General features: G+C 48.5%; 1 protein-coding gene, 1 long non-coding RNA gene and 1 pseudogene across 2 annotated transcripts; 2 read left to right on the top strand and 1 right to left on the bottom strand.

Moving 5' to 3' along the window:
• Window positions 1–72,044: 72,044 nt before the first annotated feature.
• LOC122493510 lies at window positions 72,045–73,271 on the bottom strand. Its single transcript, XR_006299903.1, has 3 exons — window positions 72,964–73,271; window positions 72,533–72,639; window positions 72,045–72,082 (listed from the first exon to the last, which is right to left on the bottom strand). It is a non-coding gene; the product is annotated as an uncharacterized LOC122493510 (long non-coding RNA).
• Window positions 73,272–120,839: 47,568 nt separating this feature from the next.
• PGBD5 (piggyBac transposable element derived 5) lies at window positions 120,840–229,290 on the top strand. The gene is made up of 7 exons (XM_043596340.1): window positions 120,840–121,176; window positions 196,777–197,204; window positions 204,706–204,840; window positions 219,914–220,094; window positions 223,685–223,882; window positions 225,675–225,780; window positions 227,231–229,290. The coding sequence occupies exons 1-7, from the start codon at window positions 120,855–120,857 to the stop codon at window positions 227,424–227,426; spliced, it is 1,566 nt and encodes a 521-aa protein (XP_043452275.1). The 5' UTR covers window positions 120,840–120,854; the 3' UTR covers window positions 227,427–229,290.
• Window positions 228,970–243,448, top strand: LOC122492605 (annotated as a pseudogene).
• The last annotated feature ends 345 nt before the right edge of the window (window positions 243,449–243,793 follow it).

Consider the following 243,793-nt stretch of genomic DNA (forward strand, 5'->3'; position numbering starts at 1 on the left):
TAAAGTTAAGCATCTTAACTTAAGCATAAAACAAATAACAGTGGGTGCTCATTTTAGGCAGAGACTACCCCTGATCATTTTCTGTTACAAATGATTCAGCGTTATTTGACATTTTAACGATGTGCGCATCTTACGCAAACTTATTTCAGAGGCAATATTGATTTGGGAGAACAGATGAGAACGTTCTTGGGTCAGGAGACGGCAAAGAGGAGGCACTCTTACAGGTTTGAAAGGTCCCCCGATAGAATTCTAACAATGCATTTGCAATTGATCTTGGAAGAAAAGGGGGTGGTACCTAGCCAATAAACCCCCACGTGCAGAGGGCATAGCACTGAGCCAACGGTTCTGAAGACAGCATGCAAACAATGGAAACATGGCCGGTGCCACGCACAAAGGGAAAAGAACAGTCCAGACACGTGGGAGTAACAGCAGGAAGCAGGTCTCAGCGCCAGAGGGTTTGTGCAGGAGAATAAAATAGCTGAGGCAAACCCAAGGGACCTTTAAAGCTTGTTTCGTTTTATTTAATAACGTGGGCGTTGTAAGATCAATTCTTCGATAAGAGCTGCCATTCAAGAGGACATGTGCCCAGAGATCACAGGAAACGTGAACTGGTGACAACAACACGGAACACGACTCCCCCCGCTGTTGGTAAGAACCGGGCAAAGGGGCCCTTCCGTTTTGGAAAGGTTAAGTCCATGCATCTGAAACTTTAACGTGCAGATCACCCGAGGTCCTGTTGACATGCGGATGTGTCTTCAGAAAGTCTGGGATGGAGTTGGAGATTCTGAATTTGTAACGCGTTCCCCGATGGTGCCACTCTCTTAATATCAAGAGTCTAAGCCACTCTGGGTCAGCCCTGCAACCAATCACTTAAAAAAAAACAAGCATGAGGCATTGACTGGGAAGGTCCAGAGCCTGGGAAACACACATGTGCACCTCACACAACGCTGGTTCCCGCCAAGTGCGGTGGGGAAGCTCCGACCGGACGTGCCCCGCCTCTCAAGAACCCAGGCTTGTCAGAAGAGGAGAGAAAGTTGAGACACTCCACCAAGAGTCTTTACAAACTCCTTCCCATCGAGGAAGACCACACAGATGAGAAAATCACCATCCCCCGCAGTGCTGTCAATGGTGATGGCTGCACGGGGTCAGCGAGAACCAGTTACTTAGAAGATTTTTCTTTCCCCTCGATGGCCTTGCTCGACAGGTAGGTCCGGAAAGGGCACCAGGAATTTGACGATTTCTCTCGACATGCTTATGGGCTGTGCAAAGAAATATGGATTATATGCTGTCTATAATTAAGTGGAGAAGTCACTGGTTTAATAACCATACCCGAGTGTATTGATTCATTGACGGATGTCCGCTTCAAGGGAGGTTTTAAAGGAGCTGTGGGCACAGCTCTTTCATGTTCAACAGCATCCGTCAAGATCGGTGTGAAACGGGATGTGAAAGGTGTACAGAGGGACTCCCCTGCAAAGTCACAGAAAGACCGACCCACACAGACTTAGGCAAAAAAGGAACGTATTGGCTCGTTAATTTTCTCAGTTTTTTTTTTTTTATTATGGTGAGATGCACGTAATGAAGAATTTACTATCTTAACCATTTCTAAGTGTACCCCTTCCACGGTATTTCATACGTTCGTAAGGTTGTGCTGCCATCACCCCATCTCCAGAACTCTTTGTATCTGGTAAGACTGAAACTCCGTGCTCCTGAAACACTAACTCCCCATTCCTTCCTCTTCCCCAAGACCCTGGAAAGCACCACTTTCTGTTCTATCTTTATGATTTTGACTACTCTAAGGATAAGTGGAATCACACAATAGTTGGTTTTTTGTGACTGGCTTATTTCCCTCAGCATAATGTCCTCAAGGTTCATCCATGTTTGGTTTTGGGGTTTTTTTAAAGTTTATTTATTTATTTACTTATTTATTTATTTTTCAACGTTTTTTATTTATTTTTGGGACAGAGAGAGACAGAGCATGAATGGGGGAGGGGCAGAGAGAGAGGGAGACACAGAATCGGAAACAGGCTCCAGGCTCTGAGCCATCAGCCCAGAGCCCGACGCGGGGCTCGAACTCACAGACCGCGAGATCGTGACCTGGCTGAAGTCGGACGCTTAACCGACTGCGCCACCCAGGCGCCCCTAAAGTTTATTTATTTTGAGAGAGAAGAGGGAGAGAGAGAGAGCGCGCACAAGCAGGGGAGGGGCGGAGAGAGAGAGAGAGAGGGAGAGAGAGAATCCCAAGCAGGCTCTGCACTGTCGGTGCGGAGCCCGATACGGGGCTTGAAATCACAAACCCGTGAGATCGTGACCTGAGCCAAAACCAAGAGTCGGACGTTTAACCGACGAAGGCACCCAGGCGCCCCGAGATTCATCCATGTTGTTAGCCTGTGTCCGAATTTCCTTTCTTCTCAAGGCTGAACAAGATTCCGTTAGGCATATAGACCACATTTCGCTTGTCCATTACCCATCAGCGGACACTTGGATTGCTTCTGGTAGAGTGGGCAGTTTGACATGAACTGGAGAGAATGGCGGTGATAAATATGTGACACATGAGGAGCCTGAGGGCACAGCATCCTGACTTTGTGGCTTTTAAGCGTCTTGGCCTTATGGCTTCCCCCACCCCGGGGCTAACAGACCAAGAGCCACAGACGCGGAACACAGATGCGCCCTCCTCTTCAACCGCTACCCCAGGGTAACCTATAGCTTCATTAGAATGTATTTTCATTGTGGTTTCAACCTCCCCTTCCCCACCTCTGCAGCACTGGGTAAGATGGCCACAAGGGTTCCAGCAAGAACCTTGTGGGGCCAAGCTCCCCACCCCCCAACCAGTAGGAGGTGTCCCTTTGATGACCAGAAACAACCTCAGTGGGAGACCGCCCTAGCTATGACCCACAACCTATGTGAACATGAAAAGAAAAGACATCCGTGGGGCGCCTGGGTGGCTCAGTCGGTTAAGCGTCCGACTTCGGCTCAGGTCATGATCTCGCGGTGCGTGGGTTCGAGCCCCATGTCGGGCTCTGTGCTGCCAGCTCGGAGCCTGGAGCCTGCTTCGGATTCTGTGTCTCCCTCTCTCTCTGCCCCTCCCCTGCTCATGCTCTGTCTCTCTCTGTCTCAAAAATAAATTAATTAATTTTAAAAACATTTAAAAAAAAAAAGAAAAGTAAGACATCCCTAAACCCGGTGCAGTGGCCACTTCTGAACCTGCCCACTCTCCCACCTTGGGAGTGTAGCGTCCTTAATTAACTGCTTTGTGCTCTCTACCTTCCTCCTGGTCATCTTTGCTCCAGCACAGATCCTCATGGAACTCTCTCGAGGGGAATCCAAGGACGGAGGCCGCCATCAGCACAACACAGCCTCTCCCACCGGTAACACTGCCACCTTTGGCTCTTGTGATTCATGCCGCTACGAACGTCTACCCAGAAGCGTAATTGCTAGATCGCATGGTATTTCTATTTTTAATTTTGGGGGGGTAAATACCACTCTGTATGGCCACGGTATACCCAGTGACTACACCCAGTGGAACCTAATAAAGTGGTTAACTCTGGAAATCAGATTCTCTCCCTCCCCAGGGCCTTCTGGCTTTTCTTATCGATTTTACTTCCTGCTTTTGATTTTTTTTTTTTTCTTGTTGTAGGCTGTCTCTGTGCTGAGGACCAGCCTGAAATGTAAACTTCGGGTCTTCTCAGAGATCTTTTCCAAGCCTTTCCCTGGGCAAGTACAATCACTTTCTGATTTTCCCCGTGTATGTAGTTGCTTCTGAATGTTCCAGTCTTTAACATCTGGCTCCCAAAAGGAGAAATAGGGAAAAATGAAGGGAAGGGTAGCAACGGCACCAGCTTTTTAAATCTCCAAGAAGTCACTTGAGCCAGATAGGATCCCGGGGGGATCACTTGCCGCAGTGAGGACAGGTACAAAGCAATGACTGCCTGCTTCTTTGTCTGCACGTCTGTGATCGGAAGCAGCAACCAGCAACCTGATATTTGGAGTACTGGGTCCTTTTTGTCCCCCCTGGCTCCCACAGGCTCTGAACAGGTGGCTCCAGAAACACACACATGACTGCCTTCTGCAGGGTGGAGGTGGGGGATGGGTAACGCTCCGGTGAAATTAACTGCAATTTACCATTCACGGCTTCGCGGGAAGTTGCGATCTTTCAGTAGCCTGCAGAGTTCCAAAAGAGGTATAATCTGGCAAATTCTGCCAGTGCAATTGTCTTGACGGGAAGACAGATGTCTGGTGCTTTTTACTCCGACACCTTCCCAGACTCCACCCTATTTGGCTTATTACTAATTATTATTATTATTCCCAACGTGATAAGTGTGCTCTTTAATCCCCATCACCTAGTCTACCCATCCCTCCACCCCCACCCCCATAATCATCCGTTTGTGCTCTGTAGTTTAGAGTCTGTTTCTTGGTTTCTCTGTCTCTCTCTCTTTTCCCCCTTTGGTCATTTGTTTGTTTCTTAAATTCCACACATGAGTGAAATCATATGATATTTGTCTTCCTCTGACTTATTTAGCTCAGCCTTATGCTCTCTGGCTACATCCCTGCTGCTGCACATGGCAAGATTACATTCTCTTTTATGGCTGAGTAACATTCCATTGTGTATGTGTGAGTGTGTATACATAAGTAAATACACACACATACTTGATGAAGTTTGGAAGTATCGGGTTCGAGAGCAAACGGCTAAGAAAGAATTCTGGAGATGTTTTTGCTGCAAAAAGGTGATTTTATTACAGCACGGGGACCGAACCCGTGGCCAGAAAGAGCTGCCCTGGAATTGTGAGGAATGACTATTCTTTTAAGTTTGTGGAGGGAGTGGGGACAGAGATAGGGTAAAGGTCTAAGGAATTTTGAAGCAAGGCTTTTAGGACCTTGAGGGGCGAGCTGTTATTAAGATAAGGTGAATGGGGTGCCTGGGTGGCTCAGTCGGTTGAACGTCCAACTTCAGCTCGGGTCATGATCTCACAGCTTGTGAGTTCGAGCCCCGCATTGGGCTCTGTGCTGACGGCTCGGAGCCTGGAGCCTGTTTCAGATTCTGTGTCTTCCTCTCTCTCTGCCCCACCCCTGCTCACGCTCTGTCTCTCTCTATCAAAAATAAATAAACATTTAAAACAATGTTTACAAGATAAGGTTACTCTTAGTCTTTAATAAAATATAGATATCAAGGCACGAAGGCAGCAACGTGAGTTGCTTGGGGAAGGTCACGCTCTGCCTGTTTCAGGGGCCTGTGGGCTGCAAGCTGGAAGGACATTTCATTTAAGCTACATTTCTCTTGCCTTTGCTTTCCTCATCAATACGTACCACTTCTTTATCCGTTCATCAGTCAGTGGACCCTTGGGCTGCTTCCATAGTTTGGCTCTTGTAAATAACGCTGCCATAAACACAGGGGTGCACGTATCCCTTCGAATCAGTGTTTCTGTGTTTTGGGGGTACATACCCAGCAGTGCGATTACTGGATGGTAAAGTAGTTCTACTTTTAACTCTTTGGGAAACCTCCATACCCTTTTCCACAGCGGCTGCACCGGTTTGCATTCCCGCCAACGGTGCACGAGGGTTCCTTTTTCTCTGCATCCTCGCCAACCCTTGTTGTGTCTTGTGGTTTTTATTTTGGCCATTCGGACAGCTGTGAGGTGACATTGGCCTTGTTAATTTTAAAGTCCGGAGCTAGGGGAGGTTCTAGGAAGCTTGGGAAGTCCGGCTGGTTCTCGCACGGGCCCGGCTCTCTGCAAATAAACAGAGCACGGAGTGAACGATATGGGTGTTGGGAAAGAAGGATGTGTAGGTACAATCGGGGTATAAAAGAAAGCGAAATCAGATCCACTTGGCAAGAAGTTCAGGAAAAACTTTTTTCTTTTTTTTTTTTTTTCAACGTTTATTTATTTTTGGGACAGAGAGAGACAGAGCATGAACGGGGGAGGGTCAGAGAGAGAGGGAGACACAGAATCGGAAACAGGCTCCAGGCTCTGAGCCATCAGCCCAGAGCCTGACGCGGGGCTCGAACTCCCGGACCGCGAGATTGTGACCTGGCTGAAGTCGGACGCTTAACCGACTGCGCCACCCAGCCGCCCCGGGAAAAACTTTTTTCTATGAAAAAATTGTACAAGAGTCTTGACTGAGACTTGCAACATGGATATACAATCTTCAAGAAGCCAGAGGGCCCAGCAGAGTAAAAACTACTTAAAACTCAGACAGGGGCGCCTGGGTGGCTCGGTCGGTTAAGCGTCCGATTTCAGCTCAGGTCGCGATTCGGCAGTTTCTGAGTTCGAGCCCCGCGTCCGGCTCTGTGCTGACAGCTCAGAGCCTGGAGCCTGCTTTGGAATCTGTGTCTCCTTCCCTCCCTGCCCCTCTCCCCCTCTCAAAAATAAATAAACATTTAAAAAAAAAAAAGCTCAGAGGCAGTCCTCATGTTTTCAACCATAGAGTCCTCCAGGGTTCTGTGAAATATTTGTAAAACATATAGAGTGTCAGCGGGATGTCTGACACCTAGTAAACACTCAGTAGATGTAAGTTGTGGCCACTGTCGCTTTTGGCTTGCCGTTATTATGGTCACCTCCGATCTCCTTGAAACACGCCTCTGCTCCAGCCAGCTCAGCCTTCCTATCTCGCTAGTGGCCTGGCGGACAGCGACGCCCTACCTTCTACATATCATCCTCTATCACACGAGACTCTGAGGCACGTGTTCTCCTGACGCCCGTCACACAAAATCCAACTCTACCTCCTCCCACGGTTCTCCAACACCCCCGTCAAGGTCAGATGAAACCAAGGTGCGTAAAGCGGCTCACCCAGCAGAAAACCTTCCTCCAAGAGATCTGTCTACTTCAAAAATCACATAGGATTACTTCTCGGGGGTCAGATGTCTCATAAATGCTGTGGTCTGGGGCACTTTCTTTCGGGCAAGGAGGTAATGCTCACAAAATGGGCCTCTTGTTCTCAGGCCCAAGGCGTTCAAGAACCTTGAAAGCGCTCTTCCGGCTCAGCCCCGGGTGACGCACGGCTCACTCTCGTGTCCCTCTTTTTCTTCCTACTTCCGTGAGGACATCTGTGCCCGTTCCCCTCTGGGAGTTGTTATTCGTAGCTCTAATGTGGCTGATTGTTTCTCTGTCCGGAGATTTGAAATACACAAAACATCCATACATACCGTAAATGTTTACCCTCTGGGGAGAAACTGTCTGCCATTTAACCTTAGGTAAGTCCGGTGGTCCCAAACCCCAGACAGGGAGGGAAGACGCAGGCTTGAAGTGGGTTTGCTTCGTGCTCTGGGGGAGAAGAGGTTGGGCTGTAGAGTTTTGCAAACAAAGTTCTAGGGTCTTGGCTTAGGATACTGGGATTATCTATCTGAAATCTACATTTATCCGCGGGCACGCACAAAATAAGTTTAGAGTCCCAACGTAGCTAGAAATCTCAGCTCCGTGTTAAGGAGCCAACCTTAACTTCCATCCCAAAGGGTGAGGTGGTGCTAGAATCCAAGCTTACTTACCCCAGCAGACTAGTGGCACCTCTCTGTCTCTCTGTCTCTGTCTGTGTGTGTCTCTCTCTCTCACACACACGCCCCTCTAGACATAGCCTTCATTTCCTTTCAGCCTATGGTTATTTTTCAATTTAACATTGATAGTGGTCCTATGAGCCAGTAACTTGACTTATCTCCAAAGAACCCAAAATGACAGATGGAAAATAAAGATAGATAACACACCCAGCTAGGCTCATATTCTCTAAAAGCAGAAAAACGGTGGGTTTCGACTGTAGCCACATGAGTGGCAGGAACGTGTCCACACCCTGAGTTGCCTGTCGCCCTGTTTCCAGTCCCTTCTCTCGCAGGGACTGAATCTGAATTTTTGGTGCATGAAATTCACTGAGTTTATCTTTACTCATTTGATAAGTTTTTAAGCTTGCAAATGAAAAATCATCGCTTCCCAGTGAAGTTATAGTTCCATAAGAAGCTCTTACTCATTTTTAGAATTTTGATATTTTGGAATTTGTGGGCTATGTGTTTCTTTACCGACGGTAATCCAAAAATAGCTACGCATGTTCTAAACAGAGCAGGTATTCGTGGATGCTTATTACTGAGGATGATTGCAGTGGTGTTTCTGGAGCACAGTGGGAAGGGTTGGAAACTTCCTTGGCCCGAAGAAAGACACACGGGACCTTGAGAGAACAAAGAAGAAATGTGTTTCTCTCCTGTATTCGCTAAAGAGTAGAGGGCACCATCATTCACCCAGTTACCAAAGCCAGACAGCCAGAAATCAGAATAGTTGCTGAGCGAATCCCTGATTCATCTCTATTCACGCCACAGGCACTGAATCACTGGCGTTCATTGATTCTATCATTGCATAATGGTCCGGTTCACCCCTCTGTTATATCTCTTGCCCCTGCCTCTTGGAGTTAGGCTCTTTCCCCTCTCTCTCTTGAAGACAAGGGCAGTCAACCTTCTTGAGCATTGTCTGTGTACCAAGCACTGTGGTCTGTGCAAGGCATACAAAAAAATACGAAGAAGAAACATGAATTTATGCATCCAAAGGAAAAGAAAAAAGTACTTAAAACATTACTCAGGTATTTAATATGTGCCAGGTGCCGTGTTAGATGCCAGGGGTGGAGGGAGTGAGGGGACAAGCGCCACAACGTTTCTCTCCTCTTTTTAAGAACAATAAACCCTCCTCCCCGAAGCAAGCAAACAAACCTGCAAAACCCAGCCTCAACTCGCTTGGGCTCACAGAATCCAGGGAAAGTCTCAGCAGGCAAAAAGCAAGAAGGGTAGGTTGTATCCAAGCCTCAGGAATGCAAATACCCCGCACAAGATTTTCCACCTCCTTTCTCTACGTGTTGGCTTCATTTGGAAGCCTCCGCGTGGCAGCCGCATTCTCTAGAGTCTCATCGTCTACGCCCCTCTACCCCAGTCCTTCCTTAGGTGACCCAGTTTGGGGCTTGGAGTAGGTCTCTAACTGGCCTCGCTTGCCCTGAATGCCCACCCCCGGCAAATGAACTGTGACCCAGGGGGCAGAGGAGCACGGCAGTTCCTGGACAGCCACACACGGGGGTGGGCGGGGGGCCAGCTCCTAGCAGAAGAGGAGGGGGACGTGGTGGACACAGACGTCCGTCACACTGGGGACCCAGAGGGCTATAATGCCGTGTGGTGGGTGCGATGGGATGGGTGTTCCAGGACACCAGGGGGTAACGAACGAAGGAAAACCCGGGGTGGCAAGGTCTGAACCAAGAACCGAGCTGGACATTTTTGCAGAACGTCCATGTGGAGATCAGGGGAGGTTTGGACTGAAGATAAGGACCTGGAGTCATCAAAGCCGACGTCCTCAGATATTAGCTGACTCTGGGGGGGTAATGAAATTAGCAAGAGGGCAGAGGAAGCAGGGAGGAGATAACTACCTGTCAGTCTAGTGTTGGGAGAGCCCAGACCTAATTTCCATATGAAACCCTGTAAAAGTGCTTCCTCATGATTACTTTTCAGAGAAAGCAGAACTTTGACATTTTAGTGGCTAATAACCATTCCCGGAGTTCTCCTTGAATCCCTTTATTCGATAAAGTAGGCGATTCAATTGGGAAAAAAAAAATGCACTTTTATGAAGCTCGGTGAAGTTATTTTTATTTTTGGATGAAAAAAAAGAAATCTCAGCCTTAAGCCAGAATCTAGGCTGAAGGAGTGACTCCCATGGTCCACTGGAGCCCAGGAACTGGGGGGGTGGGCGCAAGGGCCTGGGGGGGTGATGACGTTATCGGCAACGGAGCGTGAAATAACCCGAGGTCCGGCCAAGACCCTCTCTCGAGACACAGTGAGGGGCTGTGGAAAAGCTAATCAAAGGAGGATTTTTAAAAAATGGGGGAGGCATAGGAGTGTGGGAGGGACAGGGTGTGTTAGTCACACTTCTGTTGTGCTCCCCTGAGACTGTGTGGCTCTGCTGAGGAATGGAAATAAACTGAGGGGGGCGCCCAGTGGCTCAGTCAGTTAAACTTCGACTTTGCCTCCGGTCCTGATCGCGCAGTTCGTGAGTTCGAGCCCCGCGTTGGGCTCTGTGCTGACAGCTCAGAGCCCGGAGCCTGCTTCAGATCCTGTGTTTCCCTCTCTCTCTGCCTCTCTCCCACTCATGCTCTCTCTCTCAAAAATAAAATAAACATTGAAAGAAAGAAATGGAAACAAGCTGAACTGACCGATAGTAATCACTACTGTGCAAACCATACATTCCCAAGGGTCTCTCCAGGTAATAAATGCTTCCCCACCCGGAAACTGGGGAGCCTTGTGGATTACCTCGGGAAATATCCTGGGCTTCGGTATAAGGGGAATTATGACTGGTGTTTCAGAGGTTATATCCCAAAGGGCGAACCTTGGTTCCCTCAGATGGAAACCCTTCCCAGAGGACCCCGGATTTACTAGAAAACAGCCTCAGGTTGAGGGACAAATTTCCTGTCGTCATATCCACAACTCTGTCCCTGGTCGCCTTGAAGCAGCACGTACATTCGCTAACCAATGCCATGTTCCAGCCGAGAACACCCATCAGGCTGGGTGTAGCCAGCGGTATTTGGTGGTCAGTTTTCTCAGCATTCTCCTGGAGGTAAACTTCCTATTTTCCAGACTGATGGGTTGCGGGCTGTCACTCTAAAGAGACGTGACAACTTGTCGCAGGCAAGTCTGGCATGTTCAGCAACCCACAGTGACAGGATGGTTGCACTCAGACGCTGGGCAGACGTTTGGCTCATAACTGAGCGCCGTGGGGCGCTCTCTCTGAGAAGGTCCCCTCCCCCAAGGGACAGCAGGGAGCAGCAGCCTTGCCCCTCCCCTGGCTGGTTACTAAGGGCTTCTGGAAAGACCTAGTGAAGGTCTGGCATCCGGATCCTTTGAGATGCCTTAGACTTTTCCTACATATGTGGTCGTGAGAACAGAAAATTGAGGGGGACCGTGTGTGGCTTCCATTGGGAGCTTGAAGTCCACTTCAGAAAAAGGACAAAGTGTTTCTAAGGAACATTCTCACCCTCCCTTCACCCCTCTAATTTCAATATGCAGAAGGTGAAGGACAGAGAGGTCCAGGTGTCGCACAGTGGGTGTCAAGGGAACAGAGGGAGCAATGGCCCCGACTGGGGGCTGGTGGGCAGGGGCTGGGTACTCTTGAACTTCGGCAGAGGCCCGGGCACCCACTGATTGCTGAGATGCGCCAGCCCGTCGGTGACCTGGGAAACCAAGAGGCACGTGGGCCGTAGGGGAGACAACGTCAGGCACGTTACACCTTGCAGCCCGAGGGCCACATCCTTCTCTTCTCCTCAGCCATAGTTCTCTGCCATGGGGAGGGCTGGGTGTGGAAGGGACACTGGCAGGCCAAGCTACGATCCAGTCACTTCACACACTGTGACCAAGAACGTGCCAAGAAATGTGCCAGGCAGTGGAATGTCCTGGCGGCCATTCCCGTGGAAATTACATGTCCGTGGGGCGATTTGCTTCCAAACCCCAAATAAATAAGTACATTAAATAATCATGAATCACAGTAGGTTATGAAGGAAATAAACAGGGTGTGGTGGAGAATAATGGGGGGGGGGTGTCTCTTAGAGACCTCCAAAGGGTTGTGGAGACAGAATGAGAGGGAGCACACTGTGCAAGAGAGAAAGGGGAGGGGAGGGGAGGGGAGAGGGAAGGAGAGAGCAGCAGATGCAGGTGAGAAGAGAGTGGGAACAGAGCCCTTGGTGAGGTCGCAGAGAAGAAAGCAGTGACTGATGGAGAGGGAGCTGGGGTAGGAGTGGTTAAGATGATGCTGGATAGACGGGGGCCGGGTCGTGCAGGACCTTGGAGCCAGGGTGAGAAGTTTGGGTTTCATTGTAAAGGCAATGGGATGCTGCTGAAAGGGGGCCAGGCTGGAGAGAAACTCCTTATGGTGCATGAAACAGAACATAAGAAAAAAAACCAGGGAGATGGCAAGGGCTGGTGTAAAAATGGCTTCGTGTTGATATCTCAATGACTTGAGACGCTGCTCACTTCTTCTGGTTTCTGGTGCCTCTTTTATTCTTTGCACCGGTGGCTCTCAATCCTGGCTCATCAGAATCACTTGCTGGAGCTCTGAAACATTTACTGATTTTGCCCACCCTTTACCAATTAGGTCGGAGTCCCCATCACGGTGGACAGATACAGGAAGAACTGGAGTAAAACACCGTAACTTAGGTAAGACAAAGGTTTAGCATCCGTGAACTAGACAAACACCTTGTCTTTGGAGTCCGTAAGAACGGGGTTTTTAAAACCTAATAGATGAGATCCTTCATAGAGAAGAAACAGATATGGCCAGCAAGGTTCAAAAGACACTCAATTCCTCCAGCGATTGGGGAAATGCAAAACGAAATGGCAATACGGGGCTGTTTTTCACCTCCAAGATGGATTTTTAGAAGGAAAAGGATCACAATGGGTAAGGAGGCATGGGAACTGGTGTGTTTAGATCCTGTGGAGGCATAAATTGGTCCAGCACTTTTATTTTATTTTTTAATATTTATTTATTTAGTGTGTGTGTGTGTGAGAGAGAGAGAGAGAGAGAGAGAGAGAAAGAGAGAGAGAGAATCCCAAGCAGGCTCCAAACTGTCAGTGTGGAGCCTGACGCGGGGCTCGAACCCATGAACCGGGAGATCAGGAGCCAAAATCAAGAGTCGACGCTTAACCGACTAAGCCACCCAGGCGCCCCGGTTCAGCACTGTTGAAAGAGTTGGCAATACTCATTGAATGACAGAGAGCATATGCCCACCAATCTAATCTAGTCATTGCCCTCTGGGTCTCTCCTCTACAGAAATACGTGTGTGTTGCACTTAGAGATACGCGGACAAGTGCGGCATAGCAGGTGTTTTTTCTGAAGGAACCCCCCACATCCCCATTAAGAGAGAAATGGCATAATGACTTAGGGAATAAAAAAAACTGCTCGTTTTGTTTGAAAAAGGAGATGTTGATGTAAAGAGACTGGCAGAGAAGCATGTCTCGGATATTCTTCCGTGAAAAAAGCCAGCTAGAGAATATTACGTACAGTGGGAGCCCTTTGTGTGATCCCGTTATATTCGCGTGTGTGTCCTCGGCGCCTGGGGACCCCAGTCAGTTAAGCATCTGACTTCAGCTCAGGTCGTGATCTCATGGTTTGTGAGCCCGAGCCCCGCGTCAGGCTCTGTGCTGACAGCTCGGAGCCTGGAGCCTGCTTTGGATTCTGTGTCTCCCTCTCTCTCTCTGCCCCTCCCACATTCTCATTCTGTCTCTCTCAAAAATAAATAAACATCAAAAAAATTTTTTTTAAAAGAATAAAAAAAAAAAAAAAAGAATCAAGAGCCGGCACGAACTTTCCCGCCGTCTGAAAAGAGCAGAAGGTAAGGGTTTGGAAGCAGAGGAAAACCTGATACTGCCCCAGGGGTAGCAAACATCAGCAAGGAAGGAGTCCCATGGGCCCTGCGGGGCTCGACCCGGGGAGTGGGTACCTCAGTGTGCCAAAGATGCCAGTGCTCCTGAGACACAGAATCGGTGGAGCCACTGGATCTGAGAGGACCCCTGGGCTCACGATGGGGGATGTCCTCCTTGGCTGGCACGGGATCCTGGGATCCCTGTGTCATTCTTGGGGTGAGGAAGCCCCAGTGACGGAGGATGGGGGCTTGGAGTCAGATTTAAATTTGATTTAAAAAAAAAATAAAGGAATGTAACATTTCAAGTGACCTCTGATTTGGGAGGAAGAGGTCTCTACATGTTTCCAAATACCCGGAGAAAAGACCAGAGGGTATATGTTTACTGCTGGTAGCTCATAGCGGTTACCCCGGGGAGAGGAGAGAAAGAAGAGAAATTGCTTGAACAGGAAGGCGGGGACTCTCCCCCTTCCTGTTTTACTCTCCCCCTTCTCTGTTGTTTGAATTTTTGACATTGAACATCTATCACTTTTGTGTGTGTGTGTGTGTGTGTGTGTGTGTTTTACAGTTGAGAGTTTTCCAGTTCTGCACAGTCCCAAGTTACCCCAACAGGCTGCCTGGCCCTGGAGACGCTCCTGACCCCGTCTCTTGGGGCCCTGAGTCCTGAGATTCATTTCAGCTCTTCTCTAGCACCCCATGTGTCTCTCCGGGGTCTCTGGTCCCCTGTCCTCGGCTGCTTTCTGTGCCCACACCTGCCACGACAGCACCAACCGCAGCCACCACCGCTTGGCATCCTCTCGGTGTCTACTCTGAGCCACAGAGACTTGACTGGCTTGTGTTGGCAACCTCTCTCCCTGGGTCTAGTCAAGTTAGTTAACAGCTGCTTTCTCCCGCTTGGGGGAAAACATCATCTGCACAGGCACTTCTGGAAAGCAGTCGTGGGAAAAATACGGGATTGGGAGCTTTGATATCAGGACCCCAAAGATCAGAAGTCAGGGCCCTTTGGGGCTTGGAGTAACTTAAGGAAGGCAGCTATCAGCCATCATATAACCTCCTCTGGCTCCCAGTCTCAGAGAGGATTATGTGATATCACTTGTTGGGGTGGACATATCATTGGACCTAGGGTTTGGATACTTGAGGAGGTATTCTGAAGTCAAGTGCGTACGAAAGAGAAAGCCTACTCCTTATTTCCTCTCCAAATACCACGTCACTATGAACAGCGTAAGCACCCGCACTGCCCGACGCCGTGCTAACAGCCTTGGGAAGGATCGGAGAGGGTGGCCTGGGAACTCCGCCTTTCACTTAAAAGCGTTTGTTGTGGGAGATTCCTTCCCAGCTTCTCCTGGGGAACCCTTGCTTTCTGGGGATATTCAGCCTGCCCCCTTGGCATTTGAGTCTGCCTTGTAGCAAATTTGCAGAATTACAGGGATCCCACATTACCAAACAAGGGAAAGGGTCAACATCCTTTGCAGAGGCAGGGTCTGTGACGGGGGCGCATTTACGGAGGAGGAATGAAACCGACAGGACTGGAGCACGTTCAAGTCTGGAACAGCTGTGAGGGCGGATTTTGCTGCCCCGTTTCTGAGGGGGCCAGCCTCAGTAGCATCAGATTTTTTTTTTAAGTTTCTTTATTTATTTTGAGAGAGAGCACATGCGCAGGAGAGGGGGGAGAGGGGGCACGGAGAGAGAGAATCCCAAGCAGGCTCTGCGCTGACGGCGTGCAGCCCGACGCGGGGCTTGAACTCACGGACCTGAGCCGAGATCAGGAGTCAGATTCTCAACTGGCTGAGCCACCCAGGAGCCCCAGCATCAGACAGACTTGTGGTTGGCCTCTACCTCCTAGCAGGTGTGTAACCTCCAGACGGTTCCTCAACTCCCACAACCTCCGTTATCTTTAGCCTCCTGAGATAGGTCGTGGGTACGCTTCTGGAGTGTTTGAGGGTTAATGAAGAACAAAGAGCCTGCGTGCCTACGTCTTTGATTGCAGTATTGAAACAAGAAAGCACCGATTGTTTCCTTCAAATCCCTGATGGGCTGGAAGGCTCCCGCCATCCGTCTTTCTTTCTTCATTTTGTTTTATTGTGGCCGATATATACAACCGACAATTTTCTAATTTGACCCTTTATGTGTACATTTCAGCGGCATCAGGTACATCGTTGGCCCCTGTCGCCGCCGTCCGCCTCCAGGACTTCTTCTCAAACTGTAATTATGTACCAGTCAACGAGCATCCCCCTGCCCCGTCTCAGCCCCTGGCCTCCACCATTCCACTGGCGTCTCTGAATTCGGCTCCTCTTGGAAACTCATGTAGGCGGAATAGCACAGCATGCACCCTTTTGTGATGGGTTTATTTCACTCAGCACAATGTCCTCTGAGTTCATCCAGCTTGTACCGCGTGTCAGAAATTTTCTCCAGCCACTTTTGCAAGGAGAAGCTCCCTCCCCTCCGCATTAGCTCTCTGTTCCCTTGAGCAGTCAGGAAAGAGGTGTGGAGGAGGAGGGTGGCTGATCCGTGCAGGCCTGTCCTTTTTTGCCAGTTGTGAAAGGGTTACCTTGGCAACGAATCACTTCTCTAATGTCTTTAAGGTTGTAAACAGATGATCAAATCACAAGAGCCAAAGATTATGAAAGCTGAGGGTACCTATAGGGAGGGGAGCATTGAATTAATTAAACAAAACATGGGGCGCCTGGGTGGTGCAGTCGGTTAAGCGTCCGACTTCAGCCAGGTCACGATCTCGCGGTCCGTGAGTTCGAGCCCCGCGTCAGGCTCTGGGCTGATGGCTCGGAGCCTGGAGCCTGTTTCTGATTCTGTGTCTCCCTCTCTCTCTGCCCCTCTGCCGCTCATGCTCTGTCTCTCTCTGTCCCAAAAATAAATAAACGTTGAAAAAAAAATTAAAAACAAAAACAAAAACAAAACAAAACAAAAAAAACAAACAAAACCAAACCAGAAGGCGATTGTGACATGGTTCCTACACTTCACCCTGAGTCCAAGAAATATATTTGAGGGGCGACTGGGTGGCTCAGTCGGTTAAGCGTCCAGCTTCGACTTAGATCATGATCTCACGGTTCGTGGTTTTGAGCCCCACGGCGGGCTCTGTGCTGACAGCTCGGAGCCTGAAGCCTGCTTCGGATTCTGGGTCTCCCTCTCTCTCCGCACCTCCCCTGCTCATGCTCTGTCTCTCTCGCAAAAGTACATAAACATTAAAAAATTTTTAAAGAAGAAATATGTTTGAGCACTCCACTACGTCCCAGGCACTGTGCTGGATCGTGGGGTGCAATGGGGAGCAGAATGAGACGGAGCGTCCACGGAGCCCGCAATTGGGGGGGGGGAGGGGGGGAGGGACACTGACACCATAATTACAAACACAGCTGAACTCTTGGAGGGAAAAGATCATGTCTTCACAAAAGCAGAGACCAAAGGGGCCTGACCTCCACCGGGCCCCCCCCCCCCCCCGAAAAGGTTTCCCTGGGGAAATTAACACGTAAATGGAGACCAGAAATATGAGTAGGCTTTGCGCTGGCAGCTTGGGGAAGGGACCCGCAGCCTGAGGCAGCTCAGCGAGCCCCCCCACGCCCGCCCCGGGAACCCGAGAATACTCATCCACTTCTTAGATCAGCGATTCCAAATCCTCCGGGAACAAAGGCCACCTTACCTTGCCCGCCACACACGGAGGCCAAGGTAGGAATAACACTTGGCTGGAAAACCTCTTCCTGAGGTTTGAGGTTTAGTCTGTGCTGCCCCTGGCTCCATATGTTTCAGAGGAGGGGCTCCGGGCTGGTGGCCACCAAGGCAGGGACCTGGAGGGACTGTGCTAGAGGACAGCCTGGATCAGGGGCGCTCAGACGGGGATGCATGTGACTGGCCAGGAGGCCCCTGGGGACGTGGAGAAGAGGGTGCGGCTCTCGGGGAAGATGGGAGCCACGGAGTAAGAACAGAGTCTGGAGGTCAGGGCGCAGGGGGCGGGGTAGACTTGAGTATAACTAGAAAGTCAAAGAGGAAGCCACCCACCTGAGAGACGGGCTGTGCCTGGTGGGACACGGGTGCCCTGGCCTCACAATATTATCCTTGGGGGGCGAGATTAGGCTCGCTCACAGCAGTGCACGCAGGCACCCTGGCCGCTCGGTCAAGACTGACGCAGGCCTGGAGGGGGCTCATCTTTGATTCTGCAGGATTCGGAGGCCGGCTGAACAGCATGGAAGTGATGAAAGAGAAGGAGGGAGGGCAACGTATTTCACGGTTATCTGGGGGGCTATTGGGAGGAAGATGGTCTGTGCTGGCGATAAAACAACATTGTGGTCAGGGGTCTCCGAGACCACCCTCGAGATAAGTGGAAAGATCACACCTTTAGCCAGAAGGTGTGCCCGCGATTCGCCAGAGGGACTTAACGAACCCGGCAAAGCTGTTAACGGGTTAACGGTCACGGTTATGGTTCACTGCGGTGAAAAGATGCAGATTCAAAGCAGCAAAGGGAAAAGGCGTGAGGGGATGAGGTCCAGGAGGAGCCAGATTCAAGCTTTCAGGTGTGCTCTGTCCCCGAGCTGTGCAGACAGCAGTTACTTCTGCCAGCGATGACCGGTGACAGCGCGCATGGGGCACTGACGGGGGGGCTGGTCACGTCAGTGTGGGACACCCACATGGCCAACCTTAGTTCTCCGTCTCCAGGACTCAAACTGATATGGCATGGCCCAAGGTCCCCACCACAAATCCTGCTGTTACTGCCATGGACTATCTGCTGTGGCCAAAGCTCTGGGTATACAAAAGTAGTCTTACCAGGCGGCGTATCCGAAGGGGCTTAGAATCCGTCTCCAAGGAACCACTCAAGGGCTAGTTTCTTTAGAATGTGCGAGGTTCGAGCCCCCCACCCCACCCCAGACCTGCTGAACGGCCACAAGCATGAACAGCCAAGTCAAGAGACTGAAGAAAAACCTCCACCAGAAAAAGGAAGAATTCTCATCATCACTTTCAAAATTTTGCTTTGCCTCACCCTTGAATCCTGGCCCTTTCAGGCCTCCAGAATGCCAATCACAAGTTCCATGTGACTTCGGCCAGGTGCCCTCACCACCCGTGTCCTCTCCTTGGCCGGGAACTGGGCAGGCTGGGGTGGGGCAGGGAGGCATGAAATCCACCAGGATCAGATATTTTAGGCCCCCCGCTCGGAAGTCACCATGAAACTAGCCTGGCTCTGCAGGGATGCATATGGAAATCTGTGGGTTTCTCCCAGGGTTCATTCCAGCATTTGCCACACCCACACAGATGGTGTGAGCGAGGTGTTTTATCCCCCACCCCGTAATCACCGCGAAGCTGAGATACGCACTGTCTGGCCACCTCGCCCAACATGCTCTCCCGTCTCCCTCCCCCCACCCCCACCAAATAACGCTTATTTTAGGATGAAACAGATTTCTTCATTAACTTACAGGCCTCAGCATTTTACCAAACTGTTTCTAGTTGCAACTTCTTAAAGGCATCTAACCAAAGAGAAATTATCTTCCCTGGGAAAGGTTTCAAATATATCCAAGCAAAACAAAAAGGGTTTTAGACGGAATGAAAAGTAACTTTACCCACCCCACCCCCCACAAGGTGATTTTTACCAACAAGCCGTGTATCTCCTCGTGACAGGAGGCCACTTTACAGTGAGGTCCTTTTCGGTAGCAAACATGCCCATGAGTCTGCCATGGACTTTATCCTTTCTTTCAGGTCGAGCTTTCTAGAGATGCCGTAAGGGTTAAACTGTAGTGTAGGGCTAACCTGTAGCTTGAGAGATAGCAGCTTTGTGTTGACACTGTAGCTTGAAACATAACAGCTTTGTTTTGACACTGAAGGTTAAGAGATAACAGCCTTGCTTCACTCTTGTAAATTACGCTTCCTACTCTTGTAAATTAGGCTTCACCAATCAAGGAAACAAAAGTTCAAAGAAAAGAGCATCAGAGGCAGGGTCAAGGAGATCCACTGGTTGCGACTTAACTTAACGACTTAACGGCAGAAAGTCTAAAATAATCACCCCATCCGGGAACTGTTTCTAACTCATCTGGGAACTATTTCTTTGTTCTGTTCCCAGGTGATGATAAAACGATGTGATCGGCTGTAAAAACTCTGCACCCCGGCTGTTCGGGGCCGCACTCGGATCAAAAGTGTTGGTCCCGACCGGTCGTTGCAATAAACTTTGTTGTGACTGTCACCGGTGCCCGTAGCATTCTGTTTCGGGTGTCGTGTGGATGCAACAGTGCAATGCCATCATTCACACTAACGACTGCTGTTACAGGAATATCTGGGCTTTTGGTATTTATCAAATCATTTTGCCTGTTCTGTTCCATCTAAAAGCCGGGGCCACAGGTCAGCACTGAGTGGAGAGGATATTCAGCAGGTGCACACGAGGCTGGCGTGCTGGTCCGGGTCGGTATGCCCGGTGACTGCTCACGCCAGCTGATTGTTAAATACTTTGAATGTCACATCACATTTCACGTGGGAAGTGCGAGCATGGGAGGCCCTGAGTCATACCCTATTTGGTGGAGCATATTATAAATGGATAACAAGATTTTCTTAACCAAAAGTGTGCAGAACAAAAGGCTTAATTCTGGGCACCATCGGCAGATCCCAGAACAGTAACACATCCGAGCGCTTTCATGAAGCTAATCTTAGTATTTATGATGGCCTACTTATTCCCGTTTTGTTTTAGAATCTTTGTTCACCACTCACAAAAATGTATATACCCGCAGCATTTGTTGTGTGATCAGGGTGCAATTTCCTCCAGGACACGTTGCTAATCAGGGCTTTAAGTTATAAAGGGCAGAAGGCTGTGGGTATCTCCCCCCCACCCCACCCCCACCCCCCGTGAAGTGAATACTTTTCTGTACCAGCCTTTCTCAAACCCATGCTCAGTAGGATGACAGGTAAACCGAAGAGAAAATTCACGCCCCAAAGTGTTTGCAACCCAGAGCCCGGTGTCACGGCCGGCTCACATCTGCCCACGCCCCAGACCTTGACTCTGCGGGTACTGGTCACATGCCTCTGCCTCAGATCCCAACACCAAGAGGGGTCTCCTTGGCTGTGACTACCCCTTTTCTTCGGCAAGGGGGGATCCCGGCAGTCCTCGCCTCCACTGCAGACACCCACAGCCTTGGCCACTGAAGACCGGGAGGCTGTCCGCAGCTGATCGAGCTACCCCAAGTCTAGACTGCTGAGTTCCTCTGGACAGGGGCCCCCAGGCTCCCCCCCGAGGCGGGACCACATGGACCTAACAGGCCTATACAGAACTTCCCACGCCACAGCAGAAGGACGCACATCCTTCTCAAACACGCATGAAACATTCTTCAGGATAGGTCACACGGCTGATCTCAAAACGAGCCTTGACGAATTTAAGATCTAAATCATTCCGAGCAGGTGTTTGGACCACCGTGGAATGAAACCACAAGTCCAGTGGGAAAACTCACAAATACGCAGGAACGAAATACCACACTCTTGAACGGTCACTGGGTCAAAGAGGAAATGGGAAGGGAATTTAAAAAGTAGCTCCAGACAATGGAAAACAGAAACACATGTATCAAAGCCTAGGGGATGCGAGGAAAAGTGTTCTCCAGCCCCCGCCCCGACAAAAACATTCCACCATCAAGATACAGGAACATTTGTACATTCCTAATTCCCGGAAAACAACTCCAGGCTTTAACCAAGGATGCCCCACGAAGGGCCATCTGCAGGCTGGCCCTGGCCGAATGTGGGTTTGACAGATACAGTTGCCCCCTCTGTATCTTTTATCTCTTTCCCTCCTATCAGGGACCGGACTCATCAAATCCTGCTGGAAGGATCTGGTATCAGACCATTCACGTCAGTATGAATGTAAAGCCATAAGCCCCTGCTGGTTCCAGGTGTATCTTCACCCCCAAGCAAGTCCTCAAACTGCAACTGAATGGTTCTTACCCCTGGAAAGGAAATCCTCCGTGATCCAAATGCACAGCTTTCCCAGCCTCGCCGAAAATGGCTCGGACAAGACCATTAGTAAACAGGATGATACTTTAAAACACAGAGACTGGCTTCCCTTCTCCCGGACTTGTTTATCTTCAGCCGGGTTCACTAGCACCAGTGCTGGCCTGTGCCGGTGTGGACGAAGGAATAAGGTCAGGGGACAGATGTAGCAGATTCCCCTGTGACCTCTGACGGTCACCATGAATGTTCCCCAAGTTTCGTTTTGAAACCTACACCAGGGATGGGCCGGACACACGTTACACCAGGGATGAACAATTTCATGCGTGAGCTCGCTCCTGCACCCGCTTCTGGTTTTCTGATTAAAAAAATTTTTTTAATGTTTATTTACTTTTGAGAGAGACAGAGTGTGAGCAGGGGAGGGGCAGAGAGAGAGGGAGACACAGAATCGGAAGCAGGCTCCAGGCTCCGAGAGGTCAGCACAGAGCCCGAGGCGGGGCTGGAACTCGTGAACCGTGGGATCAGGACCTGAGCGGAAGTCAGACACTTAACAGACTGAGCCACCCAGGTGCCCCGGTTTTCTGTCTTTTTCCCCTTGGTGGCAGAACATCCAGGCACAACGTCTGTGGTGTTTCTCTTGTGGGCTTGAGGAGAACGGGAGCTGTGTACCCCCCTGCCCCCCCCCTCCCCCGGTGGAAAGGGCTTCCCTGGGCTTCCCTGAAGGAGCAGACAGAAGGGAGTCTGGCCGAACCCCTCCTCCTCTCCTGGGCGGAGGTCACCTCTGGTTGGAAGCGCGGCTCTCCCAGTTGTTAGCGTCTCCGATCAAGAAGGAGAAAAATGGGCAGACAGAACACGTATGTCCTGATGGTAACAGGAACAGAGGCTCAGCGATGCGGGAGGGGCAGGGCCGCCGCGGGGTTGTTGACTTATTCCAAGCCAGGGTCCCTGATCGCTGGGCCCCGGATGAATTGGGCCCGTGGTCAACAATTTCCTGCATTCTGTTCATCTTTGTCAAGGGGGACGTACGCGCTGTCGTTCAGAAACACAAGCCCGGATGAGCCGCTCGATGGGTGAGGGTGAGCTTTGGAGGCCAAGGAGGAGGCTGGGTCCTGAGGGGACAGCGCTGAGTCCGTGCCCCCCCCCCCCGCCCCCGTGCTCACCCCTGCTTGGACCAGCGCTTCCTGACAGCAGCTAAGCGGCCGCTGTGGGCACACGTCTGCGCCAGCCCGTGTGCAACTGCATCGTGGTCCCCTTCTGTGCTTGGTGCTGTTCCCTCGGGCAAGGGAGGCCATGCGGGCACCGGAGTCCTGGGATCTGTTCCGAAGTTTCCCCAGGGAGTGTCGCTCCTGTCCCCCCACCCGCTGGCCTTTGAGGAGCTGGGCCTGCGATGCCCTCCTCTCTCCCCGTGTGCTGCCCAGAGCACCTGTCTGCCGTATCCTCATCCGGCTGCCTTATTTAATCCCAACTGGTGACGGCTATTTATAGCTGCTCTGAAGGGCAGCAGCCACTTTCCTGGGAAAGTGGATCATGGAGACATTAAAGAGTATTTTCAGAAGAGAGAAAAACGTTCTCTCACGGACTCAGGAGGTGGCTGTCCCCATGCCTCCTCCAAAAATAGGCCTCCCGGCTCGTCTGGTGCCAGTTCTCTCTCTCTCTCTGCGTATCTCATCTGCCAGCACCAGGCTGAAAGCGCGAAATCCATGAGCCACTTTGTCGCTCTTCCAAAAGGGTCACTTCCAACGTTCCGGCTCTCCTCCAAACCCAGAAAGATCCCAGTGTTCTTCCCTGAGTGGATGCCCATCTGACTGAAACGGATGGAACCAAGAGAAAGAAGAAAATGACAAAGGTCCCTTCCACTGCAAGGAACCGATGATTCTGGATGCTCTGTACCTGTGCCCTCCGTAGGAGCCCAAACCCATCTTGTTTATTTATGTCTTTAAATGGGCATCACTCTTATAACCGTCTTCATTACGTGCGTTTTTAAATCCTTCTCTCTAAGCGTTACAAAATGGCTGTTCTATCCATCCCCTGAAATAACACTGTTCTCAACGTAGCAAGTAGCGAAACCCATTTTAAATATCACATCTGTAAGGTTTTCAGTCTTCTGGGAAGAGGCCCAGACGCAGAGATTTGCCTAAAGTCTCACAGATTCATGTGACGCTGAATCAGAAGGCCATGAGTCCAGACGGGTTCTCAGGCAGGAGCCAGGGAGCCCAGGCAGCCTGGGACTGGCCGGAGCAAGCGGGGCTGTGGAAACAGGGCCGAGTGTAGACATGGGGGCGGGGTACAGCTGTGACTCCACCTGGAGATTCTGGGCCAGTGTGTTCCCGAAGTCCAGGGGTCCTTACTGCACACGCATCACATTGTTAGGGTACTCAGGAACGATGTAGGTGCTGTGCCCAACACACGGGAAGCATGCGTCATGGCATTCCAGATGAGGAAATAGGTGCGTTGAGGATCCAAGAGACTGTCTACGGCCACACAGCCCTGGGATCAGAGCCAGGACCCGTGATTCACAGCCTGGGCTTTATTTTTCATGATTGATTGATCCATCGATTGATTGAGGTACCAAGCATCTCCTGTAAGAGGGGAAAACAAGACAGGTGGTCGAAAGTCCCAGGTATCAGTGAGCCCTAAGGAATGGAAGTAATAAGGAAGATTCCAAAAAGGCACCAAAACCAAGAAGGGTCTTAGCAACCCGGTATCAGCTTAGGATGGTCTCCTCTCTTTCCTCTCGTGGAGGGAGACAGTCCCCAGCCTGACTGATCTGAGGCCTCGAGGGAAGTGGAAGGGAGGCTTCCTAACTGCAGAGAAAAGGAATGGGTCCCTTCTGCCAGGAAGCTTGACACACAGGGACCCTGACAAAAGTGGGGCATCAGGAACGCCTGGTCCTCAAAGTGCTGATAAGCTGGAGAAGACAAAACATGAAAGTCTAAGAGAATAATGCAAGATCGAAACATGCACGGAGGCATATGACACAGACAGCCGGAGAGGAGGATCGATCGTCATATTCAGCTTCATAAAGATAGCAAGGCTTGAGTTAGACTTTTGTGTCAGCTAGGACCTCTTGGTTACAATGCTCAGAGCCTCGATGCAAACGAACTTGAACACTAAAGGGATATTTTTTAGGACAGGGTGGTATCTTACAGACTTGTGATATAAATGAACCAAAGAGGGGCGCCTGGGTGGCTCAATCGGTTGAGCACCCGACTTCAGCTCAAGTCATGATCTCGCGGTGGGTGGGTTCGAGCCCTGCCTTGGGCTCTGTGCTAACAGCTCGGAACTTGGAGCCTGCTTCAATTCTGTGTCTCCCTCTCTCTCTGCCCCTCCCCTGCTCACTCTCTCTCTCTCTCTCTCAAAAATAAATAAACATTAAAAAACCATAAATAAAATTTAAAAAAAAGAAAACTGAACAACTAGATCCAAGAAAGGAAGGAACCAGAGGATCTGGAAGACCCCAAATAATGACTTCAATTAAGACTCCTTTTAAAAAATGTTTGCTTGTGTCTGTGTTGCCTTCATTCTTATTTATTGAAAACTGGCTTTCCCTACAAGCAGGAGACAACAATTCTCTATTTTGGGGTGCCTTTGCACCTCCCTATTTCTGGCACCTTTGTGCCTCCCTATTCTCAAAGTGTCTTTGCACCCCTCCTCCCCCACCATTCTTAGAGTGCCAATCTGGTTTACCCAAAGTTGGGTGTGAGGATTTTATGACTTGGTATTTCTTTGTGCCTTGTTAACCCATTGATGTAAGCCCAAGGGATTCCTAAGCTTATCCCCTACACATTAGAACTGGCCACAGAAGAAACAAGAGTCTCCCTGTAGAACACACAGATGCTGAGTGTGTTTCCCCTGCTCTCTTGTGCAACATTAGTCCTACCTCTTCCTAATGACCACATCAATAACCCCTGCAGGGATGGCGACTCTTTTCCTTGCCAGGAGTAATGGAGGTAGGAGGCCCCAAACTCCCAAGGTGGGTCACTGAGAGTGTTGGTAAATGTGGCCACTCCTATTCAGCCTCGTGGGACACATCACCCTGTAATGGTGATTGATTTAGGCCGTACGTGCTCCCTGGAGAATGACACCCAATCTCACAGGGTATCATCTACAAGCAGCATCTTCGAGAGGCATTCTCTCTCAGGCTTCTGGGTGGCACAGTATGTAACAGGACAGGTGGGTTATTTGTGACCAGGCCTTCCTTCCTTTTCTATAAAGTAAGTCCGTTGGCCTGCCGTAATGTTGTTAGGATTCTTTGTAGGTGGATGAAATAAATGCTTTGTAAGTCCGCAGATAATGGCCAACGCCCCACGGACAGGCGAGGCCAACCCAGACTGATGATGTGTGTGGTCCTGGTCAAATCCAACTTTACCAAGTGGACAGCGGTCTCCTCATGTGAGGGTGCTGTGTCAGGGCTCAGGGCTGGTCTGTGCCTGGCAGGTTGGACATTCGGCAGCAATAGCAGCTAAATGAGAATTGGTGAGGGGAGGCTCTTGCTCTCGCGTCATGTATGACCTCCATCTTTGCCGTGGAGCTACTCTGTTCATATATCCCTTACCCCAGCTGTGGAGTGGTTAACATGAACTTGTAGAGTCATTCGGTCTAGCTTGTTGTTCAAACCCTCTTCCACAGTGGACACTCTTTGGTGGGCATCAGGGTGTGACATTCTTTTGTGGTTCCATCCAGATCTCCTCGTCCCTGACTTTCTAATCTTTCTCCTTCCAGGCCCCGACTAACCAGCTGGGCCACTCGTGGTTGCCCACAGATCTTTGTATATTCTTGCCTTGGGTCTCTTCTTTGTCCATAATTGGGTGACCAACTGCGCTGCCTGGATCTCTCTATCTCTGAGAGAATTTTCCCTCCCTGCTATTTCAGGGATGCTCCCAAAGAGCGTAGCTGCCATCTTGTTTTTGACGCCCTCTGATGTAAGCTGAGCCATCCAGGAACTCGGCCCTTTCCTCTCCCCTGGTCATAAGGATCCTCCCATACAGCCCGTGGAGGTGGAGGAGAGCCAGTGCAAATGGGATGGACCCCAGGGGATATGGACCACCCGTTCACACATTTGCACAACCCACTTGTACCTTCTGACCCTACTTGTGCTTCTCTAGATGTATAATTTCCACCTTTAAAAAAGTTTTTTTTAATGCTTATTTATTTTTGAGAGAAAGAGAGTGACAGAGCGTGAATGGGGGAGGGGCAAAGAGACAGAGGGAGACACAGAATCCCAAGAAGGCTCCAGGCTCTGAGCTGTCAGCACAGAGCCCGATGCAGGGCTCGAACTCATGGACCGTGAGGTCATGACCTGAGCCAAAATCAAGAGTCGGACGCTTCACCGACTGAGCCACCCAGGGGCCCCTATAATTTCCACCTTTTGATGGATTCCTGCTGGTCCACTGGACCTTATGACTTGGTGAGTCTACAGAATCCAGTTCAGGATGGGCAATTCTAGCCGTGTGGCCACTTGATCTCCATGACCAGATGTTCCATTCGCCAAGAGCCAAGAGTGTGCCTGAACTGTGTTCTTGTGTGTGTGTGTGTGTGTGTGTGTGTGTGTGTGTGTTTCCCCAAATGGTGTTGCATCCTCTACTGCATGTAGCATGGCCATGTTCCAAAATCGTAGAGATCTACCTTGTGATTCTCCTAATAAGGACTAGCATAAACTCCACAAAGCAGCCATTCCCACCATGAATAACTTTAGTATCTGGGCCTTTTGAATCACATGGTCCAAGGAGCAGAGCTACATCCATATTGCCTGGATGTGCTACAGAGCCCTTTTCTGCCTTGGGTCCTACTCAGATCTCATGGCCCTCCATGTCACCCGGCAAATGGGTTGGAGTGTGGCATTTTCTCAAGCTGCCAAAAGAACCCCAAAGGGCCTACCAAGCATTGTATTTCTTTAACAGTGGGAGGTATGGACTGCAATAAATCATCCTCTGCTTTAGAGGGTACCCATGGGTGGGAGGGGACTGGATCTCCCTCTAATTCTTTGCCCATTCTTTGGAATGAACGCCCTGCTGAGCCCTCCCGTGCCACTTTTTTTGCTCACCTGGTCGAACTAACATTATGCCATCAATATAGTGGACTAATGAGCTATCCCAGATCCCTTTGGACTATGTTCTGATAGAGAGCAGGGAGGTTAACATAACCGTGTGGCAGGACAATGAATGGAAGCTGTTATCCATCCCATGTGAATGTGAGCTCTTTCTCATCCTTGTCCCTAATAGGGGTGGCAAGAACTCACCCAGCAGCTCAATGGCCACATACTACATGCTGGAGGTTAATCCGGCGAAGACGCCACAGTCAACACAGCCGGTGCACTTGGTGAGACTTGTGGTTACCTGCTGTCATTGGCCACGGTCCACCGACTTTTTGCGGAGGACGGACTCGTGAATGATATTAGGTTAACGCACAACCGTCACTCCTGCCTTCATTACGTTGTAAAGTTAGCACTCGTCTCTGACAGTCTCCGTGGAATGGGGCGTTATTTGCCACCTGCTGCCCTGGCACAAGGTGGGAGGAGTTTAGAGCTTCTTGGTCTTCCCGACGTTAACACCTTTTACCGTGCAGGTCAAGAAACCAATCTGAGGGTTTTGCCACTCACCAGGGGCCCCAGGTATCAATGTCAATCCAGACCCTGTGTCCAACATCCTTGAAAGGACTGGCAATTCCCTTTTGCCTCAAGGCACAGTTACCTGAGTAAATGACAATAGATCCCATTGGGGAAAGTGTGATAGGATGGTTAATTTCATGTGTCACCGTGGCTAGGCTCTGGTGCCCAGATGTTTGGTCAACCACCAATCTAAATGTTACCTTTAAAAAAAAAAGAGGGGCACCTGGGTGGCGCAGTCGGTTAAGCGTCCGACTTCAGCCAGGTCACGATCTCGCGGTCCGTGAGTTCGAGCCCCGCGTCGGGCTCTGGGCTGATGGCTCGGAGCCTGGAGCCTGTTTCCGATTCTGTGTCTCCCTCTCTCTCTGCCCCTCCCCCGTTCATGCTCTGTCTCTCTCTGTCCCAAAAATAAATACACGTTGAAAAAAAAATTAAAAAAAAAAGATGATTAACATTGAATTCAGTAGACTTTGAGTAAAGCCGATTACTTTCCATAATGTGGGTGGGCCTCGTTCAATCAGTTGAAGACTAAGGCTGAGCGCTGAGACCGGTTTTCCGGAAGAAGAAATTCTTCTTAAGACTGCAGCCTCAACTCTCTCCTGAGTTCTCAGGCTGCTGGCCTGCTCTATGGGTTTCGGACTTGCCAGCCACCACAATTGCATGGGTGAATTCCTTAAAACCTCTCCCTTTCTCTCTCTCTCTCGGGAAAAGAAGATAGCAGGATTGGCAGAGGGAAAAGCCACCCTGTCTTGAAGTTGCGACAGACACTTAAGCAGATCCTTTAAGGAATTCTGTGTCAGCCATTCATTGGCTGCAGGGTATCCCCGGGAGGGGACATAACCCTGCGGGGAAGCTGTTCTTGGTCAGCGGCCGACGTTCCTGGACTCTTAGAGATAAATGCACGAGCCCTGAAGTGGGGATCTGGGGGTGGAAAACACATCATTCCCGATACTGCTCTTCCACGTAAAGGTGGTTGGCATAGAAAACAAACGGACATCCGCTATGACCCCAAAATGTGGACATAATCTGGCTGGGTGTAGCGGATGGCGAGGTCACTTCAACTGGGAGACACGGGCAGGTGCATGGATCTTGCTGAGGTACGAGTCACCCGCTGGGTAAACAGGGTGAGGGAAGCCCAAAAGTCGGCTTAGAGTATTTGTAATAAGAGAAAAGGCATCATCTTATCAGTCCCTGGTTGGGAAAACCCTCCTCATATTCTAGGTCGTCCTGAAAATCCAGGATCACGGTGAGAACAAATGAGAACAGGACGGCCCCTCGGGGCTGATGCAGCTCGGTGCCCGGGGCGTGGCTGGCAAGCCAAAGGGGGCTCTATCAGCTGTTTCATGCCCTTTGTGCAGGGCAGACTCTGCAGCTGTTAGGTGGCCCCGCTCATGTGCCCCGTTCCATTTTTCTTCCAACAAGCGGCCTTTTCTACCCCTTATTCAGGGAGAACAACAGAAGCGGCAGGTAAACACCGGCGACATTCAGCCTCAGTGCCAGGGCGACAACAGGGAGAGCTGAGGACTGGGGCAAGCTGGCAATGCGGGGCTCCACTGTGCTCTGTGGGATGCGGGCTCTGTGCTGTCGCAGCCTGTGGTTTGGGACGACGCCAGAAATCTGGATTTTCCTTTCACGCGAAACCTCCTGCTTTTAAATTGCTTGCCAAGTTGTTTTAAAAAAAGAAAAAGAATGGTTCCGTCCAAGCGAAACATCACTGCTGGCTGTTGTTTTCCGTCCGCAAACCATCCATTTGCAATGTGTCAATTAACAGTTACCCCACCCCACCCCCCAAGCCCCGGCCCCTCCAGCAGCATCAGGGACCATGCTCACGGGAGGAGCAGGGAGCTTGTGGTGTTGTGCGATAGGAACATCTTGGTTTGGAAGTGGAGCTGGAAATGTCTTTGGTTGAAAACCAAAGAAGTGAGGAAAACGTCAAATAAGATAAAGATGCTGCGGGACAAAGTGTTCCGAGCAGGGACGCTGAGAGCGGAGTGCCTCAGAACCAGAGGAAACGCTTTCCGGGAAACAGGGACATGGGCGGTAGGCATCCTGTTGAGGGTGCACTGAAGCAAAACAAAACCTTCTGGGGGATAAAATGATGAGTACTTTTTTATTTTTTAAAATCTGAACGTCAAACCTGAGAGGTCTCAATGATCATTAATAAGGGTTCTCCAGTTAGGGGGGATCCCCTGACTGCCCCTTCCATTTTCTCCTGCGAGAATGAGAAGAACTGAAAACTGGCACATTCTTCTCTCTGGATGGGGTGAGGGGTATGTATCTATCAGCCTGGAACTCAAAGGCCAGAGTTCTGGAAAGGCATTAATCAGAGCTCTCTACTGAACCAATAGAAAACAAGTCTGGCTACCTTAAGTTAAAAAGTGGATTTACCAGAAATACAATAGGGGAGCAGAGAATCCACAGGCCGCAAGCTTAGCAAAGGGCCAGGAAAAAAAGAGCTCTGGGGGCCAGGCAACAAGAACCCCCCACTCAGCTTATGAAGGGAGCATCCAAGCTGCTAATTAGAGTAAAATTCCTTATAAGCAGTGCATAGTTGTTGTTTTTTTTCTAAAACCCAAGCTGACCCAATCTTTATTTTTTTAATTGAAGTATCTAGTGTTTTTATATTTAATGTAATTGCTGACATGTTTGGGATTAAGCTTATTACTTTCCAATTTTTGTTTCACCTTTTCATATTTATTTTTCTTTACTCTCTTACCTTTTTTTTCTCCTAGTTTTCCAATTTTTCTTAATGTGCTGAGTGTAATGTGAGTTTTTATGGTTGTGTTACTTTACACTTCCCTAGTTATTATGGTTGGAACACCTCTTTATACATTTCTTGGTCTTTTAGGTTTCCTTCAGTGAACTGCCTGTTCACATTCTTCCTTGAGCTTTCAACCAGGTTCTTTTTATCTACTGATTTGCCAGAGCCCCTGGTGTAAGCTGAACATCCATCCCTTCTAATAGCTTGTTGGGTACACATTCTTTTATTATTTTTAAAATGATTATCCTAAATTAATATATACCCTTAACTTATTGAAGTCTCCTATAAATTATTAATTTTGTCACTTCCTGGAATGGGGAGACCTTAAAATATTTTAGCTACCTTTATCCATCTTCTGCTTTTCACGCTATTGTTATTGAGTATTTTCTTTCTTTCTTTTTTTTAGAGAGAGAGAGAGAGAGAATCTTTTTTACAAAAAAATTTTTTTTTCAACGTTTATTTATTTTTGGGACAGAGAGAGACAGAGCATGAACGGGGAGGGTCAGAGAGAGAGGGAGACACAGAATGGGAAACAGAGAGAGAGAGAGAGAGAATCTTAAGCAGGCTCCACACCCAGCATGGAGCCCAGTGCAGGTCTCGATCCCACGACCGTGGGATCATGACTTGAGCTGAAATCGAGTGTCAGACGCTCAACGAACTGAGCTATGCAGGCACCCCTTGAGTATTTTATTTCTACTTGTATATATTTAAATCCCACAAGACATTATTATTATTGTTAGAGTCAGTGTTCATTTTTATTTGTGTACATTCTTTTTCCATTGTTAACCTCTACCTGGGACCACTTGCTTCCTACCTAAAGACTCCCTGTAGCACATCCTTCAGTGTAAGGTCAGCTCAGTACATGTATATGTGTGATGTGTGTCTTAAAACATATTTGTTTTATTTTTTAAGGTTAATCTCACTGGGCTTAAGATTCTAGCTTAGTATTGTTTTCTTTCAGCAATTTGAGAATAACATTGTCTTCTACTTCCATTGGTTTTGTGATTTAAAAAAGCTGTCAGTCTTACTATTGATTCTTTCAAGGAAATCTGTCTTTTTTAAATGTGCTTTAGGACTTCCCCCCCCCCCCAAGCAGTTCCAGCAGTATTATTTGCCTATGTGTGGCTATCTTTTTATTATTATTATTACTAATTTTATTTTTTAAATTTACACCCAAGTTAGTTAGCATAGAGGGCAACAATGATTTCAGGAGTAGATTCCTTAATTCCCCTTACCCATTTAGCTTATCCCCCTCCCACAACCCCTCCAGTAACCCTCTGTTTGTTCTCCATATTTAAGAGTCTCTTATGTTTGTCGCTCTCCCTGTTTTTATATTATTTTTGCTTCCCTTCCCTTACGTTCATCTGTTCAGTGTCTTAAAGTCCTCGTATGAGTGAAGTCGTGTGATATTTGTCTTTCTCTGACTGACTAATTTCACTTAGCATAATACCCTCCAGTTCCATCCATGTAGTTGCAAATGGCAAGATTTCATTCTTTTTGATTTCCAAGTAGTACTCCATTGTCTCTCTCTCTATATATATATATGCCACATCTTCTTTATCCATTCATCCATTGATGGAAATTTGGGCTCTTTCCATACTTTGGCTATTGTTGATACAATGTGCTGCTATAAACATTGGGGTGCATGTGCTCCTTCGAAATAGCACACCTGTATCCCTGGGATAAATACCTAGTAGTACAATTGCTGGGTCATAGGGTAGTTCTATTTTTAATTTTTTGAGGAGCCTCCATACTGTTTTCCAGAGTGGCTGCACCAGATTGCATTCCCCTGTGTGTGGCTATCTTTATATATATCTTGCTTGGGATACATGGAGCTTCTTAACTCTGTGATCTGATGTTATTCATCAGTTTGAAAAATCCTTGGTCATCATCTCTTAAAGTATTAAAAAATTTTTTTCTAACATGTAGTTATTTTTGAGAGAGACAGAGCATGAGCAGGAGAGGGGCAGAGAGAGAGACACAGGATCTGAAGCAGGCTCCAGGCTCCCAGCTGTCAGCACAGAGCCCGATGCGGGGCTGAAACCCACAAACCGCGAGACCATGACCTGAGCTGAAGTCGGACGCTTAACTGACTGAGCCACCCAGGTACCCCTCTTCAAGTATTTTTTATAAGTCTGTTCCCAGGGTGCCTGGGTGGCTCAGTCAATTAAGCATCCAACTCTCATTTTTGGCTCAGGTCATGATCTCACGGTTTTGTGAGTTTGAGCCTCACATGGGTCTCTGTGTTGACAGAACGGAGACTGTTTGGGATTCTCTCTCTCCCTCCCTCTGTCTTTCTCTACCCTTCCCCCGCTCGCACTGTCTCTGTCTCTCTAAAAATAAATAAACTTAGGATAAAATAAGTCCATTCCCTCATCTTCTGCAGTGACTTAATTTACACATATAATGTGAACGAAATGACTTTTGTGTCTTTCTTGTATTTTTAAAATCCACCTATCTTTTTATACTCCTATCTGGTTACTTTCTTCTGCTTTGACTTCCAATTCACTGTTTCTCTCTTCAGCTTTGTCTAAGGTTCTGTCCAGCCTATTCAAGAAGTCCTTAATTTTAATTATTATGAATTTTAGTTATAAAATTTCCATTTTATCCTTTGTAGCTTGAATTTATCTGGACTAAATTCTCCATATGGTTTTTAAACTTTTTGAACATGTAAGTCCTAGTTAAGTTAAAGTCTGATTCAAATCATTTCAATATCTTGATCACCTTTGGGAATATTTCTATTATGTGATTATTTTTTTCTCTTGGTTTTTGGTCTATTCTTGTATTTTTGCGTGCCTGGTTATTTTTAACTGAATGTCCACATTTTGTACAGCAAATGTTTTGAGGCTCAATGTGTTATCTTCTACTTAGTTATGCTTGGGCCAAGCAGGTAGGTAAAGGGCAGATGACTATAAAACAACTCAGAATTGAGCTGATCTGAAGTTGAAGGTTAGCCCTTTTGAGAACTGGTCTATTTCTGATTCACTCTTATTTCTAGGTGCAGTCCTTCAGGGTCTCATGTGAAAGTTTGGGTGTTCGTTGACGCCTCTCTTTCTTGGTCATTCTTGAACATCAACTTTTTCCTCAAGCCTCCTGTGTATGTCATAAGTTCTGCTTAGCTTCCCGGGCTCAAGTCACTGCTTTCACTTTTGGAGTAATTTATCACCTCAACGGAAGGTACAGCACCAAACAGGGCTCGTCTTTCTGTATTTCCTTTCTCTCTGGAGTTTTGGCTCCTCAAGTCCTCATTGTTTCAGTGTCTCTAATGTTAGCAAACCAATTTCTTAAAAGCATTTTCTTTCTGGCTTTTTCCTTCTTGCTCACTAAAAAGGTAGGTTTGAAACAAGCTACTCTAGGGGTGCCTGGGGGGCTGTTGGTTGGGCGTCCGACTTCGGCCCAGGTCATGATCTTGTGGTTCGTGAGTTTGAGCCCTGCATCGGGCTCTGCGCTGACAGGTGGGAGCCTGGAGCCTGCTTCAGATTCTGTGTCTCCCTCTCTCTCTGCCCCTTCCTCACTCGCACTCTCTTTCTCTCTCTCTCTCTCTCCCTCAAAAACAAAAGCAAAAAAACCAAAAAACAAGCTACTGTACCTTTGCCAGAACTGGAAGTTCCCAGCATATTTTAAATATTAAACAGAATACCAAAAAATATCTGAAAATATTAGAATATGTCGTATGTAGAAGTGTTAACCTTGCTCCATATAGCTTTTGTTTCAGTTATGCATTTATTTATGTATTGTGTATCAGGTGGAGATCTAAAAGAATTCTTAATGTGGGTCATCATCAGGACAATCTGAAACATGTGATTTTATGCCAGACCCAAATTTAGGCTCTGTGCTTTACAGTCAGTATGACACGTGGGAAAACACACTGGCCCCGGAATAAACGACGTGGGTTTATATCCTGACTCCGTCTTTGCAGAGTTGTGTTAAATAAGCAATACACTTAAGGTCTCTGGCCTCTATTGAAGAATTTGGATAAAATGTTCTGTAATGATCTTGCCATCTTTTTTCTCTCACCTTCTCTAATTCGAAAGTTGCTTAGACTCTCTGTTTCTCACCTGCAAATGCAAGTAATAGAAATAAGAATAGCTCACACAGAGGCACATTTCTCACATTTTGAGGTCCCTGCAGCTGGTGTGCCTTCCCTGCTACCCATATTGAATTTAGTGGCCGTTTAAACACCCTTCAGAGAGATAACAATCGGTTTCGGTGTGGCAACTCAAAGTCATTACGAATGGAGAAAGGCCTGGAAAAGAAGAGTGGCGTGTGCATTGGATATTAGTGTAGGCAGCAGTGGGCTGAATCACACTACGTGAGAAGGATGTGTCCTAGAATCTCTAGCGCTGTGAGGTTTCAGGTTAGAAATGACCGAAAGAGGAATCTGCAGGGGATTTGTGAAGCAGAAATGAAGCAGCTGCCATTACTGTTGGATGGTCCTTGTGGTCAGATGCAACGAAAGGTAGCTACAGAAGGGCCGACAGATCCCAGATCTTTGTTTGCTCAGCTCCATTCATGTTTTTTATTCCTGCTACTGACCTTGCTGACCAACAGTGGCCGTCGTCCGCCATTCAGCTGCAGATGCAATAACTATGCAGAGGCGATAGCTTCCTGCAGACTTCTCCACTGGCTCCCATCTGTGGTGACCTAAAAGCTCTGACTTGTGCCTCCGTACTGGCATTTCAGGTGGGCTGGCTACAGAATCTTCTCTGATACTGCTACCCTTTCTGGACCCTTCCTTCCTCAATGTCTCCCAGAACCGTGAAAGGTCTTCTGCCATGCTTCCTCACTGGTTTTGCTCTCCTAATTGAACCTGGACTGGTACGTGCAGCAATCCCAACATTGCACGAGTGTTCAAAATTCTCTATTTGCGTGCGAAGCAACAACCAAGCGCTTTACAGACTCTAGGAAATGAAGATGCCCACAGCGGATGAAGCTGTGCTACATTTTGTACTGAGATTTATGCAAAAGCCTTGGCTCTCTTCCGCCAACACCACAATGGAAAGTGGGAGAAATTACCAAATCCTTTTGAGTAGATGCAAGATGTGAGCAATGAGAGGCTGCAAGGACCCACGTGCGTATCCTGTGGGTCAACCCTTAAGGTAGTGACTATGGTAGTCAGAGACAGCCAAGTCCTTTGTCCTTATGCGTGCATGCTGTTTCTCGCAGCAAGAGGGGAGTCTAATTTCTCCCTCTTGAATCTGGGCGTCACCAATAGAAGGGAGTGGAAACGTTGCTCTGGGATTTCCGAGGCGACGTTATAAGAAGCCTACAACTTCTTCCTTTCCAAATACTCACTCTTGGGGCACTCCTTCTGGAAACACAGTCACCATGCTGCGACAAAGTCCGACTCACATGTGGAGGCCGGTTGCAGCGTTCTAGCCAACGGCTCTGCTGAACTTCCTGCCATCAGCCCCCTCAACTCCCAGGCATGTGAGGGAGCCATCTTGGATGTCCAGCCCATCCAATGTCAGAGGCCTCCAGCCCCCAGCTGACCCCTGACCCCAGCGGCACCACATGAGAGGCCCCGAAGGAGAGCTACCCAGACAGATGAGTCTAGGCAACCCACAGAACCGTGAGATACCATCGCGTGATGATTGTGTTAAGCCACTGAGTTTTGAGGTAGTTTGCATTTTGGCTGTGCAGCAATAGAAAAAGCAAAACAGGGTCAAAGTTTAACTGGCAATTTTTTCCTATTTTTAACGCTAAAAATAATGTGCATCTTAAATTATTGGCCTCGTAACATTTGATGAAACGCAGTATGAGCTTTCTCACTTATTTCACAGGGTTGCTTTGAGAACCCAATCCTTTAATAAAATCTATTATTATTTTCAGAACTTCTAAGACTATAGACTTAAAATAGATTTCCTCCATGCTATTCTCCTGCCTCTGTCCTCACTTTTCGTGGACCTCTTTTCTCTACTCCCCACTGTGGCTTTCTCTAGGGACCCGATTCCATTCATGTTTTTGGCTCTCTGTTTCCTTTTCCCTTCGCCGTGGCTCTTTTCCTTCTTTTCATGAAAATGCCACCATCCGCCGGGCTCCAGCAGTCTGTAACTTCAGAATCGGGTCACAGACCCAAATTTGACAGGCTTACGCACTCCCTCATTCACACAGCATCTTCGACCTCCTTCCTGAGTCGTCACGGTGTTTCATTCACTTAGGAGTGGGCTCCCTACAGTCTTCCTGGATGATCTCCTTATCCAAGCACACTAATATCATCTCTACTTCGAGGGACCCTGTCTTGCTGACGACAGCTATCTGCCAATGCCACCAGCCTGGACCGTCTCGGCCTTCACCATGGGACGGAGACATCTGCTGTACCCCTTCTGCTCCAGCTCACAACTATGCTTCCTATTCCCCAGCACAACTAAAAACAGGCTGCCATTTCTCTCCATACTGGTGGTTTCTCCTGCCTCTTCTCTTAATGTCAAATCGACTTTATTTTTATAAGAGTTTTAGGTTCATGGCAAAGTTGAGCAGAAAGTACAGAGAACGGCCATCTACCCCCACCCCTACACATGCACAGCCTCCCCCCCTCCTGAGCGGTGCACCTGTTACCCACCTGATCGACACATCATCATCACCCAAGCCCATAGTTTACATTAGGGCTCGCCCTCTGTGTTGTGCGTTCTACGAATTTGATAAATGTATAATGACACATATCCATCATTATAGTATCATACAGATAGTTTTGTTGACCCCAAGATTCTCTGTGTGCTGCCTACTTCCCCTCAACCCCTGGTGGACCACTAATCTTTGTACTGTCTCCATAGTTTTTGCCTTTTCCAGAATGTCATATAGTTGGAATCATACAATACGTCGCATGTTCAGATTGGCTTCTTTCACTCTGCGACATGTATTCAAAGGTTCTCCGTATCCTTTCCTAGCTTTTCAAAGATAGTTCATTTCTTTTCAGTGCTGAATAATAATCCATTGTCCGGACAGACCACAATTTATCCATTCATCCGGTATCTTGGTTGCTTCCAAGTCCGCAGTTATGAATAAAACTATTATAAACATCTGTGTGCAGGTTTCTGTGCGGACATAAGTTCTCACCGCATTTGGATAAACACCAAGGAGCATCACAGCCGGATCGCGGTACAGATGTTTGTTTAGTTTTGTAGAATTCCTCTGGCTCCACGTCCCCATCAGCATTAGGCGGTCAGTTTTGGGGCCTGGGCACCAATTCAAAACACATAACTATTTCCCAAAGGTCTTTCTGTTCCTTGAACCCTCCCAGAACGCACCCACAAACAGTACAGAAATTGTCCCGTGCGTCGGCCGTGGAATGCGGATGATGCCAAGGTTGCGGGAGCTCAGAGGATGGCACCCCCAACTTCAAAGGGACCAACTCCTATGCAGAAATTCCTAAGTTTGCAGAGATTTCTATCTGCCCAAAGCCAACCCTCAAGCAGGATACAAAGGCAATGATTCAGTGCTTCCCAAACCCAAGTGGATGAGCCCTTTGCGGGGGCGTCGGGGGGGGGGGTGGTTCTTTACACAACAGCCACATCTACTTCTGAAGAGAGTGTGCTCATGCTGTGACCTCAGGGCCAGCCAACAGCTAAGGGGACCGCTTCCCAAAACTTCCTGCAAAGCCACAAACTCATGCTCAAGCACCTGAGCGGTTTATCACAATATACAGAAAGAACTAAGACACCCAAAGGGGAAAGACACGCTTTCCTCCTGCTGCTGGCTTCTCTCTCCTACACATCAAATGTTGACCACATCTATTGTGAGTCACACACTTGCCCTCCCTCACCGGCTGTCCTCTAAGGGACTGGGAATTAGGATACCAATTATATTATTCGACTGGATTTGTCAAAGGGTTTAGATGGTGAAGAAAAGGCACCGGGTTTGTTTCCTTTTTTTGAATCGAGTCACATTGCACGAAACCTCTTTTGTTCCCCCAAAGCCTGCTTTTTAATCACCCCACCCCCCACCCGCTCTGAGCTGCCAGGGAGAAGTGTTTTCCTGCCATTTCACGATTGTTCTCTCCCCCCTCCCCCCTCCCCCAGGGAGGCTGCCCGGGCCAGCGTCTGTTTCCAGCTGCCACTCAGTTTGGCACAACTCAGCCAGCCCAATCCAGGCAGCGGGGGTGGGGATGGGAGGGTGGGGGGGGGTGGTCAGGGGAGGAAGGAAGAGGGGAGGTGGGGTCACAGTGGGGGGGTGGGTGTCCAAACAGATGGCAGGGGTGGGCTGGGATCGTGGGAGTATGGGCACCCTGTTCATGCCCCTTCCTACAAACGGCCCTTCAATTACACACACACACACACACACACACACACACACACACAGTATTGGTTTGCCCCGCGGCCATAACAAAGTACCACAGATCAGGTGGCTTCAACAGCAGACGTTTATTTCCTCATAGTTCTGGATGCCAGAAGTCCAAGATCAAGGTCAAGATCAACATCAGGGTTGGCTTCTCCTGAGGTCTCTGTTCTCGGCTTGCAGATGGCTGCCTTCACCCTGTGTCTTCGCACCGCCCTCCCTTTGTGCACATCTGGGGTCCTCACCAGCAGGGCCCACCCTCACGACCTCATTTTAACTTTATTAGCTGTTTAAAGACCCTATCTCCAAATAGAGCCACATTCTGAAGCACCCTGGGTTAGAACTTCAGCATGTGGATCTGGGGGGAACACAGTTACAGCCCATACCGCACTCATGTACGTATAGACACACACACACACACACAGCGTTTCTTTCTTCCAGGATTTCGATATTGCTAAAGCCACGCAGGGAAATGTCACTTTTGAACTGCAGTCTGTCTGTGGCACCACTTTAGATGCTATACTCAGGGGGTCACCAAACTGTTCCTAACCCCAGTTAACTTGAAAGCTGAACCTGGCTCTGGGTTTTGAGGGACCGTCATGTGTTTTTCTGCACTTGTGACTCGAACACTGTGGGAATGAACAGGGTGGCCGTGTGTTTGTGTTGACGGGGTCTGGGGCGGTAGGCTACGAAGTGAGGCCTGGGACTGCTTGTCTTGAGATCACCAAAGATGCTTGTTAAAAATGTGTTCTTTTTACGGTAATAAAAGGGAACAGAGCATCGCCATACTTACCAATACCGATGAATCCCTCTTGCGTCATGCTGAGCCAAAACAAAACAAAACAAAAAGCCAGTCACACAGTAATACATTCTGTATGATTCCATTTTTACAACAGGGCGTAACTAATCTATGATATCGAAAGGTCTAGACACGATTGTGAAGAAGGTCAAGGGGGTTCACGGTGGTAACAGTCTATTTGGGTGGTGGTGACAGACAATTTCTCGAGCCACATACTTCTGGCTTGGTACGCTTTCCTTTGTGCATGTTATTCTTGAGTTTTAAGAAGTTTAGAGGAGAAAATATCTCCAGGGGCACCTGGGGGGCTCAGTCGGTTGAGCGTCTGACTTCAACTCAGGTCATCATCTTGCGGTTCCTGAGTTCGAGCCCCATGTTGGGCTCCGTGCTGACAGCTGGGAGCCTGGAGCCTGCTTTGGATGCCGTGTCTCCTTCTCTTTCTGCCCCTCCCCTGCTCGTGCTCCGACTCCGTCTCTCAAAAAATATAATAAAACGTTAAAAATCTGTTTTTTTCAAAAAGAAAATACCTCCGACATTTCCCCTTTTACTTCCCAAGCCACCATTTCTCTTACTTTGACTCTTATTATCATCAAGCTGCAGGGCAATCACTTCTCTTTCTTTTCCTTTAGTAAACTGAAAACTCCTGAAGTTTCCAAAAGAACTTCACCAAGGACTAGGACAATGCCAAGCAAATATCAGCAACGAAAACTTAGAAGGAAGAAAGACCCAGGTTTATTTAGAATGATATGGCTTTTAGCACAGCTTGGGGGTCTCCCGCCCCCTTCATTTTGTCAGCCAGGGGAGGAGAAGAGGAAAGAGGGAGAGAGAGAGGGACGAAAAGGGAGAAGAGAGGGAGGGAGGGAGGGGGGAGGAGGAGGAAGGACAAAAAGCCAACCTCTGGTGAATTCTGTAAAGTAGGAGAGCCTCCCGTCATGATATAAATGTGCAACACCTCACCATGCTGGATTTCAGGGGTGCACAGCAGTGCACCCCTCTGCCTTGTTAGTCTCTGACATTCCTATTTCCCTTAAACTTGGCAAAATCTTGCATTTTGCAGGTGTCCCTTGGAGCACGGATGGCAAAGCACAGGGCTCTGAAGGGTGGTTCCTGGGGGAACAGCCCAGGCTGGGAGGAGGGCAAGGGGGTGGGGGGTGAGTTCCCAGGCCACACAGCTCTCTCTCCTCTCCAGACGAAGAAATGGAAACACATTCCACACTCGTGGATAGGAAGAACAAATATTGTTAAAATATGTATAGTACCCAAAGCACTCTACCCATTAAATGCAATCCCTGTCAAAATACCAAGGGCAGTTTTCACAGAGCTAGAAAAAATAATTCTAAAATTTGTATGGAACCACAAAGACCCTGAATGGCCAAAGCCATCTTGGAAATGAAAAGCAAAGCTGGGTGCATCACGATTCCAGACTTCAAGTTATATTACAAAACTGTAGGAATCGAAGCAGTATGGTACTGGCACAAAAATAGACCCATAGATCAATAGAACAGAATAGAAAGCCCAGAAAACCCACAACTATATGGTCAATTAATCTTTGACAAAACAAGAAAGAACATCCAATGGGAAAAGGACAGTCTCTTTAACAAACGGTGTTGGGAAAACTGGACAGGAACATGTAAAAGAAAGAAACTGGGCCACTTTCTTACACGATACACAAAAATAAATTCAAAATGGGGGCACCTGTGTGGCTCAGTTAAGTGCCTGACTCTTGATTTCAGCTCAGGTCATGATCTTGCGGTTCATGGGATTGAGCCCCACGTCAAGACCCCCAGTCAGGCTCTGTGCTGACAGTTCAGAGCCTGCTTGGGATTCGCTCTCTCTCTCTCGCTCTCTCTCTCCCCCTTCGCCACTCCTGCATGGTCTAAATAAATGATCTAAATGTGAGACAGGAAACCATAAAAGTCCTATAAGACAACACAGGCAGTAATCTCTTTGACATTGACCATAACAACCCTTTTCTAGATATGTCTCCTGAGACAAGGGAAATAACAAAAATAAACTATTTGGGACAGCATCAAAATAAAAAGCTTCCACACAGCAAAGGAAACAATCAACAAAGCTAAGAGGAAACCCATAGAATGGGGCAAGATATTTGCAAATGGCATTTTCAAACATAAAACTCCACGCTCAAAAACCAGATAGTCCAATTAAACAATGGGCAGAAGACGTGAAGAGACATTTCCCCCGGGGAAATACAACTCAAAACCACACTGAACTATAACTACACACCTCTCAGAATGGCTAAAAACGACAACACAAGAAACAACAGGCGTTGGTGAGGAGGCGGAGAAAAAGGAACCCTTGTGCCCCGTTGGTGGGAATGCGGAAAGGTGCGGCCACCGCGGGAAACAGTTTGGAGGGTCCTCAGAAAGTGAAAGGTAGAACTACCCTACGATCTAGCAATTTCGCTACTAGGTATTTACCCACAGGATACAAAAATACTGACCCAAAGGGATACATGCACCCCTGTGTGGATAGCAGCATTATTTACAACGGCCGCGACGTGGAAGCAGCCCAAATATCCATTGATGGATGAATGGATAAAGAAGATATGATGTGTGTGTGTGGTATGCAGCCGAAACAAAAAAAAAAAAAAAAAAAAAGAATGAGATCTTGCCATTTGCAACAGCATGGATGGATCTAGAGAAAGTCATGCTAAGTAAAACAAGTCAGTCAGAGAATGAATAATACTGTATGATTGCACTCATATGTGCAGTTTAAGAAACAAAACAAGCGAGCAAAGGGAAAGGGAGAGAGAGAGGCAAACCAAGAAACAGACTGTTAATTATAAACAACAAACTGTGGTTACCAGAAGGGAGGGGGTGGGGAGTTGGGCGAAATAGGGGTGGGGATTAAGGAGGGCACATGACATGATGGGTATCAGGTGATGTATAAAATTGTTGAGTCCCTATATTGTATACCTGAAACTAATGCGACAGGATGTTGATTAACTGGAATTGAAATCAAAACTTTTAGAAATAAAAATAATTAATTAGGAAAAAAAAAATGTATGGACCCTAACAAGCCAGCCGTCCTTCCCCAAGCGGTAGGATACTGACAGAGACAATATCCATAGCTATGTGATTTTTGCAATTGGGAAATCCTATTTTCTTTTTAAAAAATTATTTTATTGAATTTTTTTATTGTGAAGTAGGCTTCCCATGTTTCTTTTTTTTTTTATTTGATTTTATGCTTTATTTTTTAAAATTTACATCCAAATTAGTTAGCATACACTGCAACAATGATTTCAGGAGTAGATTCCTTAGTGCCCCTGACCCGTTTAGCCCATCCCCCCTCCCACACCCCCTCCTGTAACCCTCAGTTTGTTCTCCATATTTATGAGTCTCTTCCGTTTTGTCCCCCTCCCTGTTTTTATGTTATTTTTGTTTCCCTTCCCTTATGTTCATCTGTTTTGTCTCTTAAAGTCCTCTTATCAGTGAAATCATATGGTATTGGTCTTTTTCTGACTAATCTCACTTAGCATAATACCCTCCAGTTCCATCCACATAGTTGCAAATGGCAAGGTTTCATTCTTTTTGATTGCCGAGTAATACTCCATTGTATGTATATATCACTTCTTCTTTATCCATTCATCCACGATGGACATTTGGGCTCTTTCCATACTTTGGCTATTGTCGATAGTACCGGGGTGCGGGTGTCCCTTCAAAACAGCACACCTGTATCCCGTGGAGAAATGCCTAGTCGTGCAATTGCTGTGTCGTAGCGTAGTTCTAATTTTAGTTTTTTGAGGAACCTCCATACTGTTTTCCAGAGTGGCTGCACCAGTTTGCATTCTCACCAGCAGTGCAAAAGAGATCCTCTTTCTCCTCATCCTCGCCAGCATCTGTTGTTGCCTGAGTTGTGAATGTTAGCCATTCTGACAGGTGTAAAGTGGTATCTCATTGTGGTTTTGATTTGTATTTCCGTGATGATGAGTGATGTGGAGCATTTTTTCATGTGTCGGTTGGCCATCTGGATGTCTTCTTTGGAGAAGTGTCTATTCATGTCTTTTGCCCACTGCTTCACTGAATTATTTGTTTTTTGGGTGTTGAGTTTGATAAGTTTTGTATAGATTTTGGATACTAACCCTTTATCTGATATGTCATTTGCAAATATCTTCTCCCATTCTGTCGGTTGTCTTTTAGTTTTGCTGATTGTTTCCTTTGCTGTGCAGAAGCTTTTTAATTTTCATGAGGTCCCAGTAGTTCATTTTTGCTTTTATTTCCCTTGCCTCCAGAGACGTGTTGAGTAAGAAGTTGCTGCGGGTTTTTGCCTGCTTTCTCCTCGAGGATTCTGATGGCTTCCTGTCTTACATTGAGGTCTTTCATCCATTTTGAGTTTATTTTTGCATCTGGTGTAAGAAAGTGGTTCAGGTTCATTCTTCTGCATGTCGCTGTCCAGTTTTCCCAGCACCACGTGCTGAAGAGACTGTCTTAATTCCATTGGATATTCTTTCCTGCTTTGTCAAAGATCAGTTGGCCATATGTTCTGGGTTCTCTATTCTGTTCCATTGATCTGAGTGTCTGTTCTTGTGCCACTACCACACTGTCTTGACGATTACAGCTTTGTAGTATAGCTTGAAGTCTGGGATTGTGATGCCTCCTGCTTTGGTTTTCTTTTTCAAGATCGCTTTGGCTGTTTGGGGTCTTTTCTGGTTCCATACAAATTTTAGGATTATTTGTTCTAGCTCTGTGAAAAATGCTGGTATTATTTTGATAGGGATTGCATTGAATATGTAGATTGCTTTGGGTAGTATCGACATTTTAACAATATTTGTTCTTCCTATCCAGGAGCATGGAATCTTTTCCCATTTTTTTGTGTCTTCTTCAATTTCTTTCATAAGCTTTCTATAGTTTTCAGTGTATAGATTTTTCACCTCTTTGGTTAGATTTATTCCTAGGTATTTTATGGTTTTTTGTGCAACTGTAAATGGGATTGATTCCTTGATTTCTCTTTCTGTCGCTTCATTGTTGGTGTATAGGAATGCAACTGATTTCTGTGCATTGATTTTATATCCTGCAACTTTGCTGAATTCATGAATCAATTCTGGCAGTTTTTTGGTGGAATCTTTTGGGTTTTCCATATAGAGTATCATGTCGTCTGTAAAGAGTGAAAGTTTGACCTCCTCCTGGCCGATTTTAATGCCTTTTATTTCTTTGTGTTGTTGGATTGCAGAGGCTAAGGCTTCCAATACTATGTTGACTAACAGTGGCGAGAGTGGACATCCCTGTCTTGTTCCTGACCTTAGGGGGAAAGCTCTCACTTTTTCCACATTCAGGATGATATTAGCGTTGGGTCATTCATATATGGCTTTTATGATCTTGAGGTATGATCCTTCTATCCCTACTTTCTTGAGGGTTTTTATCAAGAAAGTATGTTGTATTTTGTCAAATGCTTTCTCTGCATCTATGGAGAGGATCATATGGTTCTTGTCCTTTCTTTTATTGGTGTGATGAATCAGGTTAATTGTTTTGCAGATATTGAACCAGCCCTGCATCCCAGGTATAAATCCCGCTTGGTCGTGGTGAATAATTTTTTTAATGTATTGTTGGATCCGGTTGGCTAATATCTTGTTGAGGATTTTTGCATGCATGTTCATCAGGGAAATTGGTCTATAGTTCTCCTTTTTAGTGTGGTCTCTGTCTAGTTTTGGAATCAAGGTAATGCTGGCTTCATAGAAAGAGTTTGGAATTTTCCCTTCCATTTCTATTTTTTGGAACAGTTTCAAGAGAATAGGTGTTAACTCTTCCTTAAATGTTTGGTAGAATTCCCCTGGAAAGCCATCTGGCCGTGGACTCTTGTTTTTTGTTTTGTTTTGTTTTGTTTTTTGTTTGTTTTTGTTTGTTTGTTTGTTTTGCAGATTTTTGATTACTAATTCGATTTCCTTACTGGTTATGGGTCTGTTCAAATTTTCTATTTCTTCCTGTTTCAGTTTTGGTAGTGTATATGTTTTTAGGAATTTTCCATTTCTTCCAGATTACCCATTTTGTTGGCATATAATTGCTCATAATATTCTCTTATTATTGTTTTTATTTCTGTTGTGTTGGTTGTGATCTCTCCTCTTTCATTCTTGATTTTATTTATTTGGGTCCTTTCCTTTTTCTTTTTGATCAAACTGGCTAGTGGTTTATCAATTTTGTTAATTCTTTCAAAGAACCAGCTTCTGGTTTCATTGATCTGTTCTACTGGTTTTTTTGGTTTCGATAGCATTAATTTCTGCTCTAATCTTTATTATTTCCTGTCTTCTGCTGGTTTTGGGTTTTATTTGCTGTTCTTTTTCAAGCTCCTTAAGGCGTAAGGTTAGGTTGTATATCTGAGATCTTTCTTCCTTCTTTAGGAAGGCCTGGATTGCTATATACTTTCCTCTTATGACCCCTTTGCTGCGTCCCAGAGGTTTTGGGTTGTGGTGTTATCACTTACATTGACTTCCATATACTCTTTAATTTTCTCTTTAACTGCTTGGTTATCCCATTCATTCTTGTAGGATGTTCTTCAGTCTCCAAGTATTTGTTACCTTTCCAAATTTTTCTGGTGGTTGATTTTGAGTTTCATAGCATTGTGGTCTGAAAATATGCACGGTAGGATCTCCATCTTTTTGTACTTACTGAGGGCTGATTTGTGTCCCAGTATATGGTTTATTCTGGGGAACATTCCATGTGCACTGGAGGAGAATGTATATTCTGCTGCTTTAGGATGAAATGTTCTGCTAAGTCCATCTGGTCCAGTGTGTCATTCAAAGCCATTGTTTCCTTGTTGATTTTTTGATTAGATGATCTGTCCATAGCTGTGAGTGGGGTGTTGAAGTCTCCTACTATTATGGTATTACTATCAATGAGTTTCTTTATGTTATGATTAATTGATCTATACATTTGGGTGTTTCTACATTTGGCACGTAAATGTTTACAATTGTTAGGTCTTCTTCGTGGATAGACCCCTTGATTACGATATAATGCCCTTCTGCGTCTCTTGACACAGTCTTTATTTTAAAGTCTAGATGGTCTGATATAAGTATGGTTACTCTGGCTTTCTTTTGTTGACCATTAGCATGATAGATGGTTCTCCATCCCCTTACTTTCTATCTGAAGGTGTCTTTAGGTCTAAAGTGGGTCTCTTGTAAACTGCATATAGATGGGTCTTGTTTTCTTATCCATTCTGTTACCCTGTGTCTTTTGTTTGGAGCATTGAGTCCATTGACCTTTAGAGTGAGTACTGAAAGATATGAATTTATTGCCATTATGATGCTTGTAGAGTTGGAGTTTCTGGTGGTGTTCTCTGGTCCTTTCTAGTCTTTGTTGCTTTTGGTCTTTATTATTAGTTTCTTTTCTTTTCTTTTTTTTCATCTTTTCTCCCCTCAGAGAGTCCCCCTTAAAATTTCTTGCAGGGCTGGTTTAGTGGTCACAAACTCCTTTAATTTTTGTTTGTCTGGGAAATGTTTTATCTTTCCTTCTATTTTGAATGACAGCCTCGCTGGATAAAGAATTCTTGGCTGCATGTTTTTCTGATTCAGCACACTGAATATATCCCACCACTCCTTTCTGGCTTGCCAAGTTTCTGTGAATAGGTCTCCTGCAAACCTGATCTGTCTTCCCTTGTAGGTTAGGAACTTTTTTTTCCCTTGCTGCTTTCATGATTCTCTCCTTGCCTGAGTATTTTGTGAATTTGACTATGATATGCCTTGTTGATGGTCGGTTTCTGTTGAATCTAATGGGGGTCCTCTGTGCTTCCTGGATTTTGATGTCTGTGTCTTTCCCCAGGTTAAGGAAGTTTTCTGCTATAATTTGCTCATGTAACCCTTCTACCCCTATTTCTCTCTCTCTTCCTCTTCTGGGACCCCTATCATTCTGATGTTGTTCCTTTTTAATGAGTCACTGATTTCTCTAATTCTTAAATCGTGCTCTTTTGCCTTAATCTCCCTTTTTTTCTGCCTTGTTATTCTCTAAGTTTGTCCTCTGTATTGCTGATTCTCTGTTATGCCTCATCCATCCTTGCTGCCATTGCATCTGTCCGTGATTGCAGCTCAGTTATAGCATTTTTTATTTCATTCTGGCTATTTTTTTTCACTTCTTTTATCTCTGCAGAAAGGGATTCTAACCTATTTTCGACTCCAGCTAGTATTCTTATTATCGTGATTCTAATTCTGGTTCAGACATCTTGCTTGTATCTGTATTGGTTAACTCCCTGGCTGTTGTTTCTTCGTGCTCTTTCTTTTGGGGTGAATTCTTTTGTTTTGTCATTTTGAAGGGAGAAAAGGAATTAATGAGATAGCAAACTTGAAATTAAAAAAAAATTGAAATTAAAAAAATATTAAAATTAAAGATTAAAACACACACACACACACACACACAAATTGAATAGATGATGCTAAGTCCTAGGTGTGTTTTGGTCTGGGTGTTGAAAGTGGTTTGACAGATTAGAGAAAAAAAGTAGGGGGAGAGAAAAAAAAGGAAATCCTTTGAGAATTTGAAAAAATGAATACACTGTAGCAGACTAAAATGAGATGATGGGGGTAAAATAGAATTTGAAAAAATATACACAAAAGTAAAGAATATAGTAGAAAAAATTAAAGAAAATATTTTTAATAAAAATTAAAAATAAATATGAATTCTTTCTTTTTCTGTATTTTAGAAAAAAGAAAAGAAATGAAAAAGATAAAAAAAGATAAAAAAGAAAAAATAAAAAAGAAATCATTTGAAAATTTGAAAAAATGAATACACTGTACTAGACTAAAATAAAATGATGGAAGTAAAATAGAATTTGAAAAAATTTACATAAAAGCAAAAAATATAGTAATAAAAATTAAAGAAAAATATTTTTAATAGAAACTGAAAGTAAAAATGAAGTTTTTCTCTTTCTGCATTCAAGAAAAAGAAAAGAAACCAAAAAGAGAAAAGAAAAAAGAAAGAAAAAGAAGGAAATTGTTTGAAAATTTGAAAAGGTGAATACACTGAGGTAGACTAAAAAAAATGATGGAAGTAAAATAGAACTTGAAAAAATTTACACAAAAGTAAAAAATATAGTAATAAAAATTAAAGAAAAATATTTTGATCAAAATTGAAATTAAAAATGAATTTTTTCTCTTTCTGTATTCAAGAAAAAGGATTGTAAAAGAGAAAAAGAAAAAAAAAGAAAGAAAATTGAATAGATGAACCTGCTAACAGATTGAAGCAGGACTGAAATTGCTTCGTTTTTCCCTAGAAGTCAGTGTATGTAGCGCTTTATAGTCCGTAAACTAAGCCCGTGGTGAGACTTGTGTTCTTGAAGAGGGAAGTTGCCCAGTTGGGCGGGGTTGAGTGTAACGGCTCCGCTCTCCACTAGATGGCGGTGCTAGCCTACTGGGGTGGATTGTTGAGGTGCTCGAAGGTGCGTATGCGCATGCGTGGGAATGGTAAAAATGGCGCCACCCAGCTGCCCAGTCTGTTCTCCCGAATCAGCAATCGCGCACCCATCCTGTCTTCAGCTCTTGTCAACTCCCTGCTTCTTTACTCTTCGTGACCAGGCCCCAGGCCGCACCTCTCTCCCGAGTTCTGTCTCAGATGCAACTGTTTTCCCCAGCCCCTTACTTCCGAAGGACTGCGGCTTTGACCGGTTCCGCCCCTCTGCGGGAGGGTGTTACCGAGCAATGGCCGAATGAGCAATGACCGAGTGTCGGCTGCACCCAGGAACGTTTGCTGGACCCTGCTGCTGCCGGTGCCCCAAGACTGCGGCCAGGTGCCACCCGCCCCAGAAAAAGTTCGCGAGACTGTAGCAGCAGCATTTCAGGCAACACACATCTGGCACCAGGCTTCAGCCTTAAGGACCTTGTCCCAGCACCAGCGAATGTGGCCGCCTTCCGGGGTCTGCTGGGACCAGGTGGCTTCAACGGTCTCCGCCAAATGTCCTTCCAGCAGTGGAACCGTTTCTCCCCGTGTGGCCCGAGAACCTCCCGGACCACTCTGCTCCTGGGGATTCGCCCTTCCCACCAGAGCACCGCCAGGTAGGGCGCTGCGGAGTTGCAGCCTTTGCGTTCCCCTTGTTTCCAGTCTTAATGGAATTTAAACCCTCTCCTTTCTCCTTTCTCCCTTTTTAGTTTAGTCCCTGCGGCTGTTTCCAATTTTCCACTTTCTCTCCAGCTGCTTTTGGGGAGGGGTGCTTTTCCTGTATTCTGCCCCCCTCCCCCGTCTCCATCCTCTCTCTGCCTGCAAAAGCAGTTCCCTACCTTTCACGGCTTCTCGCTCCCCAAATTCACCTCTCTGTGCCGCGTCCCTGCTGAATTCTGTGGTTCAGGTTGTGCAGATTGTTGTGTGAACACTCCAGTCAGTTTTCTAGGTGTGTAGGATGGTGTAGTGTTGGTCTGGCTGCATTTCATGGACACGAGACACAAAAAGCTTCCATGCTGTCTGCCATCTTGGCTCCCCCCCCCCCATTGAATTTTAATATACATACAGAAATGCACATAATCGTAAGCATACAGCTTGAAAAATGTTACCAACAGAGCCACCTGTTCCACATCGAGGAACAGAAGCCCACTTGGGCTCCCCACCACCACCAGCCCCTCCCCCAGCAAGGGTGCCCTGCTTTCTGACACCCTCAGCTACTTTTGTACCCAGTATGACTCTGTCATGTCTGCCTTCTTCACTCACCATTGTGTTTGTGAGCATCGCCCGTGTCTGTGAATGGGGTGTGTTCATCCTCGGCCCTGTGTCGTATTCCATTGTGGGGATACACCACACATTATTTGTCTATTCTATTGTTGGACATTTAAGTTCTTTTCAGGTCTGGCTTATTATGAATAATAATAATATGCCCATGAAGCCCTCCTCATTTTCACAGATGTCTCAAGAGAAGTGTTCAAATCCTTAACCCGTGTGGCCTGCATGGGACCAGCGCTGGCCGATCTCCTGGCCCTTGCTCTCTCCCGTGCACTGTTTTTGACTTGGGTGCATAAACAGCCAATGCCAATGCCCACCAGCCAGGAGCACGCTCTTCAGGAGTGCATCTAAGGTCACACCTGCATTTACTGGGCTGGTGCCAGGTTTCCTATTCAAGGGTTTCCGGCTTTTCGTGTAACCTGTGTTTGAGTGCCGGAACCATATAAGAAAATGTGCACTGAGAGGACACCCCAAGAGTGCAAAGCGGGACTCGTCCCCAGACTGCAGCTCAGTGACACCTCCTCCGGGTGGGCAGGGAGAACTGGGAACCCCACACTGGCTAGAACAGACACATGACATTCTACCGCTGTTCTTCGGGCAGAAGGACATGCTGATGTGGTTTAATAAGCTCAGACTTTAACTTTTGTGTTTCACCCAGATAAAAATAGACTTACAGATCTTCTTCAGACTATAAAAGTAATGCCTGCAAATTTTACATTTTGAAATAAAACCGAAAAAAAGGGATAGAGAGGATATAAAACATTTATAATCCCACCAAAAGATAATTTGTTTAATCGATATATTTGGTATATTCTTCCCAATGTTTCCCTGTTTTTCTAAATGTATGTGTATACGTGTATATGTACATATATATTGAATATATTTATGTGTCTATGCATGTATATGCATATATATATACATACATACAGATATGTACATTTACGGTTTTTTTAAACAAAAATGTTGTCATCCTATACATACTATTTTGTGGCTGTGGCACTTTGTGTTTTGTTCCTCATGCTGGGAGCTGGGCCTTCTTTGGAGATGACCAGAGGTCCCTGAGACTCCTAACAGGAACTGATCTGCTAGTGGGGGCTCTGTGTTAGGCCCTGAGCATGGAAAGCATGGGACCAAGGCATCAAAGAAAAGGATCCCCTTATAAAGCACTGAATGACCTTTCAATTGAGACCACCTTGACCTCAGAAGATGGCAAGCTTTTTAGGCAAGTTATAGTCTAAGATCAATCCAGTCGCACAGGGGCCCAACTGAGGTGAGGCATAGACTCCTCGCCATGGCAGGAGAATCTTGTCATGTAGGAGGTTGACTTTATTATGAAGCCACTGCTCCCATGAGATGCTCCTCTGTGACTCAGGGGTAAATAGACCCTTCATCTTTGCACTACTCATCCAAGAAGCCTTAGTGGAAGCATCCAAGGACAAAAGTGCCTAGGGGACATGTCCACACTGGGTTCCAAAGGCATAGGGAAAAGGTTGAGGCCCACTTCAGCTCCCTACTGAGGCACCCATAACAAGGGCTTCTCCAAAAAGTGACAACTCCCTACACCTGATGGTCAAATCTCTATCTCTAAAGAAAATTGTTTTTTAGTTTGCAATCATTATAGATTCACAGGAAGTTGCAAACATCATAAGAAGAGGTCTTGCCCCTTCACTCAGTTTCCCTAAATGCTGACATCTTACATTACGATGGTGCAATATAAAAACCAGGAGACTGATGTTCTCACAATGTGTGTATAGAGATTTCCATAATAACCATCACAATCAAGATACAGAACTATTCTGTCACCAGAAAGGTCTGCCTCGTGCTAATCCCTTTTAGTCATATAAACGCCTTCAACTCCACCACCTCTATCCGGTAACAACCAATAGTCTGATCACCATGTCAATAATTTTGCCATTCTGAGAATATTATATAAATTGAATCGTACATTACTTGATCTTTTGGTATTTTATTCACTCAGTAGAATGACCTTGAGATTCATCCAAGTTGTTGAGTGAATCAATAGTTTATTCCTTTTTCCTGCTGAGTAGTATTCTATGCTGTGAATGTTTTGTTAGCCATCTTGCTTCAGCGAAATGTCTCTTCATGTCTTTTGCTCAGTTTCAGACTGGATTGTTGGATTTTTACTGTTCTTTATATATTGAGGATTCATGCTCATTTAAAAAATTTTTTTTCAACGTTTATTTATTTTTGGGACAGAGAGAGACAGAGCATGAATGGGCAAGGGGCAGAGAGAGAGGGAGACACAGAATCGGAAACAGGCTCCAGGCTCTGAGCCATCAGCCCAGAGCCCGACGCGGGGCTCGAACTCACGGACCGCGAGATCGTGACCTGGCTGAAGTCGGACGCTTAACCGACTGCGCCACCCAGGCGCCCCTCATGCTCATTTTAGATACATGTTTTACAAACATTTTCTCCCAGTGCATAATTTGTCTTTTTAGCCTCTTAACAGAGTCTCAGCGAAACATAAAAGTTCCTAATTTTTATGAAATCTAATTTATAGATTTTTTCTTTTACGAATCATGCTTTCTGCCATGTTTAGACTCGATTTCCTCACCAATTTCCAAGCTCAGAAGATTTTTGTTATCTTCTACAAGTTTTATGGTTTTATGTATTTTATTGAGTTCATTTAAAATCAATTTTTGTACAAGGCGTGAGGATTAGGTTGAGGGTGTTTTATTTCGGGCCTGTGGCTCTCCAATTGCTCAAATATCATTTGTTGAAAAACAATCTTTCCTCCATTGTATTTCTTTTGAACCTTTGTCAAAATCAGTTGGCTGTGCTTATGTGGGTCTATTTCTGACTTCTCTATTTTGTTCCATTAATCTATGTGTCTACCTCTCAGCCAACAACACCGGGTACCTTTTACTGTGGATGTATTGTAGTCTTTAATATTGGGTAGTGTAATTCTTTCAAAAAAATTTTTTAGCTCCAGGACGTGGTGTGGTACAAATTGTATGCATGTTTCCTTAGATTCACACCAAAGTCAACTTTTTGAGAGGTTGTAAATGATATTTAAAATGTAATTTTAGGGGCACCTGGGTGGCTCAGTCGGTTGAGCATCTGACTTCGGCTCAAGTCATGATCTCACAGTTCGTGGGTTCGAGTCCTGCTCTGTGCTGACAGCTCGGAGTCTGGAGCCTGCTTCAGATTCTGTGTCTCCCTCTCTCTCTACCCCTCCCCCCTCTTGAACTCTGTGTGTGTGTGTCTCTCTCTCAAAAATAAATGAACATTAAAACATTTTTTAAATGTAATTTTAATGAACCAAAGTTTCATTGAGAATATGTAAAAATACAATGGATTTTTATATGATTACTGTTCATCCTGTGGCCTTACTATAAACGCTTAATAATTCTAGGGTTTTTGTATTTTGGTAAATTTTTTGGAATGATTTAAGTAGACAGCCATATCATCTGATAGGTTTAGTCCTTCCTTTCCAATATGCATGGCTTTTCTTTCCATTCCTTATTGTTTTGACTAGAGCTTTCAGTATTATTTTGATTAACAGTGTTGACAGCACTCTTGCTTTATATTTAACTATCAGAGGAACACATTCAGTGTTTTCAACATTTAATATGGTGTCAGTTGTAGGTATTTGATGTGGAATAAATCAATTTTCCTCTTAATCCCTTAAATAACTACATTGATTATTCGTGGATGACAAAAGTGCTTCTTAACTGCATTCTTTTTCTTTCTCTAAGTCTCTCAGAGAAGCCACACTTTTGACTCTTACAATTTTGTTTTTAAAGTTTGGTTATTGAACTATGGTGAGCACACAATGTTATACTAGATTCAGGTGTATAACATAGTGATTTGACAATTCTATACATTTCTCAGCGCTCAGCATGATAAACGTAGCTGCCATCTGTTATCCAATACTATTATAACCTTGAATCTATTCCCTATGCTGTACTTAAATCTGTATCTTTATATAAATGGCTTTCTTTCCCCTAACCTTTGGCGACATACTTAGAAAGCTATGCCTCATCTTAAACTTGTTCTATAATTCATCTAAGTGAATTGTTACATAATTTTCGAAAAGCACTACTCTGACCTGGAGCGTATTATGCTAAGTGAAATAAGACAGAGAAAGACAAGTACCATGTGATTTCACTTATATGTGGAATCCAAAAAAAAAAAAAAAAAAAGACAAAACAAATGGAACAAAAAAATGGAAGCAGACGCATAAATACAAAGAACCAACCGGTGGCCGCCCAAGGGGAGAGGGGTGGGGGAGATGGGTGAAATAAATGAAAAGGAATAAGAGACACAAGCTGCCCGTTCTCAAATGGTAAGTCATGGAGATGAAAAGTACAGCGTAGGAAATATAGGCAATGATATTGTGATAGCATATGGTGACAGGTGACTCTACTGACCATGGTTTAAGCGCTGTGTACTGTGTGGAATCACTATGCTGTACATCTGAAATGAATATAACATTGTATGTCAACCACACTTCAATTTTTAAAAAGTGGATTTCTGGGGCACCCGGGAGGCTCAATCAGTTAAGCGTCCGACTCGTGATTTCAGCTCAGGTCATAATGTGGTTCGTAGATCAAACCCCACAGTGGGCTCCATCCTGACAACAAGGAGCCTGCTTGGGATTCTCTCTCCCTCTCTCTCTCTCTGCCCCTCCTTGCCCCCCTCTCAAAATAAATAAACAAATATTACAAAAAGTGGATTTCTTTTTTTTTTTTTTAAAAAGCACTATTCTTTCAGAATTATTAAGTGATGGGGGTGGGTAGATGGGTCACCCTTACCCATCCCCTGCCACCCCTCCCCCAGATAAGCCTTGTCAGAGGAAAGGATGCTGGGGTGGGGTGAGGGTCAAGGTCTTCTATTGTGATTATTACTAACATTTTTTAATGTGTTCCACATAGTATCTGCAACCCTTAGTTTCCTTGCGTAGTAACTTTTTTTACTGGCTTGGAAAATGTAATGCTTAGGGCACTTCTAGCTTTAAGATTCCATAAATTATATTCAGATTCTAGCTTAAAAATATATATATAAAAGCTGTTGCAGCCACCGATTAATTCTCTTCCACACAAAATGGTGAAACCCACACAAAATATGCCTTAGCAGGAGTTTGAAATCTTACTAACAACAACAAAATATGATTCTATTCTGTAGTGGCCGTTAAATCAAGACGGTTGCATGAAAATGCCCTGCCTCTGTCCATTCTGCTCCCAAACAGCAGTGAACAAACAGCAGCCCCCTAGGGTCCTCAGAGAGGGTGCCCCGGCCCGGCCACACAGCAACAGATACAGTGGCTGAGCTGTGACTTCATCCTGGACATGCTCCCTCTGCCATCTCCTCTCTGTCAACATTCTCTAGGATTCCTCCGTATCCTCCCTAAAAAAAAATAATTCTGTACTCCCACCATATTGATCTTGTCTCTTATTTTCTGTCTTCCGATGGCGTGACACCTGCAGTCTTGCTGACTCTGGAGGGACTGTCCCTACAGGGTTGATCAATTCCGCGATAGTGAACAAGTAGCCTGAGCGCAAGCCCTTGACACACAAGCCAACCAATCCAGACCCACACGCCAACCACCTTCTCCGTGGGGATCTCACTGTCCCTCTGCCCTAATCATCCAGGACCAGAAACCAGGCAACCAGGTAAAGCCAATCTGTTGGCTTTACTACACCTAAATAATAATATAAGCCATAGGAAACACCCCACTTCCTTCCTGTTCCCCGAAGGGCCTACACAGAATGGATACCGAGGCATGCTCTGTCTCTACATCCCTAAGAGAGCTTTTGACACTGACCTCTACGTGGTCATCCCGTTGACTGGGTCTGCTGAGGCAGTGAACTCAGGTTGGCTGCACTTTCGCAGCTACCGCTGTTAGTGGCGGGAGGAGACCTACATAGGTCTCTTCCTGGATTGTATTCCTCACTTTTGCTTCCACAGTAAGGCCAAAGCCCCCTCTCAAGTCTTATGTGGAATTTTGCCTCTACGTTACTTACTGCTTGGAATAAGAAGACAATACATTCACCCCCTTCTTCCCTCTGCACTTGCCTTCCTGGGTTTGCAGGTCTGGACCCTCCATCTGAGCTGCAAATCCCTACTCAGTCCCTCTAGCAGGCCCACGTGATGCCTCCTTGCAGGTCCCGCCATGTGCTCTGGGCCAGGCAAATAGCGCCCAACACCCATCATGGTAAAGAGGGGAGGCCCCGCAGGTGGAGTCAGCTTCCATAGGCATGTCAAGACCTCCAAGTGGCCAGCAAGACTGAAACCTTGACTCGTTAGGCCATCAGTGAGTCAGTAACCCTCACAGAAACTCAAAGCACCAAGCACAGATCCTAGAAACACGGACTACTTGACACCCTACAGTCGGACACCTTGTTTCCATTTCTACGGCCAAAGGAACTCACACCCACCTCGTGTCTCAAGTCAACCTCTGCCCATGCTGGGGGGGTGGGGGTCAGTGCACCGAGTCACTAAAATTCTACCTTGACAAGTATGGCCCTTTACAGACCGCAGATTTCTCCCAGATGCTGTCTCATTTCATCCATAGAAACAACTGGAAAACAGTCATGCAGCGACACAAAGCAATGGTTGGTGACACTACTATAAAAGTTAAGTTTTCTGATGAGTTGGGCAAAATACTGAGGAAGAGAAAGAATTTACAGTAAAACCTGGGGTTGCGAGTAACTTGTTCCGCGATGTTCCGCGTGATGAGGAAGAATTTCTAATTAATTTAATTTAATTTTTTAAGTTTATTGATTTATTTTGAGAGAGAGAGAGAGAGAGCACAAGTGGGGGAGGAACAGAGAGAGGGAGAGAGAAAATCCCAAGCAGGCTCTGCACTGTCAGCCGGTGTCCAATGCGGGGCTCACACTCACGAACCACGAGATCATGACCTGAGCTGAAATCGAGAGTTGGATGCTTCACCAGCTGAGCCACCCAGGTGCCCCTCTAATACATTTTTACTTGATAAACGAGGTGTCTTGCAATACGGGTAGTAGTTGATGCTGAATGTCACATGATCACAATTGAGCCAATGGTTCTTCTCTCTCTCTCTCTCTCACTGCAGAGGAGGAGGAGAAAAAGGCAGAGGAATCCTTCCCTTCAAATGAGATTAGGGAGATGTGTAAACTGTGGGAAACGGTGCAAAATTTTGTAGACAAAGCGCCACCTGAGTAAGGCTGTAGCCGTGCGAGCGATGAATCTATTTAACGACAATGCAATGTCACATTTCCTCAAAATCCTCAAAAGGAGGCAAAAGCAAGCGTCATTGGATAGGCTCCTTGTTAAAGTTTCACGGAAAGAAAAAGATTCCATTGAGCCAATAGATAGCAGTGATGTCATTAGTGATAGTGAAAGTCGTCCTACACAATAATCCTCCTCTCCCGTCTCCCTCAAGCCAGCCACAAAAGTTTTCAAAGGTAAGTGCAGGTGAATTTGTTTATTTTTCTTCATGTTTTGTATTTCTTTATTATTTTCTATTATGTTACGGTATTGTAATCATTTTTATATGAATATTTTGGGGTTGTGGAATGAATCATCCGAGTTTTCATTACTTCTTCTGGGGAAATTCGCTTTGATATACCAGTGCTTTGGATTACAAGCATGTTTCCAGAACAAATTATGCTCAAAAACCAAGGTTTTACTGTATGTAGTTTTAAAAATCAATCAATTCATGGCACAAAAACAGACACATAGACCAATGGAATAGAATAGAAACCCCAGAACTAGACCCACAAACGTATGGCCAACTCATCTTTGACAAAGCAGGAAAGAACATCCAATGGAAAAAAGACAGTCTCTTTAACAAATGGTGCTGGGAGAACTGGACAGCAACATGCAGAAGGTTGAAACTAGACCACTTTCTCACACCATTCACAAAAATAAACTCAAAATGGATAAAGGACCTGAATGTGAGACAGGAAACCATCAAAACCTTAGAGGAGAAAGCAGGAAAAGACCTCTCTGACCTCAGCCGTAGCAATCTCTTACTCGACACATCCCCAAAGGCAAGGGAATTAAAAGCAAAAGTGAATTACTGGGACCTTATGAAGATAAAAAGCTTCTGCACAGCAAAGGACACAACCAACAAAACTAAAAGGCAACCAACGGAATGGGAAAAGATATTTGCAAATGACATATCGGACAAAGGGCTAGTATCCAAAATCTATAAAGAGCTCACCAAACTCCACACCCGAAAAACAAATAACCCAGTGAAGAGATGGGCAGAAAACATGAATAGACACTTCTCTAAAGAAGACATCCGGATGGCCAACAGGCACATGAAAAGATGTTCAACGTCGCTCCTCATCAGGGAAATACAAATCAAAACCACACTCAGATATCACCTCACGCCAGTCAGAGTGACCAAAATGAACAAATCAGGAGACTATAGATGCTGGAGAGGATGTGGAGAAACAGGAACCCTCTTGCACTGTTGGTGGGAATGCAAATTGGTACAGCCGCTCTGGAAAGCAGTGTGGAGGTTCCTCAGAAAATTAAAAATAGACCTACCCTATGACCCAGAAATAGCACTGCTAGGAATTTATCCAAGGGATACAGGAGTCCTGATGCATAGGGGAACTTGTACCCCAATGTTTATAGCAGCACTCTCAACAATAGCCAAATTATGGAAAGAGCCTAAATGTCCATCAACTGATGAATGGATAAAGAAATTTTGGTTTATATACACAATGGAATACTACGTGGCAATGAGAAAAAATGAAATATGGCCTTTTGTAGCAATGTGGATGGAACTGGAGAGTGTGATGCTAAGTGAAATAAGCCATACAGAGAAAGACAGATACCATATGGTTTCACTCTTATGTGGATCCTGAGAAACTTAACAGAAACCCATGGGGGAGGGGAAGGAAAAAAAGAAAAAAAGAGGTTAGAGTGGGAGAGAGCCAAAGCATAAGAGACTGTTAAAAACTGAGAACAAACTGAGGGTTGATGGGGGGTGGGAGGGAGGGGAGGGTGGGTGATGGGTGTTGAGGAGGGCACCTTTTGGGATGAGCACTGGGTGTTGTATGGAAACCAATTTGACAATAAATTTCATATATTAAAAAAAAATAAAGAAAATTTAATCAGAAAAAAAAAAAAGATTGGACTGAATGATAGAATGCAAATATACAAGACACTGGGTCTGGAAAAAAAAAATCAATCAATTCGTAATATGACAGTGGTTATCTTCTATGCAGCCCAAGTTTTTCTCAAGATCAGAAGAGTTCTTTAATAATGACTACTGGTTATATTCGCATAATGATTTATAGTTTACAAAGTATTTCCATGTACACTCTCTTATTTAATTCTTGCCAAAAAAAAAAAAAAAACTAATGCAAGATTGGTGTTTTATCCTCATTTTATGAACGAGGAAATTGAGGCCCAAGGAGTCTGCATACTTGGCTAGGCATTCATTACCGGTTTAATTAAAAGAATTGTTCTAAAGTTGGAAATGAAAAAACAAGCTCATTTATGGCCTCATTACAAAGTTCATCTCTGGTTACCTGTTTGTATGTTTGTTTTTTGAGTTTATTTACTTTGAGAGAGTATGAGAGAGGGAGGGGGAGAGAGAGAGGGGAAGAGAGAATCCCAAGCAGTCTCCGTGCTGTCAGTGCAGAGCCTGATGAGGGGCTCGATCTCCCGAACCGTGAGATCATGACCTGAGCCCAAATCAAGAGTCAGAGGCTTAACCAACTGAGCCACCCAGGCGCCCCTGGCTACCTGTTTTCAATCACTCCTCTGAATTTGGTCCCTAGGACCCCTTTCCCACTGCAGTGGACCAGGCACAATCTTGGGACACTCTTGTCTGAGAAGATGGAGACATGACCCCACCCCTGATGGGAGGTGGGGGGCAGGAGAAGATGGGGAGGTGGCTCAGGCAGCAGGGGCACCATCTACAGTGTTGCCTCACTGAAACACACACCTTTGGGGAAAATCACACGACGCGCAAAACCCAGAAAATGCACAAAAGAAACCCAAGCTTCCAATAAAACCGAGTGAGAAAAGTAGTCTCACCCCATGCGAGTGTTTTTGGAGTATGATGTCATTACTCGGGTTAAGGGCTTGTATCCAGAGCAACTCAAACATTTGTACATTACGCATTCATCTCCTCATCCCGTGACCGCTGCTGCCAGCATCATGCTTAAGATTCACAAGGGCACACACCCTCCCCGCGGGTCACAGCGAGTGGCGATGGCAGACCCCACCGTGACCAGAGAGGTAGGATGCGTGGCCTGCCTTGACTCTCCCGTGGTGGGCAGGGAAGTGGCCCATCAGGGTAGGAGCAAAGGGACAGAAAGGCTCAGGGCTGTGCTCACTCCTTGGAGGCGTTGCCTCTCCAGAGTTGCTCCGGGTTCAGTGTCAGGAAAGATTTTGTGCTTTGGCTTATTTTAGTGGACGGTTCCGTTCCAGGTTGAGACCATTTCAATAGGCAGAAGAGCCTTGAGATGTTTGGACATTAATTATTTGTTCTCTGCACGCTTCCCATCCCCTCTGTGCCTGTAGCTATGCCAGAACCTGGGTGCCGGGAGAGATGGAGGTCAGACTGGATGAGAGGGTGAAAATCAATCCGAAATTCACATTCCCCCAGGGAGAAGGGAACCTATAATTAGGGATTTTTTTTTTTTTAACAAGGTTGATTTCATGCATCACACACAGCCTGAGGCCGTTCGCAAGGTGGTTACAAGAGGGAGAGAACACACAGCCAGGGCTGTTGAGTCTTGGCCCCCCACCCGCACCCCAATCCCTCCCCACCAGCCACGGGAAAGCAGCTGAGCCTCTGGAAGCAGCAAACACCCTAAATAGAAAATTTCACACGTGTGGTCGGCAGATTTTCAAAAGAAGAAATAATAAAGTACTTGTGATAGCAAATAGCCTTCCTTGTATTATTTTTTCAAAGCCCGCTGGATTTAACCCCCTGTGGCTTCCGGGCTGCTCCAGTGAACTCATAAACAATAACATTATTCTACCGCCTTAAGAGGCTTTTGACCATCTTTGTAGTAAGGTTAGGAAAAATACTCTTCCCTGAAGTTGAAGGCTTTAGCGACCCCTGGTTCAATTTCAGTTTAAACAATTAAAGCAATTGTACAGTTCCAGCTGCACTATTTGTTGGGGTCGCTATAACAAAGTGCCACATCCTGGTCGGCTTAAACAACGGAATATTATTGTGTCATAGAGCTGGTGGTTCAGGTCCAAGGTCAAGGTGTAGTTACCTTCCGAGGGCTCTCTCCTTTGCTTGTTGATGGCTGTCTTCTCCCTGTCTGTTGATGTGGTCCCTGTGTACGTCTGTATCCTAACCTATTCTTTTTTAATTTATTTTATTTTATTTATTTACTTATTTTTTTTTTAAAGTTGGATAAGGTGGAGCTCCGTATGCTGAATTCGGCTGTTCATCACCTCCAAGCTCTAGTTTTTTGTTTTTTTTTTTTAAATTTTTTTTTCGACGTTTTTATTTATTTTTGGGACAGAGAGAGACAGAGCATGAACGGGGGAGGGGCAGAGAGAGAGGGAGACACAGAATCGGAAACCGGCTCCAGGCTCCGAGCCATCAGCCCAGAGCCTGACGTGGGGCTCGAACTCACGGACCGCAAGATCGTGACCTGGCTGAAGTCAGACGCTTAACCGACTGCGCCACTCAGGCGCCCCCCTATTCTTTTTTTAAAAAATTTTTTAAACGTTTATTTTTGAGAGAGATCAAGAAACCGAGTGCGTGTGAGGGAGGGGCAGAGAGAGAGAGAGGGAGACACAGAATCTAAAGGAGGCTTCAGCCTCTGAGCTGTCAGCACAGAATCTGATGTGGGGCACGAACCCACCAGCCATGAGATCCTGATCTGAGCGGAAGTCAGAGACTTAAACAACTGAGCCACCCAGGCTCCCGTAATCTCCTATTATAAGGACACCGATCGTGTTGGATTAGGGCCCATCCGAAAGACCCCATTTTATACTTAATCACCTCTTTAAAGACTTATATCCAAATACAGTCACATTCTGAAGTCCTGGGGGTTAGAACGTCAACATATATAACTTGGGAAGGGACACCCTTTGGCCGATATCGCCAACCCTAACCTATTGTTTCACGCAATCTGTATGTTTCTCCCTCCATACAAATGGATGCCTACACAGAATCCTGCGGTTCCCCTTTGTATTATTATGAGTATTATTTGCATCTGCAAATTTCTCTTTTGCAAGTTAGCTGCATTTTTCTTTGAACTATAAAAGTGGTAAACCATAACATATTCTTGGGCGTTGGGGCTTTTCCAATTCCTCAAACATACACACAAGACGAAACAAAAGCAGAGCCCCACCTAATGGGCAGGCGGTCTGGCAGGGCTGTTGCCTGGCTGGGTGTCAGCCTGGGCTCTGCCACGTGATACCGTGCAAGCTTGGGCAATCGGGACTTGGTCTTCCCAAGCGTCGGTTCCCCCTCTTCGGAATCACGCTACCCTGTGAGGACTTAAGGACGACCCAATGAGCTAGGCAATTAGAGCGCAGGAGGTGAGAGTCACATCTTTGTAAATGGCATTTTTCTGCGAACCTTCACAGTACCGTATGGCCAAAATCGACTCCACTTCCAAAAATGCTAAACGAAGCTTTCCTGCTACTGACCAGACAGGGTTAACCTTGAGACTTCCTTAGCCGTTCATCCCCAAACATAAGGTCCTCCCCAAACTGCTGCTGTGTGAGATCGCAGTTCTTGATGCCCCTGATGTTGTGAGTCAGGGATGCCGCAGAGCACAGCGGGGATGATGTGTCTCTGCTCCCCGATGCCAGGCCTCCAGGGAGACTTCAATGGCTGCAACTGGACATGTGCACAGCCGTCTTCTCTTACTGAAAGTTGCCCGGCTGGAAACTTCCCACACCTCTGCTACCTAGACTGGGTAGACTGGAAAGTTCGGCTCAATGGGGTTCAGTGGGGGCTGGGTAGACATGGGCTCCCCATGGGGCCTGGGCTTCCCTCGGCACGGGGGCCTCAGTGTTCCCAACCCAAGTGTCCTGGTGAACGGAGCGGAGACAGCATGGCCCCTCATCACCCAGCCACTCCTGCCATTGTATAGGTTGAAAAGCAAGAGTCACGAGTCGCTCAGATTCAAGGGGAGGGGCCATAGACCCTAACTCTCCGTGGGGGAAGTGTTTACAGCAATATTTAGTAAACCACCACAAGACTGTTGGGCAGAAGGAGTGAGACGGACCAGGACACTGGAGAGAGGAAAGCTGCCGCCATCTTGGCTTGGGCAGAGGTGAGGCGAGCACCCCGGCGTTGAGGAGTGTTGCCCTGCTCTCCTGGAAACTGAATGCATTGTTTTATGCCTTCCAAATACATGCAGGGTCCTCCACCATTCGGGGCCTCGGTTCCCCCATCCATTAAATGAAGGGGTTGAAATGGTTGATCTTTAAAGTCTCCTGGGAGGCTTAGTCAGTTAAGCGTCAGACTCCTGATTTCGGCTCAGGGCATGATCTCAGCATTTGGTGAGTTCAAGCCCCGCAGTGAGCTCTGCGCTGACCACAAGGGGCCTACTTAGATTCCTCTCTCTCTCTCTCTCTCTCTCTCTCTCTCTCTCTCTTTCCACACCCCCACTCATGCTCTCTCTCTCTCTCTCAAAACAAACTTTTAAAAAGAGCCTGGGGAAATACATTGTCTCTCACATATAGATGACATGCAGGATGCATAAGCAGCCCAGTATACTTTACTACTCGATTTGAGCACTGGGTTTCCTGTGTTTGCAAAACGCCATGCTGGCTTACCTTTTCTGAGAGATTCCAGAAAGTTGCTCACTTGGACACGGTTTCCCACCGGAGCAGCGCCCCCTATAAGCACCTACTATCTACCTCATGAGCGCAACAAATACAAAACTCCGCCGTCTGTCTCAAGGATTGTCCTTTACAGGCCACGTCCCCCAGGAGGTGGGTTGGGGGGCGGGGGCAGGGTGGAAGGATCAAGCACCATGACTTCCCCAGCTTTTCCGTCCCCTCTCCCTTCCTTCTCAGCGATGCTCCCACCCCACCACTAGCATTGTGTTTATACAAGGAGCAAGACAAATGTGCATTGGATGATGCCATAGGCTTGTCACCCTACCCCTCCTCTCCTTCCCTGAGGCTCTCCCAGCCCAGCCTTCTGCTTTCCTGGTCTCAGGCTGCAAACGCCCCAGCAACTCAATTCCCGGGGCCCCCGGCTCTCACCCACAGTGAGAAGAAGCGAGAAGGCATGTACATTTCCCCCGCCACCCCGGCAGCATCCGTCACCCTGTCCGGGGCTTCCTTCGCTCTGCTGGCCACTCCTGTTTACACGGGGATAACACAGCCAGACCCTTTCTGGCATGATGCCAACACAACCACCTCGATTCTTCCAGCTCCCCATATGGATCAGCGTTGCTTGATTAAGCACATCCGTTTAAAGTCAAAGCCTCGTTAATATCCACGGTTGTAAGCCCATTTCACTTGGATAACTGCTTGCCTTATTATTTGATTTGATTTAGTCCTCTGCCCGGCTGCCATCCTAAGTCTCCTCTCCACTTAATTTAGCATCCAAACTAGATGTGTCTGTCTGGTCACACATCAGGTCTAGAGGAACACCAAGTCTGGAGAGCCCTCTGGGCTCACTTTTGCCATCTTCCAAAAATGTCCATCCTTTCTCTCCTGGGTGGAGGATATTTTAACTCTGAAAGAGGAAGGGAACAAAACAAGACACAAAAGGGCAAATAGAGACTTGTCTCCTACTCAGGCCAGGAAGGTAACTGTCCTCAGTGCGCGGAACTCAAGTCTATGCCGGGCCGGGCCTCTTCCAGGGGCTGTCGCTGACACGTTACAAGATTGCTGGGACAGTCTTCCCATGGAGAGATGGGAGTGGGGGTGGGGATGGTGCTTCTCACATTCTAGTCCGATCCATACCGTTGACGTCATCTCTGCAAGGTCACGGCTCACACCTGCCATCTCTGCTGGAATGCAGGATTCTGTCCATCTCCCTCTGGATGCCTACCCCTCTCGAACTTCTTTGGAGAACACCCCCCACGCTAGGCACTATCCTGGCGAACCTTCTCCGCATAACCCTGGGTGTCACAGTTTTCCAGATAAGAACACGGTGGGGGGAAGACTCACTCCTGGGCTGCCCCCCTGCTCGTCTCTAGACCAGTGACTCTCAAAATTATGGGGTGGTGGAGACAGAGTGCTGTCTCCTGCTAGAGGGTTCTGATTCTCCTCCCCCGGGGCTTTCTCTCTCCCCTCAAATCTCCTTAGGAAATGATTACCAAGGGGCCACCGTTCCAGGGAGAACCTGACATGTCCTTCAAGAGTGTGGAGAACATGCGGGAGGATACTGCAGGTGGTGAGGGGTGTATGAACTGGAGGGGCCTGTCTTCCCCCTTACCCTGTACTCTCTAAGGACGTACTGGGGACAATGTGTAGGAAATTAATGTCCACCCATCTCAATTCTTCTGTTGCAGATATTGAGGTGAGCTCTAAAAGTCAACGTTCTACAGGAAGGGGTGGAGCACAAAAACTCTTTCTCCCTGCAGACCAATGCCACAGAAATCTAGGCAATGGAGTGGCAGCGTGTGCCCCCCCACACCGCCCCACGCCAACAAGCCTGCCCCCCCGCCCCAAGGGACCCAGATGGTGCTAACGACTATGCATCATCGCAGTGCTTTCTTTCGTCAAACAATTTTTTGGCCGTTTCATCCAAATCTAAGTGCATCCATTGAGTCTCACCACCCATGGGGACCCCATCCGTCCTGTGTGACCCAGTGGGGAAAAAGATGGTGAGACGTGCTGGTCTAGGGCATTTCGGGAGGCTCTCTTCTGACCTGCAGTGGGGGAGAGGGGCCCGCCTTGGAGCGGGGTAGAAAGACGGTGCCCCTCACCCCCACCTGCACACACAGGTTGAAAACCAAAACAAAAGGGAGGACTCCATCTCATCACAGAATCGCCTCCGGACGACGCTGAAAAGCTGCCGAAGTTGCTTCCCAGTGGTGAGGTGCAGAGAGCGTTGTATTGGGGATTGAAATGAGTCAGGGATGCTGAGACACAGCCCTGTGCTCTGCCAGAGGGTGGTCCTGAGCACCAGGTCCAAAGAACCACCAGCATCAGGTTCTTTTATTTTTATTTTTTAATGTTTATTTATTTATTTTGCGAGAGCGCGCGCGCGCGCGAGAGAGAGTATATGAGCAGAGGAGGGACAGAGAGAGAGGGAGACAGGGCATCCCAAGCAGGCTCCGCGCTGCCAGTGCAGAGCCCGACGTGGGGCTCGGACCCACAAACTGTGAGATCATGACCTGAGCCGAAGTCAAGAGTCAAATGCTTAACTGACTGAGCCACCCAGGCGCCCCAGTCCTGTGTATTTTCTATGGGGATGAGAGGAGGTCGCGAACCTATGTCTCACAAACACTTCAGAAGAGATTTAGGTCAATTGTCCATGCCACTAAATGAAGCTGGGTACTGATGGAGATTATGAGAAAGCCAAAACTTCCGAAGCCAGAAGGCAATTTGGGATGCTTCTCTCACTGCCACCATGAGGTCTTTGATTTGACAAACGTGCACTTTATGTTTCTAAGTATTTATTTAAATTCCCGTGAGTTAACATACAGTGTAATATTAATGTCAGGGGTACATATAGGGATTCAACACTTCCATACGTCACCTGGTGCTCATCAAGACAAGTGCCCTCCTTCACCCCCATCACCTACTTTACCCATCCCCCCACCCACCTCCCTCCTGGTAACCCTCAGTTTGTTTTCTATAGTTGAGTCTGGACAAATGTACTATACCCAAGAAACCACACTAAGGTTTATCCCAATGCCAAGAGGATTTGAGATTTTGCTCCATAGGAAATATGACCCTGATGGGCTGCTAGTAAACCTATGCACCTGTCAGATTACCCTCTGCCTACAACCTTCCCCCCCCCGCCCCCCTTACCCTGGTAGCTACCAGGGTATCCCATCTGTTCTAACACTTGCCTTTGGTCCTGAACAAGGCTTCCTGTACTGACCTTCACCACCCAGCCAGCAGGATTTCTCCATTAATGACCCAGCATTGTCTAGCATCGCTGTTGCTATGGTGACAGTCACTCATGAATACACTAAAAGAAAAATAGCCCACACTCTAGCAGGTGCATAGTCCTGGCACGGCATACCGGTACTGGCTCGTAAAGTTTTCTAGTTTCCCCCGACTTTTCTTTCCCCCAAGACTTAAAATTAGGAACCAATGTAACTGCTAAGAACACGATTCTCCTAGCAACCAGAGAAATGCTCTTCCCTCCTGTTGGGGAAGTTAAAAATAACATTGCTTGTACCACTGTAACCGGCTGGAATCTCCAAATTATGTCCCGGAACATCCGCCTGGTCATAGCAGATAGCACCTATCGTCAAGGTGACCTTTCTAAGGCACAAATGTCATTCGGCTGCACAGAGTCATTCAGGCTTCCTCTTTCCCGAGTGGGAGAAACGTCATACTCACCTTGGGCCTTGTGAGCGGGGGCAGGGTTCCCTTCTTACCCATTCCCAGCAAGGCACCAACGTTCTAGGCATAAGCAATCGCTCGAGATTCTCTGCAGACCTTGTGCCTGCCAGCCTGGATGCCTGCCCTCTCCCCTTCCTCCCTCCCTCTTTCCCTTCCTTTTGATATAATTAACATACAATAAAATTTAAAAATCCTAAGGGATCAGTTCAATGAGTTTTGACAATTAACGTATGCAGGGCAAGATACCAAACATTTCCAGTGTTCCAGAAAGGTCTCTCGTGTCCCTCTCCAGTCAATCAACCATCCCCCAACCCAGAGGCAACCATTTTCTGACCTCTATTTCCACAGATGAGTTTTGTCTGTTCTGAAACTTCATAAATGGAATGGTATAGAAAATATTATTGGGTGTATTCTATTGTGTGAATATGGCACCATTTAAAAATCGACTTTTCTGTTGATGGACATTTGAGGTGTTTTCAGTTCGAGATTATCATGAATAAGACTCCTTAAGAATATTTTTATGCTAGCCTTTTTGTGGAAAATCATTTATTTCTCTTGGGCAAATGCCTAGAAGTGGAATTGCTGGGTCATGGGGAAGCTGTATGCTTAACTTTATTACAGACTGCCAGATGGTTCTCCAAACTGCTTGTACTGTTTGACTCTTCCATCATTGTAGACAAGAGTCCAACTTCTCCACACCCCCACTAACATTTGGTATTGTCATTGTTGTTGTTGTCTTAATTTTGCCATTCTCGGTGGGTATGTAACAGTATCTCATTGTGCTTTTAATTTGCATTTTTCTGACAACTAATAACCTGAGTATATCTGAGTACATTCTCATGTACTTACGGGCCACTTCCATATCATCTTTTGTGAAGTATCTGTCCAATGTTTTGTCCATTTAAAAAACTGAGTTGTTGGGGCGCCTGGGTGGCGCAGTCGGTTAAGCGTCCGACTTCAGCCAGGTCACGATCTCGCGGCCCGGGAGTTCGAGCCCCGCGTCAGGCTCTGGGCTCATGGCTCAGAGCCTGGAGCCTGCTTCCGATTCTGTGTCTCCCTGTCTCTCTGCCCCTCCCCCGTTCATGCTGTTTCTCTCTGTCCCAAAAATAAATGTTCAAAAAAAGAAAATTAAAAAAAAAAAACTGAGTTGTTTACCTTCCCATTAATTAATTTGTTAATAATATATTCTGGATATATGTTCTGCAAATAGATTTTCCCTATCTGTGGTTTGTCTGCTCGTTTTCTGAATGGTAACTTTGATGGGCAGGAATTTTTAATTGTGAGGAAGTCCACTTCATCAGTTACTTTCTTGTTATGGTTTGTCATTTTTGTGTCTTGTCTCAACACTCTATATCTAACTGAAGGTTGCAAAGAATTTCTCTTCTATTTTCTTCTAGAAGATTTGTGGTTCTGTTTTTCTCATATAGACTTTTGATTCATCTCAAATTATTGTTTTATTTGTTCAGTGAGACAGGAGTGGCGTTATTTTTTTTCTCATAAGAATATTCAGTATTTCCAGCACTATCTGTTGAAAGATTTTCCTGTCGCCACTAAATTATTTTGGTGCCCTTTTCTAAAATGAGTTGACTGCAAAAGTATAGGTCTATTTCTGGACTCTCCCTTCTGTTCCATTGACCTGTGTGTCTATTCATATGCAATAGCATGCTGTCTTGATTATTGGGTTTATAGCAAGTCTTGAAATCATGTAGTGTAAGTTCCTCCACACGCTTCCACTTTGTCAAGATAATTTTGGCACTTCTGGCACTTTCTCTGAATTTGCATAAAAATTTTAGGATTAGATTTTCTATTTCTTCCCCCCAAACCTGCTGTAATTTTGGTAGACACTCCATTGGAACTATAGATCAATTTAGAGCAAATTAATATTTTAAAACCTTGACTCTTCTAATCCATGAATATGGTATATCTCTCCACTTGTTTATATCTTCTTTAATTACTCTCAAAAATGCTTACAGTTTCCAGGGTAAAATTCTTGCTTATCTTTCATTAAATTCACTCCTAGATATTTGGTTTTGTAAATGCTATTGAAAGAGTATTATTTTATTTTTCAATAAAATAAAATCATTTATTACTTCACCTGTTTACTTTGGCATGTACAGTTTCAGACACCGGGCATGCCTTCCTCCTTGTCTGCATACACACTTGCTACCCCTCCTTCCAGGCATCACCCTCTGTAGGAAGCCTGACTCTGTTTTCCTGGCCTGAGTAATCTCATTTCTGTGTTATGATAAAGATCTGTGTGGTTTCATGATAATGCAAAGATCCTGCCATATTTAACTAGGTGTTTATTGTCTGTCTGCTAATTAGACCTTGAGTTCTTTGAGAGCAGCAGCTGTGTCTTCAATCTCTTTTCACAATATCAAGTGAAACAGTCAGCCTATAGACTCACTTGTTAAACAAGGACATCTTAAAGTGGTAAAGAATCTCAGATGTCGTCATGTTCAATACTCTACATGAAACTCCACTATATTGTTGCATGGCCAGAATGCAGCGAACCTGTCTGATTTGGGCTATGGTAGATATGATGCACTTTATGTGCTCTTTGTGTCCATTAACAGTAGACCCATGGAAGAGGCTTCCACTGAAACTAAGAAACATTCTGGATTCCCTACTTGCATAGTAAAGATCTAGTGCCAAATCTACTTGGATGCTATTGCCTCCCCTTTGTTCTTTGGTTGTAAGCACAGTTCAAACATTCTAATCCTTATCTATTAAACGTGTCCAATTGGTACCATTTAATGTTTTAGAAAGTTTTATCATTACATTTCCACAATTAGTATGTAATATTTACATGATTTTTTTTCAAATGTTTATTTAAATTCCAGTTAACATACAATGAAATATTGGTTTTAGGAATAGAACCCAGTGATTCATCACTTACATACAACACCCAGTGCTCATCACCAGTGCCCTCCTTAATACCCATCACCCATTTAGCCCACCCCCCACCCACCTCCCTCCATCAACCCTCAGTTTGTTTTCTATCATTAATATTTGCTACTCACACCAATTCTAGGTGTGAGAAATTGTAGCTGCACGAAAACTTCTTGTTCTGCCACTCATCAGGTGTTTAATTTTGTCTCTACATACCTAAGGAGAAATGTATGAGTGTGTTCATTGTGTAAATCACACATTTATTAGGTTGATGGAAATGTGGTTGTTCATCTCTAAGAACTGGAGGGGTGCAGTGTATTAAATGCATTTTACAGTGTACTCGACAGCAGTTAGAAGTGGGGAATTAGATGCATACAATATGGATAGATCTTAAGAGCAGTGCCAACGGGGAAAAGAAATATATAACATACAAATTTTGTGTAAATTAAAAATTCATCACACATCAATAAAAACGCATCAAAGTGGCAAACTTCATTTTTGAAAAATACATTCAAGCAAAAAGATCCACCAGAATTATTTCAGGTAGAGAAGGGTGCATTGCAGGAGCAGAAATAGGGGATAAAGGAAAATCAATCCGTGAACCGAGGAAGAGTCCAGCAGGTCGCTAGCAATAATATGCCGTGAAATGAGGGGCTTGAGAGACTCAAGTTTCCATTTTTAACAGCCGAAAGAAGAGGAATTTAAAAAAGGTAAAAATCAGATTTTGAGGGGATTAAGTGAGGTAATTCATGAAAAGCACTTAGCAAGTGCCCTAGCACATGGTAACTATTGACGAATTTTATGAAGCTAATATTAGTAGACTAATCTGTGCTAAAAAGCACCCTCCATGGGGGGCGGGACCTCCATTTTGTTCATGCGAGCATCTCGAGCACCAGAGCAGCGTCTGTCACGTTTGCAGGTGCTCGATAAATATTTGTTGAGGGAATAACAGGCACTGAGATACAACGATGGGCAAAAGCAATACTGCTTCCGCCCTTACGGAGCTAACAGTTTGGAAGAGAGACAAACACCAATAAAAAACATACATAAATAAATACACAGTTGCAATCGTTTCTAAATGCAAGTTCTCGTGGTTCCCTGAGAGCCCATAATGGGGGTATTCAAATGGGTCAGAGCGATCAGAAAAAGCTTCCTTGAGCAAGTGACCTTTGAGTCGCGGTGAGTAAGATTTAACTAGATACAAAGAGGAAGATCATTCCAGGCAGGAAACCTAGCATGTGCAATGTCCCTGTGGCAGACGAGAGCTTGGCAAATACGAGAGCCTGAAAGACAGGGCGAGGGGGCCCAGCTGGGCAGTGAGGCTGGAGAAGGAGGCGGGGCCAGACCAAGGCAAGACCTCACCAGCCATGTCAAGGAACTTGCCTTTATTTTCTGAGCCGGGGAAAGCTGATGACAGGCTGTAAGAGCAGAGAGACACAATCAGATATTTGTTTTTAGAAGACGGTTCAGGCATCAGCTTTTAGTGTATGTGGCACTGGGCTACTAGTGAAAGGACAGATAAAAGTGACTAGATCGTCAACGTTGGCTGGGATTGTTAGCATTTGCGAACCATCGACATAAGACGTGGAACACAGCTATTCAATGTGGTCGATTCCTAGATGTCAAGAAAAGCCTGAATCTATCTGGAATAATGCTGCGGCTCCTGGGAGGGGCTTATGGATCATAAGATGACCAAGACTGATTAAGAGCAAAGGCCGTTCCTCTGTCTCTCCTGATACTCTCCCACTGCTTGACAACTGGAAGGATTTGGGCTTGATGAACGTTTCATTCCCAAAGTATACTTTCCAACTAGTTGGTGATGCTCCTGGCCTTGTTGATATGCAAATTCCTCACGTTGATCAACTCACCTTGGCCTCTGGTGCTGCCAACAGGCCCTGAGGCACCATCGCCTCTCACTGCCCATTTGCAGGACTTTCTTGACCACATTGGTCCAACCCACAGGCTACACACCCACCTGCCAAGAGGAGGGAGAGAGCACATGTTCTGCAATCCGTTTGTCACTCACCCAAGGGCCAAGGCAAAGAACACACTGAGCCCCTTGAGCTCTGTACCTCCCACAACCATCCACATCTGCCCACCCTTGCCACACCCACCCTGAGGCAAGGCCACACCTGGCCTCCAGAACAAAGCCCAACTCCAAGCTCTCTCAAAAATCAGATTGGGTGCATAAACTTAGGTTCTCACTTTTCTTTCTAAGGTACTTCACCCACCCCACCCTCCCCCTGAACTACACCCAGTGCAAAAAGCCGTCCCTGTGAACCAAGCCATTGGCTCTCACCTTGCAACCACTCCATAAATGTTAGGTCCTTCTGTGTACGCTTCCTACAGGGGAGACCCTCACTCCTTGCCACCGGATGCCTCAGTATGCGTTCTCATAGAAGGCATCTTATGACCCCGTCAGGTTCTAAGAATCAAAACTACATGTGACATCTCCTTCTCAAAAAGGCATTCCAAAGAAGGCTGGTCGCAATAGAAAATATCAGTAACTAGGAGAGGGGTCCCCTGAATGCTGTATGGTCCATCAGATACTTCTTTTTCTTCTCTTGGGTATCAGCTAATCTTCCTCCAGTACGGAATCCATCTGACACGTTCATACATTCATACCCTGCCCCCCACCCCAGGGTGTGTCATTTTCCTCACTAACTCGGTGAACACATCAGTCATTCAGTGAATCACTTGGCAAATTTCCTAAGGACCCACTGGACACAAAGCCACCGTCGTGGACACACAACTTCTGCAGGAAGGGCATATGCCCCAAAGCTCGAGAATTAGGAGACCCCTAGTTCTGCATGGCCTCTTCAAATGCAGAGAGAAACATGTTTCAAGTCCCTGCTAACAAGGACAAGTTCCAGCCAGAGCTGACCTTCAGCTCACTCACCGGGAATCCAAGTCTCTGTCAGCCATGGGAGTCAGGGGCCAAGTTCTCTGCCAAATTACTGGTGCAGTCTGGCCTGAAATGCCCTCTCTCTACATGGGGATTCAAGTAGCTCCCGTCCCACTAACGTCAACATACTGCGTCCTACATTTCTCTACCTTGTACCCCACATTTGTCAATTTAAAAATGTTTAGGAGCTCCTTGGTGACTGAGTTCATGAAGCATCTGGCTGTTGGTTCCAGCTCAGGTCATGATTCCAGGGTCATGGGATCAAGCCTCACGTTGGGCTCTGTGTTGAGTGTGGAACCTGCTAAGATCCTTTCTCTCTCCCTCTGCCCCTCTTCTCAGCTTTTACTCTCTCTCTCTCTCTAAAAAAATTAAAATAAAAATTAAAAATTAAAATGACTAAAGTTCACAGCAGCATTATTCACACTCAAAAGGCAGAAATAAATCAAATGTCCATCAACAGATGAATGGAATGGAATGGACTATTATTCAGCCTTAAAAAAGAGAAGGGGATTCTGGGGCCACCGGGGTGGCTCAGTCGGTTAAGCGTCCAACTTGAGCTCAGGTCATGATCTCATGGTTTGCGAGTTCAAGCCCCATGGTGGTCTCTGTGCTGACAGCTCAGAGCCTGGAGCCTGCTTCGGATTCTGTGTCTCCCTCTCTCTCTGCCTCTCCCCCACTCGCACTCTGTCTCTGTCTGTCTCTCTCTCTCTCAAATAAATTTTTAAAAAAGGGGGGGATTCTGACACAGGCTATATGTATCTCACATACACACACACATATAGAAATAGAGAGAGACCTCTATAAAGATACAGTTATATATATCATATGTATATCTTATAATGTAGATTATATATATATATATATATATATATATATATATATCCAGCCTCTGCCCCTTGCTTGTCTGTAACTTTCTACTCCAACGCTGAGAAACCTAGCTCCCATCAACTCCCATCCACTCACTGAAATAAGTGTTCAATTCCAGGGGCACCTGGGTGGCTCAGTCAGTTGAGCTTTCGACTCTTGATTTTGGTTTTGGCCTGTCTCAGCTTTTGGCAAGCCTTCCTCACTGAGCTTGATCATTTCTAGCTTTTGATGTACAGTGAGAGACGTGTGACTCTGCCTTTCACTTGAACACTTAGAGGCCACTGTAGGGGAATTACTTGGCCTGATTTCAATATTGTGTCTCAGAGAGAGAGAGGGAGCCATCAGAACATGCACAACATTTATCAACTAAGTTTGCCATCTGATATGGGCTTGGCGAGGCATGCCTGGATGTAACCTTTTCAGACTGACTTCTTTCACTTAGCGATATGCATTTAAGTTTCCACCGTGTCTTTTCATGGCTTGGTAGCCCATTGCTTTTTATGCATTGTCCGGATATAATATACTTTGTATATTTATCTTAAAGGACGCATTGGTTGCTCCCCAGTTTTAGTGACTATGAATAAAGACGCTATAAATATTCGTGTACGGGTTTTTGTGTGCTGAGTTGTCAACTCACTTGGGTAAATTGGCAGCGAGATTGTTGGACTGCATGGTCAAAGTACGTTTAGCTCTGAAAGAAACCACCACACTGTCTCTCAAAGCAGCTATACCCAAGTTCGCATCCCCGTCAACAAGGAACGAGAGTTCCTCATTCTCGCTAGGATGTGGGCCTGCCAGTTTTCCAGACTTGGAGCTATTCTAACGGGTGTGTAATGGGATTTCATTCTTGTTTGAATCTGCAGTACCTTTTTATTTATTTTTGGGACAGAGAGAGACAGAGCATGAACGGGGGAGGGGCAGAGAGAGAGGGAGACACAGAATCGGAAACAGGCTCCAGGCTCCGAGCCATCAGCCCAGAGCCCGACGCGGGGCTCAAACCCACGGACCGCGAGATCATGACCTGGCTGAAGTCGGACCCTCAACCGACTGCGCCACCCAGGCGCCCCTGAATCTGCAGTACCTTTAACAACAGGTGATGTTGAGAAGCTTCTCGCATGCTTTCTTTGGCCACCTGTATGCCTTGCTTGGTGTGGTGCCTGGGTGTCCGTTCAGATCCTTCTTTCCTTTTGTAATCGAGAATTTTTAAATTTTTATTTATTTTTTTATTTGAGAGAGAGAGAGAGAAAGTGATAGCGGGGGAAAGAGACAGAGGAAGAGAGAGAGAGAGAGAGAGAGAGAGAGAGAGAGAGAGAATTCCAAGCAGGTTCCATGCTCATCAGCTCATCATGGGCCCAACATGGGGTTCAATCTCAAGACCCTGGGATCATGACCCGAGCTGAAATCAAGAGTAGGCTGCTCAACCGACTGAGCCACCCAGGCACTCCCATAATTGAGATTTTATTGGTTGTTCTGAGGGTCAGTGCACAGACATTATGAAGAATTTGTACACAATTCCTAATGCAGGTGCCAAACATATTAGGAGCCTGTAGTTCTTTTTTTTTTTAACGTTTATTTTATTTTTGAGACAGAGAGAGACAGAGCATGAACGGGGGAGGGTCAGAGAGAGGGAGACACAGAATCTGAAACAGGCTCCAGGCTCTGAGCGGTCAGCACAGAGCCCGACGCGGGGCTCAAACTCACGGACGCGAGATCATGACCTGAGCCGAAGTCGGACGCTTAACCGACTGAGCCAGCCAGGCGCCCTGCCTGTAGTTTTTTTCTAAACCGTGGTTCTAGTGACATTCCAGCTTAAAATTTTCAGGCAAGTTTTTCCTAAGAAGACGCTAGGTCACAATATCTTCAGGGGTTGATCAATGGTTACACTGTAAGCATCGGTAATTCACATGTCACTATTATGGATCCTACACACTCAAAATATCAATGTCTCAGGGCACAGTAACAGAGTTGTTAGGCAAACTGGACTACCATGACCAGAGGTCTTAAAGAATGCACACATCAGGGCACCCAGTGGCTCAGTCGGCGAAGCATCCGACGTCAGCTCAGGTCATGACCTCAAAGTTCTTGAGTTCGAGCCCGGCATCGAGCTTTCAGCTGTCAGCCCAGAGCCTGCTTTGGATCCCTCCCCCATCTCTGCACCTCCCCCACTCTCGCACATGCTCTCTCTCTCTCTCTCAAAAATAAACATTAAAAAAGAAAAAAAAAAGAATGCACATAGTTTGAGACTCAAGAGCAAACTAAGATCAGGCAGCAGTTGCTTGGAAGAAACAATTCTCCTGAGAACAACGTGGGAATAGAAGGGTCGTTTCAAATGTTCGGGACTGACGTGCCATTCATAAGGGGGATCGAGCTACAGGTCACAGGCTGGCTTATCACTTGGCTGGCTTTGGGAAAGGCAGCCCTCCACCCCCTGTTTAATTACCGTGATAAGGGGCCGGGGTCAAATGTATCAGACATGGTGTCATAAGGGTAGGGGCCTCCCTGACTCTCACAGGGGGCACAATACACAGGCCAATTCAGGTTTTTCTTGGGCAAAGTTGATCACAGAGTTTCCCGCAATGGCCAACTCTCCTCCTTGTCGTCCCTGCTAGCAAATATCCACCTGTCCCACGACCCAGGAACATTCGTTTTAGAGGCTCCCCTAAAGAAGAAGGCCACGTGAAACCGAAGGAACTTCTGGTTTGGGGACCTGTCCCCTGCCATAAAGGCAACAGCCCATCCCAGAATTCAATACCCCAACTGAGCAAAGGCATTTAATGCTGTTGCCCTCCCACTCTTGGTCAGGGTGGAGCCTAGACACTGTAACTTGTAAAAGAACTTGTCGACAAGATCAAGAGTGAAAGAGGAAGAGGGGTCTACCGTGGGCCCGTTCACTCTGTGCCTGGGATGTCTGCTATTCTGCTCTATAAATACGCTCTGTGCCCAATGGTAAACTCAACTGACACTTGTATAGACTTTATTTTCACAGGCATCCCGCCTTCTGACATCACATGGGGTAGATATCATTACGCCCATTGTGTAGAGGAGGGAACTGATGAGGAGAAAAATTAGGTAATTCGTGCCAGGTGGCACAGCTGGTGGGTAAAACTAAAATTTAAACCACTGCTCTCTGGAAGGTCCCAGGGGAAAGTGATGCTATCATGGTCTCCTAAAGATATTTCTAACAAATGGTGTTTTGCGTGTGGGTTTGGGTGTGTGTGTGTGTGTGTGTGTGTCTCAGAAATGGCCTCTGACAAGGGTACAACGTGGGATGTAATCTGTATGTGGATGTGAGTCTCGAGGGTGCCCCAGGATTCAATCGTGTCTTATTTAAGTAGCTCACGTCTCCCAAAAGGAGGTGTGGCATTTTCGCTAAAGCAGATGCCATTTTCCGTGGATCATAGCTAGTTTTGTGCCTCTGAGAAGCCTTCAGAAATGCTCACCAGCTTTCTGCAGTCTCTTGAACAAGACGCCGTCCACAGGATAATTAATATGTCCCCTTTACCTTCTCTGCCTGTGGTCACCACGAATGTCCCTTCATGGGGTCTAAAGCAAGGTATTTATCAGAGGGAAGGAAAAAAAGTTACGTTAGCCAAGTCTGTTCCTCGTGTGTTTCCCGCTCTTCTTTGTGTGTATTTTATTTTATTATTTTTTTAACGTTTATTTATTTTTGAGACAGAGAGAGACAGAGCATGAACAGGGGAGGGGCAGAGAGAGAGGGAGACACAGAATCGGAAACAGGCTCCAGGCTCCGAGCGGTCAGCACAGAGCCCGACGCGGGGCTCGAACTCACAGACCGCGAGATCATGACCTGAGCCGAAGTCGGACGCTTAACCGACTGAGCCACCCAGGCGCCCCTCTTTGTGTGTATTTTAAAACTCGCTTCAGTCTTGGGCCAAAATATTTCATTGCTGTTGTGGCCCACATCTTTCTCATTTCCACTTGAGGGCTGCGCTTCATGGTAAAAATCACAAGGGCAATTGTAATTACAGTGCAGACACATCTGCATTTCAAATGAACTCAATCCATTTTGGTTCTCATGATATTGGGGGATGAATAAATCATGCTCCTTAAGTTGTGAATGGCTGCAATACTGAGTCTCAGGAGAGAGAGAGAAACTGCAGGCTCCAAAATGCTCTGAGCTATTCTGGGCAGCTAAGCGGTTGCTTTGAGGGCTCGTTATCAGCCTGGATATTATTCCCTTTGGAAAATTTTGAAATGGTCCCGAAAAGTTCATCACTGCCCTGGAGGAGTTGCATCAGGTTATCTCAACCTTCGCACAAGAGCCACCCACTCTTTCCTCACTTAGAAAAGCATATCCTTCGCTTGTGACAAGACAACCTGCCAGAAATGCCACCAGTAGTGATTTTTTATAAGTTGGTAATTTATTGCTTTGGTTTTCATCTAAGGGACCTGTCATGGAGGAGAGACGGAGCATGAGTAGTTTCCTGTGGGCCGTGGTAGGATTGTTTGTGTTTAGTCCCTGGCCACCAAAGACTTTCTGTCAAAACCAAAAGCCAAACTTCAGCTTCCGGCAGTAAGGCAGTTTGGGCACCCTGTCCAACCCTTCGGATTGAAGTGACCATATTCAATCGTGCCTTTTAAATGCATCATTGGATGGAACCAAAGCAAGGAATCCACAGAGACTCAGAGCAAAGCAAAAGCACAAACCTTAGGAGGTAAGCAAGTGGAAAGCTAGTTTTCACTTAGAAGGTTTCTCTTAAAACATAGAAAACTTGAGGTTCTGCTTGGATACGTACACAGGTGTGAGAGGCCAGATTGAAATCTTAGAGACCATCCCAAGTAAGGAATCTGATACAGAATAGATGCATAAGACCGGGAACCCAGAGGGCTATAATTTCTTGTGTTAGGGTGAACCAGAAATAAACCTTAACTGCAGACGGTTAAAGCCAGGAAATTACCTGTCTAGACTTAACTGCTGGGGAAAAGAACAAACATTCCCCTGAGAATACATAGCTCTAAAGGAGATATTGTCCAAGTGTTGGGACTAAATTCAGATGATCTCTGTAGGCTCTAAAAACCACTTGTAGATAATTTTATTGAAAGTAGTCCCAGGTAGGGGCCCCTGGGTGGCTCAGTTAGTTAAGCATCTGACTCTCAATTTGGCTCAGATCATGATCTCATGGTTTGTGGGTTCGAGCCCCGCCTTGGGCTCTGCACTGATAGGTCAGAGCCTGGAGCCTGCTTAGAATTCTCTCTCTCCCTCTCTCTCTGCCCCTCCTCTGCTCACACACACACACTCTCTCTCTCTCTCAAAATAAATAAGTAAACATTTTTTTTAAATTAAAAAAAAAAAGTAGTCCCATGTTTGCATCACATCCAGGCTACTGCAAAAAGCAAATGTGGGTCCTCTTTGAAAGAACTCAGCACTATCCCAGGACTCAAAGGCTTTTCGGGAATAATGGTCCAAGGAAATAAGGTGTCCGTGGCACAAGTCACAAAACCCACAAGGAAAGAAAGCACTATGTGCGAGAGCCAGCACGATCCACAGACAGAAAAAAAAAAAAAAAAGTCCTAAAAGGGATCTTGAAAATATGAGCTAGGAACAACAGATCCCACAAAATGAGTATGAAGACACTTTTTTAAAAGAACAGTTGAAATGAGAAAGCAAGCAGTGCAATGAAAACCCCATGGATTAGCCAGCAGATTAGAGATGGCTAAAGAGAAATTCAGTGAACTTGAAGACAGGTGAGAAACATGTTCTACAAGGCAACTTGGTGCCACAAAGGGAAACAAAACATGAAAAAGGAGTCAGGAAACAGAGAGCCTACAATGATAGGGTGTGACAAATGTCTTAACAGACTCTCAGCATGAGGAGGACAGATCATATATATTTTTTAAATTATAGATGAAAATGTATCCAGGATAGTGGACAGACACCAATTTTCAGATTCAAGGAACAAGGTGAATTCCAAAGGGACAGCAGCTGGAAGACCTATCATATAAGGAAAAATGGCAAGCCAAGAAATTGACGAATACGTCGGTAAATCTAATGTACATTTATAATACAAGAAACATTAATAATATTAGACTTACAGGTCAAAAGCAGTGTAGAATTAAAATTCTAGACAATATAAAATTCACATCGAAAGAGTATTGGTCATTTTTAAAGTTCTTGAAGGTCCTTGTATTTTTCAAGAGGAGGTTAAAGATGCTTTTTACTTTTAGTCTTTATAGGCGACATATGCGTACCTGAAAATCTAAGCTTTCAAAAGGCTAGAAACTACTCTTTAAAAAGTAGGAATGGTAAACTCCACACCCAAAAACCAAATAATCCAGTGAGGAAATGGGCAGAAAACATGAATAGACACTTGTCTAAAGAAGAAATCCAGATGGCCAACAGGCACATGAAAAGATGCTTAATGTCGCTCCTCATCAAGGAAATACAAATCAAAACCACACTCAGATATCACCTCACGCCAGTCAGAGTGGCTAAAATGAACAAATCAGGAGATTATAGATGCTGGAGAGGATGTGGAGAAAGGGAACCCTCTTGCACTGTTGGTGGGAATGCAAACTGGTGCAGCCGCTCTGGAAAACAGTGTGGAGGTTCCTCAAAACATTAAAAATAGAACTACCCTATGACCCAGCAATAGCACTGCTAGGAATTTACCAAAGGGATACAGGAGTGCTGGTGCATAGGGGAACTTGTACCCCAATGTTTATAGCAGCACTTTCAACCATAGCCAAGTGATGGAAAGAGCCTAAATGTCCATCAATGGATGAATGGATAAAGAAATTGTGGTTTATATACACAATGGAATACTACTTGGCAATGAGAAAGAATGAAATCTGGCCTTTTGTAGCAACGTGGATGGAACGGGAGAGTGTGATGCTAAGTGAAATAAGCCATACAGAGAAAGACAGATACCATATGTTTTCACTCTTATGTGGATCCTGAGAAACTTAACAGAAGACCATGGGGGAGGAGAAGGAGAAAAAAAAAAGTTACAAAGAGGGAAGGAGGCAAACCATAAGAGACTCTTAAAAACTGAGAATAAACTGAGGGTTGATGGGGGGTGGGTGGGAGGGGAGGGTGGGTGATGGGCATTGAGGAGGGCACCTTTTGGGATGAGCACTGGGTGTTGTATGGAAACCAATTTGACAATAGATTCAATATTAAAAAAAATAAAAATAAATAAAAAGTAGAAATGGTAAAGGCTATTTATTACAGTGCTGTGTATAATAGCAAAAGACTGAAAACAGACTATATGTTCATCATTTGGTGACTGGTTGAGTACCCTATGATATAGCCATGCAGTGGAGTTCTGTGAAAAGAATGAAAATGTAATTTCCAAACAAAGTAGACAGAAAAAAATGAAATGAGTGGGTAGAAGACTTGCAATCATTCCAAAAGGAGGCAGAAAAAGGAGGAAAATAGAAATAGAAAAAGTAGACAAATGTAACCATATAATATTATAGTAATGAATAGAAACCTAGCATATCAGTAACTATAATAAATGTAAAATGACTAAGCTCTACAGTTCGAAGGGAAGGGTGGAAGACTGAGTTAAAATAATGCCATGCATAGGCTGATTACAAGAGGTATACCTATAAGGTATTACCTTAAGTGATTAAAAGTCAATGAATAGGAAAATATGTACTAGTTGAATATTAACCCCCCAAAAGCTGACATAAAGAATTTAAAGAGGAAACCAATTTGACAATAAACTTCATATTAAAAAAGAGAATTTAGGGGCGCCTGGGTGGCTCAGTCGGTTAAGCGTCCGACTTCAGCCAGGTCACGATCTCGCGGTCCATGAGTTTGAGCCCCGTGTCAGGCTCTGTGCTGACAGCTCAGAGCCTGGAGCCTGTTTCGGATTCTGTGTCTCCCTCTCTCTCTCTGACCCTCTCCCATTCATGCTCTGTCTCTCTCTGTCTCAAAAATAAATAAACATTAAAAAAAATTTAAAGAAAGTAAGTTTCATTGGGGATTCACTAGAGATAAAGATAACGAGGAAAGGTTCAATGCATAAGAATGAATGCATAGGAAATTGATATTTAATTTCAAAATACGTATATCAAAAACTGACTATTGAAAAAGTGACTATTTCCTATTGAAAAAGAAATACAAAAATTCATCTTAATAGTGGGAGATTTTGATTTTAATATATCTCTCTGTAGATAATTGTAGTGGACAAACCATAACTGATAAATCGAACAAACCAAATATGAATAAATATATAGACAACATATAACGTTACACCTTGAAATTAAAGAAAACACATCCTTTACAGGCACATATGGAATGCACATGAAAATTGACCATCTGCTTTCTGCATCAAATTTAGAAGGATTGGCATTACATACATATAAGGACCACAATGCAATTATACTGGAGCACATAAACATTAGCAACTGCAAAAACCTGGAGAAAATCATACACTTAGACATTAAAAATAGTCTTTTAAACTGCTTGTTGGTCCAAAGAGATTTATAATGGAAAGGGGAAAATAGTTGGACATAAAAAATAATAAAATATTAGATATCAAACCTACAGGAGAGCCAAAACGGTACTCTATTAGGTCAGGTATTCACATTAGGAAAAAAAAGCAAGCCTCTACGATAACGAGGTAAGCACCCAATTTTGCTTTAAGAACACAGCAGAATTAATGACAAGGAAGTAGAAGCATGGGATGATGAAAGTAGATGGTAATAATAAAGGAAACAAAGAAAAAGAAGGATCAACAGAACCAAAAGTTAGCTCTTCAGAAAGGTTAAATGAATAGAAAACCTTGGTTGAAGCTTATGAAGAAAAAGAGAGGACAAAGTCCCCAGTGAATTCTACTGGAAAAGCAATCAAGAATACATACCTCCTGAGACCAAATGGATAAGAAGATGTGATAGACGCCAATACATTTAAACATGAATTTTAAATTCATTTAAAAATGAATGGATTGGACATTTTAAAAATGAGTACATTTTAAAAATGAATGGGCTGGGGGCGCCTGGGTGGCGCAGTCGGTTAAGCTTCCGACTTCAGCCAGGTCACGATCTCGCGGTCCGTGAGTTCGAGCCCCGTGTCAGGCTCTGGGCTGATGGCTCAGAGCCTGGAGCCTGTTTCCAATTCTGTGTCTCCCTTTCTCTCTGCCCCTCCCCCATTCATGCTCTGTTTCTCTCTGTCCCAAAAATAAACGTTAAAAAAAAAAATAAATAAAATAAATAAAAAAAAATAAAAATAAAATAAAAATGAATGGGCTGGACAAATTCGTTTAAAAATGCAGTTATCAAGAAAAGAGGAATAGTCTTAAACTGATTAAGGAAATTGAATCAGTAGTTTCAAAACATACCCTTGAAGAAATATTGAGTCCCATTGGCTTTACCACCAGCTTTACCAAACCTTCAGGAAGAAATAAGTACTATTAACGGCCAAAGAATATTTTAAAAAGGAAAAAAAAATCCCCAATTCACTTTATGAGGTTGGCATGCTAAAAACCTGATAAGAATGATATGAGACAGTAGAATTCTAGATCAATCTCACTCATGAGCGTAAAGGCAAAAAGCCTCAACAGAACAAATGAAATCCTGCAATACATAAAAAGATTAATGTATCATGACCAAGAAAGTCGAGTCCTGGGATTGAAAGGCAAGTTAAGCCCACAATGAGATGTCACTTTACACCTGTCAGAACGGCTTAAATTAAATAAATAAATAAATAAATAAATAAATCACAAGAAATAACAAGGGTTGGCAAGGGTTAGGATTAAAAAGGAGTCCTTGTGCACTGTTGGTGGGAATGCAAATCGGTACAGCCACTGTGGAAAACAGCATGGAGCTTCCTCAAAAAATTAAAAATAGAATTACCATATAATACAGGAATTCCACTACTGGGTGTTTACCCAAAGAAAATGAAACCACTAATTGGAAAAGATATATGCACCTTTTTGTTTCGTGCCGCGTTATTTACAATAGTGAAGATACACAAGCAACCCAAATGTCCATTGCTGGATGAATGGATAAAGACGACGTGGTGTATATACAGTATGGAATATTACTTGGCTCCACAAGTAATGCGGAGTGAGCTCCGCATAGTCATGGTCAAAAGATGGCTGCCAAACCTCCAGATATCGTATCCACATCCAGGAAGGAAGATCTGGAAAGCCTTTCTCTGATTTATGAAGGGCAGCCCTTTCTGGGGACTTCCAACCAGGCCACCAGCACAGTTAGGTTTCCTGGAACCCCCAGCTACAAGGGAGTAAGGAGAGACAACTGGTTCTCACTAGGCTCATGGTCTCAAAGAAAACTGGGGTAAGGTCAGTTAGGGAGAGGGGGAGAGTAGATCCCGAGCAGCAGGCAGCCACTTGTCTCTGGCAGAGATAGATCTGTGTTGTCCTAGAGACACTGCTTCATCTGACAAGACAGAGAGATGACTGGGGCCCAGATCACAGCTCACGACTTGGAACAGAGGGACTCTTCCCACTTGTGAGGAAATCTGAAGCGTGCTTTTGTTAGTGCCCTAATCTAAACAAGGCAGCTGACCAGCCAGTGTGCGGTGTCATAACGAACGCAGTCACAAACTGGGCTCCTCTCTTCCCCCGATCCTGACTTCTTTGCACAGATGCTATAAGCCGGGAATTGTCTTCAAACTCTATGAGTTTTATTTGCTGCTTTCTAGACCTTGATATCCATCATAGCTTATATTTGAGGGCAGTTTTCATTTTTTAGTTATGTCCTATAAGAGTTGGTTCTTTTTTCTTTAGATTTCACTATTTCCCCTCTATTTCAATAGAATACTGAGAATGATATAAAATCATATTATGAATACCATCAAGTCTTGGAGCCTATAGGTATTACCAGTCAAATATCTATGCCAGAGAATTAAGCCAAAGCCGGGAAAGTTACTTCTTCCCATCTTCCTATCCAGATAAGGAGAGGGGACTTTTAAAAATTAACACCCTTATTTTTTTTTTAATTTTAATTTTATATTTTATTTTTTAGGGCATGTTATAGCTTGCATCGTGTCCCCCAAAAAGATATGTGGAAGTCCCCCATATCTATGAATGGGACCTCAGTTGGAAATAGAATGTAGGTAGATAATCAAACTAAGATGAGGGCATTGGGGTGGGCCCAATCCAATGCGACTGGTGCCCCTATAAAATGGGGACCTTTGGACCCAAACATCACATGCACAGAACAAAGATGATAGGAAACAGGGATGTAGTGATGGAGGCAGAGATTGTACTGAGGCAGCTGTAAGCCAAGAACTCCAAGAACTGCCAGCTTCCCAGAAGGACTCCCCAGAAACTAAGAAGAGGCCAGGAAGGGGACCTCTGGGTGGCTCAGTCGGTTAAGCAACCAACTCTTGATTTCAGTTCAGGTCATGGTCTCAGGATTTGCGAGTTTGACCCCTGCATCAGGCTCCGCACTGACAGTGCAGACCCTCCTTGGGATTCTCTCTCTTTCTCTCTCTCAAAATAAATAAATAAACTTTAAAAAAGAAGGATTCTGCCCAGAGTCTTAGAAGGGGCATAGCCAGCCCTCCCAGTAACTTCATTTTGGACTTCTAGCCTCCAGAATTGCGACACAATCTATTTCTGTTGTTGTAAGTCCCCCAGTTTGCGGTCCTTGGTTACAACTGCCCCAGTAAACTAATGTATAGGACAATTTTAGGTTTACAGAAAAGTGGATCCGAAAGTGGAAGGAAGGTTCCCATGTATTCCCTCATAACGTGCCCTCCCCCAACACAGTTCCCCTATTATTAACGTCTTGTATTAGTGAGGGACCTTTGTTACAAGCGATGAGCCAATATCGATACATTACTCTGAACTGAAATGCACAGATTTTATTAGGGTTCACTCCCTGTATAGGACCTGCTATGGTTTTTGTTTGGACATAAGTTTTCGACTTAACTGGATAAATACCAAGGAACACAACTGCTGGATCATATGGTAGGGGTATGTTTAGTTTTGTGAGGAACCGCCAGGCCGTCCTCCAAAGTGGCTGCACCATTTTGAATTCCTGCTCGCACTGAATGAGAAATTATGTTGCTCGTATCTTTGCCAGAATTTGGTGGTGTAGGTGCGAAGCAGCATCTAATTTGTAGTTTTAATTTGCAATTCCCTAATGACCGGAGAGGGAGAGCAGCTTTTCATATGTATATTTGCCATCACTTTAAAGCTCAGATCTTTCCAGGTTCAGATCTTCTGCTTATTTTTAAGCTGGGTTGTTTGTTTTCTCAGGGTTGAGTTTGTGTATGTTGGATACCCTTCCTTTTTAGATATGTGTTTTGCAAATATTTTCCCCTACTCTGTGGCTTGTCTTTCATTTGTTAAACAGCGTCTTTCACAGAGCAGAAGTTTTTAATTTTAATGAAGTACAACTTGTCAGGTTGTTGTTTTTTTTCTTTCACTACGCTTTGTGATCCGAAAAGCCATGGCCAAGCCCAAGGTCAACTAGATTTTTTTCGGCCATCTTTTGTGAGGTTTTACAGGTTTGCATTTTACACTTAGGTCTAAGATCCGTTTTGGGTTCATTTTTGTGAAGAGTGTAAAATTTGCGTCTCGATTCATTTATTTGCATAGACATGTCCAGCTGTTCCGGCATTATTCGTTGAAAAGATGATCCTTTCCCTATTGGATTGTCTTCATTCCTTTGTCAAAGAGTAGTTGACTATCTGTGGGTCCATTTCTAGGCTTTGTATTCTGACACACGAGTCTATTTTTCTCTTCTGTTACCAGTACCACACTGTCTCGATTGTTGTAGCTTACATTAAACCTTGAAGTCCGATAATGTGAGTCGTCGAACTTTATTCAATATTGTGTTGGCTCTTCTGGGTCTTTGCCTTTCCATGTAAATGTTAAACTTTATTATTTAAATAATGTTTATTTATTTATTTTTTAAGTTTACTTATTTATTTTGAGAGAGAGAGAGAGCACAAGCAGGGGAGGGACAGAGAGAGGGGGGAGAATTTGAAGTAGGATCCATGCTGTCAGTGCAGAACTGGACATGGGGCTCGAACTCATGAACTGTGAGATCGTGACATGAGCAGAAATCAAGAGTCAGACGCTTAACCGACTGAGCCACCCAGGCGCCCCTAAATGTTCAACTTTAGAGTCAGCTTGTCAATATCCACAAAATCACTCACTGGGATTTCGACTGGGATTGTATTGAATTTATCGATTAATTTGGGAAGAACTGACATCTTGACACTATTGAGTCTTCCTATCCATGAACATGGAGTCTGTCTCCATTTATTTAGTTCTGCTTTGATTTCTTTCATCAAAGCTTTGTAGTTTTCCTCATACGAATCCTGTACATACTTTGTTCTATTTACGCCTAGGTTGCATGTGTGTGTGTGCGTGTGTGTGTGTGTGTGTGTGTGTGTATGCTAAGGAGAGAGGATTTTTAAAAGGCATTTTAAAAAGAAAATAAAATTAGAAAGCTTGGCAATTATGGAGAAGTAAAGTAAAAGAAGAACAATTAAGCTGCAATTCAAGGCATAATTCCAAATGCAAAATACCTAAGGAACAGAATACAGTTTGCTAAAAGGCATAAAGAAAACCCTGAAGACTTCTTTAGTGAAACAAACATGCAAAACACAAGCTGAGAGCCCGAGAACACAGTTCAGGGATGAAGCTGGCTTTCTACAGAGCGGAGAAAATTCCCCCCAGCCAGCAAGGCTCTTCTTACCACCCCCCTGCCCTGCACTGCGTCCTGAAGTTGGTCCCTGCAAGGCAAGGAGAAGAGAGAAAGGTATAGGCAGCGCCCCACAAACCCCCAAATCTCTGTTCCCCTGGTCAGAAAACCAAGTCAAGCCTCTGAGATATCACCTCTGCTGAGAAAACACAGGCTCTCAGACAGACTATAGGGAAATGCCCATCCCCATCCAAAATTACACATCTGCTCTCACACATGAGGATAACTAGGACAAAAGAGAGATCATTTGTCAAATGTTTGTCAAATACAACTGCTGTAAAATTTCCTCCTGAAGAGGAAGGAGTCTTTGTTGAGAAGAAGCTTCGTGGCAGAGGTTGGACCCTGAGAGCCGGGGTTTCAGAAAGCAATAAAACAAGCGAGCCGATTGAACCACTCTCTGGAGAAATGAACAGGAATTTGGGACTGTGGAGAAAATGCTGACAACACAGGGGAGAAGAGAAATACGGAAGGAAAAAAAAAGCCTGAGGCTGGGAGCAATGTGGTTTGTGTCAGAAGAACAAGCCTCCAGGGGCACCTGGGGGGGTTCAGTGGGTGAAGCGTTTGACTTTGGCTCAGGTCATGATCTCGGGGTTCGTGGGTTCGAGCCCCATGTCAGTCAGGCTAGGGGCTGATAGCTCAGAGCCTGGACCCTGCTGCAGATTCTGTGTCTCCCTCTCTCTGCCCCTCCCCTGCTTCTGCTCTCTCTCAAAAATGGATAAACAAACATTAAAAAAGAAAGAAAGAAAGAAAGAAAGAAAGAAAGAAAGAAAGAAAGAAAGAGAGAGAGACTCGACTTCTGTGTGGAACATCCAATTTCATGGTATTTCAAAAATAAAAAACATTAAAAAAATTTTTTTTAATTTTTTTTTTCAACGTTTATTTTATTTTTGGGACAGAGAGAGACAGAGCATGAATGGGGGAGGAGCAGAGAGAGAGAGGGAGACACAGAATCGGAAACAGGCTCCAGGCTCTGAGCCATCAGTCCAGAGCCTGACGCGGGGCTCGAACTCCCGGACCGCGAGATCGTGACCTGGCTGAAGTCGGACGCTTAACCGACTGCGCCACCCAGGCGCCCCAGAAACATTAAAAAATTTTTTAAGATAAAAAGTCTCCTCTTTAAAAAATAACGGCAACTGACACTGAGTGTTTCTCATGTTTCAGTCCTTACATCCAAGCAATTTATAAGCATTATCTCCTTTAACCTTAGAACCCTATGAAGTTAGGGCTCTTACATTGTCTTTATTTGCAAATAGGAAACCTAAGACTTAGAGAAAGTAATAATTTGTCCAAGGGCACTCAGCAAGTGACCAAAGTCAGTGTTTGAGCCCAGACTGCCTGACTCCAGAGCCCAAAGGTCACCTACGATGGTTTAAAGCTGTTCCTTTGGTCCACGGACAAGAATGACTCACCGTTAACTAAGAGGTCTTAGGATTCACTGAAATTCTTCTTGTCAAGGTCACCAAACCACCTTCTGGCTGCAAAACCCAAGGAGCCAACTTCTGGGTCACAAAAGAAACAGAATCCAGTTTTTGAGGTTTTTTTTTTTTTTAATGACAACAGCTAATGTGAATCTTGTCCAAGCCGGATGCTTCTTTCTCCCTCCTTTGAACTTTACTTTTCTCTACAGCACTTATCACCATTTGACATTTTATATTTAACTCATTTGCCCGTTGTGTCTTCTCCAGCTAGCTGTCCCAACAGCAGACATTTTTGTTCCATTTTGTTAGTATTTGGTCAATATCTGTGGAACAAGCCCTAATATTTAACCAAGTGCGACATTTTGGAGATGTGTTGGTAGTTCCTGAAAAAATTAAACAAGCATCTACTCTATGTCCTGGAAATTCTACTCCTAGACATTTACCTAAAAGAAATGGAAATATATGTCCTCGTCCTCCCCCCACCATAGAGTCCTATAAAAGTCCCATATAAGACTGTGCATGATAAGTCACACAGACTTATGCAGAGTCTAAAAAACAAAACAAACAAACACAAAGAGACTTACAAATTTTTTTTTAATGTTTATTTATTTTCGAGAGAGACAGAGACAGAGTGCAAGCAGGGGAGGGGCAGGGAGAGAGGGAGACACAGAATCCAAAGCAGGCTCCGGGCTCCGAGCTGTCAGCACAGAGCCCAACGCAGGGCTCGAACTCACAAACCATGAGATCATGACCTGAGCCAAGGTCAGATGCTCAACCGACTGAGCCACCCAGGCACCCCTATAGGCTCTTAAGTACAGAGAGCAAATTGGTGGTTGCCAGAGGGGAGGTGGAGGAGGGGACAGATGAATACCCTATGGTATATCCCTTAAATGAACTAGCACTCAGCAATGAAAAGGAATCAATTACTAATATAAAAAGCATATGCATGGATCTCAAACACTTCCGTGTGTGAAAGATGCCGGACAAAAAAGACACCGACAGATCATGCGATGTATTAGTTCATTCTATATGACCTTAAAGAAAGGCAAAGCTAATCTGTGGTAGTAAATATTAGAGCTGCGGTGACCTGGGGTGCACTGGCATTGCCTGGCAGGGACCGGGGGGGGAGGAGGGGGGGAGCTTTCTGGAGTCACGGAAGTGTTGTGCTCAATTGAGTTTTAGGTAGTGGTTACAGAAATGTAAACAAAGTGCCAAGATGTATCACGTGAATCCCTTAAGAATCTTAGTAACGGCACAAAATAAGTGCTCCAAAGATGTTAATTCTCTGTCTTGCTATTGAAAATAAAAGACAGGACCCCTGGGTGGCTCAGTCGGTTAAGCGTCCGACTTCGGCTCAGGTCATGGTCTCGCGGTTTGTGAGTTGGAGCCCCGCGTGGGGCTCTGCGCTGACCGCTCGGAGCCTGGAGCCTGCTTCCGATTCTGTGTCTCCCTCTCTCTCTCTGCCCCTCCCTCTGCCCCTCTATCTCTCTCTGCCCCTCTGTCTCTCTCTCTCTCAAAAATAAACATTAAAAATTAAAAATAAAATAAAAGACAATTCTTTATCCTGATCGCTTCGCTCCGACTAATTCAAGGTTTTTGCTATCTTTTATGCCCATTGGCAATTTTGCGAGCATGCCCTGTGTTCTTCAGAAATTGAAAAATACAGTCCCTAAGACCGTAAGTGCTTTTGACCTTGACACAAGGCAAAACTGGGTCAAATTGAATCGATTTAGATAATGGCAAGGTTAAAAGTCATTTCTGAAATGTATTCCCTGAACGTCAGATCTTTTTTTTTTTTTTAAGGCAGTGAATGACAGAAGGGGCTCGTTGACAAAAGACTTTAAAAACTGCCATTTTGATTCTCAAAGTACATGTCTACCAAAGGTCGTGAATTTGGTTGGTGCTGTCATTTTATTAGCATGGAAAATAAAAGTCATTATTGGTTGATTTTGCATTATTGACTTTCGTAATGATTTCTGTCGCTGTGAAGCGGTGCTCCAGGGATTCTGTGTGATCGTTACATCTTTGATGGGGCTCCCTTCATCCATTTCCCTGAGGGGCATCACGACAGCCAGGTCAGCAGGATGTCAGTTCTGAGTCAGGCTGCGAGAAGGGGCCGCTCTCCCCTGCAGTGACAGCCCCGGGGCTCTGGGAGGCTGTGGGTGGCAGGCAGATCTGAGGACCTGAAACCCACATCTGAGAATCTGCAGGAGGTAGGAGGACTGTGGCCGCTCAGAATCTGGTCGCCCCAGGCTGACCAGAGGTGCCCTGATAACCCACCTTCGGAGGTCATATTAAAGTGACACACCAACACAGCTCCACCCTCCAAGACTTTGACTCTCCCTGCACCTTTGTCCGGGAAATCCCTGTCCGCGTAACTGACTGTGACCATCCAGCTGGAACAAGCAGTCTGTCTCCTTTATTCTCCCTTCATGATTAGACTTGATCAGAGGCTGGGAGCGGTCTGCGCGCATCTGGAAGCAGCGAGAAGCAGCAAATGTTAAACTCCACCCTTTCCGGGTTTGCACGGCCTGTGTTCCCTTCCACCTGAGCCAGCAGTCCCAGGACCCTCGGCCAACCAAAGCCCCCACGATCTGCCTTCTGCCTTCAGGTTTTCCTTGTAGACGGGCATCATTGGACGTTATTGGAATTCAAGAAGGGAAACGTGGGGCGCTACTTTCTCCCTGTCCCATCAGTGCCACGTGGGGTATTTTATGGATTAAGATGAATATTATAAAGCCTCCGTGGCCCTGGGCAAATCTGTCTTTCTAAGCCTCATTTCCTCTTCTAGAAAGTGGGGATGCCATTACTTACCTTGCAGGGCTGTCCTGGGGATCGAATGAAGAAATGAATATAGTTCCTGGCACACCGCCTTCTGCATAAGTGCTCAACAGATGGGAGGTATCGCTGAGTGTAATTAATTTTATGATAGTATCATAAAACCTCGCTCTCTCCTACTCGTAGTCCCCAGTTAGAATGTTCTCCAGGCTTCACTACTGCACTGGGTATCTCCATCCTGTTGGTCTTCCCAGGGTGTTTTGCCTGGACGCTTCTGCACCCACTGTATCAGAGACTCTCACCTTTGCTTAGGTGTCCCTTCCAAAGAGATGGAAAAAAGGAGTCCGAGAAGATAGGATACTTTGAGAATTCTTCTGAAATCCTGAAAAGTCTTTGTTTTCTCCTATGACTCAGTTTCCTTAGCAAATCCTTAGCAAATGCAGAACCACTTAGCACCCATCAGGCGAGCAGAAATGTGGAAACTAACAAGTTCACGTTAGTAAAATCGTTTGGTGTCATCGGACAGAAATGTTCCAAGATGACACGGGCAATTCTACTTTTTATTTATTTTATTTATTTTGAGAGAGAGAAAAAAAGAAAACACACGAGGAGAAGGGGCAGAGAGAGGGAGAGAGAAAGAATCCCAAGCAGCCTCCCCACTGTCAGCATGGAACCCAGTGTGGGGCTCGAACTCATGAACTGTGAGAACATGACCTGAGTCGAAATCAAGAGTCGGATGCTCAACCCGCTGAGCCACCCAGGGGCCCCTTGCTTGTTGTTTTCTAATTCCTTTAGTAGGATGATCGCCACAGAATGATCATGACCTCTTCTTGTTGGAATGGTCCACAGAGAGCTGGTCCATGGTGCCCTGACTGCGGTCCACAGAAAGCCTTCAAGCAGGGGCTGTGACTCTCTGTAACTGCACCTAATTTTTGTGGATATGCGTGTTTTTGGAGAGACGTCCACTGCTTTCGTGGCTTCTCAGGGATTCAGGTCCCAACCTCCTGATCTTACACATGGAGAAGCTAAGGCCCATGGAAAATGGAGGGGGAGGGGCGTCCAAACTAATTTAAACATGGTTATATGTAAAGGAAGACTATTGAGAAAAGCCATAGCGGGGCGCCTGGGTGGCTCAGGTCGGTTAAGCATCCAACTTCGGCCCAGGGTGCCATCTCATGGTTGGTAAGTTCGAGCCCCACGTCGGGCTCTGTGCTGACAGCTTGGAGCCTGGAGCTTGTTTCCGATTCTGTGTCTTCCCTCTCTCGCTGCCCCTCCCCTGCTCATGCTCTGTCTCTCTCTGTCTCAAGAATAAACATTAAAATTTTTTTTTCTTAATTTTAAAAAAGAAGAAGAAGAAGAAAAGCCATAGGACCACTGCTTTATTTCCCTGTATCTTTTCAGCCTGCCTATCAGGCAAATTGTTTCCAAAACCTCCCTGCTATCCATGTACTATGTGCTCTGCCTTGGAGAGAGGGTTGCCAGATTTCCAAACAAACCAGCAGCAATGACAGCAACAAAAAGGATGCCTGGTTCTATTCAAACCTCACACACACAATAGATAATGTTCAAGCGTAAATCGATCCCATATCTGAAACCCACATTTAACTGGGCAGCCCTCTGTGGGGATACCAAAGCCACAGCCCTGACCTGTATAGCACATTTAAGAGAGGGTCATCTGGGAGCAGAGACCGGGGCCCCTAAACTGGCCGACAAGTCTGGAAGGAGCCCGAGGGAAGGGCATAGATCCATGACCCAGGGGTTAGGTAGTAATTTTCCTAGGCTAAGCGGGGTGAGGGAGGCCTCTTAAAACTGAGGAAGACTGAAACTAAGGAGTCAAAATACAGTCTCCTCCTGACCTAATGGCAGCAAGAGGTATGGCAGGGGCTCCCCCTCTCCTGTGAAGGAAAGCTGGCAGAACACAAGGCTGGTATGGGGTCTCATGACACCTTGCAGGACATTAGAAGAATGCCCCTTCCATAAGGAAAAAGCCATAAATTATTGTTTCTTTTTTTTTTAATTTTTTTTTAATGTTATTCATTTTTGAGAGACAGAGAGAGACAGAGCATGAGCGGGGAAGGGGCAGAGAGAGGGAGACACAGAATCCGAAGCAGGCTCCAGGCTCCGAGCTGTCAGCACAGAGCCCGACGCGGGGCTCGAATTCACGAACTGTGAGATCATGACCTAAGCTGGTCGGACGCTCAACCGACTGAGCCACCCAGGCGCCCCGGTTTCTTAATGATAATAATTACCAAGATAAAGTCAGTCTGTGTAAATTTGCAGATTTAATTATTAAATACAAAAGCATAGAAAATGGAAAGTTTAATCACAAATAATTAGAAACGCAAGAAACCAGACTATTACATAAGTACACGTCAACATTTTGCTTTCGTGGTGACATCGCTACGATAATTTCATTGCCTAATTGTCCCACTATCTTGCGTCCTGTAAGAATCGTTGCTAGAATTGACTGCTTTAGTTGTGATATTTTAGGCCTTACGTCTTTGGAAATAAATTTGAGTTCTGAGAAACTATACTGGCAAAGTTAAATATATCCTGAGAGCTTCAGAAGTTTGCGCAAAGGCATCTGATAAGCTATAGCTGCAAATACATTAAAAGACACTAACAGATGACAAAGTGGATTTCAGAAAGTCACCTGAGGCTTTTGGATCCTCATATGTTGATATCCCCTGGATATCACACTGCTTATATAGATCAGATCTATTTCTTTAATAAATTACACCGTGAAGCACTACGTGTTCATTATAATTCTCAAATACATGGCATCTAAATCCTTGAGAAGGTCATAACACTGAGCATCTAAACCTGTCTTAAAACATGATATTGTTGGGGCGCCTGGGTGGCGCAGTCGGTTTAAGCGTCCGACTTCAGCCAGGTCACGATCTCGCGGTCCATGAGTTCGAGCCCCGCGTCAGGCTCTGGGCTGATGGCTCGGAGCCTGGAGCCTGTTTCCGATTCTGTGTCTCCCTCTCTCTCTGCCCCTCCCCCGTTCATGCTCTGTCTCTCTCTGTCCCAAAAATAAATAAAATAATAATAATAATAAAAAAATAAAATAAAACATGATATTGTTGTAAGAAATATAAAGCAATTTTTTTTTCAAATTAATTTGTAGTATAGTTGGGCTGTCATAGGATTTGGAGATTAAAGGGTTTTCATTAGCCTTTTTCTCGTATTTCCTACATGGAGTGATTGGCGTCAATGTAAGAGACCCTACAATTTGTTTAGCATCAATAATACGTATTTGATAACTACTGACTCTTTGTTTTTCTTCAAAACACTCCTGAATCCCTTCGATGCTTTGGGGATCGCTATGTACATTGAATTTTGGTTCCTATAACTATCTGCTAATGATATTAATTCTACTTAAAATGCTGTGCCAAATCAATCCTGAGCAAATACATTTAAAAGTGGATTTTGAATTTGTTTTGAATTTTATTTTAATTCCAGTGTAGTGAACATACAGTGTTATGTTAGTTCCAGGTGTGCAATATAGTGATTCAGCAATTCCATTTATTACTCAGTGTTCTCTTTTTAAAAACAGATTTTTTTTAATGTTTATTTATTTATTTCGATAGAGAGACAGAAAGAGTGGGAGAGAGAATCCCAAGGAGGATCCTCACTGCCAGTGCAGAGCCGGATGTGGGGCTCAAACTCATTGACTGTGAGATCGTGACCTGACCTGAAACCAAGAACCAGATGCTTAGCTGACTGAGCCACCCAGATGCCCCAAGGTAAATGTACTCTTTTTTTAAAAAAATATAATTTATTGTCAAATTGGCTAACGTACAGTGTGGACGGTGTAGCCTTGGCTTCAGCGGTAGATTCCCCGTGATTCATCGCTTACATACAACACCCAGTGCTCCTCCTAGTAAGTGCCCTTCTCAATGCCCATCACCCATTTTTCCCCTCTCCCCTGACCCTACCCCCCTCAGCCCTCCTTTTCTTCTCTGTCTTTAAGAGTCTCTTATGGTGTGCCTCCCTCTCTGTTTGAAACAGGTTTTTCCCCTTCCCTTCCCCCATGGTCTCTGTTGAGTTTCTCAAATTCCACATGAGTGAGAACATACAATATCTGTCTTTCTCTATTTCACTTAGCACAATACTCTCCAGTTCCATCCATGTTGCTGCAAATGGCATGATCTTATTCTTTCTCATTGCCAAGTAGTATTCCATCGTATATATTAGCCACATCTTCTTTATCCATTCATCAGTTGATGGACATTTGGGCCCTTTCCATAATTTGGCTATTGTTGAAAGCGCTGCTATAAACATTGGGGTCCATGTGCTCTTCTGAATCAGCACTCCTGTATCCTTTGGATAAATACCTAATAGTGCAATTGCTGGGTCGTAGGGTAGTTCTATTTTTAATTTTTTGAGGAACCTCCACAGTTTTCCAGAGTGGCTGCACCAGTTTGCATTCCCACCAGCAGTGCGAGAGGGTTCCCATTTCTTCACATCCTCACCAACATCTATCGTTAGGCACTCTGACCACTGCGAGGTGGTAGCTCAGTGTGTTTTTGATTTGTATGTTCCTGATGATGACCAACGTTGAGCATCTTTTCATGTGTCTGTTAGCCATCTGGATGTCTTTGGAAAAGCATCTATTCATGTCTTCTGCCCATGTCTTCACTGGATTATTTGTTTTTCAGGTGTTGAGTTGGTAAATTCTTTATAGATTTTGGATACTAACCCTTTATCCAATATGTCATTTGCAAATATCTTTTCCCATTCCGTCGGTTGCCTTTTAGTTTTGTTGATTGTTTCCTTTACTGTGCAAAAGCTTTTTTTTTCTTTTTTTTTTAATTTTATTTTTTAAAATTTACATCCAACTTAGTTAGCATACAGTGCAACAATGATTTCAGGAGTAGATTCCTTAGTGCCCCTTACCCATTTAGCCCATCCCCCCTCCCACAATGCCTCCAGTAACCCTCAGTTTGTTCTCCATATTTATGAGTCTCTTCTGTTTTGTCCCCCTCCCTGTTTTTATATTATTTTTGTTTCCCTTCCCTTATGTTCATCTGTTTTGTCTCTTAAAGTCCTCTTATCAGTGAAATCATATGATTTTTGTCTTTCCTTGACTGACTAATTTCACTTAGCATAATACCCTCCAGTTCCATCCATGTAGTTGCAAATGGCAAGGTTTCATTCTTTTTCATTGCCAAGTAATACTCCATTGTATGTATATACCACATCTTCTTTATCCATCGATGTCATCCATCGATGGACATTTGGGCTCTTTCTATACTTGGGTTATTGTTGATAGGGCTGCTGTAAACATGGCGGTGCATGTGTCCCTTCAAAACAGCACACCTGTATCCCATGGAGAAATGCCTAGTCGTGCAATTGCTGGGTCGTAGGGTAGTTCTATTTTTTGTTTTTTGAGGAACCTCCATACTGTTTTCCAGAGTGGCTGCACCAGCTTGCATTCCCACCAACAATTGAAAAGAGATTCTCTTTGTCCGCATCCTCGCCAACATCTGTTGTTGTCTGAGTTGTTAATGTTAGCCATTCTGACAGGTGTAAGGTGGTATCTCATTGTGGTTTTGATTTGTATTTCCCTGATGATGAGTGATGTGGAGCATTTTTTTCATGTGTCGGTTGGCCATCTGTATGTCTTCCTTGGAGAACTGTCTATTCATGTCTTTTGCCCATTGCTTCACTGGATTATTTGTTTTTTGGGTGTTGAGTTTGATAAGTTCTTTGTAGATTTTGGATACTAACCCTTTATCTGATATGTCATTTGCAAATATCTTCTCCCATCCTGCTGGTTGCCTTTTAGTTTTTCTTATTGTTTCCTTCTCTATGCAGAAGCTTTTTATCTTTATGAGGTCCCAGTAGTTCATTTTTGCTTCTATTTCCCTTGCCTTCAGAGACATGTTGAGTAAGAAGTTGCTGCAGCTGAGGTCAAAGAGGTTGTTGCCTGTTTTGTCTTCTAGGGTTTTGATGGTTTCCTGTTTCACATTTAGGTCTTTAATCCATCTTGAGTTTATTTTTGGTATGGTGTAAGAAAGTGGTCCAGTTACATTCTTCTGAATATTGCTGTCCAGTTCTCCCAGCACCATTTGCTAAAGAGACTGTCTTTTTTCCATTGGATACTGTTTTCTGCTTTGTCAAAGATTATTTGGCTGTATATTTGTGGGTCCAGTTCTGGGCTGTCTATTCTATTCCATTGGTTTATGCGTCTGTTTTTGTGCCAATACCATACTATCTTGATGATTACAGCTTGTAGTAAAGTCCAGGACTGGGATGCCTCCCACTTCGTTTTTCTTTTTCAACATTACTTTGGCTTAGAATTGTTTGTTCTAGCTTTGAGAAGAATGCCGGTGCAATTTTGACTGGGATTGCATTGAATATGTAGATTGCCTTGGGTAGTATTGACATTTTAACAATATTTATTCTTCCAATCCATGAGCAGGGAATGTTTTTCCATTTCTTTGTGTCTTCTTCTTTTAATTCCTTCTACGTATTTCACCCATCTACCCCCCCACCTCCTCCATCTACCCACCCCCCCCACCTCCTCTCTGGTAACCATCAGATTTATACTTAAGAGACCAGGGTGTTGGTTCGTTGGTCTGTTTTGTTTGGTTTTTGGTTTCTGGTTTTGGTCTTTTGGTTTTTTTTGGTGTGTCCCTCTTTTATTCCCCCCCCCCTCCGCCGCCCACTGATCAAACAAAAACTTTGTTCATTGTTTTGTTTCTTAAATTCCACATATGAACGAAATCATATTATACTTGTCTTTCTCTGGCTGACTTATTTTGCTTAATATTATACTCTCTAGCTCCATCCATTGTTGTTGCAAATGATAAGATTTCATTCTTTTTTGATGCCCGAATAATATTCCAGTGGGGGGGGGGAGGGTATATCATATCTTCTTTATATTATCCATTCAATCAGTCAATGGACACTTGGGCTGCTTCCATGTCTTGGCTATTGTAAATAATGCTGCAGTAAACATAGGGGTACCTGTATCCCTTCGAATTAGGGTTTTGGTATTCTTTGGGTAAATAACAGTAGTGCAATTACTGGATTGTAGAGTAGTTCTATTTTTAATTTTTGAGGAACCTCCGCACTCTCTTCCACAGTGGCCACACCAATTTTCATTCCCACCAACGGTACATGAGGGTTCCTTTTTCTCTGCTTCCTCGTTTCTTGTGTTTTCAATTTTAGCCATTCTGACAGGTGTAAGGGGTATCTCATTGTGGTTTTGATTTGCATTTCCCAGATGATGAGTGATGTTGAGCATCTTTTCACGTGTCTGTTGGTCATCTGTGCGTCTTCTTTGGAGAAATGTCTGTTCATGTCTTCTGCCCATTTTTAATTGGATTATTTGTTTTTCGTGTGTGTGTTGAGCTGTATAAGATCTTTATATGTTTTGGATACTAACCTTTATCAGCTTTTTCATTTGCAAATACCTTATTCCATTCAGTATGTTGTCTTTTAGTTTTGTTGGTTGTTTCCTTTGCTGTACAAAGGCTTTTTGTTTTGATTAGTCCCGATAGTTTATTTTTGCTTTTGTTTCCCTTGTTTAAGGAGACATATCTAGAAATATGCTGTTATAGCTGATGTTAGGGACATTACTGCCTGTGCTGTCTTCTAAGATTTTTATGGTTTCAGGTGTCTGAAACCATTTAAATCTTTAATCCGTTTTGAGTTTATTTTTGTGTATGGTATGTAGCTGTCCAGTTTTCCCAACACCATTTGTTCAAGAGACTATCTTTTTCCCATTGCATATTCTTACTTCCTCTGTCTAAGATTAATTGACCATATAATCATAGGTTTATTTCTGGGCTTTCTATTTTATTCCATTGATCTGTGTATCTACTTTTGTACCAATACCATACTGTTTTGATTAGTACAGCTTTGTAATATAACTTGAAGTCTAGAATTGTGATACTTCCAGCTTTGTTTTTCTTTGTAAGATTGCTTTGGCTATTCGGGGTCTTTTGTGGTTCCATACAAATTTTACGATTGTTTGTTTTAGTCTGTGAAAAAATCCTCTTGATATTTTGATAGGGATTGCATTAAATCTGTAGGTTGCTTTGGGTAGTGTGGGCATTTTAGTAATATTTGTTCTTCCAATCCATAAGTTTGGAATGTTTTTCCATTTATTTATGTTGTCTACAAGTGGATTTTTATTTATTTATTTATTTATTTTTTCAACGTTTATTTATTTTTTTTGGGACAGAGAGAGACAGAGCATGAACGGGGGAGGGGCAGAGAGAGAGGGAGACACAGAATCGGAAACAGGCTCCAGGCTCTGAGCCATCAGCCCAGAGCCTGATGCGGGGCTCGAACTCAGGGACCGCGAGATCGTGACCTGGCTGAAGTCGGATGCCCAACTGACTGCGCCACCCAGGCGCCCCTACAAGTGGATTTTTAAAAAAAGTATATCTTTGGCTGAAATCTAGAATTTACATCTTTATTAAACGTGAAGAATTTCTAGAGCAAAATTGTGTAATTTGCTTTGCATGGTACCTAGGACATCAACTCAACCTTCCCCCTTGGTATCCAATAATGTTTCAAATTTATGTTTGGTAAATTTGTTTTCAATATGCTCCAACATTTCCTTAAAGTTGAAAAGAGTTACATAGTTTTTGGATAGTATAAAAAATGCCTATAGTTCAAAAGACTTTTTTTGTCTGCATCATTTCTTACCAAGTTTAAAAAATGTGTGGAACTTGACATGGAATGTCAGAGACCGAGTAGAGTGAAAAAGAGTGTTCCTCTGTCACCTCAGCCCAGCATGGGGCCTCAGGCCGGAGCAAGGTGAGGAGGGTATCCACTTGGGGTGCGATTGGAGAAGCCTACATTGGGGTAAAGTGGGAATCCCCACAGAGGGGAAGCCTAGCGAGGCATCAAAGTCTGAGCAGGAGGATGGGGTGTCCACATGAGTAGGGACAGCACAGCACAGAGAATCTGAGCCAATGTGAGGTGAGGTGGACATCTGACAGGGGAGATACAAGTTTGGGCACATACAGGGTAACTGATCAAATCGTGTAAGAATATTAAGGATAATGAGAGCCAGGTTCCTTACATTTGGTTACAAGTATGGAAGGGGAAAGAGCTAGAATTAGACCTATGTGTTGGATTGGGATTGAAAGTAATTGTATGAACTCGATATATAGATACATAGAAGTAAACACAGATGGAAATGTGTATAAGTATGCTCACAAACGCACGTGTGTGTGCATACACATACATACATATATTTAACATTGTTCACTAACTTGCTTGGAAACAATGACATCCCAATGGCAATGAGCACACCTAGGGTGCACATCTTGGCTTCTAAACTCCATTTTCCACTTAAAAGAAGCAGGAGAAGTTAACTGATTCTGGGGCTGGGCAGGAAAAGTATGAGATAAACTTGGAACATCTTGTGCGGAAGTGCTCAAAGAATGATAAATACTTAAGGACACAGAAGTCAGCGTACAGGGCCCCCTACTGGTCAGGTTGGGGACAACACAATCACCAGAATAAATAAGGATGGTAACAGTTTTAATTCATTAAAAAATAGAAAAACGAATGTCAATACAACTATTAAAAATAAATAATAAAATGTTTGATGAGGAATGGTATATTTAAGTCGTGTTAAAATACCACCCCACAAACCGCTTCTGAATTTTGAAAGGAAAAAGTGTACCTTCACCGGGTAGACTGGAAAAGTCTACCTTCACCGGGGGATCAAAATTAACGTCATCAGTGACAGGAAAATCAAATCCTATGTCACCTACGATGCAGTGAGAAGAACACAGAGTCGCTTATAACCTGGATCTAATTATGAGGAAACATCAGACAAGCCAAAACAGAGGCACACTCCAGAGCATAACTGGCCTGTAATCTTCAAAAGTGTCAAGTTTACAAAAGTCAAGAAATGACTAAAAAATTGTTCCAGACTGAGGGAGACTGAGACCAACGAATACGTGTATCCATCATAGGTTATTGGGACAATTGCCAGAATGTGAAGGGAGTCTGTGGATGAAATGATAGTTACCTATCCATGTAGATTTACTGATTTCAAAATCAGCGTGTGACGTGGTCATCTGGGAAACTATACTCATCTGTAGGAAATCCACACTAACGTGTGCGAGCGTGATAGAGACTTGGGTTATCAAGGAACTCTCAAATGGTTTAGGAAATAAGCTCCTCATTATCCGAGTTTTTGATTGTTTCAAAATAAAAAATAATAATGCACAGCCTTCCGTGGAATATAAAATGTCCCACAATATGTTTTAAATGTGTTTTAATCTACTGTGTTTTCTATGCACATTTGCAGCACAGCTGTATTCCTGGCCCAAATAAATTTTTTTACTAAATTTAGTATCTGTGTTTCGCACACTTCGTAAGTGTTTTAACTTAGAATTTACAAACGTGCAAAGTAATAAAATTTTTAAGTCACAAGTAAATATAATTTAAAACAATATGTATGTAACAAGTAGGTGATTTATTTATATACCAACCAAATTCCCATGTCATTGAAAGTAACTTCCGTAATACAATTAATGAAGCATTTTGCAGGAATTTCTAACTTATTTCTGTGTAATAGTTTGTGGCTTATTAACGATCAATGAATATTAGCTACTAAAAATGATTGTGCCATAACAAAAGCACATACAAATTGGAAACCCCAAATGCCATTCCGTTTTCAGCAAACAAATCTCAGAAGATACGATCAACAAATCAACTTCAAAAGATCAAATTTAGCTAGTGTCTAATGTCAATGGTGTCTCATTTTTAAGTTTAAGATACAATTGGTATATGAATCAGAAAAGCAGCTCTCTGTCTAGAAGCAGCTTGGGCAAAAAGGTCTTTCCTTTATCCAACATGTTTTTATTTCACAATCAAAGCAGAACAATACAGAGACATCTCCCACTGAACATAGTTAATCCATTCTTGAAGCTCAGACGCTCTGAACCACAACAAAAATAGTCTTTCGCCCCGTTATTTTCGATGGGGAAATTTATCAGACATTGCATGTCAACAGAAAATCCCAAACAACTTACGAAAGATAACTAAAACCCAGTAAAAATGCCTGCATGTAAGTAACAAACTCATGAAGGGATACGAAATGCTTAAAACATTTTTCCTGATCACCTAACAATTAATATGCTTGCCCTGTAGCCAACAGCATGTAGAGTTTGCATGCAACGTTACATTTGCAATGCAACCCGGCAAATAGCAGACATCGACAAATGAATCTAATAGAGAAAATGCAGACGGAAGTTTGCAATGAATTAAGGACATTTCCTACCGTGCTACTTACCAAGGGAGGCGGACACTTGGAGCTAACAAAACTTAAGCAGCTCCTGCTGTGGCTACGCTTGGCTCCTGATATATTTTCAGAGAAGGTAGGTGACACTACGGGCTGGAAAAATTAAGGAGCGCTCGCTTACACTCTCGGCATTTATTTGTATAAATTTCACTATAGGGTGCTACTGAGACAGGTCATTTTTATTTTTTTTTTAGTATCTATTAATTTTGAGAGAGAGAGAGAGAGAGCATGAGTGGGGGAGAGGCAGAGAGAGAGAGGAGAGCGAGGGAGAATCCCAGGCAGGCTCTGTACTACTTGCTAGCATACAGCCTGATGCGGGGACTCAAGCTCACCAACCATGAGATCGTGACCGGCGCTGAACTCCCAACACTTAACTGACTGAGCCACTCAGGCCTCCCTGGAAGGAGGCACTTTATTTCCATCTCTCAGAAAATTGTTACAACGTACTGATTTTCACAACCAAGGAGGCAGCTTTACCCGATCAAAAAATTGTCATGATAAGCAATCAACAGCCTCTTTGGAGTCAACGAAGAAAAAAATATTTTTTTTAATATTTAAAATAACAAAGATATAGGGGCGCCTGGGTGGCGCAGTCGGTTAAGCGTCCGACTTCAGCCAGGTCACGATCTCGCGGTCCGTGGGTTCGAGCCCCGCGTCGGGCTCTGGGCTGATGGCTCGGAGCCTGGAGCCTGTTTCCGATTCTGTGTCTCCCTCTCTCTCTGCCCCTCCCTCGTTCATGCTCTGTCTCTCTCTGTCCCAAAAATAAATAAAAAAGTTAAAAAAAAAATAAAATAAAATAACAAAGATATAAAGATGTCTGTAGTGTTAAGGGCACGCCTTTAGTTGAGGCGCATTGTGCCATGCACAACCCGAGCAGCTATACATGGCTGCCGGTAATCTGATTTGTACATCAATTCGTTTGGCAGTCCGTTAAGAGAGCCTTGCCCATAGATGCTGACAAGACAGCAGGGAAGCCTCCTTCCCTGGCTTTTTCGGGTACCCATCCATCTACCTAACTTACCTCACCAACTCGTGGCCGTCCTTACTGGAATAAATTCATTCTCTTTTCCTCTCCCATAGGAGATGGGGAGAAGAGCTGTTTACATACGTGTATGGGTTTCCCATTGCCTCTCGCTCTGACCCCACACGATGCTCTCCTCTCCACCCAGAAGTTCCCGGGGCAAATTAGAAAACTCAGACAGTTTTGGGTCGCCACGTCCCTTTGTTTTTTTTCCTCTACCTTAAGCCTTCCAGTAGGGCTCCCTAAACAGCTCTCTAAAACTAATCTTGTCGCCATATGCTATGATCCTGCTTCCTCCTTCCTGTAAAGTTAGGTTTTTTTGTTTTTGTTTCCCTAAAGTTTGGTTTCTCCGTATTGTTAACCCGGAAGGAAGCTGCAAACGTTTACTTTGATTTTTGGAGCACGAATGGCTACAAGAATTTTGTGATGATACTGATTTTAAGTGTATTTTTTCAAGTTTTGGGTTGGCGGGTCTGGGATGAGAGGTCCAATTCTAGATCTGTAGTTTCAAGACTCGGATGGATGTATCACCGGCCAGCAGAGCAGGAACTGATGGTCCCTGTCTTCTTTCAGAGCTGTGGTGTATTTCTTAAGAAACCATCTCCATTTTCCATCTCTTTAGAGATTAATCCTAGGAATTAGTGGTACAAACTGAAGTGTCCTGTGTCGTTTAAAAAATCTTTTCCGGGGCGCCTGGGTGGCGCAGTCGGTTAAGCGTCCGACTTCAGCCAGGTCACGATCTCGCGGTCCGGGAGTTCGAGCCCCGCGTCAGGCTCTGGGCTGATGGCTCGGAGCCTGGAGCCTGTTTCCGATTCTGTGTCTCCCTCTCTCTGCCCCTCCCCCGTTCATGCTCTGTCTCTCTCTGTCCCAAAAAAATAAATAAATAAATAAATAAATAAATAAATAAATAAAAACGTTAAAAAAAATTAAAAAAAAAAAAATCTTTTCCAAAGTGAGTGGGAGAGATATAGTCCGATAAAGGACAGGAAGAAAATACTAGATGGTTGATTTGTATTTCTTGTCATCCATTTAAATGTTTCCTTTTGTGAGGTGCCGGGGTGCTCAGTCGGTTGAGCGTCTGACTTCAGCTCAGGTCATGATCTCACTGCTCACGGGTTCGTGCTCCGCGTCGGGCTCTGTATAAGGAAGTTCTCAAGGGGCGCCTGGGTGGCTCAGTCAGTTGAGTGTCCGACCTCTGTTCAGGTCATGATCTCGCAGTTCGTGGGTTCGAGCCCCACGTTGGCTCTGTGCTGACAGCTTGGAGCCTGGAGCCCGCTTCAGATTCTGTGTCTCCCTGTCTCTCTTTGCCCCTCCCCTGCTCATGCTCTGTCTCTCTCTTTCTCTCTAATATAAAATGAGACATAAAAAATTTAAATGTTCACCTTTTGCATATCACTTGTAATGCACATAATATAGTACAGGCTATAATTTATAAATAAATATACTTACGTTGGTGTTCTGTCCTAAAAACTTTTTTTTATTTTATTATTGATTGATCGATTTTTTGGCAGATGAGAGGTGCACAATAATAAATGTTTGGAGATCATGGCTCCAGGAACTCAGATCTTTCCCTCTGTTCATTCTGTGCATCATTAGACCCCCTTGACCACACGTCTGCTCCCCGAAATACGCCCTGGGCAGCACCCAGCTCTTACCCTTCCCTCAAGCAGTCACAGCGGGCTGCCCTGGGGTTACCTTAAGGGATAAGGGCGGCCTCCTGGGTTTGCTGTCACCCCCACGCACGGTCCTTCCTACGGAACAGTTAGTGCGGCCCACGTTTGCAATCACAGGCTCTGGAACCAAAGTGGGCGGAGATCCCAGCTGGCCCCTCGGTAGCAATGTGGCTTTTGGGAGTGTTGTGTGACTTCTCACCAAGGCTTAATGCTCATCCATAATATGGAGGAGAAAATAGTGTGATTCTCAGAGGGCTGTGAGACCGACCATTCCCCTCGGTGCTCAGCAGTACCAGGCACCTAGTGGGCCACTGATAAAAAAGAAAATTGATACGATAAGGGACAAAACATAAGAGACTCTTCAATATGGAGAACAAACAGAGGGTTGCTGGAGGGGGTGTGGGAGGGGGCATGGGCTACATGGGTAAGAGGCATTAAGGAATCTACTCCTGAAATCATTGTTGCCCTACATGCTACCTAACTTGGACATAAATTAAAAAATAAATTAAATAAATAAAAAAAGAAAGTTGATATTATAGTTATTATTACTCATACTAACAAAACTTGTAATATGAGAAGACTTTTTTAATGCTTATTTATTTATTAAAAAATTTGTTTAATGTTTATTTATTTTTGAAAGAGAGAGAGAGACAGAGCGCGAGTCGGGGAGGGGCAGAGAGAGAGAGGGAGACACAGAATCCGAAGCAGGCTCCAGGCTCTGAGCTGTTCAGCACGTAGCCCAGCGCGGGGCTTGAACTCACAAACCATGAGATCATGACCTGAGCTGAAGTTCAATGTGCAACCAACTGAGCCTCCCAGGTGCCCCATAGTGTTTATTTATTTTTGAGAGAGAGAGAGAGAGAGAGAGAGAGAGGGAGGGGCAGAGAGGGCAGGGGGACACAGAATTTGAAGCAGGCTCCAGGCTCTGAGCTGTCAGCCCGTAGCCCAGCGCGGGGCCTGAACTCACGAACCGTGAGATCATGACTTGAGCAGAAGTGGGATGCTTAATTGACTGAGGCACCCAGGCGCCCTGAGAAGACTTTAAAGCAAGGTCTCTTTGCCTAGATTTCCAAGATTAACCTGCTTCAGACTGAATTCTGCTCTTCTGCAAAGAATGAGTTAGCCAGCGGCCAGTGGGTTTGTTCTGGATCTTTTCTGAACTTTTTAGGGTCCTCCCCGGAGAAAAGTTCTAAAGGAAGACAAAGTGGAGAAATACTCTCACTCTCACTTCAAAGGACGTGTAGGAAGTGGTTACTTTTGCCAAAAAAATTAGTGCCTGGGACATACAAGACACTCAATGAAGCCTTCTGTAGACCGAATGTTTGTGTCCCTGTAGAATTCATATATTGAAACCTTAATGCACAAGGTGACAGTATCGGGAGGTGGGGTCTTTGGGAGATGTTTAGGTCATGAGGTGGAGCCCTCATGGACAAGATTAGCATCTTCCTAAAAGAGACTCCACAGAGAGCCCTTGCCCCCTCCACCACGGGAGGTTACAGGGCGAAGATGGTCATCTGTGACCCTGGAGGTGGCCCTTGAATAGACATGGAGTTTGCCAGTGCCTTGAGCTTAGACTTCCGAGCCCCAGGAGTGTGAGAAATAAATGTCTGTTGTTTAAACCACCCAGTCTATGGTGCTTTTGTTACAGCAGCCCAAAGATAAGGCTTGTCTCTTACATCTAAAAATAACACAAATACCAACAATAATAAAAAAGGCACATTGTGGCCACTGACATGTAATGAACATCATCTCTCCTCTATGGCGCCAAGAGCTCAATCAGGTTTGGATCACGAGAGAGACTATGATTAACTACAAACACCGGCAAGATGTCTAAATGTTCAATTCCTCTTCCTGTTACTTTTCTGCTAAAACAAAAGGAAAGTCCTAGGAAGGCTTCGGTTGCCACTGAGCCTAAAACAGCCAAATCCCCAATTAGAAAGCTTTGGGGTTTGTTTTAATTGTGGGTGTGTGAAGTTACCCAGAAGCTCTGTTTGATCATGCCAATGGGTGTTTTGCTACAAGGTTGCAAATACATCTTAGTCTAGCAACTAAGGTGCACAAAAATATACATTTAGCATTTTAAAATGTGCCTAAATTTCTGTTTCAGTTCCAGTTTTGCCTATTGTTTTGGGCTCAGTTGAATGTAACCTCCCCCCCCCCCCCCCCCAGATTCCGATGTTGAGGTCCTAACACCCAGCACTTCAGAATGTAACTGTATTCAGACCCTAGATCCTTGAAGGGGTGATTAAAGGGGGCACCTGGGTGGCTCAGTGGGTTGAGCACCTGACTCTTGCACTCAGCTCAGTCTTGATCTCAGGGTTGTGAGTTCAAGCCCTGCATTGGGCTCTGCCTGGGCATAAAGCCCACAATCAATCAATCATTCAATGATTAAGGTGAAATGAGCTCATTGGGGGTAGGCTCTAATTCAACATGACTGGTGTGCTTATAAGAAGAGGACACTAGGACACAGACAATACACACTGAAGGGCAATGTGTCGTCTGACCACACAGCAGAGGAGACAGTTATCTGCAAGCCAAGGAGAGAGGCCTCGGAGAATTGAACCCTCCTGACACCTTGACCCTGGACTACCAGCCTCCAGGACTGTGAGAAAATAAAGTGTATGTTGCCCACGCCCCCCAGCTTTTGGTATTTTGTTATGGCAGCCCGAGCAGGGCACCTATGAATCAGAAATTTGAGGACCTCCCCCCCCCCCCACTATACCCTCAAGTTCTCTTTCGGCTTGAGAGGCTTGTGGGATGCTACGGGGTCCGGGAAGGAGGCTCCTAGCATTCACGCCACTAGGTCATCGAGACGCTGCACAGCTGTTCCCAGGGCTGGCTACATAATTTGCAGGCCCAGCACAAAATGAAGATATATGGCCTTTTGTTCAAAAGCACAGATGAAGAGTTGTTAAAGATACTAAAATAGAAAGCCCATTTCCTCCAAGGTCTGTCTTTCCACGTGCCATGGCCGGTGTTTTCGCTTCGCATTTAACGTCATTGCAAGTAAATAAACATTTACAAACCTAATCAGGAGCATGAATTTTACCACCCATCTTTGTACGGTGCAATGTCAGTTTTAAATAATCCGCACGTGGACGCGTCAGCTGGTCCGGGCACATGCACCCTGTTCTCACCAGGACGGTGGAAATCCTGCGCTCGGCCAGCTCAGCTGTCTTTACTCCACCTGGTGAGACAGGCCGTGTTCCACCAACCCTCCCACCCTCAGCTTGCTGATGGGTAAGGAACCCGAAAGGACGGGGGGCAGGGGCCGCCCTTTCTTTCCCTTTGCTTCTAAGTCACGCTTGCAGCCTAAGCGCTCGCTAACACAGGGAGGTAACGTGAGTGAGAAAGGGTATGACCCGGTTCTGGGTTGTTCACCAGAGGCCATTGCCTTCTGTCTGTGCTCAGAGCAAGCTCTGCTTCGTAGGGAAAGGGTGCTCCCGTCGACTCAGTCATCGATGTAACGCTTAGCTTCTCTTGCTGAACCCCAGGCACTGGCTGTCGCTGTCCAGCGGCACTCGCCAGGCGGGAGACCAGTATTTGAACATGAGGCAAGGGACGGTGGACACGCATACCGGGCGGTCTCCTTGGCTCATGCGCGTCCTCCGCTGTCCCATCCCCCCCACTCCCAAAACACAAGTTCAAAAATAAAACTGAAGAATTACCAGACAGTGACCGCAGAGCATTATATTGGCCATGGCATCCTTCCGGGGGCGGGGCCTTCCAGGGGCGGGGCCTTCCGGGGGCGGGGCCTTCCAGGGCGAGGCTTTTGAGGGCAAGACCTTAGGAGATGGAACCATGGGGTCGCCGGGCAGGGCCTGCGGGGGGCAGGGCCTCCAGGAAGGGTCCCTCAGCAGGCAGGGCTGTGCCCAACTGCCAGACTTGGCCTGCGGTGAGTCTGGCCCAGCCTTTTCCTCCGCTCCCTTTCCCCAAGGACCTTCATGCTTTGAAGACCAAAATCGAAACCAAAAAAATGCACCTAATTGGTTAGTGTTTTTTCAATATTAATTGACTGGTTTTCTCAGTAGTTGTCAACCCCTCCCAACTGAAGGCTTTCTCTTACAAAGCGGTCCTGGCGGGGCTGGAGTCTGAGAGCAGAATAAATGCCCCATCACCAAGGAGAGCTGGTTTCTCCTTCATACAAGCGTCATAGGCTCCTCCCCCCTGATAGGTTTCTGCCCACTAGTCATCACCCAACTCCCGCCCTATAATAGCATTCTCGGGGAAGGGCTGATAAATACATTCAACCTGCAGAATTACAACGAAACATCTTGACCCATCCTGGGAGCTTTTGATTGTTAGGAGGGGCCGAGTCACCCTAGGGCAAATTCATACATTTCAGCACGAGTAAAGTGACTCCAAGAGTAACATAAGGGCTAGTGATCATTATTGGTCCAGGAACCAATTTCTGGGAGTCCCTCTTAACATCGCCGCTCCCCGCCCTCACCATCATTTCTTCTTGTCTCCAAGTGGATGCTACTTAGGTTTCATGAAAGAAATATGGATGCCATAGTAAACGGTGCATGACCCCAGAAGCTTAATTCATCCCTGAACAACAATTAATACTGATGCATTGAAGGATGGATACTTTCCTGGGCAGAAGAAAGAGCTGACACAGAATGTATGAAGGCAGCCCTTCCTCCCTGGATAGAAATATTTAAAGCCAGTGGCCACCCCTCACGCACAGCCACTGTGCTTTAGGTATTACTGATTGTCCCTAAACGGGAGTGGAGCGGGGGAGCAGGTGACAGTCAAAAAACTATGGTAGCGGCCAGGAGGGATCTGACCTGGAATTAGACTGCCTGCGTTTGAATACTAATCCCATCATATACTAGCTGTATGAACTTGGAAAACCGAGCTCACGGCTTGAAGCATTCACTTTGCCATGCGTGGAGTTAGAACAGGGAGAACACTGACCTCATAGGGCTGGTTTTTAGATGTTCCCGGCAAACCATTTAGCACAGCTTCTGGCATACAGAAGGCACACATAAAAGTTGACTGTCATTGTTATGGGCCTGCAACTTTTAGCCTTCTATAAAGAACCGAATGATATCTTTGAAAAATACCAATTACTTGCAATGTTATGGGAAAGTGGTATCTATGTTGACCTGATTAGAATAAAGTGGAAAATCCTTTTTGTTTAAACCTTGTTGAAAAATTTTCTAAACTCTGTCAGCTCTTCTTCTTCTTTTTTTATTTATTTATCTTTGAGAGAGAGAGAGAGAGAGAGAGAGAGAGAGAGGGAGTGTGTGTGTGTGTATAGCATGAGTGGGAGAGGGGCAGAGAGAGGGGGGAGAAAGAATCCCAGGCAGGCTCTGCATTGTCAACGCAGGGCGCGACATGGGACTTGATCTCACGGACCAGAGCAGAAATCAAGAGTCTGTCACTCAACCAACGGAGCCACCCAGGCACCCCTGTCACCTCCTCTGGTTTAGTAATTAGAACAAACGTCTGAGACTGTTTTTCTGATAATTGAGTTGCTCATTGTAACCAAGGGTATTTCAACAGTAATGTTTATTAAAAAATTACTGCAAATAAAGATACAGAATTGGTGAGAGGTTGCACTAAGTTTAACGAAAGCCCCGACATGAGTGTTTCTTCCTGTGATTCTCTATTTTTTCTCCTACGATTAGAGTGCACATTACGCTCTCCTTAGGGGAAAGCTCTGCTGTGCTGCATGGTTTTGTAGGGCGCCCAGCCTTTCACAGACAATCTTATAAGAAGCATCACTGTCACTGTAAGGAAACTGAGGGACAGATGGGGCTTTAACACTAAGCCTACAACAATGCATCAGTTCAACAATCTACGTACGTAGAGTTTGACCCTGGACGTCTAATTTATACTTTCAGTTCCGTCAGTGCCAGCTACAGGAATGTGACTTCAGAGATGCCGAGAAGGTCCCCTTTCTAGCAGGGAACATCCGCTCCCGGTTTCTTAGAATACCTGAGTTTCTGTGACTAAGCAATCCATTCTTTTGTGTAAAACACCAACTGCCCAGGGCTGTTTCTCCTTTAAAGGCGATTGAACCTCAAGGCTGTTACTCAGATCCCTTTCTTTTATTGGAGAACAGGGGAGTGGGGCTTGGGTGTGCTTCAAGAGGGAAAAGGTCACCAAGGGGGACAGAAGAAAGGACACGAAGGTACAAAATTCTGGTTTCTAAGAATGTGAAAAGCCTACTTCCAATATGTATGTTTCTCTTTGCTCTAAATATCTCACAGTGTCCACTTGTTGAGAGCAACTGATTGCAACCCTGGGAAGAAAATGTAGGTTGAAGCACTAATCAGAGTTGTTTGTGCTGCTTGCAGGGGTCTGGCTGCACTAAATATTTCGTGGAAATATTCATTAGCGAAACCACTCAGAAGAAGCCATTTACCTACATCCTTTTCAACGTCCCTTAATTCTTCCCCCAAATTCTCACATGCCTCCTTAGCTGACACAGAGCCCAGGTCCATGATTATAATCACTGTCTAGTACTCTCACCTCCATCATACACACCTGAGAAAAACCTACCTCGGTCAAACCCAACCCTCTGTCCACCCTGTGTCTGCCCCTGGCAGCTGAACATAGTTGGAGAAAAATGAAACCATCCCGGGACGCCTGGGGGGCTCAGTCAGTGAAGCCTCTGACTCTTGGTTTTGGCTCAGGTCATGATCTCATGGTTCGTGGGTTTGAGCCCTATGTCCGGCCCCTTGCTCAGAGCCTACTTGGGATCCTCTCTCTCTCTCTCTCTCTCTCTGCCCCTCCCCCGCTTGTGTGCTCTTGCTCTCTCTCTCTCTCTTTCTCTCTCTGTCTCTCAAATAAATAAAACTTGGGGGAAAAAATGCAACCATCCTGGCAGGTTTCACATTAAATTCTCAACCACAAATCCAAGTATGTTGATCTAATTGACTGAGTCTCCACTCTACTGGTGAAATATTTTGACTACCTCACATCTTCCTTCCTCAGACCCCTAACCAGGGGATTCTCAACTCTGGCCACACTTTTGAATCACCCGGAAGCCTTTAACACATTCCAGCGCCCAGGTACACCTCCAGAGAAATCCGATTAAATTGGCGTAGGGCCCAGTTAGGAGTGTTCTCTTAAGATTCTCCAGGTGATTCTCATGTACAGCCAGGATTAAGAACTGAACACCTCTCTCAGATACAGCTGATGACCCCTCTGAGGACTTTGCTGAGAAAATCAAAGCAGGAAAGGAAGAAGAGTACCTTTATGAAAAGTGCAGCCTGCAAAGCAATCTTGAGAAAGAAGAACAAAGCTGGGGGTATCGCAATCCCAGATTTCAAAATCTACTACAAAAAAAAAAAAAATAGACACACAAATCAATGGAAACAGGATAGAGGGCCCAGAAACAACCCCACAATTGTACAGTTAATTGATCTTTGACAAAGGAGGCAAGAATGTATAATGGAAAGATGACAGTCTCTTCAAAAACAGTGTTGGAAAAACTGGACAGTTACCTGCAAAAAATGAAGCTAGACTACTTTCTTTCACCATACGCATAAACTCAAAATGGATTAAGGATCTAAATCTAACTGCATGGACCCCTACCCCCAATGCCTTCTGAGTGAGGACCAGCCCCTCCACTCGTGCATTCCGATTCACTGCCATCCAAGCGAGGAAGGACCTTGTTTTAGTAACTGTTCTCTCTCTGTCCAGCTGTCTGGCATCTCTCCTGCACCCTTCCTACTGAATCATCCCCACCCCCATTCAAATATCACCCGATCTTCAGAAATCCCCTTCCAACTTCCAACCCACCTGTCACCTCCCTTTTCGCTCTTCCCTTTGTAGCAAAAATCCTCAAAAGTTGTCTTTACTCAAAACCCCCGTTTCTTCTCCCAGGCTCTGAAACCCACTCTCCAATCCCATTTGTATCCCCCTTTTGCGAAACCTAGTGGTTATTTCCCAGCCCTCACCTTACCAGATCCCTCTGCCGCATTCACCACGGTTACTCTCGGGATCCTGGAGATACTTTCTTAGCCCCTAAAATCTGTCTGGGTTCCTCAACTTTCTCAGTTTCCTTCGGGGGTTTCTTCTCATTTCCCTGATCTCTATGAATGTGCTCCAGGACTTGTCCTCAGATGTCTCCCCTCTCTATACTCAATCCTTGGTGACTTCAGACATTTTCCTACCATCGATCTGCTGATGACTCCACCCTTCTCCCTCCGATCCAGACCTAGTTCTTGAACTCTCTTCAACTGTCTGCTTTCCAGATCCACTTAGATGTGTTAAACCCAACATGTTCAAATCCAAGTTCTTATTTTCCTCCAAACTCTGCTACACTTGCAATAGCTCCGACAGACAACTATAGAGTCATTCTGGATTCATCTCTTTCTCTCACTGCCCATATTTAATTCTTTGGTCAAAGCTGTGGGTTCTACCTTCAAAACGTATTCACAATCTGACTGGTTCTGATCACCTCTATCACTTCTAATCTGGCCGCAAACACTCCCCTCTATAGTCTGGGCATTTGTCACGGTGTTCTCTCTGGCCTTCCGGATTCCATTCCTGCTCTGTTCTAGTTTATTTTCCACTCAGCCATTAGAGCGATCCGTTGAACACCCGAGTCAGATCTCTTTATTTCCCTGCTCTAAGGTCTCCAGTGGCTCCCCACTTCGCTCAGAATAAAATCCCGCCTTACAGAATGGGGCACTCAACTTCCTTTTCAATTCATCTCCTACCAAGTCACTCAGCTCTCTGTGCCTCAGCTACGCCAGCCTCCTTGGTTCTATAGAGTACAATGGGTGTGTGCCTGCCCCAGGGGCTTTCCACTTGTTTCCTCTTCCTAAATGCACTTGGCTTGTGCTCTTAAGCCATTCAAGGATTCTTATCTGAGTAACTTCCCTTGACCACACACACAAGCAGCATCACCACCACCACCATCCCCGTCACCACCAACGTAATGTCTGTCCCCCTACTTTTTACCCCTTGTCAACAGCTGACATATTGCATATTTATTGTTTTCTTTTTCTCTTCTCTCTACTTGAGTATAGACGTAATAAAAGCAAGGTACTTGTGTTTTTTTCTTTTCTGATTTATTCTCAGTGCCTAGAAGAGGATTCGGCACATAATAAGTATTCAGTACGTATTTGTTGAATGAATGAGTGAATGAACGAATCGATCAACCAATCAATGAAGGGTATCTCAATCCCAACAAGAGAGATTTTTCCCAAAAGTTTTCTATAGCTTTGTCCTACTTTGTTCTCCCTCTCTGCATGTCTCTTTGACTAGTAGATACATTCATCAAAAAAAAAAAAATCATTTTGAGCAAGATTGGATCCTTAAGTTTCTATGTCAGATGTGACTCAAATGTCACGCTGTGCCATGCACATTTGTCTCCGACATTCTCCCCCATATGTCGATCATGGTTCAGCAGCTGTGGCTCTTTCTTTTCCCCCTCCCCTATCTCAGTTCCAGGAGATTCTGTTTGGTTCTGGCCCCCTCCTTGTGGGCGATGAAGGCACTATAGGAAGAAGCAGCAGCTGCCGTGACCCCCCCTCTGCCTTCGCTATTCATAGTGACCCAGCAACACATAGACTTCCCAAGCCTGATCTAGCCTGTGCAGTATGGGGCTGGCCAGGTCAGGCCCTGCCACCTTAGGATTTTTGCTCATTTTTGTTCCCTACGGTGGTTTGGCCATTTGCAAAATCAAAAATGGCAAAGTACAGACAGGAAGCAATATACTATATTTTACAGATTCTAAGATGCCCCTGCTCCCATGTTCTTTCACATTCACATCTCCAACTATATATATATATATATATATATATATATATATATATCCAACTATATATATATATCTCCAACTATATATATATCTCCAACTATATATATATATATATACATATATATATATATCCAACTATATATATATATATCTCCAACTATATATATATCTCCAACTATATATATATACATATATATGTATATATATATATGGAATTGTCTGATAGTTGGTGCTGAGCAGGTGGAAGTGTCTATAAAGTTACCACAGCCTGAGCCTGTGCCAACTTAGTTACTAGTCCTAGGATGTGCCTGGCCATCTATACCTCTCAGCATGCCAGGCCACAGGCCTTTTGAGGACCATTTGAAGAAGAAAAACAAATTGGTTATTATATGAAAATCTTGGATAAGTTAAAAAAAACCCACCAATATCAAGCCAGGCAGAATGGAGGGACAGCAACTTGGATGACCACAGAGTACTTTTATAAAAAGTGCAGCCTGCAAAGCAATCTTGAGAAAGAAGAACAAAGCTGGGGGTATCGCAATCCCAGATTTCAAAATCTACTACAAAAAAAAAAATAGACACACAAATCAATGGAAACAGGATAGAGGGCCTAGAAACAAACCCACAGTTGTAAAGTTAATTAATCTTTGACAAAGGAGGCAAGAGTATGTAATGGAAAGATGACAGTCTCTTCGAAAACAGTGTTGGAAAACTGGACAGTTACATGCAAAAGAATGAAGCTAGACCACTTTCTTTCACCACACACATAAACTCAAAATGGATTAAAGAGCTAAAAGTGAGATCTGAGGGGCACCTGGCTGGCTCAGTCCATGAAGCACGCATCTCTCGATCTTGGGGTTGTGCATTCAAGTCCCACACTGGATACAGAGCTTACTTAAAAAAATAAGTGTGAGACCTGAAACCATAAAACTCCTAAAAGAAAACAGGTAGTAATCTCTTCGACATTGGCCTTAGCAACATATTCATGGATACGTCTGCTTGGTTAAGGGAAACAATAGCGAAAATAAACTATTGGGACTGCATCAGAATAAAAAGCTTTTGCACAGCAAAGGAAATCGACAACAAAACCAAAAGGGAACCTATTGAATGGAGAAGATAGTGGTGAATGGTACATCTGATAAGGGATTAATATCCAAAATATGTAAAGAACTTAATACAAAAAACCCCACAAATAATCCAATTGAAAAAATGAGCAGAGGACCTAAATAGACATTTTCCCCAAAAAGTACATATAGATGTCCAACAGACGCGTGAAAAGACATCCAACATGAGTAATCATCAGGGAAATAAAACCAAACCACAATGAGATCTATCACTTTAGACCCGTCAGGATGGCTGGTATTAAACAGACAGGAAAGAACAAGTGTGTTGGCCAGGAGGTAGAGAAAAGGGAACCCTTGTGCACTGTTGGTGGGAATGTAAATTGGTACAACCACTGTGGAAAACAGTATGGAGGTTCCTCAAAAAATTAAGAATAGAATTACGGGGCGCCTGGGTGGCTCAGTCGGTTAAGCGTCCGACTTCAGCTCAGGTCATGATCTCACGGTTAGTGGGTTCGAGCCCGCGTCGAACGAGGCGAACGCGTCGAACGAGGCGAGCCCTGAGTAACGTGCAGAATTGTCAAATGACTATGTTGTACACCTGAAACTGACACAGCATTGAAGGTCAGCTATATGTCAATAATAAAAAAAAAAATTGTTTTAAGTGCAGCATGACGGAAGCTCTGGGTGGCTAAGAGACACATACTGTGGGGAAAACCTGGGCGTTGAAAGCAGAAGGCAAATAAGAATAGAGAGGTTCTGAATGTCAAGTCCTGGGAAAACATTAACCAACGATTTTAACTTTCATTTTTATGTATGCATTAAGGTGATACATGATAAAAATCTAAATATTTACCAAAGAGACTTTCGATGCATTTAAATTAAAATGTTAATGAAAAGAAAACATTGTATCATAGTTTGAATGGTAGCATTTTTTTCTTTCTTATTCAAACATACCAGGAAAGGAGGCCAGGACTCAATGAAAAATGGCTACCAGTCCCCGTTACATAAAAAGCACACACTCCTGGCTTAACAAAACCTAAGGACTCTACCACACAAATGGATTGACTTTATTACCCGGAGACCTTTGTGCAGAGTAGAAACCATCTAAATAATATTTATCTAAAGTTATTTAATTATATTACAAAATTATATTATTTGGAAGATGTATTTAAATGACTCAAAGTTGAAAAGATCTCAGTGTAATACTGCTTCCATAATTATCCTTACAGATAACATTACTTAGAAAAGTTAATGATGTAAAATCATAATGGTAGTAGGTTGCCAAGCAGATGGGGAAGTTTTTTGGTTTTTGTTTTCCAGTTTTTTTTTTCCTTTTTCTCTCTTCCTTCCACAAGGAGAATCAGCCACCTGTCTTTAAATAAAGGCTGACGTATTTTTACTTTTCTTGGTTGGCATCACTTGCTTAAACAAAGTAACCCTTGGTTGCTGAACACCTGATTCTGAACTGAAATAGCCATCTGATTTTTGTTTGACAAGCACTTGGATAACAATTTGATTTCCCAGTCTGTTTCTTTTGTGAGCAAATAATCCTCTCCCCAATGTTGCATGCTGTAGGAGCTACAAGTACTTACAACACAAAGGCTCTAAGGTTTCCTTGGGATTAGCACCATGCAAATGCAAATTTGAGACAATGGGAGACTGTGTCCATCCATCCTTGTAACTGTTATTCGTCTATTTTGTGCTTCCTATGGGTAGCAAAGAAAGCCATTGTTTTTAAAACACACACTCACTTGAGCTGCTGACTTTTTCACTGGCTACCTGGAGAGGAGAAGGAACTCTTGCCTACAGATTTCACCCTCTAGATCCCATTCAATTATTTTTTTTTAAGAGATAACATAAAATTTTACAGGAGTATAACAGAATTCCTAATTGCAGAATTCAAACTTAAGCTCTGGAGTCTCATTTTGTGTCTTCGATCTATGCTTCATTGGTCTTTTGTGGTAAGTCTGACTACCTGTATGTGCTCTCTTCAAAATCTTTCACTGGTTAGCACAGTATACAGATATGCCAGAAGCCAGTTTTTTCCTGTGGCATAATTCTTCCAACAGAGTCGAAATGCTTTGCAAACAATTTCACGTATATCAGCCAATCCACATAGAAAGCAATGCCATGTGAATCCCTTCCTTTCTATATATTTTCTTTCAGTGATTGTCAGGAACTCATGCCTGTACAGAGGCTCTGGTTGGGAGGAGGAAACACAGGCCTGGGAGGGGAGGGTAAGAGCAGAAGCTGCCGGCCTGCTGTTGAATTGACCTCAGTTGGTGGCAGAATGGTCCCATCATCTTCATCCTTTATGCATGCTTAGAAATAGCAACATGCCTTTCCCTCTTGTGCAATTATCTTTTAGTTAATACCCAGTAGGATTTGTAAGTCCTTCACATCTCTGTGGATTTATTTTATTTCTGAGTGCAAGTGACTTTATGGCCCAATTACCATCATCGTGACTTATTGCACTATTTGTGGGAGGGAGAGGGGAGCAAGGAGACAAGACTGATCATATGTAGCGCCATCAACAGAATGAATGCCACACACTCTTGGCCGAGGAAGAGGGGTGGATGAAACCTTTCTGTGCCATTGTTTATCAGAGCCCTGACGCCTGGGTGATTGTGCTATATTTTAATAGACGAGTGTGTCAAATGTGTAAGTAAAGATGTGACAACAGTGGTGCCAGAGTAATCAATATTCGGGAGGTAATGAATATTTTGAGTTTAAAAGAGGTCAAACGTCAAAGATGAGAGGAATGACTAAGACCAGATGCTGCCACCCTCGAATTACAGGGCTACTCAAGCGAGACTGAGTTAGCATCTGACCCCAGAAATGGACCGGCGAGGCCGGCTCCTAATTAGAGCAAGATTCCCGGAAGCCAGACAGCCCTCGTGCTCATAGGAGCAAGGGGCGCAGCCGGCTGTGTGCCACGGGAAGCAGTAGCAGCAGCAGCGGCAACAGCCCAGGGAATTGTGAGCCTCGGGCCCGCCGCCTACCTGGAGTTTCTGCCGCGCCTGGTTCAGAACCACCGGGGCGGACAGCTCCCCGGCGCGGGGCGCCTCCTGCGTTAGGGGACGTGAGCGCCGGGTCCCGCTCGGGCGGCAGGAAGAACCGGCTGCGTCCCGTGCCCACCGGCACCCCTTCGGCTCCTCCCTTCCCGGCGCGGAGCAAGCGCGGGGCCTGCGGGTGGCCGTCCCGAGCCGCATGTCCCTGCAGGCGAGGGGACGGGCTCGAGCCACCGCCTGCCCTCCCCCTTCCCGCCCGCCGCCGCTGCCGCCGCCTCTGCCTCTTTCCTCGCCCCGCCCGGTGGAGGGAGGCGGGGCGTGCCCCGCGCCGGCCCCGCCCCGGCCCGGCTCCCGATTGGCCAGCGGGCCGGAGGTGCGAGGAGGCGGGGCCCGCCTCTGGCGGCTCGCGCCCGGGAAGGTCGGCCGGGGAGCGCGGGGTGCCGCGGGAGGGCGCGCGGGGACGCGGCGGGCGCCGAGGAGACGCAGCGGCGGCAGTAGCGGCGGCAGTAGCGGCGGCGCCTGGGCCCGGCCGCAGCCCCAGCCTCCCGCCCGCGCGCCCTGCCTCCAGCCGCAGCCCGCAGCCTGCGGCGCCCGAGCTCCGAGGGCGCTTCCCCGGGCGCAGGGCCCGAGGCGGCCAAGACGGCGGGCCGGCAGGGCGCGGGGCGGCGGGCGCTGTGCTGCGGGCTGCGCTGGTGGGGGGCGGCGGGCCGCGGCGCGGGCCCGGGGCCCGGCGCGTGCGGCTGGGAGGCGCTGTGGGGGGCGGGCGCGCGGGCGGCGGCCGGGGCTATGGCCGAGGGCGGCGGGGGCGCGCGGAGGAGGGCGCCGGCGCTGCTCGAGGCGGCCCGCGCGCGCTACGAGAGCCTGCACATCTCGGACGACGTGTTCGGCGAGTCGGGCCCGGACAGCGGCGGGAACCCCTTCTACAGCACATCGGCCGCCTCGCACTCCTCCTCGGCCGCCTCCTCGGACGACGAACGCGAGCGCCCCGGCCCCCCGCCGCCGCCGCCCGGTGCTCCCGACGCGCAGGAAGCCGAGGAGGACGAGGCTGGCGCGGGCTGGAGCGCCACGCTGCGGGACCGCCCGCCCCCGCGCTTCGAGGACACCGGCGGTAAGGCGCGGCCGGCAGGGGCGGGGGCGGCCCGGGGAGGCGGGAGTGCCGGGCCGGGAGGACACCAGACGCTCCGTGGGCCGGGGGCAGCTGTGCGTTTCTGGACCCTAAGGGGGCCGCGGCGGCGGGGATTTAAAGTGCTCTGACTGCGTGGGGGGCTCCGACTTCCCCGTGGGTGGAGAGGAGGAGGCGGAGGCCGGCGCCGGCACCCTGCGGTTGGCAAGGACGTGGAGGGTGGTGGGGAGTGTCTTCCCTCTCTGGCTGGGTGTGGCCAAGCCAGTCACACCTGTGGGGTCGCACCTTAGGGGTGCGTTTGAGTTAGCCTAGGTAAAGGGCTTCAGAAACGCTGATGCAGCTTGGGTGTGTGTTGCGGGGGGAGGGGGGGTGGTGGTGGTAAATCAGTTTGTAATGATGGCCCCATGGCAAGCCTTAGTCAGGTGCCAGGGCTGGGACAAGTAGCAGTGAGAACCTCGGGAGAGGTCCTCCGGGGTGTCTTCACTGGCGTGTGCTTTCTCCAGTTAATCCGAGAAACTTTCTCTGTCCGTGCCTTTCAGGATCTCTTGCCAAGAGCAGAGAAAAGTGAATGACAAGTTTCCCCGCCTTAAGGTGTATGCTCTTATGCCGGAAGGCACTTGTGTGTGTGTGTGTGTGTGTGTGTGTGTGTGTGTTCCGCTTACCGCTATGGTCATGGTCAAGCTCCTGATATCTGGAGGTCGCTCGTGCTGGCAGCTGTGGCTGCCCGAGGTCCCCTTTTACTGCGCCCTTTTCTGGGAGTTGGTTTTACAACGTCTCTACGTACCCTGCAAAAGCTCTGTGGTCTCTGTCCCCCGAGAGAGGTGGAGACCAGCCGGTTCCACCTGCCCCTGATGCTTTTGTTCCTTGCATCCTTCTGGGGCAGGCCCTCGTTTGTGCCCACCGTTTTCACGGGTGGAAGAGTGTGCAACCGGTGTTGTTGAGGACCAGGGAGTGGCGTACTGGGCATGATGCGGCTTTTCCCGTGGCTCTCTCTGATCATTGTTCAACCAGCCAGGAATACAGCAGGTAGGAGGGCAGGCCCAGGGGACCCCCCCCCCCAACCCCTAGCTGGTGCCCTCACTTGGATCTGGACATAGTGCTGCAGCCTGCTGGTAGGCTGGTGGGGTTGGCCGGACTGTCAGCAGGGAGTGGTCTGCAAACCTCCAGCAGACAAGCTGCAGTGTAGACAGGCTGCAGTGTGGACGCGCTGAGCTCCAGCTGGGCTTTGCAGGGTCCAAGTGAGCTGTGCAGTGTTTTGGAACGGAACCTGTTCTCGTTTAGGCTTCGGTTAAGAGTTTGGGAATTTTCAAAGTCCCGTCCCTCTGCATAATCCTTTGAAACCCCCTACGTTTTCCAGAATGTCAGAAGGGCTTCCTGTCCCAGACAGCGGTTGTCCATTAAATTAGCTCTTTAAGAATTGTGTGTACCCGGAGCCCTGGTTTAGCAGACTTCATGCTGTGAGTGCCGTGATCCAGGTTTCGATCTCGGAACATGAGCTACATGTCTGCTCGTTACCCTGCATCTCCAGGAAAAACAGGGGAATTGTGTTAGGTGAAGCCTGGTTATGAATAAGATTCGTGACAGTGTTGGTGTGAGAGGGGTGAACACACCTAAGTAAATTTTAAAGCAGTATTATGTTTCTTGGTAACCTATACTTGGGAGAAATTCTGCATCAGAGCAATTTAATCTAGCCACTGCAGCACCGACGTGGTCCTCAAGTACCTGATCGTGTGTCATTTGGCATTAGGTTCAAATTCTGCTTCCTTCGGATGGTCACTGAAGTCCCACCTGGACCTGAGAATCACAGTCCCGCACTTTAATCAAAGACATTAGCGGTTGGTTATTTGATGGTTTTTAGACCCAGGTTTGTTTTTCTGTTTTGTGCGGAAGCTTGCTTTTCAAACCCAGCCCTAATTAAGAATTTGCTTCTCTCCTGGAAACCGTCTTTCCCTGAGGGAAATTTGGGGTGGTGGCAGAGGGGTGAGGTTGATGGTTTATTAAGCGTGAGTTCAGATTCCCTGAAACAATGGAACATGATTTATGGGGGCTGAAAATAGATGCTGGGCAGAGAAAACCCTTGTGCCTAGTGGCGGGAGAGAGGCGGACTTGTTTATTAAGAGGCTCAGAGCTGCACCCTGGCCACTCTGAGAGCAAAGAGGTTCAGGCTCTGAGGTTTATCAAAGTATAGAATCTAACCCCACTTTCAAGGAATGCAGCTTGGGTCTCTCTTCCCTCTTTGTTCCCTGGATTGTTAACAGATCTCACTGGGCTGGTAGAGTGGGATGGGGAGGCACGCCGGAGGGGTGGCATTTTGGTCTGGAATCGGTCCTCACAGGAGAAAAAACTCGTAGCAGAAATGGCTGTTGCTGCTAGAATCAGATGAGGAAGGCAGAGGATTCTAGACTCGGGGAACAGGCTTCCTGCCTGCCTTCTGCTGTAAAAGCATATGCATGTGTATGTGTGTAAATAGGCACATATGTAAATGTGTGTGTTTGTGTCTTATACGTACTTGTGTATTGCTTGTGCTGGTTTGGGCTGGTTAGGGTTTTTTGTTTGTTTATTTTGATTAGAAAGAGATTACAGCTGCTGTCTAGGGGCCCTCTGATGACTGAGAACCCCTGTGCCTGAGAGTGGTGTAGACACTGGGCACCACTGTGCTTTGATCTGCATTTGGAGTGCACACAGTAGGGAGCACGTGATGCCCAGCTGGGAGGAGGAAGGGAAAAGAGGCAGAAACATTTCTGTGCCTAAGGTTGAGATTCCTCTAGCTGCTCTCCAGGGTATTCTAGTCTTCCTAGGCTCTTTCTTCTGGTGTCCCCCTTTTATTTAGCTTCCTGGATCAGAAGCCCAGCCAGCAATTATGGGCGGAAGGGTCCTCTCTGTCACCTCCCTTCTCTCCCCTCTCCCAGGCTCTGGTCGTGCCTGGAGCTGTGGGTCCCCTTGAGATGATTTAAATACAAAGACCATGCTTGCCGGGCTGGCTGACAGGCTCTTAACCCCTGTGTGAATGGAGGGTCAGCTTGGGAGCTGAAAATGCTTCCCGGGAGCTCCGGGCCCAGAACCTTCTCCAGGAGAACACTTGCAGCTGTCTCCCTACAACAACCCCCTCAAGCTGTCAGCCTCTCCTGCCGCCTGCCCGCTGTGCAGATCACCGACACAGCCTGCCAGCTCACTCTCTGGAAACAGCGTGAAATTCAGGCCCGGCTGCTTCCTGGGCTTCTGCTCTTTTGGTTTCTTATTCTGAGCAGTCTTGTGACCCGTCCTCTCCGAGGAGGCAGAACAGGCAGATATTCACGGATGGGCGGGGGCGGGGGGGCGCGTGTGTTCGGCTTGGTCGGTCCTTTGTCGTGGCTGGCTGGCATCTGAGCTGTTTGCTCTTCCTATTAGAGGTTGGACTTCATAGGACTGTTTTCCCCATGTACCATGTCAGCACCCCCCTGGAATCGTTCAGCGGGGAGGTGTGACCTTGAGAAGCAGGAGGGGAACACAGGGCTTTGAAAATTAACATTGTTAGATGTTTGCGCTCAGGGTTTCGTTGTGGACGTCTTTGGCTGAAAGTCTTTTTGACTTAACAAGTGAGGAGAGAAACAGCTTGCGCTTAAAACCGGAATGGATGAACCTGAGACTCTCGGGATGGATTTGTGAGCTAAGGTACCCCCCTCCCCCCTCCCCCGGCCCATCAGCGGTGTCAAGTTTGAGCAGACGCTCCCACCTTTAGCTCTGTCGCACCTCCCGTGGCTCCAGGAGGAACTCCGAGGCTGGGTGAGCTACAAGGTAGATTTTGTGCGGTGCCACATAATAATGGAGCATGTGCTGCCACCGGCCGCCACGCAGGATTCGGAGAAGGGAGCTTCCCGGAGAGAGGTTTTGTTCAGGTGGTGGGGGTGACGCGGCTCACCAGCCGCGATCCCCATGTGCAGCGCCGTCTTCCGACGTTGCGCCACATCTTTGCAAGGACTCTGCCACTGAAGGGATCGCCCCACTTGACACAGAAACACGGACAGGACTTCTCGGTCGGGGTCTGGGCTGAGAGATTACCTAGGCAGACTTGATCATTCAGGGAAGGTCATGCCTTTTTTTTTTTTTTTTTCAATTTTTTAAAGTTTTTGAAACATGTATTTATTTTTGACAGAGACAGAGTGCAGGCAGGGGAGTGGCAGAGAGAGAGGGAGACACAGAATCTGAAGCAGGCTCCACGCCCCATGCTGTCAGCACAGAGCCCGATGTGGGGCTCGAACCCACGAACTGTGAGATCATGACCCCGGCTGAACGCTTAACCAGCTGAGCAACCCAGGCACCCCAGGGAAGGGGGTGCCTTTGTTTGGTTTCCTTTACAGCATCTGAAACCTTTTGCAGTCAGAAATATTTATTTTCATATTTTTATGTGGAATTACCTTTGGCTGTTTTTGGTGGAGCTGTGAAGCTCTGTGTGGTTCCATGAATGTATGGGTTTGTGTAACCTATCCCACAATCAGATAGGAGACAGAAAAATCTAGAATTTTATCTTTTTATTTAATCCCTGCTACACCGCAGCCATTGTGATGAGAGTTTAGAGTTCTTCTGCAGGTAGCGGGGCTTTGAATACATTGGCGACTGGGGGGTTGTGTGAGGTCTGGTACACAGTTTTAAAATCTAAAACTCACCTTTATTTTTTTTTTTAATTTTTTAATTTTTAAAAAATTTTTTAACGTTTATTTATTTTTGAGACAGAGAGAGACAGAGCATGAACGGGGGAGGGTCAGAGAGAAGGAGACACAGAATCTGAAACAGGCTCCAGGCTCTGAGCAGTCAGCACAGAGCCCGACGCGGGGCTCGAACTCACGGACCGCGAGATCGTGACCTGAGCCGAAGTCGGACGCTCAACCGATTGAGCTACCCAGGCGCCCCAAACTCACCTTTATTTTTAAAAACTGTGATTGTAAAAATTTTTTTTCTTATTAACAAGTACATATGTATATTTTAGGGGGGAAAATGATAGAAATTTTAAGAAATCCCGTAATCGCTCATTACCCTAGATAATCATAGTTAACATATTGAGTGTATCCTTTGTTTATCTTAGATTACATCTGGTTGGGTGATCTGCTTTTTAATTCTAATTAATATATTGTAAATGGCTTCCATTTAAATTTAAAAATGTCATTTTATTGAATCCATAATATGACACAGTTCCCTTTGGGTGGGCATTGAATTCAGTGCCCCCTCCCTCTTACATTTATTATGCTATGATAAATATTCCGGAAGCTTAGGTTTGTGTGCGCATCCTTAGCACATTCCTTGGCATAAAATGACCAGACCAGAATTGAATTAAGGACACATTGTAAGGTTTTTGATATCTGTTGTGCAACAGCTTTCCAGAAATGCACCTGCATACATTCCCGCCGGCAGTATACCCGGAAGTCTGTTAGAAAACCTGGCTGATAGGGCAGCGTCCCTGTGTGCGATTCCTGCCGGTAGGGCGCTCTTAGAGGACTGTTCATTGAATAAAGCTTTTTGAGGCATACTACACATTCAGCGCATGAGTCATAGTGCACAGCACAGTGTGTGTGACTGACTACTCCCCACATGAAGATCAGGAACGTTCCCAGCACCCCAGAGATTCCCTCCTGCTCCTTCCCAGTCACCAGCTCCCTGTCTCCAGGGGTGACCGTTATTCCGACTTCTGTTCCCTCACCATCGATGAATTTTGCCTGTTACTTTGGTCTGGTTGTTTAGTTCATCAGTAGATCTGTGAGATCTATTCTTCTTGCAGATAAGAGTCTTTTATTTCATATGGCCTATAGGATTGCATCATTTGACTACTACAGTCTTTTACATTGTTTCTAGTTTGGGGCTTCTGTGGTACGGCTGCTACAGAGGTTCTTGTGTTTTGGGTTTTTTTTTTTTTCTTTTACTTTATTTATTTTGAGAGAGAGAGAGAGAGAGAGAGAGAGACAGAGTGCATGAGCGGGGGAGGGTCAGAGAGAGACAGAATCCAAAGCAGGCTCTGTGCTGTCAGCGCAGAGCCTGACTCGGGGCTTGATCTCACAGCCACGAGATCATGACCTGAGCTGAAATCAAGAGTCGGATGCCCAACAATCCAGGCGCCCCGAGGTGTTCTTGTGTTTTTGATGGACTTACACGTCATTTCCCTTGGGCACGTGTACCCTGGAGTAGGTTTCCTGGTCAGAGATTAGATGCGTGTCTCAGCCTCCGCGCTACTGACCTTACGGGCTGGGTAACTGTGTTGGGGGGGGCCCGTCTTGTGAATCGCCGGATGTTTAACAGCATCTCCGACCCCTACCCGCTGAATGTCCAGGGGCGCCCTTTCCTCTAGTTATGACAACCGAGCATTTCTCCCGGCGCTGCCACACGGCCCCTGGGGACCAAACTCACCTGCCGTGGGGAGCCAGCCACTGCTTTCGTGGACAGCGTCAAACACTTCTCCGGTCCGCGCGCCCACCCACGGCGTACGAGACGTGGCGTGTATTCATTCCGCGAGCAGATTGGACCCGGCCGGGCTAAAACGATAAAGAAGGCACGTCGCCTGGGGTCCAGCAGGAGAGACAAAGCGAAGAGAAGGTGGAAGAGTCTCTGGCAACCACTGCGATCCGGGTAAACGTGGATATGGGATTCCGGAGGCGCGCCCCTGACCCAGCTGGGCCGGGGGAGAACAGCACCTCTGGCGGACGCGGCCCCTGCGCTGCATCTCGAAGAACAAATAAAGTTCAGTCAGGTGACGAGGACGGAGCAGGGCACCCCAAACGACGGAGTAACTTGGGCAAAGGCCAGGAGGGGAGAGAAGCCATTTTGCCCGTGGGCAGTCCCACTCTTGCCCTAAACTGAGCGTCCTTCCTTGAGGCCCGTCTTAGTGACGACGCCTCGAGACTTGACGGTAGGTAATTGTCACCGCTGCCGATAACGGTAGCTGGAATCTGAACCCGGTCGTGGATGTGGGTTCACCTAGCAGATGCTGGATCCCCTGGGGAGGGGAATTTGGCGGGTCTGGGGAGGAAGGAGAACCTCGAGAGGGTTGAATCTGTGGAGAAACACTGAGGCCTTTCCTTTAAGGAAGGAAGAGGGAAAATGACAACGAAAGGTGATCTGGCAAAAACCTTTACTGGCCGGAGGAGGCCCGGTATTACCTTGGGGTTGGGGATGCGTTATCCTGTAATATCAAGATGATGTCCGACCTTTGAACCTCTGGCCATGTTTAGGTGTATGTTTAGTAAACCATTCCAGTAAAAAATTTAGAAGCACGAATCTTCACACTTTAACTGGGACAACATCACCCCTTGCCCGGATGTTGGAAACTGCATCTGCTTGGATTTCCAGCTTCCAGGCTTGTTGGCACCACCCCCCCCTCCCCCAACCCTGTCCCCATTTCCCTGGTAGAAGGAGAGTGATCTTTTACCAAGATTGAAACACCTCTGCCTAAACACTCAAACCACTTGAAACACTTAAAACGTTTAAACCTTTGAGTGGCTTCCAACTCAGGCCAAAGGGAATCCTGGAGTCCTTCGCAAGGCCTCCAGCGCCCGTAGGTGTTCTGCAGCCTTCCTTTTTAGTGTCCCTTCTTGTCACCTGTCCGGCCACCCGCACTCTCTAGCCACAAAGTCTTTCCATCTCGGAACCTTTGTGCCGTGGGACCCATACCAGGAAGGTGCTTCACGGCGGCCCTTGCCTGCTAGTTTCGTCTTGGTTCAAATGTCACTGTCGCCAAGCATCTAAAATCACTGCCTTCCCTCTGTCCCTCTTAGCAGCCACATAAGCTAAATCATTTTCCATGTGGGCTGAGACCTGGGACGTCATGGTCACAGAACGTGGTAAGCGCTGAACAAAAATTCAGTGTTTGTTGAATAAAGGAGTGAAGAAAAGAACAGATGGACACAACTAGATTTTTTTTTTTAAGTTTATTTATTTTGCGAGAGAGAGAGTGGGGGAGGGGCAGAGAGAGAATCCCAACCGGGCTCCAAGCTGTCAGCACAGGGCCGGACATGGGACTCGAACTCACGACCTGTGAGATCGTGACCTGAGCGGAAACCCATAGTCGGACGCCTAACTGACTGAGCCACCCAGGCGCCCCGGAACTAGATTTTTTTTTTTTTTTTTTTTTTTATGGGGACAGGAATCTGTACCATCGAAATGTCTACAAGGACCTAAGCATATTCCACATCCAAAATAGTGCAAGAGAGGTTGGGGCAGCTCTCGAGGGAATGAATTCTTTACTAGGAAGGCGCTAAATCAAGTCTGGGGTGTATTTTACAGGGCTTTCCCTCCTGCATGGAAAACTGAACTTGCCTCGGAGGGAAGTTGCCTCTCCAACCCTTGGGCTTTTGCAGTGTGCCCTCTTCCCAAGAGACAGAGACCCCCCAAGACAGGGGTCTATTAGAACTCTGCAGGGAACCTTGCTTCTTGTACCCCTTTATTTGTTTATCAAATGCTTGTATATCATGTACCATGTGCCAGATCGTGTTCTAAGCTCTCTCTAATGTGTGTACTCCTCAAAGCAATCTTGCAAGGTGTTATCCCTATTTTTTTTTTAATTTCTTTTAACGTTTATTTATTTTTGAGACAGAGAGAGACAGAGCATGAACGGGGGAGGGTCAGAGAGAGGGAGACACAGAATCTGAAACAGGCTCCAGGCTCTGAGCGGTCAGCACAGAGCCCGACGCGGGGCTCGAACCCACGGACCGCGAGATCGTGACCTGAGCCGGAGTCGGACGCTTAACCGGCTGAGCCACCCAGGCGCCCCTGTTATCCCTATTTTTAACATAGGGAACCGAGTCACGGGGAGGTTAAGTGATCTAGGGTAGACTGGTTCCTTTGGTTAGGGGACAAGGATGCATCCTGCTTAGAGCGGGAGTATGGAACACAGGATATGCTGGTCAGATCAACTTAATTAACGGGTAGGTCCCTTGCAAGGGGCTCTTGAATTGAAGACCAGTGTCCTTTTCTAAATTTATTTCACCTGTTCCCTCTCTTCGTGGGCAGTGGCTGTACCTAATTTCCCAGCACCCCTTGCAAGGAGATGGGGCCACTGCCTGGGTTCAGGGCGGTGGAAAATGAGCCAAAGTGTGGACCCCACTCTCAGGCCTGGCCATGTGGAGGCTCCTTTGAGCCATGTGTCAGAGATGTTGGGGGCCAGCAGATGAAAGGATCTTGTATCTAAATCACCATTGGGCATCCGATTTCGGCTCAGGTCATGATCTCATGGTTTGTGAGTTCGAGCCCTGCGTTGGTCTCTGTGCTGACATCTCGGAGCCTGGAGCCTCGTCACATTCTCTCCCTCTCCCTCTCCCTCTCCCTCTCCCTCTCCCTCTCCCTCTCCCTCTCCCTCTCCCTCTCCCTCTCCCTCTCCCCCTCCCCCCTTCACCCGTTTGCACTCCATCTCTCTCAAAAATAAACAAATATTAAAAAAAATAAAAATAAATCACCATTTGGGGAAAAGCCACTCACACATCAATCCTATTTGTCATGGACTAAATTTCTGTGGGCAAGAGATGAACTTCTCTCCTGTTTGATTCATCGTACATTTGTTGGGGGATGGGGGATTGTTAGAACAGGCAGCTTAACTGTCACAGACATTAAAGAGGATTGATGGGGAAAAGCGAATTCAAGTCAGTGGGGGCCACATGCTGAATCGCTGTGTGAGGAGGACGCATGAGGGGAATGATGGAAAATAACCTGGAGAATAAAAAATGAATTCTTTGGGGGCGCCTGGGTGGCTCAGCTGATCGAGCGTCTGACTCTTGGTTTCGGCTCAGGTCATGATCTCACGGTTTGTGAGTTCAAGCCCCACCTCGGGCTCTGTGCTGCCGGCGCGGAGCCTGCTTGGGATTCTCTCTCTCTCCCTCTCTCTGCCCCTCCCCTGCTCACACACAGGCTCTCAAAATAAATAAAAATGTAAAAAAAAAAAAATGAATTCTTGGAATTCTGTCCGTGAAATCCTCGCGGTAACTCTGGAAGCGGACAGGTAAGATGATGGTGGTAAGCCACGTGCATGGGGTGTTCTAGATGCAGGTGTTGAATTGCACACCAATGGTTTGAAGCTGTGGATGGTTTGAAAGGGGCTTGATGGTCCGTTTGTGGCCGGAGGGGCCCCGGGGCGGAAGGCCTGTGTTCTGCCGAGCGTTTGCCCTGTGATTTTGGGCAGGTGGCTCCGTGGAGTGTGGCGTCTACGCAGGGAGCTCCTTCCCTGAGTTGTGAGAATCAGTAAAGACGTGTGTGGAAGCCCAGAGCTGGTGCTTTGTCACAGGCAACTTTACCTCGATTCCTTTAAACTCCTTTTGTCTGGCGAGGCCCAAATGCACAGGATGGATGTTGGGCCACTTAGGAGATTTTCAAAACTTTTTAGCAACCAGGAGCTGTAGAAGGGACAAACCCAGGGTACGTAGATGCACCAGTGGAAATCAGGCGGCTGTCTTTTTTTTTTTTTTTTTAATTTTTTGAATGTTTATTTATTTTTGAGAGAGAGACAGAATGCAAGCAGGGGAGAGGGGCAGAGAGAGAGGGAGACAGAGAATCCGAAGCAGGCTCCAGGCTCTGAGCTGTCAGCACAGAGCCCGATGTGGGGCTTGAACTCATGAACTGTGAGATCATGACCTCAGCCGAAGTCGGCCGCTCAACCGACTGGGCCACCCAGGTGCCCCAGGCGGCTGTCTTTGAACTGGAGGAGGAGGGCCCCGGAGCCCACCCTCCCCGGCAGTTGGGAGGGGGGGTGGCGGTGTACCGTGTAAAGATTGTGAGGTTCTGTGAACGAGTAAACGTTCACTTCAGAATTCACATAACAAACAGTCTACACCTCCTTCCTCATTTGAAACTTGTTTTCCTCGGGTCCCAGCATTCCAGGCAAATAAATGTGTTCCCTTTGGTTTGCCCTTAATTACTAGTATTTCAGCAGAATGTCCGATGTGTTTTCTTGGGCTGGCTGGGAAACTGGACCCCAGTTTACGGCATCCTCGGGGACATGCTTGCAGAATTCCAGTGGAATCCTGGAACAGAACCTAATTGGAAAGCGCAGACAACTGTAGTGAGCAGCTTTTCGTCAAGATTGAAAGAGGCGCGTGTTATGCAAATATTAGCAAGAGCAAATTCCCGCTGTCGAAAATTTATAGGCTCATTATCTTCAAGAAGGCTGGCAGATAAGAAGTAGGTTCTGGAAAAGATGCAGGTAAATTCAGGGAGATGGCAAATGACACCAGAGAAACTGGAAGGGCGAGAGGGCACAGCCCAGACCTCTGAAGCCGGCACGTGGGATACTTTGGTGGGGAGGAATGAAGGGCTGTCTTTGGTTCTGCTTCTCAGAGGGCTCCGGAGACTTCCATCTGTAAGCACAGGACCCCAATGCGGGGCTCGATCCCCCAACCGTGAGATCATGCCCTGAGCTGAGATCAAGGGTCGGATGCTTAACCAACTAAGCCCCCCAAGCCCCCCCAGGAGGTGCTTTATTTTTAAACGTTTTAAGTTTATTTTATTTTGAGAGAGACAGAGAGGGAGAGAGAGAATCCCAATCAGGCTCTGTGCTGCCATCACAGAGGCTGACATGGGGCTCAAACTCACAAAACGGTGAGCTCCTGACCTGAGCCAAGGTCAAGAGTCTGATGCCCAACCGACTGAGCCACCCAGGCGCCCAGGGGGTGTCACTTTAGAGGCAGAGTGGGGACAGGCACCCGAGCATGTGTCTGTCTCCACAGCCCTGGCACACGCTTGGGTGCCTGTCCCCACTCTGCCTCTAAAGTGGCAGCTCCTGGGGGTGCTTGGGTGGCTTAGTCAGTTAAGCATTCGACTCTTGATTTCAGCTCAGGTCATGATCTCACAGTTGGGGGACTGAGCGTCGCACTGGGCTCCAGTGCTGACAGCAGGGAACCTCCTTGGGGTTTTCTCTCTCCCTCTCTCTGCCCTTCCCCAGCTCATGCTTGCTTGCTCACGTGCTCATTCTCTCTCACTCTCTCAATTAAATAAACTTAAAAATAAAGTGACACCTTCTTGAGGGCGGCTGCTGCTCAAATCTCTGCTCCCTAACAGCTCCTGGTGTCCCCCGTCAGAGACCATCCAGAGCTTGGCACGTCGGGAGTCCAGCTCTGGATGGGCGTAGGGGTGACCGTGCCCAAGTCCTGCCCCTGCAGCCCCTGGTCTGATTCACGTTCCATTGTGTTACGTAGCGCAACGTCCGCGACAGAGTATCTCACCCGGCACCTCGCTACGGGGAAGTAACCTGAGGACTGTGGGGTTGGCGACAAGAGTATCTTTTTCCTTGGTGGTGCTGTGCCCGCGAAGGTATCCAGTTTTATCTGCATGCATTGATACATATCCTGCGTGATTCCTAACTGCGATCTTTGTTTTACCGTCTTCCCTGTTTGTAAAAATTCTCCCGTGCTCACCGCTGCCTCTTTCGCAAGAATCCCTGTTGACAACGTGGTGCTGCTCCATAAACGCATTTGCACATACACATGCACGCACGTCATTTGTGGAACCAGTACGGGCTCGCTTTATATACCTTTTTAGCGAGCTCTTGTTCAATAATACTTCGCGAACAACTTCCTCCTGTGCTTGATTTATATAAGGCGTGGCTGCTAAGCTTTGATCACGTGGCTCTATTTTTATCCAATGCATTTGTTGCTATGGTCTTAGAGGTTTTTCACAGTTCATTTAGTGACGAAGTACATTTTATTGATTTTCTGGTATTGAGCGCTCTTTATTTTCCTGGAGTAAATCCAAGTTGGTCTCAGTATATATCCCTTCGATAGATGGCTGGCTTCCGTTATTTGGTAATACTAGTTCAGTTTCTGTAACTAATCTATCATGAGCCAGATTCGTCAATGGTTTTCCTTCTCCTTTCTCCGGGTTTGGGAATTAAAATTAGGCTCAGCTTCACAAAATGCATCGGCTTATTATTTTTTAATTGCCCGTTGCCATTTAACAGTAGAATGACAGGGTATGCAGCTGCAAACCTGTCTGGTCTTGGTACTTATTTTCTGAATTTTCCACTTTTTAAAAAAAAAAATTTCTTTTAATATTTATTGATTTCTGAGAGACAGAGACAGAGCACAAGCAGGGGAGGGGCAGAGACAGGGAGACACAGAATCCGAAGCAGGCTCCAGGCTGTGAGCTGTCAGCGGACAACCCGACGTGGGGCTCGAACTCACAAACCGTGAGATCATGGCCTGAGCTGAAGTCGGACGCTTAACCGACTGAGCCACCCAGGCACCCCTGAATTTTCCACTTCTTGAATCATTCTGATGATTTTGTTGTCCTAGGAAATGATCATTTCTTCTAGGTTATCAGATTTGTTAACATAAAATGCCATGAATCCTAATGATTCTTTTATTTGCTTTTATATCGTGCGTTCGCTTTTATATCTGTTCCAATCCTCATTTCGCCTGTTTTTTTTTTTAATTTTTTTTTAACGTTTATTTATTTTTGAGACAGAGAGAGACAGAGCATGAACGGAGGAGGGGCAGAGAGAGGGAGACACAGAATCAGAAGCAGGTTCCAGGCGCTGAGCCATCAGCCCAGAGCCCGACGCGGGGCTCGAACTCACGGACCGCAAGATCCTGACCTGAGTTGAAGTCGGACGCTTAACCGACTGAGCCACCCAGGCGCCCCATCATTTCGCCTGTTTTGCACACATCTGTCTGTCTGTTTCTCCTCGAAACCCGTCTCTCCTTCTCTTTCCCTGCCTTCCCTATCTCCCCATCTTCCATCTCTCATCCTTAATATGGCATATGTGAGATCTTTAATTATTTTATCTTTTTACAGAACCAGCTTTGAGTTTATTTGTCCCTCATATTTTTTATTAGTTTAAAATTACATCTTTATTACAACCACTTCCTTTCTTTTGATTTATCGAGCTGCCCTTTTCTAATTGGTTTAAATGAGTACAAAGCTTCTTTTATTAAAAAAAAAAAACAACTTTGGAATTGAAAGCATTTGACACGAACATCTCCTTGGAGTATAGCTTCTAGTGTCTTCTGTAAATTTTGGTATGAAATGTTCTTTCCAATGCTTTCAAGATTTTCTTTAGTACCTTTGATTTCTTCTTTGATCTAAGAGTGGATGTCTTAATTTCTATGTAGTTAAGACTTTTCATGACCTAATTATTTAATTCTGGTTTGATTGGATTGTGACCAAAGAACTGTCCTTTAACTCTCTAATTCAAAAGGCTTGTAAAGCTTTTCTTTGTTGCCAAATAGGCAATTAATCTTTTCATATGTGGCATTCACAGGTATAAGAAAAAAATGTATGTCTTATTACTTGAAGAAGTGATGGTATCTATTTTATTATGTGTGTTTTTGTTTTCTCTGTCTCTAGTAGCTGTTCCCATTTGAAGAGCTAAATTGTTACCATGTTCTTGTAGTTTTTAGTCTTCAGCCTGCCATATTGTTTGGTGTATATATAACTATTCCTTTTGTATCTTCTCTCCAAACTGTGCTTTTTTAAACATTTATTTATTTTGAGAGAGAGAGAGAGAGGGCAGGGTGAGCACAGAGAGGGAGAGAGAGAATCCCAGGCAGGCTCCACCATCGGCTCAGAGCCCCGCACGGGGCTTGAACTCACAAACCGTGAGATCACGACCGGAGCCGAAACCAAAGAGTCAGACGCCTAACCGACTGAGCCATCCCGACGCGCCCAAACTGTGACTTTAATCATGTCACTCTTGACCTTAGTACCTTTAACCTTAGATCTAGCGGGTCTGCTGTTAATTTTGGCATTCCTTCGTTCTCTGCCGATACCGCCTTGCCTGCTACATTCAACACATTTGCCATTTTAAGTGTGTTTCTTGAACAGCACAGATGTATATTTTCAACACAACCCGATAGGCACTTGCATTTAGTTGGAGAAAGCCGTCTGCGTACATTGAACGTAATGACAAACAGGCATGAGTTTATTCGTTCCATCATCTTTTCTTCTGCTTTTCTTGTCTTTCCCCCATTTTTGACATTTTAATCCAGTTCATTCTTCTACTGATAAGTACAGAAGTTCTTTCCCTTTTTTGGCTTCATCGAGATACACTTCACATGCCGTAGGACTCACCCGTTTAATGTGTACGTACAATTTCGGGGCTCACGGGAGCAGGAGACTCTTGATCTCAGGGTTGTAGGTTCAAGCCCCATGTTGGGTGCAGAGATTACTTTAAAATCTTAAAAAAAAACCCACGTCACATCATTTAATAGCTTTTATTAAATCACGGTTTGTGCAGCCCTCAGTGCAGTTGTAGGACATTTTCATCACCCCCTGAAGAAATATTTAGCCACCACCTCCAGTCCTAGGCAGCTACGGCTCTCCTACTTTCTGTCTCCATAGATTTGTCTATTCTGGCAATTTCGTATAAATTAAATTCTGCAATATGCGCTCTTTCAATTAGCGTATAGCAATTAGACTGGCTTCTTTCAATTAGCAGAATGTTTCCCAGGCTGATCCGTGTTGTCGCATGTATCAAAATTTCCTTCCTTTTTAAGGCTGAATAATGTTCCATTGACTCGATAGATCACATGTTACCTGTCCGTCACTTGATGAACATTTGGGTTGTTTTTGCCTTTTGGCTATTATGAATAAACCCAAAACCTCCACATACAAATTTTTGTGTGGACGTAGCTTTCGTTTTTCTCGGACATATATCCACGTGGGGTATTGGTGGGTCCTATGGTCACTCCGTGTTCAACATTTTGAGGATCTACTGAAGCATTCCTGAAGCGGCTGTTACAGTCCCCCCAGCAATGTACAAAGCTCCCAGTTTCCCCACATCCCTGCCAACACTTGTTTTTTGTTTCTGTTTTTGGTTTTTTAGACAGTAGTCCTCCACATGGGCCGCAGGTGGTGTCTCGTGGTTTTGATTTGCATTTCCCTAATGGTTAGTGATGTTGAGTATCTTTCCATGTACGTATTTGTATATGCCGTCTATATATTTGTATATCGGAGAAATGTGTATTCAAGTCCTTCGCCAATTTCTTAGTTGTGTTATTTGCCTTTTGATTATTGAGTTGGGTAAGAATCCTTTATATAGTCTGGGTGTGTGCTCCTGGTTGTTTTTTAAAAAAAAATTTTAATGCTTATTTTTGAGAGAGAGACAGCATGAGTGGGAGAGGAGCAGAGAGAGAGAGAGAGAGGGAGACACAAAATCCAAAGCAGTCTCCAGACTCTGAGCTCTGAGCTGTCAGCACAGAGCCGGATGCGGGGCTAGAACCCATGACCTGTGAGATCATGACCTGAGCTGGAGTCGGATGCTTAACCGACTGAGCCACCCAGGCGACCCTAGGTATGTGGTCCTTGTATGAATAAGTTCAAGATCACTAACATTTACCCTTACGTTTTCTTCTAAGAACCTAATAATTTAGTTCTTATATTTATGTCTTTGATGCATTTTGAGTTATTTTTTCTGTATGGTGTTAGGTGGGGTTCCAATTTCATTCATTTGTGTGTGGATCTTGAGTTATTCAACCACGTGTTGAAAGTTCAACCGCTTACTGAAAATACTGTCCTTTCCCCATGTAATTGTGTGGCATCCTGGTCGGAAATCAAGTGACTATAATTAACTTTTCCATTTAACAATATTTTGTCTCTTTGTCCTTCCCTCTTTCATAATTGAATGTGTATTTCTCTACTCTCACTTGAAGACAACATACTGTTTTCCCACCTCTTCCCCAGAACAAGAGCTAAATTTGAAGAGCTAAATTATTACCGTGTTCTTGTATTTTTAGTCTTTAGCTGCCATATCGTTTGATGTATATATAGTTATCCCTTTTATATCTTCTCTCCAAACTGTGCTTTTTAAAAAATCTATTTTGGGGGCACCTGGGGGGCTCAGTCGGTTAAGCATCTGACTTCGGCTCAGGTCACGATCTCACCGTTTGTGAGTTTGAGCCCCGCATCGGGCTCCGTGCTGACAGCTTGGAGCCTGGAGCCTGCTTCAGATTCTGTGTCTCCCTCTCTCTCCGCCCCTCCCCAACTCACACTCTGTCTCTCAAAAATAAATAAACATTAAAAACAAAACAAAATTTATTTTGAGAGAGAGAGAGAGAGAGAGAGAGAGAGAGAAAGGGTGAGCATGGGCAGAGAGAGAGGGAGAGAGAGAATCCCAAGCAGGCTCTACACCAGAACAAAACCTTTTGTATCAAGAGGCTTCATTTCACTTTTATTACACACAATGCTAAAGATTTATTACTATCCTTTTATTTTACACATGCATGTGCACACACACACATACACGCACACACACACAAAGCACCAAATATAGATTTTGTCCAAGTGGCCAAATGTTTGCTTACGACCGAATCCAGTTGAAGGGTGAGCTTGTAGGATAAAGATAACAATCTGAAGGTGTTCTTTTAAAAAAAAAGAGCATTTATATTTTATTAAAAATTCTAGGTGTCAGAATTCAAAAAGTTGACCATATAGCACAGGAATAATAATTTCTCAGGCTGCTACTGTCTCTCCTGTACCTGTAGTCAGTCTACTGCACATTTGTGAAATGACATGTCTATTTCAGTTGAGCTCAAGGAGGGGCAAGGTGTTTTTGGCTCTCCTGCCACTGGAGGGACTTCTGTCAGTGTTGTCTGGACCTTCCTTCCTAGTAATAGCTCTGGAAGGTAAAGACTTCCCTCCTTCTCATCTCCCAGACTCAAGGATTTGGCCAGTCCATGGGATAATGTTTCATGGACACAATCCCATGAACTAAACCTTGGTTAGTGATACTCACAGGTGTTCTCTGGATATTTTCAGGAATAAGTTTCAGATGTGGCCCTCAGTTACAATTTTTACTCCTTATTCCTGACTGCAATTACTACCTCCTGCCGTCCCTTGAGGAAAAGCTAGGAACGTGGCATTGGGACAGTGTGGTTTGCTTTCAAGATAACGAGATCACTTCTTAACTTCTGTGTGCATCTCAGATTTTGGTATACGAACATGGGTTTTGGTGTCCTCCCTGAGGAGGCGATACGTATTGTGCAAGGAACACTTGTACTCTCGTGACACGTCCGTTTTGGTTACCCAGGATTCTCTGAGCCAGCCAGAGAGGCAGAAACACGGATGAATTCCTCATTACTCCAGCAGCCTGTCAGCCCTCAAAGGCCTTCTGGATATGTTTGCACATCCAGATGTCTGCTGTACAAGATACAGCAAGAGCACATTAATTCAGGGGGGGAAACTTTTCAGTAACACCTTTTCCAAGAGGATCATTGTAACGGGGATTCATAGTTTGGGTAACTCTTGACAATTTTTCATCCTCTGACTACTGAAAGTGGTCGTTAGTCTATAGTGATCATGTCAACATGCATTTGGAGTGTAGCATGAGTTTCCATTGACTTAAAACTGCAAGGGATTGTCTTCTTCAAGGGCATTCTTAGAAGGCTTGCTATTTTAAAGTGTAATTAATGAAAACAGAATTTTCTGCAATCCTTTCTTCATATACTGTATAGTATTTTTCAGGGCTGGATTGCAAATGATTTATCATGTATGGTGTTATACATGATTGTGGATTTTTTTTTTCTGTTCTCGGATTTTTTACGGTCACGGAGTTGACTTTCTGATTTTAATTTATCTTCACTAGATGAAGAATTCCCAAATAAGACTTTTTCTTGAAATACTTATACCCCAAACTAAATTAAATGACTAGAACATCAAATTCTTCAGGGTATTTGCCTTAGTATGATGAAAGCTAGTACATGAAGTAATTCTACAGTGATTATAATTATGATATATCCCAAACTCTATTATTCTGCCTTGTATCATTACTTAAATTTTATAACTGTCAGTTCTAACTTCTGACATTTTAATTATGAGATGTCTTAGTGTGGCTCTCTTTTTGGGTTCATCTTTTTTGGGACTGTCTAGGCTTTGTTAACCTGGATGTCTGTTTCCTTCCCAAAGTCAGGGAAGTGTTTAGCTATTATTTCTTCTTTTTAAAAAAAAATTTTTTTTTAATGTTTTTATTTATTTTTGAAACAGAGAGAGACAGAGCATGAACAGGGGAGGGGCAGAGAGAGAGGGAGACACAGAATCCGAAGCGGGCTCCAGGCTCTGAGCTGTCAGCACAGAGCCCGACGCGGGGCTCGAACCCACGAACCGTGAGATCATGACCTGAGCCGAAGTCGGACGCTTAACCGACTGAGCCACCCAGGGGCCCCTAGCTATTATTTCTTCAAATAAGTTTTCTGCCCCCCTTTTCTCTCTTTTCTTTCTGGAACCCCCATAATGTGAATGCCATTCCATCTGATGCTCTCTCAACCTTTCTTCACTTTTTAAGGTTATTTTTTTTCTTTGTGCCGCTCTGTGGGTGAGTTCTGCTGTGTCTTCCGGGTCACCGATCCTTTCTTCTGCTTCATCTAGGCTGCTGTTGAACATTCTAGTGTATTTCTCAGTTGACAGTATTCATCGGTTCCGTGACTTATGTTTGGTACTTTCTTATATTTTCTGTGTCCTTATTGAAGTTCTGTGTTCATCCATTCTTCTCCCGAGTTCAGTGAGCATCTTTAGGACCATGACTTTGAACTCAGGCAAATTACTCATCTCAGTGTTATTAAGGTTTTTTTTTTTTTTTTTCCCTGAGGTTTTATCTTATTGGTTGTTTGGAACATATTCCTGTTTCCTCATTTCGCTTGGCTTTCTGTGTTTGTTTTTATGTATTAGGCAAAACAGCTCCCTGTCCTAATCTTGAAGGAGTGGGCTTGTGTGGGAGGTGAATCTCGTAGGTCAGCATTGCCCTAGCTCTCCGTTGTCTCTCGAACCTTTGTGATGGCCGAAGCAGTCCCATTTGCACTTGATAGACCTGGCGCTGTTCCAAAGCGGGGCGGATCTCAGTCAGGTCCTACTTTCAGGCTGATCAGAACCTCAGACTGCAGCTTTTCAAGTAAGCAAATAGAGACAGCCCCGTGGGACTGCAACTATAAACCCTGCTGGCTTCCAGACTAGGCAGTCTAGAGGTTTACAAAGCAGGAGTTTCTCCCTGAGGAGTGGGGGGTCTGTGCCCCACAGCAGGCACCCCAGCCCTTGGGACCTGAGTAGCAGTTGCAAAAATCGGGACCCCGGATGAACGTATCAGCTCTCTCCTGGGAGGTACTGGCGAGCTATAGCAAGGCCTAGGGAGAGTGCAAAGGTGGTGTCCCCGGGCCCATGTTCCCTGGGAGCACCTTCATAGCCTCTAGGTGCGTGGCAAACCTGAAGTCTGCCTCTCCAGCTGAAGCTCTAAGGACAAGGAAAGGGGCTTTTTTTCACAGGAAGACTGGGGGTGTGTTTCGCTTGACTATATGTACAGTCGCCTGGGGTTGGTAGCCTGCCAAGGTTGTTTGTCTGATTGTTTCAGTCTGGTGGGAGTCAGAAATATAAGCAGCCCCCCCCCCCCATCCCGCCCTGGGCCACTAGAGCCAGGCGATTTTCAAAGCCAGACATTGTGGGGGCTCATTTTGGGCTTGCTTCCCCAGGAGAAGCTCCTGACGTGGGTTCCTGCACTGGGGTGGGGTTTGGGGCAAGACCGCGTCTCTGCCTCCCCTGCCCACCTCCAGATGGCCTTCTCTCCTTTGCTGTGAACGAGCTGTGCAGCTAGTGCTCAGGTCTGTTTCCAAGGGAACTGTTTTATACCTGGCTGTAGTTTCAGTGTGTGAAGAGGAGGAGGTGAGTTCACGGTCGTGCTGTGCCTCATCTTGGGCTGCCTGTAACTGTCAGTTCTAAAGGGAAGAGTGTTCTTTCTAAAGTGATCTGGACAACACACTCTTAATATTTGTCATGTTTGGATTAACCGTCATTCCATCTCTTAATGTAAGTATTCGAAACCTCTGAATCTTCCTTCTCTGTGTGTAAAGTTATCGGCTCTTCCGATCTTTATGGCGACATTTTACCGTCACCGCAATAATGACACGTTTATACTTTAACTTCTAGAACTCTAACATGGCGCGCGTAAGGTTGTGTTTTCAGCCCAAGCTACACCCCCGATGCCAAATGGAACGTGAAAGCGAACACTCAGGTATTAATAACACATCCGAAGTACAGGTCTTGGCGCACATCACTGAGGTGGTTACTGCTCAGGCATGGTGGGAATTGACGTGATCGGATGCCAGTGATCACCTGTCAATTCTCGGGTGTCAGAAATGACACCAGAAGTAGGCACCAGCCATTCAACCTTGCCAAGGCCATCGGTTTTCTCTCCGTGAAGTCTTGGTTTGGGTAGATAGATCCTTTCCTTTCTTGTTTTTCTCTGCTAGGATGCTAGGTGCCTAGTACTATATACTCTGAATTCTTTTCCTCAAATGTCTTCTCTTCTCTTTTCTTGATAGCGGAACATCTTGCCTGAGGAAGCTGTTCTCACGTTCTGTGGGTGCACAGAGCTGTCTTGCCACCGAGGGCTGCCCTGACAGCTTAGTGCATTGTCCTCATTCCATCCTGGGTACGAGTTCATTCTGCCTCCTGAAGGATTGTCTTTCTTTTTGTTTGTTTGTTTTCCCTTCCCCTTTATCCTTAGGCTCAGAAACTTCGCTAGCATTTGCCTCCGTGTATTTTTCTTATCGCTTCTGTCCAGAACTGATGCCCTTTACTGCCTTTTCTTCATCTATCCCTTTGCTCTCGCAGGCTCGGGAGGTAGCCCGAGAGTCTCCCTATCTGATCCTTTACGATTTCCATCCCTTGATACTTGTAATCTCTGCTTGATTTCTTGGACCTGATCTTCTGAGTCAGTGATCCAGGAATCGCGTATGACTGCCTCTACCTTGTCTTTGTGTGAAGAGTTTAGTTGGAAATTCATGGTGTTTTTTTTCTTTCGTTTTAGTTCCAGGAAATTTTTTTTTTTTCCCCTGTGTGTGTTGCGCTTGAATCTCTTTGAGTCCTTTTATTATTGTGTCATTAAAATTCAAGTTGCCCATAGCTGTCTCTTGTTCTGTTTCTTCTGAGCCATCTGACTCTTTGCTGTGAGACCTTCGGAAGGGGGCTTATCTTTCTTCGTGGGCTCGTGGGGCTGGGTCTAATGCAGTATCCGAGGGGGGAGGGTGAAAGCCGCCCTCCCTCCCCGTGTCCACAGCTGACACCTGCAGATCCCTCCTGGCGCCCCTGCTCATTCTCTGAGGCTCCAGGGCTGGTCCCTCTAGCTAGGCAGCAAAAGCCTGCTGTCCTCCCTGTCTGGAGCCACAGCATAGGCACCCAGGTGCCTGTGGTTCTCAGCGCTGGAGAGGCAGAGTGGGGACAGATGTGAGGAGAAGGCCATGCTGGGGTCGCCGTCTTCTTTCAAGGAGAAACGTGAAAGCCTTTGTCTCCAGGAAAAGAATAAAGATTTATTAGGCAGCACCCCACTGGAATTACTGTATTTCACACTTAAATAAGTCTCATTGTCCCCATTATACCTGTGAAGCAGACCTGGGAGATGAAGTGGCTCACCCAATAGGTGGTAGCCGTGGACCCAGGAGGTGAACCCGTGGCCCTTTTTCAGCTCCCCGTGTCTCTGAGAGGAGAGGCCAGGGGGCGCCTGGCATTCAGGGGGCGCTTAACGTTAGCTGTTAGGTTTTGTGGTCCTCGGCCGCCTTCACGATTACAGACCCTGGGTGCTTTGGGGAAAATGCTGGAACGAGGAGTCTCTTTCCTATGGGACTTACGTTCAGGGCTTCCCTTATTTCAGACTTTCTAACAAGGACTTGGTCCGGTAGTTGCGCGGATGAATACAAGAAGCCACTGAGGGCAGAAGTCTCGGTGAAGAACCGTATTCTGGAGTGCCACATTCAGTGACCACGTAAGCGGATGCTTGAAGCTGCCGTTGGCAGGGGGTCACATGTGGTCTGCTCAGGCTGAATATTCCGTAACTGAGACGTGTTAAAACGTCGCTATTGCTATCGCAAAGGGCTTTGGCTTTGGTCTTTTAGGACAGCTTGAAATTGTTCTTGCCCTATTTTCCTCATTTTCCACCTGGAGATTAAAAGGCCGGATCCTCAGAGCCAAGAGGAGATGGGTGTGGTTTTTCTGGAGCTGGCTCAGCCAGGCCCCGAGACCTTTGCCTCGCCCGTGCGTCGGCATCTGCCAAATAGCTTAGCAGGTGCCACGTCTGAGGGAACCGGGGCGGCTTCTGACGTAATGTTGGGTTAAGTGTGAGAGTATAAAGAATGGACTTTTGGGTCAAAATTCCTGAGTCTCCTTTGGGTCCAGGCAAATCTTCGAATTCTCAGACTTCCCAGCTTCGGCTGAGTCACTTGGCAAAGTAACTTAACCTGAACCTCAGTTTTCTAATCTGTAAAATGGGAGAATAGTAGCCACCTCGCTGCCTTGTTGGCAGGGATCACGTGTTTGGAAAGCATCAATCATGTCGAACCCTCCATGAGCATTAGTCCCTTCTCCCTCCTCCCCCCATCTGTCTCTTGGATCTTCTGGGCTTTTCTTAAGGGTGACGAGAAGAGGTGCTGGGCCACACAAACTGTGTATACAGGCCTTGCTTGGTCAGTGAGCACACCGCAGGCTCACTGCCTTTGAGGGGATTACTGATGTGTGTATGTGGACGTCGCTGTCTCTTAGAGTCAGTTCTCGGGGAATCTGTTGCTTGTGAGGTTTGGTTATAGAATATGAGTAGGAATGGTTGGCGTTAATCATTTCTTTTTTCCAGAAACTGGACAAAAGGGGGAAATCTGAGAAATCAAAGGTTTTCGCTGGGCCCCAAAGCACACCCCTCACCCTCCCATTGGCAGTTGCTCCTGGCCCGAGCTGCGGTGGCTGGGCACCTGCTGTTTTATAGCGTGGGCGCCCTGGCCCCCACGCCCCACCCCAGCCCCTCCTACACCGTGCTCCTGTCCAGGTCGCCTGTCCTGTCTTGTCTGGGGCTGGCAGGTGTTAGCGCCGTGCCGTGTGGGTGAAGCGAGCACTCTGGACCCGAGGGTTCCGTACCCAGGGGAGCCCCGGTGCCGAGGCGGCATGCCAGTGACTGGCGGCAGCAAATGTGGCTGGAGGCCTGATGCGTCTAGTTTGGGAGACGCCCGGGTCAGCAAGCGAGGATGTGTGAAACCTGATTGGCGGTTTCTGGAAATGAAAGGAGAGTGAAAATCTCATCCGGTGTTGTTTTCCTTCTGGGTCCGGCAGCCGCCTGCACCTTCAGAAGGAAAGTATCTTGCGCTGCAGCCGTGGGCTCACCAGTGTGGACACCCCAGGCAGCCCCCCAGCCTGCCTGTGGCGGGGCCCGCTGGCCCTGACTGAGCCCCTCTGACACTCCTGCTCTGCTCTGCCCTTTGACCTGGCTGTGCCACGGCGATCCGCTCTCCGTGCTTTCTCGGAGCCCCCCCTCAGTGCCCTTTGCTGCTCGCCCTTCTCTCTTGCCCCGGCAGTGGGCATTTGGTCCTGAGGTCCTCCCTGCGACAGTCAGGAGTCCCCTGTGAGAAGAGCCATCTCAGTGTCAACAGCGGTCACTGAGCACCTCTACGTGCCGAGGACTGTTACCCCCGCACCCCCCACGGGCGATCGGCATTGCCATGTCTAGTATGCGTTGTCTGCACCCTACAGTCGCGCACCACTGTGCACCCGTGACCCAACCCACAGCGGGTGCCGCCAAGATGTGCACCCGTGACCCAGGGGCACCCACAACCCGAGGATGCTCGTGGCCTGGGGTGCCTGTGACCTACTGGGTTGCTCCTATGATCCAGGGGTGTCCGTGACCCAGGGGCACCTGTGACTTCGGGGCCAAGGCCAGCGTCCTTTTCTCATACCGTACGGCTTCCCTGAAAGTGAGCACGGCCCTTTCCCTGGCAGTCTGCACAGAGCAGACTACTGGTGGATGCCAGGAACCAGGTGGCAGGGACAGAAGTGCTGAAGGGGACAGTGGTGCTTCCGAGGCCGCTGTGGACAGTACGCATGTTTCTCAAGGTCATGATAAAAGCGCCTGGTCTGTGTCAGAATTCCGACCCTGTTCCCTCACCGCTGGGTGACCTCCCTGAGCGTTTTCTCATTTATAAAGTAAGCAGACGCTAACCTCAGAGGATGGCTGGGAGCTTCAACTTGTCTAACGTTTATAAAGTCTCTTTACTGGTGCCTGGCATGTTGCGAGGTACTCAGTAAGTGTTGGCATCTGTGAACAAAGCAGGCTTCTTGCCTTCCAGAGGGGGAATAATCAGGACCAACAGATGGGGTCTTACAATGGAGGTGTTTCAGAGGAGAGGAACACTAGACAGGACTGGGGAGGGGGTCGGGGGGCTTGGGAAGGATGGAGCAGGGCAGGTGGGTACTTCGTGGAATTAAATAGGGCACACAAGATAGGCCCCATTGAGATGATAAGATCTGAGCAAGGCTTTCGGGACAGGAGCGAGTTGGCCAAGAGGGTATCTGGGAAGTGGGTGTTCCTCCCATCCAGGTGGGGGCGTGGCCAGCCTAAAGGCCAGGTGGAAGTGTGCCTGGAGGGCGGGTGCCCGGAGAAGCAGGTTGCTGAGGAGGGGGGCAGGGAGGAGGAGGAAGAGGAAGAGGTCACAAGGGTAAGGGGTGGCTCATGGGGGACCTTCTGGGCCTTCATAAGGACATGGGTTTTCCTTTGAGTGAAATGGGTGCCTTTGGAGTGTTTTTAGCAAAGGGTAACGTGGCCCAGTGTAATTTTATTTTATTTTTTTTGAGAGAGAGAGCGAGCGTGTGCATGTGCATGAGCGGGAGAGGGGCAGAGGAGAGTGAGAGAGAATCTGAAGCAGGCTCCACACCTCGCATGGAGCCCGGTGAGGGGCTCGATTCCACAATCCCGGGATCGCGACCTGAGCTGAACTCAAGAGTCAGACGCTGAACCGACGGGCCACCGAGGCGCCCCTCAGCATAACTTTTGAAGGGCTACTCTGAGTGCGGGTTGAGAACAGGGCACAGGAGGGCGAGCGGACGATCTGGCAACTGCCATAGTCGGACAAGAAATGGTGGAGGGGCGGAGGCTCTGAAGAGTGCACATTCCGGATGTGTTTTGAAAGTAGATCCAGCTGGGTCCTCGGACGAGTTGGACGATCCACCCCTGGGAGCTGAGTATTGGAGGCATCTCCACCAATACTGCCGGAAGAAATTGGCCTCACTTTGCCAAAAGTTTGGATTTAGCATCGGGTGAAGATGCCGTCAGCAGCATCCCTCTCTGACACTGTCCAGTCATTTACCCTCTGCCTCCCGCATGTTATTATTATTGGTGATGGCGGTAGTGATACTGATCACGGCCGTCTGAGGACCAGTATAGAAGTTCTGGTGGATGTTGCCCATTAAGGCTGACTCCCTAGGCATCAAGGAGATGGGCTTATCTTCTCTGTAAGGCGATCACATGCTGGAGTCACTGGACCCATGGGAGGGGCTCTGGAAGAGAGGCCAAGGAGAGGGGTTAACTGTTGATGGACCTCTTCTGAGAAGAATGGGTCCCCTGGGCGTCTCTGGGCCGAACCTTCTGCGCATCAGCAAGACAAGGAGGGTTGGTTTTTGTTGTTGGTGTTGTTGTTGTTGGTGTTGGTGTTGTTGTTGTTGTTGTTGTTTTTGGATTAGGGTTGCCAGATAGAATATAGGATGCCAATTTGCTGTGAATTTCCGAAAACGAAGAACGTTTCATTGTGAGTTTGCCCCGAATATCGCGAGGGGCATGTTCATATGAAAACTTAACTGGTCGCCTGCCTGAAATCCACTTTGAGCTGGGCCTCCCGTATTTCAGTTTGCTAAATCTGGCCACGTTCTCTTGGCCTGTTCTCGCTAATTGACGGGCTGCCCCTGCGACTGAGTCCGCCACCTTAGTAACCTGTCAGGGTCGCCGGGTAACGAGACCGAAAGAACCGTTTTCGTCTTGTGGGGAAGGTGTTCTGCCAGGCTCCTGGCTCAAGTCAGGCTCCATTGTCTGGGCTGAGAGTCAAGGCCTCGTCCTGAGCGCTGATCGGAGCACCGTGTGCGTCCTGCCCTTCCCCTCGTGTGTTTCCTGGGTAGGTTGCTCCAGGGGATGAAGTGTTGGCCCACTGCTGGGTTTTAAGTTCTACCGGCCGTGACATTGCTGGCCCCCAGGGAGGCAGTGCTGAGGGCTGAGGCTTCAGCCCCCCTGCAAACCCAGTACCGACAGCTGTAGAGGGTGGAGTCAGCTGCCAGGAGCGTAGGGGCTGTGGGCTGGCTCTGCCCTAAAAGGGCTTATGTCTGTTCTGCTGGGGAGACCTCGGCGGCTTCCAGTCCTGTCCTGAGCATTCATTCTGCTAGATATCACCCCTCCCCATCTGTATGGGCTGATTACATTCCCCCCCACCCCGAGATTTGTAAGTTGAAGTCCTCTAATTCCCAGCACCTCAGAATATGACTGTATTTGGAGATGGTCTTGAAAGCAATGATTAAGTTCAAATGAAGGCATTAGGGTGGGCCCAGATCCAATACGACTGGTGTCGTTGTTAGAAGAGACTGGGACGCAGGCACAGATGGAAGACTGCACAAAGACACCGGGGAAAGACGGCCAAGGAGAGAGGCCTCAGGAGAAGCTACCCCTGCCAAACACCTGGATCGTAGACTTCTAGCTTCCAGAACCGAGGGACAATAAACTCCTGTGGTTTAAGCCCCCACAGTCTGTGATACTTCGTTATAGCAGCTCCAGCAGACAATAGACCATTCTGCAAGGAAATGGGACAGACAGGTGAGTCGCCAAGGCAGGCAGGGCTGGACTCCAGGGTTGAGCTCAGGTGGCCTCCGCACTGTGTGCCATCCAGCCCTTTGCCATCTGGGACTGTCAGGAGCCTGTGGGATTCCCTGGGACCAGATGCACCGTGTCACATGTGAAGGTGATCCGTGGGAGGCGAAGGACTTCCTGTCCGGTGTGCCGCCCCTGGCCTGGGAGGGGCTTTTGGGCATTGGCGGTTCCTGACTGGAGAAGCCTGGTGCCCGTGCTGGGGACTCCGCCCTCAGAGCCAGCTCTGTGTTTCCACGGGCTCCCAGCTTTAGAGCAGGATTCTTCCTGCCAGCATCTTGAGTTTAAGCGCTACAGAAGGCAAGTCACATAAGGAAAATGTCACCCAGCTCAGCTCTAACTTCTTTACATGTTCTAGCTGTATCATCCCTGCAGGAGATGTATAATCTCAAGTCACAGCTCAGTGGATTTCTGCATATGTATACAGCCGCGTGTTCCTGGAGGAGGTTTTGAAAAAAAAAAAAAAAAAAGATTATCCTGGAGCGGTTTCTACCACAGTGACATCTTTGGGTAATTATAATTCATAAATACGTCCCAGCCAGTCAGAAACTAGGAATTTGAAGACTTGGGTCAATTTGAGGGAGGAAGAACAAAACTTGATTTTAGGTTATTGGTTGTGTTATGCTTTAGAACTTGAGGGGCGCCGGGATGGTGCAGCCAATTAAACATCCGACTCTTGATTTCGGCTCAGGTCGTGATCTCACAGTTCATAACATGGGATTGAGCCCCGTGTCGGGCTCTGTGCTCACAGCGTGGGAGCCTGCTTGAAATTCTCTCTCTCCCTCTCTTTGCCCCTCCCCGGCTCATGCACTCACCCGTGCTGTCTCTGAAAATAAATAAACTTAAATAGAAAAGAATTTCAAACTATAGAATTTCTGCTTTTTCCACGTGAACGTTATTGGGGAGCGGCCGCTTTAGATTCCAGCGTTAGGGAAACACTCTCCCGAACTTAAATCGGGAAGTTAGCTGGTGAGATTAGCAAAGCCGAATGGGAATTCTACTCAGCAGATCAGTGCAGCTGCAAACCTGGCCTCCCTGGCCTTACACAAGCCTGGGCTGGCACAACTGGCCAGGACGTCACCCGCAGAGGCCAGGTTGAAGGTTTCACGGGAGCATACAGGCGTGTGCGTGTGTGGGCAGCTATGTGGGTGGCTGTAGACCTCAGCAGAGTCTTGAATCTCTCTGTGGGCCATAACTGAAGATTTGGCATAAATCACAATGAAACTCTGTCCCCGGGAGCACCAACGTGTTCCCAGCCATCATCTTGCAAAGGACCCCAGAGTGTGACTGCAGACCCCTAGAAATGGTGCGTAGGTGCATGAAGTTTCAGGACACCCTTCCAATTTACTGATTTAAAAAAAAATTTTTAATGTTTATTTATTATTGAGGGACAGAGAGAGGAGGAGACACAATCTGAAGCAGGCTCTAGGCTCTAGCTGTCAGCACAGAGCCCGACGCAGAGCTCGAACTCACGAACTGCGAGATCATGACCTGAGCCGAAGTCGGACGCTCAACCGACTGAGCCCCCCAGGTGCCCCGATTTACTGATTTTAAAGCCTGAGTGATTGTTTTACATAGTACCTTATAAACAGGCTTGCTACACTAATCTGTCTGCGCCTCACAAGGGTCCCGTGGGTAGGCTGTTTCAATGATGGAGGCTCACGTAGGCCCCGGCAAGTCAGGTGCACCCTGGGTTTTGCAACCCCGAAGCGCGGGGTCTTGTGTGACCCCTCGTGAGTGCTGTCCTCTGCCTGCCTGGAAGCAGGGGAGCGTGTGGAAGGTTACCAGCTCAGTGTGACTGTGTTTTGTTGTGGGCATCCCAAACACACCTTAGCCACAGAGGCTTAGCACCCCCTATTGCAAAAACAGCCCTTGGAGCCCTACGCCGGAGACCCCGATGGGGGCGGGAGCTTGGGGACCCGAGGGGGAGCATAGGGAGAGAAGGGGAGCAGTGCGGAGACCAGAGGAGTTGGGGAGGCGCTGAGGGGCCCAGCATCTGCCCCCTGGCCCTCAGAAACACTGGCCTTGAATTCGGCGAAGGATGGGGGCCTTGGGTCCCTGTGGCAGTTCTACAGGCAGGTAAGCGGGGGTGGTGCGGGCGGTGGGTGGAGCTCACCAGGCATGCTGTCCCGGGTCACAGGCGCAGAAGGGAGGGGGCACCTTACCTGTCATGCCGTGGAAATAATCCTGACCAAGGGGTCAGTGGTCTCTAGGGGGAGAAAAAAAAAAAAAAGCTAGTAGCAGGTTTTGAAGACCTGGGTAAAGGATGTGGGATTGGCCCTTTTGAAGAGCCACAGGTCGGATTTGAGTAAGAGAAGTCTGAGATTATGGAAGATGTATAGTCCAGCCGGAGAGACCGAGTAAGAGAAGAAGAAACCTGTGGAAGCCAGGGGCCCTGGGGATGGGGGCCAGGGGTGGGACTGGGGCTGCCTGCAGCCAGGGGCCTGCAGGGACAGAGCAAAGCCTTTATTATTTTCTTCATTTAGGTTTATTTATTTATTTATGTATTTATTTATTTAATTTTTTAATTAAAAAATTTTTTTTGATGTTTATTTTTGAGAGAGAGAGTCAGAGCGTGAGCGGCAGAGGGGCAGAGAGAGAGAGGGAGACACAGAGTCCGAAGCAGGCTCCAGGCTCCGAGCTGTCAGCACAGAGCCCAACGCAGGGCTTGAACCCATGAACCCTGAGATCATGACCTGAGCCGAAGTCAGACGCCCAACCGACTCAGCCACCCAGGCACCCCTCTTAATTTAGTTTTTAATTAATAATATTTTTATTTTGTTTTAAATTACCATGTTTATCGTGGAAAAACTAATACAAAGATTTACTTATACAAAATAAGTCACTCCTAATTCCACTATGTATATACAAACAAATACACTTTGGGTGGCTTTCCTCCCAGACAAAATTTTCTGCAGATAGCTGCAATATCTGTTCATAAAGCTAGGATCACAATGTACCATAATGCACTTTTCGTGTAAGAGCCTCTGCCTGGGATCACATTTAAAAACTTTTTTGGGGGCGCCTGGGTGGCGCAGTCGGTTAAGCGTCCGACTTCAGCCAGGTCACGATCTCGCGGTCTGTGAGTTCGAGACCCGCGTCAGGCTCTGGGCTGATGGCTCAGAGCCTGGAGCCTGTTTCCGATTCTGTGTCTCCCTCTCTCTCTGCCCCTCCCCCGTTCATGCTCTGTCTCTCTCTGTCCCAAAAATAAATAAAAAATGTTGAAAAAAAAAAATTTTAAAAACTTTTTTGTTATAGAAATTCAAGCATATTCCAGACTGGGGAGAATAGTGTGATAAATCCTTACCTGCTCCAATTCCACAATGATCCACTCATGGCCAGTCTTCTTTCATTTTCGCCCCACCCTCCCCATCGCCCCTTAGATTATTATTCAACAAATCCTAGATAGCATGTCGTATCACCCATAAATACAACTGATGCTTGATCAATACAGGTTTGAACTTCATGGGTTCAAACTTAAACACAGGTTCTTTTGTTGTGGTGGTTTTATGCAATGCAGTACTTTAAGTGTATTTTTCTCTTAGGATTTTCTTTTTTTCTTTTTTTATTTTTCTTTTTATTTTTTTTAATTTTTTTTTTCAACGTTTATTTATTTTGGGGACAGAGAGAGACAGAGCATGAACGGGGGAGGGGCAGAGAGAGAGGGAGACACAGAATCGGAAACTGGCTCCAGGCTCTGAGCCATCAGCCCAGAGCCCGACGCGGGGCTCGAACTCCCGGACCGCGAGATCATGACCTGGCTGAAGTCGGACGCCCAACCGACTGCGCCACCCAGGCGCCCCAGGATTTTCTTTTTTTAAAATATAAGATCTTTTATTTTTCTTACTCTTTTTTTACACTTACGTATATATATTTCTTTTTCAATAGGATTCAGTGATCCATCACATATAACACCCAGTGCTCATCCCAAGAAGTGCCCTCCTTAATGCCCATCACCCATTTAGCCCATCCCCCCCACCCAGCACCCCTCCAGCAACCCTCAGTTTGTTCTCTGTCTTTAAGAGTTTCTTATGGTTTGTCTCCCTCCCTGATTTTACATTATTTTTGCTTCCCTTCCTTTATGTTCATCTGTTTCGTATCTTAAATTCTGCGTGAGTGAAATCATATGGTATTGTCTTTGACTTATGTCACTTAGCATAATACACTCTAGTTCCATCCACGTTGCTGCAGATGGCAAGGTTTCATTATTTTTGATCAAGAAGTAATATTTCATTGTATGTATAAACCACATCTTCTTTATCCATTCATCAGTTGATGGACATTCCATAATTTGGCTGTTGTTGAAAGCGCTGCTATAAACATTGGGGTGCTTGTGCCTCTATGAATCAGCTCTCCTATATCCTTTGGATAAATTCCTAGTAGTGCTCTTGCTGGGTCGTAGGGTAGTTCTATTTTTAATGTTGTTGTTTTTTTTTTTCAACGTTTTATTTTATTTTTGGGACAGAGAGAGACAGAGCATGAACGGGGGAGGGGCAGAGAGAGAGGGAGACACAGAATCGGAAACAGGCTCCAGGCTCCGAGCCATCAGCCCAGAGCCCGACGCGGGGTCGAACTCACGGACCGCGAGATCGTGACCTGGCTGAAGTCGGACGCTTAACCGACTGCGCCACCCAGGCGCCCCTATTTTTAATGTTTTGAGGAACCTCCACACTGTTTTCCAGAGTGGCTGCACCAGTTTGCATTCCCACCAACAGTGCAAGAGGGCTCCCATTTCTCCACATCCTCTCCAGCATCTGTTGTTTCCTGAGTTGTTCATTTTAGCCACTCTGACTGGCGTGAGGTGGTATCTCAGTGTGGTTTTGATTGGTATTTCCCTGATGTTGAGTGACATTGAGCATCTTTTCATGTGTCTGCTAGCCATCTGGATGTTTTCTTTGGAAAAGTGTCTGTTCATGACCTCTGCCCATTTCTTCACTGGTTTATTTGTTTTTTTGGGTGTTGAGTTTGGTAAGTTCTTTATAGATTTTGGATACTAACCCTTTGTCTGATGTGTCATTTGCAAATATCTTTTCCCATTCTTTCAGTTCCTTTTAGTTTTGCTGCTTGTTTCCTTTGCTGTGCCGAAGTTTTTCTTATCTTGATGAGGTCCCAGTAGTTCATTTTTGCTTTTAATTTCCTTGCCTGTTGAGCAAGAAATTGCTGTGGCTGAGGTCAAAGAGGTTGTTGCCTATTTTCTCCTCTAGGGTTTTGATGGCTTTGTGTCTTACATTTAGGTCTTTCATTCATTTTGAGTTTATTCTTATGTATGGTGTAAGAAAGTGGTCCAGCTTCATTCTTCTGCATGTTGCTGTCCAGTTCTCCTAGCACCATTTGCTAAAGAGACTGTCTTTTTTCCATCAGATGCTCTTCCCTGCTTTGTCAGAGATGAGTTGGCCATACATTTGTGGATCCAATTCTGGGTTCTCTGTTCTATTCCATTGGTCTATGTGTCTGTTTTTGTGCCAATACCATACTGTCTGGATCATTACAGCTTTGTAGTAGAGGCTAAAGTCTGGGATTGTGATGCCTCCCACTTTGGTTTTCTTTTTTAACATTACTTTGGCTATTCGGGGTCTTTTGTGGTTCCATACAAATTTTAGGATTGTTTGTTCTAGCTTTGAGAAGAATGCTGGTGCAGTTTTGACTGGGATTGCATTGAATGTGTAGATTGCTTTGGGTAGTATTGACATTTTAACAATATTTATTCTTCCAACCCATGAGCATGGAATGTTTTTCCATTTCTTTGTGTCTTCTTTAATTTCCTTCCTAAGTTTTCTATAGTTTTCAGCATACAGATCTTTTACATCTTTGGTTAGGTTTATTCCTAGTATTTTATGGTTCTTGGTGCAATTGTAAATGGGATCGATTTCTTGATTTCTCTTTCTGTTGCTTCGTTATTGGTGTATAGAAATGCAACCGATTTCTGTACATTGATTTTATATCCTGCAACTTTGCTGAATTCATGTATCAGTTGTAGCAGCCTTTTGGTGGAGTCTTTTGGGTTTTCCGTGTAGAGTATCATGTTGTCTGCAAAAAGTGAAAGTTTGACTTCTTTTTTTGCCAATTTTGATGCCTTTTATTTTATTTTGTTGTCCGATGGTTGCAGCTAGGACTTCCAACACAATGGTAAACAACAGCGGTGAGAGTGGACATCCCTGACGTGTTCCTGATCTCAGGGGGAAAGCTCTCAGTTTTTCCCACTGAGGATATTAGCGGTGGGCTTTTCATATATGACTTTTATGGTGTTTAGGTATGTTTCTTCTATCTTGACTTTCTTGAGGGTTTTTATTAAGAAAACATGCTGTATTTTGTCAGATGCTTTTTCTGCATCTATTGACAGGATCGTATGGTTCTTATCCTTTCTTTTATTAATGTAATGTATCACATTGATTGATTTGCAAATATTGAACCAGCCTGCAGCCCAGGAATGAATCCCATTCGATCATGGTGAATAATTCTTTTTATATGCTATTGAATTCGATTTGCTAGTATCTTGTTGAGAATTTTTACACCCATGTTCATCAGGAATATTGGCCTGTAATTCTCCTTTTTTGTGGGGTCTCTGTCTGGTTTGGGAATCAAGGTAATGCTGGTTTCATAGAATGAGTCCGGAAGTTTTCCTTCCATTTCTATTTCTTGGAACAGCTTGAGAAGAATAGGTATTAACTCTGCTTTAAATGCCTGGTAGAATTCCCCTGGGATGCCATCTGGCCCAGGACTCTTATTTGTTGGGAGATTTTTTTTTTTTTTAATTTTTTTTCCCACGTTTTTATTTATTTTTGGGACAGAGAGAGACAGAGCATGAACGGGGGAGGGGCAGAGAGAGAGGGAGACACAGAATCGGAAACAGGCTCCAGGCTCCGAGCCGTCAGCCCAGAGCCCGACGCGGGGCTCGAACTCACGGACCGCGAGATCGTGACCTGGCTGAAGTCGGACGCTTAACCGACTGCGCCACCCAGGCGCCCCTGTTGGGAGATTTTTGATTACTGATTCCATTTCTTCACTAGCTATTGGTCTGTTCAAATTTTCTATTTCTTCCCACTTGAGTTTTGGTAGTGTGTGGGTGTCTACGAATTTGTCCATTTCTTCCAGGTCGTCTGGTTGTTGGCATATAATTTTTCATAGTATTCTCTGATAATTGTTTGTATTTCTGACTGGTTGGTTGTGATAATTCCAGTTTCATTCATGATTTTATCTATGAAATTGATATATACATAACTCTACAGGAACACAATGGCACTAAATTCATATCTTTCGGCACTTTATACTTACATAATAAAATAGAATAAAATGAAATAAAGAAAATTAAATAGAATAAAAAGTGCAAAAAAATTAGAAAAATAAAAATAAAAATAAAAATTTTTCTTTCTTTATCCAAGAAAAGGAAGGAAAAAACCAATTTAAACAAAAACAGGAAAAGGAGAGAATGAACTAATAAATGAACGAGCAAATAGAATGAAACCCGAATGAAGTGACATCCAGTCTTCCCTAGAACTAAAACTATGAAACACTCTTTGGTTCCTGCACCGAGCAGATGGCGTGACTTGTGCTGGCCTTCTAGGGGGTGTGCTTGGAGGGCACAGTTGGGTGGGGCTTGGTGTAACGGATCCCTTCTCCACGAGGTGGCGCTGCTTAGCTTACTGGGGTGGATCAGCGTTGCACTCGTGCCCATGTGTGGAGCGCTGGAAATGGCTTCACCCAGCTCCCTAGCCTCTGGCGCAGGAACTTCTCGTTCTCAGGAACCCGCGATCAAGCACCCTTCCTTTGTCTCAGGCCGCTGTCCACTCCCGCAATCTACTCTGTTTGTGTCCAAGCCGTCCGCCTGCCAGGCAGCACCTCCCTCCAGAGTTTTATCTCGGCGGAGGTTGTGTTTCAACACCCCACACTTCAGAGACCCCTGAGGGTTGGATCCACGTTGACTCCCTGGGGGAGGGTCTCGCCGAGCAATGGCCAGGTGCCGGCTTGCCCCAGAAGACGTTCGGGCGATTGCACGGTGGCAGAGGTTCAGAGATTATGGCAAACCACAACACACGGCCGTCGCCAGGTTTCATCGCACCCTGGCGTCTTTGTGCCAGTACCAGCAGATGTGACTGCTCTCCAGGGTCCCGTGGGACTTTTGCCTGTGGGGAGGCCGTATGGCCTCTACCAAATGCTCTCCGAGCAGGGGAACCGCTTCTGCCCGTGTGTGTGGCACATGGACCCCTCAGACCCTGCTGCCTACTCCTGGGGATTTGCCCTATAGCCTCACCGGAGCATCGCCAGGCACTGAGCTCCGGAAATTCAGACTCTGCACTCCACTGTTTATAGAATCCTGGTGGTATTGAACCCCCTCTCCTTTCTTCCCGTCAATGGTTTTGGGAAACAGAGTTCTTGTTCAGTCCCCTGCGAGTGTTTTCACGCGTTCTGTGTTTCTTCCCAGCTACTTTCAGGGAAGCGTTTTTCTTGCACGATCCCAATGCGCCACGCTCTCCCCCTTGCTCTGTCCCCTGTCCACAAAAACAGCTCCCTTCCCTCCGCGGCTTTTTTCTTCCCCGGTCAACCTCTCTGCACTGTGTACCTGCTGCGTTCTGTGGCTCAGGGTATGCAGATCATTGTGTTAATCCTCAGATCAATTTCCTAGGTGCGCAAAATGGTTTGGCGCTGATCTAGCTGCGTTTCGGGGACGAGACGAGCTCAGGGTCTCCGTGCTGTTCCGCGGTCTTCCCCCATCCAGAGCAAAGCCTTTGAAAGCCACCTGGGTTTCTTTTTTTTTTTTTTCAACGTTTATTTATTTTTGGGACAGAGAGAGACAGAGCATGAACGGGGGAGGGGCAGAGAGAGAGGGAGACACAGAATCGGAAACAGGCTCCAGGCTCTGAGCCATCAGCCCAGAGCCCGACGCGGGGCTCGAACTCACAGACCGCGAGATCGTGACCTGGCTGAAGTCGGACGCCTAACCGACTGCGCCACCCAGGCGCCCCGAAAGCCACCTGGGTTTCTAAGCAGAATGTGGACTGGGGTGGGCCCCCGGGGGACAGCTCCGCCTTTCTGAACTGCGTTCCTAGCCTGTCGTGGATGCTGGGATTGGGCCAGAGCCTCTGAGAGCAGGTGTGATCCATGCTCTAGGACTGCCAGACCTGCCTGGCTCGGTGGTGGCATGTCGCAGAGTGGGTCCCTCAGTGTGTGTGTCTTCTCTTCTTCCACCTCTTCTCCTGTGTACCCCTCGGTCTCCGGAGTTCTGGTGTCCCCTTGCCACAGCGCTGGCCTCGTACCTGTCCCAGAGCACACACACGCCTCCTCTCTTTTCCTCCCCAACCCTCTCTTAGTTCCCAGCATCACCCTCCTCCTAGCATACGCACCTCCTTCCTCCTTGCCCACCATCCATTCCCTCCCACACCCCGTCCACCTCCTTCCTGGCCACACCCCCCCCTTCCTGCCCCCCTCTAGAACCGAGGGTCCAGCTCTCTGTCTCTCACCACCTACCTGCTGCTCCAGACTCTTTGGCTGAGCTCCCCAGCTCTGTGGAGTCTGGCTCACTGTTCTCCAGGCCCTATGGGGTGGATGACACGGCTGTGGCGGGGGGGGGGGGGTATTTCTGTGCACGGGATCCCAGGGCCGATACCCTAGGGCCTCCTCCTTGGGGGCCGAGCCTCCAATGACACCAGGCTCTCTACACCTTGAAGCGCAGCCCGTGTGTAGAATAGGGGCCAGGAGGCCAACCGGAGTGGGTGTTCAAGACCAAGTCCAAGGTGCATCTTCTCTTCTTTCTGAGTTCTCTCTTCTTCCCACCTCGCAGCAGTCAGCACATACCACAGGTGTGGACTTTTCTCAGTGATGCCTTGAGTTCTTCGATGGGAAGTCCTGGCAGAAATAGAAGGGGCCGTTACCTTCTCTGCTCCAGCTTTCAGGACCCAGGGCATGTGAACGGAGACAGGACGTAGACGGGGAAACAGTGTTCGATGCCGATGCAGATAGGGGTCCTCTGTGCCCCAAAGGCATCAGTTGATTGGCCCCAGCCAGAGTGCCACCCTGCACTCCCAGGGTGAGGGAGCAGGTCGGGCGGGCGGGGGCGGGCGTGGGGGTGGGGGGTGGATATAGCTGATTAGGGTACAACCAAGAAGAGGAGCTATCGCTTGTGTGCTCAGCCTGGGATCGGGTGTCCAGCATTCAGCGTATCAAGATAGAAGCCTGTCATTTTACAGGTAGCAGGGAGTGGAGGCCCAGAGAGGGTAAGCGCTAAGTGCAGACTCCACGGCCCCCTGCCGCATCAGTGTGTGGGTGCGCCCACGTGGTCCGGAAGGCCCCTCAGGCCAGCAGGAAGGGGGCACGTATTGCTTCCTGCGAAGGATTCCCACGTGCCAGCTCGGAAACCACTGCTGATCTACCGTGAAGTTACTGTTGGTCCATAGTTAAGTGGAAACATAAGGGGTGGCTTATGTTGGGTGGCTGGGTTCCCATAAGGGGTGGCTTATGTTACGCCTGGGTGGCTCAGTTGGTTAAGTGTCCGACTTCGACTCAGGTCATGATCTCACGGTTCAGGAGTTCGAGCCCCGCGTCCGGCTCTGTGCTGACAGCTCAGAGCCTGGAGCCCTGCTTTGGATTCTGTGTCTCCCCCTCTCTCTCTGACCCTTCCCTGCTCGTGCTCTGTCACTCTCTCTTTGTCTCTCTCTCAAAAATGAATAAACATTAAAAAATTTTTTTTTACAGGAAGAATAAGAACCCTGGGGTGATGCACGAAACTGCACGCGGGTTTGATTGCAGTTCCATTCTCTCTACCTTTTTTATGTTAAAATGATTAAAATCACAGTTGAGGCTTGGCGGCAGTGGGGACCTACCGCAAAATAATCTCTGGAGCCTTTTGGATTCCCCTCTGTTTTTTAAGTTGTCATCCACGTGTGAAATTGAAAAGCCCCGGAACACGAGCGCATTCAGCAGTCTCCTTCCTCCCACTGACTGGGAAGGGTCCTCACTTGGCCCAAATCGGGAACGTGCTCACTCCCCATCTCATGGCACCAAAGCCTCCTGGTCCCATTCCACGTGGGCGCCCCCCTGACGCCTGTGGAGGGCCAGCTGTTCGCCTGGGCTCAGCCCCTTGGAAGCTCACCAAGGCGCTTTAAAAGAAGACACTCAAAGGAGGTAAGATTTTCATATGGGTTTGAGATCTAGGTATGCGCCTCGCTGTCCCGGGAAGCATCAGTCCTGCCTTTGCCCGCATAACGTTCATTTCATCTCGGCTCTTTTCTAACCGCATCGGTAAGTGAGCGAATGCCCGGCAGGACGCCTGCCTCTGCCTCCCGGTGGCCCCCTTCTCTGGGGCAGGCTCCGGCTGCCGCTGGGCCGGGAAGAAAGGCGTGCAGCTTGTGGCGTCATTTTTTTTCTTTTTTTTCTTTTTTAAATCTGATGGTAAAATGAAGATCAGTGCCGGGCATTCGGTGCTGCTTAATAATAGTAAGGCTCATTTTATTTACCGGCTATTAGAAATGGTGAGGGTGACGTTTATTTCTCCTGGGAATAGCACCCTTGCTTCATTGCACCAGAAGTCCCGCAGGGGCTGTGTCCTGTGGATGACCAAACTCTGCTCCCTGGTTTGCTTAGAAACCAGCAAAGTTTCTTCGTACTGGAAGAAGAGGAAAGCATATTGTGACTTAGCGCATAAGGTGTTGACCCGGAGGAGAGGGGTCTGATGTTAGGTTTGCATAAGGTGTGATACTTTTCACGGATGCCAGCGTCCCAGGGGGGTGGCACCGTAGGGCATGCCATTTTATAATGGTGCCATTTGAGCAGCTCTATTACATCCCTGGAAAACCCCTATTACATCCCTGTGGGGAAGGACAGAGCCAACGTATTTTTTCCCTAGGGGAGAAAATGTGGGGGCAAAATTGGAAAATTGCTAAACTGTAGTACCATATGCAGTTTCTGAAGCTTTCCGAAATGTTTTGGTGACTAGAGGAGAAAGTGCGTCAGGACCCTGTTATCAGGCCCTCACTTTGCACTGTTGTGGATTAACCCCCATCTGCTTTGTGCCAGATGTCTGCTGACGGCGACTGACAGGCTGGCAACAGCCCCCCACCCCACCCCCCAACACGTGCGCACACACACGCACACACACACACACTCGGGCCAACCCTGCCCTTGGCCATGTGCCCCAGTGCCCTCCTAATGGACTAAGCCCAGTCACTATGACCAGTCAGTATGAAACGGAGGTGGAGAAACTGGAACCCAGCCCCTGCTGACACCCACACCCGGTGAGTCAGCCTCCCGGTGACTGTGCGGTGCAGGAGAAAGTTGGCCTCCCTGGAGTGGGCAGGTGGGGGGCGGGTGGAGTTTGGAAACGCTCTGCCAGTTCTGAGACCAAATCCCCGCTCGGGGGGAGATCCCAGCCTTAGACTTGGTTTGCCCTCGCTCTTGTCAAAGCCCAGCGGCGAAGACGGCCCGGAACACAACTGTCGCCAAATACACGTGGGTTGATTTAGTTTGCTTCAGTGAGAATGTGCGCCAGACTGGATGACCCTGTGAGAGGGGCCTGGGCTTCTGGGCTTCTGCTGGGTGATTCTTTTTTTTTTTTTTTTTAATTTTTTTTTTTTAACGTTTATTTATTTTTGAGACAGAGAAAGACAGAGCATGAATGGGGGAGGGACAGAGAGAGAGGGAGACACAGAATCGGAGGCAGGCTCCAGGCTCCGAGCTGTTAGCACAGAGCCCGACGCGGGGCTCAAACTCACGGACCGCGAGATCGTAACCTGAGCTGAAGTCGGACGCTTAACCGACTGAGCCACCCAGGCTCCCCTGCTGGGTGATTCTAAGACGGCTTCGAGGGAGCCGAGGCCAGTTCTGGACGGGGGGATGTCCAGACCCATCAGTGATAGAGTGTCCCGGTCACTTTATCTAGAATCGTCCTGCTGGAGTGGCCTCCAGTGGTAGATGGAGCACGGGATATTTAGTTATTCTCACGTTTGCAGAGCGCCCCTCTGGCTGGTGTCTCCCTGGGTTACAGGGTGGCTTCATGCGATGATTGTTACGTTCTAGGGCATCACAAGTTCATTTGGGAATATCCCAGCCTGGGTGTCAGCCACGTCAGGGCTGTGCTCTATTTTCTCCCCGTCCACCTCCCCTGGACCCCCAGTTCCCTCCTTTATAAGAGGGGTTGGGGGTGACTCCCTGGGGCTGGTTGGAAATCCAGACCTATGGCAGATGCGGCCCCACCCCAGACCCACTGACGTCGTGAGGTCCCACAGAGGTTTCCAGCACACGCAAGTTTGAGTAGCACTTTTCATCGTGCAGCTGTGCATTCAGTGATGGGAATGTGTCTGAGGAACAGCAGGCGTGTTGGGTAATAGGCCCCGTCTGTCCTCCATTTCCCTGGGTGCCCTTTCGAGATAAGACAGCATGCGTAAAATCAATGAGTGTCTCAGCCATCCTGCTTAAAGCAGGTGGTAAGTAAAATTGTATTATTGTGAGGTAGGTAGGATTCTTGTTGGGAGCCCAGGTCACACACTGACTTCACCCTCTTACGAGCCATTCCGTTTCCCTCCCGCTTTTTCCCGACAAAAACTTGCCCTGACACTTAAGAGAGATCTCATGAAGTCGTTATGCCAAGGATTGATTTCCCTACCAGAGCATCCCGGGGGTATTTTACTTTTTAACCAGGTACAAGGGTCTTGACCCAAAGAAGTGAAATTCTAATGATGGAGTTTCTAGAATTTCTGGTAGTGAGAAACTTTCCATGGTAAAGAAAAGAGCTGTGAGTGCCAGGCTTTAGTTGACCGCCTGTGGGCATTTGAACAAGACAGAACGAGCTCCACTGATGATGGGCAGGTGAAGCTCTGGCTTTTATAATCCAGACACCCCTTATCGCAAGGGGTTGGTTCATCGATCCATTGCTTGGAGGGCGATAGGGTAAGCAGCCATCCAGATTTGCATGAGACTAAGGGGTTTCCTGGGACACAGGACTTTGAGCACTAAAACTCGGTCAGTCCTAGACAGAGTGGGATGCTTGGTCACCAGCGGGTGAAAGATGTGCCTGTTTCGAAAGCGCGTGCAAGGTGTCAGATGTTAGTACTGCCTCATTGCAAGGATACTGGCCTTCTGTTTAAACTTGATCTCATTGGAGTGTGGTGGGGCGCTGTCTATGCTTTTATGCCATCTCGATGCCTCTTGGGAGAACTCAGGGTGCTTGAGCTTGAGAGTGACACAGGGGCAGTGTCTGGGACCAGGGGACCTTTGAAGGGGTCTGAGCTCTGTGGATATTGGAGAGCTCCACCGCTCAGAGCCTGGAAGGGATGTAGCACAGGGCCATCAGCTGGCTTTACCTGGCTTTTGCCTCCATTTCTGGGCTCTCAGATGAAACATATTCCGTGGGAAGGCACTCTGTGTGCTCCCGCCTTGTGGACCAGAGCCTTTGAGGGCTGACGGGGTGAACAGAGGTGGGAGTGGAAGCCTGGCAGCGAGGGGACCCAAGGTGGAGATGGGTGGAGCAGGCTCAGCCCCCACGTGCTGTCAGGAGCTTGGGGAAATGGCAGCATGGTTGCCCCTTCCAGGCCAAAGTACCTTTGTGTCCAGTCAAGCGGTTGAAAAGCTTCCTGACTTAAAAGGAGCCAGTTTGTTTCATGGGCAGGAAGAGTCCTGATTTCTCTGGGGAATACTTTTCGGAAAGAGGGTTTGGGAAATGGAAACCATCGGCAGGGAAGTATTGGATCACAGCTTTCAACCACTTAGATCCAATTCAAGATTATTATTGAGTGTCGTGCTAATAAAAACAAGAAGGCAAAGTAGTCACAGGAGGGAATGTATGTTAATAGTTTTGATGTTCCGACTCTGGATAGTTTGGTGAGATGTAGGTTTTTGACCTCATGGCTGGGAGTTGGGGGAAGGAGAGGGGTTCTGAGGGATATGTGTTTTGGAGACTTGACCAGGTTTGTATAGCACCATGCGAGGAGATCATGTGCAGCGATCCTGGATGGACCCAGGATCATCCTGTGCAGCGATCCTGGATGGACCCAGCGATCCTGGATGGACCCAGCGAACCTGGATGGACCCAGGTTCAAATCCTGCATCTGGCATGTAGATCCGGGGCTCTTGGACAAAGTATGATCCCTCCTTTTAGTTCTTCCCTCTGCTGAACACACACGTGGTAGGCCCTCAGCTAGAAAATCACCATATGTGCCCTCAATTCAGCTTCACAGGTATGGGTAGTAGTTCTATTACGTACATTTTATAAATAAAGAAACAAACTTAGAGGAGAAAAGTGACTGATCCAGGGTTATACAGGTGGTAAGGGCAGAACAAGGATCTCAGGTCCGTTGGTCGTTTATCATTTTTTGTCTTCAGAATAGAAATGGTTCATGGGGAAGAACACTCAGGTTCCCTTCCCCATCTCCCTTTGTTCTTTTAGTGCGTAGCCAGTCTTCTGAAAAGCTGTTTCTAGAGGGCAGTTCAAAATGGAGGCATAAGAAGACCCTGAACTCAGCCTCCCATCATGAGCACACCAAATCTACGGCTGCGTATGGAACATTCCCTCTGAAAAAGGCTTGAAAGCTAGCCGAACAGCTGTTCTACAACAGAGAATGAAAAGGCCACACCAGGATGGGTCGGAGAGACAAAGACACAGTCTTGCCAAACCTCCATCCCCAGCACAGTGATCCATAAGTGGGAAGGATCTCACAGACCACAGATCGTGGTCCTGAGGAGTGAAGGGTTTGAGCCCTACAGCATGCACCCCAGCCCTTGGGACCTGCACTGAGAAGAGCAGCACCCCCTCCCCCAAACGCTGGCCTTGAAAACCAGCATGACTTACACCCAGGAGACCCACAGGACTGTGCGAAACTGAGACTCCGCTCTCAAAGGGCTCGTGCACAGACCCGCTCTCCCTGGGACACAGTGCAAAAGGAACATGTTTAAAAGTGCTTCAACCATACATGAAGGGGATTCACTGACTCATCTCAAAGCATCAGCTAGAGAGGTAGGATTGTGATGTCAGTCTCTCCGGTGATGGAGGCACCCGTGAGCGCCCCTTTTACACGCTTCTGCTTTTGCTATTTGCTTTGACCCGGTGCTTCCCCATGGCCCCACACCACTAAACCTGCCAGGCGGGCCCCAGCCTGGTGCTCCCTGCGTCCCTGCCAAAGTCAGTGAGTGGATCTGTGGCTCTGGCACCCAGGGGGCTTGCGTTTCTGGGCCCCATAGAACTGAAACAATTGGAGAGGCGGTTCTTGGCAGGGTACCATCCCCAGGACACTGCAGAGACAGCCAACCGAAACGCACCCCAGTCTCTCTGTGACCACCCTTTCAAGACTGGGATTGACCCCTCTTTTGCCTAATACGTACAAACAGAGTGAAGCAAAATGAGGAAACCGAGGAATATGTTCCAAATGAAAGAACAAGATAAAACCTCTGGGGGAAAAAAACAAACAAACTCCTAATGAAATGGAGATAATTTACCTGAGAAAGAGTTCAAAGTAGTGGTCATAAGGGTGCTTCCTGATCTTGGGAGGAGAATGGATGAACAAAGAGAAAATACAGGAAAGTGCCAGACAAAAGCCTCGGAACTGAAGATACAATAGGTGAATTCAAATGCACTAGAGAGGTTCAACAGCAGACTAGATGAAGCAGAAGAAAAGATCAGTGACCTGGAAGATAGGGCAGTGGAACTCACCCACGGAGCAGCAAAAACAAAAAAGAATTTTAGAAAGTGAAGAGAGCATAAGAGAAGTATAACAGAACATGAAATGGAACAGTCCATGATAAGTCTCCCAGAAGGAGAACACAGAGAGAAGGGGACAGAAAACGTATTTGAAGGAATAATGGTTAAAAACTTCTTAACCTGGGGAAGGAAGCAGACCATTCTATCCAGGAAGCCCATGTTGTAATTAAGTTGCCAAAAGGTAAAGAGAGAATCTTAAAAGAAGTAAGAGAAAAACAACTTGTTTCATATGGGAGAATCCCCATAGACTATCAGACTTTGCAGCAGAAACTTTGCAAGCCAGAAGGGAATGCATGATATATTCACATTACTGAAAGCAAAAACAAAACAAACAAAAAAAACACCCAGCCAAGATTTTTCTGTCTGGCAAGATTATCATTCGGAACCGAAAGAGAGAGAGTGTACTATAGACAAGCAAAAACTAAAGGAGATTACCACCACTAAACTGGCCTTACAAGAAATGTTACAGGACTCCTTTAAGTTGAAAAGAAAGGGCACCAGTTAGTAACAAGAAAACATATGAAAGTAAAAATCTCACTGATAAAAGTTATAGTAAAAGTAGTGGACTAATCACTTTAAACATTAGCACGAAGGGGAAAAGACAAAAGTAATAAAAATAACTACAACAGTTAGTTAAGAGATACACAAAATAGGGGTGCCTGGGTGGCTCAGCCAGTTAAGTGTCTGACTCTTGATTTTGACTCAGGTCATGATCTCTTGGTTCTCTGTGCTGACAGCATGGAGCCTGTTTGGGATTCTCTCTCTCTCCCTCCCCTGCTCAGAGTGGTACCGTCTCTCTAAATAAATAAATGCTAGAAAAAGAGGGGCGCCTGGGTGGCGCAGTCGGTTAAGCGTCCGACTTCAGCCAGGTCACGATCTCGCGGTCCCTGAGTTCGAGCCCCGCGTCAGGCTCTGGGCTGATGGCTCAGAGCCTGGAGCCTGTTTCTGATTCTGTGTCTCCCTCTCTCTCTGCCCCTCCCCCGTTCATGCTCTGTCTCTCTCTGTCCCAAAAGTAAATAAACGTTGAAAAAAAAATTTAAAAAAAATGCTAGAAAAAGAGAGAGAGAGAGAGAGAGAAAGAGAGAGATATACACAAAATGGAAAGTAAAATGTGACATTGAAAACGTAAAACATGGGAGGGGGAATTTAAATGTAGAATTCTAGATGAGTTCAAAATTAACTTGCTATCAAAATAGACTGTTGCGTGTATATATAGAGGCTGATATATATGTAAGTCTTGTGGTAACCACAAAACAACCTAAAGTGGAAACACAAAAGAGAATGGAATATAAATGTAATATCAAAGAAGGGCATCAAACCACAAAGGTGGAGAACAAGAGAAGCAGAAAGGAACAGAGAGTAACTGCAAAACAGGCAGAAAGCAATGAACCAAATGGCAATAAGGACATACCTATCAATAATTACTTTAAATGTAAATGGACTTACTTCTCCAATCAAACGAAGACCCGCAAGAGACGCACCTCAGTTGTAAAGGCGCACGCAGACTGAAAGTGGAAGTTCAGGAAAAGATGTTTCATACAAATGGAAACCAAAAGAAAGCTGAGGCAGCTGTACTTAACATCAGACAAAATAGACTTGAAAATGAAGACTGTGATAGAAGACAGTGATGGGCATTCCACAGTCAAGGGATCAATCCAGCAAGAAGATAGGACATTTGTAAACACTTACGTACCCAACATATGAGTGTTTAAATATATAAAGCAAATATTAACAGACCTAGAGGGGGAAATCAAAAGCAATACAATAATAGTAGGGGACTTTAATACCCCCCCCCCTTACATCAATAGATAGACCATCCACATTGGCATTAAATGACATTTTAGACCAGATGGACTTAATAGATACATGTACAGAACTTTCCATTCAAAAGCAGTGGAATGCATATTCTTCCCAAGTACACAAGGAGCATTCTCCAAGGTACATGTTAGGCCACAAAACAAGTCTCAATAAATTTGAGAAGATCCTATCAAGCATCTTTTCAGGCCACAGTGATATGAAATTGGAACGTAATCACAAAATGAAAACTAAAAAAATCACAAATACGTGGAGATTAAACAATGCTACTGAACGATCAGTGAGCCAATGAAGAAATTGAAGGAGAAACAAAAAATTCGTTGATCAAAATACAACATTCCAGAATCTATGGGAGATAGCAAAAGCAGTTCTGAGAGGGAAGTTCATAGCAATACATGCTTACCTCAAGAAATAAGAAAAATCTCAAACGACCTAACTTTACACCTAAAGGAAATAGAAAAAGAAACACAATAGACTAAAATGGTGATAGAAAATATCAGTGAAACTAAGAGCTGTGTTTTTAGAGAAACAAAATTAATAAACCTGTAGTTAGACTCATTAAGAGAAAAAGAGGCTCCAGTAAATGCAGTCAGAAATAAAAGAGGGGAGGTTACAGCCGATACCAAAGAAATACAAAGGATCATGAGAAATTACCATGAATAATTATAGGCCAGCAAATTTAACAACCTAGAACAAAATGGATACATTCATAGAAACAATCTTTTAAGACTGAATTATAAAGAAATAGAAAATCTGAACAGACCAATCATCAGCAGAGATTGAATCAGCAATCAAAAACCTCCCAACAAACGTAAGTCAGGGACCAGACAGCTCCACTGTTGAATTCTACCAAATATTCAAAGATTTAATCCCCGTCCTTCTCAAACTCTTCCAAAAAATGAAGAAGAAGGAATGCTTCTCAACTTCCTTTATAGGGCCAGCATCTCACTGATACCAAAACCAGGTAAGGACACAGCTAAAAAAGAAATAATAGGCCAGTAACTCTGATGAACATAAATGCAAAAAAAACTTCTCCAAATATTGTAAACTGAATTCAGCCCTACACTAAAAAGATCATACACTATGATCAAATGGGGGTCTATTCCAAGAATGCAAGGATGGTTCAACACCTGCAAATCCATCAGCATGATACACTGCATTAACCAAATGGAGGATAATAATCATATGGTCATCTCAACAGATTCAGAAAAAAGCATCTGACAAAGTTCAGTATCCATTTATAATAAAAACTGTCAACAAAGCAGGTAGAGAGGGAATGTCCCCAACATAATAACAGCTATATGTGACAAGCCCACAGCTAACATTATATTCAGTGGTGAAAAGCTGAAAGCTCTTCCACCGAGATCAAGAACAAGACAAGGATGCCCACTCTTGCCACTGGTACTCAACATAGTATTAGAAGTTTTAGCCAGAGCAGTTAAGCAAAAAAAAAGAAAAGACATCCAAATTAGAAAGGGGGAAGTAAAACTGTTGTTATTTGTATATGAGGTGATTAGAAAACCCTAAAGACTCCGCCAACAAACATTAGAATTAATAAATTCAGTGAAGTTGCAGGATACAAAATCAGCGTAAAAGCTGTTGCACTTTTTTCTTTACAGTAAAAATGAACTTTCAGAAAGGGAAATTAAGAAAATAATCCCATGTACAGTTGCATGAAAACGAATAAAATACCTGGGAATAAATTTAACCAGGAAAGACCTAAACACTGTAAGCCACAAGACGCCGATGAAAGAAATTGCAGATACAAATAAATGGAAAGATATTCTCTGCTCATGGCCTGGGAGAATTAATATTGTTAAAAAGTCCATATTACCCAAAGCAATCTATACATTCAATGGCAGTCCCTAACAAAATTCCAATGGCATTTTTCACAGAAATAGAACAAATTTAAAATTTGTATGGAATTGCGAAAGAGCCCGAATAGTGAAAACAATCTTAATAACAACAAAGCTGGAGGCATCACACTCACTGATTTTCAATACAAAGCTGTATTACAAAGCTATAGTAATCAAAACAGTATGATTTTGGCATCTAGTCAGATGCATAGATCAATTGGAACAGAATAGAGATTCCTGAAATAAAATCCAAGCATGTATGGTCAGTTAATTTAGAACACAGAAACCGAGAATATGCACTGGGGAAAGGACAGTCCCTTCCATAAATGGTGTTGGGAAGACTGGGCCACTGTTTCACTCCATACGCAAAAATTAACTCAAATTGGATTAAAGACTTGAATATAATATCAGAAGCCATAAAACTCCTACAAGAAAACATAGGCAGTAAGCTCCTTGACGTTGTTCTTGGCAATAGTTTTTAGGATCTGACTCCAGAGGCACTGGCAACAAAAGGAAAAATAAACACGTGGCCTATATCAAACTATACCGCTTCTGCACAGCGAAGGAAACCATCAACAAAACAAAAAGGCAACTTACTGAATGAGAGAAGATATTTGCAAATCATGTATCCAATAAAGTTAATATTCAAAATATGTAAAGAACTCCTAGAAATCAATAACAAAAAACCAATGTGATATAAAAATGGGCAGGGAATCTGGGCATTTTTCCAAATAAGACACACAAATGGCCGACAAGCGTAAGACAAGATGTTCAGCATCTCTAATCATCATTTGATTGGCATTGGGAAATGCCAGTCAAAACAACAATGATTAGATATCACCTCACACTTCTCAGAATGGTACTTGTTATTATGAGATAGCAAATATTAGCAGGAATGTGGAGAAAAGGGAACCCTCGTGCACATTTGGTGGGAATATAAATTGGTGCAGCCACTGTGGAAAACAGTATGGAGGTTCCTCGAAAAACTAAAAATAGAAGTACTCTATGATCCAGCAATTTCACTTCTGAGTATTTCTCTGAGGAAGATGAAAACATCGAGAAAATACATGCATTCCTGTGCTTATAGCAGTATTGTTTACAGCAGCCGAGATAGGGAAGCAACCTAAGTGTCAGTTGATGGCTGGCTGGCTGAAGTTGTGGTATATACCCACAGTGGAATACTACTCAGCCATAAAAAAAACAATGAAATCTTGCCATCTGGAACAAATGGATGGAGCTTTATGGTATTACGCTGAGTGAAATAAGCCAGAGAAAGACAAATACTGTAGGATCGCACTTATGTATGGACTCTAAAAAAACAAAAACAAAAACAAAATCAATCTCATAGATGCAGAGAACTGACTGGTGGTTGCCAGAGGAGAGGGGATTTGGGGGATGGGCAAAATGGGGAAAAGGGAGTCAAGAAGAACAAACTTGGCAGTCAAAATAAATAAGTCGCGGGGATGTAATATACATGATGGTGAGAGTAGTCAATAATCTATTGCACATTACGTGACTTTGTGCGGTAATGGAGATGTTGGACTCACTGTGGTGATCATTTTGCATCGTACGCAAATATGGACTCATGTTATAAATGTGAAACTGATGTTATGTGTCAGTTACACGGGAGTAGAAAAACAAACAAACAAAACAGACGCTATTCCCAGAGACACGAGTGTTGGTCCAGAGCCTTTCCAAGTGTCATGGCTTAGTTACTCTTCCCTGAGCTGTAGCCAGGACTCTGGTTAAAGGACCATTGTTGAGTAAATATGTTTTTAGTCCCCGAACTCAACTTTGCTTTTTGCAAAGATGACAGTTACAATTTCTGTGTTTATTTTGCCCATCAGCCCAGCAATGCAAATGAAACAGGCTTTCTTTTTCTCTTATGATATATTCATGCCCAGCTTTGGGCTTGAAATTTTAGTCTCCGGCACATGAGACCTCAGGATTTGGATATAGATTCCCCCAGAGCTCACTCTGTCCTCCTGTTTGCTGAATCACAGTGTCTTCTGGCTGTGGGACCTTGACTTTGAATAGAGAGACAGATGCTTGGTAATTACAAGGTTCCCTTCCTACAGTAGGGGATTGGCAAGTAATTGCCTTGTTTTTTTAAGGGAGAAATCGAAGCAGCATTTTAAAGAGCCAGAGCCACGCTTGTACGTGACAGGAAAAATGAACCGAACTCTTGAAATACATCCACCTCCCTTCCCAACGCAGAAGAGGTTTGGGAAAGGAAGCTTGACTGAGATTCTGTTGACATGAAGGCAGGACAGGAAGGACTGGAGCAATCGTTAGGACCATCGCGGGTGGGCACCATGCATTGTAAGTGTGCTGAGTCAGAGTCACTTTCTGCCTCCACCCCTTTCTCGGTGCCCAAGGAAGACTCATTTCTCGTAGGGAAAGTTAGAAAATACAAATAAGCAAATTTCCCACCACTCTGAGCTAAACACTGTTTGTGTTTTGGCAAATATCTTTCTAGCTGCTCTGTGTGTGTGTGTTTAAGGATGAGCTTGTACTCTATTTTTTGTAAGCTGATTCCCCTCCCCCCCCCAACACCATATAGTAACCAAAGTGTTTTTCAGTAAATACACATCCGTCCTTACTGCTCAAAGCATGGTCCTTGGACCACCAGCAGCAGCAGCACCTGGGAGCTTATGGAAATGCAGATTCTCAGGCCCCAGAGTCCACATTTTTTCACAACATCCTAGTGATTTTTTTTTTTTTTACTTTTGAGCTTAAGGAATATGGAACCACCTCATTTTATTTTATTTTACTTTATTTTATTTTAAGTTTATTTATTTATTTTGAGAGAGACGGTGTGAGCAGGGGAGGGATAGAGACAGAGGGGGGGGAGAGAGGGAGAATCCCAGGTAGGCTCCACACCGTCAGCACAGAGCCCAATGTGGGGCTCAAACTCGTGAAACCGTGGGATCATGACCTGAGCTGAAACTGAGAGTCAGATGCTTAACCTTAACTGAGCCAGGTGCTCCTGAACCACATCATTTTGAGGAGCTGCCTAATATTCCATTTTGTAAATGTGCTCTAATTTAGATAACCAATCTCTTATTATCTGCGCTTGGAGATTTTTTATGAATTTTCACTTTTGTCATTAGTACTGTGATGAACATCATTATACCAAATGTCCTGTCTCCTTGGCTGATTATCTGCCTGGGACGCGTTAGTAGAAGATCTGAAGATCCCTCTGAAGATCTCTGATGAAAGTTGCCAAATCAGAAATAATGGGTGTCCATTTTCCTATGCCGATTCTGGCAGTTACCCTTTATTTTTTTTTTTCAACGTTTATTTATTTTTGGGACAGAGAGAGACAGAGCATGAACGGGGGAGGGGCAGAGGCAGAGGGAGACACAGAATCAGAAACAGGCTCCAGGCTCCGAGCCATCAGCCCAGAGCCCGACGCGGGGCTCGAACTCACGGACCGCGAGATCGTGACCTGGCTGAAGTCGGACGCTTAACCGACTGCGCCACCCAGGCGCCCCTGGCAGTTACCCTTTATTAAAAAAATCTTTGATGGTTTGATAAAAACAAATGGCACCTCATCACCAGTGGTTAATTTGTCTGACACTCGTGTGGTTAAACATGAATTCATTTACTTGTTAGCCTTTTGTCTTCATCATGTAAATTGTTTAGGTCCTTTGTTTTTCCTTTGAGGGAGGGTTTGTCATTTTTATACTTGATTTGGTAAGAACTCTCTTTATATTTAGATATTATGTCTTTGAAATGTGTTACAAGTAGAGTTCCAATTACCAACATGGTGTTTTTAACCTGCACTTGATTATGTCCCAAATGCAGGACGAGATTTGGGGGGTTGGAAGCCTGAATTGGGAGATTCTGTGCAATATAACTATAGAGCCGTTCCTCTTAAACCAACATGAGAATCACTGCTTATGGAAGAAGTGAGTTCAGCGTTCTGACTGAACAAACCTAAGGCAAGACAGTCTGTCCCTGGTGCCTTAGGGACCCAGAGAACCTCACTGAACTTGGCAAAGGAGCATTTCCCATTTTCTTCTATTGCTTAATGCTGGATTTTTTTTTTTTTTTACAACATGGAGCTGGAAGAACTTTACAGTTTTTATGTTTATTTTAATTTATTTTGAGACAGAGTGAGTGAGCAAGTGAGGGGCAGAGAGAGAGAGAGAGAGAGAGAGAGAGAGAGAGAGAGAGAGTACCAAGCAGGCTCCATAACTCCGTGCTGAACCCGACGTGGAGATGAGCCGTGAGATCATGACCTGAGCTGAAATCAAGAGTCGGACACTTAGCTGACTGAGCCACTCAGGCGCCCCAAGTTTTTAATTTTTAAAGTAAACTTTATAGCCTAGCAGACAAGTAGTAGTATATGTCTGTGTGTATAGAGTATCATTTCTATAAAATTTTAAAATTTCTAAATGGAGAGCAGGTAGGGACAAGAAATGTGCTCTAAAGACATTCATGTTTCCAAATGACCTCACTTATAACCTCATTTCCAGGATTCATTATTTCTGAGCCCACAATAAATTAGTCTTACTGAAAGTACTTTTCTCTCTTGACCCTGATTCAGTTGCTTTTTAAGGAGCTGGTGTGGTTTAGATTCAGAAGTAGAATAAAGGACAAAACAGGCAGAATCCCAGCTGGCCCCAGATGGCCCCTGGGCTCCGGGAGGAACCCCTAACTTCACAGAGCCCAGCAGGCTGGCTGTGTGCATGCAGGGCAAGCCAGAAGGCTGGGGGCCCGCAGGTCAGGTGGCTGAAGCGGGGGCTGGTGGGGACAAAGAAGCTCGCCTCCCTTTTGGCAGGAAAGGAGCCCTGGGCCAGTTCTGCCCTCAGCAGTATTTTCCACCTGCTCTGGGACCCACAGGAGCTGTGAACGGGATGTGCTTCCAGCAAGCACCTGCTTGAACAACCGGACGGTCTTTCTGCACAGGCACGTACAGGCCTGACCCAGAGATTTCCCGGGGACATGCTGAGGGCTCCCAAGGGAGAAGTGGGCCGGACGGAGGCTGACACCGTCACAGTAGATAAAGGAGGCCACGGTGAAAAAGTAACATTTGTATGAGAACGAGATCAAGTGCTTGGGCATCCAGAAGAAGGGGTGCCTTTTGTTTAAAGATGAAGATCCTGAGGAAGGTCCCAGCCGAGCTAGGTTCTGCAGGCTGTATGGAGAATGGATGTGTGCGGTGGGAGGGAGCCGGAATGGGCACTCTAGCCTGAGGGAGCCGTGTGGGCTCAGGGCTGCACAGCCCGGGTCCAGCGCCAGCCCCCTGGCCAAGATGCAGAGACTGGGTGTGCCCGAGAAGTGCCGCCCGGCTGTGCGGTGGCCATCAGGAAGTGGCAGTGACCTCAGCACCGGGAAAGACCCAGGATCCAGGCTGGGGCAGCACGTGCCTCTTTCCCCAGGGACGCTCAGAGGGGAGGCTGATGGCATCTGCCGACCCCAATCTGTATTAGGAGCACTTTCGAGCAGCAGGATTATTCTATGGCTGAGTGTGTTCGCCATTCGAGAAGGGAAGCACTCTGGACTTGGGAGACAGAAAACTTGGGATTAGTTCTAGTTCATGTAAATTTCCCAATGTCATTCCGCTTTCCGCTTCCTGGTCCGTGACATGGGCAAAGCAATAGCTGTTTTGGAGGTTCCACGTGAAAATGGTAGGAGACCGTGTGGGCGACAGTAGTTTATAAACTGTAAAGCACTGTGTGCACAGATGGCGTGTTCCTCATTGTTGTTCCTCTCTGCAAGAACACCCCAGGGGCTGTTCTGGCAGTAGACAGACAGACAGACAGACAGGCATCCACCCGCTCCGGGGCCGCCCACCTGCAGCTCTGTGCAGAGCCCTCTGCAACCATGGGGACTGGTGTTCTTTCTTACTTTTCTGTCGTCTGTTCCTGGCTTGATTCAACCATTGCTGTCTCGGGCCACGTCAGCAGTCTTACCTTTATTCCACATAAGCTCTCTCTTCTTCCTAACGTTACGGAACCAGGCTGGAACGCTGGTGGAAAAACCAAGCGGCACTCGGAGATCTTGGTGGATCGGAGATTTATTTAACACCGGCGGGCTCAGAGGAGACCGTTTCTCCAAAGATCTGAGCCCCGAATGCGAGCGGGAAGGGTAATTTATAGTTATCAGCCTTCATACTTGTGTGTGTGTGTGTGTGTGTGTGTGTGTGTGTGTGTGTTTTGGGGGGGGGGGCTGTTTCAGGCGCGCAGCAAACCAAAGGAAGAAGAACCCAGAGGAGGGGTCTCTAAGCTACAGACCAGAGTTTGTTTTAGCCCCATCAGCCATCTTTGGTGTACTTTATCCATTTCTCCAACACTAACAGCCTAAGCCCTTTGCAAAAGCAGAGACTGCACCCCTGGGTCTTGGGTACAGGTGTGGGTGCTGACCAGCACAGCCTCCTTCCCCGCTGGGTGGGCATTTGCTCAACAGGATGGTCTCTGGGAACCCTAAAGCCCTCACCCACGCTCAGCATGGCCATCACATCCCCTCTCCTTTCTCCTTTCTGCTGAAGCACAGTCTTGGCAACCCGAGTTAGAGGCAGGGGTGAGGCTGGGGGGTCTGGGTGGAGTTCTGGCCTGGAGGGGTGCTGCAGGGTGCAGGCCCGACCTGGGTGTGCCCTGACCTCCGCTGCCCTGAGGGCCCAGCACAGGGGGGGCCGAGCTCCTGGCCGCGGACGGTCTGAATTAGGAACTTGCAGCAGGGTTAATTTCTCTGTATAATTAAGTAAAGGAAAATGGCTTGAAAGAGTGTTCAATTCGTCCACAAGGCACGTTTCCTCATGGGGCTTCGTTTTCCACGCCTCGATTACAAGGGCGGGCCGTTTGGTTTAATGATCTTGGGAGGCATCAAGCACACGCACCGCGCTGGCGCTAGGTTCCCGTCTTCCCTGGGACAGAGGCTCCTTGAAAGACACTCGCCGGACTCTGGGTCTGCCTCGCAAAGAGCACGCGCCCTCTGCCCTGCAGGACTGCCCAGCCCCAGGCAGCAGGTGAACCGGAAATCCGGTAATTGCAATCAAATGTGATAAGGGTGGAAATTAAGAACTGAGGCCCGGGAGCCAGCCTCTCTCGAGTTCACTCCAGCCACGTCAGCAAGTGGCGTCAGTTTTTGCATCTGTAATATGGGGAACAATAATAAAATCTTAAAGGGTAGGATGAAGATTCTGTGATGAACGAATACGTGTCCGTGCTTAGAACAGCACCAGATACTACTGGGAAATGCTGAGGAAACGCTAGCTTTTTAAAAAATAAATGGAAGTATCATTGGCATGTAACATCAGTTTTCAGATGTACAAGATAATGATTTGGTATCTGTATATGTTGTGAAATAATCAACATAAGGGTAGTTGATATCCGCCTTACACAGTTAGTTTTTTTTTCTTGCCATGAGAACTTTGAAGACCTACTCTCAGCAGCTTTGCAGAGTATACTATGGTATTATTATTTTTTTTAATGTTTTTTACCTTATTTATTTATTTTTGAGAGACAGAGAGGGACAGAGCACAAGCGGGGTGGGGCAGAGAGAGAGAGGGAGACACAGAATCCGAAGCAGGCTCCAGGCTCCGAGTTGTCAGCACAGAGCCCGACGCGGGGCTCGAACTCGCAAACCGCGAGATCATGACCTGAGCGGAAGAAGTCGGACGCTCCACCGACTGAGCCACCCAGACGCCCCTACTACGGTATTGCTAACTGTAGTTCACCATGCCATCCATTGTATCCTCAGGACTTATTTGTCTTGTAACTGGAAGTTCGTGCCTTGACCTCCTCTGCCAGCTCCTTTCATTATAGGAGGAGAATGGAATGCAAATGATAGAGTAACTGACCTGTGGTCCTGAGGGGCTGGTTGGGCTGAAGGATTGAAAGATAGTAGGAATGTGTGGAAGAGGGCCTGAAATACAAGGCATGTTGGTGAGCACGAGTATTTGGTGAGGAGGGTTCTTGGAATAACAGGTACATAAGTGAAAGGAGGCATGCAGTGGTGAGGCAGAACAGCCCTATAGAGCCTTCCAGATGAAGGCAACCTTTATGGTGTAGGCACTGTGGGGCTAAGGGGCATTTCCAGTAGGGTTGTAGCATGATGAGGGGCACGTTTTAAAAAATTAACTCTAGGGGCGCCTGGGTGGCGCAGTCGGTTAAGCGTCCGACTTCGGCCAGGTCACGATCTCGCGGTCCGTGAGTTCGAGCCCTGTGTCAGGCTCTGGGCTGATGGCTTGGAGCCTGGAGCCTGTTTCCAATTCTGTGTCTCCCTCTCTCCCTGCCCCTCCCCCGTTCATGCTCTGTCTCTCTCTGTCCCCGCCAAAAAAAATAAATAAATAAACATTGAAAAAAAAATTAACTCTAGGGGTGCCTGGGTGGCTCAGTAGGTTAAGGGCACGATTTCAGCTCAGGTCATGATCTCATAATCTGTGGGTTCAAGCCCCGCATCGGGCTCTGTGCTGACAGCTTGGAGCCTGAAGCCTGCTTTGGATTCTGTGTGTCTCTCTCTCTTTCTGCCCCTCCCCTACCTGTGTTCGCGCGCTCTCTCTCTCTCTCTCTCTCTCTCTCAAAAAATGAATAAACATTTAAAAGAAATTAGTGATAGTGAGGGTGGAGACAGAGTGCCCACGAGCCTTCCCTGGGGAGGTACAAGCGAGCCTGGTTGGGTGCAGTCATTCTGGGAAGACTGGGGAGAGGGATTCAGGATGCGGGCTGGAGGGCGGGGTGAGGCAGGTTGAGAGCAGGGCCCCCCGGGGTGTGGCCACCTGCAGGGATAACAGGAGCTTTGAGGGTTGAGTGTGTCACCAGGGAGGTGCTCCCAGAGGTGGGCAAGTAGGTGGTCAACCCCGAAGGGCGGCTGTCGCTGCGGTGAGAGGCAGAGGTCATGGAGCGTGGGCCGTGGGCAGTGGCGAGGCAGCACGCGGGTTCCTTCCGGGTCCCTCTCCTCCCTGGATTGCTTTATGGGTCAGAAAAAGGACACCTTGGTGGCTTGGCAGTTGGATCCTTCCAGTCTTGTGCGTATGTCACGGAGGAACCCTGGGCAACTGCTGTCTCTTCCGGTAACACCCCGGGGGGGGGGGCGGGGAGGTTGGCAATAAGCGACACTTTGCTTCCTTTGCACTCAGCATCAACTTGACAAGTCTTATTAACGGAAGAACCGCCTGATGACCCCATTTAGTATAATCCCGGCAAAGGAGGTGTTGATGTAGTTCCTTAGTGCTGTGTTAGATCCTGTCTCTATAGAGAGGTGGTGGAAGGCGGGAGCAGAAGGAAATATCATTTCCCGTGTGGTCATTTTAAATCATAATCAGAGGTGAGAGGTGCATGAGCAACACGTCCCCCAAATAATTCTGTCGCTCTTGAGGCCAAAAGTAAAGGTGTGTCTGGTGTTTGTTCAACCCTGTGATGTGCTCTCTTGCTGAGCTCCCTGGGCTCCTTGAACTCGGATTGGGGAAGAGTAGCCAGAAAGAGATCTCAAGAGTCTCCGAGCATCTGGCAGCCGGTGTCATAATGGTGACCGGTGCCGTTTCCACGCTTGGTGCGTACCTGGTGCTGCGCTCTGGTTTACGCGCAGCATTTCATTTCGTCCTCAGGACTGCCCTTTGAGGCAGGTGCTGTAATCGTCCCCATTTCACAGGTGGGGCAACTGAAGCTTTGCGGGGCCGTGGACCTTGTCCCGGGCGCCCGTTTGATGGGTCAGATCCACCCGACTGCGCCCTGGTGCTCCCAGCGCGCAGAGCATTCTTGGAGACTTAGCTGTGGCTCAGCCTCGTGCCCGGTTGGGCTCTGCGGTCGGGCGATCCGTTCCCAGGCAGAGCTGACTCGGAAAGGCCCTTCCGCGTCTGGGAACCAGGTCCTGTTCGGGGTGTTGTTGGCGTAGGCCTGGTGCCGTTGGCATCGGCCTGTCTCTGGGTTCCCATTTGTTCTTTGGGCCCGTTGCTGTGCCCGCTCGCCTCTCTGATTCCGCCACCCCAGCGGCCCACCGCATCGGGACCAAGATGGAGTCGTCTGTGCGTTTGGAGATCTAGCACCATTCCCCTCCCGCCCGTGCCTCAAAGAGTTTGCCGCAAGGGGATCCGAACCCAGCACCCTGCGCCTGTGCGTGTAGGGTTTCATCCCACGGCAGGGTGATTGCACTTGGAGTTAGGGAGGGGTTTTCCCTTTCACAGCCAAAGGCAAGGCAGCTCTTGGCCTCCCTTCTAATGAGATTTCCTGTGGCTGAGGGCTCCTCTCCTTCCTAGCTGATTGTCACTGTAGTTGCTATTAGTGACGCCCGGGGCTGAGAACTGTGCAGATACCAACTCAGCCCTCTTTCTGAGTGTCCTGTGAGCCGGAGAGGTTCATCCCCTTCTTCTGGAAGTAGCAGCAGCAACAGTGAATTCAGGGCTGACTTCTTGACTAGGGACAACAGTTAGGTGTTTTAACGAGCCGGAAAGAGCCTTAGAGCTCTTCTATGGCCTTCTATGGTCTTCTAGAGGTCCTTTATTCTGCCCACCAGGAAAAAACACGTTTGCCCAGCATCAGGCCGCTGATCAGGGCTGATGAGCGGACTGGGGGCCTTTCTGTCTCCACCTGCTGCCCCACGCTCTACTCTGCCCTGCTGGGGTCTGCACACACCTCCGGCGCCCACCCTGGGCAGCCGCCAGCCCGCACAGTACCAGGTCCTGGCCCTGCGGCGTGTGTTCAAAGTGACTCTTGGGGTTAGCACGGACAGGCTGAGTGACGGTAATGTGGTCAGATTAAATGGGAACGGGGACAGCCCCAGGGACAGCTCCGCAGAGGGCAGGGGCCACCCGATGGGGAAGCCAGGGGCAGAGGCTCCCTTGGCCCTCTTGTCAACGGGGCTGCTGGTTTGGATGCCGACTCTATCGTCTGTGGTCAGTCTGGGAAGAACCCCAGCGCGTGGATCGAGTGGGTAAAAGGCAAGCCGAGAGTCCAGGAGGATGGGACCCCTCACGGACGCTTCGGACAAGCTCCAGGTTCGGTGGGAGACAGGGAGCGCCCAGGGAGCTGGGCGGTTGGAATTCTCTCCTTAGCGAAGCGTGCTAATAAAATGACACAAAGCTTCTCCTGTCCGAAGTATTCCTTGGGACTGCGAGTGCATAGAAAGGAAGGAATCTGTGCGTTCCAGGGTGACGTCTCCTGGCGCTCTGCCCGTGTTCTTCTCTATTGATTCCACGTCGAGCCAAGAGGCTGTGGTCAACAGCGGCAGCGACAGTGATAATAGCAACATCAGAAGCAGGAATACCCCGTAGTGCCTGAGTGCATCCTGATAGATTCCTAGCTCATATAATCCTCCCACTGCGATACTGGGTAGGTAGCCTGAGGCTCAAGGTCACGTAGCTCCCGACGCCGGTTTGCCGAGGGAAGAGAGATGCTCTTTCTTGCTGTCTGCCCACGTCCTCCTGGGTGTTTTCCTATCTCATTGTGAGGTTCCTCCATCTAGTGAGAGAGAGAGAGAGAGAGAATGAGCGAGCTCGGATGAGCTTGTGTCTTTGAAACTCCCAGAGTCTGGCCTGGCCATCTATTTATCTCGGACATAAGGGATTAGGAAAGAGGGGGAGTTATTTTCCTTGGTACATCTCAAGGATCCGGGAGGAAATTTCAGCCTGCCCACCTGCTTTCTGGGTTTAGGACCAACTCACAGTTGGAACATAGTGTGGGAGGGGCTTCCCCACCTCTTTGGCATTTAGCTGCCCCCTCCCCCCTTCTGCTGGCTCATTAGTACCCACAGCCCCTCCAGGCCGGGCTCTCTTTGCCCGCAGCTGCTAACAGCTGTTTTTCCTTCCCAGAGTCTTGACAAACAATACCCCTGGTCACAAAGAGGAATATTTATAACCGATGGAAAGCACAAACAAGTATTTGACTGTCATATTAACATTTTGGGGACCCCTAGAGCCCCCTTCTTCAAAATATCATCTGCTGGGTTTTTTTTTTCTGCTTCTAAAGGCCATTCATTTGGTTATATCATCTGTTTCCAGAAATCGTATTCAGAAAAGCCTAACGAAAAAAATGGAAGTCACTTATAACCCTACCGCTTAAAGATGGTCATGGTGAACCCTTTGACTTCAATCTTTTCAGCTGTTTAGAGTTTACAGGCACGCTTTTTTTTTTTAAGTTTGTACCAAACTGTACTGCTTTCTTATCTTTTTAAAGATGGTCTCCTGAACGTTTTCTTACGCTCTCAAATACTCCTCGAGAACATTCCTTTTTAACGTAGAGAGGATTCCACATCATGAATGTTCCCTATTTGGGGACATTTAGTGTATTTGGACTGTTTTTTCCTCTGCAAAATACACGTGCATCTCTGAACATTCCCTTAGAATAACATCAAAGCTTGTAAACAATTTGTAAAGGCAGATTTCCCCCTTGGAAATGTTATGCCTTTTTATTCTTTGATAAACCGAGAGATGTTTCTGTGAGCTCTAAGTAATACCGGGCGCTGATCTTGTAAGAGGGCTCGAATGTTTGGGGGAGAGTGCTGTCCTGTTTTGCTCTTCCCCACTAAGCGGGGCAGATATGTGACCCCTTGCTGCGCCCTGGCCACCTTCACCCCCCCGGAAGCGCTGCACGTCAGTCACGACACTACCCTTCCCCCCAGCCACAGACTTCAGAATCCTCCTTAACACGGGTACAGGCAGCTACGAGCCACGCGAGTTGACACAAGAGCCCGAACCTATTTGCCATCTGTGGGTCAAGGACTGACGCCTATTCCGAAGAGGCGGGCAGAGTGCTCTGTTTCATTCATTCCTGGAGAATGGGCTGGGGGTGCGGAAGCACCGTGCAGATTGGTTTTGGAGGCACCGTGTGCTGAATTTCAGTACGCATCTTGAGCAAGACCAAGATCTACAAGGCACCTGGGGTGGCTCCGTTGCTTGAGCATCCAACTTCCAGATCTCACAGTTGGTGAGTTCGAGCCCCACGTCGGGCTTCGCGCTGACAGCACGGAGCCTGCCCGGGACTCCCTCTCTCTCTCTCCTCCTCGTGCTCCAAATAAAGAAAGTTAAAACAAAGGAAGATGTGAAACAATTAGGGTTTGTTTGGAAGTATGCCAGCCTTTCCGTATCCACCCCGATTCGGAGGGTGTCAGTTGAGAGGTGCACTCTGTGTTCTTCGTGTTTCCGTGGGTTACTCTCCAGGCGCAAGCCCTTTATCAAGTAAGAGAACAGTCGTGGGCTGATGGTGGGCAAGACGCTTATGGCATTTGCTGGGCACAGCTTAGTGTTCTGTGTCTCCTTACAGCTTTCACTTCGGATCCCTCGCGCTAGTTTCTTTGTCTTTATGCGTGAAGATTAGGGATGGTCGCGTATGTGCCCTGCAATTGACCTGTCTAGCGTGGCGTCGCCTTGCCCAGGAAGGAGCGCTAGAAAAACCCGAGAGCTACAAAACTGCTGTCTAAACGTGGTCACGGTGCAGCCCCATGTGGGTAATTCGATTTGTCAGACGGTGAGCCCTGAGCAGCAGAGGACCCTGCTTTTTCCTGGACTTAACGGCATTAGAAACACAGCTGCCTGTGCATCACGGGCAGTTCTGTCTGGAAGGCCCGCCCCCTGTCACTCTGCTGAGACACCTAGCTACGCACCTTGGTCGCTGCACCTCGGCTGGCTAGGGTCGCCTCCCAGTGGGAAGCATTTATCCCCCTCCTCACCCCCCCCACCCGGTCCCCCTCCTCCTCCTCGGTGCTTAGGCAGCTGGTGCACACGGCTGGGATGAGCACTTAGGGCACTACACTTGGTCGTGTGCTTGCGTAGGAAGGCAGCCACCTGGGGCATGGAAGCAGCTTGGGCTCCTACTCAAGCTCCGACCTTGAACAGTTGCTCCAAGCCCTGGGCCTCCGCTTACACATCTGTAGAACTTCCCTTAGAAATGAGATGCCTGCGCTGTTGGTGGGAACGCAAACTGGTGCAGCCGCTCTGGAAAACAACGTGGAGGTTCCTCACAAAATTAAAAATAGATCTACCCTATGACCCAGCGGGAGCACCGCTGGGACTTTATCCAAGGGACACAGGAGTGCTGATGCATAGGGGCACGTATACCCCAATGTCTATAGCAGCGCTTTCAACAATAGCCAAATGACGGAAAGAGCCCAAATGTCCATCGACTGACGAGTGGGTAAAGAAGATGTGGTTTCTACATACGATGGAATACTACTTGGCCATGAGAAGGAATGAAGTCCTGCCATTTGTAGCAACGTGGATGGCACTGGAAGGTGTTAGGCTAAGTGAAATAAGTCAGGCAGAGGAAGACAGATGCCACATGTTTTCACTCGTATGGGGAACTTGAGAAACTTCACAGAAGACCATGAGGGAAGGGAAGGGGAAAAAATAGTTACCGACAAGAGAGGGAGGGAGGCAAATACAGAGAACACGCTGAGGGTTGATGGGGGGGTGGGGGGAGGGGAAAATGGGTGATGGGCATGGAGGAGGGCACTTGTTGGGAGGAGCACGGGTGTTGTATGGAAGCGATGAATCACGGGAATCTACCCCCCAAACCAAGAGCACACTGTACATCCTGTATGTTAGCCAACTTGACAATGAATTATATTAAAAGGAAAAGAAGAAAGAAATCTGGTGCCTGCGTACATTAAAGCCCTAATGGAGCCCTAGGCACAGCATCACCTCTGAATCAAGGTTAGTGTCCCCTCCCCACACTGGACGCCCCAAACTTAGGTACCTCGTGAAATTAAAGAATGTACCTCAGGGGCGCCGGGGTGGCTCAGTCGGTTAAGCGTCCGACTTCCGCTCAGGCCGTGATCTCGCGGTCCGTGGGTTCGAGCCCCACGTCGGGCTCTGTGCTGACAGCTCGGAGCCTGGAGCCTGTTTCCGATTCTGTGTCTCCCTCTCTCTCTGCCCCTCCCCTGTTCATGCTCTGTCTCTCTCTGTCTCAAAAATAAATAAGTGTTAAAAAAAATTTTTTTTTAAAGAAAGTACCTCAGTGGCTCCCTTCCTGAAGGAGTTATCGGGCCTTTGTCCAACTCCAATGGATCTGTTGGGCACAGAACAACACACTGTGGGTTTCCACTCTCAGGTTCTTTGATGCGGTGGCCAGGGGCTAAGTGGCAGTCACCCCTGTGTCTTCCTCAAAGAGCAGGTGTTTCTTCACCATCCCTGAATTCTTTGGAATTCAAGTCTCAGCTGGTTCTTTCCGCTGGCCAGAAGCTGGTCCCCAGGACTGATTCAGTGACAGCCTGACTCTCCCAAATGAAGAGTGCCTCTCCTGCCCTGGAGCTCGGTCTCGTCCAAGGGTATTTTGTTGACGTTGACGGCTGCCATTTTGCAACGTCCTGAAGCTGCGTTAACTTGAGCAGACAGCCGGGGGCCTCGCTGATCTGAGCTGGGCTGTGACTCTGGGCGGTGTCTGTGAGTGCCTGGTCCCACCCAAACCCAGAAGGGAAAAGGAGGTCTCGGTGACACCCCAGCAAATGTTACTCAGCCGGCCTGAGCCCCTACACTTGCGAGGCTTGTGTCCTAGCTAACGCTGGGGGGTCAGATCACAGGTGGGCAGCCGGGGGGGAGGCTGCTGGCTTCCTCTCCCTCGTCTCTATAGAGGCGTCTGCTATTGTCAGCTGTGTGTGTTGGGGCTATGAGGTCGTGTGGTGGGGGGGGCACTGAAACTGGAAGAATCTTCCGGCAAGATCTACCACAGTGCGGTGGTCAGGGGCATGGACTCAGGCTGGGCCACCAGGGGTGGATTCTGGTCCTGCCCTTTGCTGATTGTGTGACCTCCGGCAAGTCCCTTAACCTGTCTGTGACTCAGTTTCCTCATTGGATACATGGAGGTTAGTAGCGGTGCACGTGTCTCCGAGTTATCATCAAGGAGGAAGGGAGTCAAGCTATCATTTATAAAGCAGAACACATATACAGCATAAGTGCCATATACACGTATGCTGAATAAAATACGTAAACGTTCTTTTATGTTCACTGAGAAATAAATAACATACCCGGCCCAGCTACACTTGTGGAACGGGGCTCTGGATGTGTGACCCTGAGAAAGGAAAGGCTCCAGGAAGAAAAAGGACAGGAGCCTGAAGGCCAGAACCGCCCCCAACTCAGTAAGCCTACCATTGACCTCCTCTGGTTCCTTGCTTCCTCTTGGGGAGGTGAGGCTGCAGGTGGCTGGTGGGACAGGGCCAGCCTCTCCCCACAGTCCACTGGATGCGGAGGTCGGCACCTCCCTCCACCGGCTTGACTCGGTGAGTCATAGCATGAATGTGGGCCCTCTCTCAGGCTTCCCGGCCAGCTTGGCCAGGATGTGCTTCTTTCTTGCCTGGTCCCTAGTCCCTGGTCCCTTGCCTTCTCTCTCCCGGGGCCTGAAGGGCGGTGCAGGGCATTAGAGGGATGCAGTTAGGGTGCGGGGATAAAGCCCCTCCGGCCTGCCTTCCTTCTTCCTGGCCCAGCTGTGCCGAGACAAGCGCCTGGTCCCATCCTCCACGCACAGGGTGCCATGGGTGTCCCCGAGTACTAGAAAGGAGGATGAGGACTCCACCGGAAGCCTTTGCTCTCCCTCCTCCCTCCACACCCCAGCGATCCTGCAGTCCTGCACTCGGGTGCCCCCGGGGGACACAGGCACGCAGAGCAAATACAGACGCCTGGTGGAGGGAGACAAGGAGCATGGCCGGGGGTCCACACACCCGTGCCGGGCTGTGAAAGGAGGCAGTGGGTGGCACCAGCGATGCCAAGCCAGGAGGGGAGGTGCCCGAGAGTCAGCTGCCGGCGGCGGGGAGGGTGACCACCCCCTGTGTCCTAATAGGTTTTTCTAGGGAGGGAGTCCAGCCCAGTCCCACGCAGTGGCCTCTGATGTTCCCCGTTGCGCTAACCACCGTCATGTCAACACAGACCCTTGTCACTGCTGCTTCTCAAGCAGGGCTCCTGAGCCCCAGAGCAGAGGTCCAGGCCCTGCCTCCTGATGCCACCGACTGGGTTCAGGATGCAGTGTGGGCTGTACCTTCTCTTTCGGGTTGGAAAGGGCCAGACCCTTTCTGGGGCCTCCCAGAGCCTTCTGGCCTCTTCACCGACTCTCTCATTCCCTCTGGGCCGTGGCGAAGCCATCGCAGAGGTCATGATGGGCCTGTGCTGGTTGCTTTTTGTCCCCTTCCTTGGGCTCCCAGTATTTTTTTAAAATACTAAGACTGGTTTGCAAACATGGCACATTTTATGTGCCCGGCCCAGTCTGTGCATCTCCGTAACTCTGTGTTTAATCTCTCTTGTAGATAGGCACAAAGGGCTAAACCCAGCGTCTTGAGGAACGTAAGGTGTGGACGAGGGGGTCCCGCCCGAATCCCTACTCCCTCTTTAGGCACACGCATGCGCGCACGCACGGGGTGGTCCTGTCCATACCTCGGGCTGTCTGCAAGGGGTCCCTGGCCCTACATCTAGCGCACGCGTTGTGGATCCGACCTTTTGTCTTGTCTACTCTCCCGCATCATGTCCTAGTGAGCACCTCGGTGCCCTTGACCTTCTCTGTGAGCTGCAGGATGCTGCTGTTGACCTTGAGACCTGGAGGGTCATTAGCCTTTGAACACATTCCCTTTTCCCTGGCTCACTCAGCACACCTCAGTGGGCCAGACACTGTTCTAGGCGCCTAAGACCCAACAGGGAACCCAACAGACAACACTCCCATCCGTGTGGACCTTCCACAAACCCCCTCTGGACCTCTCCCAAGGGATTTGCCATCAGTGATAAAATCCCTATGACTTCCTCCAAAATTATCCAGGATTTCCTGTTTGTGCTCCGGCAGCTGGACCCATTGGCGGTGCGCCTGCTCTGCTGGGTCCTGTCGTCCCCATCGCTGCTCGTTTTGGAAGCGGGGGGTCGTGCGTGGTGCCTCAGCTCAGAGTTCCTTCTAAGAATTTATTTCAGGGGCGCCTGGGTGGCGCAGTCGGTTAAGCGTCCGACTTCAGCCAGGTCACGATCTCGCCGTCCGTGAGTTCGAGCCCCGCGTCGGGCTCTGGGCTGATGGCTCGGAGCCTGGAGCCTGTTTCCGATTCTGTGTCTCCCTCTCTCTCTGCCCCTCGCCCGTTCATGCTCTGTCTCTCTCTGTCCCAAAAACAAATAAACGAAAAAAAAAAAAAAGAATTTATTTTAGCCAAAGAAAGAAACTCCCAAGTCCATATATATTTAAATAGCCCCCTTTTCAGCTCCTGTCCTGTCTCGCCACAGCCTCTGTCCTCCTTCCTGGGCCGGCCCTCTGCCTCCCCTCACCCTCCCCAGGTCAGAACTGCATCACGCGCCTGGGAAATTGGAAGCAACCACAACGCCAGGAAGACTCAGCCGTCTGGGGAGTCCACGCCCGCGTGTGTGGGTTGCGCCTGGCGGGGGGAAGAGACTGTCGGCTCCTTCATTCACCAGCCGGGGTGACCTGGGGCAAGACTCTTGCTTCCGCGGCTGCAGAGCAGGCGTCCCGGCGCCTCTTGGGTTGACCCCCGTGAGAATCAAGTGTGGTCAGCTAACTGCTTGTTGTGGTGCTTTATGCACAGAAGACCCTCCGTGAGGCACACCAGAGTTTTCTATATGCCATCAGGTGCATGGCTTGGAATACACGTCTTTTTTTTTTTTTTTTTAATTTTTTTTTCAACGTTTTTATTTTATTTTTGGGACAGAGAGAGACAGAGCACGAACGGGGGAGGGGCAGAGAGAGAGGGAGACACAGAATCGGAAACAGGCTCCAGGCTCCGAGCCATCAGCCCAGAGCCCGATGCAGGGCTCGAACTCACGGACCGCGAGATCGTGACCTGGCCGAAGTCGGACGCTTAACCGACTGCGCCACCCAGGTGCCCCTGGAATACACTTCTTGAAGCCTAGGGGGACTGTCCATGCTTTTCATCGTTCAGCACTCTCCCGGAGTGCCCGGGGCGCGGTCCCTTTCTCTTGCCTGCCTCGGAGGAACATGCACCGTGATGCTACGTGGGACTGGCCAGGGCGGGCAGCAAGTTGGGGACACCAGTGGGCTCTGCGGGCGCCCAGTGCGTGGGAGGAGGAAGGTCTGGAGAAGGAGTCTGAGGAAGAAACAGCACCCAGGCACATGGAAATTGGCCACGAACCTGGTTTGGTTCGGCATGAAGAACCAAGGTGGGTGTCCTTGGCACAGCGGGAAGCAGGGGAAGCAAGAAAAAGCTGTGAGGTCACGGAGGAAATGAGCAAATTCTCTGGGTGGCCCGTCCCCGCTGGCCACTGCGCGTGACACGGGGCCTTGGAGGTGGGGCCGGCCCCAGGCGGTGGCCCCGTAGCTCCTCAGCTCCCCGTCCCCTCCCCATCGTGTACTTCCCGAGCGGGAGATAAAAATCCTGCCACCCTTTCTGTCTCCAAGCAGAGGCTTTAAAAATACAGCCTCCTGTGAAAAATAGACACTTAGATAGGCGTCTAAATGAACTATCAACTGTGGTAGCCAAGGCTGCTCTTCTGCAATAGCCATCTGGTAAGTCAGCTCCGGGAAGTGGGACAGGAGCCGGGGGTAGGGGACTGGCAGATGCTGCCGGGCATGGGATCAGATCCCATCACTGGGCACCTCAGCCTCTTGCTGGGCGTCCTCCCTCTCCGTCCGCACCCTGACTGTGAACCTCCTGGTACTGTTCTCTTCGTCTTCGCTCTACCAACACGGAGACGGTGGGTCGCCGAGGACTGTAGACCGAACGTTTGCGTGGCCCCCGGAACTCCCACCCCGTCCCCAACACGAGGGTACGAGGAGGTGGGCCTGTGGGAGGCGCCTAGGTCGTGAGGGTGGGGTCTCATGGTGGGATTAGTGTGTCTTAGGAAAGAGACCCCAGAGATCTCCCTGGACCTCCCCCTGCGTGGAAACACAGCGAGAAGACGGCCCCTTGTGAGCCAGGGAGTGGCCTTCTCCAGACACCACGTCTGTCAACACCGTGATCTTGGCCTTCACCTCCAGAACCGTGGGAGGTAAACTGCTGTCCTTCAAGCCGCCCGTCCCACGTGCGCTAGGTTGAAGTGATGGAGCACCTTGCCCAAGGTCACGCGCCTCGTGCGTCACGGAGCTGGAGCCCAGTCCCAGGTCGTCGACTCTGCTGGCCGGCAACTATTTCCGAACCGTGCTAGGTGACTTTTACATCATTGCTTACATTCCTCAGAATACTTCCGTCGGCGGCTCTACCGTTTCATCGGTCTTGGAAGGGGGAGGAGGAGAGTTACCCGTGAGGAACTGAAACCCAAAGAAACTGGAGTTTCACAGAGGCTCGGTTAGACAGGGAGAGAGCCGGGAACAGAACCAGCTCCCTCCCGCCCCCAACCCCAGCTGCGGCCGACTCCGCCCGCCTCTCATCCTTAACGGCCACCTACCTCTCCCCGCTATGCTTTAGCTCAGCACGAAGGAAAAGTGAAATCTGTGCTTTGGGTGGGGAAGTGTCCTAGTGGAGAAGCCTGGTCCGGGGGCACAGGGGATGCGCGTGGTCCTGGGCGTGGGGTCTGAGCCTGGACCAGCCGTTCTCACAGGCCGCACGGACTCTTAGCCGTGGGAGGACTCACGGACTCCTGGATGCCATGGAGTAGCCCCGTCACCTGGCCTTTAGGCTACTGCCACTAAGGGAGTCACATTCGCAGTGAAGCTTTGCGACTGGCAGCCTTCGTTCCTTCCTTCGACACCTGAGCTGTTGGTCAGGGTCACAGCCCCTCCCGTGTTGTCACCTTGCTGCTTACATCAAAACCGGATGCGGCGGGAGCAGAAGTTCCCTGTTCTGCCCGTCCAAGCGCATGTGACCTGATCTCCGTTCGCTAACAAAGTCCAGAGAACAGTCTGTGTGCGTGACCTGAAATGTAAACGACCAGAGCTCCAGAGAGAGAGGACCCTGGGGGGGGGAGGGGGGGGTCCGCAGGCCCAGGTGAGAGCGGATCCTTTCGGTTCCAGCTGCTCCCCGTTAGCTCAGTGCACGTGGAGATGGTCAGGGTCCTTCCCCCCCCCCCCCCCCCCCACTGCAGGTGGCAGGCCCTTGAGCTGGCCGTCACACATAGATGAAGACTATTCACCTTACACAGTCATGTAAGACTGTTCCTTATAGGTGTATGGGTGCCTCGTTCTTGAAGTTGGGCTGTCTTGAAAAGCCTTTATATGTCAGGCGTGGGTGCGTACCCCCCCCTACTCTGCAAAGCAGTTCTTTGTCACGTGACATCTGGTCAGGGGTGTAGCTTTAACGTCCGGAACAGCCAACACATTAGTCCTCTTCTACGAGAACTACTCCTGTGAACGGCGTCACCTCAGGCGTCCCATTCCAGAATTGTCTCTGTATTGCCGGTGTCTTCTCCCGCCACTGGGCTGGATTAACATGAGGGAGACCACGCATGGGCACATGCGTGCACGTGCACACACACGCACACACACACACACGGCTTGCCCTTACGTGCTCCTGACAAGGAAGCCTTGCAAGCGATAAATTGCGTGACTGATGCCGTACTTGGGTTTCCCGGCCAGGTTTCTGCATGTTTTCTAAAGGCCCTGGAGAGGGGCGCCTGGGTGGCGCAGTCGGTTAAGCGTCCGACTTCAGCCAGGTCATGATCTCGCGGTCCGGGAGTTCGAGCCCCGCGTCAGGCTCTGGGCTGATGGCTCGGAGCCTGGAGCCTGTTTCCGATTCTGTGTCTCCCTCTCTCTGCCCCTCCCCCGTTCATGCTCTGTCTCTCTCTGTCCCAAAAATAAAAAAATAAAATAAAATAAAATAAAGGCCCTGGAGAGCGGCGAGGAGTCTCACGTGTCCTCCGGTGGGAAGGCACCATTTCGAGGACTTAACGCTTATCTGAGCCTGTGTTGGTATGTCGTGGGTAAGTGTTGCAGGTCGGTCACACCTAAACCAAAACGGGAGCTGGACGCGGCTCCCAGCTGCCCGGTGAGACAGGTGTGCGTTACCCCATCGGGCCACACGGATGAGGGGCCGAGCCCCCGGGAGGTCAGGAACACGGCCTGGACTCCTACCCAAGGCTCCCACCCCTGTGTGGACATTCCTTGATCTGGCTGCGGATCGAATTTGTTCCCGGTCACGTAGCCATGAGCCACGAGGTTAAACAAGGAAGGAAGCCGTGTGGCTGGATTCTGCAGCCGAGACCCGGGCCTTGGCAGCTTGGTGGACAGACAGCTCGTCAGACAGACAGCTTGTCCTGCACGTCAGCCACGGGCTGAGGGAGGAAGGAGAGAAACGGAGAAGACAGGAGGATTAGTTCAGCCCAAGAAAAAGGCCCAGCTGCAGCCGGTGCTGAGCACAATAGCTTGGCTATTCCCTACGTTACCTTTTTACAGGATGTAATATCTTGATTTTTTTTTTTTCACATCTCAGCTGAGAGGAATATTTTTGTGATCGCACAGGATGTTCTTTTATATTTTTATATCTGCTTGATTTTGCCTGGGAAGAATCATTCTGTTATTTTATTATTTATTTTATTAAACATTTTAATGTTTATTTTTGAGAGAGAGAGAGAGAGAGAGAGAGATACAGAGTGTGAGCGGGGCAGAGGCAGAGAGAGAGAGAGAGAGAGGGAGACACAGAATCCGAAGCAGGCTCCAGGCTCCGAGCCGTCAGCCCGGAGCCCGACTCGGGGCTGGAACTCAACAAACCGCGAGATCGTGACCTGAGCCAAAGTCGGCCGCTCAACCGACGGAGCCACCCAGGTGCCCCTCATTTCGTTATTTTAAGCCCTTAATTCAGAATACCAAGGGATCCTTACCTGTGTCACAGAGCTGCAGACGATTGCTGCCCCACGATGCCAGTTGATGCAAAATGCCCTTCACATCTCAAAATGACTGCTTTTGTCCCTGGAAGGTTGGATTTGAGAAAACCACACTTTCCTTCCAGACGGCGTGAAGGAGGGGATCAGGGCCACATGTGGCTGTGGCTGTGAAGCGGGCACCGTGAAAGCGGGCGGCGGTTGCTCCTGCGGGACCCTCACACCAAACGGGGCTCGTGGTGGGCCGGCCAGGACGGGCCGCGGCCTGTGGCTTTCATTCCCTCCGTGGTGGTTCTTACCCCCACTGGCTGGGTAAGGAAACCAAGATGCAGAGAGGTTACGTGGCCTGGCCACGGTCACGTAACCAGCAGCTGCAGACCCCGGCCACGTAGGCTTCCGCCTCCACACAGATGTTTCTGGCTGCCCTTACCTTTTTTTATCAGACATCGACATGGGCTGCTGTCCACGAAACCGGATCCCTTGCATGGGGCTCAGCAACTAGAAGCCCTTCCTCCTGCGTGGGCCGTGGAATCAGCCCTCCCCACTCACCCACTCTATCCACCTTGTCAGCGGGGGCGTCCGGCATACCGTGGGCCGGGCTTAGAGCGCCGCGACCGCCGGCCTTTACCTCGGCCGTCACACTGCGGCCGGGTCAGAGGGCGGGACCGCAGAGGCGGACCAGAACGGGTGTGTAAGTCCCTAACCGAACAACCGTGGCCTATGATAAATGCAGGAAGGAAGTGCAGTCTGGATGGGGATGGGCAGGACGGGCTCTCTGCTTGTGGTTGGGGGCGCTTCATCACAAGGAGGGCTTGCTTCCTGCGGACGGGTCTGCGTGGATGCAGGCCCTGGGGTGGAAGGAGCATGCCAGAGCCCAGGCCTGACCCCAGCCCTGCCCGCACCCCTTGTGCTCAGCTGCCCTTGGGGAGCGGCCTGGGATGGGGGTGGGTAGCCGTGACCCGCCCCTTCAGGGCCCCGAGCGCGTGGTCGGGAATGGGGGTTTGCTTTAACGCGGTGGCAAGTCCCGGGAGTGTTTGAATTCAGCAGGGGACTGTAGCGACCTGGTTTATATTCTTTGAACGATTTTTCCTGTTGCTGTGAATCCTTTGGGCGGAGATCGCTTTTGCCTTCTAGGCCAGGGGTGGTGGCTGCCTGGGTCAGAGCAATGGGTGGCTGATCACACACTCCAGCAGCAGGACGCGCAGGTGGGCGGGATGCGGGGCGCCGGCAGCAGAGGAACCCGTGGTGGTTTTGGTGTCTGCGGGGGGGGGGGGGGGGGGGGGGGGGGGGGGGGGGGGGGGGCTGGCGGGGAGGAGCAAAACGGGAGAGGACAGTGAGGCATCTGGAGTTTCAGCCTGGACACGTGTGTTGTAAGATGCTCTGGTTCAAGTGGAAGTGACAAATTGAGGAGGCCCCAGGGTTCAGGCCGCCTCCGGTACCCGGCTCGCCCGCAGTCCGCTCCCCCTGCCCAGCACACCTGTATGGAAACTGAGCACGGCGCCGTGCGTAGAGGTGAGGGAGCCAGGAGGGGAAGCCGTGCGTCCACCCCTCAGGTCCCCCCGGTGCTCACTGGCTTTAGGAACAGCCCCAGGCCCTCCCCCCGCACCAACTGTAGTGATTCCCCCTAAAGCGGGAGCACGATCCGCGGTGCTCACAGCCCTTCTCGCCTCACTGCGGGGAGTCCGGGCCCTGCTCCCCAGTGCCTGCAGCCAGCCTTCTCTCTTGCACAGTCCGCTAAACTCAGGGCCTTTGCGGGAGATGTTCTCAGTGCCTGAGATCTTCTGTAACCTCCCTGCCGCCACTCCTTTGCAGCCGCCAGTCTCGAGAGCCGTCTCACGCGGCTCGTCCATCCCCCCCGCCCCCACTCCCAGGATCTGGACTCGGGGTCCCTCTTGTGAGCACCGGCCTCCCCCGAGCCTGACATCACTGGTCACTGTCTGCGGCCTGCTCCTGTCCCTACCCTGAGAACTTCCTGGGGAGAGAGCACTGGGTCTTACTCCTCTCTTCCTAGGATCAATACGACACCCGTGAGTGTTCTCAGAATAAGTGGTTTCTGCTAACTGCCCTTGCATTACAGTCCACCCCCTGAACAGGACATCTGCTTTTGTAGATGTCGCTCCTGGAAAGAGGGAGTCGGTTTCTACCTTGGGGTAGTGGTTCGGGGTGGGGGGGAATCTCTTCAGGGAATCTGAGCATCACTGGACCATTCTTAATGCTACCCTGGGATTGAGGGAGCAGGTGATCCCCGGGGGGGCTGAAGGAACCAGGTGGTCGATGGTTGAAGCAAGCCCTGAAGAGTGACTTGGTGACATGGTGGGGCGGGGAGGCGGGGAGAGCACCGGCCTCCCCCGGCCGGGAGATGACTGTATGAGTTAATAGCCTGGTCATGCGTCATCAACACGCAGAGCCCTGTCTCCCTTCGGCAGACCCGAAGGTAAACGCGGGCACTACAGGTCCTTCCTACCACCCTGCCCCCACCCCCACCCCCACTTCCATGCCGCCTTTGCGTTTTTTTTCCCTTCAGAATTCCTTCTGGCTGTGCGTTGTAACCCTACGTGGCCCACCATGAAATGTGTGCGTGCCAGAGGTAGAGGGAGCTTGGCGGGGGGGGGGGGGGGGGGGGGGGGGGGGGGGGGGGGGGGGGGGGGGAGGGGTTTGAGGACCATGCACCTGGCTTAAGCCGTGTGTATGCACTGTGTGCAGGACAGCCACATCCCTTCTTGTCCACTCTCGAGAGCAGAAGTGGCGCGTTAATAATTACAGCAGCAGCAGGTGCTCTCAGACTGGTGCTGGGCCAGGTGGGAAGACGGTCGCCCCCACGATAGGGTGCTTACAAGTGAGTGACCTTGGGCTGGATCCCTATACTTCTGAGCTTCTGTTTCCTTCCCTGCAAAAGGGGACGAGGCTTCACGAGGATGTTGTAAGGATCACGTGGGGGTAATAGCCGGAAAAGCTCCTGTGAATGAATCAAATGTAAGAGAGTCTTGTCTTGGCTGGGGGTGCTGCCCACCCCCAGAGCCATATTATTAAATAGCCCTATTATAAGGTTGGCGATATGGGTTGAATCTACTGAATATCATTTTCTCCCTCCCTCCTTCCCTCCATCCCTTCCCAGGGACTGGCCTGTGCCAACACTTTCCAATACGAAGAATCAGAACAGCTGAGACAGGCAGTGGAGGATGCTTGTAAATCCAAACTAAACAGATAAGAGGGAGCCAGCTACTTCCCCGTTTCTTCATTAAACAGTTGGCCAGGGCAGAGTTTGCTGGGAGGATTCATTGCGAAATAGCCCGGGAGGCGAAATTGCTTTAAAGATAACTTTTGGAAGAGAAAATTTCATTCTGCTCACTCAGCATGATGTAGCAATTAAAATGCTGGTTTTTCTCCTCTTTGAGAGCTACCCCTGAATAATTTATGGCTTCACCCACCGGAGGGTGCAAGGCTTCGCTGAAATAAGATGATTTCCTCTAAAGAGTGGGTGTGGGGCTGTAGGCCGCAGGCCGCTCTTACTCACCGGGGCCCCGCTGTCTCCTGGCCTCGCTGTCCCTGCAGCCAGGGCCACCTGCTCCGAGAGCAGTTAGGTGCCAGTGGCACCAGGACCGCCCGGTGCCCTTCCAGTAACTGGTTGGTGACAGTGAGTATGGTGGTCACTTCACTCTCCGGGCTTTAGGTTTTTTTTCTCCAACATGAGAGCAATTGAGCATTCCAGAGCCCAGGGCAGTGGATTTCTGCTGATAACATCTCAGTAAAGGTCTCTAGGTTTTCACAACAGCCTTGCGAAGCAGGTGTTCTGCTTTCCTCGTGGGAAAGAGGGAATTTATCCAAGACTGTGCATTTAGCTAGATGTAAATTCAGGGTTTCACCTCCCCACTCTACCCGATCTGAAACCTGGGCGGTTGGGTGTAGATTGTCCTATTTTGCTGCGAAAAAAACGTGTTTTTCAGAGACTGCCTAAATCAGTAGTAGAGAAGGTTTAGGGGGGGTGGTTAAAATTCTGAAGAGCGTGCCCGGCTTTGATTAGAAATTGCAAAGCTGGTCTCCTCAGGGGGCACTTGGCTGGCTCCGTCGGTCGGTGGACTCGGGGTGTCCGGTCATGAGTTCAAGCCCCAAAGTTGGGTGTAGAGATTACTTAAAAAAATTTTTTTTAAATAAAAAAAGCTTGTCTCCTACAGACCTCTACATCCTGTTAGCCTGACTTAAGACACTGGGATTGGAAGCCGTATCTCTTACGGGTGGATGTGTGTGTATGTAGTTCAGAACGCTGTCCCTGCATTAGTCAAAACTGTGAGATTTTTTTTTTTAATTTTCTCTTTTTAATGTTTATTTATTTTTGAGAGAGACAGAGACAGAGTGCGAGTGGGTTGGGGCAGAGAGAGAAGGAGGCACAGAATCCGGAGCAGGCTCCAGGCTATGAGCCGTCAGCACAGAGCCTGACGCCGGGCTCGAACTCAGGAGCTGTGAGATCATGACCTGAGCGGAAGTTGGACGCTCAACCGACTGAGCCACCCAGGCGCCCCAAAACTGTGAGCTCTTTATTACATTGGTGAAATTACCTGAACAAGCCCCTTCAGGTGTATTCACCAATAAATTCCAAATTGCCACGTGGAGAGCACCAGGAAATAAACATTGCAGCCTCTCCTGGATGGAAATTTTCAGGCCCCAAGGGGTGAAAGCATTCTTATTTACAGAAGTCAATTTACAAGAAAGCGAAAGGGAAGGCAGAAAGCCACGGCGGAGCTCCTGTGTTAAGTTCAGTGTGCCCTTGTGTGGGTCTTTTCCCACGGCTCGCGCGTCCCTTTCTCTGAATTTGCTGGACAGGGAAGAACGCGGGGCCCTGGGGTGCACGGTGGAGGGAGGACCTGCAGGTGCGGGGCCCGGGCGGCAGGGGGCGCGCGTGCCGCTGTCCAGGGAAGGGGACCGAAGTTCATGGCGCGGGGGAGGGGCTCAGGCCTGCCAGCTGCGCTGGGAGGGGGCGGGGGCAGGGTGCACCCTGCGGTGGTGGTTGCGGCAATGAACCCCCGGCCTGCCTTCGTTTTAGGTCCAACCCGAAAGATGCCCCCCAGCGCCAGTGCCATGGACTTCTTCCAGCTCTTTGTCCCCGACAACGTGCTCAAGAACATGGTGGTGCAGACGAACATGTACGCCAAGAAGTTCCAGGAGCGCTTCGGCAGCGACGGCGCCTGGGCCGAGGTGACGCTGACGGAGATGAAGGCGTTCCTGGGCTACATGATCTCCACCAGCATCTCCCACTGCGAGTCGGTCCTCAGCATCTGGAGCGGCGGCTTCTACAGCAACAGGAGCCTCGCCCTGGTCATGAGCCAGGCCCGCTTCGAGAAGATCCTCAAGTACTTCCACGTGGTGGCCTTCCGCTCCAGCCAGACCACGCACGGCCTCTACAAGGTCCAGCCCTTCCTCGACTCCCTGCAGAACGGCTTCGACTCTGCCTTCAGGCCTTCCCAAACCCAGGTGAGATCGGCCGCGGGGGTGCCCCGGGACCGCCCCCCGCCCCCCGTCCTGCCTTCCACCCTCCTCGGAGTGCAGGGGAGCGATGCCTCACGGCCCCACGCCACAGAGACCTCAGAGAGCGGGGTTCTGCCGCTGCCTGGCCCCCTCCCCGTAATGGCGCTTTCTTTCCAAATTGTGTGTTTTCCAGGCTCGGACGTTTCTTATATATATATTTTTAAGTTTATTTCTTTTGAGAGAAAGAAAGCACGAGTTGGAGAGGGGGCAGAGAGAGGGAGAGAATCCCAAGCAGGCTCCACACTGTCAGCACAGGGCCCAGCGCAGGGCTTGAACCCGCAAACCGCGAGATCACGGCCTGAGCGGAAATCGGATGTTTAACAACTGAGCCACCTGGGCGCCCCAATATTCTTAGATTAAGAAGAACCTCCGATGGGTCACTTTCCCGTGTTCTCTGGGTAGGGTTTTACTCCCGGGTTGGTGGAAAGGGCCGAAGCCTCGTAGGTGGCAGAGGGAAGGAGGCCAGGAGGCCGGATCTCAGTCGCCCTGCAGGTAACCCGGAGTCACTCAGGTGGGGGGCGGGGGGTCCACCTGGCACACTGTCACCAGCGGGGCCTCTGGACCAGGGTTCCATAGAGCCCCAGGTCTGTTAGGGCCCCCTGACACCACCCCAACTTCCCTAACTGGTTCTAGAAGGCTCTGTGTGCCCTCAGCTCCTGAGCGGCTGCCTTCTGGTGTCGACCTGTGGCCAGTACACTTGGCTGTGGTGAGATAGGCGTTCTGGAATCGTCCCCCAAACTGCTCTGCTGGCCTCGCAAACTGAGGAGGCAGCTCATTCCCGAGCTGCCTCTAACCAAAACTTTAGGACGTGTTCGGCCCACGTGAGCCCAGTTCCTTTTGGCCTGTGCAGTGTGGAAACCAAAGTTGACGTCATTTTTATTTATGCGTTTGAGTAGCCATCCATCTACCTACTCTTCCTCGTGCGTTTCCTCCAAGGGCCTTCTTCGTAAACCTCAAATTCTTTTCGATGTTCTCTCTTTCCCTGTCTCTGTATCTTGCCTTTTTCTCTGCGCGGCTGAAAATCACAGGGTTTTTGTGGGGGAAGATCTCACTCTATTTCAGGTCTGTGGGAGCCTTAAAACAATTTCTGGAAGCGTTCCCCCTGCTGTGCTGTGAATGTGCTGGGCTCGTCATGATTTCCAGGTGTTTGTGATGCTCTTTCTGACGCCGAGAAAGCTCTTCCCTCTTCTCTCTGCCTTAGCAGACTTACCGAGTCTCCTGGGCCCAGTGCAGGGCCTACCCCCCCTCGCCGCCCCGAACTATTTATAGGGCAGCCGAGTGCCAGTCTTTCTTGTCCCCAGTTGTGTCTCTGACCTTCCAAACAGGAGGTGGGATCCTTTGGGGACACAGGCCCTGCCCTCAACAGGCCCTGCAGGACCAAATACAGGGCCGGGCACATTCGCTTTTGCTGCGCTAAATATTTGCTTGGTTGAAAATGAACCAAACTGGGGCCCGTCCGGCTGGATGCAAGGGGTAAAATACAGTATTCTGACCATCCTTGGGGCCAGACATTCGAAGAGCCCCTGGAGGAAGCTGTGGGCTGAGTATCTCTCAAGAACCAAACAGCCGGCTGCTTGGATGATTGCTATTTAACAGCTGCGAGATAAGGTTGCCGAAGATCCTTCTAGTCCCGGGACCAGGCCAGCCTTAGCCAGGGTTATATTCATGTGTGTTGTGTGCTGTTGTGAACCGGCCTCGTGCTGTCTGCCTTCTGAACCTGCAGGATCGGATACCCTGAGACCTGTGCCCAGGGCGGTCACCATGTGCGCGTGTGTCTCTGGAGCCCGGGGTGCCTTGGGGGCACACTGTGGCGCCTGCTAGCCAATTCTGAGATTATAAGCCTGTCCCTTCCTAGCCCAGGCATGGGTGCCCTGAGGGGGCCTGGCACCTTCCCGAGCCAGCAGTGGCTGGACGGCAACCCGCGCGGGCAGCTCGGCCTTCCTCCCTTGCGTGGTTCAGGTGCGCAGCCAGGAGACCAGGACCACTGAGAGCCCGGGGACAACGTTCGCTTTATTCTTGCCCCCACGTCTGTTCTTTGTTTCCGGGTTGGCGAGGCCGAGAGAAAGAAGAGAGTCCCAAGATAAGTCTTCCTTTGGGGAAGGGCTCCTTGGTCGTGTTGGAGGGTTTTTTCCCTCTCTCCTTTTTTCCTTTTTTTTTTTTTTTTAACATATCCTTTGTATTTGATTTTCGTGTTTACCTTTGTGTTTGTGAGGTTGTGTCTTCTTTTTGCTACGATCTTGGTATCTGGTGCCTTTTGTGTTGGTCAGGATCCCAGCAGGAAACGAGTCCTGTGTTCTAGAAGGGCAGTTGAGGACGACCGGATGCGGGGGGACTGTGGATGGCGTGTGGTCAGGGTGCAGGGACGTGACAGGACTGGTAACAGCAGTGGGAAACTGGTACCAGCCGCGGGCCAAGGAGAGGGTGTGGGCCTCGGAGCCCAGAGGTGAGGGCACGGGCAGGCAGGGGGTCTCCTCTTTCTCTCGCTCAGGCCTCCAGGTTGGCCAAACAAACCCAACGCCGGGAACAGAGGCCTGGATGGTGTGTGGTTTATAAGAGGGGTGGAAAGGCATAGGAGGGGTGGAAAGTGGGTCTTGGGGGCAAACGGAACACCCAGTAGACTCCGCCCAAAGGACAGGGCCCCGAGGCAGAGGGAACGTCCCAGGGCCCTCGGATCCGTTTTCCCGTTGGCTGATAATCAGATGGCATTTTCCTCTCCTTCTGCCTTCTCCTGACTGTGGGCACCGTTGAGCCAGCTCTGTGTCCGTAGGCACGAGAGGGTCAGGCGAGGGGGATGAAATCATGAACTGCAGCGTGTGATTGATTTTGAACATGACTAGGTCTTCCTGTTAGCTGGGGGCTCCTACAAGTCCTTGTACCCCCTTCCTTTGCAGAGAAGCAGCTGGACCCTGCGTGCCCTGGAAAGCGCTGGCCTTGCTGTGTGGGGCGGGACCTTCCGTCCCACGGGCCTGCCGGGGTGAGGGGCGTCTTCCCCTGACCTCCGGCATCGGCCACAGTATGCTTGGCTCCCACACTGCTTCTCTTCTCAGCAATGCATCTGCCTCCTGGAGAGGCTTCCTGTCCTCCTTGACTGAAGAATCTAGAATTTCTTTCTTTTTTAAAAACTTTTATTTAAGTCCCCCTTAGTTAACATCTAGCGTAATAATGGTTTCAGGAGTAGAATTTAGCGATTCATCCCTTACATATAGCACCCGGCGCACATCCCAGCAAGTGCCCTCCCTAATGCCCATCCCCCATTTACCCCCCCCCCCCCCCGCCAGCCTGCCAGCAGCCCTCAGTTTGTTCTCTGTATCTCATGGTTGGTCTCCCTCTCGGTTTTTATCTTATTTTTCCTTCCATTTCCTATGTCCATCTGTTTGTTTCTTAAATTCCACATATGAGCAAAATCATACGGTTATTTGTCTTTCTCTGACTGACTTATTTCACTTAGCACAATACACTCTGCTTCCATCCACGTTGCTGCAAATGGCAGGCTTTCATTCTTTGTCATCGCCGAGTAATACTCCACTGTATATATTCACCACATTCTTCATTCATCCGTCGATGGACATCTGGGCTCTTTCCATACTTTGGCTATTGTCGATAGCGCAGCTGTAAACATTGGGGTGAGTGCATGCGCCCCTTGGGATCAGCAGTCTTGTACCCTTTGCATAAATACCTAGTCGTGCAATCGCTGGGTCATAGGGTAGCTCTATTTTTAGTTTTTGGAGGGACCTCCAAGCTGTTTTCCAGAGTGGCCGCCCCAGCTTGCATCGCCACCGACAGTGCAAAAGAGATCCTCTTTCTCCGCATCCTCGCCAACATCTGTGGCGGCCTGAGTTGTTCGTGCTAGCCTTTCTGACAGGTGTCAGGTGGTATCTCACTGAGGTTCGGATTTGCATTTCCCTGGTGATGAGTGATGCTGAGCATCTTTCCATGTGTCTGTTAGCCATCTGGATGTCCGAAGACGCTAGAAACTGTAAAGGTGTCCTGGTTTTCCAGCTTTTCTGCTCTGTGAAAAGTCCCTGCTTGGGCTCTAGAACGTTCATTTGGATAGAAGGTGATGGCACAGTGAGTTTGGCCATCTGGACCCCAGAGCCTCAGGGCCCCTCTGAAGGGTCTACGCTCTGCCTGCTGAGGGCGGTCGGAACAGTTCTCCAGCACGTGTGGGTGGTTCTGCTCCTGGCTGCCAAGCGTCCCTTCCACATCCTGCTCCCTCACACATGCTCTACCCCCGACACGCACCCTCTGCCCCGCCATCTCTGGAGCCTTTCCCTTCCAGCAAATTGCGACCCTCCAGGATGAGTGGAAGCTTTCGCAGAGCCTTCGGAAAGCTGACGGCTCTCAGTCTACCAGTAACCCACGCAACCACAAGTCGCACGCATGCCTGTCCGCACGCGTGCACATACCCGAGTGCCAAACAGAGAGATGCTTCATGTCCTCAAAAGTGGGGGACAGGTTCCATAGGAGGATATTTTCAGGGAGCGATTATACAAGTAAATAAATGGATGCTTTGCCTTTCCTCTCCCCTAACCGACTGCCACGCCCCAAAATGAGCTTGTCATGCACAGAAGGGGACTCAGGAAGTACATTTGGGGAGCGGAGAGATGCTGGCCGGTGGGCAGCCCGGCGGAGAGAGAAGTGGTTTTCCGGCATGGGTAGTTTTCACGCAGAGGTTGCTTCGGTGAGGCATGCGATGAAATACCAACGCGCCCCTGAGTTTAGGTAAACGCACACGGACTAGAGGTACGCTGGCTTTCTGAAGACGAGGGAGAGAGGGCAGTTTTCTGTACTGTGGCTTCGGAGGGGGTGAGTAGGACACGCTTCTCCAGTAGGCCTGATGGAGCAGGGAATATACAGGCAGCGAAAGGACTCCTTTCTGCCCCTTTCCCCGTTCCCCCTCTGCTCAAATGGAGCACCACAGTGGTGGGGGGGGGGTTTCATTTTGCTACAGTGGCTCCAAATGGGGTTTTGAATATTTTATGAGCCCACAGAGTCAGCAAGGCGTGAGGGCCCGTGGCCGGCAGCCTCTTCAGCCCTCCCGTTCATAAGCGTAAGACGGGCAGGGCCAGGCGTCACGTCCACATGCGTCCAACAACAGAAAAACTGAAGGGGGCCACACCGAACCCTTCCAGTCTGTTGCTGTTTTAAATGGAATTCCAGGTAGCACTGATGGGAGGTGGAGAGGATAGCGTCCGAATCGCAGTTGCTAAGTATCGTCCTCCAGTCTGCCCTTGTCAGACCGTGGTCTGACGTCACCTGGGAACTTGTCGGCAACGCAGAAACTCCGGCCCTGCCCCAAACCCACTAAATCAGAATTCACCCGTCGGTAGGATCCCGGGTAACTAGTTTGTTCACTAAAGGTCCCAGAGCACCGGTGGAGAACGAGTTGGTACACTTTTTCTGCCAATGGCCAGACAGTCGGTACGTTAGACTGTGCGAGCCATACGGTCCCCGATGCATCTTGTCAGTTTTGCCGTTGGAGTCCAGGAGCAGCCGTTGACAATATGCGAGTGAGTGACCATGGCGGGTCCCAATAAAACCTTAGTTACAACAGGTGGTGGGCCAGACTCCAGCGTAGTTTACTGGCCCCCCATCTAGGGCACCGGGAGGGTTCTTGGAATCCTGTCGCTTCCCACAGTCTTCATATCGATGAAATTCAGCCACACCCCCCGATTCACAGTTGAGCTTGACCTTGGACTTGGGGGAGACGTGTAGCAGATTCCTAAATTGAGCCAAAAGTCTCCTCCCAAAAGCTTTAGCTTTGAAAGACGCAAAACTTTGAGCACTCCTTGGAGCCTGTTTTGTTATCCCATTTCTTTCTACCTTAGAGTCTTGTCATTGAACACATCGTAATAAGCATGTCATAAAGAAATAGAAATAGATGAAGTAAGTGTGAACATCGCCTCGGGAATCCCGCGTCTGGAAGGACGTGACGATGTGGAGGAGAGCCAGAGGCTGGGTGTCGGCCACAAGGCCACAGGCGTCAGATTCACGTCAGGGGCGGATTTTATTTATTTATTTTTTTTATTATTTTTTTTTTCAACGTTTATTTATTTTGGGGACAGAGAGAGACAGAGCATGAACGGGGGAGGGGCAGAGAGAGAGGGAGACACAGAATTGGAAACAGGCTCCAGGCTCTGAGCCATCAGCCCAGAGCCCGACGCGGGGCTCGAACTCACGGACCGTGAGATCGTGACCTGGCTGAAGTCGGTCGCTTAACCGACTGCGCCACCCAGGCGCCCCAGGGGCGGATTTTAAAGAGAGATTGTTCGGCCCGGGATACGAGGAGGTTGTGGGCCAACATGAGCACGGTCTGGAATACCTGTAGAAATAGTGTGTGTTTTCCTTTGTTTCTCACAGGGACAGAAGGCAGATCAATAGGCTCAGATAGAATGTAGGTAAATTTTGAGTCCGTGAGGGAAAGAACTTTTTAGCGGTTGGGGCTGCCCAGCAGGGGAGAGGTGTTTCCTGAAGACAGGTGGGCATGTCTAGCTAGAGGTCAGGGCCCCTGCTGGAGATCCCTCCCCCAAGTGAGAGTTTGCCCTGGGGACCTTCGGCCACTAATAATAATAATTATTATAATTATATAATAATTATTAGTATTATTGTAATAAGATGATTATAGATGTATTTAACATATATAAATATAGAGATTAAATGTGTATCTTATAAATATATAAAATAAAAATTAAGTTACTTTTTATTTTTTTAATTTTTATTTAAGAAAAAAAGTTTTTTGGGGGGCACCTAGGTGGCTCAGTGGGTTAAGTGTCCCACTTCAGCCCAGGTCTTGATCTGACAGTTCGTGGGTTCGAGCCCCGCGTCGGGCTCTGTGCTGACAGCTCGGAGCCCGGAGCCTGCTTCGGATTCCCTGTCTCCCTCTCTCTCTGCCCCTCCCCCCACTCACGCTCTGTCTCTCTCTGTCTCTCTCTCTCTCTCTCTCTCTCAAAAATAAGATAAAAAAATTGTTTTAAGGTTTTTTTTTTTTTTTTTAATGTTTATGTATTTTTGAGAGAGAGAGAGGGAGACACAGAATCTGAAGCAGGCTCCAGGCTCCGAGCTGTCAGCACAGAACCCGGTGCGGGGCTCGAACTCACGGCCTGTGAGACCATGACCTGAGCTGAACGCAGACACTTAACCGACTGAGCCACCCAGGCGCCCCTTCAGTTACTTTTTCAAATTTCCATTTACTAAATACCTACTATATGTCAGGGCCTGTGCTAAGTGCCTTCCTTGCCTACGGCTTCTTACTTAGTTCTCCCCAAATCGCTGGCGTAAATATTGAAACTGCTACCCTTTTATAGATGAAGAGACCCAGGATCAGAAAGGAAACGTGACTTAGCCAGGGTCACACAGCTGGTCAAAGGCAGAGACTAGGATTGAGCCCAAATCTGATGACCCCCCCCCCCCCCCGAGCTCAGCTTCTCTGCTCCCTCGTTCCTGGCAGGTGCTACACGAACCCCTGATTGACGAGGACCCCGTGTTCATCGCCACGTGCACAGAGCGGGAACTCCGAAAGAGGAAAAAGCGGAAATTCAGCCTCTGGGTCAGGCAGTGTTCTTCCACCGGCTTCATCATCCAGGTGAGCCCCGGGCTGGGCCCAGGGAGGCCAAGGGAAGACGGTTCTCGCAGTGACTGATGAGCCGGCTCACTCCCCCTCCTCGTGGGCCTTCCCCAGAAGCTCCGGCGGGGCTGCTCCCCCCTCACTGGGGCGGCCGGCACCTCCCTGCCCGCCCTTCCTGTCCTGTCCGGCCCTTCTGGTTCAGTTAACAGCAGCAAACACTGATCAAGGCTCGGGCCCTGACAGCGTCGGCCAGAGACTTCACCAAAAGAGTCGGGCACACGAGGTGACTGCCGTCTCTCTCGGGAACCCACCGTGTGGTGGTCCCGGAAGCCCCCTCCCGCCCCCGACCTGCCAGGTGTCTGTCCTACTGCCCTGTATTGAGGAAGCCTTCTTCACAGGCCACCAACAGCCAGCTGCTTAAATTACGCTTGGTCAGGAGCGCGGGCGGCCCTTCGAGCCGGCATTGCCACCTGCTCCCTGGCTCTGCCGTGGTCCAGGCAGGTGCTGACACGGGTTTCAGAAGCGGTGCCCGAGCTCCGCTACAGGGGAGGTGTGAGGTGTTCGCCTGCCGGGATCGGCCAGGGTGCGGACTGCACAAAAGGAGGAGGTGGGGACCGGCCAACACCGGATGTGGCACCCAAGGGACAGATCCCGGCTCCGGCTGGTTTCTCCGGCCGCGCTGTTCAGGATACCTTCTCCCAGCTGTCAGGCCTGCCGGCCCTGCAGTCACGGCTGACCCCGCCTCGCTGCCCCTGCCTGGCTGCGGCCCCAGGCTCCAGGCACAGGGGTCTTGCCCTCCCTTCTCCCCCTGAGCCAGAGGAGGATTCATGGGAAGATTCAGTTGAGCATCCCTTTGTCCCAGCAGGGAAAGTGCATGTGCTTCAGGCCAACATATCTGCTCAGAAGGACCATCCTGGTCTCCCTGTGGGCTCGGGGGACGCTCAGCTCAGCCTGGGGCTGGGATCTCCAGCTGGACCCCAGACCCGAGTGGGCTTGAGCACAGGCTTCGGGCAGTTGCCAGAATGGACCTGTCCCACAGCAGGATTTACTCTGGATGTGCAGCCTGGGCCCTCTGTCCCTGCACAGCCTCTGGTGGCCCGTGCCACCTCAGTAGTGTCCTTTGCAGTGAGACTCCCTGGGGACAGGGGAGGGAGGTTCACTCTGTGCAACCCCTCCTCGGGAACATTCAGTTCTTTGAATAGATACTTCCCGAGAACCTGTTACCTGCAGCACTGGGCCCAGCACTGGACGTGGAGGCCCAGTCCTGCCTTCTCAGAGATCTGGCATTCGGCACTGTGTCTCCAAGCTCATCATGCTCCCCCTGGGCAGCTTGGCTCCAGTCTCCAGCCGCTGGGTCTGTGGAGCTCCAGTTACAGCCGAGTGGTCAGGACAGTGGCTGTGCTTCGTAATCCTCGGCCCCACTGCCGTCTGTCTGCATTCCAGGCGGAAGCGGCACTTTCCGGCACTTTCCGGCACTTGTACGGTTCCCAGGGCGGTCTGTCGTCAGCTCTGCAGGGTGCAAGGTGCCGGGGTGGGGGTGGGGGGTGCCCGCTCTACCTCACTCCCTTCCTGACTCCGGCCTTTCTGGTTTTACCCCCTGACATCAGCAGGGCTAGAGGTCCTGATGATTCATTTTATGTGTCCGTTTGGCCAGGCCACGGTACAGAGATATGTGGCCCAACACTATTCTTGATGTTTCTGTGAAGGTGTGTTTCGGATGAGATTAACAGATGGGTAGACTCTTGAGTAAAGTAGATAACTCTCTGTAAGGGGTGGGCCTCATCTAATCAGTCAAAGGCCTTAACGCGGAGTGGGGGACGTGGGGGGGACCTGACCTACATTAAAGAAGAGGGAAATCTGCCAGAAAAGTGCCTTTGGATTTGACCTGCAACTTTTTCCTGGGTCTTCTGGCTCCCCAGCCTGTTCTACTGGACTTACCGTGCCTCTCTAATCGTGTGAGCCAATTCCTTAAAATAAATACCCATCTCTCTTAATAGAGAGAAGTGATACACACACACACGCGCGCACACACACACACACACGCACACACACCCCTACCTCCAGCTGGTTCTACTGCCGAGGGTTTTCCTGCAGTCCCCCCTGGCATAGAGGTGAACGTTCTAGTCGGAGAGACAGATGCATTAAAACCACTCGTAAATACAGCGTGACAGGTGCAGCATTAGAAATGGGCGTACAACGTTTTGGGGGCCACGGCAGGGCACCTGGGGGCCAGGAAAGGCTCCCCGAGGCGGACAGAGCAGGGCGTGTGATGTGCCCGCGCAGAAGGCAGCGGGTAGAAGGGCTGGGCAGGAGCCAATGTCACTCACCGCAGGCCTGGCCCTGAGGGGCGCCCGCTGAGCCTAATACGACACTCTGAACAGTACATGTGGGAAGACCCAAGCTCCCAGACAGTACGTCGTTTGCCCCAAGACCCAAGGCTGAGAGGCCGTGGAGCAGAAACTAGAACCAGAGGGCTGGCGGTCCCCCTGCCCTGTGGCCTGTCTGGAGCCCGCGTCCTGCTCCCCAGGGCCCTCTGAGGAAGGGAGGAAGAGGGAACAGCCCGGCGCGGGGCGTTCTCTTCCCTCACATACGGGTGTCTAAGTGGAAAGGATTTCCGTGACTCCCCTTTCGAGCGCCCATTCCATCTCTGCAGCGGACACCCATCGAGGCTAAGGGAGGCCCGTTTTCTCCCTCGCGAACCCGCACCCCGGCACGTACTCCAGCAGTCTCGTGGAGGATCCAGAGGCTTTTCGTTTTTTTTTCAACGTTTATTTATTTTTGGGACAGAGAGAGACAGAGCATGAACGGGGGAGGGGCAGAGAGAGAGGGAGACACAGAATCGGAAACAGGCTCCAGGCTCCGAGCCATCATCAGCCCAGAGCCCGACGCAGGGCTCGAACTCCCGGACCGCGAGATCATGACCTGGCTGAAGTCGGACGCTTAACCGACTGCGCCACCCAGGCGCCCCTCCGGAGGCTTTTCGACTCCAGGTTTCAAGAGCAGTGGAAGGAGCCGGCAGGGATCGTTGATAAAGCGAGATCCGAAAATCCTGACACGTAGCTGCCCCTGGGGTCCCAGACACGTTGCAACCACATGAGACCGCAGCGAATGCCTTCTTTTTTCAGTACAGCCACCGCCGTTTCCAGGTCAGAGGCTTAAGGGGCGCTCCAGGGTGTATACTCTGTGTCCCGTGTCGCAGGCCGGCCAAGAACTGTCCCCAGCCCCAACACGCCCTCTAGCCGAGGCCGTTTGCAGAGGGTCTCTAAGAAAGGGCTCCAGCCAAGGGGACGGGCCCCACTTACCCTTCGTGTGCACCCTCCCTGTGAGCGGGGGAGACGGAGGAGATTCATACAGACGACGAGACTTCCAGTTTCAGGGGACAGTCAGTCCTGTCATTGAGAGGTTGGAATTCCTTAGTCTGAGACATTAAGTTAGCTCCTCTTGGAAGCCTTGCGGCCTTTCTGTGGGGTCAGAAGGAGACTGTCCGTGCAGAGTGTTGTTCTGTCTACTCCGTCAGAAGGATTGGGAATCCAACGGGGAAAAAATTGGCCAACGCTTCAGTTAATGTTATATTGACCCGTGAGATTCTTTGAGGAAAACAAGGGTCTACTACTAAAAAAAAAAAAACAAAAAAAACCAAAACGGTAGGGGCGCCTGGGTGGCTCAGTCAACTGAGCATCCGGCTTCGGCTCAGGTCATGATCTCACGGTTTGTGAGTTCGAGCCCCGCGTCGGGCTCTGTGCTGACAGCTCGGAGCCTGGAGCCTGTTTCGGATTCTGTGTCTCTCTCTCTCTGCTCCTCCCCTGCTCATGCTCTGTCTCTCAAAATAAATAAATAAACATTAAAAAATTTTTTTTAAAAAAATGGTATACTCAAAAAGAGCAGATTTCCCTTATTTGAATGTGTTGATCTAACCACCTGCCTCTGCAGTGTGAGACCTGGGGTTCCCCGTGAGGATGTTGGCAGGCAGGAGAGCCCCAAGAAGGGGGTGCCAGGGCACCAAATGCCTGCCGAGTGTGCTGTCCTTGAGCTTTAAGGGACACAGGGATGCTCTGCCCAAAGTGGAGAGGCCAGACAGTCCCCAGGGGGTCGAATGACTGCCGTGTTGAGCAGGGACAGAGCCGTTCTAAATGACAAGCCACCGTCTCCTGCTGAGTGAACTAACATTCACTGGAGGTGGACGGGCTTCAGAAGCCAGAATTCAAGATAGAATCTCCCAGATGAAAGGACCCCTGGTTCCCACCCCCTGTATGTCTCTAAACGTGTCCAGGCAGCGCCCCGATGCGCATCGGTGAGGGGTACTCCGAAGGAGGTCCTCTACCCTGTGTTGTTGGACCAGCTGATCTGAAAGTGTCTTTCCTCCCTTCAGCCCGATGTGTGGATTCACGACCATGGCCACCTCAGGGCTTCCGGAAAGGGTACTTTGCTGTGGTGCCAGGCTCTCTGCCCAGGCCCTTTACTGGCTTTACTCGCTTTCTCTTCATCACAGCCTTACGACACAGGCAGTGTTCCTGCCCCTTCCACGGTGAGGAACTGAGGCACAGGGAGGGAAGCTACCTCGCCCAAGGGGTCAGCCATAAAGCGCTAGACCTGGGATTAAACCCGGCCTTTCCGGGCCCCAGACCCCACCTTCTTAACCGCCAGGCTGCCTGGGGGACTTTTCTCACGTGAGACAAAAACCTCGCGTCTCTTCTCTTACCCAGCCCGCGTGTTGTTTCATTGATGGTTTTAGCATCAACTGTCCCCCGTCTCCCTTAGTTTGAGACCTGCTTTTCATGTGGACAGGACTTGAGGAACTTGCAGGAAGGGGTGTCTCTTCTGATTTGATTTTTAGTCTTTTAACAGGATTCGCTCGAAATGCCAGGATCAGAGTGGGATTAGTTAACCGGAGTGGATTTTGCTTCTGGAGTCAAAAACCGGGCAGCACAGGGCCCTCGTCCATCTGTCTCCTTGTGCGCGCTGGGGACGCGCTCTTCCGTCCTGGCCACCTTGGAGGTGGTTATGTCACAGGGTGGAATTGGCTGGGGTGCGAGACATCTGTCACATCATCTCTGAGTGTCCTTGAGCCACTGGCTGAGAATCATCTCCTCCTCAGTCTTCCTGAGTGGGGTTACTTTGCCCTGCCCTCCTCACCGTGTAGGGGTTCAGAGGTGACAGTAAATATCCAGTGGCCCTATACGTGCATCAGGGACTGACTGGACCAGACTGACCCCTGGCTTTCTCCGCAAGGAGCTTAGACTCTACAACCACACGGAAGTGAACGGGTGCAAAGACCCACAGGATGCTAGCCCCCGCCCCCCCCCCCCCCCCCCCCCCCCCCCCCCCCGTCCCCGCAAGCCTCCCCAAGGTTTGTGCTTTGGAATGAAACAAAAGCGAGTTTCTTGCAAGGGTCAGTTGTGCTGAAGGCGCACGGTTAGAGAAGAACCACCTTGGCGCACGGGCCTTTCCCCGCCGCAGTCGAGGGAAGAGGCCACGTGAGGGGAAATTGGTAGCACAAGGCAGCAATAAGGGGGCGGGTGGCAGACTTTGCTGGAAAATAACTGGGCTAAACAAACCGAGGGTGACATAAGGCAGCACCGTCCAGTCGGACTTTCCGTGACAGCGGCTACCAGCCCACGTGACTGTTGAGGACTTGAAATGCGACGGGTGTGACTGAGGAATTGCATTTTTCATTTTACTTAATTTCGGTTAAATAAAACCAGCCACACGTGCCTAGGGGGCGTGGAGCGCGCGCATAGAGCTTTGCTGTTTAAAAAAAAAAAAAAAATTTTTTTTTACACCCACAGCTTTCATCACAGGCAGTGGCCTTTTGCGAGGTACATAGCGTATTATGATCCTTACAAATGAGGAAACCAAGGCTCAGTGCAATTAAGTTACTGGCCCCAAACCACACAAGCCAGTCAACGGCAGAGCCCCAGCCCATCAAACCCAGCACTGATGCCTTCACCGTCTCCTTGCAGGAGGCCCCGTTCCTCCCCTGGTAAGGGAATATCACTTCAATTTTACGGACACCAGTGGCTGTCCCCCGCCCAACCCCCGGGATGTCCCACATCTCCATAAGCTCATTCTGCGTAATTTCAGCCAGTGCACACCATGCCCTCCCGCACTGCTCCCCCCACCCCCGGCCCCATGAGGAGTCCACCCTCCACCCTCTCCAAGCACAGCTTGTCAATTGGAGGTTCGAGCAAAGGATCACAGACCCCGATCCTGAGTGACTTCCCAGTCCCCGGAGATGCCGTGCTCCTACGGATACGCAACGGCAACAGGGGAAGCCTGATTCTCTTCTGTTCTGGAAAAGAAGTAGGGCCAGTGATCAAGACCAGCAGAGATGAACCAGGTTCTCCCCGAGACGGGGAGAGCGCCAGAACCCCAGTGACAGCTTCGTGGGGGCGTCGTAACGAGCTGTGAATCCATCCGTCGTTATAGCTGTCACCGGTGTGCTGAGAAGGCCCGGTGGGAGTGGGGCAGGAGAGCTGGGTCCCCCCTTCTCCAGGTCTTGAGGCCTTTCAGAAGCAGGCTGAGACAGTTACGTGTTATGTGTGTCCCCCAAGGTGGTTTCCTAAGGCCCCTTCCGTTGTGGTGACAGTACAAAACACGCCACGTTAGCAGTCGCATCCCGGGGCAAAGCGTCCTGCCGTGTATTGACCAATTTTCTTTTCTTTTCTTCCTGTATGTATCTGAAAGTTAGTTAAGTCCTAGGAGCAAGAAAAACTTTTGGTAGGAGAAAATGAAAAGCTTGGCAATGAAAACGTAACAGTTTTCTGCCCTAAAGACCTTTGTCAGACAAGCTCGTGGCTCAGAGAGTAAAGCGTCTGCAGCAAATTCACATTCCCAGGGGCGGGCAGTGCCCTGTGCTCTCCGTGCTGCTGGGACTATTTCAGTGTAATGATGCTGTCTCCACATGTGTCCAGGGAGAGACGGGACCCCTTGGGAGCCACACCAGCCTGCAATTACACATCTAAATGAAGGCTGTTTCCTCCGGCGCTGCCTCTCGGAGGCTCTTACGGAAAGTGCCCAGCACAGTATAGGAGTGGGTGTGTGGGTCTCCAGCGATGCTGCCTTTCTCAGGTTACTGATCTTTAGGGCAGCCTCACAGATCCGGACACAATTCATGTGTGTGTCTTCAGCCGTCACAGCCGTGGCGGAGTTGGGCTGAGATTCCATTGGAGGCTCTGGGGTTTTTTCATAGAATTACCGATTTATTCGTTCAGCTAAGGAGTCTGAATTGATATCTCTGACCAGCTGACGTAATTCAGTCCAAGCAAACCCAGGCCAGTGGGATACTGGACCAGAGGGCCCGTCGGACAAGCAGCACCTGTCAGGCTGGGCCCTTTTCTCTCTTGGCCAGGTTTTAACTGCCCAGCTGACAGTTCCTTCTAAATTGTGCCCCTTGAACCTGTTGGGGTGAGCACCGGGTGTTGTATGGAAACCGATTTGGCAATAAATTTCATATTAAAGAAAAATAAATTGTGCCCCTTGACTGGGACTTTTGAAGTTACATTTTTTATGTTACTTATTTAAATGTAGATCCTAGTATAGAATCAGTTCATTTTTTTTTTATGTTTGTTTATTTTTGAGAGACGGCGACAGTGCATGAGCGGGGGAGGCGTAGAGGTAGAGAGGGAGACACAGAATCCAGAGCAGGCTCCAGGCTCTGAGCTGTCAGCACAGAACCCGATGTGGGGCTCGAACCCACGGGCCGCGCGATCATGACCTGAGCCGAAGTCGGACGCTCAACTGGCCACCCAGGTGCCCCTGTAAGCACTTTAAAAGTAAGCTCATGCTGGGGGGCGTGGGGGGATAGATATGGCGGAGGGAGATTAAGAGGTACAAACTTCCGGGCACCTGGGTGGCTCAGTCGGTTAAGCGTCCGACTCTTGGTTTCGGCTCAGGTCAGGATCTCATAGTTCGTGAGTTCGAGTCCCGCATAGTTCGTGAGTTTGAGTCCCGCATCGGACTCTGTGCTGAGAGTGGACAGCCTGCTTGGGACTCTCCCCCTGTCTCTGCACTTCGCCCACTTGTGCTCACACTTTCTCTCTCTCTCTCTCTCTCTCAAAGTAAACTAAAAAAAAAAAAAAAAAAAGTACAAACTTCCAGTTATAAAATAAGTAAGTCGTGGGGATGAAAAAGTACAGCACAGGAATATAGTCAGTACCAGTGTAATAATTTTGGATGGTAACACGTGGTGATTACACTTCTCGTGATGATCAGTATACCCGAAACTAATACCTGTATAATGTCAACAGCCACTAACTTAGATCCGGGTTGTCTTGGGGAACAAATCCTGTGAGTTCCAAATGCACCTGTGCGTGAGTGACCCCAATAGGGAAGTTCTTCTGTAGTTATATTTCGTCTGTTTGTGATGAAATTATAGTTTAGCATCCCAAAGCGTAAACATTTCAAAATGTCTGTGATACCAGCGTATAGAGATAGCCACTTGAGGATGCAGTCAACATATTTATATAAACACACACGTACCCCATTTTATAACGTAGATACTTAATTAGAAGGGTATCGTGGACCTTTTTACTATGTTATTAAATAATTTTTGTAGATCATGATTTTAAAAGACATTGCACTGGATTCCATTATACCGACAGATAGTAATTTTAATCAGCCTCCTTTTCGTGGGAGTAATTAGGTTGTTGCTAATTTTTTTTGCTGTTATAAAAAATATTCTGGGGCGCCTGGGTGGCTCAGTCGGTTGAGCGTCCGACTTTGGCTCATGGGTTCGAGCCCCATGTCGGGCTTTGAGCTGACGGCTCAGAGCCTGGAGCCTGTTTCGGATTCTGTGTCTCCTTCTCTCTCTCTGCACCCCCCCTCACACTCGGTCTGTCTCTCAAAAATAAGTAAACATCAAAAAAAATTCTGAGATACATGGTTATATATATATGTGTGTGTGTGTGTGTATACATATATACATATACACGTGTGTATATATATACATATACACGTGTGTATATATATATACACACACACACACATATATATATATAAAATGTGTACATTTTATTTATATATATAAATGTGTGTGTGTATATATATATATATACACACCACATATATATATAAATGTATACACACACATATATATATACGTATATATATACATACATATACGTATATATATATAGGCAGGCCCTTGGGTGCATTTCTGATATGTTACATTAGATCTAATCTGCATTTCTGATTGTTGTGTTAGATTTAATCTGTAAAAGTGGAACCTATCAGTAAAATAGCAGGTTTTTACTGGTTTTTACTTCGGCTCACATTTTTCGTTCATGCTACAGAATCACCCTGCAAAAAGATTGTACCGGCTTAACATTCCCAGCGGTGACGAGTGGTCTGTCCCCAGTAACGGGGGGTTTGAATGTAAGGAAGATGGTATTGTTTGTCCACACATTGTATGTTGAGATCAGTCTGTCTTCCAGGGAATAAAGCCAACATCATCTCCACTCTGCTGGTCTTTTTTTTTTTTTTTAATGTTTATTTATTTTGAGAGAGAGAACAAGCGAGCAAGGGAGGTGCAGAGAGAGAGGGGGAGAGAGAGAGAGAGAGAGATTGAGAATGCCAAGCAGGTTCCACGCTGTCCGTGCAGAGCCTGATGCGGGGCTCGAACCCATGAACCATAAGATCATGACCTGAGCCAAAACCGAGGCAGACACTTGACTGACTGAGCCTCCCAGGCGCCCCTCCATTCTGCTGGTCTTTTTTTTTTAAATTTTTTTTTCAACGTTTATTTATTTTTGGGACAGAGAGAGACAGAGCATGAACGGGGGAGGGGCAGAGAGAGAGGGAGACACAGAATCGGAAACAGGCTCCAGGCTCTGAGCCGTCAGCCCAGAGCCCGACGCGGGGCTCGAACTCACGGACCGTGAGATCGTGACCTGGCTGAAGTCAGACGCTTAACCGACTGCGCCACCCAGGCGCCCCATTGCTGGTCTTAATAACATAGGCCAGCACTCCGTCTGTCAGCTACGGTGTCGGAGGTCTTGGGAGCCTTAGAAATGATGCTTTTGTTTTTTGTTTTTTGTGTTTAGAAATGCTGCTCTTGAAGTTAGTATGTGGGTAATAGGCACAACTCTTAAGACGCTCAAGAGATTCCCGCCCCTGGTATGCACATACCTTCTCCACTCAAACACTAGTCCAGGCATTGCCGAGGGAGTTTTGATTTTGTGGGTATAATTATGGTCCCAAATCAGTTGATCTGAAAAAGGCAATTATCCTGGTGGGTCTGACATAATTAGGTGAGCCTTTTAAAGGAAACGGCCTCTTCCCAGCGAAGAGATTTTTGCAGGGAGGGTTTCATCCCGAGGGAGGGTCTGCAAGGCAGGCTTTGAAGGTGGAGGGGCCACGTGGTAAGGGGCGCAGGTGGCCCGGGGGAGCTGAAGGCAGTCCCCGCTCACGGCTGGCAGGGAAACAGGACCTCAGTCCGCCAGCCACAAGGGAACCAGCTGAGTGAGCCCGAAGGAGGATCCCAGCTGCCAGCTTGAGAACACAGCCGGCTGACACGCTGATTGCGGCCTTGTGACACCAGGAGCAGAAGACTCCCCCGTGCCACGCCCGCACTTCCCATCCACAGAAGTGCGAGCTAATGAACGGGTATTGTTTAAGCCACTAAGCTCGGGGGGATTGTAATGCCACAAAAACAGATCCAGGATTTCTTCAGCTAGGTTGTGGGACCTTCTGGATCGTTTCCTCCTCCTTAACACGTTTGACCCCTTTACCTCTCTCTTCTCATTCTCCTTCTCTGACCCTCCCTTTCTGTGTTTCTCTGGGAGCCCCTTGCCCGTGGCCGCCTCCCCCCCCACCCCGAATGCTGGGGATCCCCAGCTCAGCCACTCGTGGGATTTCATTGCACCTGTGCACTCTGGACTCTTACCCGTGTGTCCTCATCCTTGACCTTCTCCGATGCATGGCTCCGATGCCCTGTCTGCGGCTGCTGCTTGCACCCCAGACTCCGCCTGGTCACATGCTGGGCTAGTCCCCACCTCCTCCCGCTGCCGCCGCGTCCGTTACCTTTTCACGTCCTGTCTCCAAATTTTAGAACGCGTTCCTCGCGTCACTGCCTGGATCCGACCTCTCCATAGAGCGGGAATGGTGTCGAGGGCCCGCAACACTTTCAGGCAAAATGTGAAAATGTTTGTTTCCCTTCGATCGGAAGGGGAGAAAACCTTTCAAGTTGAAGAACGTGCTTTAATACATCATATTAAGGTATTCGTCTGCCTTGACGCCCGTGCAGTTGTAAAATGTGGTTTTAAATATTTGCGTGTGGAGGAAGAGAGGCCCATGGAAGCAGAAGGGCCCGCGAAAGTCACAACACGGTCCTGGCGTCACCTTATTTCTAGAGAAGCAGGCGTTTGCACACCGCCCTATAAGCAGGGAGGATGCCTTTTGAGGTGGTCCCGGTGGATAGATGTCTTCCGGCTCTGGTGACTGGGAAGGGTTGCACATCACCGGTGATTTGGGGCCACTGCCGTGGCCTCCTCTGCCGTGGCAGGGGGTCGTTTGAGCTCGGAAGTCCCTCCCTTGCCTTCAGCTACATGCCCCGTGCTCTGGGACTTCCCTCGCGACGAGCAGACGAGCCCAGTTTCTGGCGCGCTGGTGAGGGATTCTCTGGCACCCTGGATCCAGCAGGATCCTCTGGAGGGTCCGTGCAACCCCTGCGTGGCACCCCACACCCGTCCCCGAGGTCATCCGCGCTTCCAGAGAGTCAAAGAGGGAGGGAGGTTAGCCAGGCACCCGGACAGTCCGCCTTCCAAGGGACCCACCGCAGTGCTGTAGCGATCAGATGAGGCTTCGGCTCACCCAGTGCCGCATCTGGGAAAGCTCCCGGCAGGAAACTGTCAGCAAGATGTGATCCTCTCTAGGTTACGATGAGATCCAGGAGAGAAGCAGGATTCTCTGAACCCTTTGCTGTCGGGATTCAAGCAGGGCAGTGTTTTTACTTATTTATTTATTTTTATATTTCATTTATTTATTTAGAGACAGTGGGGGGGGGCAGAGAGAGCGAGGGGGAGACAGAAAGAATGCCAAGCAGGTCCCACGCTGTTCAGCGCAGAGCCTGACGCGGGGCTCGAGCTCACAAACCGCAAGATCGTGACCTGAGCCGAAGTCGAGAGTCGGACACTTAACCGACAGAGCCACCCCGGCGACCCTGGGGGCAGCGCTGCTCTGATGTAGGAGTCAGACCGGCTCCCGCCAGGCTTTTGTCCTGTGACAGATGATGGGTTGCGTGTTCATCAGGACGGGCCGTGGTCTCCTGTGCAGCTTTGTTGGGGCGTCTGAGGTTGGCGTGTGTGTGATAGGACACAGACGCACACAGAGGGACGACTGTGTGAACACGCAGGGAGAAGACGGCCATCGACGAGCCAAACGGAGAGGCCTCGGGAGAAACCAGCCCTGCTCGCTCCTCGATCTCAGACTTGCAGCATGCAGGACTGTGAGGAAATACACTTCTGTTTAAGCCGCCAGGTCTGGGTTAGCGGACGAACCCGCCAACCCCTCACACCTCTCACTAGCCTTATAAAGAGTGGCATCAGAAGAACCGGGTATGATTTGACCAGAGGAGATAAGACGGTCGCCACCCATGTTATGACGAAGCCAAGATCCCATTGACTTGGCCGGTCATGGCATCCAGTGACCGTCTCCAAAGGCGTTAGTGTTCGTTTTCTCAAACTATCCTTGCCAAGTCACGTTGCGTGCATCCTTTGCTAGAATGCTGTTGTTTTTTGAACTTGGTTGTGGGATTTTACATTTAGTCCTGCTGTGGCCGCCCCCATCCCTCGGGGGGAGGGGCCTTTGGAAACCACGTGGGGTGTCACGGTGGGCCTGAGGGGTTCCAGTGACACATTTCCGATTTCCTGGTGAGAAAGCTGGATTTGGGTGGAGGACTTACTTTTGGATGACACTTGGGACAAAGCTAACTGTCCCTACGGTGGATTTCAGGGCACACGGTGCCCAGCGTGGGTATGATATCCGGGAGAGGCAGGTCTGAATCCGAGCCTCAGGTGCAGAAGTCCACGGTAGTGGCCACGAGAGTGGGGCTTTGCTGACGGAGAGAAGACAGGTTCTGAGAAGACATCCTAGCTCTGCCAGAAACACATGTGACATGTGACAGAGATGGAGATTGGCTTCTCTGTCCCTGTGTTTTCCTGTCTATCAAAAGAGGCTCCTCCTGGGCGTTGAGGTGGAAAAGGCATAGAGGCCCCCAAACGAAATGTCAGCGTTGTGCCAAGTTATCTACGAAGACGTTCTGTATCATCAAGGCGTCAGTCACCTGCCAGGCTGCAAGAAAGTAGGGTCCTCCCTGAAGACCTAGGATCTAGGGTGAGCTTTTGGGACAGGATTAGCCCTCGGAAAATGAGCTGCTTTTAAAATTAGACTTACCCGGGGGCGCCCGCGTGGCTCAGTCGGTTAAGCATCCGACTTCGGCCCAGGTCATGATCTCATGGTTCGTGAGTTCGTGCCCCGCATCAGGCTCTGTGCTGACAGCTCGGAGCCTGGAGCCTGCTTCGGATTCTGTGTCTCCCTGTCTTTCTCTGCACCTCCCCAGCTCATGCTCGCACTGTCTCTGTCAAAAATAAATAAACTTAAAAAAATTTTTTTTTTAGTTAGACTTACCCGGGGCACCTGGGTGGCTCAGTCGGTTAGGCCTCCGACTCCTGGTTTCAGCTCAGGTCATGATCTCGTGGTTTGTGAGTTCAAACCCCGCGTCGGGCTCTGTGCTGGCAGCATGGAGCCTGCTTGGGATTCTCTCTCTCCCCCTCCCTCTCTGCCCCTCTCCTGCTCTCTCTCTCTCACTCCCTCTCAGAATAAATAAATAAGCTTTAAGATAAATAAAATTTGACTATATTCACTTTTTCTTTTTCTTTTTTTTTATTCTTTATTTTTGAGAGAGAGGGACAGTGAGAGTGTGAGTGGGGGAGGAACAGAGAGAGAGGGAGGCACAAACTTTGAAGCAAGATCCAGGCTCTAAGCTGTCAGCACAGAACCTGACACGGGGCTTGAACTCACGAACCGCAAGATCATGACGTGAGCCGCAGTCGGACGCTTAACTGACTGAGGCCCCCAGGCGCCCCTATATTCACTTGTTCTTCATCTGCCTCTGGAACATCAGACACTGTATTTTGCAAGTGATTCTCTGGCCAAGGACAGGTGTTGTGGACGCGCCCAGGTCCTCCCTGGGGCCATGTTGGTTTTGCAGTGCAGAGTATCATCGGCTGTCCTCATGGGCAAGCCTGCACTCCGCAGTTTGGTGCATTGTTCGCTTGTGAAATGCTGCCAGTAAAGGCACCTAGAACATTCCCCAAGACGATCTTTTCTCCCTTAAGGAAAGCAGTAGCTAATACCCATGTGATAGATTCTTCATGACTCGGTCAGTCATTGGGAGAACCATACTTTTTCTTGAATCTATTCCCGTTCCCTGCGATGACCCCCTTGGGGATGTCCCTGGAAGATGTTCATGGCACAAAGAGTTGAAGAATTGCTTGCTAGTTCCGGCCCATCCTCTTTGCTGGTCCTGGCAGCTCAGGTGAGTTTTTAATCCCCGATCCTGTCTCCTCCTCTGCCATGGGAGGTGAATGCTACCTCTTCTGCCTGTGCCGTGGCTTCTGGAAGGAATAAGGAATAATTGCAGATGCACTTTGCGGATTAGAAAGCCGTATTCAAATGGAAAGGTCACAGATGAGTTTATCCCTTACAGGGGAGGTGGCCTTTACCTTGTATTTACTGTAAACTCAAGTCCCTCCCGTGCTTCCGGACTGGGGGATGTTTGCATTGACCTCAGCTCCCAAATCCATCCGTTTGTCCCTTTTCTTCTCCTTCCTTGACATTTGCAAACCGAGAAGTCTGGGCTGAGCCACCAGCTAGCTGCCTAGGTTACAGGGTGGCCTTGGGAGTGACTTGGGGCCTCTGCAGGCTGAGGAGGTGATGATGGTGTCATAGGGACCGTGGAACCAGTGGCTCAAGGAAGAGGTGGCCTTCCCACTCATTTCGGGCCCGGCGACGGCCACCTGTGCCTCCCCGAAGCTTTGGGTCCCAGGCCTGACCCTGCCGTGAGCTCTCTGACTCCTGTGTGTGTCTGTTCAAGATTTACGTCCACCTGAAGGAAGGCGGGGGCCCCGATGGGCTGGATGCGCTGAAGAATAAGCCCCAGCTCCACAGCATGGTCGCCCGAAGCCTGTGCCGGAACGCGGCGGGCAAGAACTACATCATCTTCACGGGGCCCAGCATCACCAGCCTGACCCTGTTCGAGGAGCTGGAAAAGCAAGGTTTGTCGTGTGGCGGGCCCGTCCGAGAGGGGCCCCTCGCCCCCTGAGGAGTGATGGGAGAGGTCTGGGGGTACAGGTGCGTAGCAACCGGCACAGCCCATGGGCTGCTGGGCCAGGAGGGAACACGCTGGTTTCAGCCCGCCGTGTGCCTGCCACAGGCCTGGACCCTGCCAGGCGCTGGTGATCAGTGGGGATACGGCCACAGGCTTGCGGTCTGGGCGGGGGGGTGTCGGCACAAAGCTCTGCCCAAGTCACATTTGGTTGTGTTGTTTGTTGGGAGACCGTGGCCACTGAGGGGTTCTCCTAGTGTCCTAGTCCATTGGGGCTGCTCTACCAAATTACCACAGACGACAGCTTATAAAGAGCACACATTTGTTCCTTGTAGGCCTGGAGGCCGGAAGTTCAAGATCAGGGCACCGGCGTGGTTGGGTGCAGCTCTCTTTCAGGTTGCCGATCTCACGTGACCGAAAGGATAAGGGAGTTCTCTGGGGTCCCTTTCCTTTTCTTCCTTTTCTTCTCTTTTCTTTTATTTTTTTTTAAATGTTTATTAATTCTTGAGAGAGAGGGAGACAGAGCGTGAGTGGGGAGTGAGGGGGCAGAGAGAGAGAGGGAGACACAGGCTCCGAAGCAGGCTCCAGGGTCCAAGCTGTCAGCACAGAGCCTGACGCAGAGCTTGAACTCACGAACCGTGAGACCGTGACCTGAGCCGAAGTCTCTTGCCCAACCAACTGAGCCACCCAGGCGCCCCGGAGGTCCCTTTTCTTAAGGGCACTGCTCCCATTCATGAGGGCTGCACCCTCATGATTCAGGCACCTCCCAGAAGCCCCACCTCTTAACACCATCACCTTGGGCATTAGGCTTTCAGCAGAGGAATTTGGGGGGAACGCACACATTTGATCTGTCGCACCTAGTCCCAGCTCCTACAAAGGCTCTTAAGTCTGGACTCATCCCCATCTATAATGTGGCCCCTCCAGTTGGCGCAGATGTCACAGAGAATTATGTAGAATTAACACAGTCAGCAGGACAGTAGGCCTCAGAAAATTCTTAGTGCGCTATGGTGCTGGGATGCTTCGTTCATCTGTTCAAAGGTTAGGAAGCCTTCTGTGGCCCCGGCAGAAATGGGGGCTGCGGAAAAAGGTCTGGACCAAGTCAGGGAGCCTGACAGCAAGCTGTATATCCTTTGCTTTGTCCTACATTTGGGGGATTTATATCTCATCCACTCAAGAGAAACATAAAAAGCCTCTCCTCTGCTATGGCAGCCACTGAAATCGCAGACCGATTGCTTAGCAACAGATCAGACATCCGGCCTTAAAACAAAACCCTCTCAAGTAATGGAGAGCCAACAGCTTCTGACCTTGACCTCAGCCACTGCGGCAAGGAAGCAGCCCTAGACTGGGTGCTCTGCTGGCCCTGGCTGCGTCTGACTCATCTGCAAAGTCCAGTGCCCAACAGGGCTCCGTGCTTAATGGCTGGGAGAAGTCAGGGTGGAGAGATCCGACCACGCGAAGAGGGGCCGTGGAAGTAAAATTGGAGAAAATGGACCCTGACGCGCGCTAACCGAACCCCTCGGAAGAACGAGGGGTTCCTGTGTTAGAGCAGGTGGCGAGAGCCAAGGCTGCCATCCCCACTCGCCCACTCATTCAAGTCCGACTGTGGGTGCAGGGCCGTGAGCCCTGGGGTTCCTAGAACCGCCCAGATAGCATTTGCGTGCTGTTGGGGCCACCCGGCATCACACGGTATATGCTCCCGTCACCTAGACCAAGAGTCAGGTGGTGCAGTCAGGTGGGATGTTGTCCTGGTGGGGCTGGTGTCAGAGTGCGGGTGCCCAAGGACTGTCACGGGCCATCAGTGCTGCTGCCCTGACAGCTGGCCATGCTGGCCTGTGATTCTGGAAAGAAAAGGACGCTCCCCAGCTCAGGGAATTAGGGAAAGGACAGAAGAGAATCTTCTACTGGGAAGAAAATAATTACACGTGGGATTTAGCTTTTCCCGAGAACGAGCAAAGATTTCATTGCCTGTTTTTTGGAAGCTTCTGGAGCTCCTGTGCACTCTTGCGTGGCTCCACTGTGATGATGAGACGCTGGGCTGGTGGTTCTCCATTGTCCCCACACTGGTGGCTGCGTGCCCTCCCCTCCCCCAGGCTGCCCTGGGCTGGGCTGGTGCCCTCCAGGACATTCTCACGGGCAGCCAGGATTGAAGAAGGGCATCGTAGCTGTGAGTCTGGCCGTCCCTCCGTGGACAGAGTCTGCTTTGTAAAACAGCCAGAAGAAGACACTGATATAATAAACGCTATTTTCATAAAGGGGCAGATTCAGGAGACTTGGATGCTGTTTGGGTTTTCTCCTTCCCCTCTTAGAAAAATTGCACCTGCTGTTTTTGGCTGATTGTGTGCACGGAGCCTCGGATGGAGAATTTAAAACATCCTTTCTCCTTGTTCATCTAAGGCTCCCCGCTGTTTTAAAAACAGTTCCTCCTTCTTAAATATTAAGACGAGGGGAGGGGTAGCTGGAGTTCGAGCTACAGAGGTGCGAGCGGCCAGCAGCCCTCTGCTTCTGAGCAGTAAGGCTCCATCATGCCACCCAGTGGCTCTTCCAGTGCACCCACTGGTGCTCATTAGGCAGTGGGACCCGGGTAGTTCCTCCCGTTCCCCTCCGCCCCCCGCGCCCAGGGCGGGCCGGAGATGCGCGCACACAAGGTCATAGAATGTTTCGAGTTATTGATGATACCGCGTCCACCTTCAGGGAACTTCAGTCTGTGACGGGAGACCCCCGGATGAGACTTTCCCCAGCGACTTCAGTCAAAAGTGCCGCTTCACGTCCCCTCCAGGCATCCAGACTGAGGATGCTGGCTGCAGGGAGAAGCCGTGGCTCTCCGTGGCCACCTGGCCCACTAAGTGGGGCAGGCCAGAGGGTGGGGAGGGCCAGGAAAGGCCTTGAGCCCAGGACAGAATTTAGCAAAGCCTCCTTGTCCACGTTGACCTCCGTTCACAATCCCTCCTGCCTCCGTGGGACCGTCTGTGCATTAGTGGCCACCCAGTAGCTGCTCCTCCCTCAGAGTGCAGAAGTTTCCAGAAGCACATGAGCAGATGGGAGGACAGGTGCACATGCTCAGCCCTGAGCCTGGCACATAGCCAGCGCTCTGAAGAGACTCGCTGATTCACTGCGATGGTCTCATGTAAAATCTTAAATGCTTATTTTTTTATTTTTTGAGGGAGGGGGAGGCATAGAGAGAGGACGGGACAGAGGATCTGAAGCAGGCTCCAGGCTCCGAGCTGTCAGCACGGAGCCCAGTGCGGGGCTCGAACTCATGAACCGCGAGATCATGACCTGAGCCAAAGTCAGACGCTTAACCAATGGAGCCACCCAGGCACCCGGTCTCACATGTAATCTTGAACGTTCTTATAGAAGTACTGGGACAGAGCACCTCTGGGATAGAAGTCCCCAGACTTCAGGGGTCTCCCCTGCAGGGACGTCTAGAGGGCCCATCCCCCAAGCATCAGCCCCAGAACAGGGCAGGCCCGTCCTTTCCACCGGCGTGCGTGGGGCCTCCCTGACCGTGTGGACGCGGTTTTGTGTCCGTCTCCCCCGCAGAGATCTACTGCTGTGGCCTGCTCAGCCCCAGGAAGAGTGACTGCACTGGCCTGCCCCCGTCCATGCTGAGCAACCCGGCCACCCCCCCGGCCCGGGGCCAGCACCGCATCAAGATGAAGGGGAACATGTCTCTGATCTGCTGGTACAACAAAGGGCCCTTCCGCTTCCTGACCAATGCCTACTCGCCCGTGCAGCAAGGTGGGCCCGCAGGGGGGGCTGGGGGGGAGGGGGGGTTTGTGCAGCTCAGGTGTCAGGTGACCCCATCACTGTGAGCTTCTGGGCCGGGGACTCGGCGCCACTGCACCTGACTGGTGGGGGGGGGTGCGACACCAGCTCCCCGTTGCTTGTCGGCGGCCGAGAGAAGCAGGAAGGGACCAGGGTGGGGTCCGCAGGCCGCCAGGGTTGTCTGTGGTCGCTCTGAGTGCTGTACGTGGCCAGCACTCACGTGGTCACCTCGGCATCGAGGATCTGTCCTGACGGGAGGGGAAAACATCAGCTGTTTTTTTATTGGTTCGGCGTCTTCCTCCGAGATGAACCACTAGGATTTGGGGGTGGTCAGGTGATTCTGTCATCAATTTTCCTCGGGGTCTAAAATCCATAAGGCGTCTGCAGTTAAAGTAACTACAGCCCCCACCTCTTTAAGCCACTGACAGGGGAAATCAGATGACAGAGGGCGCCTCACCGAAATTGTCCCGTCACGTCGTGTACTTGCAAATCCCCTATAGTTGTCTGTATCAAGACATGTTTCCCCTTTCCTGCTGCAGGAACGCTGCGGGGCGCTCGGTTGTGTTGGAGGGGTGTCTGTGTGTGTGATCGGTGTGCACGTGTGGTGTATGTGAATGTGTGTCTCGTGTGTGTGTGTGTGTGCTTAATTAATGTCTGTTCGTCTATTCCCACCCCTCACCCCGCACACACACCTAGGCTCTGTTACATTTCAGTGGAGATGACAGTCTAGGGACCCAAACCCACGGGACTCGGGGTTAAGGAGGTATGGAACGCCGCCCGTCACTGTATCACTGTGTCAAGGGCACTCGGGGGAGATGTTTGAAATTGACCTTGCAAGCCAAAGAGCGAGTTTGAATTGGACTTCCACACTCTGGTGATTGGACAAGGGCTCTCACAGGGAGAATGTTCGAGAATAGGGCGTAGGAGCCACCTCCCTCCAAGTTATGCGTGACAAGTTGCAAAGTTTGCGATAGGATTTAAGAGGACAGGGCCTTAAAAACCCCAGTCTCAAAGGTTGGGAGGCTTAAATCCATCATCAAGGGAACCAGCAAGGAGGATACTTGATGGGGAAGAAGAGAAAATTGGCAGGGTTGATTTTTAAGTATGCTAAAACTTACTGTTTGTGTTTCCTTCAGTTATAGTTTCCGTTTCTAAAGTATTCGGTTATAAATCACAAAGTCCCCGTTCTGAGACACCCTTAAAAAGCCCAGGTCGTATGCCTTTGGCGTGGCCCCGGCCCCTCCTGCAGCACCTCTGGAAGCTTCCCAGGTGGATGGCATGGGCACCTGTGAGCCAGGCCCGCCCTGGAGCAGACAGAGCCCCACGGGTGAGCTCCCAGCCTGGGTGCCACAGGCAGGAGGCACCAGGAGGCAGGGAGGCAGCGTGGAGAGTGGCAGCTGGGTGGCCACTGGAAATCTTTTTATTAGTTCACATCTTAGAGTATTTGTTTTCGTGTTTGTTTATTTAGAAGAGAAGGAGGACTCAAGTGAGGAAGGGGCAGAGGGGTAGAGAGAGAGAGAGACAGAGCGCGAGAGGGAGACACAGAATCCGAAACAGGCTCCAGGCTCTGAGCGGTCAGCACAGAGCCCGATGCGGGGCTCGAACTTGTGAACCACAAGGTCACGACCTGAGCCGAAGTCGGACGCTCAACCGACTGGGCCACCCAGGCACCCCCTCCACTCCCTGTTTTATGTCAGGATAGCCAGGCAGGGTGGGGAGACGCACATTTGTCCGACGGGGGGTTTATCGTCTCTGTTCTCCGCAGGAGTGATCATCAAGAGGAAGACTGGGGAGATCCCCTGCCCCTTGGCCGTGGAGGCGTTCGCTGCTCACCTTAGCTACATCTGCAAATACGACGACAAGTACAGCAAGTAAGTGGAGGCAGCCGCGGGGCTCACCGGCACGGCCTGGAGATTGGTGGGTGGTCAGCAGTGCCCCGGTGTCCGAGTGGACGGATGTAGCCCCTGTGAGACAAAATCCTGAGCCCTGTCCTGGTCTTCCAGGCTCACCCGCACAGCCCCCTCACTTCTGGGCGCCCTGCCTCCTTCCCTGTCACCCTTGCCCCTGGACGCCCTTCCCTCCGCTCACCCGGGGCTTGCCATCTCTCAGCACTCAGCGCAGAGCCTGCTCCCTCTGTCCCCTGCCCCGACCGCTCTCCTCCCCCACCCCGGCACCCATGGACCACGCAGCACCAGCCCCCCGGTGTCCACACGCTGGGTGCCGTGTTCTCCAGCCCAGGTTACTGAGCTGTTTCACCTCTGGGCACCTGCTCCGGGGGTGGCCTCGTCTGAAGCACACGCGTAGCATAGACAGGATGCGTCACCCACGGCGCGGTGACAGGAGCTCGGGAGTGATGGCTGGTGAACCTGAGCGGGACTCTGAAATTGGTTGGGTTGAGCCTCCCAGCCTAGAACGAGGCTGGAGGAACCCCCAAAAGGCAGGCGGGCGCTTACTCCACCCACTTGGAGGGTAACGTGCTGGGCTTCTCCGTGGCAGAGAAAACCGAGGACCCGGTTCCCCCTGGGAAACTCAGCCCAGGTTCGAAAGGCAGCCCCACGCCACCGGGAGTCATTGAACAAATGTTTACCGCGTGCTCTGCTCAGAACCTGCTGAGTCCATGAGGTTATTACAGAGAAATCTGCATTTGTATCGCAGGCGCGTTGGGTCCGCTCTGCGCCGGCCGTGGCGGGGGATGCTGACCCTCAGGCATGTCTGGGGGGGCGGGGCAGAGACAAACGTGCAGATGGGAGGACACAGTGTGGGCCTGAGTCGTAAGCCGGCTCTTGGCCCTGGAGGGACACCATCCTCCGTCTCGGGGCCGAGGCCTCCCTGACATGACATCCATCCTGGATCCGAAGGGAAGGCGGGGGTGGCCAGGAGACGTGCCCTCGGGAGGAAGGGGACGCATCGCAGGGGCCTGCAGCTGAGGGTGTACTTGACCTTGGGGAACGGAAGCAGTTCAGGATGCACGGGACACGGCAGCCGAGAGGGTCCCTTAGCAAAGAGGGAAGCCCCCCAGACCCTCTTCCCTTGGAGCTTCTGAGCCATCGGAGGCCGGGCTCCCGGCTTCGGCATCTCTTCTGGTGGCTTCCTCCTGCCGCACCTAATCCTCTGCTAGGAATTGTCTTCATCTTCTTTGTCTTAAGTGAAGCTGACCGTGACTAAGCTGCAGTGAGAGCTGACCCCCTTGCCCGGTTCCTACCCCCGCGGCCCCCCCTGCGGCGGCCCTGACCGTGATGGGGCCTTTTGGGGAACATCTCCCCTGACCCGGGCGCCCACGAACCATCCGGCTGAGCCTTTCTTACTCCTCCGCCCCCGCAGGTATTTCATTTCTCATAAACCAAACAAGACCTGGCAACAGGTGTTCTGGTTCGCCATTAGCATCGCGATCAATAACGCCTACATCCTGTACAAGATGTCAGACGCCTACCATGTGAAGAGGTACAGCCGGGCGCAGTTCGGCGAGAGACTGGTGAGGGAGCTGCTGGGTCTGGAGGAAGCCTCCCCAGCCCACTGATGCCAGGCGGCCAGGCCTAAGTGAGGACCAGGTCCGGGAGGCCAGAGGAGGGAGGGAGCGGGCCATTCTGACCTGCCCAGCCAGAGCCCTGCGGGTGCCCCCCCCACCCCCCTCCCCGGGGGTGTCCCCAGCCCGGAGGGGTGCCCACGGCTTCCATGGGGACCAGGGTGGGCCCGGTCAGAGGACGGCTGCCCGTCCCGGTTCCCATTCGAAGAAGAGCATGTCCTCCCTCCAGAAGCGGCCACCCACCCGGTGCCGGGCGGGCGCCGCACCCAGACTCCACGTGCCGGCGGGCGCGCTGTCCGTGGCATTGGCCCAGCAGGGCGCTGCCTCCTCGTGACACCCGTGGAGCTCAGCTCGGTACAGGGGCCCTGGGAAGGCTGTTGCCGCCGGAGGCGCCAGGGATGGGATGAGCCGTAGCACGTCCCGCTAGAGATGCCTGCTCTGTAAAGACGTAAAGACGTTTGTGACGCGGTTCAGTTTCCTGCCGTGTCCGACGGCGACCAAGGCAAGCAGAGGTGGGGCTGTGCACCGCTAAGGCCGTGCCGGTGTGGGCAGGAGACCCGAGCGTCGCCCCGCACCTGCCTCACGCAGGCGGCTTGGAACGGGCCTCCTGGAACAAGGGACGCAAACTGGGTGCCATTGACACGCAGGGATGAAATGGGGCAGCGATTGCCCGTTCTGAGTCAAGGACGAGGCGTTCCTAACTCATTTCATCTCCCTGGCTGGTGGACGGGGGAGAGAGGGAAAATGCCAACGGAATCGCAGTGACGTGTGATGCTGTTTTTTATTTTTCAATATATCTCCAGGTTATTTTCTTACCGTTGCTTAAGATCTTCTGTCAAAGGAAAAGGTCCCCCTTCTTTTCCGCCCCCTCCCTTCGCCCCAGCCGTGGCTGTTTGCGTGGTCACAGTTCGGTATTCTGGGCCCCGTGACCGTGCCAGGACCGGAAAGGGCAGCTTGCTCCCAGAACGGACGTGCTCCTACTCCACCAAGGAGCACGGGGGGGCCCTGGGGGCCTTAAGCGTTGCCGTAGACCTGATCGTCTGCAGAATTACTTGTTTGGGAAAACACGAGGCATTGCTGCAACGCACGCCAACACGTCTGGGGGTGACACTGGCCAATTCTCGCGCCCCGTGTGTGGTCACCTGGCTGGGTGTGCCCTCTGACCCCATTGCCCCAGAGCCCCGCGGCTGGCACGGGCAAACCCAGGAAGGTGACCGGGTGACCAGCTTTGTTGGGGGCGATCTCCCCATAGGACCGCGAGAAGTACATGCCAAGGCCGCTGGCATCTGGGGCTCCTGCGCCCAGGTCCGCGTGTCTCCGGGGGAGACCCGGGCCAGGGTGATCCCCTGGTCTGACCGTCCCCCGCAGACAAGAAACGAGCGATTCCTGGAGTTACACGATCCCCCTCCAGCCTGGTTTACGTAGCCCCTCATTTTTTTTTTTTTTCTTTTTTTACCAAATGCAAAATCTATTCTACTCAGGCTTTGGGACGTTTTTCCTTGTTCACACTCAGTTAATTAAACGTGTTGCTGGCCGCATGCTCCTGAACTCCACGCCATTCCTGCAGCCTGCGTTCGTGATGATCCCCCTCGCCCTGTGGTTTGAATTCGACGCCACGGATTGTAGGCCAAATTTTAAATTGTGTTTCCAAACACCTTCGCCGTGTCCTTTAATTGGATTGAAAGCACTTTTACCACATGGAGAAATATATTTTTAATTTGTGATGCTTTTCTACAAGGTCCACTATTTCTGAGTTTAATGTGTTTCCAACACTTAGGGAGACTCTAATGAAAGCTGATGAAGTTTCTTTTCTGTCCAAATAAGTAAAAGAAAAAATAAAAGTCTATTTAGATGCTGATCCTTTGCGAATATGCGAGTTTGTTTAAATTTTTTTTTTTTCAACGTTTTATTTTTATTTTTGGGACAGAGAGAGACAGAGCATGAACGGGGGAGGGGCAGAGAGAGAGGGAGACACAGAATCGGAAACAGGCTCCAGGCTCCGAGCCATCAGCCCAGAGCCTGACGCGGGGCTCGAACTCACGGACCGCGAGATCGTGACCTGGCTGAAGTCGGACGCTCAACCGACTGCGCCACCCAGGCGCCCCTATGCGAGTTTGTTTAAATGGTCAGGGACAAGGAGCGCCTGGCTGGCTTCGTGGGTAGAGCACGCGGCTCTTGATCGTGGGGTCGTGAGTTCGAGCCCCACGCTGGGTGTCGCGTATGCTTACTAAAAAAATAAAAGATCAGGGACAAAACCACGGGCTACTCTTTTAAGACTTCTTGGTGTGTGAGCTAGTGTGCATGATCTTAAACTGTTTTTAGTATCGTACGCCCCTGAGCAGTTTAAAAAAGAAATTCAGTTAAGTCTTGACTTAGAGAAACAGATATCGATACCCTGGTCCTGTGAGTCAAGCTGTATCTTGGGTGCCTGTGCCATTGAAGAAAACTCCCACCTGCCTTCCAGATGGGGGATGCCTCCTCCCTTCTCTCGGTTTCTGTGGTCGTCCGCATTAACCCAGAGAGACGCTCTTGCGGCAGGCCGGTGGGTGGCTTTGCGTTACCGAGTAATTAGAGGGGACTTAACACCAGTTTAGCGCTCTGGTTTTTAAACGGTAACCACCTGTTTTCAGATATGTGCTTGAAGCAGACGGCAGTTCCGCCGGGGGTCTCTTGGAGCCCCTGCAACGCTGGGACGAGTTTCTGTTCTTCCGGAAGGAGGACAGAGGGACCTAGAGTACTGATTAGGAAAGCCTGTAGGACCTCGTCCTGCAGATGTGAGTCTGAGCGCCTTGGAGAATTGCTCCAGTTCAAATCCACCTGGCTCCAGTATTTCCAAGGGTCGGAGAGACTGGTTGCCCCTGAATTGGCTCAGTTAGTAGCTGGCCACTGCTGGGGTCTGGGGAGGGCCCAATAAGTGCTTCTCACCATGGGGGGGGGTGGGGAGCGGCCAGCAGGTGGCATCCCGAGGCCAGCCACCACTGTGGGATGTCTTTGCTACAGAGTCTGAAAAAGAAAATCAGAACAAGGAGCATCCCGACCCTTACGGAGAATAAAACAACAAATACCTAGAAGCTTCTCCAGAGCAAAGCTCTGTTAGGCCAAATGCACTGAGCTTCACGTGGTTTGGGCCGCAGTCCCAGGGCTGCGGCTGTAGTTAGAATCGGGTAAGGTAATCCTTCAGGGAACTGAACGTGGGTGAGTTTCTGTTTGTATTTGCTGCCTTCCTTCCCGGTTTCTCTGTTTCATTCACATTGTCTCTTGTCCCCACACTCTGCTTCCTAAAAAGCCTCAAGTTTGAACAAGGTCTGACTGTAGTCAATGGAACATTATAATACTAAGGTCGTATTTCAGAACTCAAGTGGGTTATTGGGGTGGCTCAGTCGGTTAAGCATCCGACCCCTGGTTTTGCCTTGGGTCATGATCTCACAGTTTGTGGGTTCAAGCCCCATGTCGGGCTCCATGCTGACAGCACATAGCCTGTTTGGGATTTTCTCTTTCTCTCTCTCTCTCTCCTTCTGGCCTGCCCCCACTTAGTCTCTGTTGGTCTCTCAAAATAAATTAAAAAGAAAAAACAACCTCAAATGAGTTACATAGGAAAACTTTGGTGTCTGGATCATTCTGGACAAGGACATTCAGTTTATTGACTCCATTAGACAAGGCCCGGCCACCAGAATCGAATGAACTCTACAGCTGTGCCAGAGAAGAAGTTCGCAGTCGCCAGGAGCCTGGAAGGCTCTGGCTCATCGTGTGTGGCCGTGCACCGCCATTGTCCTGGGTTCTGGGTTCCTCAGGGAACCCAGCCTCAGCACCAGGCAGTGAGGGAGGCAGGCAGACCCACCCATGCCCCCTCTGAAATGTGGGGCACTTGACCCCGGCGGGCACCAGATGCACCTGGCTTGGCAGATTCTAGAAAAGACAGAATCGCATCCTCTGAAGAGGCTGAAGCCAGACCATATCTGACCAAAAATTGCCTATTTGCCATGCAAGCCAATTATGCGTAAGCTTCTCTGGAAAACACTGGCCCTGAGAGCCAATTTGACCTCAGTGTTTCTGGAACGTGCTGCACCACACGTGAGCAACTAGTCAAAAGGGGTCCTACAAGAAGTCCTAGCCAAGCGAAAAGAAAGTTTCTCATCTCCTAAGTACCAATCTGCAGCTACAAAATTTTTATTCCTTCCACTCCCCCTGTGGCTTATACTTGGTTCTAATTTTCTCCAAGGAAATAGGATACTGACCTCTTTCTCCAACCTGACAGCTGGTGTGAGGGTTTGCTTGCCCCCAGTTAACTTCTAATGCCCCACACTCCTCCACTAGGAAAGAGCCACAACGTTAGCAAAAGCAGCGCTAGAAAAAAACATTCCCTGGGAAGATGAGATTTTAGCTACTTTAATTAGCTTTTTCACTAGCCCTGGCCGTCCTTTTAAAAATGCGTCTATTCCTCAAAAAATTAAAAATAATACTACCAGGTGTGCCTGGCTGGTTCAATCAGTAGAGCATGTGACTCTTGATCTCAGGGTCATGAGTTCAAGCCCCACCTTGGGCTTAGAGATTAGTTAAGAAAAAAAAAAAAAAAAAAGAATTACCAGATGATCTAGCAATCCTTTTTTAAATGTAATTCTTTTTTAATGTTTATTTTTGAAAGAGAGAGAGAGAGATACAGAGTGTGAGTGGGGGAGGGGCAGAGAGAGAGAGGGAGACACAGAATCCGAAGCAGGCTCCAGGCTCCAAGCTCTGGGCTCTCAGCACAGAGCCCGACGCGGGGCTTGAACTCCCAAACCGCGAGATCACGACCCGAGTCGAAGTTGGACGCTTAACCGACTGAGCCACCCGGGCGCCCCTGGCAATTCTACTTCCGGGTGTTTATCCAAAGAAAATGAAAACGCTAATTTGAAAAGGTATGTGCAGCCTCATGTTCATTGCGGCATTATTTATGATAGCCAAGACGTAGAAGCAACCTAAGTGTCCATCAGTGAATGAATGGATAAAGATGTGGTGTGTATGTGTGTGTGTGTGTGTATACATATGTATGTGTGTGTATATATACATATATATGTGTGTGTATATATATATACGTATATATACACATATATATACATACATATATACATGTATACATATAAATAATATTCCATTGCACATACATATATATTCACATATACATATATACATATATGCAATGGAATATTACATTATTTAACGTTTAACAAGAATGAATCCCTTCCATTTGTGACAACATGGATGGACCTCGAGGAAATTAATGCTAAGTGAACTGAGTCAGAGAAAAACAGATATTGTACGATCTCTCCTACATGTGGAATCCAGAAAAAAATATATATACAGCATCTAGAAAACTAAGTTCATAGAGAACAGATTGGTAGTTGCCAGAGGTAGGGGAAGGGGGTTGGGAGAAATGAGTTGAACTGCTTGGGTTTTTTTAGTTAAATTGATACCAAAAAAAAAAAAAAAGCATCTAGTTTCATACTTGAGAGCTGCCTCCCCGCGATAGAATATAGAAGGAGTGAACAAAAGAAGGAAGAAGGAGATGTGGTTTCTATTATTTCAATAGATTAGAAAGAACAGAACAGTCGTATTCATTTTTTAGGTATAAATTTAAGATCTGGAGTGGTGGGATTGTGGGATTTTTTTTTTATTATTATTAGTGAGGCATTTTGGAGTCATTAATGCCATACATAGTCTATTGTGGCTTTTTAAAGTGTGTCCCCTCATCAATGCTTATCAGTGCTTATCAATAGAAGTACAGTGTCCAAAGTGGGACAAATGCTATTTTAGTTCCTGTCCCCGTCAAGCCGTGAGTCTAGTCCTGCCCACCATCCTACAAGAAGAGACTTTGACCAGTGAGGGGGTCCCGGAGGCTAGGACAGTGGGTCCACATAGAAACCAAATGGTAAGAGGGGCGGTTGGGAAAACAGGGCGATTAGCTTGGTTGGTGAAGCACTGACTCAGGAGGGAACGTGACGTTTGTCTCTGGACTGCCTAGTCCCCTTCTCCATGTGGTGCCCGTCACCAGGCTTCCGCTCAGTGGGGAAAGAAATTTCCAATGCGTAGAGCTGCCCAACATTGGGACAGGACACCCCAGAAAGCAGGGAACGCTCTGTCAGTTCCCGGATGTCTCCAGCCAGGGGCAGCTCGCAACACAGGAAGGTCCCGGAGGGCATCCTGTGGGCGGGAGGTGGCCTTAACTCCGGGCTGTGGGCTGGAGCGGGACACCCCTGCTGGCAGCTGTCATCTTAACTGAGGAGGAGCGGAAAATAGCCATGAATCGAAGCCCTGACTCCTGGGCTCCTGGGGAGAGGTGATTTGGGATGAAGAAGGAACAAAATTTCAAAGACGGCTGCCTCTCTCCAGAGGATGCCGGCAGCCAGCTCCCAGCCGCTCACCTTCTTCCTCTTCCTCAGATGGGGGGGGGGGTCCCCAGTGACCCCAAGTTCAAGGGCACCAGCCATCAGCAACAGGGAAACCCCTGCCAAAGAATCTGGGAAGATTGCCATTTTATTTGAAAATGCCTTTGCACCATTCCATTACTTTGCTTTTCCTTACAGTTTTCAGTTAAGAATCTTTAGGAGGGGGGCGCCTGGGTGGCTCCGTCAGCTAAGCAGCAGACTTCGGCTCAGGTCATAATCTCGCGGTCTGTGGGTTCGAGCCCCGTGCCCTGCCCTTTTGCTAACAGCTCAGAGCCTGGAGCCTGCTTCGGATTCTGGGTCTCCCTCTCTCTCTGCCCCTCCCCCACTCATGCTCCGCCTCTCAAATAATAAACATTAAAGTTTTAAAAAAGGAATCTTTAGGAGGAAATTTGTAATCTCGTGAGCTGCACATATGTAGCCCTCAGGGGACGTCACACAACTACGTCCCCGTCCCTTTTGTGAAGATAAAGCCTACCCTTTTGTCAAGACTTTGATTTCACACTAAGACATGCTTGCAATACATTTTTACAAATTTTGTATGCCATGAGCTAATTTCTGCGTTCTAAAATGTGAAGTATGGCATATACATACATACATACATGTGCATATATATATACAGTGTAATTCAGACTTCTCATGTGATTTTTCTTCAGTTTGTCTACAGTCAGCAACTTTGAAATACAATCAAATATATTGCATTTGCGGGGCGCCTGGGTGGCTCAGTGGGTGGAGCGTCCGACTTCCGCTCAGGTCCGTAAGTTCGAGCCCCACGTCGGGCTCTGTGCTGACAGCTCGGAGCCTGGAGCCTGCTTCGGATTCTGCGCCTCCCTCTCTCTCCGCCCCTCCCCTGCTCATGCTCTGTCTCTGTCTCGAAAATAAATAAAAACATTCAAAAAAGTTTTTAAAAAATACATTGCATTTGCTTCTCTCTGGTGGTTTCTTCTGGGGGAGGGAGGGTGTGGTGAAGGAAATTCGTGAAAAGCATCATGGGATCTGTTGCCAGACTAATAGAAGAGGTTGGGCAAAGCCTGGCGAGCCCACCCTAGGGACGCTCCCAAAGGAAAAGAGTGTTGGCAGATAAGGGGGCCCCGGGGGCCTCAGGCATGTCTGGACACCTGAGCCTTCTCAACTCTGCTGCTAATCCTGGGGAAAGTCAGAGGGGTTCCCGTGGGGGCCTCCTCAGTCTCCCCCTCCCATTGTTCATGTTGGGGGGTGGGGGGCAAGTGGGAACAAAGGGTCTCTACCCATCAGAGGCCGGATTGTGCGGCCTGCCACTTGTCAGCTGCTGCCTTCACCACAGCCTGTCATTCTCCTCCCCCTTTCCAGAAGGTTCTAGAATTGGACGCATGAAACGGGGGTGAAGTTTCTCAGAAGTTAGGTCCTTGTGAACGAGGGAAAATGGGAGGTGGTAGGCGTGGAGGCATCAACAAAACACAGGGGCCGTGACTTTGGCTTTGGTGGCGATATCCTACAAGGCCACAAGATGGGGCTCGTCGTGAACACAGGAAATATTTATGAGGGACGAAATGTCAGATCCCGGTTTCCAGTCTTTTGACACTTCATCACAGAAGAATGGAAAGATTTGGAGAAGCGTGTGCTTGTCAACTTAAAATCCGAATTAAAACATCCTCACCGCACATACTTGGCAACGTCTTAATTTTTGAGAGAGAGGGGGAGAGAGAGCGGGAGCGGGAGAGGGGCAGAGAGAAGGGGGGACAGAGGATCTGAAGCAGGTTCGTGCCGACGGCAGGGAGCCCAGTGCGGGGCTCAAACTCAAACCTTGAGATCATGACCTGAGCCAAAGTCAGACGCTTAACTGACTGAGCCACCCAGGCGCCCTGCTCGCCAAACGTTTTTGTAAGTGATGAATTTGTCTTTATTTCATGATGTCTTGTTGACCCCTGATGTGATTATTTTCTAACCTCCACCATCTTTGTATCCCTCCCTCCATTTTTCCTTTCTACATCTCTCTGCCTCTGACTCCTCTCTCTTCCCCTCTCCATTTTCTCCACCCTCTTCTACCCTCCCCTTCTCCCCTCTCTCTGCCCCTTCCTTCCCTCCTCCCTTTTCCTCACATAACTTTGGTGAGCCCTGAAGTCGTTCCCTGATTGTCCTCTCTGAGCACAGGGGACATTGTGGGATATTCCTGCTCTATCTGGGTTCTTCCTTTCTGTTCCCTCGTATCCTGGTTTTCAAGTCTCACTGCCCCACAGGGACTCTTACCACCTCTCAAGTAGGGGTGGGGGGGACGTGACCCTCTGTACCAAAGACATGAGGGCAAGACACCCCAGAAAGAAGACATCCAACAAGGTGGGGCGCCTGGGTGGCTCAGTTGAGCATCCAACTTCAGCTCAGGTCATGATCTCACGGCTCATGAGTTCGAGCCCCGTGTCGGGCTCTGTGCTGACAGCTCGGAGCCTGAAGCCTGCTTCAGATTCTGTGTCTCCCTCTCTCTCTTCCCCTCCCCCACTCACACTGTCTCTCTCAAGAATAAATAAACATTAAAAAAAAAAAAAGACTTCAAGGAGACAGAAGACCCTTTATAGCCGGGAATGGATGACAAAATTTATTTTACTGATACTAGGGTCCCAGCCTTCCCTGCCGTCTCTTGGGGCTCATGGGACTACTCAGAAAAGCTAACAGCTGCTTTCTGGTTTGAGAGAGAGGAAAGCTGAAGGAAAGCGGAATAAAAGCCATTCATTGAAGAAACTTTTATTGAACTCTTCTAATCTACTAGATACTGGGGACGAACAAGAACGCTCTCTTCCATCATGGGTTGTCAAACAGTGGGAGACACACACACACACACACACACACAAATACCTCGTGACCAGAATAATAATAGCATGTTAAAAAAAATAAGGAATGGGGTACCTGGGTGGTTCCGTTGGTTAAGCATCTGATTCTTTTTTCTTTTTAAGTTTATTCATTTTGAGAGAGAGGGAGAGGGAGAGGGAGAGGGAGGGGCAGAGAGAGCGCGAGAGAGAATCCCAAGCAGGCTCCAAGCTGTCAGCACAGAGCCCAAGGCAGGGCTCAGACTCATGAAATGTGAGACCTTTGGCTCATGACCTAAGCCAAAGTCAGACACTTGACCGACTGAGCCACCCAGGCGCCCCAAGCATCTGACTCTTGATTTCACCTCAGGTCGTGATCTCATGGTTCGTGGGTTCGAGCTCCATATCGGGCTCCGTGCTGATATAGTGCAGTGCCTGCTTAGAATTGTCTCTCTCCCTCCCTCTGCCCCTCCCCACCCTCAAACTATATTAGCATTTTTTTTTAAGAAACAATGACTATATTTTCTCACCCACAAATGGGGATACATTGGCTGAACCGTGTTCTGTCACTGGGGTAGCATATTTTTACAGGAACTGTTATAGGAGATCTATACGGGCCAGAGAGATGTCAGGTGTGAATATGACTTCACAAAACGAATCGTGCTTGTTTCATGGAGTAAAACTGGGTGACACTGGTTCATCTTGGGCCGAAGGCTCTGGGATTTGCCATGGGGAGAGTCTTGGACTGATAGGTACAAGCCCAACAACTGTGCCCCAGATTGAACACGGACGCTCCGCACCAGGCACACCCTGATTAGGGGACAGTGGTCGACTCACCCTCCCTGTCCCCCTCCCCACCCTCTCCTCAGTCCCAGGAACTAGATAAACATGGGGTAAGACGTCATCAGGGACTCCCTCACCCGGTTGCCCCCGCCCTTAGCCACCTGACCTTGGACACCTTGTGGTAGCACTTTTTAGTCACGTTCACCATCCAACAGGGGAAAAAGTCTTGAGACCATGAGCAATTAAACCCCCCAGTCGACACCCATGACCTGCATGTATATTCATGGAGATAACGGGATGGAATATTTAAAAATCCAGAAGGATTGTTGCCCACGATTGGAGTTCTGGAAGAATGAAATGGAGGCGGCTTTGTCTGATTTCAACAGTATTAGAATGAGAAAAAGAGGAATATTTAACAACCTGGTCTGACCTTGATTCAATCACCTTCCAGACCCAATTTTTGGTCTGCCGCCCCTCCCCCGCCCCGCGCTCCCCCCACCGCCCTCCCGAAATTTGTCCTCCTTTGAGATGATGCCTTTCCCATGTCTGCCCAGCAGAGGGCAGCAAAGTACACCTTATGAGCCTCAACGAAGGTGAAACGTACAGAGCCTTCATTCAACAAGTATGTTCCGAGTTTGGGATCCAGGGGTTATTCTAGGCACTGTGGATACACAGTAAATAGGACACACAAAGTCTCCACTGGTCCAGAGAAAGGAGGGAGACAATAGAGACGCCTGACAAATCTCTGCCCTCCTGGGGCTTATGTTCTAGCAGTTGGGAGAGGACGCAGGAGCCTTTTTAAAAGATGTCGGGTATGTGGAAGAAGAAATAGGTTTTGCAGGATGCTGGGGTATGAGGCAGAGGGAGGGTCAGGTTAGGTTCAGAGGCTCAGATCAGAGAAAGTTCCAAGGAGGTAGTCGAGCAGCATCAGGGACCCACTGCGGCTTATGCTCAGGCTTGCTGTGCTGGGATCATGTGGGGATGCCCGACCCACCCCAGGCCAAGTGGGGGACCACTGGTCTAGAGCAAGCGGTGCCTGGGGCAGAGCAGGGCTGCAGGGCTGTGCAGGGCTGTCGTGGGGAGAGGAGGGGGCTATGGTTAGAGAGGCCCCAAGAGGCCCAGCAGGACAAAGAAGGTTGACTCCAGTGCTGCGGGAAAACCAAGAACATGAGCACAGACAAGCAAGGAGCAGTGGGGGGGGGGGGGGGGGGGGGGTTACCTGGCCTCAGGGGTAAGGACAGGAAATGGTTACTAGACTAGGGGAGGGACGGGGAGGAGAGACGTGGAGGGAGAGGAAAGGGTGGGGTGGGAGCAGCCTAAAGCCCATCATGCAGTGGGGCCAGGGGAATAAGCAGCCCCACATCTTTCTTCCTGCCCCTCAAGTCCTGCCATGCTCCCGGGGGGCCAAATCTGGACAGAGGACTGAGAGGCTCCCCCAACCAGGGGGAGGGCGGGGAGCGGCTCCGCAGAGGGGTGTGCAGCCCCCGGGACCGCGCCGGGGGTGAGGGTGGGGGGAAGGTGGAAGCAAAGCAGGGCTGCAGTGTGTATGGAGCCCAGCTCTGGAGGGGCTGGGCTTCCAGGGCCTCTCCGGAGTACTGCCCGGAGGAGGCCGAAAGGCCCTGGCTTCTGATGTGAAAATGGGACCCTATCTGCTTCCGTTTGGGGGGCCGTCCCGAACAGCCAAGGGGAACGCAGAGTTGGTGGGTTGGACACGGGGCTCGGACGCGCCCGGAGGTTGCCAGAGGGCCGCACAGGGTTTGCGGCGGGTCCCCTGGAATCCCTGCCGCTCGGCCGCGCAGTACCTGCGCTTCACGGGAGAGGGCAGCCTGGAGCAGCAGGAAGGTCCTCCCGGGCCAGCCGTGCTCAGAGCCCAGGAGGCCCAGAGTCCAAGTGACCAGAAAGGCGGGGACGACCCTGGTGCAGCGGAGGTGTGCGGGACGGGGCGGTCTCCCTAGGCCCCACTCCTCCCCCCAGAGCAGGGAGCCAGGCAGACCCAAGGAATCCCTGCTGGTCCTGTTCCGCCAACATGGCCTTGCCCGCTCCGTGGGGGTCCCAGATGTGTCACACGGTCAGCCTCTCCAGGGACAGGCTCTGCTCCTGTGGCTTCTGGGGTAAGAGCACCTGCCTGGCTTCCTTCCCAAGGACCCGGTGATGACACTGGGGATGTGAACATCCGGGCACTGCTGTCCTCATTACCAGCACCACGGGCTCAGCCCGCTGAGTGACAAACCCAGGGCACACGGGAAGTCAGCACTGTCCCAGGCCACCTGCTCTCTGCCACCCAGTTCCTTGTACACAGGTGGGAGGTGGGTGCTGGTCCAAGGACAGTCCTGCAGCCCAGCCAGATGAGCCCTGCCTCTCACCTCACGAGGCCAAATGTTAAAAAATAAATAAATAAAAAATAAAAAAGCAAGCAAGCCAGCTGTCTTTTTGCGAACATAAACTGTGCCTGAAGCTGGCCTGGGCGTCCCATTCTGGATCTTTTCTATTTCTGAGATCTCATCCTTAGCTTTCCGGGATGTTGTGGATCCAAAGCAACCAGGGTCCAGGCGGGGAGGGTCACCTGCGTAGGGAAGGCCTCCGGCGTCCACATGATGCCCTCTACTCCTGCTGCCTGTTGGCGGTCTTGATGCCCTGGGGGATGCCCTGTGATGCCGCGTTGGCCGTAGGTGTAGGTGCCAGGAGGCCCAGCAGACCTCCCTGCCCCTACAAGGCAGGTGGCCTTGCAGAGAGCTCCCCCTATCTAGATCTGAGGAGGCGGGGGGGGCAAACAGCTCTAAGACCTCCCCCACCTCCTCCTCCCCCTCTCCCTACCCAGCACACCCCTCAAACCCTAAGAAGTCACCTGCTTCTGAAGTCTGCGTGTTTTAGCAGCCGCCCCTGTCTGTGGAGGGTGTTACCCTCGAGCTTTAGAAGAGGGGCTGCCTCCAGGTCAAAGCAAAACGTGTTCACAGAAGTGAGGATTCCAGCTATGCTGATCCGCAAAAAGTAGAGAGGAGCCTCCAGGCTGTCTCCACGGCAGCTGTGCCATTTTGCATTCTCAAGGAAGGTGCACTGGGCTCCAGTGGGAGGTGCACGGGGCTCCTGTGGAAGGCGCACAGGGCTCCAATTTCTGCACGTGCCCCGCCTCCCTCGCTGTCTTCTTTCTTTGATAACAGCCATCCCAGCAGGTGTGAAAGGGCATCCCATTGTGGTCTCAGGTCGCATTGCCCCGACCGGTTAGTGATGCTGGCCTTTGTTTTTCGTATACCTGTTGGTTGCCTGTGCGTCTTCTTTGGAGACATTAAAAACAGAACGACCACAGGACCCAGCGATCGCTTCCGGGCATTTATTCAAAAGAACCGAATCCGGGCCTTCAAGGATTCGTGCTCACGTGTGCACGGCAGTGTTTTCCACAGCAGCCCAAGAGGTGGGGACAACCCAAATGTCCACCAACAGGCGAAGGAATAAAGAAAACGGGGAATACACACAAGACGGAAGACGATCCAACCTTTAAAATAAGAAACGTCTGCAATTCGTGACAACATGGATGAACCTTGAGGACATTATGCTGAGTGAAATAAGCCAGACGCAGAAAAGGCAAGTAATTCACGACCCCGCTTCTAAAGGCATGCTTCGGAGATATGGAGGGGTCTCTTCCAGGACCACTGCAATCAAGCAAATGTCATAATTGGGTCAAATAAATTTTTTGGTGTCCCAGGGCGTAGAAAAGTTATGTTTACACTTTACAGTATATTTACTACAGATTGTGGTCTATACTACAGATAGTATATACTATAGTATATACTATACATATATATACTACATATATACTACAGATAGTATATACTACATATATAATATATACTATATATTATATATATAGTATATATATAATATACTATATATTATAGTACATAATATATACTACAGATAGTATATACTATACTACAGATATGTGGTCTAGACATAATAGGATTATGTCTAAAAAAACTGGGTGGCTCAGTCGGTTAAGTGGCCGGCTTTGCTTCAGATCATGATCTCACGGGTTTGTGAGTTCAAGCCCCGCGTCGGGCTCTGTGCTGACAGCTCAGAGCCTGGAGCCTGGTTTGGATTCTGTGTCTCCCTCTCTCTCTCTCTCTGCCCCTCCCCGCCACCCCCCCCCCCCGGTCCTGTCTCCCTTTCCCCACTCCCCTCTCTCTCAAAAATACATAAACATTAAAAAAACAACGTACAGACCTTAATTTAAAAATACTTTATTGCTGGAGTGCCTGGGTGGCGCAGTCGGTTAAGCGTCCGACTTCAGCCAGGTCACGACCTCGCGGTCCGTGAGTTCGAGCCCCGCGTCGGGCTCTGGGCTGATGGCTCAGAGCCTGGAGCTTGTTTCCGATTCTGTGTCTCCCTCTCTCTCTGCCCCTCCCCCGTTCATGCTCTGTCTCTCTCTGTCCCCCAAAAAATAAAACGTTGAAAAAAAAAATTAAAAAAAAAAAACTTTATTGCTAAAAGGGCCATCATCATCTGAGCTTTCGGCGAGTCGTAATCTTTTTTGCGGGGGGAGGGTCCCGCCTCGATGTTGTTGGCTGCTGACTGATCAGGGTGGTGGCTGTTGAAGGCCGGTGGCTGTGGCCATTTCTTAAGGCAACAATGAAGTTTGTCGCACCGATTGCCTCTTCTGTTCGAGGACGATTCCTCTGTGGCCCGCGATGCTGTTCGATAGCATTTTACCCCCAGTAGAACTTCTTGGAGAATTGGAGTGGATCCTCTCAAAACCTGCCGCTGCCTCCTCAACTAAGCTTATGTGATATTCTAAATCCCTTGTTGTCATTTCAACAGACTTCACAGCATCTTCACCGGGAGTGGACTCCAGCTCCAGAAGCCACTTTTCTCTGCTCGTCCCTCAGAAGCAACGCCTCATCCGTTCAAGTCTGATCATGAGAGGCAGCCCTTCAGTCCCGTCTTCGGGCTCCGCTTCTGAGTCCGGCTCTCTTGCTGTTTCCACATCTGCAGTGACTTCCTCCGCGGAAGTCTTGAACCTTCAGCCCGAAAAAAAAAAAAAAAAAACAAACCCCCCAAAACAACAACACCCGATATCTGCAAAGCGCTACAAGGCTAGATATCATAAAACGAGGCATGCCCGTAGAAGGTGCATACGGCGGTCACGTTCACAGAATCAGAGGGGGCTGGTGGTCGCCGGGGGCCGGGGGAGCGGAATGGGAAGTTACTAATCACTGAGCATAGAGTCTCAGTTACGCAGAATGAGCACGTGCTAGAGATAGCCTGTATAACTTGGTGCCTAACGTACTGCCTTGACCTTTAAAAACCGGTTCGGGGGGTAGATCTTTTGTTGTGTCCTTACCACAAATAAAATAAAATTGAAAAAAAAAAAAAAAGAGTCATGACCCACGAGGGGTGTAGCCTGAGCGGCTGGAGGGGACCGTGGCCGGCAGCGAACGCCCCTTCCCGGCCATCAAGCCTGCGGGGGCCCGGCGCAGGCTGGCGGGAGAGACCCTCAAGCGTTTTGAGCGAAACAGATCCTGTCTCCATCGGCCTGAAATGGATCCAGGCTTCTGGGGACCTTCCCAGGGAACCCTACACTGACCTGGAGGGCCGTCCGTTCCGTGGTGACCTGGCGGCCTGCGTGTCATCAGGGCCTGGGGTTGTCGTGGTCTGGGAGCGGCTGGATGCGGTGAAGCCCGAGTGACGCTTGGGGAGACCATCCCTGCGGACTCCAAGCCTGGGGCCGTCCGTGGGGCCTTTTGCATCCAAGGTGGCAGAAGCATCATCCACGGTGGCAATTCCGTGGAGAGTGCGGAGAAGGAGACCGGCTTGTGGTTTCAGGCTGAGAAGCTGGGGGCAGAGGAGAGCCAGATCTCCGAGTGAACTAGATCTCCCGAGTGGCAAGAGGGCAGACCCCAATGCTTCGCCCACGCTGGTCCCTCTTCCTGGCATGGGCAGGGGCCAGGCTGTAGCAAATCCATTCGTTTTTGAGAACTGCCTTAATTTTTTTTTTTTTTTTTTTTTTTTAACATTTAGTGTTGAGAGACAGAGACAGAGCATGAGCAGGGGAGGGGCAGAGAGAGAGAGAGAGAGAGGGAGACACAGAATCCGAAGCAGGCTCCAGGCTCCGAGCTGTCAGTGCAGAGCCCGACGCGGGGCTCGAACCCACAAACCGCGAGGGCATGACCTGAGCCAAAGTCGGACGTTTAAACGACTGAGCCACCCGGGGGGCCCCAAACTATTTTTAATTCGTTGACGAACCTGGTCCACGTTAATCTTGCCAAGGACTGGTGGCAGAGATGGAGGGACCCCTCGGGGTCTCTCTCCGTGATCGGATGATTGGCACTGAGTGCGTCGGAGCATCCTTTCTCTGCTCCTGCTGGCAGGGACCCCGGGGGTGGGGGCC

Source organism: Prionailurus bengalensis, chromosome D2, assembly GCF_016509475.1.
Source record: "Prionailurus bengalensis isolate Pbe53 chromosome D2, Fcat_Pben_1.1_paternal_pri, whole genome shotgun sequence".
In the NCBI taxonomy this organism is placed as follows: Eukaryota; Metazoa; Chordata; class Mammalia; order Carnivora; family Felidae; genus Prionailurus; species Prionailurus bengalensis.

Coding starts and splice junctions, on each gene's coding strand:
- PGBD5 (XM_043596340.1), top strand. CDS start 120,855: ATGGCCGAGGGCGGCGGGGGCGCGCGGAGGAGGGCGCCGGCGCTGCTC. Junction 197,205..204,705: donor TCAGGCCTTCCCAAACCCAG/GTGAGATCGGCC, acceptor CGTTCCTGGCAG/GTGCTACACGAACCCCTGAT. Junction 225,781..227,230: donor TACGACGACAAGTACAGCAA/GTAAGTGGAGGC, acceptor CCGCCCCCGCAG/GTATTTCATTTCTCATAAAC.